Raw genomic sequence first — 288,358 nt, 5'->3', positions numbered from 1 at the left:
AATATTAAAACACACAAATGTTTAACTTGCAGAGTAAAGTAATTGTCTTTTTTCACTTGCTATTCAGCCAGATAATAAGACAAATCGATAACCTTAAATACCCAGTCGTTCATAAAAGTTGAAGGCAGTATAGTACTATAGTAATAGAGCAAGTGCAGAACCACTTAACCGCAATTGATAGCTTGAAACTATTTATCGTGGGGCCCTTGAAAGTGCAGGGCCCGTAGCTACTACACATGTAGCTACTTTTGTTACTAGGATAACACTATGTAACACGATTTCCGTAGTCTGATGAAGACCGCTTGTGTTGCGATTGAAACGTCGTGGGTTTTTTGCTTTTATTTTCTTTGTTTTTAATAAAAAAAAATTATCTACGTGACTCTACCGAAGGAACCAATAATATAACTACGTAACACGATTTTTTTTCCTGGGTAGTAAGTGTTATTGTCTAATTGCTTATGCCTCAAAACCATAGAAAATGGCTATTGTTCCCCACAAACTTTGCTTTTGTGACCGGGACTTTACGTGAACGAAAGACACAAACGCACACCACGTTTTCTCATTGAAAATAGGTACGCTTCAAAACACCACTTACCACCCAGGAACACAAATGTCTACATTGTTTGTCACGGTGTATAATCCGGCACTGGACGGCGGACAACGCCGTTAGCGACGCGAAATCATTGGCGGCGGCGGCGGCGTCAACCCGACGAAATTTTTCGAAACGCGACGTTAAAACAAAGCAAGGGGAGAGAGGTGGTGGGGGAGGGGGGGGAGGTAAGACCGTAACGCGACGAAGTTACAACGCGTTGTTAAACGAGCAGCGAGGTAGCCCCAGAAGGATGGGTCCCTGCGTTTGGCCGTCACAGCGTAGGGCGGACGTGCTGGCCGGCCGGCGTGTGGGCGTCTGTGCGTTGTTTACTGTCAACAGCAGCTGTAATCACCCAACACCATTACTCACTCACTCCACAATCCCACAAAACAGCACGGATTTATGGGGAGGGGAGGACGCACCCTCGAGGCGTCCCGGCTCTATAATCACCGCTCTTACTGTGCCTGACAAGTTACAGCGATTTTGTAAGGAGGGAGTGGAGGAGGAAGAGGAGGAGGGAGGGGAGGGTGAACACGCGAAATGTCAACAACGATCAGAGAGACCCTTCCCTCGTCTTACCGAAGAACACGGCACCCAAACGAGGCACTGAGTGTCCCACATTCTCCAAAACCGCCAGTGTACATATCGAGATACGTGCTCTGTACGTGAGAGACGTGGGACTTGTGAACGTAATCGGCGGGGTCGGCGTACTACTCAGTGCCTCGGAATTGCCAGGAAACAACTTTCACCTGCAGCGGCTTGTTCGCTCTTGCCGGTGCCTCCCGCCGAGATATGGCGACGCCACTCTCACCTGAGTGAGATCCGAAATCATCGTTATCTTGCATATTTCAAAATAGATTAATGTGTTGCACCTCCCCCCCTCCCCCCCCCCCCCCCCCCGCTTTAACGTCGTTCTACAGACACGTCCTCGCTTTCTGATTAATACCACCACCGGATCTGCGTCGCCTCAACCCGCACACTCTCACGTCGCTGACAGCATCATTGGCAGTCCTTTCTCGATATCCGACACCTCTCGACCTTCGCCTCCGCCACCCGTCACCAACTCCTCCACTACCACCACACTGTAAAAGCGCTTTTGCTTCACGTCGTTTCGATATTCGTCGTCGTCGCACCGAGCAGGAACGCATCCCCCGACGTGAAAAGGGGTATTACCCTTTCATTGTAGCCGGTAAGCACGCCCAACGTTGGCCCAACGTTGGCACGTGGTTGGAACCGTTGGGCCTAACGTTGGCCCAACGTTGGCTCATCGAGTTGTTCTGATGATTGTTTCTGGGGGAGGGAAAAAAATTCCGATGTATTTCCTTTCCAGGTGAAGTATTTCCATGCAATGTTTACATTTATAGCAATAATGTAAGTTAAATTACAAAAAATTAAAGTTTTCAGAAAATATCGTTCACACATTCAATTGGTGCTTTTGCAAAACGTTTTCTGAACTGACTGCCTGACGGCCAGGTGACATCATGAATTCCTTAGTTCACTTGATTCATTCCTGATTGTCTCGTGCAACTGACGGCATATTCATTTGAACGTGGTCCAGATTATAAAATAATAGAGGACTTGTGAAGCTCAAACTGGTATTGGGGAGTATTGCCACTGCGTAGGTTTGTGCAGCTGCGCTCTCTGTTTTCGGGTTGTACCGCTGACGGCAGCTCCCAGCACACGGAGCGAAACGTCGGACATCAATCCGGAACATCACGCAGCGCAACCCCTAAACGCACGCCGGGGTGCGAACGAATGGGAATCAACAAGAACTATCGTTCGAAGGCACTGTGCGCTTTTTTTTCCCTGCACGCAATTTAGGTCTCGACCGGCCGTCGCCGTCCATCATAGCCATCGACAACTGCGTGGGGGGCCTCAGTTCTGGCGGTGCTCCTGTTGCAGGAGGCCGAGCGAGCAGCCCCAATCCTCAACCGCATCCACAGTGACACGAGAGCCAGGGAAATGGTGCGACACGTGACCCCGTCGGCAGGGCCTCTTGACGGCCAGCGTAAACTATAAACTAAACTATTAATACAATGCTGTGTTTTTTTATTTTTACCGGGTAAGCCCCCCTGAACTACTATATAGCTCTTTTCAGAATCGACCTGGCCACAAAATATAGCTCAGCGAATTGGAAATGTGTATTAGCCAAATACTCCAAACGCATTATTCTAAATGTGGAGGGAAAAACCGGGGACACATCCACGCGGCTACGCGGAGAGAGACACGCAAACTCTAAATTTACAGACGTCAGCGTCGGGATCGAATCCACGACCTCCTGCATACCAGGCGAGGTAGTTAACATCTCGCGAACGCGGAGACATCTCAGTGGTGGCGTCTAACAGACGCGTGCCCCGCGCGCGCCCGGTCAGTCGCCTCCGGCAGGGTGGCTGCTGCTGCTGCTGGCCGTGATGGTTTGTGGGGGGGGGGGGGAGTGAGGGGGGAGGGGGGGTCCTCGGGAACGCCAGAGCCTCTGGCACGTGCCAGAAATACCTTTGTGTTAATCCCTCTGACCACGTGTGTGTGTGTGTGTGTTCGCGTGTGTGGCGGCGTGCACGTCACCATAATTGTGGATATGCGGTAATGGTTATTTTTGGTTATGTATAACGCGACTATTGTATCACTTCGCTGTAGCTGAGTTTGAAGAAACGTTGGTGAATGGGTTTGATGTGAACGTTTGGATTGTGTTTCCCACATGCCTAAGCAATTCCTGTAAATGTTGTGGGTTTACTCTCCAACACACCGGTGTGCTGAAGTAGTAACTAATTGGCACGTTTGTTTACGTGACAAACCTTACTAATTGGCTGTCTCGGGTGGTGGTGGGTTAACGATACATTTATGTTCACGCAATCTAAGCCCAAAAAAACCAATTTATTACGTGCCATTCTTGTGTTGATTATTTGATCACGTTTCGTGCAATGTTGTTCATTACCCCAGTCACCTTCCTTTCCAAAAGTTGCCTATGTTTAAAAAATGTACACAGTACCGTAATTTTGAACTGAACTTACTTTTTTTATTCCTTGGCCTGATTCACATTGCTCTGTATCAATTCTAACATCTAGTCTCCATGTGTTGCATTTATATATTTTTACACAAATTAAATTATTTCTAATGTAACCAGGTCGCCCTCGCAAAAGAGGCATTTTCTGGTTAAATTAAGGGACACGCGCAGGACAAACTTTATCCGCATTCACGAAACAAATTGTGCCCACAGCTGAGGTGCGATACATTTCCTGGCCGTCATAACCCCGGTTTGCTCCGACTGTACCTTTCCACAGTGTAGCAACGGTTCATTATTTTTGTTTCAATCCGGTTAAAAACCCCAATCGCATATCAAGGAGAAGGGAGCCCCCTGGTCACATGCTCCGTCGTCTCATTGTTGCGGCCGAGATTATCCGCGGACTAAAGTGAACAATATCCGCATTGAATCCCGAATGACCGAACTTAGCCCGTTTCAGAACATCTGCCTCTGTCGCTGGGCTGCCGCATTGTCCTCGTCTTTGTCCGCGGCTTATTGCAGCCCGCCTTGGGCCGTGGTGTTCACCTGGCCTCGCTGAAATCCCACAAAAACGGTCCATCCTGCCGAGGCCTATCTATAAATGTATCTTCGTCTTCTCCTCTAAATAAACCCGAGGCCGCTGCTTTAACGAAATTAATGCAATATTTTTTTTTTAATGACAGGCTGACTAATTCGGGCCTTGTGTTCTGGACCGCCACGGCACTGAAACCCTTGACATCCACAAGGGGCAATGGTCGTGGGTCGCCAACCTGCACTCGTCTAGTTGAGCAGCTGGTACGGAAGACGTTGAAGAGAGCGCTTATTTGACACTACTTTGCAAAGGGTTAGTCTGAATTCATTCATTCATTCATACATACCTGCCTGATATAAAAATGTTGGTTGAAGGGGTCTCCTTAACTCCACGTTGTTTACAATGAATATTGCAATCATTGTGATTGCTTGTTCACAACGTCGCCGTATGGCACCGGTGCCACGCTGGTGATGGTGACCCTCCCATTGCTGCGGAGATGGCATTATGAGATCAGCTCATGCGCAGGAGTGAGACGGATTCAATAATAACGCCGCAAATTACTCAATTGGGATCATACATAGCAATAATCACCCCAGACTGGCAGATTAATGCCGCGGGTTCACAATTGAGACTGACCTGCTCTCTCGATGTTCTAATCTGGTTAAACTAAACTGGAAACTGTTCTGCTTGGGTGTCGACTGGTTCCCTCTCATCACTAAACAGAAGCACGAAATGTAACCGGTGTTGGCCAAACATCGCAGTGCTGAGAAATCACTCGATTTGGATGACACGCAGCAGCTACTGGGAACACGTGGCAGGATCCTCCTGGAAAAAAAAGTATTTAGACACAGGGAGCCTTTTTTTACATCATCAAACAATAACGACAATAAGAAATGAGTGTATGCACACAAGCATTACACGGGTTTGCCGTGATATGGGAAGATGCATTATGGATACTTGATGTGTTCATGGAATTTTGCCTGTTTAATTCCCACGCTTTGTAATTAGCTTTCATAATTGGTTTATTCACGCTCTGCGTTTTGTGTGGTAGAGAATTAAATGCAAACAATTCACATTATCACGGTCTGCTTCTTTGTCGTATGGCTGATGGTCACGTAGATCTATCACAAAGTTGTCACTATTATTGATTTGTTTTACCAGGTAAGGTTCACTGAGCTATAGAGCTCTTTTTAAGAAGCCACCTGGCCACAAATGATAGCTCAACAAAGTGGCTTATCACGTGGAAATTTATAGCAGATAAGGACTCTAAACGCGTGACGTTGATTCAAAATGTGGAGGGAAAAACCTGAGGACCCGGAGAAAAATCCACGCGACAACAAAGAGAACACGCAACCTCCAAATATATAGTCGGCGTCAGGCTCGGGATCGAACCCACGACCTCCTGCATACCAGGCGAGGGAGTTAACATCTCCTAGTCACCGTGGCGAGATGCTAAACCTGTTGTTCTAAACTGAGGTTGTTGAGCCAGATAATTGTGTCAGGTATAGTGGAGTGGATCACTGTCGTGATGACTCCTTTGTATTTTGTGAATTGGGCGTTGGGCCGTTCATGTTCTGACTGACCACAGTCACCACACATTGCCTGTAGGGTTCTTAACCCTTTTCGGCTCTGAGACGTCTGCAAATTGCAGGGTGGGGTCCCATTCACAGCTGAATCTCGGAACATGCAAGTGGTTAGCGTAAATTTTACTTAGAGAGGCGTAGCGCCGTTGTTTTTGAAGACATTGGACTCCCTGCAGAGAACCGCTGGTGCCAAACTGTGACACACGCCCTCCCGCATGGCCTTGTGGGAGCCTCTGTACGTCTTCCAACCTGAAGACTTACTGATAAAGTTATTTTATTGACGTACCTGTACGTCATCGGAGCGGAAACGGAAGAACAACTGATGATGTACACGTACGTACATGTACGTCATTGGAAGAGGATAGGGTTCATTGTTCATTTTTGCATCAAGTATCCCACATCTGCCTCGCAAAAGTATCCCATCCACCTCCTTGGACAGTGAAATCCACACCAAGGATCAGGTATCCAACCTCTCCACTGTTTCCTGTCCCACACGTAGAAGCATTTGCCCCCCCCCCCTCCAACCCGACATTTCTTCATTTTGCTTTAAATTGTGGGCACTCTCAATTTTTGTGGTTAAACAATGGCACATTTTTGGGGCTTTTTGAGGATGAATTCACACGTGTTTTTCGGGTTGTAGGCATGATGTCCGACGTTTTGCTCCACGTGCCGAGAGCCTCTTGAACACATCAGAGAGCAAACATCTTCGCGGCAGTAATTCACACGCGGGCAGATATTGGAAAAAAACAATCTTCCAAATTGCCATTCTCCGAAACACGATTCGGGCCCTTTAAGTGGTGAATGTCTCGGCTACAACTCAAACCAACAATCTGGATCATTTAGGTTTTTTTTGCTGTACCAAGTTCTACCTGCAATAATCACCCAGGAATGTCTGTCCTTAACGCTCGTGACGTCATTCCACATCGACCAGCCCCCCTCATTAATATTCATGAGCAGGTGACATCCTCCAAATGGACACCCCCCCCCCACCGCTCCTCAATAATCATGAGCGGGTGATGTCATTCAATATGGAGTCCACCCCCCCTCCCTCACTAATAATCATGCACAAGTGACATCACTCCACTTCCAACAGCCCCCCTCATTACTAATCATGAACAGATTACATCCTCCACATGGACCCCCCCCCCCCTCATTAATAATCATTATAAGGTGACATCCTCCAAATGGACACTCCCCCCTCCCATTCATAATAATTAGCGGCTGACGTCACTCCACATGGGGGGGCGAGGCGCCTCCTCCCCCCTCCTCGACGTCAACTCACAACCCTCGCTACAAAGTCAGAACACTCACGTCACGTGATCTCCGTAACGCTGTTGTTGAGACATCGAAGTAAAAAGGACGTCTTGATGAACGAGGGATTATAACCTTCAAATTAAATAGGTCTGTGTCACCGCGCCCTTACAAACTGCGCACGCATTGATGCAATGAATATATCACGTCGCGGTCTGTGCTTTTCGCTTGCAAGTTTCAGATTTACTGCAAGACACCCGCCCTTGGACACGGGCAAAAAGGCTCGTTTAAACTAAAGCTTTGGAGAATCAAAGCTAAGAATGCCGCGTCAGAATCTGCGCCAAGATGCAAGGGAGCGAGCGGCCAATCGTCTGTAATGGATATACGTATCGCGACGCTTCTCGGGCCGTGGAAACACAGAGCGGTGAGCGGCAGCACATCAACACAATGCCCTTTAAACGCCACGAACGCGGCTGTCCGACATGTGGCCGCTTGCTCTCTCGCTCAGCTGACACCAGGCTCGGCTCTTTAACATCACCGAGAGCTCCCATTACTTACGACTTAGACCCATCATTACGCGCCTTTGAAAGCGCGTGTTTGTGTACATTAAGTGGGGAAGATATTGTATGGTTGAAATGTTGTCGGGGGGTTTATTTCTTTATTTCTTCTGGCTTGTGTTTATGTTTTCACAGGTATGCGCAAGTATGATATTTCTCCATGTCAACAGACTTTCCTTTCTTGCCAAGGAGCAGTGGCAATTGAACAAAAAACGAATTTACACAACACGGCCGAAACATCCAATTTGCTCCCTCCCTCCACTCTCTGCCCCCCCCGCCACACTCCCCCGGTCTGCCATCAGGAGCCCCCTCCCTCCTCCCTCCCAACGCACACATTTCTGTGGCCAGGTTTCGCCCACTCGAGGAATGTTGGGGCCTTGCGTGATGCATTATTTACGGACTAAAGATAAAAGGAAGTTATCAATCTCCCGTGGAGGAAAAAAAACTTTCACTCTTTTTCTATTTTAACCAGGTAATGCCCCATTGAGCTCTGTAACTATTATGCAGAAGCGAACTGGCTATCACAAATGATAGCCCAACGCAGTGGTTTATCGTTTGGACATTTAAACGCGTGATTTTGATTCCAAACGCGGAGGAGAAAACCGGAGGACCCGGAGAAAAATCCACGCGACCACGGGGAGAAAGAGACACATGCAAACTCCAAATATACAGCGGCAGGCGTCAGAGTCGGAATCGAACCCACGACCTTGTGCACACCTGGCGAGGTTGTCAACATCTCACCGCCGTAGACAGCCGCCTCCTAGAGCGAGGTCTGGAGAGCTCTCGCGAGCTCCCTCCAGAGTCTAGCGGGTATTTGGCCTACTCCTCCACACTCGACGGATGTCTCAGTCGAGGCGAGAGTACCCACACTTTTACTCCACCACCGCACGTGGCCTGCTGATCACCTCGCCGTACTGTGCCCATTTGTACCCAGCCCTTTGTCAATCCACTGCTGAATGAGCTCCTACCCACGCTGTACGATTCGTCAGTGCATATTGGTGAAGGCACACACGCACACACATGTACGTAAAAAAACGTTTAAGCAGCAGGGTTACAACTGTTGACGTTTCGCGACAATGCCTTCCACCAACAATGCAGCAGCAAGAGCGGCAGCCAACAGCGCCTGTGCTTATGCAAGGCGGTCGCCCACCCGTGCACTATCCAGGCTTCAATCTCCTTCGCTTCCGAGATCTGACAAGTTTGAGTGCATGCAACATACATCAATCTTTCGGAATAATCCTTGGAATTATGGGGCTATATACGTGACTATTCATATTCTCTGGGGTCCTTCGGTAAAGTCACGTAGATAGGTTGAACCTATCGACGTGACTTTAAGGTTGAACCTATCTTCGTAACTTTACCGAAAGACCCAAGAAAGATTTAAGTCAAGATTTGTATGACTATTATGATACGGTTACAGTCATGTTGGTACGAGAATGTAAATACTCCACTACCCCAACCGTGGCGAGTCCTTGCGCTCCAGACCGGAACTTTCACATTTCACGGCTACCCGAGGTGAAGGAACGTGGTTATGTCATTAAACGACTCTCAAGCTCCACGGATGATATTCGGATGCCATTATTTTATCAGTTTAAAGACATACATGCCACGAACGTATTTGCCACTTCTGCTTCACTGGTCTCAGGATAATGCACAAGCCCCTTGTCAACCCACTGCCGGATGAAGGCCATCCCATGCCGTGGCGGTTGTGGCGGTTGTTTGATCATATTTCACCGCGCTGGTCTGTGCGGGTTGCTACGGGTTAAATTATTCAAAGGACAATGAGCTAAATGCTGCTCCCCCCCCCCCCAAAGTTGTGCTGCCGGTCTCTCCCTGTGATACCTTTACTTGTCGGTGACTTATGAGATGGTTATTAGAGGATCACGTGGCAGCAGTGACATCACTGCTGTCACGTGCTCCTCCACGTGCCATCAGTGACACCACCGCTGCGACGTGCTCCTCCACGTGACAGCAGTGACACCACCGCTGTCACGTGCTCCTCCACGTGCCATCAGTGACACCACTGCTGTCACGTGCTCCTCCACGTGCCATCAGTGACACCACCGCTGCCACGTGCTCCTCCACGTGCCTTCAGTGACACCACCGCTGTCACGTGCTCCTCCACGTGCCATCAGTGACACCACTGCTGTCACGTGCTGCTCCACGTGCCATCAGTGACACCACCGCTGCTGTCACGTGCTCCTCCACGTGCCTTCAGTGACACCACCGCTGCTGTCACGTGCTCCTCTACGTGCCATCAGTGACACCACCGCTGTCACGTGCTCCTCCACATACCAGCAGTGACACCACCGCTGTCACGTGCTCCTCTACGTGCCATCAGTGACACCACCGCTGCTGCACGTCGCCTTTCCGGGGAACGAAGGCACTGAGCGAATAGGAATTAAGAATGTCAAACTATTTTAATATCCCCCTCGACTGGCCTTGGCCCTTTGGGTTCCTTGCCTTTTATCAACTCACATGTCGCCGGGCGCCGCGTTTTTGGGGGCCCCCCGCGCCTTCACATCACGGTGTCGGATGTAATACTCCCGTCCGGGGGGCCCACACAGTGGGACTCTCCCGGGTCCCGCACCCTCCACCTATGGACGGCCCTGGCTATGACAATGCATTGCCTAACTCGACGCGTGTTTTCAAAGGCGTATTGTTGCTAAAGTTACCATGGTGTAATTTCCAATTGGCCTCGGTGCACGAGGTAAATGCACACGCGCTAACTGACAACGGCGGATCGCTTTAACCCATGCAGATCTCTCGCGTGGGAACGCGCGCGTGCGGTGAACATTACGCACTCGGGGCGCGCCGCGACCTTCCGCAGCGCACTCCCGTGATTCCTGCCGGTGGCGCAATGCCACCCGGTCGCGTTGTGGATGTGATGTCAGCCCCGCGACGAGACGACGAGAGAGGGACCGCACTGCAGCGGGGGTGGGAGGGGAACGGGGAGGAACGGCGTGAGGTCAAGTGGTGGGGATGAGCGGTTGTGACGTCGACAAGTCTGGCACGTGGCTGCTTTGGTAGATAAGCAGTGTGTGGACTGTGTGTGTGTGTTGTTGTTCTGGCCTTAAAGTGCACTTAGCCTGGCACAAGCACCGTGGTGACGTCACCATCACTTAGTGGCGAATGGCGGTTGTTGTTGTTGATCTGGAGACCGTGAGATCGATGATCGATGAGACGTGGGGTGGACTTCAGGCAGAGGTGGAATTTGTATTTTATCTGTATTTGTTCGTATTAGCATTTGTAATAACACAAACAAGATATGAAATCAATGTCAGAATAAAGGTTGTAAAATATTTGGTTCAATAACAATAAGTGTATAAGGCTGTGGGAATACTTTTAATCGCAATCAGATTAGTGAAGTTAAATACGTTTCTCAGACCGGGTGCTAATGACTGGAAGAAATTTTTTTTTCACAAAAACCCCACGCAAAATCTGCACTTAATGTGGTCAAATTTCAGCTCTGAGAATTAAAATATTGAATTGGCCGTCATACAACGAATATATATTAATCTCATATGACTGTATGTGAAATGTGCTGCCCTCTGCGATGTGGACTAGATGTCGCTGCGGAAAAAAACTATTATGGATAACAATAATAATAGAATGTATCAATCTTGATTTGAAGTTTTCGTGACTGCAGGAATCCATACTCTTTGGTTCTTTCGGTAAAGTCACGTGGGTAATTTTTTTAAAAAATAAATCACGACGTTTCGATCGCAACACAAGCAATCGTCATCGGGTAGAAAGATACAGCGGTAGAACTTCCGAACAGGAAAGAGCTGCTGCTGCTGCAACACGAGGTTATATAGAGGCTTGAGGTGGGCGTCACCCAACGGGTGAGTAGGCAGGGTCAGAGATTGAAAGGAGTCCCGTCGCCGCACGCACGCACAGCAGCTGCGTCGCAGGGAGAGACTGGCATGTTCATGTGAGCGAGTTTATTGGACGCATTTCCGAGGTGCGTAACTGAGCTCAGTGTGAGATCGCGTCGCGCGGCTTCAGGGAGACTCGGTGTTTGAATGTCGAGCTGCGCCTTTAGATTCGGTCTTGAACGAAGACAATGGCCGATCATTACGGATGTGAATGAGGGATGGCGTTCCAGGTGACGGGGGCCTCATAAGGTAACTGTTGAATTCCGTGGCCACGCTCGAACACGAAGGGTCGCAACCGCTCTGCAGGAGAGATCCGAGTGAATTCTTCATCTCGTGGGATGACACCAATGGCACGATTGGGATAATTTTGTGAGTGGGGGGAGAGGGGGGGGGCGACAATGCATGAAAAACTAAAATAACTCGTTTTAGAAAAAAATTAGTTCACTTAAAATGCCTTGACCTAGCATTAACGTGGCTGAGTAATACTTTTGATTCTTGAAGGGGTTGTCTGTTATACAATAGTTACTCCATAATACAGGTATTTTGGTTAGAATTGGTCGTGAAAGCCTACGTGTTAAACTCAATAGTTACTGTTAAGCAACTCCATAACACGGGCCCAATGGAGTAGAGAGCGGTCTCCAATTCTTACTATCCACTCTCTCTGGCCTCTCTCCATGTATGCGCTATGAAAAAAGGACCATTTCCTGAAATGTCACCTATTATATATGTTTACATTTTAAGGCCGCATTGGCGTGGACGAATGTGTTAATTATTTTGCTTCTTCATTCAAGCACTTGATGGGTTCCATCTCCCTGCTTGGCTTTTTTTCGGCAAGAGACAGCGGCACACCATTTATCAGCTTCACAGAATCAGAGCAAAAACTTCTGAATCAGAGAGATCCATTGTGTTGATGGGGCGCCACTGTGACGGGATGTTACTTGCCTCGCCTGTCATGTAGGAGGTCGTGGGTTCGATCCCAACCCTGACGCCTGTTGTATATTTGGAGTTCACATGTCACTCTCCCCGTGGTGGCATGGATTTTTCTCGGGGTCCTCCGATTTTTCCCTTCACGTATATAATCAATATGCGCTTAGAGTATTTGACTGATTTAACAGCAAAGCCCTTCTGCTATATGAAAGTCCACACGATAAGCCACTGAAAAGAGAGCGATATAGCTCAGTGTACCATACCTAGTAAAAAGTTAAAATGTCAAAGCCACCATGCTAACCTTCAGTTCGATCACTAACTGTGCACGACCGCGTTGAGCCACGTGGTGCAGCGGCAGCAGCCACTGATCCCCAACAGAGCCACGCTGGGGTGAACGGCTTAGCCCTAAGTCTGGAGCACACGTGGACAGTGGGCATGAGCCGTGGCATCAGATCTGGTGACCGCCGCCACAAGAGCGTCACATGCCGCCCTTTCATTCCAATCCCGCTCCCCCTGCTCCCACTTGTCGCTAGATTATTACATTCCCCCCCCACCCACCTCCGCCTCTACCCCGTGCTCCGCGTCTCGTCATTAGCAGACGATCAGAAGGCCGAACTCAGGCCCGGTTATCTGCTCTGCTAATGCTTTCATGTGCGCGCGGCGAGCGCCCTCGCGACAACCTGACTCGTCGTGTAATCGCACTGCCACGCTTCTCGTATGAGGCAATGAAACAAATCATCTGGCGGTGCCGCTAACTGCGTCCGCACTGGCGCACGAGGACACGTGACAAAAACGCTCAGTGCGTTCCTCAATGACACTTCTTCTTCTTCTGTCGTACGGCTGCTGATGGAGATGCACAGCCACGGCCACAATTTCACATTCAGGTGGCCAAGCCAAACAACTGCGTGAGGAGCAGTGGCGGAGTTGTACAATCGCTGTGGTGTCTCCTTCGTATTCGTGGATCGGGGCATTGCGTCCTTATGTGTTGTACTACCGTTGTGGAATAAATAGGCGCATGGGGGTAATTGGTGAGTTTGCCAGAGAGCAGGACAGTAGGGGGTCACATTGGGACGATGGGGTAACGATTGGGCCAATTAAGCTGGGGGGAGCCAAGGACGGCTGTGATGGGCTGGTGTTGTTGTCAGGGTTGAAGTGTGATTGGCTGGTGTTGTTGTCAGGGCTGAGGTGGCGTCTTGAAGTCTGGCGAGGTAACAGGCGCACGGGCACGCGGAGCGCCGTGGGGACTGCGGGTTAATTAATTGGGGTGTAATGAGAGCGGCGATAAATTGGGGAGACGCGAGGAGAAACGGGGAGTTTGAGTCGGGGGCTGGACGAGGCAGGACGTGGAGCAGCTGAAGAGAGAAGCAGCTAGCAGTGGAGAGAGCACAGTGATAGGGGAGAGCGGAAGACAGAGACGAAGCAGTTAGCAGTGGAGAGAGCATGGTGATAGCGGAGAGTGGGGAGCAGAGACGAAGCAGTTAGCAGTGGAGAGAGTACAGTGATAGCGGAGAGCGGAGGCGAAGCAGTTAGCAGTAGAGAGAGCACAGTGATAGCGGAGAGCAGAGACGAAGCAGTTAGCAGTGGAGAGAGCACAGTGATAGCGAAGAGCGGAGAGCAGAGACGAGGCAGCCAGCAGTAGAGAGAGCACGGTGATAGCGGAGAGCGGAGAGCAGAGACGAAGCAGTTAGCAGTGGAGAGAGCACAGTGATAGCGAAGAGCGGAGAGCAGAGACGAGGCAGCCAGCAGTAGAGAGAGCACCGTGATAGCGGGGAGCGGGGAGCAGAGACGAAGCAGTTAGCAGTGGAGAGAGCACGGTGAGAGCGGAGAGCAGGGACGAAGCAGCCAGCAGTAGAGAGAGCACGGTGATAGTGGGGAGCGGGGAGCAGAGACGAAGCAGTTAGCAGTGGAGAGAGCATAGTCATAGCGGAGAGCAGGGACGAAGCAGCCAGCAGTAGAGAGAGCACGGTGATAGTGGGGAGCGGGGAGCAGAGACGAAGCAGCCAGCAGTGGGGGAAGCACAGAGACATCGGAGCTGACGGAGAAGTGGAGATTGGAGAGACAAAGGCGGCGAGCGAGTCGAGTGAGGCACGGCGAGCGAGGCGTGGCAACAAGGGAAGTGTGGAGCATTGAGGACATGTGGAGAACTGTAAATAAAGTGGTGTTGGAAGAAAAGCAAAAGTTGTCCGAGTGAATTCAACCACTACACTACGCTCTGTTCTGGACGACCACAGTCGCAAACTGCTGGAGAGTTTATTAAATGTACATGTGTGCATCAGGTATCCGCATCTGCCAACGTGTGATGTCAATAACATTGTGGTCTTATAGTGAAACTGTATATATATAATATGTAACGTATTGGACAATAATTCTTTATTCATGTGCTATGAAAAGGGCCATTGCCTAAAACGTCACCTAAAATATTTCGCGGGTGATTTAAACGTTTAATAAAAAAAATTGGGATATGGCTGTGACAGACTGACACAATCGGCTAGCTAGTGTTGGTAACCGTGACAACGGGCGTTTAATATCTCTTCTTCCAGAGCAGATGCGTGAGTCCGGGACGCCCTGTGTACATCTCCGCACAGGCCCTGGGATTTAGCGACCAACTGTGCAAACATGGGGTGGCCCGCAAGGCCACAGCTTGCCAAACAACCTCGTTCGAGACGGGGCCAGGCGCTACCGATTGGAACCACTTTTAAGTCCACAAACTTCTTATCTGCAATCGCACATCCGTGAAAACACCCCCCCCCGCCCCCCCCGACATCATCATCATCGGCGCGTTGTGTGAATGCAACACTTTCTACCAATGGAAAACAAAAAGGAATATAACGGCAAGGCCCCTTCTGTTACAGCACTAATGATGCGCTGCCGCTGCTGCGTTGGGCAGTCGTGCACAAGCACAGTGAGCGCTAGCCGTCGTTGCATTCCTGAAGAACACCGCGCTATGGAGAAATCGCGTTATAATAAATTTCGATTTAAAGCTTTCGTGACTGCAATGATTCATCTTCTTTGGTTCTTTCGGTAAAGTCACGTAGAATGAGAATAAAATAATAAATTGATAAAATAAAATAACACAATAATATTCCCACGACGTTTCGGCCGCAACACAAGCGGCCTTCATCAGGTCTTCATCAGGTGATGAAGGCCGCTTGTGTTGTGGCCGAAACGTCGTGAGAATATTATTGTGCTATTTTATTTTATCAATTTATTATTTTATTCTCATTCTACGTGACTTTACCGAAAGAACCAAAGAAGACGCGTTATAATAATCAACAATGTATAACATAGGGGTAAAACACGGTCTGCGATAACGCGTGAGATGCGTACGCAGGCTGAAACAAAGACTGAGGCGCGTGGGTAGCGTCAAGAGCAGTGGTCCTTCTTAACTCGGGGCGCACGCACCACTTAAGGGCGCGAGAAGCCCTTTCTGGGGGGGGGGTGCGAAACACGGCCAGATTTTTTTGTTCAACGGTAAATCATCGAAACCCAAATCAAAACACGGGGACGTCGGTGCAGCTACTTTGTTTAATCAAACCTACACATTTTTTTTACATCATACACGTTTTTACGATTGAGGACCAAAGGGATGCAAGGCAGCAGTGAAGGTTAAGAAACCGCTGATCTAGAAGCATCCGGCAGCATCCCAACGCCTCGTGTGATGCTACGCCGAGGCAGCCGTACAACGGCTTATTCCTGCTCGCGCGACGTAGTTCCGTCCACTCGATCGCGATGTATCCACATTCGCGTCCGCGTTATAGAGAATGCGTTCCCTAATATATTCATGGCATTGTATCCAATTCGCGTTATGAAGGCAGCGCTCGGCGTTCGAGGAGGACAAACTGTACTATCAAAGCATTCGTCAATAAACTGAACTAAACCATTTCGATTTAAAGCTTTCGTGACTGCAATGATTCATCTTCTTTGGTTCTTTCGGTAAAGTCACGTAGAATGAGAATAAAATAATAAATTGATAAAATAAAATAACACAATAATATTCTCACGACGTTTCGGCCACAACACCTGATGAAGGCCGCTTGTGTTGTGGCCGAAACGTCGTGAGAATATTATTGTGTTATTTTATTTTATCAATTTATTATTTTATTCTCGTTCTACGTGACTTTACCGAAAGAACCAAAGAAGATGAACTAAACCATTCTAGATTTGAAGTTTCCGTGACTGCAGGAATCCATACTCTTTGGTTCTTTCGGTATTAAGTCACGTGGGTACAAAATAAATTAAATCACGACGTTTCGGGCGCAACACAAGCGTCCGTCATCAGGTGGGACAACCACGGCAAGAAACAATTCCTGAAGTGCTGTAATTTTGCCCACTTCAGCATTCGGGAGGCTCTCATCCCGTAGTCATCTGCCAAAAAGGACTGACGATTAGTTCTTACGTTTTTATTAAACTTGGAATTCTGCTTCAGTGTCTTCCGATGGCGACTCCTGACATTTCTGACATTTATAGATTTGACCTTTGTCTTTCGTGTGTGGGTTTAACTCCCGCCCTCCCACCAACGCAATTTACAGTGACAGAGAAAATTGAAAATAATTTGGCGTGAACTTTCCCCGAGCCACCTGTCCCAAGAGAGGTGGCGTAGCAGTGGAATGAGAGAGTCCGGAGCCCTCCCGGAGCTCCATGAGAGAGCCTGGGAGCCCTCTCAGAGCTCCGTGAGAGAGTTGGGAGCCCTCTCAGAGCTCCATGAGAAAGCCCGGAGCCCTCTCGGAGCTCCATGAGAAAGCCCGGAGCCTTCTCGGAGCTCTGTGAGAGAGCCCGGAGCCCTCTTGGAGCTCTGTGAGAGAGCCCGGAGCCCTCTCAGAGCTCCGTGAGAGAGCCCAGAGTCATCTCGGAGCTTCGTGTAAGAGCCCGGAGCCCTCTCGGAGCTTCATGCACGCCAATTCCCACGTGTTCCCAAACCCCTCCACCTACACCTCCACCGTCAGTTCACATGAGAAATCAACAACACTGCCAGTATTCTATAGGTCCTTTGAAATTCTGCAGTACCGTAAGTTATAAATTGACTTAGACCGTGTTTCAAGAGGTGATGTTTTAACTAACATGCACACAACACAGTTCTCTTACCAGGCAGCTATGTAAAAAAAATAGTTAGAGTTAATCGAATTCCTCCAATAAAAAGCAACATTCTGATTACTGGGAAGGCGCTTAGCCAATGCCAACAATTGTCCAAGCTCTGCGGCCCTCCATGTATTAAGATGTTTTCAACCAATTCCTGAGTGTTAAATACATGTGCGAGTAAACCAGAGCACTCTGATAAAAATAAAACAGACGTGAAAGGAGGCAAAACACTCTATCCCGCACAGAAGGGACAGATGATATCAGTCGGCACTTTGCTGTGTAACCTACTGGCAAGCCAGGGTATAGCTTTACATGTCGGCTTTCGCAACCAATATCTATCATTGAAGTTTTTGGGTTAGATCGTGTCAATATAAATGTGTCGGTAAACCCGTCACCACCCGACAGCCAATTAGTAAGGTTTGTCACGTAAACAAAACATGCCAATTCGTTATTAGTTCAGCACCTTCGTGTGTTGGAGAGTAAACCCACATTTAATTACAACCAGCATCATCAGGTGACAGCCAGAGGTATGGGAGAAATCCTCCTGTTTCGGTCTAAAATAGAGGGATAAATGTGATGTCACTTGTTCTGATAGCTACAGGCTTAGTGCTGTTTGGAAGCGTATTATCAAGTAATAGACTCTTTAACTGCATGCCTATTCAGGTCACCATAAGTCGATGGTGATTAACTTTTGAGCAGCCAATGACAGGTATTGCAATTTCCCCCACCCAAACACGGCAGGATGTGCATGCGTGGTGTACGTGCGTAATGTGCATGCATAATGTATGTTGATTGCCCCATGAATAACCCAATCGGCAATACATATGTACTATAATGACAGTAGAGTCTACTTGCGATGTGAGTGGACTTGTGGCAATGGGAGGTAATGACAGGGGGAGTCACCCTGCAGTGTGAGTGGACTAGTGACGACGGGAGGTAATGACAGGGGGAGTCACCCTGCAGTGTGAGTAGACTTGTGGCCATGGGAGGTAATGACAGTGGAGTCAGCCTGCAGTGTGAGTGGACTTGTGGCCATGGGAGGTAATGACAGTGGAGTTAGCCTGCAGTGTGAGTGGACTTGTGGCCATGGGAGGTAATGACAGGGGAGTCACCCTGCAGTGTGAGTGGACTAGTGACGACGGGAGGTAATGACAGGGGAGTCAGCCTGCAGTGTGAGTGGACTGGTGGCCATGGGAGGTAATGACAGGGGGAGTCACCCTGCAGTGTGAGTGGACTGGTGGCCATGGGAGGTAATGACAGGGGGAGTCACCCTGCAGTGTGAGTGGACTAGTGACGACGGGAGGTAATGACAGGGGAGTCAGCCTGCAGTGTGAGTGGACTAGTGGCCATGGGAGGTAATGACAGGGGGAGTCAGCCTGCAGTGTGAGTGGACTGGTGGCCATGGGATGTAATGACAGGGGGAGTCACCCTGCAGTGTGAGTGGACTTGTGGCCACGGGAGGTAATGACAGGGAGACTCAGCCTGCAGTGTGAGTGGACTGGTGGCCACGGGAGGTAGTGACAGGGGAGTCACCCTGCGGTGTGAGTGGACTGGTGGCCACGGGAGGTAATGACAGGGGGAGTCAGCCTGCAGTGTGAGTGGACTAGTGACGACGGGAGGTAATGACAGGGGTATCAGTTGTGATTTTGAAGGGACTGGAGGCTACGGGAATGATCAATAAGGGAGCGTGGTCAGGTGATGGAAGAGGACGGTAGAGTCTTCTGGTGGAGCGAGTGTTCAGAGTCAGCGAGACGGTTTGGGAAGGGGAGCGTGGGCTCGGCCGGTATATAAAAGGGAGATGCGTTTGAGACTCGGGGCTGTTGCGGTGGGGGTCTCCGCCTGTGTCAAGTGAACGTGTCTTCAATGAAGTTCCATCTCAAGAGAAGTGTGTCAAGTCGTCATTACACATATCCATTGTAATGTATATGCATACATTAACCCCCCTTCCTCTGGTCTTCGCATCTGATTGGCTCACAAGTGACGACATCACATCTATCCCTCTATTTAAGACATAAACAAGATTTCTCCATAACTCTGGCAGTCGGCTGATGATGCTGGTTACTCGAATTGTAAATGTTGTGGGTTTACTCTCCAACACACCGGTGTGCTGTTCCGTTTACGTGACAAACCTTACTAATGGGGTGTGTCGGGTGGTGGTGGGTTTAACGACACATTTATATTTACAGAATCTAACCCAAAAACCTCTTTTGTGGACAGGTTATGGCACCTGCGTGCCCAAAGGAAGGAGTTTTGCAGCATTCTCTGTGATCCATCAATCCTCGTCTGCCTCGACAATGCTGGATTACAGACGCGTGTGTAGCCACCACTATCCGGCAAATCATTTTCACTAAATAGAGCACAGTTAAACATAAACCATGAGGCGAATTAAATTTCCCGCAACTGACTGTATGTTGGTAAATAAATCTGAAATACAGGAGATTATTTGATATATAAAAACCGCAACGCTTGTAGGCTTTCAGATACGGGCAAACATTCCTTCTGAAATATTGACTTCTTTCCAGCCAAAGTTAAAGGTCAACGCTCCCCATCAGCTGGTAAAAAAAAAAACATGTGCAGAGGCCAGGACAAGAGTCAAAGACTCTACTACACCTAGAGGTGAACGGTGTTTTAACCAACATTGATGAATGGCGGCGGAAAAAAATACTTGCGTTTGTCTGCAAGTCCACCAAGAGGCGTTTTTTTTTAAATGTCTAATGGCTATGTAGCCATACTGCCCAAATCGCCCCGGTTTCCTTCCCACGCGATGCCGTGGAGCTCAAAACATCACTGGCACGGGCATGCACGAACGTACCCATATGTATGTTTGAACTTCTTTCGCACCGTACGAAGCCAGCCCCGCCAATCGAAGGTGCGGGGAAGGGACAAACGGTACATTCGTGAAAGTGAAACTTGACATTGCTTGAGCATCTCTCCGACTATCGCCCTCCCCCCCTCCGGCGTGAACGCTGCGCTACCGGCTGCCTTGCGGCGGCGGCGACGCTGCTGCTGCCCCTCTGCATCGCCGGCCACGTCCGTGCCCTCCGGGCGCCAAACCCCTTCCAATGCACGGAGATCAACAACACCGAGAGAGGCAGCGGAGGGAAGTTTAGGTCCCACCGCAAAGAAAGCTTTGGTGGGGATGAGGGGGGGGGGGCTCAGCAGCACTTCCAAGTGCACCTGGCCTAAGATAGAATTTAAAAAGGTGGGAGGGGGGGGGGGCAAGGAAGGGGCAGTTCACGCCAAGGAGGGAACGGGAGGGCTGGCACAAGAAGTGTTGCAGGAAAGGTGACGAGGAGAGACGGCGAGAGGGGTTGGGGTGGCTAGTGCAAAGGACGGTGGCTGGGGGGGGGGGGTGGTGGTGGTACATGAGTGATGCATTGGGTTTGGGTGAGGAGGTCGCAGACGGGAGGCGACTGAATCACAAAAGAGATTGGGGGGGGGGGGGGGGGATCCCCCGTAGGCCCATGGGTGTCTCCTGGGTCCCCAGTCAATGCCAAAGTGTCCCCTGGTCGCAAGGTTCCGTGCGGGGGGGCGGCGGGGGGGGGGGCACGTGACTGCCGCCCACACAAAGGGGCGGGATCTAAATAAAGTTAAACTGAGCGGCAGCGTGTGCCGGCGGGGTACAAAGCACGGATTTTAAAAAACTCGCCACGTTTGTCGATCGCACTGCCTGGCAACTAAAGCAAGCAGGCGGCCATCAGTAATGAAGGGTTATATTTCCCAGCAGGTCAGTGTCCTGTTAAGTTGCATATGACAACCTTAATGCCTACTGTGGCGAGTTTTTTTTGTGTTTTGTAATCTGCAATAGTTTTAAATACTACGTAGCCTAACAAAATTCCTAAATTAACCAACGAGATTTTGCAGATGTATATATATATTTTTTTATAGTTTTCCCATAAAATGGTTTCCTGTTTGAGCTCTCAGTGTCCTATCGTTAGACTATGAATCCATTCTGAACCCTCGCACAGCAGTTCACCCCCCCCCCCTCGTCCTCCCCACCATGTGAGAGAATGGTCCTCAGAAGAAGATATTACGAAACTGCTTCTGAGATTCCCTTCAAGTGACCTCTTAACCACACTATGGGTCGCACTTTCCCACCCGCCCTTCCACAAAGAGAGGCGTGCATTGCATGACGGTCAAATTAGAATTTTCAATTTCTCAGCGCTGAAGTTATGCCAAATTAAGTACAAAACCAAAGATAACGTTGTTGTTGCTACAGTCATCGTTAACTGGGCTGACACCATCAACTCGCTACACATGAGCACTCAGATTAATCGTGGGCGGGTTGCCTGACTTTAACTCAATATCTCCTTGCAGATGCTGCTTCCTCGCGGTACCATTTTTAAACATTTTCAGAACTTATCCGCCGTTTCGGTCGCGGACGTGGAAAGTGAACCCGAGTCAGTCTGTAAGAGAAACCTAAAATTATTACCACCGGCAGAATTTCCATGGAGCATGATAGGCAGTAATGTTCTAATTATAATAATGATGGCGGTAATGGCAATATCATATTTCAGGCGGTTTCACCCGAGCTTTAGGAATACTCGTTCTAGTATGAAAGCTCGTGGAAACAAATGTCGGAACGGTGGTATTTTCCCTCGTACGGATCTACATCAATTCCGTTTTTTTTAAGTTAAAGTATTCGCTGTCATCACGTTACCCGTTATAATTAATGCGATAGCAATCAGCTGTGACAACAACGCACGCATTACTTTAACACCGCTGAGCCCTTCGCACAGGAAAAGGTGACCGTCAATGTCTCTTCTCCGATGCACAGTGCTCCATTGATGTTTGTACACTCTACTCTTGCAAGTTGTACGCGTATTCAATCAGGTCACTGATTTTATTTGAAATCGCGATCTGTAACGGGAAAAGGAAAGGGTGAGAGTGTTCGAGTCGGGCCCAATGCGTCACTTGGCCCCGGACCCCGGCACAATTAAACCTCCAAAGGATTACGGTAAACTCTCATAAACGCAATTTAAGAGACAATTTTCTCCGGATGAAGACCCCACGTGTCACATTTGTCATCGCGATGCATTCCAGCGCGCGGCGATAGATTGTGTTTATACCATCACACACACGTCCCGGCTCTAGCGGCCGAGCCTCCATTGAGACGCACAGGAGCCCCCGATCCTGACAAGCCAAGCCCAGTCGAACAATGTGGATTCCTTCTGCTCGGCAGGACCGAGCTTGTCCTCACGTCGTTATCATTCTTTCCTTACCGGCAGCGCTATGTGAGTAGTCACCGACGGTGGTATGCGCGACAATTTTGATTTGACATTTTGAATTTTGGGGAGAGCCTCGTCGTCTTCATAAACGCTTAAGTGGTGAGTTTGTCATTCACCAAACCTGGAAAACACTACTTTAAAGAGCAATAAACTACAGTTGATACACACATATCTTTGCTTGACTGGTTTAGAGTATTTGTAATGAAGTTGGGAAAACTGAAACTCTGGAACTACATACATTCCTTTATATTTTTACGTAGTACCATGTGTATTTAATATTTAAAATGTACATTAAGGGACTGTGTCAAATTAAGATAATGTTACACCTATGAGGGAACACGTTTCTGGGACCGATATTTGAAAATGCTATTAAATAAAAAAAATTACCCTTGAGTTAAAAAAATAATATAATTTCCGGATGTGACGTACCCGGCTGCTTTAAAATTAAGTCTCTGTCAGAGTTATCGTTCAGAATGAAAAAAAGATCCTAGATTTCAATATATTTTTTTCCCAAGAGATGTGGCAAAGACATCAACCGAGCATGCGATCCCGCTGTGAGGGAACAAGCTCCAAGTAAATCCGTGCAGACAAGGAACGAAAGACCAAATTAAAGCAGCGCTGCCGGGAGCATCGCTCTGTACAAAGCAATCTCAGTGTCATCCTTTGGAGGATTATACACCCGCAGCGTCAGTGTGAGACAGTTGTGTGAAGACTTCACACACCTCCGGTGCAAAATAAGTGCAACATACATACAGCATACATACAACATGCATACATAGAAAGGTTAAACATCAGAAGAAAAAAAAAACATTAATTGTACTTTGAAAAATATTCATACGTGGAGAATCCTATTGTGAAACGCACTCAATGTTATCTCTCCCCGGTATTATTTGCGTCCGTTTTTGAATCTCTGTGCAAAGAAAACAACAGCCATGCACATATCCACCATCATCATGAACATATATTATGAAAAACATACAAATATACATTTTTTTGGCGAGTGTTTTGCACAATGCTCTTCGTTGGAACAAACAGGGCAGTGGGCTCATTTGACTCTTTAACTGGCTTCCCTATTCAACGAATCCATACACACACACACACACGCGCGCGCACACGTGGAATGAACCAGGAGCAGAGATAGACAGAGAGTCAAACGGAGAGACGGTGGAGTAAAAAGACCCACAAGAACAAACAGTGAGATGAAACAAAGCAGAACATAGGTGTTAGGCATGAAACGACGCAGTATTGCTCGAAAAAAAGACACGTGGCAGAAATTAATTCGACCCTATCGTCGCTGACGAGCTGACAAGAAGGACATGATGACCATGATGATGATGATTCAAATGTAAAGACTTTATGGTGCAATCATATCAAACAGTGATATATAGTAAAATACAAATGTGCTTTGCTGGGTAAGAAATGTAACTAAACACAGTCACGTGATATGTAAATAATTGCTCAGTTTTACATAATGTTTCACCCATTTTATTAAGAGTGTAGGCAAAGGAGGGTACGCAGGACTGTTCCCCCTCCACATTCACTTGAATGATAAATCCCTCTGTCAGTGGCATATTCCAACAAATTCTAAAGACTCATCCCCACAGTACACTTATGACACCCTCCGCCACTCCGTGATCCTGCAACTGCCATAGTGATGGGCAAACTGGTTAGAGCCCCCTCCCTTTCATTCGTAACAGACATCTCATTCATGATTTAACAAATGGCTGCAATGATGACGCCGATTTGGAGTTTGCGTGTTCTCCCCTTGGTCGCGTGGATTTATCTCTGGGTCCTCCGGTGTTTCCCTCCATATTTAGAATCAACATCACGCGTTTATAGTATTTGTTTGCTATACATTTCCACACGATAAGCTGCGTCGTTGAGCTATCATTTGTGGCCAGGTCGCCGTATAGTTTCGTGGGACTTACCTGGAGAAATAATATAAATGAAATAATAAAAAACCCACGTCATTTTTTCATTTAGACCGAGTCTATTTCGTGGCAACGCCCACCGCAGCAACGCACGCTCGGACAATGATACCAAACAGTCCGGAGTCGGAACAGATTCCACCGGTTTAATTCGCAAGTTCGGCCTTTGAAAAGTTCACCGGTGGGGCGGGCTTTTGACGCCTTCAGTGAACGAGCGGGGCGAGGGGCCCCGACGGCGGAATGTCTGCCTGCCAAGTGCCCGCCCAAGGGGCCCACAAGACTTTCCGCGAGCCGAGCCCATCCCTGGCGCGTGCAGCTATGTCACCTGGCGTGTGTCCGGGCCCCGTGCTACCCGCGGAGGCTGCGATACACGTGTGTAAGCGCGCGAGGTGAGCTGTCACCGCCACGCACCCGGCGCGTCAGCGTTTTCCCCGTTGACTCCGTTGCGATCAGAAAGGGGCGCCGGGCCGGTGGTCGAAACGAATGAACAAAGTGGTAGCCGTGGGAGGGAGGGAGGGAACGCGCCCAGAGGAGAGAGTTCCGGCGGAGGAGATGGAGCGATGAAATCAACTGGTGTCCGCGGTGCTCAGGTGAATTGTTGCCGTCGCGGGACCGTGAGCGACGGTGACAGCGTGAGGGAGGGCTTCAGGCAGCAGTGGATTGAGCGTGACTACTGACGATAATGTTAATGGTCTCGGCCGTCCTTGTCAAATTGCCTCCGTGCTCAATTCGCCATTATGGGCGATGCTCATGTCAGTCCGTGACCACCAGGAACAAGTGATGGTAATTCTACATTACCATGGTGGGCGCCAGTCCATCCTGAAGTATGCAACATTGCATCCTGCATGGCGATATTAATTCCTGTGAACCTAAATAATTATGAGTGTGTGTGTGTGCGATTAGAGGAGCGTCCTTCTATTTACCAGCATGACTCAGACCTACAAAGTGCAATAATTGATAATGAACCCAAATAAATATTTTACCACAGCAATGTACAACGTTTATGACTCTTGGGCTACACACATTTTTAAACCTTTGAAACAGTCTGCCTCAGCAGCTTTCCCCCTATTTTTTTCCTCCTGATGACGATCGCTTGTGTTGTGATCGAAACGTCGTAGTTTTTTTTGTTATTTTTACGTAATTTTCTTTGAATCTATCTACGTGACTTTACCGAAAGACCCAAAGAATATGAATTCCTGCAGTCACGAAAGCTTTAAGTCAATAATGAATGTACAACGCTTTGGAAGTATTTATGGCTTTCCGAGATGTTGCTGTGAGCTGTTTTAACAATCGACCTGAGTGAATCGAGTTTAAAAAAAACCACTCTGATGTCAAACTGGACCGTAAGCATTTTTTTGTATTATTATTATTAAATCACCTTCATATACCAGATGACCCACTGAGACAAACGTGTTGTGTGTGAGGAGACCCGAGGTAAAAAAAATCATAATGCCGAACGTGCTCACATCATCAAACATTCCTCACTCGCGCTGCTGAATCTATTCCTGTTGCACGTGACACCGTTCTCAACTGCTCGGGGGGGGGGGAGGGGGAAACGTCTGCGAAATCTCGTTTTATTTCAAGATGCAACACGCCTCTACATTCCAGCGCGTGGAGACATTTGCGGAGGAGGGTGGGTGGGGCTAAAGGCACCAACAACGAACGTGAGGCGCACGTGGAACACGCGGCCTTGAGGTGGCCGACTCACTCACGAGCTCATGCCGATGTCATTAAACTGAACTCGCTTTTTTGCGAAGGTCCCGAGTTCAAATCCATTTTCCGCACTTGAGAGAGGGAAAAAAAGGAGGTTTATAAGTGCGGGAGATTATGGTTTCAGCACAATCGTCCGTTCGGCAGCAGTATTATCATGATCGGCCATTGTCTATCCATTGCAGGATGAAGGATTCTGCATGGGGTCAACGTGCCTCACGAACCAGCGATGATTGCGAAACCAATCTCTTAAGAGATGCTTCTTTTCGTTTGTCATTTTTTTCAAGCCTGAAGCTTATTTACTCGTTTAAAGGAATCTGAAAAAATATTATATTTTACCAGGTAAGGACTACCACTGAACAATATAGTTTTTTTTCAGAAGCGACCTGGCCACAAATGATAGCTCAACGAAGTGGCTTATCACGTGAACATTTATAGCAGCCAAATACTCTAAAGGCGTGATGTTCATTCTAAATGCGGAGGGAAAAATCCACGCGACCACGGGGAGAGAGAAACGTACACTTAAAATATACAGGCGCCAGGGTCGGGATCGAACCCACGGGTTCCTGTATACTAGGCGAAGTAGGTATCATCTCGCCACCGTGGCGCCAAAAATAGCTAATGATATAAACACGGATCTGCACTGCGAGAGGACACTGTCTAGAAATGGAATTTGCTTAGGCTGCCGAAGGATTTAATATTCCGGACGGATGCCACTTCTGAGTAATCCCCTAACGAGAATTTATACATGTTGATGTCTGTGGCGAAATCCGGAGAGTGAAATGTGAACAGATATTTTTATTTATTTTTATTATCACAACGGCACGAATACAGAAAATAGTAAAAATACGCACCAACCAAAGGACTTATTTCATTATAAGCTTGCACCGCACGACAACGTCAATCTGCGTGCACTGGGGGTAAAGTGTGAGTACTGCCAGGATGTCTGGCCAACGTGGCATGAGCAAGAAATTGCAGGGCTGCACCATTAACCATTTAACGTTGACATTGTGTAATAACATAATTATCACGGACATGCAACGTGATGTTATGTTTAAGCAGTCGGGAGTGCATTTAATGTACAATCAAGCGGAGGGGACGACGTCACGATTAAGAGAATCCTGCTCTGCTCCTGCTATTCACCGTTCGGGCTGCGAACTGAGCTGGCATCAAATGCCACAGGTGCCTTTCTCCAGCCTCCTGACCTCTGGGTGTAGCTGAACCCTGAGCAGGCCTCGCAAGTGTTGAGAAAATTAAACCAAAGCACAGGCATACCCATATGGCGCAGCCGTGAACATTTTCACGAAGATTAAAACTAAATAAGTCAAAAAATAATTTCACGAAGCCGTTGTGTTCCTCTGCAACATGATGGTCAGCTTTGTCTATCGTGCATTCTGCTCTGGCTCTCACCCCTCCCCCCCCCCCCCTCTATGTGTTACTTGTACAATAAGAGTTGAAAGGGAGGCCTGAGCCCTCAGCAGGTGGGCTTGGGGCGAGGGGGGGGGGGCTCAGCCCACTCAGCCCCCCGCGATGCTAGGAGCCTGGGTCGGTCTGTGCTGTCTTGCGCCTCAAAATATAAGTGAGAGAGTGAGAAAAGAAGTGCTGGAAAAGAAGCATTATGGTATTGCAACGTGGGGAGGCCACGGAGGACCAGAGCTCCCCAACCACAACACCCACTCATCCCGTCATTAGCAGTCAGAGCATGCCAGCTGTGAGCATGCTCCCTGCCACCGGTCCCTCGTAGCACAATAACCTCACACCACCGGGACGTGAGACCCGCGGCACATGCTGCCATAACCTTTCCACACCAACAACCATTCATCAGAGCGCCGCGTGTGACGCTCGGCTAATCGACGATGCGCTCACACACATTCTACATTGAGTCACATTTCTCTCTTTAAAAAAAAAGAAGACGTTTACAATTAGGGAGCCACATCGATTGTTGACTTCCTGTAAAAACTCTAAAAAAAAAGGACCCCGTCTTTGTTTCACTTGCAGTATTTAATCTCGAGGATCGTGGGCCAATGAACCCGGAAAGTGTGCAATAAACTTCGGGACAACATTTGTCCAATCCAATGGTTCGCAACCACACGCCAGTGGGCTCGAGCCCGTGGACTGTTCCTGATTTGGCAGCTAAGTGTTATCAGGAGAGGCATTGTGGGCTGCTGCGGGGCTAAGTTGTCAGCAGTGAAAAATCCAGTGCTGTACTGTTTTACACTTCAACATCTACGTGCCCCCCCCCCCCCCCCCCCGTGTACTGATCAGTGTGGTGGTGTACTGTCAAATAACTCTCATTCAACAGTGGCCTGTTGACAAATGAGCTGTGCGTGGTGTACGTTGAAGGCTCATTACGCTTCGAAGCGTTTGAAAGAGTGTTTATAAAGTGTGGCGCAACTTGGGTAACAGTTGGATGGGCTCTTATGTTAACAGAACACTCAGAATCTTTATTTATCCTGGAGGAATCCGATGAACTGTAAAGCTCTTTTTTTTACAGATGACCAGAAGGGGCGGATCAGAAAGTTATAACAACAAACAATACAAAAAAACAATAGGAGTGCAAAGTATAGGAAATGTAAGAAATGACAAACAAAAATAATAAACTACAACTATACTATTTTTTATTTATTTTACCAGCTAAGGCCCCCACTGAGCTATGTATTAGTTATTTTTCAGAAGCGACCTGGTCACAAATGATAGCTCAACGAAGTGGCTTATCCCGTGAACAATTTACAGCAGCCAAATGATCTGTTACCAACACACGTTAAGCCAGAGCCCACGATGTGCATCTATTCACGTGGCGTTAATGGCAATTAATCGACGGTGTTGGAGGTGTTACAAGCGGCGATGGAAATGCCTTCACTGAAACGGCACCACTGCTCACACATTTGCCCTGTTATTGTATACCGTACATACACACTATATCCATCATATATATTTTGGTAGGAACGTTGGGTTGCTCGGTCAATGGCCAGGGTCAACGGCGGCACCACCACGTGGTGTATTCCGCAAATATGCCCGACTGTGAGGGCGGGCACAAGCCGGCGTGAGTAGGTGAAACGTTGAGTTTTATAAGGGCACCACGGGGTGACCAGCCCCTCCCCACCCAGCCCCACCCCTCCCATCCCCCACCCAGCCCCACCCTCCCCACCCCCCACCCAGCCCCACCCTCCCGACCCAGCCCCTCCCCACCCTCCCCACCCAGCCCCTCCCCACCCTCCCCACCCAGCCCCTCCCCACCCTCCCCTCCCCACCCTCCCCAGCCCCTCCCCACCCTCCCCTCCCCACCCAGCCCCTCCCCACCCTCCCCTCCCCACCCAGCCCCTCCCCACCCTCTCCACCCAGCCCCACCCCTCCCATTTTATCCGGGTGTCCAGATACACGTGGACAGACATCCACAGACATACACAATTAATCCCCTGCCGCCTGTGAATTAATCCCGGTTGGCCTTCCAGTCCACGACGTTTCCTACCAGTAAAAGTGTCGTTAAAGCCGCCACCAACCGACACAGTCACTAAGTAAGGGTTGTCACGTAAATAGAACACGCCAAATTCGTTACTAGCACAGCACGCCGGTGTGTTGGAGAGTGAACCCACAACATTTACAATCCGAGTGCGACGTTTCGCCAGTATTTACAACTGGCATCATCAGATGTATGTGTATGTTTCCGTTGTGATGCAGAGGTTGGTAGCGAGCGTGTTCACGTGACTTGTTTTCACATTCAAATTACTCGATAGTGAAACCGTCAAACTGTGTTCCGGCATCGCTGCTGGTTGTTGTTGGCCGTGCCGCGAGTGGAGTTGACAGCGAAGGAAGCAACTTAGTGGGTCTGTCCCGGCATAGTCTGCCAACATCACTCAGGGAGTACACGGTGCCAAGTAACGCTCATCTCCTGCCTATAGTCCTGAGCCAGTGGTGGGAATTCCACGTCGTCATGGCCGGGGCACGTTTATCCGCGTAACAATATGCTGTTAATGTCCCACAAACTCGTGCGTATTTTATCATCCCTGGAGGGATGAGAGTCTGGATCTACGCCACCGACTGCGATTTGAACTTGTGCGTTGTGAGCTGGGCAACTCTCAGCACCACGCCACCGGCACTCACGTCCCACTCATTGCCTCTACTCACAGCAGCACGAGGGGAAGCTCTTAAGAACTCACTGCTGACACATTACACACACACACATATATACTGTATAACGTCTAGTTATCATCACCTGCCATGCTCAATCCACTGCTGGATGAAGATATCCCCCATACCCGTCGCCATCGCTCACGGTCCTGCAACGTGACGTTCCACCGCATCACTGCCACACACACACACAGATGGATCGTTCCATGGGCGGTCATTTGGACGCGTTCGCTTCTTGGCTTCGAGTGAGTCCTTCGAGCGAGTCCTGTTCCGAACGATGACGTTTTAAACGTCCACGTGTTCTAATCCGCGCGCTCCTCGTTCAACGTAATTGCGAGCATGCGGCTATCTCTCCACGGTCCGTTCTCGTCTTCGGTTGCCTGTGTTTCTGATGCGTCCGAACGACTTTGTCTCTCCCACTCCCCCCCCCCCCCCCCCCATACTCATATTTACACACCGCACCAGGTACACATTTGAGGCAGGACCGGTTCAGACAATCGTCACTGTCGTTGGCCGTAAGCGGGAATCGAACTCGGGTCGTCGGGATCAGAGCACAGCGCGGTCACCGCCTGCATTACCGCTCCCCACAGGTAGACTCAGCCTCAAATGAGTAGCTGGGTGTGCTGTGTAAGCATCGCCACTGGGGAGACAAAGACGGTCGCGTGTGGTGTTGGCCACCCACCCCCTCGTGCGCCGTGCCGGCCTTCATTTTCTTGTCCTTTCCCGCGCCTCCGATTATAGCGCGGTAGACTACGTATGTTTCGAAAGAAGTTCAACACACATGCATAGGTGCTCGCTCACAGCACTTGGCCCACAGTCTGTTCAGGCTATTCGGGGGATCTTTGTCTTTATATAAAATATGCACTTTTACTTAAATACAGATGTTTGTTCGCCCCCCCCCCCCCCCACTCCACCCCGCAAAGAAGACCGCAAAAAGCGATGGCTGCGCTGAGCCGAGGAGGAGCTCCGCTGGTGAGGATGGAGACAATGGGGAAGGGGACCTTTCTCCGGCGCTAGATTGAGAGGGCGCACGAGCGTTTGACAGCCATTGTGCGGCTCTGTGCGGTTGTATGCACCCCCCCCCCCCACACACACACACCAGGCCGACCCCTCACACCAGGCCCCCCCCACACCAGCCCCCACCCCCCCCCCCTCAGCCCCCCTCCACCAGATCCACGAGCACCGCGCGCACAAACAAAATCCCCAGCGCGCGCCCGATCGCAAGCAAAACCCTGCAGCTGGGTGATGAGATTCGGGATCTGTGGGATGGAATTATGCGCACGGTGCCAACGAGATCGGCTTGCAGCGAAAATAATTCAGGGTTTTAATTTGAGCTCGTGATTTACTCAGATGGATATGATGTGGTGGGAGGGGGGGGGGGTTAAGTGACTGAAAAGGCGTCTCTGTTAAAACATCGTCGCTGTCCAGCGCTGTCGAGATGCTGGCTCCCGCAATAGGAAGTAAACATTTTTATTTATTTTATTATTTGCACGACATTTTCACTACGTCAACTTTGTGCAACTTCGCGTTAACTTCCGTACATCGCATCTACATAACAAAAAAAGAAAATATATATATATAAAATCCTCCCATCTCGGAATGTAATCCTTACCTCAACGCAGAGTGACGCTGTGCTAAAGAACAAAGCAAAAGCTATCTTAACATCAAATGTCCCGGGCAGAGCCCGTCTGCCCATATGGGTTTCGGTGATATCCACTGCTGCTGGCGCTAAGCCTACGGGGGCCCCTCTCTTTCTCTCTCTTATTAAAGTCTTTGTTCGGGGGCTGATCCACTCCATATTGGGGACACCGTGGGTGCCGTGGCACAAAAGGCGTCCTGGGGCACGGCCACATCGCCCCGCATCAGCGCAAGACTGCAGGCAGCCGCGCAGCGATGAGTAACGCGATATAGAGAAAGCGTAATCCTTCAGTCGCAACCACGATTTGGGCCGCACCAAATTAATGAAAATTATTCCTTGGCCCATTAGAACTATTTGTTGTTGTTGTTGTTTTCTCAATGCCGTGTTTATTTTTGCCAACATTGTGCCGAGAAAGTCAAAAGGCAAACAGCATTTTCGCTCGGATCGAGCAGTTATATATCCACAAAGTGCTGTAACAGCAGCAGCAGTTGCTATAACTTCTCGATTCGAGCTATAAGTGTGCTCTGACACTTGCATTGTCTTCGTACTGTTTGCTTTTTGCCATTCCCTGGTCGAACACTGGTCGTGAGACGAGGTGATAAAGAAAGTTGGTGTCTGTGGTGTAGGCCAATCAGTTTCAAAGACAATGCATATATTATCAGAGCATGTTTGCATGTTTTTTCACACGTATGTGTGTTTAATGCAGACTTGATGGCTTGCAAAAAGGTATTTATTTGGTGTTTGAACATTTTAACACCTCCTGTTTTTTATTGCCAGAAAGGGTCAATCTTATTCTTATTTTTCATAACACACCGCACCAAGTACCCGTAAAGTTACTCACTGGCACAGCTGCTTTGGGGGAAGTGGAGGCGAGATTTACCCAAAAAACACTACAGCCATGTGTCACGGTCACGATCGTGAAATCCTCGCCCTGGTATTTTTTTTAAATTATAATCCTCAATATTTTAAGCGCTGTCACCTTATGCAATGTTCTATACAACTAATTGTATATTAAGTGCAACGACAGGTAAAGAGTTGACTGCTAGCAAGTAATGCCTGTCCAACACCACTGAATGTGACTCACAAAACGCCGATAACAAATCGTATGTCCTCGCGTCTACCATGCCAAAGACCTGCCACTGGGCAGAGGACTAAAGGAGTGGCCTCTACCATAAATCACTCTGGCACCCATGCAGTTGCACAGTGTGAGACAGGGAACGGCAGGTAGTGTGAGTGGGGGCAGTCACTTCCCCAGCAGTGAGAGGCTCTGTGAGTGAGTGGAGGGTGGAGGGAGCGCGCGGGTGTGGTGGTGGGGGGGTGACACAAGTCTGGGATGGGGGTGGCTGTGTGAGAGTTTGGATGGAGACTGACCTCACAGTGGCACTCACCCAGCCTGCGCTGCCAGCGGTCAGGGGCAGGTGACCTCTTTGTGGGGACCCGTGGGGTTTGGGGGGAGGGGGGGGGTATAACGATGTAGGATTTACTGAGCCCACGGGTCTCAGCGGGTCTCAGCGCGGGCGACAGAAGTCGGGGGAATATTGACGGAGAATCCAAGCGCCGAGCGGCTCTCTGCCTAACGCCCTCCGCTGGGCGAAGCAGGAAGCTTCGCACGCCGAGCAGCGTTGGTGCCAAAGTAGCGATGGGCATCAACGGATTGATGATAGTTACATACCTGTCAACCCCTTATCAGTGCCTTCCTTATTACAGACCAATTCGGACCTTATTGGTCACCCCGTGCCCTTATAAATCTCAACGTTCATCCTACAAAGTCCCATCACAAGGAGAAACACAAGCAAAAAGGCAATACTTTGTTTTGCCCGTATTAAAAAAAGCTGTACGCCGTATGAACCTGGAAACTCAATTTCCCTGTACAAGAATACGGGTAAACCGTATGGGTTGGCAGGTGCGTAGTTATATATATATATATTTTAATGTTATTGAGGAATGTGCTGAGTTGTGTTATTGTTAAATTCGGTGGAACTCATCTTGCACTCAGCGATGTTGGAGAGGAATGTGACGACTCATATTATTATTCGTGGAGCCATCTTTCAACTCACTCGGATTATCCGCGAAACGTTTCAAAGTGGATGAGTTCGCCGATTAACTTTTATTCCAGCGTGTGATCGGAACAATAGGTTCACGCATAATAAGTCTCCACGGATCCTACAGCTCCCACGGATAATAGGAGCTGCTGGTAATAGGTTCATTGGATGGAGGAGTTTTCCGATAACAAATACTGTTTTTTCGTTAAACGCAGCAGCTGCTGGAGGTACATCTCACCTGTGGACAAGCGAGAGTTACCCACAAAATGACCACGCGTGGCCTGAGGCCAGCTCACCCGAGCAAGCCTGCGGACAGAGAGTTGAACGTTCAAGTCTCGATCACCGGCCATCGTCTCTCGGAGCAATGTTGCCCTGCTCAAGCCCGCTTACTTTTTCTTAACGTGATGCTACTAACTTGCGGAATGTTCTCTAATCCACGCACGCGCCTCCGTCTCTGTCACTAAGTCCATGCCCTCCACGCGTAATTCCGCACTTTCTCAGCTGGTCTTCCATTTTCGTCATAAATGTCCACGTTTACGAACCGTCCTGTCGCTTGCGGGCAATACACCCGCTACGGTATCCGTCTGTCGCTTTCGTTAATTTGGGTTCACCTTTTAAAAAAATAAAAGCAACAACTCCAAGCGTCTGTCGTCTTCCCTTTTATGTCGCCGTTGTTGAGTCTGCTCCACCTGCAGCAATTTTCCGATTCCGTTGTGGGGTTTCCAGCCGCGTCTCTCCAACAGACACCTACACACTTCGTTGCGCGAGGTTGTGGTAACGTAACTTGCATTTTGTTTCATCCACACGTATTTATCTTGAGCCCCGACTATTCAGCCTCCTCTACCAAGCTCCGCTTTGATTTCTTGTCGACCATTCCCAATCATTGTTACAACTATTAGGCAATCGGAAAAATCTGACACGGCTAATGTTGTCTCCATGTTCATGCCTTTTGTTACCCCAATAACACTTTTGACAAAAAACGTTTTCGCCCATTTTTGTCAATCACTTTGACTTCACTTTTTTATATAAAAACTCAAAGCGTGCGTAAATAACGCTGCGGTCTTAAAAGTAAAAAATATATATAATCGTCGACATTATTTTGCAGGCAAAGTCTCCTTCGAGTATTTCTCTTAATAATGTTCACCACGTCATCTCTTGTGTAGCCGTTCAAATATTGTGTTTAATTTTTTGTTCAAATTTCGCATTTATAAGTGCGCATGCACGCTGTCAATCAGACAGCGGATAGGCTAACGAATATCGAACATCACGATGCTTTTGCTGCCGATGAAGGTGATTTTGTTTCAGTGGAATCTGATGCAGTCATCGAAAGGCTCACAAACCAGGGCCTAAACAAAACATACTTTGACAAAAAAAATATGATCCCAAAAATTCTATGAATTTACATTCTATTTTATCCTAAAAGCACTGAGCTTTTAACGCAATTTTTTTTCTGTATCCGGGCATCCTTCTTCGATGTCGAACACTTTGGGCTACAGGTGCTTTTGACAGATATCGCGCGTAAGTTGTTTTAGTGCTCTGCCTGCAGTGTTTTGCTGCCGCTGCTGTGGTGTTTGTGACTTGCAGACAGCTGCGGCCACCACCACAATGCCACCCCCACTCCCCCCCCCCCCCCCAGGAGAGGTCATGTTATTTCTTCGCCACAATTTTTTTCTCCCCATCACGTGCTGCGGACACGAAGCCAACGAGTACGTTTCGTTGTTACCTGCCCATTGTGAACCTGATGGTGGTGGTGGTGGTTACCCCGTGCCCCTTATAAATCTCACCGTTCATCCCACAAACATCACATCACAAGGGAGAAACACAAACAAATAGACACGTGTTTTTGTTTGCCCGTATTGAAACGGCTGTGCGCCGTATGGACTTGAGAACTTAATTTCCCTGTACAAGAATTCGGGGGGGGGGGGGGTGGGGGTGGTGGGTAAACCGTGTGGATTGACGGCTATGCATTTGCCCGGAACTTACAGGTTACCGGCGACCAATGAACGATGTGGGCTCGAGGCATTTGCTTTAACTTCACGGTGTGGCAGAGGTGGGAAACACACGGCGATTTGGCCGTGTTCCGGCGGGGGTGGGGGTGGGGGGGAACTGCGGTGTTGAAATGAGATCCATAATAGAGGGTGGGGGGTGGGGTTACATCGCGCAAATATATAAATGTGTCGTTGAAACCCGCCACCACCCGACACAGCCAACTAGTAAGGGTTGTCACGATAATACAGAACGTGCCAATTCGTCACTAGTACAGCACTAGTGTATAGTAGTGTATAGTGTAGTGTATAGTGTAGTGTATAGTAGTGTATAGTGTAGTGTATAGTGTAGTGTATAGTGTAGTGTATAGTCGTGTATAGTGTAGTGTAAAGTAGTGTATAGTGTAGTGTATATTGTAGTAGTGTATAGTAGTGTATAGTGTAGTGTATAGTAGTGTATAGTGTAGTGTATAGTGTAGTGTATAGTAGTGTATAGTGTAGTGTATAGTGTAGTGTATAGTGTATAGTAGTGTATAGTAGCGTATAGTGTAGTGCATAGTGTAGTGTATAGTGTAGTGTATAGTGTAGTGTATAGTAGTGTAGTGTATAGTGTAGTGTATAGTAGTGTAGTGTATAGTGTAGTGTATAGTGTAGGATACTAGTACAGCACACCGGTTGTGTGTTGCAGAGCCAAGCCACAACATTTACAATCTGAGTAACGACGTTTCGCCAGTAATTACAACCAGCTTCACCAGGCGACAGCCAGATATGTGGAGAAGTCTTACTGTTTCGTTCCCTATGTAAAGGCATAGATGTGGTGACCGCGCTTCTGCTCTCTTGCGCAAAGTGTGTGGGATGGGGGTGGGTGGGGGGGGGGTTAACGATAATGTTGGTCGCGAAAGCCGACGTGTTCAGCTGACATGAGATCGCCGTCAGTCGCCGCGTGCAGCTTGGCAACTCGGAGTGTTGCTCGATTTGGAGAGCACAAAAAAAGTTTGCAGCATTTGCGCTCAGTGTAATCGAGCCAACGGCCACGTGAACTTTCGTCGGCGTTCCGCTTGACGGAGCCGAAATGTTCACTTCAGGTTTTGTCCTCGTGATAGAGGACGTGGAAAATAACCGGAATCCCAGAGGCCCGGTGAAGGCCCCCTCCCACGTGACGTTTGATCATTGGGGAGTTTAGATTTGAAGATTTCGTGACTGCGGGAATCCACGCTCTCTGGTTCTTTCGGTAAAGTCACGTAGGTCGAGAATAAAATAGAAACAAATCACGACGTTTCGATTGCAACACAAGCAATCATCATCAGGTGGGAAAAACCACAGCAAAAAAAAATATTGCTGTGGTTTTCTCACCTGATGATGATTGCCTGTGTTGAAATCGAAACGTCGTGATTTTTTATTTATTTTATACCTACGCGAATTTACCGAAAGAACCAGAGAGCATTGGGGAGTTGTCTGATCACACTTCGCCGCCCTGCACATAGCAGATTCGTGAAGGAGAGGGCCCAGGATCGGTTCAGATATCACTTTTGTCATTGATGCTCGCTGTGGTCAGGAGTCTAACTCGGGTGGGTATGTTTCATTGCGTGCTGCGGTAACCTCTGTTGCCATTGGTCTGCCACCCTGAAAAATGAACTAGAGTTTATCAAACACATGTTCCGTTGCTGCGACCTCTACACCTGAGCGGCATAAGTGTATTGCAAATCAAATATCAAATACATATGTTATATGATTAATGCCATGTTTGTTTTGCGAAACCAATTCTTCTTTGCATTCAGATCAGCAAGTGTTTTACATTACACTTATGTCACTGCACGGCATGTACACTTTTAATGGCATATCGCAAAGATTTTTTGTCATTTACCAGAGTGTACAACGCATGCCTGATGCGAATGGTGATGATAATAACAACTCTGTATATATGAAGAGCTTGACCCATTCAAATCATCACAACTCTACATAACCATGAAACTACGGCACAATCTGTCCTCCTATAACGCGGTAGTGGTTGCGTTCTTGAAGAACACCCCCCTTTTGGACAAATCGCGTTACGTGAAATAAAGTTGAATACAGGGGTGAAGCACAGTCCGCGATAACGCGTGAGATGCGTACACAGGCCGAACAAAGTCCGAGTCGCGTGGGCAGCGTCTAGAAGCATCCAGCAGCATCCCACCGCCTTGCGCGAAGCTAACGCCGCGTATGAAAAAAAATATATGCGGTTTTCCCTAAACACATTCATCGTCGCGTGTTCTATCCACTTCGAAAACAACAACAACAGCAACAACACCAGGAGAACGGGGCCAGTTAGCTGCTCGCAGAACAAGTGGCCTGCTGAAACCGCTCGTCTAGCCGACGACATGAAAAAAAATGTGCCGGGCCCGGTGCAGATCTCCCTGCCGGCGTGAGCGATACACTCGCTGGCTAAACAAAACGAACCCCCCCCCCCACCACCCCTACTACCACCCCAACTTATGACAGACGGAGGAAAAATGAAAACGCGATGAGCCCCCCCCTCCCCTCTCCGCCGCCGCCAGCCCCTTTGACACGGCGAGCGTTAAAGAAGCCGTGCGGAAGCGGCGATCACGGGCAACAGGGGCGCATCAGATGGGACAAAGGCTGTCATCGGGACGCGGCTCGACGGCTGGTTAGGCAGTAGGGGCATGCCGCTCGCCACGCTCCCGGGGGTTCAAGTGTCTCCTTCTCTACTCAGGCCCGGCTTTGACAGCAGGCACAGGGACATTCCTGCAGCAAACAGAGAAATCTTGCGGCCATCTGTCATCCTCGGCGGGTCTCAAAAGGAGGCAGGCAGTGTTTTTATTAGACTGGAGGGGCTGTTGTGGGGGGAGGAGGAGGGGGGTGGGGGTGGTGGTGCAGAGTTGTTTGGTGGTAGGGGAAGACGCTCGATTTGTATATCTGAGCGCTATGGGACCCCCCCTCCTCCCTTGCCCGGCCCTGCGGAGGGAGAGGCTGGAAGTGATGGGAGGCGTGGGGGGGGGGGGGTCTCTGTATTGTCTGGCGTGCCAGCACTGTATGACTTACCATATGGTGATGGATTTCCCTGCGAGCCTCGGGAGGGGCTGTCAGATTGCAGCCGGCATTGTGAAAGAAGCTGGACAGGCGAGGGAGGGAGGGCGGGCGGGGTGGAGGGCGGTGGCTGAGGTTCAATGCCCTTTAAGCTTCCTATTACAAGGTGGTGGGGGGAGGGGTGGGGTGGGGTGGGTTTTTCACCCATTAGCCATCGGGCCTGCTACCTTCTGTGAAACGCACGCTCGCGAGTGTCATGAATATGAACGTCATTAATATTGACGTAACTGTCAGACCCTTACGTGAAACAAGCGGCTTGTGAGCATGCATTGTGAGCGCCATGAATATTGTGTGATTGCGAATCGTGGCTCTCACGTGAAGACGCAGTCGTGAACGTGGAACGCATTGTTATGCTAAAACCACTATTGCATTTTTTTTAATACGAATATTAACTTGAAACCAATTGTGTCAAAGAGAAAGGGTTCTCATCACTATGTCAATGGCAATCACATTTATTGTGTGCTTATTGAGACATTAAATAGGAAGACTGCTAAAGACAAAGTTAGCGGTGGAAGGGAGTAGAATTGTTACAACTCCTTGAAGAAAACCAATATATTTTTTTATACACATCATAATAATAATAACATTCATAACGCGCCAGATCTTGCCGACAAGTCAACAACTCAGAGGCGAGGAGCGGAGCACAGGGCTGCTCGACAGCCTGAACCAGACACAGACAAGTGAGGCCTTTCGATGTTTCTTGAATGTAGCCAAAGTGCATTTACTGTTGCGGATGTGTCAAAGGGATTAGAGAGTTCCACACCGAGGGGGCGACGGCAGAGAACCAACGTGACGCTGTAACAGTTCGAGACCTTGGAATGATGCGTGTACCGAGTCGATATATTTTTTCAGTCATGCAGAATACAATCACATACCACGCAGGGCTTTAGATGTCTCCGCTTTGTAAACGTTTGCACCGAACCATTGTGCAATGCGCCGTCCGTCGCTACGCCGAGCCAAATGAAATATCTACGCGGCGGTTTGACATCCATTCCGTCGTTTGTGGCATTCCGATGCGTTCGACCTTGTCGGAAATGACACCGCTGCGTCTGCGACCGCTCTCCCGGCGATCGAGAGCCTATCAGTTCGAGAGAGGAGGCGGCTGTGGGTGTCGCTCTGCGGGCAGTGCCGGATTAAGCTAGTGCGGGGGCCTGTTATAAAGGGACCCTAAATTTAAAAAAACACGTAAATATTAAAACACGTACATTTTTTTAAACTTGCATTGTAAAGTAATTATATTTTTCATTTTCTATACAGCCAGATAATGCGAAGAAAAATCGCTCACCTTAAACACCCAGTCGTTCATAAAAGTTGAAGGCGGTATAGTACTATAGTAATCGAGCAAGTGCAGATATCACTGAACCGGAATTGACAGCTTGAAATCATTTAGCGCGGGGCCGTTGAAAGTACGGGTCCCGTAGCTACTACATATGTATACTGTGTACCACATATGTAGCTACGGCACTACATATGTAGCTACATTTGCTCCTAGGATAATCCGGCACTGTCTGCGGACGAATGTTGTCGTCCGCCAGTCGCCTCGATGCGCAAACTTCGGTTTGGCGGTCGACGTTCGAAGCGATGGACCGCGACCCTCAACGGAATGCCCCCCCCCCCACCCCCCGCTGCACCCCCATATGACCATCCGTGGATCAAACAAAAGCAGCAGAAACGCCGGTTGTAGTGCAGCCAAGAGCAGTTCACGCGAATGCTGTTGTGGAGCAACGCTTGGCGCAGCAACAACGGTCCTTCGCTGCGACTGCGCGCGATGAACAAACGCACGAATGTTTTTTTTGCTTCCGCAAAGGCATTGTGAACGACTTGCTCAGAGTTCGTCAAAAAAAGCGCTGCCCACGGACCCACATTGTTCACGGTAACTGTCGTTATTCGGCCTGCACTAAACGTGACTGCCTCTTTGGCCGCGCCGTGCAATTTTGCATCGCGCCCGAGCCCGTGATCGCTTCCGGTGTTGAATGTCACGAAGACGTCCAAGCGGGGAGTGAATTAGAGGAATTGCGATGAGACGTTTACACGCGAAGACGCCAGTGAATAATGTGGAGCAAAAAATAAACTGCAAGTTCGCTCAACAATCGGAAACATCTGTTGGGAGGACGCAACTGGACAAACACAGCAGCGTGTAACGGCACCTTTTTGGCAGTATCAAAGCATGGGAAATAAGAATAATAGGTGCAACCCTTTCTGGCAATTAAACAGGTGGTGTTAAGATGTTTAAACACCAAATAGATATATTTTGCAAGGGATCAAGTCTGCATTAACCATACACACAGTGTTTGTGGTGACTATGCAAACAAACATGGTCTGATAAAAAGATGCATTGTCTTTGAAACTGATTGGCCTACACGAGAGAGAGAGCCTTCTTTAGGGCCTCGTCTCACCTGGTGTCAGACCAGAGAACGCATGTTCTACTGTTAGCCTTTTGGCGTTCTCTCGTACGCGTGGTTAATGCAGACATGATTCCTTGCCAGAGGTCTATTTGGTGTTTGAACATCTAAAAACCTCCTGTTTTATTGCCAGGAAGGGTAAAACATATTCTTATTTTAGGACAGCAGAGTGTGTTTGTACCCAGGGCAGTTATTGCAGGCGGATGGAGATCAACGCGATGATTTTAAAAGAGAGGATGAGAGTGGCTTGGAGCACTTTTTGGAAAACTGAACGCGATAATGTAAAGTACGTATGTATGTTGAACTTATGATAATAATAGGGTCTTTCCCCTTTTTCTGGCAACAAAACTGAAACCTTTTTACAAGGATTCATGTCTGCATTAACCACAATACCTGCAGTCAAAATGCAAACAAAAAACATACTATGATAATATGATGCATTGTCCTTGAAACTGATTTGGTCCACACCAAGGGGACGGCTTTCTTTTGAGCCTCGACCCAATTGGTGCTCGACCAGATGACGCGGAAGCATAAAACATTCGTGCGTTTTTCCATCGCGCGCAGTCTCAGGACCGCTGTTGCTGCGCCAAACGTTCCACCACAACCACATTCGCGTGAACTGCTCTTGACTGCACTACAACCAGCGTCTCGGGTGATTTTGTTTGATCCACGGATGCTCATCCGGTCGAGCAACAATTGGTTCGAGGCTCAAAAGAAAGCCGTCCCTTGGTGTGGACCAATCAGTTTCAAGGACAATGCATATATTATCATAGTATGCTTTTTGTTTGCATTTTGACTGCAGGTATTGTGGTTAATGCAGACATGAATCCTTGTAAAAAGGTTTCAGTTTTGTTGCCAGAAAAAAGGGGAAAAACCATATTATTATATTTTTTTAGAACTGGCAAAGGAGGTCTAATGATATGTTGATCTTCTTTCGCACCGTACGTAGCCAACCGTGCTAATCGGAGGTGCCGAGGGAAGGACAACAAACTGAACACAACAAGCAGTTCTAAAGAAATAAGTTTTCAATCTAGATTTAAAAGTGCATAACTCTAATAGCGGAAGGAGGAGCGTTCCACACGGCCGCCGAAGCGCATCTGAAAGCGCCGCGCAAATGCGGCGACGTCTTTGTTCGATGGCCAGCAGCCAAAAGCCGCTGCTGCTGCTGCTGCCGCTGCTGCCGCTGCTGCTGCGAGGACGAGCGGGCGTTTGCGTGATGGGTTATGGCACCTTGCTGTCGAGATCAGCAGCAAGATAACGCGACGACGTGGCCCAGAGAAGACGGTGTTGAACCAGCGCGCGCTGCCACCTGTTATGACATATGGGACGGGAGAAACCACGGACATTGACGAAGATGAAAAAATAATCTCAAAAGTGTTGCAGAGAGAAGCGTGGAGAGATGCACGATTGCACCGAGCGACGGGAAGAGGAACGCGTCGATCAGAAGACATCGGCAGGTCAACCACACATCGTGATGACTGTTTGAAAAAAAGTAAGCGGGGCTTAGGCAGGACCCGTCCCTAGACGGGACGGTGACCGGTGGTCGAATGACGGAGTGGCAGCCGAGGAATTGAAGGCGTCCGCGAGGACGTCCACCGGAGAGGTGGAGCGATGGCATCAGCTGTGGTTGCAGGTGCTCGGTGCCATTGCTGCACCGTGAAGGGTGGAGCCGACTCGGCGGGGCCTTCAACCCAGCGGTGGATTGATCACGACGGACGATGACCGTGGCTGCGATGCACCGACTTCGCAGAGTTCCACCGGATGCTGTTTGCGTGCCGCCTGCCTGGCGACTTCGTGGCGTCGTGGAGGTCGTGCCTCCTGCGTCTCGCTTGTAGCTCGAGCGTGAGATGCGCGTCAACTGCGGATTCTTCGCGAGTTGTTGTTGTTGTTATATTTGGATAGCACGCACGCGTGTTACAACGCCGAACGCCCCACGGCGAGGGGACATCCTCGCCGTGCCTTGCGGTTGTTATAACACCTCTCCAGTCGCTTGTTTTACTGCTACCTCGACAGGCCGTCTGAGCATATAAGAGGATTAGCAGTGCGAGTGGCTTCGGGACTTGTGCGCGCGCGCGCGTGCGCGCTCTGCGGGTTTAAACGCTGGGCAGTTATCCTGAAACTCCAAGTGCGATGCGCCGCTGAGTGAGTGAGTGAGAGTGTCCAAATGAACTCGGGCCCCCCAGAGCGCGTGCGGCTTGTTGTGGGCCGTCGGTGATGTCACGTTGACGTCTGGGTGTACATTGCGGACAGACGCCGTGCCACCGAGACAGCTGAGTTTGTTTGGCAGTGTGCGAAGGCGGTGGGGGGTGGGCGGGAGGGTGGTGGTGGTGGTGGTGGAGGAGCTGGCTGAGTGTTATGCGAGAGAAATGTGGCCGTTACGGTGCTGGATGCTGCGGCGGGGAGGAGGAGGGGGCAGTGGGGGAGGAGGCGCGCTGGGTGGCTCTTGTTTGGCAGGCGGGCTTCGAGGCGGCAGCCAATGTCCCCGCGAAGCTCCTTTGAACGCCGCTCACGCGTGAACGATGCGCGCGGACAATGGGGGAGGGAGAAGCGGAGGAGAGAACGGCCGCGCGCGCGTGCGCGCGTGCGCGCGCGAGCGATGCCAAACCCCTTTCGCCGCACGAATGCACCTACGTCTCTTTGTGTGTGGTGCCAGGCCAAATTCATGCCACCCACCACACCCACCGCCTTTCTCTCTCCCTCTCTTGGACCCCCTCCCCCACCACGCCCGCCACAGCCCAGCAGCTTATCATCCAGATGCAAAGACTCCCCGATGGGTCTCGTGCCAATTCGGCACGCGAAGCGGCGTTCGTTCTCGCCGTTGTCTTCGCGACGATAATCTACCGACACGGCGGGTAGCCACGGAAAGGGACGGAACGGAACGCGCCCGAGAGGAAATTCCGCCGAGGAGATGGAGCTACTGCAGAGTAGTAAGCCAGGAGTGAGCTGGCTCACTACTCTACAGGGTAGTGAGAGACGGCACCAGCCTTAGGTAGGCCTTCATCCAGCAGTGAGTGGATTGGCCAAGACTGCTGTCCAACGATGACGAATCTACTGATGGAGCTCAACTAATTTTATTACGATTCATCATCGGTGACATTCGGGTTAGATCGTGTCGGTGGAGTGCCAATTAAGAGGTATGCACCCTCCAACACCCAACGCAGCCAAAACATGTTTTGACTTGTCACGTGGGGATAAATGTGCCAATCGATTTAGTTTTTCAGAAAACCGGTTACGTTGAGAAGCAAGGAAGAGCTCACTCGAGATCTGAGGTAGCTCCTGATGATTCTGAGTGTAATAATCCAGCGATTCGTCGTATTAATGTTAAAATTTTGCTTCCATTTTTTTTACGTAGCCGGTTTGCTTAGAAAAAAAAACCAGAATCAATCAGAACATTTTGCCCCGCGTGACAATGTGATTTGTTTGCCCTTTCCGGGGTGGTCAAATGCGCAGAGCTCGAATCGACATTATACCCCTGCACCATCTTGCCCAGGAAGAAACAAATTACGAATCAGAATATTGGTCGCGAAAACCTACACAAGACATCATTCACTATATGACAATAGTGTGATATTAGTGTTGACCTGTGACCTATATATTTTTTTGGATTTACAGGAGTGACTACGACTTTTTGGCTGACCATTGTATGTTGAATTTCTTCCGCACTGTACGTAGCCAAATATGGTAATCGGAGGTGCGGCGGAAGGACAACAAACTTAACACAAAAAGCAGTTGTAAAGAAATGCGTTTGTCAATCTAGATTATTTAAAAGTGCATCAGGCGACAGCCGCAGGCAGGGCACCTGTCTTGTAGATAGAGTGGAGTCCATTTGCCAATAACATCTGGCAACCCAGCAGATTTTGTGAAACAAGTCCAACTCGGCTGAAGAAATGCCGCAGGACAATATTGGTCTCGACAAAAGGCCCAACGCTTGATCGACTAAACATAGGCACTGCGGTGGCGAGATGTTAACGATCTCGCCTGGTATGCAGGAGGTTCGTGCGTTCCATCTCGACCCTGGCGCTTGTATGTTTGGAGTTTGCGTGTTTTTTTCCCGTGATCGTGTTGATGTTTTTTCCAGTTCCTCCGGGGTTTACCCTCCAAATTTAGAAACACGCGTTTAGAGTATTTGGCTGCTATCACTTTCCACACGATGAAAAACTACTTCGTAGAGCTATCATTTTGTGGCCAGGTCTCTTCTGAAAAAGAGCTATATAGCTCAGTGGGCTTTTCATAATGTGCTAAAATAAAAAATAGTAAAAATAGTAACATGCTAATTCTGTATGGATACACAAGTTCAATTCCCTGTTATGCCCAGTAGATTTTTGTACAAACTTAAAACGTCTTACCCAATGTAGTAAAGTAAATCTTAGAGTCACTGCAAGAGCAGACACCTCTCATTCCCAATATTGCATTCATCCACAGCAAAAAAAATCAAATGCCTTTTTTTGACAGCGCCTGACAACCACTCACGTCACAGTCATCCTCCGATTAGCACGATTGACTACGTCCGGTGCGAGAGAAGTTCAACAACCATACACACAATGTCAGTAAACGGATGCGGTGAGGTTTTCTCTACTAGAGTTAACGATCTTGAGACTTGAACACAGCAGGTGGAAATGACGCAGGCTCTGGAAGGAAAACTTGTGATGCCACGAAGCATCCCGGACTGTGCCTCGTGAGTCCACATCGCTCGCCCACGGTCATTCCTTCCAGGCAAACCATATGCTGGTTGTGGGGCTGTTCATAACTTATTATTATAACCACTGATCCAATAGAAGTGGCCAATGAAGTCTGCCCCAAAAGTGCAGTCCCCCCCCGCACCCCCCACCCCCCTCCTCGTGGGGTGACGTCACGCCAGCGCAGCTGCCCGTGTTGTTTTAGAATCAAGTAGATGAACTACAGCAGACTATTGCAATTAAATCAACGGGCTGGTTAATCGGATACGACAGGTTTCTATGGATTTTTCGATGCAGGCACCTCTGCATCTGTTACACTTCACAGCAGTCCTAATCGTATGTCTGTGCTGCACCCTGCATATAGGGTTAATGTATTACGTTCGGAACAATCATATGATCATAATTCATAGACCTTTCTCAAACTCAGTGCTGAAGATCAACCCAACGTCTTGTGGGTTGTGAGTGTTGCTTGTACATACTCCATCACAGTTTATCACCTTGGCTTTTGTGACCAATATCCAGAAGAGAGGATTTGGGGTTATTAACGTGATCTAACTGAAACATCTTTATGATGCAAACTTCATCACACTCAAACGGGCTTCACCACACTTAACCATACTTCACCACACTTAACCACACTTCACCACACTTCACCATACTTCACCACACTTAACCACACTTCACCATACTTCACCGCACATAACCGTACTTTACCACGCTTCACCATACTTCACCATGCTTCACCATACTTAACCACACTTCACCACACTTAACCACACTTCACCATACTTCACCACGCTTCACCATACTTCACCACACTTCACCACACTTAACCATACTTCACCACACTTAACCATACTTCACCACACTTAACCACACTTCACCATACTTAACCACACTTCACCATACTTCACCACGCTTCACCATACTTCACCATACTTCACCATACTTCACCATAATTCACCATACTTCACCATACTTCACCACACTTCACCATACTTCACCGCACATAACCGGACTTCACCACACTTCACCGCACATAACCGTACTTTACCACACTTCGCCACACCGATCAGTGAAGACCCAGAACCGATTCTGACATCACTCGCCACCGATTTCATAGCCATGACCAGGAATTGAACTTGGGTCACCAGGTTTCAGAGCTCAGTGCACTCAGTAAGCACTGCCACCACTGCTCCACCGACCGGTACTGTGTATTGTAGAATGGGAGTCTGACGCACACGAAACAAAGACAAAGATCCCCCGTATAGCCTCAACAGACTGTTTGGGCAAGTGCTGTTAGCGAGCACCTATGAAGGCACGGCACACGACGGGGTGGGTGGCCAGCACCACGCACCGGCCGCCTTTGTCTCCCCGGTGGCGATGTTTACACACCCCACCAGGTACTCATTTGAGGCTGAGTCGACCTCGGGGAGGCCCCGGTTAAGATAATAGTCACTGTTATTGGTCGTGAGCGGGACACAAACTCGGGTCGCCGGGTTTGTAGCGCAGCGTACTAACTGCTACACTTGCGCACACAGACACACACACACATACACCAATATTCCCAATCCCCATCACAGCCCAGCCCCCTGCATATGAATGAATGCGTTGGCATACACACGTCCCATCACATAGGTCCTTGTCACTGTGACCATGATAAATCGGTAACCCTCTTGCAACCCCGTAGCAAGACCCCTGTTTAAAGGGGGGGGGGGGGGCATATGTAAACTCAGGGGGAGGAGGCACAGCACAGAACAATGCCAAACAAACCTTAACCAAATGTTAAACGCTCAACAGAATGAGTAATGGTGCGATCTGCATTTCTCCGCCACGCATTCTGCTCGCTCTCGCTCGCTTATGATGAAAGGCTGTACCAACATTTATTTATTTGACTTCCAGAATTGAGAATGCAGCGGAGGTAGTGGTGGTGGGGGGGGCTCAGACCTACAGTGCTGCCCTCCTGCTACCTCCGATTAGCACGGGTGGCTACGCACGGTGCGAAAGAAGTTCAACATTCTTCATCTAAGGACATGCACAGACATACATGACATTGAAGCTCATGCCAGTGTTGTTCACTGAAACTCAACGTGCAGGGAAAGTGTGTGTACAAACAGTGGTGGTGCCGGCCCATCAGAGACCCGAAGCAGAAATGATCGGTGAGCGAGTTATATGACTATGAATATTATATTCTGGATAAGCTACGCAACTACACGTGTTGACAGTTGTGTGACATTAGGTAATATATGAATTCCATCTGGTACTGATACAATGGGAGGCTGATCGATGCCCAGGTGCGGTCAAGAGTTGTCTCTCTATTTGTCAACCATGTTATGTATGCCGATGATCTGGTAATTGCTGCTCACTCAGAGGAGGAGTTGGAGGTGCTGCTGCTGAACCTGGATCATGCCACTAAGAGGTGGGGCCTTACCATCAGCCCCACCAAAACTAAGCACCTGCCTGGGTATTTTGTACCAACAGACACTCCACCCCTACAACTCCCAATTGGTGATGGGGCAGTTGTGGAGGGAGTTAAGAGTTTCCCATACCTGGGCAGTGTGCTCATGACTGGCTCTGGTTTTACAGCAGAGGTCTCACTCCGAATCAGTCGAGCGGAATTATGTTTTCATCAGTTGCGTAACGCTGTGTGGAAGCTACCTGGTCTGTCGCTCCACACGAAGCTTCAGGAATGCCCTCCCTTTTATATGCTTGGGAAACGTGTACCCCCCTAATGGAACATATTTGCCGGTTAGAAACATTTATGCTGGCCTGCCTACGATCCATCCTGGGTTTGAGCAGGATGGATTGTGTGAGGAGCTCACAAATCCTTGAAAGATCTGGACAAAGTCCTATCGGTGAGCTCCTCGGGCAGGCAAGGCTGCGTTGGCTGGGTCATGTAGCCCGCATGCCCAGCCACCGCATGCCGAAACAGCTTTTGTTCGGCCGGATAGATGGAGTTCAACGAGCTCATCACGGGCTAGAGAAGAGATGGAGTGATGTGGTACGGTAGGACGTGGAGCTGAGTGGAATTGCCGATGACTGGTATCAGCGGTGTCAAGATCCGCCTCTGTGGAGGAGGCTCGTAAAGCACGCTGCTACTGGGCAGTTGGAGGCAGTCGCCCTCCAACAACAATGGAGGGCAGGGGAGCGACGCTCACAACAACGAGCGGAGCGCCAGGTGGCTAAAGCACAGCAAGTTGGCACAGTAGGGGGCACAGGTGGTGCATCAGCCGGTCACCTGGGTCTGCCCCGTGACCTGCCAGCGGGCGTTCGACACTTCACGTGGCCTCAACGTGCACATAGCCTGGCACAAGCGCCTGGTGACGTCACCGCCCTTTAGTGGCGAATGGTCGTTATTATAGTAATGTAGTGTATCGTGTAGTGTATAGTCGTGTCGTGTATAGTCGTGTATAGTAGTGTATAGTGTCGTGTATAGTAGTGTAGTGTATAGTGTAGTGTATAGTGTCGTAGTGCTAGATTCAGTCGCTATGGAAAGGGAGGTTTGGACCGCCATGACTCAACACGCTGTCGCCGCAAACCCTCACCAGGAAAAGCGGATTGAGAATCGAACGAACGAACGAAGCGAATGAAATTGTGCTGTTGGTCTACAAGACCCCATTGCAGTGCGATGATATTGGCCTGTCGATGTTCCAATGCTTTAATCCCTGCTCAGAAATTTAAAAAAACAACTCTTTGCGATGAACTTTTACAGTTGTCACTGCTGTTTATTGCCACGTTTTTGAAGCCCCATCGTGGCTACCAGACCTCAACTTTGGCGTTTATCGCCCGATCACAGCGACATACGCAAGAATGGAATCGCCTTATAAATTGTTGAAAACAACTGTTGGCAAAACAATCATGTTCAGCTCAGTAACAGCAGTCTCGATAGCGTTCAAGATGTCTTGCCGGACCTTAACCAGCATCGCCTTTGTAGCTGACTTGTATGAGACAGAGACAGAGAGAGAAAGCGAACGAGCGAGCGAGAAACCCCTCCCATTCCTCCACCTAATAATATTCATATATATTTTTAAAAAAACCCCGCCATCCCTCCGTGCAAGTAAGCCGAAACATAAACACGTCCGAGCATAGAGTCCAGGCGGCCTGGCATTTCCTCGCCAGCGTCAGCGGTGAGTGGTTGCTTCCAGAGGTTACGGAGCCCGCGGGCGCTATTGACCCCAAGCAGATCGCGCAGTCCCCTCGACCATCAACAAAGGGGACGCCGCCGATTCACCGCGGCCTAAGCCACCTCGCGAGGCCCGATGCGGCGGCGGCGGCGACAGGTCGGATTCGGTTTGTTTGGTGTGTTTATTTGCTCCCGGCACCGATGAGAGAGATCGAATGCGGCCGTGGGAATTGGGAAGGGAGGCGAGGGAGACGTCAGTGAATAGTCGGCGATCGTGTTGGCGTTTTGTTTTTGTCACGATAGCCGTGATGAATGTGTATGTATGTTGAACTTCTCCCCCACTCTACGTAGCCAACCATGCTAATCGGAGGTGCGGGATATGAATAATAATGTTATATAAATAATAATAATGGGGAGTCTTCTTTTAATCCAGGTATGACTAAAAGCCTTGCTGAATTGTGTGGATAATCGGGGCGGTTTGCCCATACTTGGGTGCGTTGGTCAGTGCAGGCGAGTGAAGGTTGGGTGCCCAGGACTGAGTCAGAGATAGTTGTCCACTGATGTTAGCTGTGGTGGGGAATCGAACTCAGGTCGTCGGAGGTTCATAGTGCAGAACGCTATCCACTGTGCCAGCAAGGCCATCTGCTCACAATATGCTTGCAATTCACGGATTAATATGCAAGTTAAAATTTGAACAATTTTTTCCTAATATCCTTGAATTACTCTATGATTATCACGATTAAAGAAGGCCTTGAGAAACTTACAATTTTAATATATCAACTCTCATGACTGTAAGTCATATTGCAACAAATAACTGTGTGTGCTAAGGAATGTGTTGACTGGGGTCACAGATTTCACGAGTACAGATTTCACAAATACTTGACATTCAAGCTGTTAAGCAAAGTAAGTGGGCTAGGGGCAGGACACGTCGCCAGACGGGATGGGAGCTGACGGGTCAAGAATAACGATGGAGTGGCAGCCAAGGTGCGGAACGCAATCACGTCCATGGAGGTGACGCAGCGATGAAATCAACTCGTGTGTAGGTGCCAGATCATGGGGTCGGCAACCTGCGGCTCCGGAGCCGCGTGCCCCTCTTCAAGGGCTGCCTCGTGGCGTCATTTATTAAGGAGCGCCGCCGTCTCGTATTCACGTGCTTTGCAGCTATTTAAATATTTAGGGGTTTTTTTTTTTACAGAATTCGAAACAAAACGGTCCTTCTTGTTATTTTGGTCGGCGATCCCCTATGCTGGATGGATCATTACATCGCAGAATAATGATAGACGGCAACAGCTTGTGGAGGCCTTCGTCCAGCAATGGGTTAATCGCAGCTGATGATGATAAAATGCTTGTTGAGTTGAGCCGCTCGTGTCGCGTGTCTCAGCTGTCGCCGCCGTGCCGATGCGCGCGGGCGAAATCATCCTTCTCGACGGCCTCGCGTTCACGCCCCGGTGCCAGGGAGAGCCCCGTGGTAATGTCCGCGCCCTCTCAACCCCCCACCCTCCTGCCGCCGCCCTCCACGTTGGAGACTGCAAGCAACATATGTTGGCCGCTTCACTCGGGGTCACCGCGCCGGGGCCTGACGTGGGGTCAGAGGTGCCGCGCCCGCTCCTCTTTGTGGCTGGTCAAAGCCAAGACTTTGGCCGGAGGGAGGTCTCCGGTTTACCGCCGCGACTGGCCCACTCGCCCTCCCTGCCCCCGTCGGTGATTCACAGCCATGGAAACGGCAAATGAGACCATCTGCAAGGACTGCCCCTGGGTCCCTTTCTCTCCTAATTAAATTGAGATACAGCTTTTGAATTGGGCTCCGCATGCGCTCATCAATCACGATTACCGCAAGGGCTTCTGAACACGCGGCGACACAGCGGCGTTCATTTTTTTAAACTTTATTTTACATCGCTGCTCTGTCGAGAGCGCGACAAATGATAAACTCGACGCTCCGCGAGGGTTGTGGAGCTTGACCGACGCGTGTGGCTTTTTCCGCGGGCCGTGTCGCATTGCGCATTACAGATAGGGAATGCATAGATTTGTATTCATATATATTTTTAAAAAAATGTACGGCTAGAATGGTCAGCGACTTATGCTCACAAAAAATGTATTGTAAATTGGATATCGAGAATGAGTAGATACTGAAGTACGCGAACTTTGGTGATTTAAATACTCATTTTTTTTCTCTTGCAAAGCCACTTGCGTTACACACAAAATATGTGGCCAAAAAGGCATTCATCGTTAAAATGGCTCAATATTTTTTTGTGAACTCGACAGGATTGAATAAACATATTTGTTGTGCTTTTTGTGTTTTTGTTCAGCAGCTCGTACCTCCTCTTGAACGCAGAAGCAACAAAAAAATTATGTTTTTGTTAAGGGCGCACAATAAAACGTGACCCCGGGCAACCCTTTCCCAGCGTGGCCCAGTGTCCGTCTTGCACCGAGCTCACGGGTCCCGCCCCCTCCGGCCCCGGCGGCCGATGACGGTGGCCGGCAAACTCTGCGGCAGAGGGCGGCCCTGGTCACGGAGACTCCGCCGCCGACAAACAGCGTTTGGCTGCGATAAATGAACGTTGAGGTCTGTTGTCTTGAGGTTTTTTTTTTATTATGCTGTCTGTTATGTTTGGTCCGTGAAGAAATTTGACGATTGTGTTGGCTTTGCTTTTGTCACAACAGTCATGATTAAATGTGCACGTATGTTGAACTTCTTTCCCACTGTACGTAGCCAGCCGTGCTAATCGGAGTTGCGGGATATTAACGATACTATGATATGAATCGTAATTTAATCCAGGTATGAATAAAAGCCTTGCTGCACTGTGTGGATAATTGGGGCGGTCTGCCCATACTTGGGAGCGTTGGTCAGTGCAGGCGAGTGAAGGTTGGGTGCCCAGGACTGAGTCAGAGATAGTTGTCCACTGATGTTAGCTGTGGTGGGGAATCGAACTCAGGTGGTCGGGGGTTCAGAGTGCAGAACGCTATCCACTGTGCCAGCAAGGCCACCTGCTCACAATATGCTTGCACTTCACGGATTAAATTGCAAATGAACATTTGTACTTCGGACATTTTTTGTTGGGCAGATTGTCATTTGTTTTCGGTACATGAGGTCATTCTTTAAGAGTGGCAACAAGATGTGTACACATTGCGCGAAGGAATGCCACGGACAAACGTACGGTGAATGTGCAGCCCTGCAATTACTTGTTGACGCCACTGTTGGCAGAAGGGGTCTCCATCACTATAGGCAGCTCGACAAAGCCCCTCTGGAGGGTATTTGGCCTACTCTTCCACGCCGCAAAAAATCTTGTTTTTATCCTATCACAGACGACCTATTGATCGGCTGACCGTGGTGGCCCCGTTTCAGTTTTCAGTTTCATTTATTTGGTTTAACCCTGTGAGCCATTCGGCTCTTGATTCGGGTGCAACCGCAACAAACAATAAAATGACAAGATACATTTAACATTTACTGCACGCAAATTGAAACATCCCCTATAAAAAACAATTAAATCTTCCAGAAAAAGCATATATATGTTTTTGCTGCGTACAAAAAATGTGCAAAAATCCCAGTTTGATGTTAGATCACAATCACAATACAATTTAGATTAAAATTCTAAGTATAACTCTGAACTGCAACATACAAATATGGCTGAACTTAACCTTTTCAGAAATCACTAAAATAATGCTATAAAAACTACGTAACAGTGATCATTGGAAAGGTTTATACCAGTGGGTCAACAGAGTCAGGGGGGTTTAGGAAGTGTGCCCACTCGTTTGGCTACCAAACAGGGAGATTGAATTCAATCGCTGACGATTAGTCAAGCAACGGAACCAGCAAAAGTCTATCCATTATTGGTTGGTAGAGCTTGACCAATCGGACAACATAATAACAGTTGAAACAAAACAATAGTTTAATTTCTGTTCCCACGTGTGCCACCGGATGGGAGATGACGACGTCATTGACATCATGAGCCACATGTCGCACTGGGCGTGGCTTGTTTGGGGGTTTCCTGCCTTCAAGAGGAAAGGTGTGGGAACAGCCAGAGTATTCAACGATCAAGAAAAAATACTTTTTACTTTCACGTTTTTTTGCCGAATTCCACGGTCAGGTGGAAATTTAGCAAATCAATTGCCCCATAATTCACTTAACTTTTGCCTCGATTGTTAACCAAAATCAATTGCCTGTGGGGGGGGGGGGGGGGGGGGGGAATCTGGGCTGTGTTGCCGACATCAGCACGATCGCCCCGATGATAGCCCGAGCCGACAGATCGGGCTCCGTCTGTCTCACACACATACAAAGATCCCCCATGTATCCATTAGCAGGGTGTTGGGGCAAGTGCTTTGAGCGCCTATGAAGACCGGCACGGTCCACGAAGGAGTGGGTGCTGATCTTTTTGCACACCGCGCGAGGTATACTGATTTAAGGCTGAGTTGACCTGTCCCGGACCGGTTCATATTTTCGTCACTGTTTTTGGTCATAAGTGGATATTATACTCGGGTCCCCGGGTTCATGGAGTAGTGCGTTACAAACAAAGACAAATATCCCCCGTATAGCCTAAACAGACTTGGGGCAAGTGCTGTTAGCGAGTACCTATGAAGGCTGGCACGGCACACGAGGGGGTGGGTGGTCAGCACCACGCCCGCCCACCTTTGTCTCTCCAGTGGCGAAGTTTTTTTTATACACATCGCACAAGCTACTTATTTGGGGCTGAGTTGACCTAGGGGAGGCCCAGGACTGGTTCAAATAATCGTCACTGGTGATGGCTGTGAGCGGGAATCAAACTCGGGTTGCTCACCGCTACACAACCGCTCCCCACGGAGCGATGCGTTGCACACACAAACAAGCTTATATGTGAGTATTGGATGTTGCCTCTGTAATAAGAGGATGACAAATATAATCAACTATTCAATATGTAGGGGTTTTCAACGGTTTCACTGAACTCGACTCCTATGTTTGTCGTGGTCAAATCTTGTAATCAAAATTTTTGTCTACTTCCTGTGAATTCCAAATGTTGCACACGTACTTCAGATCAGGAGACAATGCATGCCTGTATCAAAATCGGCATCAATTAATCAATGAATTGGCTCTTTTAAAGCAATTGACATTTTGTATGGACGGCTTCTTAACCAAATATTTATTTGGGTGAGGTCAAAAACGCAGCGGTTTCTAAACTCTGGGATCGCCTCGCCCAAGAAGCAGGCGTGGCACGTGTCTCGGGCGTGGCACGTGTCTCGGGCGTGGCACGTGTCTCGGGCGTGGCACGTGTCTCGGGCGTGGCACGTGTCTCAGGCGTGGCACGTGTCTCAGGCTGCCACGTGTCTCAGGCGTGGCACGTGTCTCAGGCGTGGCACGTGTCTCAGGCGTGGCACGTGTCTCAGGCGTGGCACGTGTCTCAAGCGTGGCACGTGTCTCAGGCGTGGCACGTGTCTCAGGCGTGGCACGTGTCTCAGGCGTGGCACGTGTCTCAGGCGCCACGTGTCTCCGAATTATGCAAGTAATCAATTAATTCAAGTAAGCGTTGATGTGGGAGCACGCGCCGCATCATTGACGGACTTCTCGACCGCGAGTTAAACGAAGTTGTTAATAAAACCGTCGTTTAAAAAAAAACTTTTTTAAAAGCAGTTTATTCACAGACAAAATCACGATGCATAATAGATTTGTGGGTCAGGTCACGTAAATGATCTGCCCGTGAGCTGAAACAATCACCATTGGTGCATCAAACGCTCGCACACCACGTGACAATTCTATCTGTTTGGCTATGTCAGGTGTAGGAGGGTTACGCGACAAAATAATTGGCCAGATAATCACGTGGCCTAAACCAACAATCTATTATGAATCATAGTTAGCCATGCAGTACATGCAAATCCCATTACAAGTACGGACACCGTGTTATTTCATGCACGAATGCGTTACGAATGCTTACGCACATCGTACGAATCCATACGCAGGTGGGCAATGGCTTGAGAATAACATCGCTGCATCTTTGCGACACAGCTTCCTCCACAGGTCTGTACCGGATGGCAGGTGCACACTAATCAACGTTCATGAGCGTGTGGGCGGTCTGACGCCGAAGCACGCAAATCATTCACGGCTCATGATTAGCTCTGGCTCAAGTGAATTGGCTCACAGCCGTGCTTAACTCGATCCGCCTCTGAGCACGGTCCCAGCTCAGCTCAGGATGAACTGAGCCCACGGCTGAACTTCTCGTGCATCTTTGAAAGCAATTGAGCAGTTTAAGCCTGAGCTGAGCTGCGTTAGATGACTGTGGAACTGTCTGGGCCTTCCCACCGTGGTACCCGGACTGTGGAACTGTCTGGGACTTCTCACCGTGGGACCCGGACTGTGGAACTATCTGGGACTTCCCACCGTGGTTCCCGGACTGTGGAACTATCTGGGCCTTCTCTCCGTGGTTACCGAACTGTGGAACTATCTGGGCCTTCCCACCGTGGGACCCGGACTGTGGAACTATCTGGGTCTTCTGCCCTTGGTACCCGGACTGTGGAACTATCTGGGCCTTCCCTCCGTGGTTCCCGGACTGTGGAACTAGCTGGGCCTTCCCACCGTGGGACCCGGACTGTGGAACTATCTGGGCCTTCCCACCGTGGTACCCGGACTGTGGAACTGTCTGGGCCTTCCCACCGTGGGACCCGGATTGTGGAACTCTCTGGGACTTCTGCCTGTGGTTCCCGGACTGTGGAACTATCTGGGCCTTCTCTCTGTGGGACCCGGACTGTGGAACTCTCTGGGCCTTCTCTCCGTGGTTCCCGGATTGTGGAACTGTCTGGGCCTTCCCACCGTGGGACCCGGACTGTGGAACTGTCTGGGCCTTCTCTCCGTGGTTACCGGACTGTGGAACTCTCTTCCGAAGGCTGTGTCAGAGGAGCCCAGTTCAGAACGGGATCGTCCAGTTTCGACTAAAACATTTCTCTTCCAGGTGTTTTCTGTTTTAATGTCGCCACTTATTACCCATCCCCTCCCCCCCCATTGTCTTTGATGCAAATCGCCTCGAGATTGTATGAAAGGCGCTGTATCGGCTGTAATTATTATTGTTGTTATTATTATTAAGAATACGGCCCCGAGGAGTTTGGCACGAGGCCCCCCCCCCCCCCCCCCCCACGGCTTCCACACCGCGAGAGAACGGCAACACTCACTGGGTGGGGCCGCAACGATGATTCATCAGTTACGTGCCCGCTGCTTGTACATTCCCTTTTGAAGACATGCTAAATGTTAACAGGCCTCCTAAAATACGTATTGTTTTCACAGCCATACACTTGCCATTGATTTATTAGTTGTTTTTTTTGTTTACAAGTGTTTTGATATTTCGTTTGGCCTTCCCGCTTTCCAGCTGAGGGGGCAATTCCCCTTGACCGCAAAGTGCAATCGCCTGCTTGTAGCTACGGCGATAGAAATATTTTAGGTAACACAAAACAGGGCCGCACATGTTTGGTTATTTGTGGCCATTCAACGAATTTGGTTTGGCAAGATCGTCAGCGACCATACCTCACCACGCTGGTCATTGAGGGTTCGTGTTTTGTGGACATATACTGTAATTCGATGTTTTCGCTTTCGTTAGTTTGCACATTCCCTTCCTGCGGGGTCGGGCTGTGATTGTCCTTGTAAGAGAGCAGCTTGGCTCAATGATTCTTTAGAACATTTTCCCTGCAGTAATTTTCCACCCGATAAGCCACTTTGAGCTATCATTCGTTGCCAGGTCGCTTCTGTAAAAAAATGCTAATAGCTCAATGGGCTTTTCCTAGTAAGATAAAAAAAAGATTGTTTTATTTGTTAAGATTTTAAAGTGATTTTTGTTTACCTTTCCTGTACTTTGTACTCCTATCGGTTTTTGTATTTTTGCTGTAGCGTTCTGACGCCCCCCCCCCCCCCCCTTTAATGGACATCTGTGAAAAAAGAGCTTTATAGCTTCTCGGATTCCTCCAGTAGAAATATTCTGATTCAATGGGATGATACCGGCTGAAATTAAATATGAAGGGGGGGGATAGGGGTTGGGGGTAGGGTGGAGTCGCAGTAGGTCAGGCATCGATCAGAGTGCCCAACTTTAAATGCAATATTATATTCATACAAGGGATGCATGTTCAGTCGATTTGTGGAAATGGATCTGCTGATCGTATATATAATTTTTATTTCAAATGGGATAGATTAATGTCACCTTTTATGACAAGTATGTTTGGCGAATTGCTCTCTAAGGAATTATATACATTTAGGAGGAAAGTGGATTAGTTAAAAAAAACTATCCATGCGTAAAAAGGGATAACACTCATGTCCTTATTGATGGGTTTACAAGCCCACGTGCTGTACCACCGACTCATGACTACCTCGCAGCCCAGTGGGATTGGGGGGTTTCACAAAAGTGTACTTAATCCACCAACTTCAGTGTCCATAGCCCTGGTTCACACCTTTGTGCCACCATGCCTGCCTGTGATCATAATATATTCGAAAACAAGTTTTTTCTGCCTGGATGTTTTCTTCCTGGCTGGATTCCTGGCTGGCTGGCATGCAAGTCCATCTGCATGATGATGGTGATGATGATGTCACCCACATCCAGCAGCATTGAGCCGGGTTGGTGCGTGCTGACCTCACAAGTCTCCTCCACCCACCCTCCACCACGATGTATACCCCACGCACGTGCGACAGAGGAGAGGGGGGGAAGGGTAATAGGCTGATGACTCGGGTGCCTTGTATGGCATACTGTCCCAGGTGTTGGCTACAGTTTTTACCTCGAGATAGAGTTAGCTTGGTAGGTGACTTTAATGCCCGAGTGGGCCGGAGTGATAGGAAAGCATTTGCCAGATCAACTAAATAACAATGGTAGGAGGTAGCTAGGCTTCTGTCCAGTCCATGGGCTTGTCATCACCAACACGCTCTTCCGGCATCGGTACATCCACAAAACATCATGGATTCACACCGGGTCCAAGTAAGACCGTATGCTGGACTACACAGTGACGGAACAACGAATATGGGCCCAGGACCTACCGTGGAGCTGATCTGTCCACTCCCCATATGCTTGTTATCTGTAAGTTGCACCTGCAATACTTTCAATGTGGTAGCAAGCGTCCATCTAGGATCCCATTCATACCTACAATAACCTGGTTATCGCTTGCAACTGGGGTTGGCATCATCCCCTCCATCTCCTCCTCCTGATGCCGAGGGGAAATGGGTGAGTTTTAGGACTTTGACTCATGCAGTTGCGATGGCTGCATTTTGTTCGTGGCCCAAATCTTACCAGATACCCTAGCTGATGGGGAGGTGTTCCGATTCGCGGAAAGAAAGCGGCAAGCCCACTCTCACCATCTACACATCCCACGGCTTCATTCTGAGGTTCGGAAAGCTGTGCGGGTCTGCGAGGGTCAGTGGTGGTCATGGGTTGTTGAAAAGATGTAAACTATTGCAGTGGCACATAATCATAAATCACCCTTTGACTCCATCAAAAAAGTAACCATTACACCTATAGCCATCCTGAAGGGAAAGAATGGTGATCTGATCTCCATCCCCCCCAAAAACAGGTTTGCAGGTTTGCTGAGAATTTCTGTGAGGTCTTGGGGTAAGGGAAACCCCTCAGCTCAACATCACAGGACTGATGCAGTACAGGATGATGTGGAGCTGAATGGACTTTCCCATTACGAGTACAATTATGTTGCGTAATAATTATTGGGATTTTCCCACCTAATCTGATGTACAATATGCGTATCAATTTCTGAGCTCCTAAGGATACCCAGCCACTTGAAGGGTCAAAACCGCCCACCTGACCATTGTAACCTATGTAGCTTTTACTAAACTACGACTAAACTATTTTTATTTAACCATTTAAGACCCACTGAGCTATGAAATAGCTTTTTTTTCAGAAGCGACCTGGCTTTCACCAATGATGGCTCAACGAAGTGTCTTATAACGTGGAAATGTATAGCGGCAAATACACTATCCGCACGTTGATTCTAAATGTGGAGATAAAAACCGCGACCACAGGAAGAACATGCATACTGCAAATATACGGCAGGCGTCGGAATCAGGATGGAACTCACGACCTTCTGTATACCATGTGTTGTAGTAAACATTTTGCCACCGTGGCACGCCATTTCTGTGTAGTAGCTTGAGATGCAATTGCATTTAGGTGCTTTATTCATGGTTTCAACTCGAGTTGCTTTTGTAATCCGATTGGCCTGGAATCAGATTGACATCAGATCGTATCTGGTGTGAGTGGGTACCATCACAATCAGAAGGTGTGCTAATGGCATGCGCACGTGCCTCCGATTGGCTCTCGGGCAGCTCTCAGAGACACCATCTTGTTCAGGTATATGTATATTTATTACAAACTAGCGGAAAAATATATTTCAAAACTTTAAAACATAACATATACATCCACAAATACTAAAATATTGTACCGTTTAGTCATGTTACTTAGGGGGAAAACGTTTTACGTGCTACATGTAAAATTTGCACACAATAACCCAATTCTTTATATATATTAAATGTAAATTTGTGAATGTGTCTGTTCGAAATGTTTAGCATACTTCCCGACATGCAACAAACTTGAAATTTGGCATGTGGGTAGTTTCCAGACTGTACACAATGCAAAAAGTATAAAAATAGACTTTTATATATTTTTTGGGTGGGGGGTCACAATAACGGATATATTTTGCATGCCAAGTGAGCGATGACGTCACATCTGTGATGTCACCCGCATGCGGCAGCATCACAGTGTATCTGCTGACGTCACGCGACCCCCCCCCCAACCCTCCGTGGAGGCCGTCTATTAATCCAAGACAAGAATCCAAGTCTCGGGCGAAGCCATGTAGTGAAGCTAGTAATTCATATAATTATATATTTTTAAACAATTGAATGATAAATGAAAATAAAACTTTGATCATTACCGGATTAATTAAAATAAAAGCCAATGTGCGGTGGGAAAAAATCAAAACTTACGCTCGCGCGCCAAGAATCGATTAAATCGAGCAAAGGAATCGAAGGTTGTGGATTTCTTTAGAATCGGCCTATTCCCGTTTAATCGATACCACAAACGCTCACCAGATATTAATTCTCACCAGTCCTGTATGCGGGTTGACACCACACACTTAATCGTCATTTCCCCCCCCCCCCCCCCCCAAATACAGAAGTCTATTTTTATACTTTTTACATTGTGTACAGTATGGGAGCTACCCACATGCCAAATTTCAAACTTGTTGCATGTTGGTAAGTATGCTAAACATTTCGAACAGACACATATCCACAATTTCCCTTTTGTATATCGATAAAGTCCGCCGACTCACTGATAACTTAATGAGTAACTTAGACAGCTCTATCCTGAGAGCTAACGTAAAATTAGCCTTCCAAGACTACAAGGAGCCCACTGCAGGACGATGCAGACGACCCACTCCAAGGTGACGATGGTGACGGCAGTGCCCCCACAACAGCAGCCCAGAGCCCTGATTCACACCGGCTCTTATCCCCCTCACGACCCGGCCACGCCCCTATTCCAGAACCCTCTCTCACCGCACCTGGGCCCTGCCTGTCTCCGCCCTTATTGCAGTTTACGACCGTTAGGTCACGTGCTTCCCCTCACGTGACCCTGTCAAAGCTTGTCGCATCAATCATTATTCGCGACCACTTAGGGCCCACATTACCCTAACGTGACCCCGTCTGTTCCCGTTACGTTAATTGGTAACCATGGCCACGGGGAGCTGTACTGTCCCCTACGTCACCCCGTACTGTCCTTACACGTACGTTAAGTCAGCACATCCATTGCATACAGTGAGGTCAAGGCCAGTGTAAACAGGCTGCTTATATGTTTTATGCGACCCAAATTGTACCACCTTTAGAGGACAACAAAATAAATGTTTGGTATAGAATTATAAAATCGAGTTCATATAGAGTGCTGTGCAGCAAATTATCTCAAGAAGTTTCGATTTAAAGCTTTTGTGAGTGCAAGGATTCATCTTCTTTGGTTCTTTCGGTAAAGTCACGTAGAATGAGAATAAAATAATAAATTAATAAAATAAAATAACACAATAAAATTCTCACGACGTTTCGGCCACAACACAAGTGGCCTTCTTCAGGTGAAAGGAACAAACCTGTCGGGACGACAGAGCTTCAATGAACGTTGTTAAGATTTGTAGCGTCTTTTAAGCTGGTTTAGAGAAGTGAGGCACCTTTACAATACAATATGACAAAGTACGTCTGTAAAACTTCAGCTGCTCGGACAAATGATAGATTCCAAACGAGAGGAAAAAAAAATACCGTAATTATTACCAACCAAAACCTATAATGATTTCAGGCTTGGTGAGTGAGCTCGACATTTTATGTCTACAAACACAGAAACGGTGTCCCCGATGTTTTAGTTTTAACGAGGGGGACCCGGGGCAGTAATAATCTGGCATCTATAAAATTAAGATTACAGACAGGGACATAGGGAACGGCCAATTCGGAAAGATATGAAGGCGTCAAGCCCTGTCACGGCCTGAGACAAGAATAAACCTTAAACTTGGGTTCCGTGTCGCAGAGGCAACCGGGGCCGTGACTTCAGAAGTACAGCGGGGTGATGGCAGACTCCATATTAATTGGCAGTGGCTTTCACAGATTACGACTGGACAAAGCCCGGCAGAGTAACGACGCATTACAGGGCACCGCAGACATAAGCGAAGGAATGTTTTATTGCGAGCGTGGGCCAAAGACAAAGCGCGTGATGACCCAACGACTGAGATGCCGCCATTAATTACGCAGCACGCGCACAAATTGTGCCCTAATGGACAGCCGTGTAGCACACCAGACTTCATGAATCTTTCAGGGCCGCTTTAGAAATGCACGCGCGAACACAAAAAGGGGGGAAAAATACATACATAGAAAGGGGGCCCTCAGTCCCCTTGAATAGGTCTGCCTTTGAGTCCTAAATGGCCGCAGTTAAAATCCTGGTCCTCTGTATAGGCTGCGGGCCTTTTGTCCTGCCTCAACCCACGGGGGCTTACAATCGCGGGCGGAATATGCACTTGGGGCTGAATAGGGTCTTGGCCGGCCAGTGGCATGTAACTTATGGTTTTTGTCGTGCACTGTGCGGCTTTCAACGTCCATTTTACGGGTGCTCCTCACACGCTCTCCACGAACAGCATTGAGCAATTAATACCGTTCCTGTTTTGTTGTTGGTGCAAATGAGTTTAATGTTACATCTGAGACGGCAGCTTTGCACGCCAAAGTGCATTAACGTTATAAACTTTGCGTAATTTTTTTTGCATCAACTATTCAGTTCAAACTATTACTTCTGGCTTAATTTGATAAATGGCTACGTAGGGTATATATATTAATGCTCAGAAATGGATATGCAGAATAAATGGAGATATTGTATGTTGCCAGTTTTTGTGGCTCAAACATAATTGTCAAAATTAAAGATAATGTTTTGTAATTATGCCATGAGCTTGAAATTCGCAAATGTCAACTTAAAACTCAGATCAATGCCAGAATAATACACATCAGTCTCCTAAATAGTGATCAAATGTCACTAACGCTCACCAATGTAATATCTAACTTGCACAATTGTTTTTTATAACTCGGCTTGTACCTATTTCCCAATTAGACATAACACAACAATATCATGTCTTTTGTTATAGCTCAGTGGGCCTTACCTGGTAGAATTTTTTTTAAAATAGTAAGACAAATAAAATAGCATTAGCAGCACCAGCATCGACAAGTGTTTCATTATGGTAAAGTAGCATTGGCCCTGCATGTATCCACAGCGGCGAAATGCAGATGTTTGCGTGCGAGCGGTGTTAACTGGCTTGGAGATCAAAAACTGCGTTCAATGATGCCGAATATCGGGGAGTAAAATATTACATCAACTAAGCAACAAACAACCCCCCCCCCCACCCCCCAATGCGGCCACCAACTTAAGAATTCAATGGAAATAGTCCACGGCTCTAATAAATTCCACACCGTTTTGTAATAAAGAATATCATACATTGCAGCCATTCTCAATCCACTGCTCGATGGAGGCTGCCCCACGCTTTTATTGACCATATCTCACCACGTTGACCTCCGTTGCAGGTTTGCGGGTTGGTGAATGAGGATGGGGAGAAGTCGGTTTTGAGGGATTCTGATATCAATCGCCACCGGGAATCGAATTCGAGTCGTTGGGTTCATGGCGCAGTGCGCTAACCACTGAACCACCAGTCCACCCAGCTGGTGGTATATAATTCTAGATTTGAAGCTTTCGTGACTGCAAGGATTCATACTCTTTGTTTTTTTTTCGGTAAAGTCACGTAGATAAAACAAAATCAAAATAATTTAGATGTTTTCTTTTATTTCGATTTTGTTTTATCTACGTGACTTTACCGGAAAAAAACAAAAACTAAGAGTATGGTGGTATATAGTTGACAGACAACTGAACATTCGCAGCAGCATTAGCAGCAGAAACGGACTCCTGCTGCAGGATTGTGAGCAGCGGTCATGGGTTGCGGTCAGAGATTGAGCTGATTATATGATGTTAGCACTGGAATTGTGATGACACAGCAGTGAAGGCGTCCGCAAAGGGACACAGCAACCTGTGGCGTATGAAGAGCATTCATACAAATAGCCGCAGGTGGGTCAATCCAGCATCACTCTCAGGCACGTGTCATTTCTGTCTGTTACCCAACAAGCACCAAGTGTGATGAATGTAGGAGATACATCATGAGTAAAGTAAAGATGCAGCCCTGCAATGGCGCTATAGTGGCGAAATGTTAACTACCTTGCCAAGAATACAGGAGGTCATGGGTTATATATCCCGACACTCATGCCTGTTGTATATTTGGAGTTTGCGTGTTCTCCACGTGGTCGCGTGGATTTTTCTCCGGGTCCTCTGGGTTTTCCCTCCACATTTCGAATCGACGTCGCACGTTTCGAGTCTTTGTTGTCGCTCTGCATCTACATCAGCTATACGAAAGAAAAAAGGCTGCAATCAATTTCCACACGGTAAGCCACTTTGTTGAGCTATTATGTTTTTTGCAAGGTCGCTTCTGAAAAAGAACTATATTGCTCAGTGAGCCTGGCCTGGTAACATACAAACAGTTGATTTAATAGTTTAGCTTTTCAAGCTACTGCTGGCAGAAGGGGCCTCCACTCGAGGGAGCGAGTTGGCCTACTCTTCCACGCTCGTCAAACATCTGGGAAGAGGTCGGAGTACTCACGCTTTACCTCACCAAATGCAAACCTGAGTGAGGATTGGCTAACTTACAAACTGTACCTCAGAGAAAATACCAACGGAATAGTTAAAAAAAACGGATAATCACAAATTGTAATCACGATCGGATAAAAAAAAAATGACAATTCCCTTAATTGTTGTGGGGTTGAAAGATGACAATTCTAAAGCATGTATGTTGAACTTCTTTCGCACCGTGCGTAGCCAACGTAGCCAGCCGTGCGAAAGATAATGTGATCTCTACGAGCTGCAGCGGTTCCAGTGTTGTCAGTAAAATGTCAGTGACAAGAGAGAATGGCAGACACGTGGCACAGGCCTCTCGTTTTGCCCAATTATGACTTACGCACCGCGCTGCAAACGCCTTAACAATGGGCGGCGGGTAGTTTAAGTCACGCGCCAGCATTCTGAGCCCGAGGGAGCCATGCTATGCGCACTGCGCTACTGCATGACAAACAATGCTGTTGTAATGGACCAGCTTGGCAGCAATCCTACTGCTGTATTTAAAAAAAAAGAATATGCGAAAAGCTTTATTGTCGCCTGCTAATTTTGACTCGTTCTTAAATAAGTTCTCCGGCAAACTTTTCACGGACGCTGCTGCGCAAGTTCGACGCTGCGTATTTGCACATACATGCGATCATATAAAGATCCGGGGGTGCGATTTTCTTGTTTCTCCAAGTATGCGCGTGGGTGCGTTAAGATCAATATTTACACATTTTAGTTTTTTTTTTTAAACAACTAAAACAGTGGCGGCTGACAGCGTCTCGCGCCGGGGGGCCCCTTCACTTTGCGACGGCGCTGACCACAGCGACAAACGCCGCGGCATCGAGACTACAGTGCCTCCTTGTGTCTCACCACAAAGTCCACAACAATAGCACACCCCCTCCACCGCCCCACCAGCGCATCATTCGGGGGGCGGGGGGGGGCTTTGTTCCGCTGCCAGGTGAAAAATGGGAGGAGCATTAAACGAGCCTCTGGGTATTGGAGGCTATGGCCGGCGACTGTTTCTAGACCATTTCCGTTTTTGGAATTCGGGACAACCCCTTTTGTCCTCGACGGGATGCAAAGTCAATTAAGCGACAATGGATTCCGTTTCAGCTCTTTCCGCGCAGAATTTACATTTGTTTGAGATAAAAGGGCAGTGGAAAAATCCCCTTTTGCCGACGACAAAACGCGCTGTTTTAAGAATTCCAGGAATTATTCTCCTATAGAGTGTTTTGTATGTTTATAGATGCCTACCGCCAGAGTCGTGGCATTTGAACAGAAGGAATGTGGCAGGACAGTGACATGTGACATCTGAAAACATATGGAGTTAACGCAGAGTAAAAAAAAAAACTAGCTTAAATTAAAGTGCCTTGATTACGAAATTCTCAAAACTATTGTTGAATACAATCGTGTATTGCTAAACCAAACCATTATCAAAAGTAAACAAATTATTTGGTGACGTTGCTGCATTGGCAGTGGTGCATAAGCACTAACAACAACACTCAAAATATTTGTCAATAACACTGCCTTAAATAAAGTTAATATGCGACGGTTCAGATGATCGCCCTTCTTCATCGTGCATGAAGGGTCATTGCCTAAAACGTCGCCGATTATATATATTTTTACTTTTGAAGGCCGGACTGTTATTTATTAATTTGCCAGGTATTTTTTCTTCTTCACGATCGATCAGAAAGTGCGGCTTTTAAACAGTGCAGCGCCATTCAGGATTGACTGTGAGTTTACAAGGAGACTTGCTTTGTCCCCACCACCAGTAAACCATGGATCAATGAATGTCTTGGCCCAGTTCCACTCAGTGGCATTTATGGCTCTAAGCCATTTTTATTAGATCAGGTATTAAAAGAGAAAACCCATCTCACCGTCGACCTACTGCACACGGTGCATTGCTGTGCCCTTGTTCACCACCGTTGTTACACTCAAGGTTATATATATTTAAAAAAAATATTCGGATATGCTCGTGGGTGGCACGTGCGCGCGGTAACATAACGTTAACATCGGAGCGGCCCACTTCGTCTCGAAATCAACAACAAATGCCAACCAACTGGCGGCCACCGAACATCGATCGTCGATCTCCCCCACGTCTCCAGAGCAATAACACACACAAAGATCCCCCGTGTATAGCCTTGACAAGACTGTTAGGGCAAGTGCTGTTAACGAGCGCCAATGAAGGCCGGCAAGGCACACGAGGGGGTGGGTGGCGAGCACCACGCCCAGCCGCGTTGGTCTCCCAAGTAGCGATGTTTGGACACCGCACCAGGTACTCGGTTGAGGCTGAGTCGATCTAGGGGAGGTCCAAGACCGATTCAGATATTCGTCACTGGTGTTGGCCGTGAGCGGGAAGCAAACGCGGGTTGCCGGGTTCGTAGCGCAACGCGCAAACCGTTACACTACCGCTCCCCACAACAACAACAACCGCCATTCGCCACTAAGTGGCGGTGACGTCACAACGACGCTTGTGCCAGGCTATGTGCACGTTGAGGCCACGTGAAGTGTCGAACGCCCGCTGGCAGGTCATGGGGCAGACCCAGGTGCCACGGGTCGACTGATTGAGACGACTGGCTGATGCACCACCTGTGCCCCCTACTGTGCCAACTTGCTGTGCTTTAGCCACCCGGCGCTCCGCTCGTTGTTGTGAGCGTCGCTCCTCTGCCCTCCGTTGTTGGTGGGGGGCGATTGCCTTCGACTGCGCAGCAGCGTCCCCCACGAGCCGCCTCCACAGAGGCCGATCCCGACATCACCACTACCAGTTTAACACCTAGGCTTTCGCGACCAATATCATTCATAATACGGGGGATTTTTGGGGTTAGATCGCGTAAATATAAAAATGTGTCGTTAAAACCCGCCACCACCCGACACAGCCAACTAGTAAGGGTTATCACGTAAACAGAACGTGGCCAATTCGTCACTAGTACTGCACACCGGTGTGTTGGAGAGCCAAGCCACAACATTTACAATCTGAGTACGACGTTTCGCCAGTAATTTCAAGTTTCATTTATTAGGTAAAGCCCTTTGAGCCATGTGGCTCTTAAGTCGGGTGCAACCGCAACAAACAAAATTTGAACACGGAACATCTTAAAGCAACAACGCGTAACAGAAACATCCTGGAATAAACCAGCAAACATTCCACGCAAAAAAAAATATTAAAACGCTGTGTGCAAAAATCAACGTGGTGCAAGCCAACAACAACAACCATAAGACAATTTAGATTAACCATATGTTTTCGAATCACCAAAATAAAGCTATAAAAACAATATAACAACAGTAATCATGGGAACTGTGATTTTAAATTCAACAATAAACGATATATATAACACGTACGACAAAAAACTGCAGCCATAGCTGGCAGCACGACACTCCCAGTGTATGATGTGTGAGCGAGTGTATGATGTGCGAGTCAGCGTATGATGTGTGAGCGAGTGTATGATGTGTGAGCGAGTGTATGATGTGTGAGCGAGTGTATGATGTGTGAGTGAGTCAGTGTATGATGTGTGAGTGAGTTAGTGTATGATGTGTGAGTGAGTCAGTGTATGATGTGTGAGTCAGTCAGTGTATGATGTGTGAGTGAGTCAGTGTATGATGTGTGAGTGAGTCAGTGTATGATGTGTGAGTGAGTCAGTGTATGATGTGTGAGTGAGTCAGTGTATGATGTGTGAGTGAGTCAGTGTACGATGTGTGAGTGAGTCAGTGTACGATGTGTGAGTGAGTCAGTGTATGATGTGTGAGTGAGTCAGTGTATGATGTGTGAGTGAGTCAGTGTATGATGTGTGAGTGAGTCAGTGTATGATGTGTGAGTGAGTCAGTGTATGATGTGTGAGTGAGTCAGTGTATGATGTGTGAGTGAGTCAGTGTATGATGTGTGAGTGAGTCAGTGTATGATGTGTGAGTGAGTCAGTGCATGATGTGTGAGTGAGTCAGTGTATGATGTGTGAGTGAGTCAGTGTATGATGTGTGAGTGAGTCAGTGTATGATGTGTGAGTGAGTCAGTGTATGATGTGTGAGTGAGTCAGTGTATGATGTGTGAGTGAGTCAGTGTATGATGTGTGAGTGAGTCAGTGTATGATGTGTGAGTGAGTCAGTGTATGATGTGTGAGTGAGTCAGTGTATGATGTGTGAGTGAGTCAGTGCATGATGTGTGAGTGAGTCAGTGTATGATGTGTGAGTGAGTCAGTGTATGATGTGTGAGTGAGTCAGTGTATGATGTGTGAGTGAGTCAGTGTATGATGTGTGAGTGAGTCAGTGTATGATGTGTGAGTGAGTCAGTGTATGATGTGTGAGTGAGTCAGTGTATGATGTGTGAGTGAGTCAGTGTATGATGTGTGAGTGAGTCAGTGTATGATGTGTGAGTGAGTCAGTGTATGATGTGTGAGTGAGTCAGTGTCGGCTCCCTCTGCTCGCGCCGTCGGCACCCCCCCCCCCACCCCCGCGGCTCCGTCGCCCCCCCCCCCTGGCTCCGTCGCCCCCCCCCGGCTCCGTCGCCCCCCCCCTCCAGCTCCGTCGCCCCCCCCCCCTCCCGGCTCCTAGCTTCATCAGTCGACAGCCAGATCAAAACTACCACCATCACCACCACCATTATCACCACTTCCAACATCGACCAATGAACTCCCGGTCTGTGCCCATCGACTATAGCCGTTTGCAGTGATAATAAAAACATAACGATATCGCACAGTGGGCCTTACCTGGTAAAATAAGAAAAATGTTTAAGAATAGTTTAGGTTGGGTGAAGGTGGAGGGGGTTCTGAGGTTCGCTGGCTTTAAACAGGGCGTCTTCTGGATGTGACCATGACACCTCAGAGATGGAACGATAATATCCGTTGTGTGCAGGTGCTGGATAGATTGATGAATGACAGGATCGAAAGATGTGGACGGCAGCTTGTGGAGTCATTCATCCAGCAGCAGTGATCATGGCTGGTGATGATGATCCAATCATAAAACACCTGTTTGTTAAATAATCAACACTTGGTAAAAAAAAATTAGACAGGCATGAAATGTGATAATTTCACAACAGGCGCAATGTATATCCTGCTGGTGAATGTGTCAGCTTGCTTCAACCAGTGTGCTGACAGATTGAAGAATACACAGTGCATTACTGTGGTATTTACAGATACTTCTATATTTATGTTTCACAACGGCTGACGTATTTCACCAAATGCTGTTTCGGTTACTCTGTTACCATGACATTACATGAATCGAGAAAAAACATCCTTGCATGTAATTGGACCTAAAAGAAGCTAAAGCAATAACCGATAACACTGCTGGTGTTACACACGAGTGTCACTAAAACATGCGCTTACCTTGAATGCACCCAATGGCATCGGATCATGGAAACTACGCAGGTTCGAGCCTGGCTCATATTTGGATTGAAGACAGCCTGGAAATTCCAGGTATGGTAAGCTTGGGCTTACTCTAGGGTAAGCTTGGGCTTACTCTACCTGGAAGAAGTTCGTATACCAAGCGAACTTCCTCGCTTGGTACACTGGAGGTCGTGCGTTCGATCCGGACGTCCGCTGTATATTTGGACTTTGCATGTCTCTCTCCGGGTCCTTCGGGTTTCCCCCTCCATGTTTAGAATCAAATGCGTTCAAAGTGTTTGGCTGCTGATAATAATTTCCACATGATAATACGTTACCTCGTTGAGCTTATCATTTGTGAACTAGGTCGCTTCTGAAAGACAGTTGTTATATAACTCAGTGGGCCTTACCTGGTACAGCGATGGGTTATTTAAACTGCCCGTGGGGGCCCTCTGAGTTTTCCCTCTCGTAAACTCTGGATCCTCTCGCATACCAAATGCAAGATCCTCGTGATATATATAAAAACATATTCTCGAGACTCAGTGAGGCTCTCCTTGGCTAAAAAAAAAAAACGGGGAGCAGCGAGGACGCATGTATTTACGCGTTCGAGCGGGTAATGCATGCAAACAAATCTGTCAATGGCTGGGACAGCAATTCACAGCGTGGGGCACTAGCTTTCTGTCACTCGCTCCGCAGGGTCGTCGGTCAATCTGCATTCTTCTTCGTAACAAACCCCGTCTGTAAGGTGGCGAGTCGGTGTGCAAAGAGGTGATTTCTGACAGCCGGCTTCAAGGTGCCAGAGTGACAGGAGCGGCGTGCTGTACTTCTTCTCGAACTTGCTCACACGGACAATGATTTGTTTTGGTTCACTCGCATTTATGTTGTTGTGGGGAAAGTTTTGGAACTATATGGAATTAAACGGCACAAATATTTAGGTGAAGACACAATGCCACTTTAAGACATTACAGTCGCGTAGAAAATAGTTTTGACACGTGAATGTAGGTTTACTAAGTATACAAATGCCGAGCCATGAAGAATAACCTTTAACGTTTTTTTTTATTCTCAGTGGAAAATCCACAAGCAGATTCTCTGCTTCAAGGACGAATGCCTCATTGTCGTCACCAGGATTAGAGAAGGTCATGCACTTCATTTATGCGGCATAAGAAAGCAGTCTAAGCGGTATGAATTTGCGACACAAAGCCAAAATATCATCGTAATCTTTCATGAATCCTTGAGCGGTTGGGCAAAAGGATGGACGATACTCTCCGTATAGAAGTGGAATTCAGACGTAAGTAGATTAAAGCCAACAAAGGGAAGGGACCTTTAGAAACACCTTTTGTTATTAAAGTAAGACCACCACAGGGAGAGGTCTCCTGCTAGAAATATATTCTTTGAACCAATTTGTGGCTTTTGTGGCTTTGTTGCTAAATTCACAAATATACGAGATTGTAAAATGTCACAATTAACCATGTCAAAGGCTTTGTTAAGTTCAATGAAAACCTCCATGCGTATTTGTTGTCTAAGGCACTATTGTCGTTTAGAATGCTGGCAGTAGCAGTGACAAGAGCTGTGAATAATACGCATCCTAATTTATGCTTTAAATATCCCACGATTATAAATAACGGACAATTGGCTTTCTCCTTTTCTTACTTTTCCAAACCTTGACATGATCCCGCTCGTACAAAGGGCATCGCAAAATGCGTGATTTAATTGCTGGGGTTCTGTTTCAAAAAGAAAAAAATTGCGCGGACACGTCATTAAAAGCGCAGAAAAGTGCACTTATTGGTGGCGTTTGATCCGAACTCGGATCACTGCGGGCCGCGATGCTCCGGCGATCTTTCGCCACTCTCCCTCGCGCCGTGGAGCCGGCAGATGTCTGCCGGCAGAAGAAAAAAATCGCGTGGCATGCGCGCTGCGAAGCCGGTGAACAGAGTTCGATTCAGGGCCATGGCTGGTATCGGTGGTAGGTGACGTAGAAACTGCCCTCTTCACCAAGGCGCACTGAACAGTGTGGTGAAGTATGGTAAAAACAACAAAACACTCATAAATGACATGATTTTGGGGAGGCCTTCGTCCATTAGTCGATTGGGAATGACTGCAATTTATTAATTGAATTTCCTCAATACTGTAAATGACCACTGCTTAGAAAGGGCAGCCACTATAGATTCTACATCAGGGTTGTATAAACTATTTGCACATAGAGTAAGATTGACTATAATATGCTAAAAGTCGTTGGCCACATATAACAAGGGATTCTAATATGTCTGTGTACACACAATAACCTAAATAAAGCAGCGCACATTCAACAAAAATTTAAACCGGTGCTTATCCAATATTTTCTAAAAACACGGACAACGGTTCATCAATTGTAAAGGCAACACTGGTGATAGAATGGTAACCAAAAGAGGCAGTTGGAGGCAGACGCCCTCCAGCAACAAGGAGGGCATGGCTGCGACGCTCACAACAACGAGCGGAGGCACCGGGCGGATAAAACGCAGCGAGTTGGCACAGTAGGGGGCACAACTGTTGCGTCTGCCAGTCATCCCCCAGTCAGTAAACTCATTGCACCTGCTAGGACTGTCCAGTGACCTCCTGCCAGCGGGGCTGTCGACACTTCACGTGGCCTCAACGTGCACCTAGCCTGGCGCAGGCACCGTGGTGACGTTACCGCCACGTAGCGGTGAACGGCGGTTGTTGTTGACTTTCACGAGTGTGGCCGCCGTGGACACGCGCGATGCTTCGGAGTTGGCAGTTGTGCACAAGCGCCATATAACTATAACAACAAGAAAACTTGGACACGTTCGTCAAAAACAATGTGGCTTTAAAAATAACAAAATATATATGATAGGTGACGTTTTCTGGCAATGGGCCTTCCTCACAGCACATTGAGAGGCCTGTCGACCAAGGTGACTAGGAGATGTTAACTACCTCGCCTGATGTACACGAGGTCGTGGGTTCAATCCCGACCCTGACGCCTGCTGTATATTTGAAGTTTGCGTGTCTCTCTCCCCATGGTCGCGTGGATTTTTCTCCGGGTTCTTCCGATTTTCCCCTCGACGTTAGGAATCAACATCGCCTGTGGCAACCAGGTCGCGTCTGAAAAAGATACATGTAGCTCAGTGGCCCTTGCCTGCTTAAAATAAAAAATTAAATTCTTTAGTTCATCGTCGGTTAGTGCCGCTCTGGACTCCTCTGCCACCGTGGCCGAGGGGCGCGTTGAAACCTCCTCGTGCGCGGCTTTGCTGCGGTGTTGCTGTTGCTCTCTTTGAAGTTCCGTTGCACCGCGTGTCGCGATGCAACTGTGCGGTGTGCGCGCAGCGCATGGCGGATGAACACAATCGGACCCGCATAGTGGCAGCATCGGCCTTAGTTAAATGTGACACCGCGGTGCGCGATGATTTTTTTTTCTTCTCTTGAAACTACTTCCCCCTCCCCCCCCGCACCCACCCCTGCCCACCCGTTTGTTACCAACTTACTATTTACGCCGGGAATGGCACCTGCAACCCTTCCACAGACGCTCACATCGGCCGAACGTGTAAGTGCTCATCAGCGCTCACTCTTGCCATTGGCTGCCGCCTGTTGAAAGTTCTTCCATTCATTCACTCACTCACCCAATCTCCCCTTCCCCCCCCCCCCCCCCCGTGCAAAGCAGTGAAGAGTCCCACCCCTCCCCTGCCTAAAAAAAGTCTCCTTTCAAGGGAGACCTGGGTTTAACAACAAGTACAGCATGACAACGACAAAAGAGGATTATACGACATACAACAACAACAAAAAAACGGATAACAAAAACAGACAGAGAGCAGCGGCTGCATGGAGTGGAGTGGGAACGGCGCCCATCGCCAGCGTGGACCCCCAGTTGGGCACCTGTGTGGACCTGGGGGGGGGGGGGGGCACGCGGTCGCCAGCTTCTCAAGTGGGCCCCCTCGACCGACGCCGGTGCCGAGTTGCAGTTGCCACGCTGTTCCCCCCCCCCCCCCCCCCCACCGTCTGGCGGGCGAGAGCTCTTCCCCGGAAACTTTCAACAAATCATCGCGAAAACGCGACGCACTCCAGACGGCGCAGTGCGCGTCGCTCTCTCGCCTTAGGGAATCGTGAGATCTTCTTCTCGCTGGGGTGTTTTTTTATTTTTTTGTGGACCGCGACTTATCGTGGGGTGGGCAACCCGAGTGTGGCCGAGGGTGGTTTTGGCTGCCCGCGCTCTGTGGATCCGCTGGGTTCAGCCGTGACGGGTGCGTGCGTGCCTGTGTGTGTCCCTGTGTGTGTGTCACTGTGTGTGGCTCTGTGTGCCTGTGGGTGTCCCTGTGTGTGTGTCACTGTGTGTGTCTCTGTGTGCCTGTGGGTGTCCCTGTGTGTGTGTGTCTCTGTGTTTGTGTGTGTGGGGAGCGATAGTGTAGCGGTTAGCGCGCTGCGCTATGAACCTGGCGACCCGGGTTCGATTCCCGCTCACGGACAACACCAGTGACGGTTATCTGAACCGGTCCCGGGCCTCCCCTAGGTCGACTCAGCCTCAAATGAGTACCTGGTGCGGTGTGTAAACATTGCCACTAGGGAGACAAAGGCGGTCGGGCGTGGTGCTGGCCACCCACCCCCTCGTGTACCGTTCCGGCCTTCATAGGTGCTCGCTAACAGCACTTGCCCCAACAGTCTGTTAAGGCTATATGGGGGATCTTTGTTTTTTTTGTGGGTGTCCCTGTGTGTGTGTCTCTGTGTGCCTGTGGGTGTCTCTGTGTGTGTGTCACTGTGTGTATCTCTGTGTGCCTGTGGGTGTCCCTGTGTGTGTGTGTCTCTGTGTGCCTGTGGGTGTGTCTGTGTGTGTGTGTGTGTCACTGTGTGTATCTCTGTGTGCCTGTGGGTGTCTCTGTGTGTGTCTCTGTGTGCCTGTGGGTGTCTCTGTGTGTGTGTCTCTGTGTGATGGGGGAGTGGTAGTGGAGCGGTTAGCGCGCTGCACTATGAACCCGCTCACGGCGAACACCCAGTGACGATTATCTGAACCGGTCCTGGGCCTCTCCTAGGTCGACTCAGCCTCAAATGAGTACCTGGTGCAGTGGTGTGTAAACATCGCCGCTAGGGAGACAAAGGCGGCCGGGCGTGGTGTTGCCCACCTACACCCTAGTGTGCCGTGCCGGCCTTCATAGGTGCTCGCTAACATGATTTCCCCAAAAGTATGTTCAGGCTATACGGGGGATCTTTGTCTTTGTTTTGTGTGCTTGTGTGTGTGTGCACGCGTGTGTGTGTGTGTGTATGCATGCACCTCTTTGTTCAGGGCACGCGTGCGCTGCATGCAAATTGCGGAGTGTGCGGCACACACTCACCCACACACTCACCCACACACTCACCCACACACTCACCCACACACTCACCCACACACTCACCCACACACTCACCCACACACTCACCCACACACTCACCCACACACTCACCCACACACTCACCCACACACTCACCCACACACTCACCCACACACTCACCCACACACTCACCCACACACTCACCCACACACTCACCCACACACTCACCCACACACTCACCCACACACTCACCCACACACTCACCCACACACTCACCCACACACTCACCCACACACTCACCCACACACTCACCCACACACTCACCCACACACTCACCCACACACTCACCCACACACTCACCCACACACTCACCCACACACTCACCCACACACTCACCCACACACTCACCCACACACTCACCCACACACTCACCCACACACTCACCCACACACTCACCCACACACTCACCCACACACTCACCCACACACTCACCCACACACTCACCCACACACTCACCCACACACTCACCCACACACTCACCCACACACTCACCCACACACTCACACACACACTCACCCACACACTCACCCACACACTCACCCACACACTCACCCACACACTCACCCACACACTCACCCACACACTCACCCACACACTCACACACACACTCACCCACACACTCACCCACACACTCACCCACACACTCACGCACACACTCACCCACACACTCACCCACACACTCACCCACACACTCACCCACACACTCACCCACACACACACTCACCCACACACTCACCCACACACTCACCCACACACTCACCCACACACTCACCCACACACTCACCCACACACTCACCCACACACTCACCCACACACTCACCCACACACTCACCCACACACTCACCCACACACTCACCCACACACTCACCCACACACTCACCCACACACTCACCCACACACTCACCCACACACTCACCCACACACTCACACACACACTCACCCACACACTCACCCACACACTCACCCACACACTCACCCACACACTCACCCACACACTCACCCACACACTCACCCACACACTCACACACACACTCACCCACACACTCACCCACACACTCACCCACACACTCACCCACACACTCACCCACACACTCACCCACACACTCACCCACACACACACTCACCCACACACTCACCCACACACTCACCCACACACTCACCCACACACACACTCACCCACACACTCACCCACACACTCACCCACACACTCACCCACACACTCACCCACACACACACTCACCCACACACTCACCCACACACTCACCCACACACTCACCCACACACACACTCACCCACACACTCACCCACACACTCACCCACACACTCACCCACACACTCACCCACACACGCGCGCACACAAACACACACGCATACACCCCACACGCGCGCGCACACCCACACAAACACACGCACACCCACACAAACACACACACGCACGCACGCACACACCCACACAGACACACACACCCACACAAACACACACCCACATAAACACCCACACATGCACACACACAAACACACACCCACACAAACACATGCACGCACACACACAAACACACACACCCACATAAACACACGCACGCACCCACACACACCCACACACACCCACACAAACACACACGAACCCACACACAAACACACACCCACATAAACACACGCACGCACCCACACACCCACACAAACACACACAAACACACACCCACACACAAACACACACACCCACACACAAACACACACACCTACACAAACACACACGCACCCACACACACCCACACAAACACACACACACATGCACGCACCTCCTCGCGCCCACACTCTCCGCTGCGTTTTGCGGGCGCGTGCTTGGACAGCGGCGGTGTGACCCCCAACGTTGAGTTCACGCGGGCGCCTGCCGAACCGTGCGGCTGTGAAGACGCGAGGCTGAGTGTTTTGTTCAAAACGCCTCGGCCAACGCACAACGTGCGGCTCAGACGTCCTCTCTCGCATGCTCTATGATCAAGGTTGTGGCAGCTCGGAGTCTGCCTGTACGGTAGAGGGGGGGGGGGGGTCACTGCGCCCCTCGTGAAGAGGAGTCAATGTGAGTGAAACTTTAGTGCATGTTCTTTGGTTCTATTCGGTAAAGTCACGTAGGTAAAAAATAAAAAAATCTAGAACTTTAGTGCATGGTTGTTTGCTATTTCTTTCTATCGTCTGTGGTGTTATCAATGATAAAAAAAAATTAAACCGATGGTAATTGAACTCGCGGATAACCCTGCGTATAATAGGATCTGCGATATTGGTCCCTCCGTTAACACCACGGCGGATAAGAGGGGTTCTGTAATCGATTGCAGTGCTGCCCAAAACTCGAAGACTTACATCAGTGGTACAAGGTGCGGCCTGGGCATCCTGTCACTGCTGGACGAGGCACTTCCTATCCGGCAGGGCGGCTATCTTAAACGGTCTGACCTGTATGGCAGAGTTGACCTGATACCCCCCAAAAGGGCTCTCTAGATCTCCCTCTAGTTGGAGGCCCTTTCGCCACCCCCCCATTGACTCTTTCTTGCACAATCTATTCTGCAGGGTGGGAATCCTCGCCGATGACCGGTGAACAGCTGGCGGCGAATCAAAAACTTCCAAGGGCAACAAAAAATAATCACGCTGGACAGCATCGCATCATAATCCACGCATGAGCAGGATTTTATTTTCCTGACTCGTTTTCCGAAATCCCTGACGAGTGTCACTTACATTCACACACGCTGCCGCTAACTTGGTCTCACGGAATCTGTCATTTGAGCCACCTCTCTCTTTCTCAACGTGATCACAAGTGCCGGATTATCCTTGTAGCAAAAGTAGCTACATATGCTACGGGTCCCGCGCTAAATTATTTCAAGTTATCAATTCCGGTTAAGTGATTCTGCACTTGCTCTATTACTATAGTACTATACCGCCTGCAACTTTTATGAACGACTGGGTGTGGTTAGCGATTTGTCCTATTATCTGGCTGTATAGCAAATGAAAAAAAATACAATTACTTTACTATGCAAGTAAAACATTTATGTGTTTTAATATTTACGGTTTTTTTTTTCATTTAGGGCCCCTTTATAACATATGCTACAGGCCCCGCACTAGCTTAGTCCGGCACTGGCGATCACGCCCAGCAACAGATTTTGACTGTGGTCTCCGAAGCTCAGTAACTAAATATTAATCTCTTTTAGCAAGCGGAACGGGTTGGAAGAAGATGCTGCCAACCAGATGTGACAAACCCTTGAGCTGTTGACAAGGCGATGGGCTCCCATCCACCACAATGAACACACAAAGATGTATGTATGTATGTTGAATTTCTTTCGCACCATACGCAGCAAACCGTGTTAATAGGGGGTGCGGGGAAAAAAAAAACGTAACAAAAATAATCAGATGACCACAAGTTGAGTTCTAAACTACATCCTGAATAACACTGGGAACATTTAGGGACCGACAAGAGGAACAAAGATGCCCATGAGTGGACAAATAGAAACCATTATCAGCAACTAGCGATGCAACAATGCTTCAATGGGTTTAACACACAAACACGACCGAGCTTCCTCCGTACAACATGAATGGACTCGGCGAACAATACAAAAAAAAAACACCGAATAAAATATGAATCACCATCTACACCACCTCTCTCTTAACAACAAGTGTATCTACAAACACAAACAGTGGCTCAAAAAGGTCCAGCTGTTTCACAGCGACTGTGTGCACCTCCTCGGCCATGTCTCCGCGAGGCCTCGTGCACGCTCCGAGCTGCAAGTTGCGCGCAACATTCTCCGGGAAACGCGTCGCGACGGGTGACTTGCAAGATCCGATCGTGTCCGTCCAGTGCTCGCCGGGCCCCATTGGCTGTCGGTGGCCGAAAGAATACACGTTTACAAGGTCTCACTCTGTACGTGCAAAGTGCTTGGCCACAAATGAACCACGGTACATTGCTGGGCTCGTCAAGGAGCGGACACTATCCGGCCATCCTCGCAGGAGCGGCGGCTTTTGGCTGCTAGCCGTCTATCAAAGACGGTCACCGCATCGCGGCGCGTTCGGATGCGGCCGTCTGGAACGCTCTCCCTTCCGACATTAGGATGCCGCTGGAGCTGTGCACTTTTACATCATCTCTATTGGAAACTCATTTATTTAGAACTGCTTTTTGCCTTTAGTGTTGTTGTCTTTCCCCCGCACCTCGATTTAGCACGGTTGGCTACGTACGTTGCGACTGAAGTTCAACATACATACGTACACACACATACGTATGTGGATCCACTGTCGAGTGGCCGAACGTAGTCAGAGCCACGCGCATCGTTGGCAAAGGACGCTGCAACAAGTGTGGACACGAGCGTCAGTAGGGTCCTCAATATATATCCAAATGTATTAACACCGGAGGAATCCGATGAGCAATAAAGCTCTTCACCACAGATGTCCAGTAGGGGCAGGTCAGAACGTTACAACAACAAACAATACAAAAACATTATAGGAGTGCAACGTATCGGAAAGGTAAACACATCGCTTAAACACGCATACATATAAAACTATACATTGTGTAATCTTACCAGGTAAAGCCCATTGAGCTATTAGTTTCTAATATGGGGAAACAAGGCCCCTTTAAATGCCGCTCCGGTGAGACCCTAGAGTGTCTTGTTTACGATTCTTCCTCTCACGCAACATACGAGGACAACAGTGAAGAGGAGCGAGTCAACAGTTCACAGGGATAACTGAGAATCCTCTTGCTGTACGTGCATTCACCGATTTAATCCGCTTCTAATGTAATATTAAAGAAGGTAGCAGCTGGAGATTTGGGGTGGGGGGGGGGTTGAGACCCTTTGAGATGTTTGGCAAGTACGGTCCCAAACACGGGAACCTTATGGGATTCAGACGCAGCATGTCTGACATCGCTGATTGGTAATGCGGGATTTTATTCAAGTGCAGTATCTCCCCCAACAAATGTCAGGCAATTAGTGTTATTGTAACACGTATAACAAAACTCGTTAATTGGCAAAAAAAACCATCATTACATATAGAGGACCACAGAGCTTAGACAAATGCCGGCTCAGGGTCTGGCTTGTTGCCTTTTCACTTCTGTGGATCCTCGTGGTTCCCTCTGGGTTGTCCTCTCTCTCTCTCTCAGCGTGAACGAATACTGGGATTGAAATCACCAAAAGGGCTTTGAACAGAAAAGTGTTGTCCATCTGGTAAACTTGTGCTAACCTTTTATTTAACTTACATTTCCTTGTTTTACTTTGAAAATGCGTTTCTCCCGTATTCAATAATTCAATCACATTTTCCTGTATTTATCCTTGCTTTGTTGGTGATAACGTCGGCGTTCTGAGTGAGAGCACACAATTAAATTCCATAAAAGTTACATCTATGTGTGGTCTTATATCGGGCATTAAAATGTGAACGTCAGCTAACTGGAGAAAAGCCACCATACATCAGGACTCTCGTTATTATAGATTATACCAATTTCATTCCAGTGACAAAGTTAATCTGGCTTCATCCACATAAATTCAAACTAACATGAATTCGCATTAACACGCCAACGCGATAGGTTGGTGAAGTGAGGTTTGTGCCCATCGACAGCGATGGCAAACAAGCAATGACAATAACAAAATAATTAAAAATTAAAAATATATATTCCAAGTGACGGAATCAAGAGACACGTCTGCTTAAGAACACGCATGCATTAACACTACATTTAATACAAACTGTATATCTCTTTTTATATACTTACAACAAGATACATAACGGCAACATGTAACAAAATACTGACAGCCCTCGACAAAAAAGACCGCACAATTGGGGCTCTGGCTGGGTGCCTTACCGGAACGGAGTCGTTCCCCCCCCCCTAACACCCCCCACCCAACACCCCCCCCCCAACACCCCCCCCCCAACACCCCCCACCCCACTCTGGAATGGCACGGTCACTCATATAAAGCGCAGTGTGCAAATCCTTCCTATGAATTCGTTTTTTCTCTCCTCCTATTTTGGCTGCTGCCGCTTTCTTTTAGAGACACCGTGAAAAGAGCCTATGAAAATGTATGAGGCTTAAGGCATGGAGCGTGCGTGCGCGCACGTGGTGGTAGGGGGGGGGGAGCGATTTAGAAAGGAGGAGTTATGATCAATATGGTTTCTTTGTCCCGATTTGTTGAGCTCAGAGGGGGAGCTTGGTGGGGGTGGTTTGTGTGTGTGGAGGCGATCGTGCTGCGCCATACTCAGCCACAACACCTGCCTTGCCCAGCGCGTTTCTATGGCAGCAGACAAGGGGCACAATTGGCCAAAGTGGTTTGTTTGGGGGGGGGGGTGTAGTTTGAGAGAGAGAGAGAAAAAAAAGGGGGCATCTTTCTTGGCTTGGTGGAGCGGGCTCTGGAATGAGCCCTCGGCACTGTGAAGGAGACATGTCGCCATCTAGCGCCCTCCGTGTCAACAAAACACAACCATGTCTGGTGCAGCAACCGGTCGCGAGTGACTGATAGCATATTCATGCATTATTCTACAAGGGATAGGCAGTTGATGTTTGGTACAAATATAGCCGAGTCTGCTTTTTTATATATATCGAAACTTACAAAAAAAAATGTTGATTGTGGGAATCCTGGAAATTGGGGGACAAAGATTTACATGTGTTTTTAACCTAGGGATATAGAAGTCCTGTATCTACAGGTTTAGATATATGTTTTAAGAAAAACGTAAACATTGGCATGATTAAATATTAAAAGTCGCCTTTCGGCAAACGGGCATTTACAATAAATATTATCATCAACCTTTTCGATGGAAATTTGTTGGCAAATATGGGACAAGAACGACGAGTGTGTGGATCCCACGCGACTAATGAGTTTTGCAGTTGGAGTCTCATAAACTCGGTAATCCGTATGAGGTCAAACTCAGGTCAGGAGCTGGCGTAGGGTTGAGGACAAATTATGGGTGGGGAGGGCTGAGACCAAATTAAAATACACGGTAGAGTAATAATACAACAGTTGTAGTTACTTTAGCATTACATGTCTTCCAGTGCCAGGCACTGTCAGGCACCGCAAGGGATGAGGCCGCTGCTGATTCTGCTGCTGCTGCAAGGTGGCTCAAGCATGGCACGGCCCACGTGCGACACCATGAGTCACATGACCACCACCTAACGAGGTAACGGCGAGGCATGTCATGAATTCGCCTCTCTCGGGACTTGGATGAATTTGTGCAATTAATTGATTTTCTATCGACGATACGTTATCCAACGTTGTAGTGAGTGTAGCACATCTAGTGGCTATAAGCGGGGATATGTTAACCCAGTGCTTCTCAAACTTTCATTTTTTTTCGTCAGGGCAGCGAGCAACGGAAAAAAACAGCGTCTGGCACACAGCTCCGTAGCAGCAGATGGCATCGGAAAATGTACGGCGTTACCCGCAAGTTCTGCGTTACAGTACTCTCCATCATGGGATATTTTTGGCAGGATCAAAGTTTGACTTTTCCGATAACCCCAATAATATTTAAAAAAGAAATAGGTTTTACCCTTTCTGGCAATAAAACAGGTGGAAAGATGTAAAACAAAAATAGATACCTTCTGCAAGGCATCATGTCTGCATTAACCACATAGTACTCGTGGTGAACATGCAAACAAACATGCTCTGATAATGTACGCATTGTCTTTGAAACTGATTGGCCGACACCAGAGACAGAATCGGAGTCCTCTCCGTTTATCTGAATCCGAAACTCCAATCGGGAATGTCCATTTTTTTTTTCAATTCTGACCTCAAAGTTCTCGTCGCAAGAAAGCGCCAACAGAAGCAGTCACTGTGCCTTGGTGAAGAAACCAGCGGGGCGACCTCCATGCCGCCGAGTGGATTTACGGATCCAGTCGCTGGGTTCGGCTTCAGCCGGAAAGTCATCTTCGCACCGCTATCTCGAGAGAAACGAGATGTTCTCCGATGCCATGTTGTTTTATTTCGTTGACAAGAACCAGTCGATTTTTTTTCAGACAGAAAAACCCTCCGATGTTATAAATGCGCTAGGGTTGTCTTTCTTCGACGCGACTTGCAACCGTGCCAGGGTTCTTGAGCATTGCTCATGATTTTATCTCACAACGTCCGATGTGGTCGCTGAAACTCCCAGCAGCCCCACGTTCAGTTAAATCAGGCGTGTGTATATATATATTGAGAGGTAAACCAAGCGCAAGTTCGAGGATGAATCTCTATTTGAAAAAAAAACTGCTTGTGAATTGTAACGGATGGTCTGTTAGAAATATTTAGCGATTATATTCATCTCTGCCTCTTGACGGCCACCGTGCTTCTGTTAGAAGCCGAAGTTGGACAAGGGCCACTACCGATATCATTGCACAGGACACGAACATTTCGAGAGTCCATAGGTTGCACTTTTATTAAATTGGCAGCATCCATACGGCCTTAACTTCCACTGGCGCCGTGAATACGCACCTCCGATTAGCACGGTTGGCTACGTACGGTGCGAGATAAGTTCAACGTACGAACAACACCACGGTGCGCCCATTGCGCATTAGGCGCCGCTGCGTGGATACGAACCCATCACAATAATAATTCAAATGCATAATGCGGCATTCCATCCTGGGATCCCAATGTGCAATGCATGAAAAGCAGGAAACAAAACCAGGGCAACCGACCAAACTAAAGAGCGAAGGTCACTTTTACAGAGATGGGGTTTCAAAGCAGACTTGAATATATACCTACCGACTCCGATTGACCTGATTTCGAGTGGCAAGGCGTTCCATTTGTTTTTTTCCGTGCCACGCTAACAAAAGCCCGCGACGTCTTCCCGTCAATCGCTCGCGCACCGCCCAATTGCGCACGTTCCGACACAACGTTGCAAATCAGCGCACTGCGTTTCTTTCACGAACTCGTCGAATAGCTGAACAATATGTTCTGTATTCTTGGTTCTTTCGGTAAAGTCACTTTGAAGGGAAACAATAAAATAATACAATATATATAAAACAATATTGTTTTTTCAGGGATAAACTATTAACTAACTCACCACAAACAGTTTTTTTTTTAACCAGGTAAGGCCCACTGAGCTATACATAGGTGTTTTTCAGAAGCGGCCTGGCCACAAATGATAGCTCAACAAAGTGGCTTATCACGTGGGCATTTATAGCAGCAACGTAATACTCTAAACGCACGTTTATTTTTTATTTTTACCGCATACGAACAGAAACTAATTTGTTCTTGCACAAGCAATGCGACGGGGCGTACCGTGAGAGCAAAAATATACATACATTTTTTAACAAAGTTAATCTACGCACCGGTACGCTTCTATTGGCAGCACGGCACCTGGGGGCAGTGGAGGCAATCATGTTAATGGCAAGCTGGAGATGAGAAAAGAAGCAATGGGAATACAGTTCGTTCTCCTGTAGCGTTGTTGTCGTTGCGTTCATGAAGAACATCCGCGTTTATGGAAAAATCGCGTTATAAGAAATAATGTTCAATATAGGGGCAAAGCACAGTCCACGGTATAACGCGAGAGATGCGTGTGCAGGCTGAACAAAGACCGAGGCGCTTTGGGTAGCGTCTAGAAGCATCCAGCAGCATCCCGCCTCGTGTGATGCTACGCCGAGGCAGCCGTACAACCGCTTACTCCTACTTGCGTTATACAAAAACATTTTCCCTAAATACATTCATTTGCGTTCTATCCAATTCGCCTTATGCAAACCACACCCGGCGTTCTGTATTTGTATGGACCCAGAAACTCAACGACACGCCAACCGCGGTGGCCTGGGGTGGCCAATCCCAGCCCCCCCGCTTGTTATCACGTGGTCGATGGCCCACACGCCCCGCCCCGTGGGTTGATGGTGCATCTGGGACCAAAGGTAATCACGCGCGCGGTGTCAGGCTGACCGGGATGCATCCCAGCACACACGCCGCTTCGTGGTGGTTGCTGGAGGCACGGATGACCCACGGCGCGGAGGGAGCAGCAGCAGCAGCAGCAGCGACCACCACCCTGTCAGTCGGTGTCTGACGCCTCCCTCTGAATAAAGCCAGGGCTCCTTTGTAGCCGCGGGCTCCTTCGGGCGACTTGAGCGCCTGAGCACATATCACGTGGTGCACACGGCCTCGAATTCATGCAACTGCGGAGGCAGCAGCGAGGGTTGGTGGTTCACACCAGCGTTCTGAAACTGCCTTCAAGTGGCCATTGAGGAGGTGCCACCCACGAGGCTCGTCGGGAGAAGGTGGCAACAGCACAAATTTGTATTCCACCTGGTTCATCAGTGTTCATGTTTGTGTGCATGTTGGGCTTCTTTCGCCCTCTACGTAGCCAACCGTGCTAATCATATTATTGGGATTGAGAGTTTCCCCCTCGCACGCGCGTGGGTTTCTCCGGGTGCTCTGGTTTCCTCCCGCGTGCATCAACACTCATTGATTTGCCGATAACAGCTTCGTATATGGAGGGCCGCAGAGCTTGGGCACATTTCGACACCAGCTCACCGCCTGGCGACTCTTGTCCTCCCGCTCGTCCGCAGTTCCTCCTCGTGCCTCTGAATCGTTCTCTCTCTCTACGAGAGCGAGAGACTGCGGTAAAGTCACGTAGAAGGGAAACAATAAAATAAAAATATAAAACAATTACATTCTCACGACGTTTCGACTGCAACACCAAGCAATCACCTGATGATGATCACCTGAAGATGATTGCTTGTGTTGCAGTCGAAACGTTGTGAGAATTGTATTGTTTTATATATTTTTTTACTTTATTGTTTCCCTTCTACGTGACTTTACCGAAAGAACCAAGAATATGAATCCCTGCAGTCACGAAAGCTTTCAATCAAAATGTATTATTTAACTTGTTTAACACGTCGGCTTTCGCGACCATTATTGTCCAAAATAGAGGGGTTTTTTTCGAGTTAGATCGCGTCAATATAAATGTGTCGTGAAACCCGCCACCATGCGACGCAGCCAATTAGGCTTGTCACGTAAACGAAACGTGCCAATTCGTTGCAAGTTAAGCACACCGGTGAGGTGGAGAGCAAACCCAGAACGCTTCACAAATCTAATACCTATATTCTTAGTTTTTTCGGTAAAGTCACGTTGAAGGGAAACAGCATAATAATAAAATATATATAAAACAATAAAAAAATTCTCACGACGTTTTTATAAAAAATATTTATATAAAAATAAATTTATGCAAACCAACACACCTGAAGACGACCGTTTGAGTTATGGTCGAAACGTCGTGAGAATTTTTTATTGTTTTATATATATTTTATTATTTTGTTGTTTCCCTTCAACGTGACTTTACCGAAAAACCTAAGAATATGAATTACTGCAGTCACGAAAGCTTTAAATCAAAATCTAATACCGTGACGTCTCGCCGGCAATTACAAACAGCCCCATCAGGCGACAGCCAGAGTTGCGGAGAAATCCTCCTCCTGTTTCGGTCCGAAGTAACTATTTATTTAACTATTTCGTATGAACATTGTTAATCTCTAGTCAAAGGTAAGGACGCAGATCTGCAATGTCTTTCTTAAGCCACTTCTGGCAGAAGGACCTCCACTCGAGGGAGCTCCACAGAGCCCCCCCCCCCCCTTAAAAGGTATTTTTGGCCTACTCTTCCATGCTGACCAGACGTCTTGAATTAGAGGTGGGAGTCACCCACACTTCGCCCGGCCGTGCGCGACTCACTACCGTTGTGTGCTCGTGCAGCTGTTCGGTGGACAGGCGTGGGGGGAGGCGGGGGGGGCGGGGGGGGTCAGAATCTCGCCCCATTCTTTCAACTGCCACGCCAGGAGATCGAACCGACGAACTCCATTGCAAGTGCCGGCACGCGTTAGACCGCTAACACCGCTTGTTGGCAGCATATCCTTGATCCGTGGCGAGTGTGCGTACAAAATTAATAGACGTGGACAGCTTGACCCCACCCCCCCCCTTTTTTTTCTTACAAAAAACAACACGATACAGTACAATTGGTCGCATGAGCTTGACAATAAGTCGTGGGTCTGGTATTGTGTGCGAAGCTATAGCGCCATATCCACAAAATACCTTCCATTCTCACCGGCACTTTACATAATGGTTCGGCTAGGGCAAGCAGGCAGGTGTGTCTGTCAGAGAACACGACGATGAGCGGAGCTCCTGACAGCTCAAAACACCATTGTGTTGCCGTGTACACACACCATTGTGCGCAGAAGTCATTTCCTGCTCGGATCATTGACAGCTGACAAAACTGAGATAAATCAGGAGCGCTAACTCTGCCAGAGGGCGTTCATTTTTTCTCTCTCCCCCTCTGTCTCTCTGGGCGAGACTACTTCACGCCATAACCCACGAAGTCATCAATAATGTCACCTTCAAACCTCAACCCTCTTGATGCCCGAGTACATTGCCATGAACAGAGACGAGCTTCCCCTTAAAGAATGTTAAAATAAAAACATCTCACGCTAAAGGCCCATTACTTGAACACTCTTTAAACCATATTTTCACCAGTTAATTTTAAATGCAAACTGTATGTGGACATGAAAAGTACGTGTGGTTCACAAATACAAATGAAAATAATGACAGTACGTAATAAATATGTTTTTGTTGGGTTAGATCACGTAAATATAAATGTGTCGTCCACCCACCACCACCCGACACAGCCAATTAGCAAGGTTTGTCACGTAAACAAAACGTGCCAATTAGTTACCATTTCAGGAAAGCAGCGTGTTGGAGAGTAAACCCACGACATTTACAATTTTGAGTACTGTGACGTTTTGCTGGTAATTACATCCAGCATCATCGGGTGATTTTTCCAGAATTGGCAAGTTTTGTTTACGTGACAAACTTTACTTGTTGGTTCGTGTCCGGAGGTGGCAGGTTAATGACGCATTTATACTGACGCGATCTCACCCAAAAAGACTTTTATTACGAACAATATTGGTCGCGAAAGCCGACGTGTCAAAATGTCAGTTCAACTGTATGTCTCCCCCGTTTGCGTCGTTTCGCAAATACGTCGTCACTTTTATTATTAACGCCGCTACCCGATCTGTGTCACCTCAACCCACGCTTACGTCGCTGACAGCATCATCGTCCGTCCTTTCTCGTTATCCCTCGCCTCTCGGCCTTCGCCTCCACCACCAGCCACGACCACTGCCCCGTTAATCGCTCTGATTGACGTCGTTTCGATATTCGTCGTCGCACCTTTCAGGAACGCATCCCCTGACGTAAGCCACCGGGCGATTTCTTTCTCTCCATCCTCACTTGGGTGCAGGCATCCGGCTGAAGCCAAGGCCATCATGGAACTCTTCTGCGGTGTCACCATGCACACTGAACCGGCAATGTCGAGCGCACAGTCGCACGGTCCGTCGCAATGAGACGCTGGGACCGCATTCATTCGAAGGGGAGCGGGAGCGCACGTACAAAACCTCTTCCACCGAGCCGCCGCCCCGGTGACACAGCCAAGGCGCACGCTCGCTGCGAGTGGCCGGATGACGCGCCAACATAAAGCGTGCGACAGCGGAGCGAAAAGGGCACACGGGACGACCTACCCAGAATCGCTGCTGAGGGATGGTGACGGGGGCCGCGTGTGCGAGCACTTTTGTCTGCTCCGCTCGGACGTTTTGAGCTCGATGTGAGATGTCTCCCACGCGTGGTACCTTCTCGCCGTCGGGTAGAGCACCGCTCGCAAACGTGCACGAAGACGTTCCTCTCCGCAGATGTTACTTCATCTCATTCAGCCACCGAATGGTCACGATGGAATGCTTACCGGCACCCCGAAACTGCCGAGATGTGAAAGTCGAGGCATGGCTGCCACCTACTTGAGTGACACTTCATTTGCTAAAGACCTGGTGAATGTGATGCATTTGGAAGCGTACGTGTGGGACTTCAAGCTGTGAAGCCATTTACGGGGCGCCACGGTAGTGAGAAGTTAACTATCTCACCTGACCTAGACGCCTGTATATCTGGAGTTTGCGTGTCTTTCTCTCTCTCTCTCCCCTGTGATCGCGTGGACTTTTTTCCGGGTCCTCCGGTTTTTCCCTTCACATTTATAATCAACGTCACTCGTTTAGAGTATTTGGCTGCTATAAATGTCCGCATCGTAAGCCACTTGGTCAAGCTATCATTTGTGGCCAGGTCGCTCCTGAAAAAAGAGCTGTATAGCTCAGTGGGCCATAGCTGGTAAACTAAAAATAGCAAATAGTCCGTCACGATAACATCCCACTCCATTGACCATATCGACGTTAGGAGCAGTGGCTCGGAGCTGATCTGGAGGGGTGGCAGCAAGGCACACACTTACCTGGTAAAATAAACAATATTTTAGCTTCGTTCAAGAAGCGAAACCTTTACGAAGCACACAACCACCAACAAAGTGCCTGCCTCCGCGTGCAGCGTCAGCGCATCCTCTGCCCTCTCCGCTCTCTTACGTATCGATACAGTCGCACGTGCTTGGCCAGGAGAGCCTCGCCGAGTCTCACGCCTGCTTTCCAGAGGCTTCTGCCATGATTTCGCAGTCGGGGGGAACGGGGGGGGGGAGGGGGGCTATGATTACTGCGTAAATTACAATTTGGCATACTCTTTGGTTCTATTCGGTAAAGTCACGTAGGTAATAAATAAAACAACAAAAATCACGACGTTTCGGCTACAACTGAAGTAGCCTTCTTCAGGTGTCGTCCCGACAGTTCTGTTCCTTCACCTGAAGAAGGCTACTTGTGTTGTAGCCGAAACGTCGTGATTTTTGTTGTTTTATTTTTTACCTACGTGACTTTACCGAATAGAACCAACGAGTATGGATCCTTGCAGTCACGAAAGCTTCAAATCTAGAATAAAATTTGCCAGTCTGCGGGTCACTTTGCAACGCTGGCAAAATTTTCACCGCGATGCACGCAAATATCTCACTCCTGCGAACGGCATCGCGGGGATCTTTAACACCCACGGTGAAGTAGACAGCGCGTGGAGTCTTTATGATTAGTACTCCTGCTGTATTCAAACAACAAAAAAACTAAACTCATATGTTTGTATTTCCAGGTAAGGCCCACTGAGACGCGTAGCTCTTTGTCAGAAGCGACCTGACCACAAGTGATAGCCCAACGAAGTGGCTCGTCACGTGGTGAATGTAAAGCAGCCAAATACTTTCAACGCGTGATGCTGTTTCTAAATGTGGAGAGAAAACCCGGAGGACCCGGAGAAAAATCTGCGCGACCACGGGGTGAGAGACACGCAAACTGCAAATATACAGGTGTCAGGGTCGGGATCGAACCCACAACCTCCTGAATACCAGCCGCTGGATTAGAACTCTAAATCTCTGCAACGCTAGGCACGTGTTACGGGGGAGTTGTTGACAACAATCTGATTGCACAGCTTGAAATCATCGTCGTATGTATGTTAAACTTCTTTCGCACCACACGTAGCTAACCGTGCTAAAGGGAGGTGTTGGGGTTCGGACAACCAACTAAACACAAAAAATCAGTTCTAAAGAAAATCGAATTTTCAATCTAGACTTAAAAGTGCATAGCTCCGGCGGCTTCGGAAGGAAGATGGTTCCAGACGGCCGCAGAAGCGCGTCTGAAAGGGCGCTTCTGCTGTCGTCACTTTACACGAAGCTCCGCGTCTTCAGAGCAACATGCCGTGACTTGTATGCAGCGTGTGGAACATGTATCGCACGGCAGAAACATAAACACCAGCGTGCACGTCCCTGTATTTGTGTTTATAGTGCCACAACTGTGGGCCCGGTCTAACTTGACCTGTGTGTGTGAACTGAAAGACATGGACTCTAATAAGACTGCCCACGGACCACACGCATAGACATATGTACGAGACTCGCGTGCGGCAGGCGCGCTCTTTCTGTAAACATCGCTGCACGCGGCTCAAGTGGATGGCCGGAGATAGTAAGAGTTGCAGGGAGGAATGCCCCGTCGGTAGAGAACGCAACAATGGGTCACGTAACGCAGCGAGAGAGAAGATTGTACGATGCCTCCTGGTCCAGACCCAAGTGAGGGGTCGCTAGGGGCTAGGCTGAGACTTCCCCTCTGTAGAATAAAGGCAGTTGGCATCGTGCAATGTGATCTTTCAGTGGAAATTAGAAGCTGTTTTTTTTAAAAATCTAAGACGTGAAGGCCTTGGAACCACAGCTGGTCCTCTGTGGTATTCAGGAGACTGAGTGGACCAAGTCCAGTTTCTATTTGCGGTAGGAATTGGGCAGCATTGCAGCCACTTACAGCATCAGACCACGAGTAAGTAATTTATGAAAATATATAACAACGGGAGGAGACTGGTCAGTAATTATACTGCACGTGCGCGTGTAATTGCCCATACAAGAGTTCAGTCACTGAATCCACTCAGCTCTGTAGCTGCATGCGAGATCTCATTCCGAGCACTTCCTTTTGCAGAATGCGTTTGCTACGTGCTCAGGGACAGAGAAACCGCAATCAAAGTTACATTTGATAAGAGACACGCATGTGTCTGCGTCTATACATCACGGAAGCGCGTATGTACACCAACGCACCGGCTCTCAATCTTTCCCAAACAATAGACGGGGGGTCCGGCACCGTGCAAGGCAGTTCTGCACTTGTGCGGAATGGCTTTACAGTTGCAGTACCAACAACTCTACAGCAACCAACTCACTCTCTTTACTTTCAACCAGGTAAGGCCCACGCGCCTCCAATACGCACAGTTGGATTCGTGCGGTGCGAAAGGTACATACACTGAGCGTTATCTAGCGATCTGGCCACAACGTGCAACGAAACTAAGTGTCTTATTATAATGTGTAAATCGATTGCAGCTAAATACTCGGAACGCATTTTTTCTGGAATGTGGAGGGAAAAACCGGAGGACCCGGAGAAAAACAATTACACGCGACCGCGAGGAGAGAGACACGCAAACTCCAAATATGCAGCAGCAGGCGTCAGGGTCGGCATCGAACGCACGACCTCCTGCATACCAGGTGAGGTAGTTAACATCTCCTAGCCACCGTGTCGCCCCAGGGAGTAGAGGCACCATGCGTGTCACGTGGCCGCTTGGTCGGTCCCATCGACGGGCAGAGATGCAGCTGCAAGGTGATGACGCTGCGCACGATTCCCTGCAGCCTGGCTCCTCAATTCGGATTGGCTGCCGCGTGCGGGGAGTGGATGCCCCGCAGTGCCCTTGCTCATTTCTCCCGATAACGTTTGAAAAAGGCACTCGTGAGTGGGGCAGCCGGGGTACCACCGAGGGTCTGGCGGAGCACCAATGAGCGCTGGTCCTCGTTTATGATTTTGGCAGCCTAGAGCCAGTGGTGGAAATTCCACATTTCTTTGGAGCTCGTGGGTTTTGTTTTAAATAATACCATCCCTGCTCTTTGGTTCTTTCGGTAAGTTACTTAGTTAGGAATAAAACAAAGTAAATCACGAAGCTTCGATAGCAACACAAGCCATCGTCTGCAGGTGAAAATCTCGACAGCCGCGATGTCTGCCTGCCTTGTGAAGAGAAGATGTTACCAGCGAGAGTTAACGTAAGCTTTTTTAGAACAAAGGTAGCCGAAGTCGTGTTAACGGGGTATTATAGTGTAAAGGTAATAAATAGCTCATTAACTTTGCAACTGTAATCCAACATGCTAATCTAAGTTCATTTCCTTTAACATGCCACGCTATTTATTACCTTTACACTATATTACCCCATTAACACGACTTCGGCTACCTTTGTTCTAAAGAGCTTGTATAAACTCTCGCTGGTAACAGCTTCTCTTCACAAGGCAGGCAGACATCACGGCTGTCGAGATTATCACCTGAAGACGATGGCTTGTGTTGCTATCGAAACGTCGTGCTTTATTTTGCTTTTTTTTCTACCTACGTAACTTACCGAAAGAACCAAAGAGTATGGATTTCTGCAGTCACGAAAGCTTCACATCAAGAATACCATCCCTGGTGAGCTTCACGCACAGCAGTGCTGTTCGTTTCCATTATCCCAGAGGGATGATGGTGGCTCAGTCTGTTCCAGAATGCGATTTGAACTCACGACCTTTCATTTTCTGTTTGGTATTCAGTGCCCTAATAAACAGCAGCAATTAAAAAATCAGACTGCATACGTAGGCACTTTGTGTACGAAGGTGCGTATTTAAATAATGACGACACAAAAGTTCTCAAAACCCTCAAACACTCCGTTCTCGTGTCTACGCCGAAGTTAATTGTAGGGGATTAGCTACTAATTGAGGGGTGAATGTAGTGACAGTGCTGCGCGTGTGTTTCGTTTATGAGCGATAAATACTGCGATTTGTTCGTTGTGCAATATTCCTGAAGACCTCCGCGCTCGTTCACTGCAATGTTGACGCTTTTTGTCTTCGTTTCATTGCCGCCGTGCTCATGCACCACGGATCTCCCGTGTGATATAGCCAGGCAACTGGCTAATCGGGATCATCCGCGTAACAAATCAAGTAAACTCAAACGCCGGCATATAGAACGAAACGTCGGGTTGGCGCGGGCTCAGCTTCCTCACGATATTCCACCGTATCGTGCACTCCATAGAAGGCCACGTTGTCAGTGCTCCACCTAACCGCAGACGGCACTCGAAGGGGGCCGGGTTTTCTGAGCGTCACTCGTCGTACATAAAAGTTCAACAATATTTTCAAGTAAATTAAAATTGTAAAAAAAAAGATCATCAAGCAGAAAAAAACCGGCAAGCGAAATGTCGACAGAACTCTTCACCGTCCATGTGAAGGCACAGCAGGAGATGGTATCGGTTTATGTTTATGGCTATATGAGCTAACATCTATACAATTGTGAATAAATATATAAATAGGCGAAGGGCATACCAGAACCTACTCCTTCCCAACAACTCGGCCCAAACGATAACATATTAACAATAAAAATAAATAAACTGTACCAAATTTATATTAACAAAAAAACAACCCAACTCATCATATGACAGTTATATGCCCAGACAAATAATTCATGCCACTCGCGCTCAAAGCTTTTCCACAAATTGGCAGAAGATCCACGCGGTATGATGATGATGATGATGTTATTGATGTCAATTCTGGGTTTTCACAGATGCCCGGATGATTCGGCCCACAACGACCAGCAGAAAGGGGCTTTACACCACTAGTTAAAGGATTCGGCCAGAGATGGCTTTGGATTCAAGTAAATTCCACTGTTCATTATCTGCAGATCCGACACCATTACAGATGCATTCATGACAAGCGAGCCCACAACCCTGTGCATTGATGTTCACAAGACGTTCGCTGTTGCCATAAGAATACTGTGCAGACCTAATCCACGGGGGAAATGATTTGGCTTTGTCCACACTAATCTTGACTCAGCTGCTGTATTGAGGAGTCATTTATCTTTGCCCTGAGGAATGGCGCTCTGAAAGCACATGTGCAGCACATAATTTGCAGGTGTTGAGTGAGGAGGGGGGTTCGGGTGCAGTCAATGTTTTTGCAACTTTATTAACCCCGAGCCGGCTTTAGTATCCCTTCTTTTTTGCAATAACAAAATAAATAGCCGGCAATATTTTTTTCTTTTCTTTTTTGAAGTGTCTCTACCAGTTACTTATCATTGGCAAGCGTCTGTCGTGACCATATTGTCAGCGAAGGCCGAAGTATGTGGCATTACACACAGGTGTCAAAATGTAGTGTAGGTGTCTATTTGTTGAGGCAACAGCACAATGGCCCAGTGTGTACATGTAAACAGTGCCCTGGGTCCATCTGATATTAAAACATATACACAGATTTGTTTTTTTCTCTTCCCCCCTTTCTGTTCAAATTGGTAAAAATTACAGGGGTGAATGGAGAGCCCTTAAGGTTAAACGTCTTCACTTGGAGCACTGCACCCAGCAATTCCGTATCCCAAGTTTAATCCTGGATGTGTGATAATGCGTCTAATGCATTCCTGTATGCTACGGTAATTCACTCGGCAGCACTTTGCCCAATGTATCCAGATTAATATCGGAATACATCAATCAATTGGAAAACTGACAAACTGGGCATTGTAAACCATTAGTTTTGTTTTATTCTTGCAGCTATAAAGAATGCATCGGATATTCTACATTCTATATGATTAGCAGTTCCGTGGTTTCACAACAGCTGCAATGTCCGAGTGGACATGTACACAAGCTGAATGACATATTTGTGTATAGGAGTGACTCTAACACAAATGTATAGAAACGATGTAGATTTGAACTTCCTTCGCACCGTACGTAGCCAACCGTGCTAATCGGAGGTGCGGGGGAAGGGCAGCAAACTAAACACAAATTTTTTATTTAAAAGTGGCTCCCTAATATTGGAATACAGAGCGTTCCAGGCGGCTGCAGAAGTGCATCTGAAAGCGTGCGATGTAGTGACCATCTTTGTTTAATTACTACCAGAGTGGAGCGGTGCTAATGTGGTTTGCTCGCTGCTCTATGAATCCACTGACCCGAGTTCAATTCCCGGACCACGGCTCATGTCAGTGGCAAGCACGGCCGTCCATGGAGAGAGGGGGGGGGGCAGTGGCGAACAGAGCTGTCCATGGGGGGGGGGGGCGGGGGGAGGTGCGATAATAGTCTCACTATATGGGCCCCCCGAAGCCTTCTAACTAAACCGTAAGTATAGGCAGTCATCGAGATACGAACATCCGACTTTGCAACGTCCGCACTTACGAACGAACCACCGTAAGATGTAATTTTTTTATTATCCGACCATCCGACTAGCGAACGTTCGTGTGGTACGACCGAATATAATAACGAGCGAACGATTACCACGGTTGGATACGTACGGTGCGAAAGAAGTTCAACATACATACGAACAGAACCGCGGAAATATACTTTTCAGCGGAGCGATCCTCTGCGAGATGTAACACGTGTGTGCGTGTGTGGTGACTCATTACTCCCCTTGCGACAAGCAAGTCAGCATCAATACTCAAGTTAAGTGGTATTGTATATTATGTTTGATTTGTTAAAGTATTACATGCAAATGTACTTGTTATCTATGAGTTTAACAATGCTTCCCTTTTTTGTTCAACAATGACCACATGTACAATACAATGTTGAGTACGGAGATAAAAAAAAAACAAATCGATATACGAACGGCTCTCAGGAACGTGATCCGTTTAGTAAGTCGAGGACTGTCCGTGTTACATCTCATGACACTGTGACTTCAAAGCCCCCCCACCCCCGATTCGTCGTGTACCCCTAGGGACGGCTCTGGTGGTGAGTGGTCTTACATAGCCACCCCCACCAGCCACCTTCCCGCACCATCAACCAGCACTGACCAGCGTGGTGAAGTATGGTATGTAATAATAATAAAAAAAAACTCTCATGACCAACATTGTGTGGGGATGCTTTCATCTATTGGTGGATTGAGAAGGGCCAGAGTTTAAAGTCTTCATTATTGTCAGTTTTTATTATTATTATTATTTTTTTCTATGGATGGGTGTGGAGGAGGACATCTGTCACGATGCATGACAGATTTTATTACGCGCTGAAACCCTCAATCTGCTTAGCTGTGGAATGTCTAGAAGATGGCAGTCGAGCAAATGGGTTCACAACCATCCTGTGCAAATTGGTTTAATGTTATTCTTCTCGTGTTTGCGTGGCGTTTCTCCAGGCGCTTACATGCCTCCCTAACTTACAATGTACTTAAACACGTGTAATTGTACAAAATGAGTCTTCATCCTGAGGCTTTCCTCATTAAAGACCTATGATTATTTTTGAAGCATAGTAACTGTGTGATGCGGCATTGGCGTGAGTGCACAATCACAAATAACGCTTAAAACTCACGAACGTCAAAAACACCGTGGCCTTAAAATGAAACAAATGTACAATAGGCGGCGTTTTGGGCCAATGACTATGAAGAAGGGCAATTTCCCAAAACGTTGCCAATTAGTTATAATTTATATATGTTTAAATATGTACGATTATATATTTTTCCCTTCTAATGCCACAGTGTTATTGACGAATTGCGTTTGTTTCCTTTTTATGGAAAGGGAGCATACCCCACCATGGGCATGTGGATTTTTCGTATCACAGATCTAACAACATAATGTATTTTTTTATTGGCACAGTTCCTATAAGCACGGGCCTGAAAGACCCCGAAATGAGATATAATATAATTATATCTCAATGCTCATTTGAGCAGGTAATCACATTAACTTGACCCCGTAGCGGAGTTACAGGGGGTTTGCCCTGAAATGGTATGCAAGGGCCTTGTGACGTGAAAATAAACTGTTAAAATATTTGTATTTATTTTACCAGGTAAGGCCCACTGAGCTATACAGATCTTTTTCAGGAGCGACCTGGCCACAAATGAAAGTGGCTTATCGCGTGGTAATTTGCGCGGCAAAAAAATACTCTAAACGCGCGTCTCTAAATGTGGAGGGAAAACCCGGAGACAAATCCACGCGACCACGGAGGGAAAGACATGAACATTACAAAATATACAGCAGCAGCAGGCGTCAAGGTCGGAATCGAACCCACGACCCCCTGAATACCAGGCGAGGTTGTTAACATCTCCTAGCCACCGTGGCACCACGGCACCCCTTTAATGTTTCCCAGTGGCACAGCGGAGAATGTGTGTCGGCTCCTTGACTGTGGCTCAGGAGGCTCAGCGTCTTAATTTACGGTGCTGTTATTTCATTTTTTCATGGCGAGCGATGGACATTGTCATTCCCCATAATCATCCGCGGCAATGCTTTGTGAGTTTCTGTTGTTTTCTGTGGTTTGTGCTGGTCGACCCGCATAATGGATTGTGACTGCGTCATCTGGCAACCTCGCTGCATTTTAACGTATTGGCCGTACACCGGTGGAGCGAAATATAAAAAAGAGCAACATTTTCGCAATAACTATTTTCCAGTGATTCGCAACCCCGGTCAGAAAATCTTGTGTTAGTGGTGGTGGTGCGTCAAAATCAGTTCTCGTGATGTCGAAGCAGTCGGAAAACGAATGTTATGAGCAGCTAAACATGAAGCTTCACAGTCTGTGGCCGTATAGCAGCACCGAGCCTGATGACGATTGGCTGCTCCGTGTTCCAAAGGAAGATTTGACTCCTCGTGCCCTGAGACTTGGTCAGACGGTTTCTCGATGCATCTCCGGAATCATTTCTCGGCGGACAGGTCGCATCAAAAGATTATGACTCGTGAATAAAGAATTAAAGCTTTCGTGACTGCATAAAATTACTCATTGTTTTTTTTCGGTAAAGTCACGTATGTAGAAATACAATAAAATAATATTGAAACAAAACAATCACGACGTTTCGATCACAACACAAGCGATCTTCATCAGGTGTCAAGAACAAATCATGGAGGTAAATACAACAAGAAGATGAGAGAATTCAACAAACCTAAGAAACATTTTGTGAAGCACATCCAGTCAGGCCAACAACACAGTTAGACACTTCCTGGCGGACCACGAATTTCAGAAGAGTGTTAAATTTCGTGTTCAACCTTTGGATTGCACATACCAGCATAGATAGAATGAACTTGTATATGTATTTCTACTGACAGTGTACCTCGTATTTTTCATTCTATCTATGCTGGTATGTGCAATCCAGAGGTTGAACACGAAATTTAACACTCTGAAATTCGTGGTCCGCCAGGAAGTGTCTAACTGTGTTGTTGGCCTGACTGGATGTGCTTCACAAAATGTTTCTTAGGTTTGTTGAATTCTCTCATCTTCTTGTTGTATTTACCTCCGTGATTTGTTCTTGACACCTGATGAAGATCGCTTGTGTTGTGATCGAAACGTCGTGATTGTTTTATTTCAATATAATTTTATTGTATTTCAACATACGTGACTTTACCGAAAAAACCAATGAGTAATTATGACTCGTGGTGTCACCGCGCGTTCGAATGGGAAAGCAGCTGCTGAATCGAAGGCAACTTCTGATGGAGAGTCTTGCGGCTCACTCACGGGCAGCAGCGACATCGTGCGACTGTTTTTATGAGGACCGGTGTGTTTATGGTGCGCCGTTGTACCGCCAATACGTCCATTTGTTTTACAGCTACGCCTTCTGATGGGACTCGGAAAGTCAAAGCCTGGACAGATTTTTTTTTTATGATGTCAATCCTGCTGGAAAGCATTGGTCCAGAAGGCCCACAGGGTGATGGGTTAAATTATTGTTGTGTTTTTTGTGTGCAGACAATTTTAGTTTTGTCTATGTGATTCAGCACGATAGTCTAGAATGAGTTTGTTTGGGATGTTAGAAACTCGGCATCAACACGTTTGGTAGGGCTATTTCAATGCACACAATGGACAGGAAGGACAAGATCAACGGGCTCGCATAATGCACATGCATAATGTGCGTTGCCTCATTAATCCTCCCCCCCCCCTCCACTTTGCACATCTACGCCTCTACATAAGGAACGAAACAGGTGGACTTCTCCACAAATCTGGCTGTGGCCTGATGAAGCTGGTTGTAATTACTGGCGAAACGTCGTTACTCAGTTTGTAAATGTTGTGGCTTTGCTCTCCAACACACAACCGGTGTGCTGTACTAGTATACTACACTATACACTACACTATACACTACACTATACACTACACTATACGCTAATATACACTACACTACTATACACTACACTATACACTACACTACTATACACTACACTATACACTACACTATACACTACACTATACACTACACTATACACTACACTATACACTACTACACACTACACTACACTATACACTACTATACACTACACTATACACTACTACACACTACACTATACACTACTACACTATACACTACACTATACACTACACTACTATATACTACACTATACACTACACTACTATACACTACACTATACACTATACTACTATATACTACACTATACACTACTATACACTACACTATACACTACACTACTATACACTACACTATACACTACACTCCAGCAGCGTGCTGTACTAGTGACGAATTGGCACGTTCTGTTTACGTGACAACCCTTACTAGTTGACTGTGTCGGGTGGTGGCGGGTTTTAACGACACATTTATATATTTACGCGATCTAACCCAAAAAAAACTATTTTATGGATCAACACGTTTGCAGGGTGTTGGAGAATTATGGTGTGGGTGTATAATACAGTATTTAAATGACCCAATGCTACTGAAACATTATCTTCACAAGCCTTGAGGTGTTCATGTCTTCACCGTCAGTTTAAATTTTGTTCTGATGTGTCAGAAATAAGACTGGTAGGATTTCTGCAATATACATTTGTTATACCATACGATAGAATGTTCATAATATGACGAGAATCGTGACACCAATTTGCTACAACTGTATAATTTTATTTAGCATTGTTATTCTGTTTATTTGCTTCCCGTATGAATAGAGATTACTTAAATATTGTTTTTTTTTCAATCACTGCAACTTTATAGTCAAGAGAATAATGCTCGTAGAGTAATACCCCGATGTATGTCTTCCCCCTTTTTACGTCGTTTGGCAAATACGTGGTAACGTGATGATTAACACCGCCGCTTGATTTGCGTCGCATCAAGACACATCTACGTCGCTGACAGCATCACTGTGCGTCCTTTCTCGTTGTCGTCAGTGTGAATTCATGAATTAACTCAGAAAATTACGACAGAGACAAGCAGACACAATGTCTACATTTATCACCACAATTTATTTAGATTCACACTATCAGACTGGAGAGGTGACCGAGTGGTTCAGAGGTCCACAGTGGTGAGATGTTAACTTCCTCGCCTGGTAATGCAGGAGGTCGTGGGTTTGACCCCGACCCTGATGCATGTATTTTTGGAATTTGAGTGTCTCTCTCCCCGTGGTTACATGGACTTTTCTCCAATTCCTCCGGTTTTTTTTCTCTCTCCACATTTACAAACGCGCGTTTAGAGTATTTAGCCGCTCAAAATTTCCACGTGATAAGCCACTTTGTCGAGTTATTGTTTGGGACCAGGTCACTTCTGAAAAAGAGCTACATAGCTCAGTGGGCCTTACCTGGTAAAATCAAACATCGTTTATAGGTTGAAAATAGTTGATGGGTCCCGAGAACTCAGCCAGTACTGCTGCGATCCTGAGTGTGAATCAGGGCAGTGAGCAGGATGATCTCATCCCGCTCGAAAAAAGGATACAAACTAAGCCTCATTGTGTTACGTTCATGTTTTACACTTAGTACGGTTAAATCCCATCTCTGAGCATTATAAATATAATTTTGACTGTTACATGACAAAAAAAAAATTCTCCAGCAGGGTGCGTGTGAAGATACTGCCCCCTCGTGTGCTGATTGAGACGTTGCCAAAACCGGTCCAGAGTTTGCTTGTATTGAACCAAAGTTGCTGCAATTATTAAATTCCTAGATGGTCGTGATACTTAAGCGATGTGTAAAACTAAACGTTTACATTGCTATGTAGAGGGACAGATATATGAAACGAAGCTTCTTAATTTTTTTACTTGTAATCTCCACAATAAAAACATAATTATTGTGTTATATGTATTACTGTATACAATTATGCGTTCAATTAGTACCCATATCGAACAGAGAAGGTCCTCGCCTCTACACATTTGGCAGTTTACCACCATCGCTTCAAGCGATGTTGGCTTTGCTGATGAGACACTGCATGTCGAAAACGCTCCAGGGGCTGCTTGTGTTGAACTTACAATGCTGTGGGTTGTGCAGTCGCAGAAGGTCACGTGTCTGATGGGATGCGTAAACAAAAATAACATTTAGACAAATGAAGCAACTGTTGTGTCAACCTATTTATGGTGTGGATAAAATGGCTACTTGGTATATCAGATACATATTCTTAGCTCTTTCGGTAAAGTCACGTTGAAGGGAAACAATAAAATAATAAATATATATAAAACAATAAAAATTCTCACGACGTTTCGACCATAACACAAACGGTCGTCATCAGGTGTGTCGGTTTGCATAAATTTTTATTTTATTTTTAAACGGTGTATTTATTTATAAAAAAAAGTCAGCGCCACGTGCAGCGATTTGTCAGTTTGTTTAAAATGACTAGTCCATCTATGTTCTGAAAAGAGGAGGGGGGAGACGAAAAATTAATGTATGCTGTCTGAAAGCCACTGTAAGCGTGAACAATCAATTAAGACCTGAAATGGTTTATCAAATATTTCCAATGACATCAGATGCAGTCGTGGTATCTCCTTCCGAGGGATATGTTGTAACACGAGGCGATGGTGATGACGTTATTCTGCTCTGTGAGCGTTCTAAATGGATTATTAATCTCATGATAGTTAAATATGTTTGGGGGAAGAAATAACAGAAAGATTAATCAGATTGGTCTGAGTAATGTCATATTAAAGTGTGTATTACAGATGCAATGTGTTCCATCCTCAAAGTAAGTGTAGTGTTATTTATATTCATAATAACAATTATTCTTATTAATAGAGTGCCCTTTTCGCCCAGGCTTATCGGAGTGCTTCAGACAAGATAAGTGACGTACATCAACAACAACCGCCGTTCGCCACTGAGTGGCGGTGGCGGAACTCCAATGGCTGGTCGTGGAATAGGGGTTATGATGAGAGATGTATCTTAGGCGAATAGATTGGATGACCTATAACTAAATCACCCGGTATGTGCTCGATTTCGCTAGGCCTTAGAAGCTCGGCAGAGTTGAGCGTGGATATACTGTAGCCTGGATGTATGACTGATTAATTGTCAGCACGCACAAAGACGGTGCCGTAGCCAGCGTGAGCAGGAAAGGACAGTGCAGAAAAATCCATTGTTGTTCTGCAGTCCCCCCCCCCCCTCCATCTGCACCAACGCACTACTGACCAGCGTGGTGAAGTATGGTCATATATACCTCATGACCCGCAAGACTTTGGGAGGCCCTCATCCAGCAGTGGATTGATAAATTCTGGGCTGTTTATGTACATGCACATCTGGATTAGGGGTTGCAGTGTGGGGTAAGTATCTGCATTTGGGCTTAATGGTGGGGGTTATGACTGGGGATTATACAGGTAGGAACAACAGGTTCCACACACGAAAAAGATGGCAAGCTACCCTTTTTAGATGTCCTAATTAAAAGGAGACCTGATGGTTCAATGAGCCACTCTGTCTACAGGAAAGCTACCCATACGGATGCTTACTTAAAACCGGATTCCCACCACCATCCATCCCAGAAGAATTCCCTCATCAAGACTCTATACCATAGAGCCCAATGCATTTCCAACCAGGAACACATTGCCAGTGAACTCAAGCACGTACACCAAGCTCTCAAGGCTAATGGTTACTCCGACTACACAATCCGCAAAGCCATCACTCCAACCATGAAGTAGGATCCTCTTGAGGAGCCATTCAAAACCATCACCTTACCCTACATTGCGGGGGTCACAAAAAATATCTCCAAAATCCTGAATAAACACAAGATCCAGGTCCGATTCAACACAGTACATAAAATCCGTGATCTGGTTCCGTCTGTAAAAGATGTGTTCCAGACATACAGTACCCGGGTGTTTACAAACTAAGTTGCCTCTGTGGTAGCAGCTACATTGGAGAAACCAAACGACATATCTCAGACCGCATCCGTGAACATAAAGCAGACTTGAAACACGGTAGGACGAACACCTCAGCCGTGGCAGATCACTGTTATTATTCAGTGGGCTCACATGACATTGACAACTCCAAGACGGAGGTTCTCTGCAAGCCACCTGGCTACCATGAGAGATCCGTTCATGAGGCTATCCACATATACAAACACAGAGACAATTGCAACCGAGAAGATGGATTCCGGCTTAGTAACCATTGGAAAGACGTTATAAACCATTTCGGTTTTTGGATTGTATTTTACGGTGACTTTCAGACTGCAGTCCATTTGCTGGCACTGCCTCTTAGTACCTTTCACACGACGGTCAATAGTTTAGTTTATAGCATTTTGTATAATAATAATAATAGTATAACAGTGTAATGTTAAATATAATTGATAAGGCAATATATAGTACCGTAATTGTATAGTGAATATACAGCAGTGTGGTATACAGTAGGGTTAGTAGAATAATACATAGTGTAATACTACAAGTCTAATATTTTATAGTCTAAAGTATAGGGTAGTATATAGTAACGCATTGTATTATTCAAGGGTGGGGTTTGTCTATGTATACGATAGCATACAATGTAGTTTAGATTGGAAGGTATAATATTGTAATGTATAGTAGTCTAGTTTGTAGCATAGTTATAACGCAACACAGGACAGAGCAGTGCACCGTGGCTGTTTCCTCCTCTCCCCCCCCCCTCCTCCGTTCCAAACATAGATAGACTCGTCCGTCTGAACAAAGCACGTCGCTCTCCGTGGTGCTAATCCTCTCACACCAACATCATGCTAATCCCCCAGTTACATGCTAATTCATATGTAAACTCCTTTGTCAAGACGCTCTGTTCCTCCCACACAGCTTAAAAGACGCTTCCAAGCTTGGCAGGGTTCACTCAAGCGCTGTCTTCCGGACAGTCCTGTTTCTTCACCTGAGGAAGGCTACTTGTGTTGTGGCCAAAACGTCGTGAGAATTTTATCCTGATATTATTTGTATTATTTTATCTCCATTCTACGTGACTTTACCGAAAGAACCCAGAAGAGATTCCACACTGCCCACCAGGGATTATTTGTCTGTCTGTCTGTCTTGCATAGCCGGAATTACATCCGCATAATTTGACTGCCATCTAGCGGGAAATGACAGTTTTGTGCTCTATAACAGTCAAGTACGGCTAATGATTCTGAGCACATACGTACATCATCAAACACTTGCATCAGTGACTTCAAACTTTCGTTGACTGCAGGAATTCATATTATTTGGTTCTTTCGGTAAAGTCACGTAGATGGAAAATTTAAAAAATGTTTCATAAGAGCCAAAAACTTGGAGTGCATAATGTCAGCAGTATTAGTTCAATACAAAGCAAGCTATGGGCTCGCTTCGACATTCAGTGTCTCATCAGCAGTCAGGCTTGCCCCAACCAACGTTGGTGAATCGCAAGATACTAAAGATGCTAATAAGCAAAGACGCCCCACCCCCGATAACTTCAAGATAATGGGTCCGAGTTTTCACGCAAAATGGTATAGTGTACTGTAATGTATTCTGATATAAAGTACACATTACTCAATTGGGATTATATATAGCCACCCCCCTACTGTGAAAACTGGCAGGACCCTCCTGAAAAAGAGCCACGAGGCTCACTCAGTGAGGTAGCGGTGGCCCTGGACCCGCTGCTGCCAGCAATCGGCGCACCCAAACCCCAGGGGCAGGTCGAGGCTGAGTTTTTTGGTAAACTGGGAAACATTTTGCCCCTATTTTCCGTTCAATGTTATTTATTTATTTAAAGAGGCATAATTATTCCGTTTGTCCGTCCGTCTGTCCAATTAATCAATTGTCAGAAATGTTGAGAAATAAATTTTACAGTTTTTTTTCCCTCGAATTTGGCACCCCACTTAACTTGGCGCCCTAGACGACCGCCTAGATAGCCTACATGGACGTGTCGCGCCTGCAGTGAGGCTTTCCTGGGTAAACGAGTCTCATAATTATAGATTTAAAGCTTTCGTGACTGCTAGGATCCATACTCTTTGGTTCTATTGGGTAAAGTCACGTAGGTGAAAATGAAACAACAAAAATTCACGACGTTTTGGCCACAACACAAGCGGCCTTCATCAGGTGAAGGGACGAGACTGTCTGGAGGACAGCGCTGGAGTGGAAGAAGCCACGCTTAGATCACGACCTTTAAGCTGTGTGAGAAGAAAAAGACCAAGTGCCTTGACGAAGGAATTAGCATATAATTTAGCATTGAAATGGCTCATTGAAATAGCTAAGTTAAAGTATACACATCCGCAGAGGTACCCCTTGACAAAGGAATTAGCATCGAATTTAGCATTGAAATAGCTGAGTGATTAGCTTATAACTGGTCACAGAAATAGCTATGTTAAAGTTAGAGCATATACATTCACCGAGGCACCTAGTACTCATCAAACAGGAGAATTTAGCGAAACACAACCACGCTCAGACATCGGACCTGTGTGCGAGCAAACAAGGTGTTCTGACAAAAAATTAGCATAAAAATTAGCATTTGATTGGCGGATTTTAGGAAAGAGGTGGTGTACGTGCCGGTGGACTTGCAGTTTGGCGCGGGGGGGGGGGAAGGGGGGAGGGGGAGTTTACCTATTGATGGTGTGAAAAGGGGGAATTTATAAGAGCTGCGAAAGTTTGAGGTACCACTACTTGAAAAAATATACTGTACCATTGAAATTAGTTTAATGTTTGGTTCGATTTAGAACATCTTTCCAATGGTTGCTTAATTTGAAGCCATCCTCTCGGTTGAAATTGTGTCTGTGTTTGTAGATCTGAATTGCTTCATGAACAAATCTCTGATAAAAGGCCGTGGGTTTGCAAAGAACCTTGGTATCGGAGAAAATTATATCGTGATCCCCCACAGCGTTGTAACAGTGATCAGCCACGGCAGAATAATTAGTTTTGCCGTGTTTCAAATCTGATTTGTGCTCGCGAATTCGGTCAGAGACATGTCGCTTTATCTCACCGATGTAGCAATCACCGCAGGTACAACTCAATTTGTAAACCCCGGGGTACTGTAAATCAGGAATGGCATCCTTCACGGATAGGATCAGATCACGAATTTTGTGTACTGTATTGAACCAGACCTGGATCTTGTGTTTGTTTAGAATTTTGGAAATCTTTTTAGTAACGCCTGCTATATATGGAAGTGTGATGGTTTTGACCGGAGTATCAAGTGGTTGTTTCTGTATGGAGGGAGAGACAGCTTGGCGGATGGTACGGTCAGAGTAACCATTCCTTTTGAGGGCCAGGTGTACATGTTTTAATTCACTGGTCAGGTGGTGTTGGTCCGAAATGCAATGAGCCCTATGGTATAAAGTTTTGATGAGAGAATTATTTTGGGCTGGGTGGTGGTGGGAATCAGGTTTCAAGTAGGAATCTGTGTGGGTGGGTTTCCTGTAGACAGAATGCCCCAATGAGCCATCAGGTCTCCTCTCAAACAGAACATCTAAGAATGGTAGCTTGCGATCTTTCTCCACTTCCATGATGAATTTGATGGCGGGATGTCTGGAATTGATGTGGTGTAGGAAAAGGTTCAGAGCTGGAAGGCCATGTGGCCAAATGACGAAAGTGTCATCCACATATCTCTTCCACAGGGAAGGTCTGAGGGTGGAAGTCTGGATGGCGTCTGATTCAAATTTCTCCATGAAAATATTGGCTATCACTGGTGATAAGGAGGATCCCATGGAGGTACCCTCATTTTGTTTGTAGAAGGAGCCATTCCAAGTAAAGTAGGCATTGTTGAGGCAGTGCCTAACCAGTGCAGGTGTGTCGGGGTCTAGTCCATGTTGGACCAAATTTTCAATTATTTCAATGGTATCAGGTACTGGGACCTTGGTGAACAAAGAGACCACATCGAAGCTGACAAGGATATCGTCAGGGGACAGTACAACGTCTTTGACAATAGAGACCAATTGGGCTGAGTTGAGTACTGCTGAGGCGGTCTTGCCAGTGAAAGGCAGCAAGGTATCTGACAGAAAACGGGCTAGTCTATAGGTAGGGGAGTTGATCGTGGATACGATGCATCGAAGTGGGGTGCCTTCTTTATGAATCTTGGGAAGACCATAGAATCTATGGGGTCTTGCAGCAGAAGGTTTTAGGGAGGGACGTTTAGTTGGGTCGATTAGGGAGGTCGAACTTGTGATGATCTTGTTGGTTTTTATCGCTAGGCTATTAGTAGGGTGATTTTTTTATTTTTGAGTAACTTCCATCGTTGAGCAGATTCTGGATTTTGTTGTTGTATGAATCTTTATCCATAATAACAGTAGCGTTGCCTTTATCGGCTGAGAGGATGACTATATCACTTCTGTTTTTTAAATTCGCGAGTTCAGAGCGTTCATTTTTGCCGATGTTACTAATGGGTTTCTTAGCATTCTTAAGAATAGTGGCTATTTCAGCTCTCGCAACGTCTGCTTGGATGTGTCCTACGCCTTTGAGGGCTACATCGACCTGAGAGATGATATCATCTATTGTTATGTGTTTTGGCGTGACAGCAAAATTTAGTCCCCTAGCCAGTACTGTTTTCAGATTGTCCGAAATCGGGGTGCTACTCTGATTAATGACGATTTTGTTAACATCTAGTTTTGTTATATGTGGAACTGGGTTCTTCTTTGATAGGTGGTTGAATTTAGAAATCAAGTTAGCTTTACATTTAACTGACAGTGACTCAGCAGAAGAAGCAGTCATGTTGTCTAGGTGATTCCAATCAGAAGGTGACATTTTTTGTCTTAACATTAAATGAGCTTGTAGGAGAGTCCTGTCTAAAGTATCTAGTTCAAATCGGAGTAGCTTTATCCTCTCTGAGATCAGTTACAAGCTAAATTCGATGCTAATTCCTTTGTCAAGGGGTACCTCTGCGGATGTGTATAATTTAACTTAGCTATTTCAATGAGCCATTTCAATGCTAAATGATATGCTAATTCCTTTGTCAAGGCGCTTGGTCTTTTTCTTCTCACACAGCTTAAAGGTCGTGATCTAAGCGTGGCTTCTTCCACTCCAGCGCTGTCCTCCAGACAGTCTCGTCCCTTAACCTGATGAAGGCCGCTTGTGTTGTGGCCGAAACGTCGTGATTTTTGTTATTTTATTTTCACCTAAGTGACTTTACCCAATAGAACCAAAGAGTATGGATCCTCGCAGTCACGAAAGCTTTCAATCTAGAATTGATAACCTCTATGGAGAGGGTTTTCACCTATCTGTTAGAGCTTTTAACAGACAACAGGACAAGAAGTCACAGCTCATCGAGACGCTGACTTTCCTCAAAAGATGCCGCGATCACAAGGTAATACCCATCGCTTTCACACTCACTTCTGCTGCTGTATCTTCTCCGAATTTTAAACAGATTTTGCTTAAGGCCAGTCTATTTTTAATCTCTGAGAGGATAAGGCTACTCCGATTTGAACTCGATACTTTAGACAGGATTCTCCTACAAGCTCATTTAATGTTAACACTAAAAATGTCACCTTCTGATTGGAATCACGTAGACAGCATGACTGCTTTTTTTGCTGAGTCACTGTCAGTCAAATGTAAAGCTAACCTGATTTCTAAATTCAACCACCTATCAAAGAAGAACCCAGTTCCACATATAACAAAACTAGATGTTAACAAAATCGTCATTAATCAGAGTAGCACCCCGATTTCGGACAATCTGAAAACAGTACTGGCTAGGGGACTAAATTTTGCTGTCACCCCAAAACACATACCAGTAGATGATATCATCTCTCAGGTCGATGTAGCCCTCAAAGGCGTAGGACACATCCAAGCAGACGTTGCGAGAGCTGAAATAGCCACTATTCTTAAGAATGCTAAGAAACCCATTAGTAACATCAGCAAAAATGAACGCTCTGAACTCGCGAATTTAAAAAAAACAGAAGTGATATAGTCATCCTCTCAGCCGATAAAGGCAACGCTACTGTTATTATGGATAAAGATTCATACAACAACAAAATCCAGAATCTGCTCAACGATGGAAGTTAATCAAAATAAAAAAATGACCCTACTAATAGCCTAGCGATAAAAACCAACAAGATCATCACAAGTTCGACCTCCCTAATCGACCCAACTAAGCGTCCCTCCCTAAAACCTTCTGCTGCAAGACCCCCTAGATTCCATGGTCTTCCCAAGATTCATAAAGAAGGCACCCCACTTCGACCCATCGCATCCACGATCAACTCCCCTACCTATAGACTAGCCCGTTTTCTGTCAGATACCTTGCTGCCTTTCACTGGCAAGACCGCCTCAGCAGTACTTAACTCAGCCCAATTGGTCTCTATGGTCAAAGACGTTGTCCTGTCCCCTGACGATATCCTTGTCAGCTTCGATGTGGTCTCTTTGTTCACCACGGTCCCAGTACCTGATACCATTGAAATAATTGAAAATTTGGTCCAACATGGACTAGACCCTGACACACCTGCACTGGTTAGGCACTGCCTCAACAATACCTACTTTACTTGAAATGGCTCCTTCTACAAACAAAATGAGGGTACCCCCATGGGATCCCCCTTATCACCAGTGATAGCCAATATTTTCATGGAGAATTTTGAATCAGACGCCATCCAGACTTCCACCCTCAGACCTTCCCTGTGGAAGAGATATGTGGATGACACTTTCGTCATTTGGCCACATGGCCTCCCAGCTCTGAACCTTTTCCTACACCACATCAATTCCAGACATCCCGCCATCAAATTCACCATGGAAGTGGAGAAAGATGGCAAGCTACCATTCTTAGATGTTCTGTTTGAGATGAGACCTGATGGCTCATTGGGGCATTCTGTCTACAGGAAACCCACCCACACAGATTCCTACTTGAAACCTGATTCCCACCACAACCCAGCCCAAAATAATTCTCTCATCAAAACTTTATACCATAGGGCTCATTGCATTTCGGACCAACACCACCTGACCAGTGAATTAAAACACGTACACCTGGCCCTCAAAAGGAATGGTTACTCTGACCGTACCATCCGCCAAGCTGTCTCTCCCTCCATACAGAAACAACCACTTGATACTCCGGTCAAAACCATCACACTTCCATATATAGCAGGCGTTACTAAAAAGATTTCCAAAATTCTAAACAAACACAAGATCCAGGTCCGGTTCAATACAGCACACAAAATTCGTGATCTGATCCCATCCGTGAAGGATGTCATTCCTGATTTACGGTACCCCGGGGTTTACAAATTGAGTTGTACCTGCGGTGATTGCTACATCGGTGAGACAAAGCGACATGTCTCTGACCGAATTCGCGAGCACAAATCAGATTTGAAACACGGCAAAACGAATTCTTTTGCCGTGGCTGATCACTGTTACAATGCTGTGGGGGATCACGATATAATTTTCTCCGATACCAAGGTTCTTTGCAAACCCACGGGCTTTTATCAGAGATTTGTTCATTAAGCTATTCAGATCTACAAACACAGACACAATTTCAACCGAGAGGATGGTTTCAAATTAAGCAACCATTGGAAAAATGTTCTAAATCGAACTAAACATTAAACTAATTTCAATGGTACAGTATATTTTTTCAAGTAGTGGTACCCCAAACTTTCGCAGCTCTTATAAATTCCCCCTTTTCACACCATCAATAGGTAAACTCCCCCTCCCCCCTTCCCCCCCCCCCCCCGCGCCAAACTGCAAGTCCACCGGCACGTACATCACCTCTTTCCTAAAATCCGCCAATCAAATGCTAATTTTTATGCTAATTTCTTTGTCAGAACACCTTGTTTTCTCGCACACAGGTCGGATATCTGAGCGTGGTTGTGTTTCGCTAAATTCTCCTGTTTGATGAGTACTAGGTGCCTCGGTGAATGCATATGCTCTAACTTTAACACAGCTATTTCTGTGACCAGTTACAAGCTAATCACTCAGCTATTTCAATGCTAAATTCGATGCTAATTCCTTTGTCAAGGGGTACCTCTGCGGATGTGTATACTTTAACTTAGCTATTTCAATGAGCCATTTCAATGCTAAATTATATGCTAATTCCTTTGTCAAGGCGCTTGGTCTTTTTCTTCTCACACAGCTTAAAGGTCGTGATCTAAGCGTGGCTTCTTCCACTCCAGCGCTGTCCTCCAGACAGTCTCGTCCCTTCACCTGATGAAGGCCGCTTGTGTTGTGGCCGAAACGTCGTGATTTTTTGTTATTTTATTTTCACCTACGTGACTTTACCCAATAGGACCAAAGAGTATGTATCCTAGCAGTCACGAAAGCTTTAAATCTAGAAAAGATTGACAGTTCTTTTGTGTTTCTTCCATTTGCGAATAATCGCACCAACTGTTGTCACCTTCTCACCAAGCTGCTTGGCAATGGTCTTGTAGCCCATTCCAGCCTTGTGTAGGTCTACAATCTTGTCCCTGACATCCTTGGATCGCTCTTTTGTCTTGGCCACGGTGGAGAGTTTGGAATCTGATTGATTGATTGCTTCTGTGGACAGGTACCTTTTATACAGGTAACAAGCTGAGATTAGGAGCACTCCCTTTAAGAGTGTGCTCCTAATCTCAGCTCGTTACCAGTATGAAAGACACCTGGGGGCCAGAAATCTTTCTCATTGAGAGAGGGTCAAATACTTATTTCCCTCATTAAAATGCAAATCAATTTATAACATTTTTGACATGCATTTTTCTGGATTTTTTTTGTGTGATTATGTCTCTCACTGTTCAAATACACCTACCATCAAAATTATAGACTGATCGTTTCTTTGTCAGTGGGCAAACGTACAAAATCAGCAGGGGATCAAATACTTTGTTCCCTCACTGTATATCATGTGTGTGCCAGGTGAATGATATCTGGTGAGTGGTGAGTGCCCGCATGGTGAGCGGTGTCTGACGATGGGTCAGTTGTCATGCATGTGAGGTCACGCCACCTTATCCGTCCTCTACTGTGTGTGTCAATAATAACAATGTCAACTTTCAACACGCCGCTACCGCACATCACTCGCTCGCTCTCGCAGAGAGGACAACGACTCGGAGGCGCGAGGAGGAACCACAGATGAGCGGGAAGGCAGCAGTCAGGTGACGAGTCGGCGCCAACGATTGCCCAAGCTCTGCGGTCCTCTACAGTTTGAGGTGGTGTGGGCCAATTAATGTGGGAGGAAACCGGAGCACCTGAAGAATAACTAAATAAAAAAATGTTTACCAGGTGAAGCTCACTCAGCTATACAGCTCTTTTTTTGCAGAAACGACCTGGCCCCAAATGATAGCTCAACGAAGTGGCTTATCTTGTGGAAATTTACAGCAGTCAAATACTCAAAACGCTCGTTTATTCTGTATCTGAGGAGGTAAAAACCGGAGGACCCGGAAAAAATCCACGCGACCACGGGGAGACAGAGACATGCAAACTCCAAATATACAGCAGGCGTCTGGGTCGGGATCGAATCCACGACCTCCTGTATACCAGGCGAGGTAGTTAACATCTCACCACCGTGGCGCCCATGCGTGCGAAGGGGGCAAACACTCAATCCCATGCAGTCCACATTCTTCCTTTACCGCCTTCTCCTGGCATAGCCAGGGCATGGCACCTCCTCGACGCCCACGGCAAGGGAGTTTCACAACATCGAAGTGCGGTGATCCACCGACCCTCGCTGCTGCCTCCACAGTGCAGCAGCCACGTGCAGCAGCGTAGCCGCCACCGCCCAGCTTTTGTTGTGTGCGTGTGTACACAGGAGACGGTAAAAACAACGAGGCATGAGCAAATAATAAAGGAAATTGTAAATTCTGAATCGTGACGAATTAAAGTACTGGTGGGCTACATAACTGCGTCCCTACGAACCATCCGCCAGCAGCAGGTCTAGCGATGTTTTCAATCTCAAATCATTCTGTTTTACATTTCTATGCATTCCGTTTCCTTCTTCAGCACGCAGATGTTGATACATTAATCCAAAGATCATTGTCATTGTCTTCCTCGCCCAAGTATTAGCTGCACTCATTTGATATGTCGGTGTGTCTGAGCCATACGTCACAGCAGGTGATAGATGCACCGTTTGTAAACGTGATTCCCTGAGCACATAGCTATGTTGATATTCAGAAGCACTCCGATCTGACGTCGTCCCCCTCTCTTATGTCCTGTCTATGATCCCGGTCTGCCTTCAATAACTCCCCTAGGTATAAATATGAGCATGCATATTCTAGTTCCTCCAACATTGATTCCATAGGGAGCTACAATGATTTTACAATATTTTTCCACAGAAACTTTCACCATTCTCCATGGCCAATAGGCCTGATTAGTTACGTCTTCATGCTAAGTATATGGTACAGTATTTACATGAGGTGGATGTGACTGTGATTCTCGTATTGTAAAATGTTTTAGCACTAAAGTCAGGACTGGACTTAGGAATGGACGATCGGGGCGGCTATTCATGGGCGAAAATCTGTAATGGAAAATACTGAGGGCATCGCCATGGGCAAATAGGGGTAGAGAGAAAGACACGGAGAGAAACACACACAGCGAAAGATAGACACAGAAATAGGCAGTGAGAGACATAGGAGTAAAGTGAGAAACAAACACAACAACAACAACCGCCATTCGCCACTAAGTGGTGGTGACGTCACCACGATGCTTGTGCCAGGCTATGTGCACCTTGAGGTCACGTGAAGTGTCGAAAGCCCGTTGGCTGGAGGTCACGGGGCAGACCCAGGTGCCACGGGTCTACTGACTGAGATGACTGGCTCATGCACCACCTGTGCCCCCTTCTGTGCCAACTTGCTGTCTTTTATCCACCCGGCACTCCGCTCGTTGTTGTGAGCGTCGCTCCTCCACCCTCCGTTGTTGTTGGAGGGCGACTGCCTCCAACTGCCCCGTAGCAGCGTCCTTCACGAGCCTCCTCCACACAGGCCGATCTTGACACCGCTGGTACCAGTCATCGGCAAGTCCACTCAGCTCCACATCCTCATGTACCACATCCATCCATCTCTTCTCTATCCCGTCCGCGCCAGTTTCACCCCCTCGATCCGGCTGAACAAAAGCTGTTTAGGTGTGCGTTGGCTGGGCATGCGGGCTACATGATCCAGCCAACGCAGCCTTGCCTGCCGGAGGAGTTCACCAATGGGACTTTGTCCACATCTTTCAACGATTTGTGAGCTCCTCGCACAATCTAGCCTGGTTAAACCCAGGATGGGTCGTAGGCAGGCCAGCATAAAGCGTAGAGAAGGGAGGGAATGACGGTGGCCGAGAAGACCTGAAGCTTTGTGCGGAGTGATAGACCAGGTAGCTTCCACACAGCGTTACGCGACTGATGAAAATATAATTCCGCTCGACTGATTCGAAGTGAGACCTCTGCTGTTAAAGCGGAGACGGTCATGAGCACACTGCCAAGATATGGGGAACTCTCCACTCTCTCCACAACTGCCCTATCACCAATTGGGAGTTGTGGGGGTGGAGTGTCCGATGGTACAAATACCCAGGCAGGTGCTTAGTTTTGGTGGGGCTGATGGTAACGCCCCACCTCTTCGTGGCAAGCTCCAGGTTCAGCAGCAGAGCCTGCAACTCTTCCTCTGAGTGAGCAGCAATTACCCGGGCATCGATCAGCCTCCCATTGTATCCGTACCAAATGGAAATTCCTCCGGTACAGCTATTGAAGGCTTCACGAACTACGTGGTCAAAATAGATGTTAAATAATGTGGGAGCCAGAGGACATCCCTGTCGCACCCCAAGGTGTATAGGGAAAAGCTCTGACTCCCGGCCACGTAGTTTTACCCAGGCCCGCTCACCATCATGAAGGTCCTAAATGATCGTGAGCAGAGGGACAGGGTCTCCTTAATGATCGTGAGCAGAGGGACAAGGACTCCGAAAGCATGAAGAACAACCCAGAGCCCAGGCCTACAAACACACACACACAAAGGGATACAGACACAGAGAAAAACCATCATGCAGACTCCGGTCATCCTCACAGTGGCTTTTGGCTGGCCATAGAACAAAGATGGCCACCGCATCACGTGTTTTCTGATGCAGTTTTACGGCCGTCTGGAACGCTGTCCCGATATTAGGAAGCCACTGGAGCTATGCAATTTTAAATATGGATTGAAAACTAATTTCTTTATAACTTCTTTTTGTGTTTAGTAGGCTGTCTTTCCCCCGCACCTCCGATTAGCACGGTTGGCAATGTACGGTACGAAAGAAGTTCCACAGATATATAGAGACAGACACAGAGATAGAGAGGGACATTCAAAAAAAGCAGTACAGAGAGAGACACGAAACATAAATACAGAGACATAGGGAGAGAGAGACAGACACAGAGAGATACACAGACTGAGATAGAAACAGATAGAGAGACAGAGACATAAAGAGAGATGCAGAGAGAGGGACAGTGACATACAAGTGTTGTGGCCCTAACTAACCACACGGAGACGTCTGCTGGAGGCAACGCGTTTTATTGTAACAACTCTTAACACTCTGTTAAGACTACTCTGTTAAACACTACTCTGTTAAACACTACTGTAACACCCGATAGCCTAAGGGAGAGACAGCCTCCCTTCTAGCGTGTCCTACACACGCCGGGCTACGCTACACGCCGGTCCCTTGCGACGGCGGCTAGGGGAAGACTGGACCGACCGACCCACCCCGGGGTACGGGACTCGCCCTGGTCCACTGCAACCCCGGCTCTAGCGAGAGCCTCGGGGAGGGTCCCCGGGTGCTGGTCCAGTCTTCAGATCTTCAGATGTCTTCAAGCTTGAGTTGGCGAACACTCCCTGGCCCGTCCCGAGGGCCGGCCTTTTATCCCCAGGTCGAGGTCACCCCTCCCCTCATGAACCTTCTAGAAGGTCTTAGTAGGTCTTAATTCTTAAGGGGGTTTAGGAAGTGGTGGGGGTCCCCATCCCCCTCAGCCCCCAGCCCCTGGGGGGTCTGGGGTGTCAACCTCCGGTCACGGAGGGGCGGGGGTTTGACCTTCGGTCAACCCCTACACACCTCGCTCTCTCTCGGCTGCCCCCTGTCGGCCCATGAGCGTGGTGGCAGGTCAGCTGCCTACAGCGCCTTATTATGGCGCATTAAAGTAATGATCAGCCACAGCAGAAGTATTGGTCCTGCCGTGTTTCAGATCTGCCTTATGTTCACGAACACGGCCCGAGACATGTCGTTTGGTTTCCCCAATGTAACTGCTGCCGCAGATACAGCTTAGTTTGTAGACGCCGGGGTATTGCATGTCAGGAATCTTGTCCTTCACAGATGGGATCAGGTCACAAATTTTATGTACTGTGTTAAATCGGACCTGGATCTTGTGTTTGTTCATGATTTTATAAATATTTGTGGTTACCCCTGCTATGTATGGCAGGGTGATGGTTTTGATTGGATCCTCAGATGGCTTCTTCCTCACGCTTGGGGTGAAGGCTTTGCGGATTGTTTAGTCAGAATATCCATTCGCCTTGAGAGCTTGGTGTACGTGTTTTAGTTCACTGGTTAGGTGTTCATGGTCGGAGATACACTGAGCTCTATGTGTAGCGTTTTGATGAGGGAATTCTTCTGGGATGGATGGTGGTGGGAATCAGGTTTTAGGTAGGCGTCAGTATGGGTTACTTTCCTGTAGACAGAGTGGCTCATTGAGCCATCTGGTCTCTTTTTGATTAAGACATCCAAGAAAGTTAGCATGCCATCCTTTTCTACCTCCATGGTGAATTTGATGGCTGGGTGTATGGAATTGATGTGGTTGAGCCGGTCGGCCATGTGGCCAGATGACAAACGTGTCATCCACGTACCTCTTCCACAAGGACGGGCGTAGAGTGGATGCCTGGATGGCGTCCGTCTCAGATATTTCCATGAAAATATTGGCCACAACCAGAGATAAGGGAGAACCCATTGGGTGCCTTCAGTTTTTCTTGTAAAATGATGGTGAATATGTATGTATTAAAATATGAAATAATTATTCTTTATTAGATTAAATAATTATTTTTATTAGATTCTAGCTGTACCCGGCCACGCGTTGCTGTGGCTCAGTCTGGTTAAATGGCAAAGAAAGAAAAGAGAAAGCGCACGTTTCTAAAATATTTAATTTCACAATGCTTGTGGGTATACAATAGTTTTTGTTGTTCCATTGTCTGTGTAGATATAGAGATTGTTTGGTTTGCCGACTCTAGAACACGCAACATATAATTGTCCATGTGAGAAGCAATCCGTGTCTAGATCTAAACCGCACAATTCTAAAGATTGGCCCTGAGCTTTGTTGATGGTGATTGCAAACGCCAATCGAATTGGGAATTGCAATCTCTTAAATTAAAATGGCATATCCGTTGGAATCATAGGAATGCGAGGAATGAGGACATCTTCACCTTTGAAAGGTCCTGTCAAGATTGTTGCTTCAACGACGTCGCTCATTAATTTTTTTACTGCAAGCCGCGTGCCGTTGCAAAGCTTTGGCTGGTTGATATTTCGCAACATGATAATTGGCACGCCGATTTTCAATTGCAGTACGTGCGGTGGCATCCCTGGCAGATCGAGTGAATTCAAAAATTATTTAGGATAATTAACAGCTTCATCTGCTTCCACAACAGTGTCGACGGACTTGTATGTGACTGCCTCGCTTTGAATGTTAGACTGAATAATATTCAATTCTAGATTTGAAGCTTTCGTGACTGCAAGGATCCATACTCTTTGGTTCTATTCGGTAAAGTTACGTAGGTAAAACATTTAAACAACAAAAATCACGACGTTTCGGCCACAACACAAGCGGCCTTCATCAGGTGAAGGGACCAGCCTGTCTCGAAGACTGCGCTGGAATGAAACAGAGCCAAGCTCAGACTACGACCTTTAAGCTGTGTGAGAGGGATTAAGGTGCCTCGACAAAGGAATTAGCATAAAAAATAGCATTTGATTGGCGGACTTAGCATGATGAAAGGTGTAGCACGCGGCAGTGCACCTTTAAGCTGTGTGGCCGCTTGTGTTGTGGCCGAAACGTCGTGATTTTTGTTGTTTTATTTTTTTACCTACGTGACTTTACCGAATAGAACCAAAGAGTATGGATCCTTGCAGTCACGAAAGCTTCAAATCTAGAATTGATAGCCTCTACGGGGAGGGTTTTCACCTATCTGTTAGAGCTTTTAACAGACAACGGGACAAGAAGTCACAGCTCATCGAGACGCTGACCTTCCTCAAAAGATGCCGCGCCCACAAGGTAATACCCATCGCCTTCACACTCACTTCTACTGCTGTGTCCTCACCGAACTCTAAACAGATTCTGTTTAAGGCCAGCCTCTCTTCAATCTCAGAGAGGATAAGACTACTCCGTTTTGTACTCGATACTTTAGACAGGACTCTCCTACAAGCTCATTTAACGTTAACACAAAACATGTCACCTTCTGATTGGAACCACGTAGACAACATGACTGATTCTTCTGCCGATTCACTTTCAATCAATTGCAAAGCTAACCTAATTGCTAAATTCAATCACCTATCAAAGAAAAACCCGGTTCCACAGATCACAAAACTAGACGCTAACAAAATTGTTATCAATCAGAGTAGCACCCCGATTTCGGACAATCTGAAAACAGTATTGGCTAAAGGACCAAATTTCGCTGTCACCCCAAAACATATACCGATAGATGATATAATTTCTCAGGTCGATGTAGCCCTCAAAGGTATAGGACACATCCAAGCAGACGTCGCGAGAGCTGAAATAGCCACTATTAAGAATGCTAAGAAACCCGTTAGCAACATCAGCAAAGATGAACGCTCTGAACTCGCGAAATTAAAAGAGAGACATGATATAGTCATCCTCTCAGCCGACAAGGGCAATGCCACTGCAATTATGGATAAAAACTCATACAACAATAAAATTCAGGACCTACTCAATGATGGTAGTTACTCAAAAATTTAAAATGACCCTACCAATAGTCTAACTATGAAAACCAACAAGATCATCACAAGTTCGACCTCCCTAATTGAACCAACTAAACGTCCCTCCCTAAAACCTTCTGCTGCAAGACCCCCTAGATTCTATGGTCTTCCAAAGATTCATAAAGAAGGCACCCCACTACGACCCATCGTATCCATGATCAACTCCCCTACCTATAAGCTAGCACGTTTTCTGTCGGATACCTTGCTACCTTTCACTGGCAAGACCTCCTCAGCAGTACTTAACTCAGCCCAATTGTTTTTTATGGTCAAAGACCTTGTACTGTCCCCTGACGATATCCTTGTCAGCTTCGATGTGGTCTCCTTGTTCAGCAAGGTCCCGGTACCTGATACCATTGATATAATTGAAAATGTGGTACAACATGGACTAAACCCCGAGGTACCTATGCTGGTCAGGCACTGCCTCACCAACACCTACTTCACTTGGAATGGTTCCTTCTACAAGCAAAATGAGGGTACTCCCATGGGTTCCCCCTTGTCACCAGTGATAGCCAATGTTTTCATGGAGAAATTTTAATCGGACGCCATCCAGACTTCCACCCTCAGACCTTCCCTGTGGAAGAGATATGTGGATGACACTTTCGTCATTTGGCCACATGGCCTCCCAGCTCTGAACCTTTTCCTACACCACATCAATTCCAGACATCCCGCCATCAAATTCACCATGGAAGTGGATAAAAATAGCAAGCTACCATTCTTGGATGTTCTGTTTGAGAGGAGACCTGATGGCTCATTGGGGCATTCTGTCTACAGGAAACCCACCCACACAGATTCCTACTTGAAGCCTGATTCCCACCAACACCCAGCCCAAAATAATTCTCCCATCAAAACTTTATACCATAGGGCTCATTGCATTTCGGACCAACACCACCTGACCAGTGAATTAAAACATGTACACCTGGCCCTCAAAAGGAATGGTTACTCTGACCGTACCATCCGCCAAGCTGTTTCTCCCTCCATACAGAAACAACTACTTGATACTCCGGTCAAAACCATCACATATATAGCAGGAGTTACTAAAAAGATTTCCAAAATTCTAAACAAACACAAGATCCAGGTCCGGTTCAATACAGTACATAAAATTCGTGATCTAATCCCATCCGTGAAGGATGTCATTCCTGACTCACAGCACCCCGGGGTTTACAAATTGAGTTGTACCTGCGGTGATTGCTATATCGGGGAGACGAAGCGACATGTCTCTGACCGAATTCGCGAGCACAAATCAGATTTGAAACACGGCAGAACGAATTATTCTGCCGTGGCTGATCACTGTTACAACGCTGTGGGTGATCACAATATAATTTTCTCCGACACCAAGGTTCTTTGCAAACCCACAGGTTTTTATCAGAGATTTGTTCACGAGGCAATTCAGATCTACAAACACAGACACAATTTCAACCCAGAAGATGGTTTCAAATTAAGCAACCATTGGAAAGATGTTCTAAATCGAACCAAACATTAAACTAATTTTCATTGGTGCAGTATATTTTTTCAAGTAGTGGTACCCCAAACTTTCGCAGCACAGGCGGGTGCACTGCCGGTGCCGATCACTGTGCTACACCTTACATCATGCTAAGTCCGCCAATCAAATGCTATTTTTTATGCTAATTCCTTTGTCGAGGCACCTTAATCCCTCTCACACAGATTAAAGGTCGTAGTCTGAGCTTGGCTCTGTTTCACTCCAGCGCAGTCTTCGAGACAGGCTGGTCCCTTCACCTGATGAAGGCCGCTTGTGTTGTGGCCGAAACGTCTTGATTTTTGTTGTTTTATTTTTTTTACCTACGTGACTTTACCGAATAGAACCAAAGAATATGAAATGGAATCGTAAAATATTTAGTATAGCTTGTGTTGCTTTTACTTCCAACAGATGGCGCTGTTATTAAAAAAAGCATATTTTTACCGAAAAAGCCAATGAGTATATTTTTACCTGTCACAGGTGTGACATCTATATAATAGTAGGTATATAAAAACATAGTAGGCATATAAAAACATGCGTGTATTCGAATGCAACGTTGTGTCAAAATTTCAAAGCAATCGGTGAAGAACATTCGGAGATTTAAGATTTTGAACAAACGAGCATTTTAATTTTTATTCATATAGAAGATTAACTCAATAATGTGGGAGCTGGAGAACATCCCTGTCCCACATATAGAGGGAGAGGAGGGATTCCACACAACCTTAAGATCATTCAATAGATTCCGGGATAAGAAGGCTCAACTAATCGAGTCTCTCACGTTTCTGAAGAGATTCCGCGACTCTAAGGTAATACCAACCGCATTTACACTAACCTCTGCTGCTACAACTTCTCTCAATGCAAAACGAATTCTAGCTAGAACTAGCTTCGCTGTTATCTCGGAATTCGCCTAGTTATTTCAATGCTAAATTCTCCTGTTTGATTTGTACTTGGTGCCTCTGTGAATGTATATGCTCTGACTTTAACATAGCTATTTCTGAGACCAGTTACAAGCTAATCACTCAGCTATTTCAATGCTAAATTCTATGCTAATTCCTTTGTCAAGAGGTTCCTCTGCGGATGTGTATGCTTTAACTTAGCTATTTCAATGCTAAATTCTATGCTAATTCCTTTGTCAAGGGGTGCCTTTGCGGATGTGTATGCTTTAACTTTAACATAGCCATTTCTGTGACCAGTCACAAGCTAATCACTCAGCCATTTCAATGCTAAATTCTATGCTAATTCCTTTGTCGAGGCGCTTTGTTTCTTCTCACAGCTTAAAGGTCGCGATCTGAGTGTGGCTTTTTCACTCCAGCGCTGTCCTCCAGACAGTCTCGTCCCTTCACCTGATGAAGGCCGCTTGTGTTGTGGCCGAAACGTCGTGAGAATATTATTGTGTTATTTTATTTTATCAATTCATTATTTTATTCTCATTCTATGTGACTTTACCGAAAGAACCAAAAAAGATGAATCCTTGCAGTCACGAAAGCTTTAAATAGAGGTCTAGCGATGTTTTCAATCTCAGATTATTGTAATGTTTTACATTTCCATGCATTCGTTTTCCTTCTTCAGCACGCAACTTTATACCATAGGGCTCATTGCATTTCGGACCAACACCACCTGACCAGTGAATTAAAACATGTACACCTGGCCCTCAAAAGGAATGGATACTCTGACCGTACCATCCGCCAAGCTGTTTCTCCCTCCATACAGAAACAACCACTTGATACTCCGGTCAAAACCATCACACTACCATATATAGCAGGCGTTACTAAAAAGATTTCCAAAATTCTAAATAAACACAAGATCTAGGTCCGTTTCAATACAGTACATAAAATTTGTGATCTGATCCCATCCGTGAAGGATGTCATTCCTGACTCACAGTACCCCGGGGTTTACAAATTGAGTTGTACCTGCAGTGATTGCTATATCGGGGAGACGAAGCGACATGTCTCTGACCGAATTCGCGAGCACAAATCAGATTTGAAACACGGCAGAACGAATTCTTCTGCTGTGGCTGATCACTGTTACAACGCTGTGGGTGATCACGATATAATTTTCTCCGACACCAAGGTTCTTTGCAAACCCACAGGTTTTTTTTTATCAGAGATTTGTTCACGAGGCAATTCAGATCTACAAACACAGACACAATTTCAACCCGAGTAGATGGTTTCAAATTAAGCAACCATTGGAAAGATGTTCTAAATCGAACCAAACATTAAACTAATTTTCATTGGTGCAGTATATTTTTTCAAGTAGTGATACCCCAAACTTTCGCAGCACAGGCGGGTGCACTGCCGGTGCCGATCACTGTGCTACACCTTTCATCATGATAAGTCCGCCAATCAAATGCTATTTTTTACGCTAATTCCTTTGTCGAGGCACCTTAATCCCTCTCACACAGCGTAAAGGTGCACTGCCGCGTGCTACACCTTTCATCATGCTAAGTCCGCCAATCAAATGCTATTTTTTATGCTAATTCCTTTGTCGAGGCACCTTAATCCCTCTCACACAGCTTAAAGGTCGTAGTCTGAGCTTGGCTCTGTTTCACTCCAGCGCAGTCTTCGAGACAGGCTGGTCCCTTCACCTGATGAAGGCCGCTTGTGTTGTGGCCGAAACGTCGTGATTTTTGTTGTTTTATTTTTTTACCTACATGACTTTACCGAATAGAACCAAAGAATATGAAATGGAATTGTAAAATATTTAGTATAGCGTGTGTTGCTTTTACGTCCAACAGATGGCGCTGTTATTCAAAAAAGCATATTTTTACCGAAAAAGCCAATGAGTATATTTTTACCTGTCACAGGTGTGACATCTATATAATAGTAGGTATATAAAAACATAGTAGGTATATAAAAACATGCGTGTATTCGAATGCAACGTTGTGTCAAAATTTCAAAGCAATCGGTGAAGAACATTCGGAGATTTAAGATTTTGAACAAACCAGCATTTACATTTTTATTCATATAGAAGATTAACTCAATAATGTGGGAGCTGGAGAACATCCCTGTCCCACATACAGAGGGAAAAAAGTATTTGATCCCCTGCTTATTTTGTACGTTTGCCCACTGACAAATAAATGATCAGTCTATAATTTTAATGCTAGGTTTTTTTGAACAGTGAGAGACAGAATAACAACAAAAAAATCCAGAAAAACGCATGTCAAAAATCTTATAAATTGATTTGCATTTTAATGAGGGAAATAAGTATTTGAGCCCTCTGCAAAACATGACTTAGTACTTGGTGGCAAAACCCTTGTTGGCAATCACAGAGGTCAGACGTTTCTTGTAGTTGGCCACCAGGTTTGCACACATCTCAAGAGGGATTTTGTCCCACTCCTCTTTGCAGATCTTCTCCAAGTCATTAAGGTTTCGAGGCTGACGTTTGGCAACTCGAACCTTCAGCTCCCTCCACAGATTTTCTATGGGATTAAGGTCTGGAGACTGGCTAGGACACTCCAGGACCTTAATGTGCTTCTTCTTGAGCCACTCCTTTGTTGCCTTGGCCGTGTGCTTTGGGTCATTGTCATGCTGGAATACCCATCCACGACCCATTTTCAATGCCCTGGCTGAGGGAAGGAGGTTCTCACCCAAAATTTGACGGTACATGGCCCCGTCCATCGTCCCTTTGATGCGGTGTAGTTGTCCTGTCCCCTTAGCAGAAAAACACCCCCAAAGCATAATGTTTTTACCTCCATGTTTGACGGTGGGGATGGTGTTCTTGGGGTCATAGGCAGCATTCCTCCTCCTCCAAACACGGCGAGTTGAGTTGATGCCAAAGAGCTCCATTTTGGTTTCATCTGACCACAACACTTTCACCCAGTTGTCCTCTGAATCATTCAGATGTTCATTGGCAAACTTCAGACGGGCATGTATATGTGCTTTCTTGAGCAGGGGGACCTTGCGGGCGCTGCAGGATTTCAGTCCTTCACGGCAATTGTTTTCTTGCTGACTATGGTCCCAGCTGCCTTGAGATCATTGACAAGATTCTCCCGTGTAGTTCTGGGCTGATTACTCACCGTTCTCATGTTCATTGCAACTCCACGAGGTGAGATCTTGCATGGAGCCCCAGGCCGAAGGAGATTGACAGTTCTTTTGTGTTTCTTCCATTTGCGAATAATCGCACCAACTGTTGTCACCTTCTCACCAAGCTGCTTGGCAATGGTCTTGTAGCCCATTCCAGCCGTGTGTAGGTCTACAATCTTGTCCCTGACATCATTGGAGAGCTCTTTGGTCTTTGGCCATGGTGGAGAGTTTGGAATCTGATTGATTGCTTGTGGACAGGTGTCTTTTATACAGGTAACAAGCTGAGATTAGGAGCACTCCCTTTAAGAGTGTGCTCCTAATATCAGCTCGTTACCTGTATAAAAGACACCTGGGAGCCAGAAATCTTTCGGATTGAGAGGGGGTCAAATACTTATTTCCCTCAATAAAATGTAAATCAATTTATAAAATTTTTGACATGCGTTTTTCTGGATTTTTTTCTTGTTATTCTGACTCTCACTGTTCAACTAAATCTACCATTAAAATTATAGACTGATCATTTCTTTGTCAGTGGGCAAGCGTACAAAATCAGCAGGGGATCAAATACTTTTTTCCCTCACTTTATACATACACTCACACGTACACTCAACACACACTCTCAGCGGTGATGTTAGGACTCATTACAGCTGGCTCCGCCAAACCAAAGAGTTGGGTGGTTCGTTTCGCCAGTGCGAGTCGGCGTTTTCAAGCTGTTACTGAAAGTAATTTTTTTCTCACGGAATGTGTTATCTCCGTGTTGTCATAAGTGGGGCTTTCGTCCACTGAGTGTCAACTTACAAATGAGTTGGATCAATGAACGGGCCTCAGGCACGCAGCCTGTTCGTGAAGCGGGGACTGGCCGTAAAGTGTTATGACGGCGAGTTGAAAAATAACGTCGCTTTTTTGCAGCACAGGATTATTAATTATTTCATAGATAGGGTCTCACCTTTATTTATCGGAAGTTTGTATCTTCACGTTTACAGGGCATGCATACGTGACGTAACACTCAGCAAGCAGCCACTCAGCCTGTGCGATGGCGCCAAGTATAAAATTGTTAATGAGCCCCGTTGCAAGAGGTCAATTTGCCTCTTGCCTGTGAGCTGCTGGTGTCAAACATTTTACCGTGTTTAACCCGTTCGTGATGTATAACATTTTTCCCACTCAAATTCACGTGGGCCTTTTTGATCAAATAGCTTTTCAATTTCACTTTCAAGGAAAATCCAAGGCGACTCATTTTTCAGTCACTTCCGTTTATTCGTGTTGTTCAATAAAAGTGATTTCTATTTCATGTTACCGGTAACTACCTTGTGATCCCTCCCCCCACACTCCCTCAAACTCTCGAAATTCCTAAGCTTACCCTCCTCTTAAAAATGTCCAACAAAGTCACCGTCATTTATAAACTTGATGATAAAAATGCCCAGAATGAGTCAAATGTGCAAGAGTGACTGGGTTGGTGCCATGATGATGCAGCAGAGAAGCCCCTAGGGCCTGAGTAGCAATGCAAAAAGAATAGCAATGCAACTTCTTTAGTTCTTTCGGTAAAGTCACGTAGAATGAGAATAAAATAATAAATTGATAAAATACAATAACACAATAATATTCTCACGACGTTTCGGCCACAACACAAGCGGCCTTCATCAGGTGAAGGGACGAGGCTGTCTGGTAGGACAGCGCTGGAGTGAAAGAGCCACGTTCAGATCACGACCTTTAAGCTGTGTGAGAGGAAACAAAGCGCCTTGACAAAGGAATTAGCATATAATTTAGCATTGAAATGGCTGAGTGATTAGCTTGTGACTGGTCACAGAAATAGCTATGTTAAAAGTTAAAGCATACACATCCGCAGAGGCACCCCTTGACAAAGGAATTAGCATAGAATTTAGCATTGAAATAGCTACACATCCGCAGAGGCACCCCTTGACAAAGGGGTGCCTCTAAAGTTGAGGGTAAGAATCCACCCATTTTTTCACCATATAGCATTGTGATATATAACGACTTATTGTTGGTAGCTTAGCTGATTGGAGAATATAGAGTTTATTGATAACATTAAGGTAATTTATATTTTAGTTTTTTATTGGTTCACTATATAGTACTGTGAATAGCTCAGATGTGTAGGCCTTGACTTCAACATAGTCATTTCTGTGACCAGTCACTAGCTAATCACTCAGTTATTTCAATGCTAAATCCGCCTAGTTATTTCAATGCTAAATTCTCCTGTTTGATTTGTACTAAGTGCCTCGGTGAATGTGTATGCTCTGACTTCAACGTAGCTATTTCTGTGACCAGTTACAAGCTAATCACTCAGCTATTTCAATGCTAAATTCTATGCTAATTCCATTGTCAAGGGGTGCCTCTGCGGATGTGTAGCTATTTCAATGCTAAATTCTATGCTAATTCCTTTGTCAAGGGGTGCCTCTGCGGATGTGTATGCTTTAACTTTTAACATAGCTATTTCTGTGACCAGTCACAAGCTAATCACTCAGCCATTTCAATGCTAAATTATATGCTAATTCCTTTGTCAAGGCGCTTTGTTTCCTCTCACACAGCTTAAAGGTCGTGATCTGAACGTGGCTCTTTCACTCCAGCGCTGTCCTACCAAACAGTCTCGTCCCTTCACCTGATGAAGGCCGCTTGTGTTGTGGCCGAAACGTCGTGAGAATATTATTGTGTTATTTTATTTTATAAATTTCTTATTTTATTCTCATTCTACGTGACTTTACCGAAAGAACCAAAGAAGATGAATCATTGCAGTCACGAAAGCTTTAAATCGAAATAGCAATGCAAATTGCTATTCTGATTAGCACGGTTGGCGATGCGAAAGAAATTCAACATACATACAAACAAACGAAGTCGAGTCAATGTGAATTATCAAGACAATTTATTCACAGTTGGTAATACATAATATAGGTTTTATAGTGGTAGGAACGAAGTTGTAAACTGAGTGTACCAGCCTGCAATAGATTAATGTGTCCGTCCGTCCCCTTTCAATACTTTAACGAAGTGAAATCTCGTGCTGTTCTTAAACATTTACTTATCTTAAACATCGACTTATCTTAAACATTTACTTAAACATCGACTTATGTTAAACATCGACTTATCTTCAACATTTACTTATCTAAACATCGACTTATCTTAAACATTTACACATCGACTTATCTTAAACATTTACTTAAACATCAACTTATCTTAAACATCCACTTATCTTAAACATCCACTTATCTTAAACATCCACTTAAACATCGACTTATCTTAAACATTTACTTATCTTAAACATCGATTTATCTTAATCATTGACTTATCTTAAACATCTACTTATCTTAAACATCGATTTATTTTAAACATTTACTTATCTTAAACATTGATTTATCTTAATCATTGACTTATCTTAAACATCTACTTATCTTAAACATCGATTTATCTTCAACATCGACTTATCTTCAACATTGACTTATCTTAAACATCGACTTGTCTTAAACATCGACTTATCTAAAAACATTTACTTATCTTGAACATCGAATTATCTTGAACATTTACTTGTTTAAAAAACATTGACTTATCTTAAACAACGACTTATCTTAAACATCGACTTATACTGGTAGGAACGAAGTTGTAAACTGAGTGTACCAGCCTGCACTAGATTAATGTGTCCGTCCGTCCGTCCCCTTTCAATACTTTAAGTGAAATCTCGTGCTGTTGGGTGTAATAAAATTGCGCAAAATTCCAATGTTCCTACCAGCCCACCCTGCAGGGACCGGTTAAGTTAGATTGCGTAAATATAAATGTGTCATGCAACATACCACCACCCGACACAGTAAGGTTTGTCACGTAAACAGAAAATGCCAATTCATTACAAGTACAGCACACCGGTGTGTTGGAGAGCAAATCCACAACATTTACAATCTGAATGACGTTTGGCCAGTAATTACAAATAGCTTCATCAGGCGACAGCCAGATTTGTGTACAAATTCTCCTGTTTCATTTCTTAAAGAGGGATATATGTGATGACGTCACTTGTGGGACCTTCTTGTGCGAAGGGGGAGGGGGTGGATGAATGTATGCATATGAATAACAATGGTTATCCATTGCCGGTTGGGTTGATATGTTAATCAACGTACATTATGTATGCACATTATTCTTGTACCTCCTGTTGTTTGAGTGCAATAAAATAACAGTACCTGTTATTGTCTGCATACAGGTGATCCCCATTTATGTATGGTGACCTGTAAGGCATGCATTTAAACAATTATATGAAGATTCACTTCTGAGCAGCACTAATTCTGTAGCTATCCGAATGGTTAAGATTATTTGTATTGATCTCCATTTCGATAGATTCTCTAATTAATCATGGCCAGTAGTAACTAGTTTTGCAGAGAATGTAAAAATTATCAGAATCAATTGAGTGTCCTTGTTGGCATGCGTGTTCTGCCACTGCTGACTGTATTTGGGAGTATTTAATATTTCTTCGGTGTTCTTTTAGTCTCGTGCTGATCATTCGTCCTGTCTGCTCAACATAGCATTTGGCACAAGTGCAATTCATCGGTTACACACCTTCTGTTGATTGCTTCGTTAATAAATCTTCAGTATCAGATATTAGTTTATGTATTTTATGTACCATGCCAAATCTGACTCGGATGTTTTGTTTTTCCAAAAATGTCACTAGTTTATCCATTACTCCCACAATGTACGGTATTTTTTAATAGTTTTAATTCATAACACGAGTTGAAACTGACCAAGCAATTCAAACTACTAAAATACCATACATATACTAGCCAGATTTTTTGAAAAACAAAACATCCGAATCAGATTTAGCGCAGTACACAAAATACAAAAACGAATGTCTGGTACTAAAGATGTATTACTGAATCTTGATTTGAAGCTTTCGTGACTGCAGGAATACATACTCGTTGGTTCTTTCGGTAAAGTCACGTAGTTAGAAATAAAATAAAAACAAATTACGACGTTTTGGGCGCAACACAAGCATCCGTAATCAGGTGGGACAACCACAGCAAGAAAACATTTGCTAGACCACCCAGATTCTATGGTCTTCCAAAAATCCATAAATAAGGTACTCCACTTCGGCCCATCGTTTCCACTATCAACTCACCTACCTACAAACTGGCCCGTTTTCTGTCTGATACCTTGCTTCCTTTCACGGGCAAGACTACCTCAGCAGTTCATAACTCAACTCACTTGGTCTCTCTAATCAAGAGCATTTCACTGTCCGCAGATGATTTGCTGGTCAGCTTTGATGTAGTTTCTCTGTTCACCAAGGTTCCTGTACCTGACACCTTAGCAATAATTGAAGACTAAGTCCAACATGAACTGAATACTGATGTACCTACTCTGGTTAAGCCCTGCCTTACCAACACTTACTTCACCTGGAATGGTACTTTCTACAAAAAATGAAGGTACACCCATGGGTTCCCCCTTATCATCAGTGATAGCGAATGTTTTCATGGATAAATTTGAAACAGATACCATCCAGACATCCACCCTACGTCTTTCCTTGTGGAAGAGATATGCAGGTGACACTCTCGTCATTGGGCCACATGGCCTGCCAGCATTGAACCAATGTCTCAACCACATCAATTCCATACACCCATCCATCAAATTCACCACGGAAGTGGAGAAGGATGGTAAGCTACCATTCCTGGATGTTTTGTTTGAGAAGAGACCTGACGGCTTGTTGGGACACTATCTACAGGAAAGCCACCCACACAGATTCCTATTTGAAACCTGATTCCGACTATCATCCAGCACAGAATAATTCCCTTGTCAAAACACTACACCATGGGGCCCACTGCATTTCCGACCAACACCACCTAGCCAGTGAACTGAAACACGTACACCAGGCCCCCAAGATGAATGGGTGCTCGGACCGCATTATTCGCAAAGCTGTTTCTCCAACCATGGAGAAACAACCCCCTGAGAAGCCGATCAAAACCATCACGTTACCATACATAGCAGGTGTTACCAAAAAGATTTTCAAAATCTTAAACAAACACAAGATCCAAGTCTGATTCAATACAGTACACAAAATCCGTGATCTTATCCCATCTGTGAAGGATGTCATTCCTGACATGCAATATCCTGGAGTTTACAAACTAAGTTGTACCTGCGGTAGCGGTTACATTGGGGAAACGAAACGACATGTGTCGGACCGTGTTCGCGAACACAAGGCAGATCTGAAACATGGCACAACCAATCCCTCTGCCGTGGCTTACCATTGTTATACCATTGTGGGCTCGCATGATATTGTTTTTTCCGAGACCAAGGTACTGTGCAAACCTTCCGGGTACTATTAAAAGTTTGTTCATGAATCCATCCAGATATATAAACAGACATAACTTCAACCGAAAAGATGGATACAAATTGAGCAATCATTGGAAGGATGTTATTAACCAGGTAAAACCTTAACTGTTTATGGTTATTTCCATCGTATCTGCCGGGTACTAGCCTATTTTTCTGAATTAATTTCTCCCCGCATCCTCAGCTTTCCCGGCTTTCCCAGCCTCCCACTTCCAGCCCCGCCCACTTCCCCCCCCGCCTCACGTTCTCTCTACCCAGAGCGCTCACGCAGCACCCCCCTCCCCCTACTTCACACCACCCCCCACCCTCTCTCTCCCCCCTTGCTCCTCCCCCTTTATTACCTATATAACCGCTTGCCACGGCAGCTCTCTCGCCCACTTCAGCAAATTTTTTCTTGCTGTGGTTGTCCCACCTGATGACGGACGCTTGTTGTGCGCCTGAAACGTCGTGATTTGTTTCATTTTATTTCTAACTCCGTGACTTTACCGAAAGAACCAAAGAGTATGTATTACCGAAGCTATCACCAGCAGGTGTGCAACGGATAAATTGCACTTGTGGCAAATGCTATATTGGGCAGACATGACGAATGATCAGCATGACCAAAAGAACACCAAATAAATATCAAAAACTCCCAAATGCAACTGTCAGCAGTGGCAGAATACGCATGCCAACAATGACACTCAAGTGATTCTGATCATTTCGAAGGTCTGTGCAAAACTAGTTACTACCGGTCAAGACTAATTAAAGAATCTATCAAAATTTATAAAAATAATTGTAACCATTCCGATAGCTACAGGCTTAGTGCTGCTAAGAAGCGAATCATCAGATAATACATTGTTTAAATGCATGCCCATACAGGTCACCATACATAAAAGGGGATTACGTGTACACAGACAATAACAGGTACTCATTGATTGCTCGCAAACTACAGGCGGTTCAAGAACAATGTGCATACATAATGTGCATGCATAATGTACCTTGATAATTACCACATATATATATGACGCAACGCGCAATGGATACCCATTAAAATGTATATGCATTCATTAATCCCCTCCCCCTTCGCACAAGAAGCGCTCACAAGTGACGTCATCAACAAAACAGGTGGAAGCTTCATAATGATGAAGCTAGTTGTAATAACTGCTGAAACGTCGTACTCAGATGGTAAATGTTGTGGATTTGCTCTCCAACACACTGGTATGCTGTACTAGTAACAAATTGCCATGTTCTGTTTACGTGATAAACCTTTGTCGGGTGGTGGCGGGTTTAACGACAGATTTAAATTTACGAAGCCATCTCCCAGAGGTCCCCAGCGGAAGAACAGGAGGTGCCGAGCCAGCAGCACACTCTCACATCTCGCAGGCGGCGGGGTCGGGGTGGGGCGGACGCTCGTTGCAAGGCGCAACGTTGATAAACCTGCGGAAGAAAACGAGCGTTAAGCCGCGCAGTCCGTTGGTACCCGCCCCTCCCATCTTTCCCACCTGGCACACGCAAGCTGAGTCAGAGCAGGGGGGGCACGGCACGGGGGTGAGACAGAAAGAGGTCCGTGTCCGTGCCTGGACGGGATGTGGCGCCGGGTGTGAACGGCGATGCTCTCGTGACCGTGCGTTCGTTTGTGTGTATGCGCGCGTGCGTCTCACCTGTGACCGTCCTTCTGCTGCACGAACCCCGGTGGCTGTTGCTTCTCATACATTGGGGAAGCATCTCCCCCCCGGGGCTGGGAGACCTGTGAAGGAGACCGCCATGAACATCAGCTCGTCGAGAACGCCCGAGGCAAACGAGCGATTCGCTCGCACATCCTAAACCCATGCTCTGGGCTTTACAGCGAACACCTTAACATGGCTGTCATTGCATGTGTGTGTACGCATATGTTGGTACTTGTACGCGTGTGCATGTATGTGCGGAGCAGTAGTGTAGCGGATAGCGCGCTGCTCTTGAGAAGAAAAATTAACTCACATTCATCAACGATACTGTGGCCTTGAAATAAAAAAAACATAAAATACATATACAGTGAGGGAAAAAAGTATTTGATCCCCTGCTGGTTTTGTACATTTGCCCACTGACAAAGAAATGATCAGTCTATAATTTTAATGGTAGGTTTAGTTGAACAGTGAGAGACAGAATAGCAACAAAAAAAAGCAGAAAAACGCATGTCAAAAATGTTATAAATTGATTGGTATTTTAATGAGGGAAATAAGTATTTTATCCCCTCTCAATGAGAAAAATTTCTGGCTCCCAGGTGTCTTTTATACAGGTAACAAGCTGAGATTAGGAGCACAATTAACATCTGAATGATTCAGAGGACAACTGGGTGAAAGTGTTGTGGTCAGATGAGACCAAAATGGAGCTCTTTGGCATCAACTCAACTCGCCATGTTTGGAGGAGGAGGAATGCTGCCTATGACCCCAATAACACCATCCCCACCGTCAAGCACGGAGGTGGAAACATTATGCTTTGGGGGTGTTTTTCTGCTAAGGGGACAGGACAACTTCACCGCATGAAAGGGACGATGGACGGGGCCATGTACCGTCAAATCTTGAGTGAGAACCTCCTTCCCTCAGCCAGGGCATTGAAAATGGGTCATGGATGGGTATTCCAGCATGACAATGACCCAAAACACACGGCCAAGGCAACAAAGGAGTGGCTCAAGAAGAAGCACATTAAGGTCCTGGAGTGGCCTAGCCAGTCTCCAGACCTTAATCCCATAGAAAATCTGTGGAGGGAGATGAAGGTTCGAGTTGCCAAACGTCAGCCTCGAAACCTTAATGACTTGGAGAAGATCTGCAAAGAAGAGTGGGACAAAATCGCTCCTAAGATGTGTGCAAACCTGGTGGCCAACTACAAGAAACGTCTGACCTCTGTGATTGCCAACAAGGGTTTTGCCACCAAGTACTCAAGTTTCAAGTTTCATTTATTAGGTATAGCCCTGTGAGCCATGCTACTCTTAAGTCGGGTGCAACCGCAACAAACAAAATTTGAACACAGAACATCTTAAAGCGACAACGCGTAACAGAAAAATTCTGGAATAAACCAGCAAATATTCCACACAAAAAAAACGTATCAAACGCTGTGTGCAAAAATCAATGTGGTGCAAGCCAACAACAACAGCCATAAGACAATTTGGATTAACCATATGTTTTCGAATCACCAAAATAAAGCTAAGAAAACAATGTAACAATAGTAATCATAGGAACTGTGATTTTAAATTTAACAATAAACGACATATATAACACGGACGACAAAAAACTGCAGCCATAGCTGGCAGCACGACACTCCCAGTGTATGATGTGTGAGTGAGTCAGCAGCAGAAGGGTCAAATACTTATTTCCCTCATTAAAATGCAAATCAATTTATAACATTTTTGACATGCGTTTTTCTGGATTTTTTGTTATTCTGTCTCTCACTGTTCAAATAAACCTACCATTAAAATTATAGACTGATAATTTCTTTGTCAGTGGGCAAACGTACAAAATCAGCAGGTGATCAAATACTTTTTTCCCTCACTGTATGTGTAATCGGCGACGTTTCGGGCAATGGCCCTTCTTTGTCAGAAGGGGAAGCTGTGCAGTCCGCGAAAATCTTTATATCGGCCTAGTGGTTGGAGGGACAAAAAAGTTTGAGAAACACTACTGCAAGAGATACAGAGAGATATATTCACCATCTTGAGAGGCGGAGGGGCACAAGGGTCATCGTAGAGGAGGCCATCATCATCCGTATCGATGGGCGTGGAGTCCGTCAACATGTCAGACTCGGACTGTGGCAGGTAGCCACTGCTTCCTTCGCTGCTGGCGGCGCTGCTGCTGTTGCTTTTGTAGATGCTGCGACCGCTGCTGAGGCACATGCTGATGCTGGCGAGGCTCGTTCTCACACTGTTGCTATTTCTCTCGAAGAGCAGCGCGTCCGCAGTGTGGACGGGGAGGAAGCTCATCGCCTCATCCACGAGCTCGAACAGCTTATCCCGGTCTATCCCTCGCGGGGCGGTTGTATCTGCGACAGAAGGACCCCCCCCTCGTGACTCACGCGCACTCGCAGCGCCCGAGAAGGTGGCATCGCAGAACTACTTTCAAAGCCGTTTGGACGAGAGCCTCTGTCCGCATTAAAGGCACTGCTTCAACACGTTTTACCTTTAAGGGTGCCACGGTACTGAGATGTTAACTATCTCACCTGGTATACAGGTGGTGAAGAGTTCGATCCCAACCCTGACACCTGTTGTATATTGGGAATTTGCACGTCTCTCTCCCTGTGGTCACGTATATTTTTCTCACGGTCCTCTGGTTTTTCCCTCCACATTTAGAATTAACATCACGTGTTTAGCAACACCTTAGACCGGGCGAGTCTCTCACCGCATGCCCCCCCCCCCATCCCTCGCAGCCATGCCGAGCTCAATCCCCTCACCTGGTCTCCTACCCTTGACAGGCAAGTCCATCGTGCACCTCCATCTGCTGAGCGCCTTCTTGACATCTTCCATGCTCCCCTTCTTCTTCTCCTTCTCCTCCTCCTCCTTCCGCTTCTTGGCGGCATCGACCGCGGCGGCGTCCCGCCACAGCTGCTGCAGGACTTGGCGCGCCCTCACCTGGGTTTTGGCGAGCTTTCCTTGAGCCTTGAAGAGGGCTTTGTCCGCCGCCGACCGACGCGACCCCTTCCCACTAAAAACGCCGCAGCAGAACAGGCTGCTCTCCTCCTTCTCCAGCAGGCCGTCGTCGGGCGACAGGTTGTAACGCGTCGCGGTCGGAATGTGATCAATATCCACTTGTCTGCAAAGGCAGACGGAGCGTAATTTGGGGTCACAGATGCTCGCAGCCGTCGCGCCAACAGTCACGAGCTTCTGTCACTTTCCATTCACACTCGAGTCAAGTGAAATCAGAATCTTTATTAATATTGGAGGAATCCGATTAGGTATGAAGCTATTTTGGGGCCGTCCATAAATGATGTCACGCACAGAGGGGGGGGAGAGGGGTCAGACATTTGTGACGATGTGTGACGAGGGGGGGTAAGAGAAATGTGACGTCACATCAAAATGCGCAACTTTAAATAAACTTAATTAAATATAATTGTTATAACAACTCTAATTTTGATTAATTTTCATTATTAACTATTTGATTATTTAAATTGACTAAGGTCACCTTTTATTTATTCCATGAAGGAGCATTTTGCTTCTCCATGGGAGAATGGACAAACATACATTTAGAAAAAAATTTGAATGACTGTTATTAAACATTTTTATTCCAATGATTCGACCAGGGCTTTTCATTCTGTGGAATCCATGTGAATGTTTTAATTATACTCTCCATTTTGCTTCGTTCTACTACTAAGTTTCAAGTCTATTTTATAGTTATAATTACTTTCAATTTTTTTATAATTATAAGAGAATTTCAAGAAATATTCTGAACATCTGCAGTTTCATTTAGACGTTGAATATTTTCAAGTGAATTTTATGCTAAATTTCAGCTTTCCAACGCCTCCTTTTTAATACATGTTTTCTCCTACAACATCAGAGTGCAGCGCCACATTAAATACGTGCAACAATGACAATAGTTTAAAGTGATTTGAAGCATGTTTTATTTTCAAAATGTAAATATGGTTGGGGGGGGGGGGGCAGAGCCTTGTGACGTCATATTTGAGGGGGTATGATTTTTTGTGACGTCGTGTGACGAGGGGTTGTGTGTTTCCCCTCTCTCGTGAATTTAGCTCTTCTGTGCCTGGTGGTGGCTGCTTGTGTTGCAACTGAAACGTCGTACGCTATTGTGTTATTTTATTATTTCTTATTTATACGTGACTTCACCGAAAAAAAACAAAGATTGAGGGGGGGGGGGGTCAAAAATCGCGTGACGTCATTTATGGACGGCCCCTTTTCACAGATGTCTAGTTGGGGATTGGTAAAAAAGTTACAACAATACAAAAACACGATAGGAGTGCAGAGTACAGGAAAGGTAAGCAATTCACTTCAAAAATATATACAGTAGAACCTCGGAGATCGAACGCACCAGAACTCGAACAAATCGGTGTTCGAACGATATTTAGTATTTCCCAACATTTTTTGCCCCGGAAACCGAACGAAATTCGGAGGTCGAACGGCCAATCGCGACTTGAAAGAACCTGTACGGCTGAGAAGCGTATGGCCAGCAGCGTGCATGACGCTTGCCCAGACAAACAGGACTCCCCTTCCAAACAATGACACCACCACCTCCTCCTCCTCACCACCTTCCACTCAAGCCATCAACTCTCCTTACTACAGGTAAAGTGAAGTTCAATGTTCATTTATTTAATTTATTCCATATACTCATTCATTTATTCCATTTATTTATTGTGTTTCTTGTTTTTTTGTATGATTTTATGCATGTAATTACTGTAAACTGCGTGTAAAAACTGCTTTATAATGAGAGATTTCTTGTGTCTGGAACCAATTAATGTCATTTACATTAATTCTGATGGGGAAAATTAATTCGGTGTTCGAACAAATCGGTGTTGGAATGGCCTTCTGGAACGAATTAAGTTCGATCTCCGGGGTACCACTGTACAAATGAAACTCAACTAGGTTCATGCTACCAGCTAAAGCCTACTGAGCTATTAGATTGTTTTCAGAAGCAAGATAGCCACAAATGATAGAGGGGGCCGTCGGGATGAGAGGGGGTGTCGGCAGGAGGTGTGAATGAAAGGGAGCAGGGGATGAGGAGGAGAGAGCAGCGGATGAGGAGGAGAGAGCAGCGGATGAGGAGGAGAGAGCAACGGATGAGGAGGAGAGAGCAACGGATGAGGAGAGAGCAACGGATGAGGAGGAGTGAGCAGCTGATGAGGAGGAGAGAGCAGCTGATGAGGAGAGAGCAACGGATGAGGAGGAGAGAGCAACGGATGAGGAGAGAGAGTTGTGTGTGAAGGAGGGATTGCCTGTCTCCATGTGTTGGTGTGGAGTGTTCGCTCACAATAGAAAATCAACTTGTGTCTACCTTCTGTGTCTATGTTGTGTCCCCGTGTGCCTACATTGTGTCTATGTGTCCGTGTCTCCCTTCTGTCCAAGTGTCTCCCTCACGGTTTGTATAAATGTTTGTCCCTATGAAAGCAACGACCGATCTGACGAAGACTCGGCCACAAGTACAGTCGGCGTGTGTAGTGTACAGGGCCGTCTCACTCACCCACTGCACACATGTCACAGCCGTCTTTGTCTCTCCCCAGTGCCGTCTCACACTCACCTCGGAGATGTTTCCATGCTTCGACCGTCGCGGCAGCAACTCGGCGAGAAGGTTCTTCACTGAAGCTGGGAGAGCGAGTCGAGTGAGAGGGTCTCAGAGAGAGGTGAGTCTCGGGGTGAGTCTCGGAGCGCACCTACTGTACCGGACGCCTCCACTGTAACATTACGATCTGGCGGCAGTTGGTCGTGACGTCACGCGACGGTGGGCGTGGCCTGTGTCTGTAGGGGGGAGGGGCGCGGGGGATTGGGGGGAGGGGCGTGAGGGGGATGTTGTTGTTCCATAACAATAACACGTGTTTGTGTTGTTGTTCCATAACAATAACACGTGTTTGTGTTGTTGTTCCATAACAATAACACGTGTTTGTGTTGTTGTTCCATAACATTAACACGTGTTTGTGTTATTGTTCTAGAATAATAACACGTGTTTGTGTTGTTGTTCCATAACAATAACAGCGTGTATGTGTTGTTCCAGAGCAATAACACGTGTTTGTGTTGTTGTTCCATAACAAGAACAGCGTGTTTGTGTTGTTCCATAACAATAACACGTTTTTGTGTTGTTCCATAACAATAACACGTGTTTGTGTTGTTGTTGTTCCATAACAATAACACGTGTTTGTGTTGTTGTTGTTGTTCCATAACAATAACAGCGTGTTTGTGTTGTTGTTCCATAACAATAACACGTGTTTGTGTTGTTGTTCCATAACAATACCACGTGTTCGTGTTGTTGTTCCATAACAATAACACGTGTTTGTGTTGTTGTTCCATAACAATAAGACGTGTTTGTGTTGTTGTTCCATACCAATAACACGTGTTTGTGTTGTTCCATAACAATAACACGTGTTTGTGTTGTTGTTCCATAACAATAACACGTGTTTGTGTTGTTGTTCCATAACAATAAGACGCGTTGTGTTGTTGTTCCATACCAATAACACGTGTTTGTGTTGTTCCATAACAATAACATGTGTTTGTGTTGTTGTTCCATAACAATAACACGTGTTTGTGTTGTTGTTCAGGCCACACGGGGTCATTGTTGACGAGTGGAGAGCCTCTTTGTTCATTGTTCTTATGCACGAAAAATGCATCAATAATATACTATAAATTCCATAACATCAGAATCAGAATCTTTATTGAAGCTGGAGGAATCCGATGAGCTATGAAGCTCTTCTTTACAGATGTCCAGTACGGGCGGGTCACATTTAATTGCGGTACTGCTATCAATACCAGCAGGAACCCGCGAAACTTCGGCGAGGATTTGGGCAGTCCTCGATTTACGAAGGGAACCTGTTCTAAAGACATACACAGAGAAAGACAAAGATCCCCCGTGTAGCCTTGATAGACTGTCGGGGCAAGTGCTGTTAGTGAGCACCTATGAAGGCCGGCACTGCACACGAGTGGGTGGGTGGCCAGTACCACGCCCGGCCACCTTTGTCTCCCCAGTAGCGATGTTTACACACCACACCAGGTACTCATTTCAGACTGAGTCGACCAAAGGGGAGGCCCAGGACGCATTCACATAATCCTCACTGGTGTTGGCCGTGAGCGAGAATCGAACTCGGGTCGCCGGCTTCGTAGTGCAGCGCGCTAACGACTACACTACCGCTCCCGACCCAACTTTCCTTTGACGTACACAAAAAAAGACAAAGATCCCCCTATAGCCTTAACAGACTGTTGGGGCAAGTGCTGTTAGCGAGCAGCACATCTGAAGGACCGAATGGCACACGAGGAGGTGGGTGGCCAGCACCACGCCCGGCCACCTTTGTCTCCCCAGTGGAGTTGTTTACACACCGCACCAGGTAGGCATTTCAGACTAAGTAGACCTAGGTGCTCGGGGATAATCGACACAGCGGTTAAGGGACATTCACATGCACACAGACAAAGATCCCTCACATAGCTTTAACAGACTATTGGGGCGAGTGCAGCTTGCGAGCAACAATGAAGGCCGACACGGCACACAAGAGGGTGGGTGGCCAGCACCACGGCGGACCGCCTTTGTCTCCCAAATGGCGATGTTTACTGGTACTCATTTTAGGCCGAGTCTTAAATGCTGGTGTTCGTAAGTCAGGTGTTCCTAAGTCGGGTGTTCGTAAGTCGAGGGCTTCCTGTAATTTTCATTTCACAGGTCCAGCTGATTTTAACCAGAAACCGATAACCTATGGCACTGGTAATGACCTATAACAACTGCATATAGCCTCTAAACTCGATTAAAGAAACATCTGTGGTTCATGTGGTGGATGGAGCTGAACAGGGCCAACTGGTGGAGGGGCGAGGCCAAGGGAAGGAGTGGGGACAGCCTCTGGAGAGAGAGGCAACAAGGGAGACACGTTGTGTGAGTTATGGCGCAGATTATGAATCGGCTCACATAAGCCGGTGTGGTTTCGCGGCATTAATTTGAGTAGTTCTCAATGTACAGAGTCGAAAGATAACTCATTTTGACCGTATTAATCCAGCTGGCTATGGTATTGCACATTGCCTATGTTATGACTCTTGACCTAGATAAAAGAAAAAAACAAGTCACGTGCTCCAGTGCAATGACTACTCAGCGACAATTCGTAAATAACACACTGTGGGCTTAAAAGTCTTTATTTTTTAATATGCGACATTTGGTCAATTGCTCTTCTTCATAGCACGTGAAGCCAAGACGTGCGTCAACAACATTGCCGCAGCACCCCCTGCTGGACTAAATACGCTACTGTGCCGCGGAGACAATACGTATCAGACGGCCACAAGCGAGTGGTGTCAAGTGTGATCATGATGATTATTTTGAGGCTTGTTTACCCAGGAAAGCCTCACTGCAGGCGCGACACGTCCATGTAGGCTATCTAGGCGGTCGTCTAGGGCGTAAAGTTAAGTGGGGTGCCAAATTCGAGGAAAAAATAATTTCTCAACATTTCTGACGATTGATTGGACAGACGGACGGACAACCCGAATAATTATGCCTCTTTAAAAAAACATTAAACGTAAAATAAGGAAACATGTTTCCCAGTTTACCAAAAAACTCAGCCTCGATCTGCCCCTGGGGTTTGGGGGCGCCGATTGCTGGCAGCAGCGGGTCCAGGGCCGCCGCTGCCTCACTGAGTGAGCCTCGTGGCTCTTTTTCAGGAGGGTCCTGCCAGTTTTCACAGTAGGGGGTGGCTATGTATAATCCCAATTGAGTAATGTGTACTTTATATCAGAATACATTACAGTACACTATACCATTTTGCGTGAAAACTCGGACCCATTATCTTGAAGTTATCGGGGGTGGGGCGTCTTTGCTTATTAGCATCTTTAGTATCTTGCGATTCACCAACGTTGGTTGGGGCAAGCCTGACTGCTGATGAAACACTGAATGTCGAAGCGAGCCCATAGCTTGCTTTGTCTTGAACGAATGCTGCTGACATTATGCACTCCAAGAAGACCGTGGGGCTGATGGGATAAAAAAAAACATTGATTTTGTTGTTTTATGCGATGAGACAGATACAGGATTGTGAATGAGATGTGTTTTTTGTCAATGTTATGGACGAATAGGTGAGAATGGTGTGAGTGTGTGTGCGAGTGAATGGCAAATGCCTGGAGTGTGTGGTTCGGATCAGGTGAGTGGTCCGTGGTGGTTGATGAGTATATGATGTGTGTGCCAGGTGAATGATATCTGGTAAGTGGTGAGTGCCCGCATGGTGAGCGGTGTCTGGCGATGGGTCAGTTGTCATGCATGTGAGGTCACGCCACCTTATCCGTCCTCTAGTGTGTGTGTCAATAATAACAATGTCAACTTTCAACACGCCGCTACCGCACATCACTCGCTCACTCTCGCAGAGAGGACAACGACTCGGAGGCGCGAGGAGGAACCACAGATGAGCGGGAAGGCAGCAGCCAGGCGACGAGTCGGCGCCAACGATTGCCCAAGCTCTGCGGTCCTCTACAATTTGAGGTGGTATGGGCCAATTAATGTGGGAGGAAACCGGAGCACCTGAAGAATAACTAAATAAAAAAATGTTTACCAGGTGAAACTCACTCAGCTATACAGCTCTTTTTTTGCAGAAACGACCTGGCCCCAAATGATAGCTCAACGAAGTGGCTTATCTTGTGGAAATTTACAGCAGTCAAATACTCAAAATGCTCGTTTATTCTGTATCTGAGGAGGTAAAAACCGGAGGACCCGGAAAAATCCACGTGACCACGGGGAGACAGAGACATGCAAACTCCAAATATACAGCAGGCGTCTGGGTCGGGATCGAATCCACGACCTCGTGTATACCAGGCGAGGTAGTTAACATCTCACCACCGTGGCGCCCATGCGTGCGAAGGGGGCAAACACTCAATCCCATGCAGTCCACATTCTTCCTTTACCGCCTTCTCCTGGCATAGCCAGGGCATGGCACCTCCTCGACGCCCACGGCAAGGGAGTTTCACAACATCGAAGTGCGGTGATCCACCGACCCTCGCTGCTGCCTCCACAGTGCAGCAGCCACGTGCAGCAGCGTAGCCGCCACCGCCCAGCTTTTGTTGTGTGCGTGTGTACACAGGAGACGGTAAAAACAACGAGGCATGAGCAAATAATAAATGAAATTGTAAATTCTGAATCGTGACGAATTAAATTACTGGTGGGCTGCATAACTGCATCCCTACGAACCATCCGCCAGCAGCAGGTCTAGCGATGTTTTCAATCTCACATAATTGTAATGTTTTACATTTACATGCATTCGTTTTCCTTCTTCAGCACGCAACTTTATACCATAGGGCTCATTGCATTTCGGACCAACACCACCTGACCAGTGAATTAAAACATGTACACCTGGCCCTCAAAAGCAATGGATACTCTGACCATACCATCCGCCAAGCTGTTTCTTCCTCCATACAGAAACAACCACTTGATACTCCGGTCAAAACCATCACACTAACATATATAGCAGGCATTACTAAAAAGATTTCCAAAATTCTAAATAAACACAAGATCCAGGTCCGGTTCAATACAATACATAAAATTCGTGATCTGATCCCATCTGTGAAGGATGTCATTCCTGACTCACAGTACCCCGGGGTTTACATATTGAGTTGTACCTACGGTGATTGCTATATCGGGGAGACGAAGCGACATGTCTCTGACCGAATTCGCGAGCACAAATCAGATTTGAAAAACGGCAGAACGAATTCTTCTGCCGTGGCTGATCACTGTTACAACGCTGTGGGTGATCACGATATAATTTTCTCCGACACCAAGGTTCTTTGCAAACCCACAGGTTTTTATCAGAGATTTGTTCACGAGGAAATTCAGATCTACAAACACAGACACAATTTCAACCGAGAAGATGGTTTCAAATTAAGCAACCATTGGAAAGATGTTCTAAATCGAACCAAACATTAAATTAATTTTCATTGCTGCAGTATATTTTTTCAAGTAGTGGTACCCCAAACTTTCGCAGCACAGGCGGGTGCACTGCCGGTGCCGATCACTGTGCTACACCTTTCATCATAAGTCCGGCAATAAAATGCTAATTTTTACGCTAATTCCTTTGTCAAGGCACCTTAATCCCTCTCACACAGCTTAAAGGTGCACTGCCGCGTGCTACACCTTTCATCATGCTAAGTCCGCCAATCAAATGCTATTTTTTATGCTAATTCCTTTGTCGAGGCACCTTAATCCCTCTCACACAGCTTAAAGGTCGTAGTCTGAGCTTGGCTCTGTTTCACTCCAGCGCAGTCTTCGAGACAGGCTGGTCCCTTCACCTGATGAAGGCTGCTTGTGTTGTGGCCGAAACGTCGTGATTTTTTTAATTTTTTACCTACGTGACTTTACCGAATAGAACCAAAGAATATGAAATGGAATCGTAAAATATTTAGTATAGCGTGTTGCTTTTACGTCCAACAGATGGCGCTGTTATTCAAAAAAAGCATATTTTTTACCGAAAAAGCCAATGAGTATATTTTTACCTGTCACAGATGTGACGTCTATATAATAGTAGGTATATAAAAACATAGTAGGTATATAAAAACATGCGTGTATTCGAATGCAACGTTGTGTCAAAATTTCAAAGCAATCGGTGAAGAACATTCAGAGATTTAAGATTTTGAACAAACGAGCATTTACATTTTTATTCATATAGAAGATTAACTCAATAATGTGGGAGCTGGAGAACATCCCTGTCCCCCATACAGAGGGAAAAAAGTATTTGATCCCCTGCTTATTTTGTACGTTTGCCCACTGACAAATAAATGATCAGTCTATAATTTTAATGGTAGGTTTATTTGAACAGTGAGAGACAGGATAACAACAAAAAAATCCAGAAAAACGCGTGTCAAAGCTCTTATAAATTGATTTGCATTTTAATCAGGGAAATAAGTATTTGAGCCCTCTGCAAAACATGACTTAGTACTTGGTGGCAAAACCCTTGTTGGCAATCACAGAGGTCATACGTTTATTGTAGTTGGCCACCAGGTTTGCACACATCTCAAGAGGGATTTTGTCCCACTCCTCTTTGCAGATCTTCTCCAAGTCATTAAGGTTTCGAGGCTGACGTTTGGCAACTCGAACCTTCAGCTCCCTCCACAGATTTTCTATGGGATTAAGGTCTGGAGACTGGCTAGGACACTCCAGGACCTTAATGTGCTTCTTCTTGAGCCACTCTTTTGTTGCCTTGGCCGTGTGTTTTGGGTCATTGTCATGCTGGAATACCCATCCACGACCCATTTTCAATGCCCTGGCTGAGGGAACGAGGTTCTCACCCAAAATTTGACGGTACATGGCCCCGCCCATCGTCCATTTGATGCGGTTAAGTTGTCCTGTCCCCTTAGCAGAAAAACACCCCCAAAGCATAATGTTTTTACCTCCATGTTTGACGGTGAGGATGGTGTTCTTGGGGTCATAGGCAGCATTCCTCGCCCTACAAACACGGCGAGTTGAGTTGATGCCAAAGAGCTCCATTTTGGTCTCATCTGACCACAACACTTTCACCCAGTTGTCCTCTGAATCATTCAGATGTTCATTGGCAAACTTCAGACGGGCATGTATATGTGCTTTCTTGAGCAGGGGAACCTTGCGGGCGCTGCAGGATTTCAGTCCTTCACGGCAATTGTTTTCTTGATGACTATGGTCCCAGCTGCCTTGAGATCATTGACAAGATCCTCCCGTGTAGTTCTGGCCTGATTCCTCATCGTTCTCATGATCATTGCAACTCCACGAGGTGAGATCTTGCATGGAGCCCCAGGCCGAAGGAGATTGACAGTTCATTTGTGTTTCTTCCATTTGCGAATAATCGCACCAACTGTTGTCACCTTCTCACCAAGCTGCTTGGCAATGGTCTTGTAGCCCATTCCAGCCTTGTATAGGTCTACAATCTTGTCCCTGACATCCTTGGAGAGCTCTTTGGTCTTGACCATGGTGGAGAGTTTGGAATCAGATTGATTGCTTGTGGACAGGTGTCTTTTATACAAGTAACAAGCTGAGATTAGGAGCACCCCCTTTAAGAGTGTGCTCCTAATATCAGCTCGTTACGTGTATAAAAGACACCTGGGAGCCAGAAATCTTTCTGATTGAGAGGGGGTCAAATACTTATTTCCCTCAATAAAATGCAAATCAATTTATAACATTTTTGACATGCGTTTTTCTGGATTTTTTTGTTGTTATTCTGTCTCTCACTGTTCAACTAAACCTACCATTAAAAATTATAGACTGATCATTTCTTTGTCAGTGGGCAAACGTACAAAATCAGCAGGGGATCAAATACTTTTTTCCCTCACTTTATACATACGCTCACACGTACACTCAACACACACTCTCAGCGGTGATGTTAGGACTCATTACAGCTGGCTCCGCCAAACCAAAGAGTTGGGTGGTTCGTTTCGCCAGTGCGAGTCGGCGTTTTCAAGCTGTTGCTGAAAGTTTTTTTGTCACGGAATGTGTTATCTCCGTGTTGTCATAAGTGGGGCTTTCGTCCACTGAGTGTCAACTTACAAATGAGTTGGATCAATGAACGGGCCTCAGGCACGCAACCTGTTCGTGAAGCAGGGACTGGCCGTAAAGTGTTATGACGGCGAGTTGAAAAATAACGTCGCTTTTTTGCAGCACAGGATTATTAATTATTTCATAGATAGGGTCTCACCTTTATTTATCGGAAGTTTGTATCTTCACGTTTACAGGGCATGCATACGTGACGTAACACTCAGCAAGCAGCCACTCAGCCTGTGCGATGGCGCCAAGTATAAAATTGTTAATGAGCCCCGTTGCAAGAGGTCAATTTGTCTCTTGCCTGTGAGCTGCTGGTGTCAAACATTTTACCGTGTTTAACCCGTTCGTGATGTATAACATTTTTCCCACTCAAATTCACGTGGGCCTTTTTGATCAAATAGCTTTTCAATTTCACTTTCAATGAAAACCCAAGGCGACTCATTTTTCAGTCACTACCGTTTATTCGTGTTGTTCAATAAAGTGATTTCTATTTCATGTTACCGGTAACTACCTTGTGATCCCTCCCCCCACACTTCCTCAAACTCTCGAAATTCCTAAGCTTACCCTCCTCTTAAAAATGTCCAACAAAGTCACCGTCATTTATAAACTTGATGATAAAAATGCCCAGAATGAGTCAAATGTGCAAGAGTGACTGGGTTGGTGCCGTGATGATGCAGCAGAGAAGCCCCTAGGGCCTGAGTAGCAATGCAAAAAGAATAGCAATGCAAATTGCAACTCTGATTAGCACGGTTGGCTATGCGAAATAAATTCAACATACATACAAACGAATGAACTCGAGTCAATGTGAATTATCAAGGCAATTTATTCACAGTTGGTAATACCTAATATAGGTTTAATGAGTTAGATTGCGTGAATATAAATGTGTCGTGAAACACGCCACCACCCGACACAGTAAGGTTTGTCACGTAAACAGAACATGCCAATTCATTACAAGTACAGCACACCGTTGTGTTGGAGAGCAAATCCACAACATTTACAATCTGAATACGACGTTTGGCCAGTAATTACAAATAGCTTCAGCAGGTGACAGCCAGATTTGTGTACAAATCCTCCTGTTTCATTTCTTAAAGAGGGATATATGTGATGACGTCACTTGTGAGCCCTTCTTGTGCGAAGGGGGAGGGGTGGATTAATGCATGCATATGAATAACAATGGGTATCTATTGCCGGTTGGGTTATTGATATGTTAATCAACATACATTATGCATGCACATTATTCTTGTACCTCCTGTTGTTTGAGTGCAATAAAATAACAGTTCCTGTTATTGTCTGCATGCAGGTGATCCCCATTTATGAATGGTGATCTGTATAGGCATGCATTTAAAAAATTATTTGAAGATTCACTTCTGAGCAGCACTAAGGCTGTAGCTATCCGAATGGTTAAGATTATTTGTATTGATCTCCATTTCGATAGATTCTCTAATTAATCATGGCCAGTAGTAACTAGTTTTGCAGAGAATGTAAAAATTATCAGAATCAATTGAGTGTCCTTGTTGGCATGCGTGTTCTGCCACTGCTGACAGTTGTATTTGGGAGTATTTCATATTTCTTCGGTGTTCTTTTAGTCTCGTGCTGATCATTCGTCCTGTCTGTTCAACATAGCATTTGGCACAAGTGCAATTCATCGGTTACACACCTTCTGTTGATTGCTTCGTTAATAAATCTTCAGTATCAGATATTAGTTTATGTATTTTATGTACCATGCCAAATCTGACTCGGATGTTTTGTTTTTCCAAAAATGTCACTAGTTTATCCATTACTCCCACAATGTACGGTATTTTTTAATAGTTTTAATTCATAAGACGAGTTGAAACTGACCAAGCAATTCAAACTACTAAAATACCATACATATACTAGCCAGATTTTTTTAAAAACAAAACATCCGAATCAGATTTAGCGCAGTACACAAAATACAAAAACGAATGTCTGGTACTAAAGATGTATTACTGAATCTTGATTTGAAACTTTCGTGACTGCAATAATACATACTCGTTGGTTCTTTCGGTAAAGTCACGTAGTTAGAAATAAAATAAAACAAATTACGACGTTTTGGGCGCAACACAAGCATCCGTAATCAGGTGGGACAACCACAGCAAGAAAACATTTGCTAGACCACCCAGATTCTATGGTCTTCCAAAAATCCATAAAGAAGGTACTCCACTTCGGCCCATCGTTTCCACTATCAACTCACCTACCTACAAACTGGCCCGTTTTCTGTCTGATACCTTGCTTCCTTTCACGGGCAAGACTACCTCAGCAGTTCATAACTCAACTCACTTGGTCTCTCTAATCAAGGGCATTTCACTGTCCGCAGATGATTTGCTGGTCAGCTTTGATGTAGTTTCTCTGTTCACCAAGGTTCCTGTACCTGACACCTTAGCAATAATTGAAGACTAAGTCCAACATGAACTGAATACTGATGTACCTACTCTGGTTAAGCCCTGCCTTACCAACACTTACTTCACCTGGAATGGTACTTTCTACAAAAAATGAAGGTACACCCATGGGTTCCCCCTTATCATCAGTGATAGCGAATGTTTTCATGGATAAATTTGAAACAGATACCATCCAGACATCCACCCTAAGTCCTTCCTTGTGGAAGAGATATGCAGGTGACACTCTCGTCATTGGGCCACATGGCCTGCCAGCATTGAACCAATTTCTCAACCACATCAATTCCATACACCCATCCATCAAATTCACCACGGAAGTGGAGAAGGATGGTAAGCTACCATTCCTGGATGTTTTGTTTGAGAAGAGACCTGACAGCTCGTTGGGACACTATCTACAGGAAAGCCACCCACACAGATTCCTATTTGAAACCTGATTCCGACTATTATCCGGCACAGAATAATTCCCTCGTCAAAACACTACACCATGGGGCCCACTGCATTTCCGACCAACACCACCTAGCCAGTGAACTGAAACACGTACACCAGCCCCCCAAGATGAATGGGTGCTCGGACCGCATTATTCGCAAAGCTGTTTCTCCAACCATGGAGAAACAACCCCCTGAGAAGCCGATCAAAACCATCACGTTACCATACATAGCAGGTGTTACCAAAAAGATTTCCAAAATCTTAAACAAACACAAGATCCAAGTCCGATTCAATACAGTACACAAAATCCGTGATCTTATCCCATCTGTGAAGGATGTCATTCCTGACATGCAATATCCTGGAGTTTACAAACTAAGTTGTACCTGCGGTAGCGGTTACATTGGGGAAACGAAACGACATGTGTCGGACCGTGTTCGCGAACACAAGGCAGATCTGAAACACGGCACAACCAATCCCTCTGCCGTGGCTTACCATTGTTATACCATTGTGGGCTCGCATGATATTGTTTTTTCCGAGACCAAGGTACTGTGCAAACCTTCCGGGTACTATTAAAAGTTTGTTCATGAATCCATCCAGATATATAAACAGACATAACTTCAACCGAAAAGATGGATAAAAATTGAGCAATCATTGGAAAGATGTTATTAACCAGGTAAAACCTTAACTGTTTATGGTTATTTCCATCGTATCTGCCAGGTACTAGCCTATTTTTCTGAATTAATTTCTCCCCGCATCCTCAGCTTTACCTACTTTCCCAGCCTCCCACTTCCAGCCCCGCCCACTTCCCCCCCCTGCCTCACGATCTCTCTACCCAGAGCGCTCACGCAGCGCCCCCCTCCCCCTACTTCACACCATCCCCCACCCTCTCTCTCCCCCCTTGCTCCTCCCCCTTTATTACCTATATAACCGCTTGCCACGGCAGCTCTCTCGCCCACTTCAGCAATTTTTTTCTTGCTGTGATTGTCCCACCTGATGACGGATGCTTGTGTTGCACCCGAAACGTCGTGATTTGTTTCATTTTATTTCTAACTCCGTGACTTTACCGAAAGAACCAAAGAGTATGTATTACCGAAGCTATCACCAGCAGGTGTGCAACGGATTAATTGCACTTGTGGCAAATGCTATATTGGGCAGACATGACGAATGATCAGCATGACCAAAAGAACACCAAATCAATATCAAAAACTCCCAAATGCAACTGTCAGCAGTGGCAGAATACGCATGCCAACAATGACACTCAAGTGATTCTGATAATTTCGAAGGTCTGTGCAAAACTAGTTACTACCGGCAAAGACTAATTAAAGAATCTATCGAAATTTATAAAAATAATTGTAACCATTCCGATAGCTACAGGCTTAGTGCTGCTAAGAAGCGAATTACAGGCGGTTCAAGAACAATGTGCATACATAATGTGCATGCATAATGTACCTTGATAATTACCACATATATATGACGCAACGCGCAATGGATACCCATTAAAATGTATATGCATTCATTAATCCCCTCCCCCTTCGCACAAGAAGCGCTCACAAGTGACGTCATCAACAAAACAGGTGGAAGCTTCATGTTGATGAAGCTAGTTGTAATAACTGCTGAAACGTCGTACTCAGATTGTAAATGTTGTGGATTTGCTCTCCAACACACTGGTATGCTGTACTAGTAACAAATCGCCATGTTCTGTTTACGTGATAAACCTTTGTCGGGTGGTGGCGGGTTTAACGACAGATTTAAATTTACGAAGCCATCTCCCAGAGGTCCCCAGCGGAAGAACAGGAGGTGCCGAGCCAGCAGCACTCTATCTCACATCTCGCAGGCGGCGGGGTCGGGGTGGGGCGGACGCTCGTTGCAAGGCGCAACGTTGATAAACCTGCGGAAGAAAACGAGCGTTAAGCCGCGCAGTCCGTTGGTACCTGCCCCTCCCATCTTTCCCACCTGGCACACGCAAGCTGAGTCAGCGCAGGGGGGGCACGGCGCGGGGGTGAGACAGAAAGAGGTCCGTGTCCGTGCCTGGACGGGATGTGGCGCCGGGTGTGAACGGCGATGCTCTCGTGACCGTGCGTTCGTTTGTGTGTATGCGCGCGTGCGTCTCACCTGTGACCGTCCTTCTGCTGCACGAACCCCGGTCGCTGTTGTTTATCATACATTGGGGAAGCATCTCCCCCCCGGGGCTGGGAGACCTGTGAAGGAGACCGCCATGAACATCAGCTCGTCGAGAACGCCCGAGGCAAACGAGCGATTCGCTCGCACATCCTAAACCCATGCTCTGGGCTTTACAGCGAACACCTTAACATGGCTGTCATTGCATGTGTGTGTACGCATATGTTGGTACTTGTACGCGTGTGCATGTACATGCGGAGCAGTAGTGTAGCGGATAGCGCGCTGCTCTTGAGAAGAAAAATTAACTCACATTCATCAACGATACTGTGGCCTTGAAATAAAAAAAACATAAAATACATATACAGTGAGGGAAAAAAGTATTTGATCCCCTGCTGGTTTTGTACATTTGCCCACTGACAAAGAAATGATCAGTCTATAATTTTAATGGTAGGTTTAGTTGAACAGTGAGAGACAGAATAGCAACAACAAAAAAAGCAGAAAAACGCATGTCAAAAATGTTATAAATTTCTGGCACCCAGGTGTCTTTTATACAGGTAACGAGCTGAGATTAGGAGCACAATTAACATCTGAATGATTTAGAGGACAACTGGGTGAAAGTATTGTGGTCAGATGAGACCAAAATGGAGCTCTTTGGCATCAACTCAACTCGCCATGTTTGGAGGAGGAGGAATGCTGCCTATGACCCCAATAACACCATCCCCACCGTCAAGCATGGAGGTGGAAACATTATGCTTTGGGGGTGTTTTTCTGCTAAGGGGACAGGACAACTTCACCGCATCAAAGGGACGATGGACGGGGCCATGTACCGTCAAATCTTGAGTGAGAACCTCCTTCCCTCAGCCAGGGCATTGAAAATGGGTCATGGATGGGTATTCCAGCATGACAATGACCCAAAACACACGGCCAAGGCAACAAAGGAGTGGCTCAAGAAGAAGCACATTAAGGTCCTGGAGTGGCCTAGCCAGTCTCCAGACCTTAATCCCATAGAAAATCTGTGGAGGGAGCTGAAGGTTCGAGTTGCCAAACGTCAGCCTCGAAACCTTAATGACTTGGAGAAGATCTGCAAAGAAGAGTGGGACAAAATCGCTCCTGAGATGTGTGCAAACCTGGTGGCCAACTACAAGAAACGTCTGACCTCTGTGATTGCCAACAAGGGTTTTGCCACCAAGTACTCAAGTTTCAAGTTCAAGTTTAATTTATTAGGTATAGCCCTGTGAGCCATGCGACTCTTAAGTCGGGTGCAACCGCAACAAACAAAATTTGAACACAGAACATCTTAAAGCGACAACGCGTAACAGAAACATTCTGGAATAAACCAGCAAATATTCCACACAAAAAAACACGTATTAAAACGCTGTGTGCAAAAATCAATGTGGTGCAAGCCAACAACAACTATAAGACAATTTGGATTAACCATATGTTTTCGAATCACCAAAATAAAGCTAAGAAAACAATGTAACGTCAGTAATCATAGCAACTGTGATTTTAAATTTAACAATAAACGACATATATAACACGGACGACAAAAAACTGCAGCCATAGCTGGCAGCACGACACTCCCAGTGTATGATGTGTGAGTGAGTCAGCAGCAGAAGGGTCAAATACTTATTTCCCTCATTAAAATGCAAATCAATTTATAACATTTTTGACATGCGTTTTTCTGGATTTTTTGTTATTCTGACTCTCACTGTTCAAATAAACCTACCATTAAAATTATAGACTGATAATTTCTTTGTCAGTGGGCAAACGTACAAAATCAGCAGGGGATCAAATAATTTTTCCCTCACTGTATGTGTAATCGGCGACGTTTCGGGCAATGGCCCTTCTTTGTCAGAAGGGGAAGCTGTGCAGTCCGCGAAAATCTTCATATCGGCCTAGTGGTTGGAGGGACAAAAAAGTTTGAGAAACACTACTGCAAGAGATACAGAGATATATTCACCATCTTGAGAGGCGGAGGGGCACAAGGGTCGTCGTAGAGGAGGCCATCATCATCTGTATCGATGGGCGTGGAGTCCGTCAACATGTCAGACTCGGACTGTGGCAGGTAGCCACTGCTTCCTTCGCTGCTGGCGGCGCTGCTGCTGTTGCTTTTGTAGATGCTGCGACAGCTGCTGAGGCACATGCTGATGCTGGCGAGGCTCGTTCTCACACTGTTGCTGTTTCTCTCGAAGAGCAGCGCGTCCGCAGTGGGGACGGGGAGGAAGCTCATCGCCTCATCCACGAGCTCGAACAGCTTATCCCGGTCTATCCCTCGCGGGGCGGTTGTTTCTGCGACAGAAGGACCCCCCCCTCGTGACTCACGCGCACTCGCAGCACCCGAGAAGGTGGCATCGCAGAACTACTTTCAAAGCCGTTTGGACGAGAGCCTCTGTCCGCATTAAAGGCACTGCTTCAACACGTCTTACCTTTAAGGGTGCCACGGTACCGAGATGTTAACTATCTCACCTGGTATACAGGTGGTGAAGAGTTCGATCCCAACCCTGACACCTGTTGTATATTGGGAATTTGCACGTCTCTCTCCCTGTGGTCACGTATATTTTTCTCACGGTCCTCTGGTTTTTCCCTCCACATTTAGAATTAACATCACGTGTTTAGCAACACCTTAGACCGGGCGAGTCTCTCACCGCGTGCCCCCCCCCATCCCTCGCAGCCATGCCGAGCTCAATCCCCTCACCTGGTCTCCTACCCTTGACAGGCAAGTCCATCGTGCACCTCCATCTGCTGAGCGCCTTCTTGACATCTTCCATGCTCCCCTTCTTCTTCTCCTTCTCCTCCTCCTCCTTCCGCTTCTTGGCGGCATCGACCGCGGCGGCGTCCCGCCACAGCTGCTGCAGGACTTGGCGCGCCCTCACCTGGGTTTTGGCGAGCTTTCCTTGAGCCTTGAAGAGGGCTTTGTCCGCCGCCGACCGACGCGACCCCTTCCCACTAAAAACGCCGCAGCAGAACAGGCTGCTCTCCTCCTTCTCCAGCAGGCCGTCGTCGGGCGACAGGTTGTAACGCGTCGCGGTCGGAATGTGATCAATATCCACTTGTCTGCAAAGGCAGACGGAGCGTAATTTGGGGTCACAGATGCTCGCAGCCGTCGCGCCAACAGTCACGAGCTTCTGTCACTTTGCATTCACACTCGAGTCAAGTGAAATCAGAATCTTTATTAATATTGGAGGAATCCGATTAGGTATGAAGCTATTTTGGGGCCGTCCATAAATAATGTCACGCACAGAGGGGGGGGAGGGGGGTCAGACATTTGTGACGATGTGTGACGAGGGGGGGTAAGAGAAATGTGACGTCACATCAAAATGCGCAACTTTAAATAAACTTAATTAAATATAATTGTTATAACAACACTAATTTTGATTAATTTTCATTATTAACTATTTGATTATTTAAATTGACTAAGGTCACCTTTTATTTATTCCATGAAGGAGCATTTTGCTTCTCCATGGGAGAATGGACAAACATACATTTAGAAAAAAATTTGAATGACTGTTATTAAACATTTTATTCCAATGATTCGACCAGGGCTTTTCATTCTGTGGAATCCATGTGAATGTTTTAATTATACTCTCCATTTTGCTTCGTTCTACTACTAAGTTTCAAGTCTATTTTAAAGTTATAATTACTTTAAATTTTTTATAATTATAAGAGAATTTCAAGAAATATTCTGAACATCTGCAGTTTCATTTAGACGTTGAATATTTTCAAGTGAATGTTGTGCTAAATTTCAGCTTTCAAACGCCTCCTTTTTAATACATGTTTTCGCCTACAACATCAGAGTGCAGCGCCACATTAAATACGTGCAACAATGACAATAGTTTAAAGTGATTTGAAGCATGTTTTATTTTCAAAGTGTAAATATGGTTGGGGGGGGGGGCAGAGCCTTGTGACGTCATATTTGAGGGGGGTATGACTTTTTGTGACGCCGTGTGACGAGGGGTTGTGTGTTTCCCCTCTCTCGTGAATTTAGCTCTTCTGTGCCTGGTGGTGGCTGCTTGTGTTGCAACCGAAACGTCGTACGCTATTGTGTTATTTTATTATTTCTTATTCATACGTGACTTTACCGAAAAAAAACAAAGATTGAGGGGGGGGTCAAAAATCGGCCAAAATCGCGTGACGTCATTTATGGACGGCCCCTTTTCACAGATGTCTAGTTGGGGATTGGTCAAAAAGTTACAACAATACAAAAACACGATAGGAGTGCAGAGTACAGGAAAGGAAAGCAATTCACTTCAAAAATATATACAGTAGAACCTCGGAGACCGAACGCACCAGAACTCGAACAAATCGGTGTTCGAACGATATTTAGTATTTCCCAACATTTTTTGCCCCGGAAACCGAACGAAATTCGGAGGTCGAACGGCCAATCGCGACTTGAAAGAACCTGTACGGCTGAGAAGCGTATGGCCAGCAGCGTGCATGACGCTTGCCCAGACAAACAGGACTCCCCTTCCAAACAATGACACCACCACCTCCTCCTCCTCTTCCTCACCACCTTCCACTCAAGCCATAAACTCACCTTACTACAGGTAAAGTGAAGTTCAATGTTCATTTATTTAATTTATTCCATATACTCATTCATTTATTCCATTTATTTATTGTTTCTTGTTTTTTTGGTATGATTTTATGCATGTAATTACTGTAAACTGCGTGTAAAAACTGCTTTATAATGAGAGATTTCTTGTGTCTGGAACCAATTAATGTCATTTACATTAATTCTGATGGGGAAAATTAATACGGTGTTCGAACAAATCGGTGTTGGAATGGCCTTCTGGAACGAATTAAGTTCGATCTCCGGGGTACCACTGTACAAATGAAACTCAACTAGGTTCATGCTACCAGCTAAAGCCTACTGAGCTATTAGATTGTTTTCAGAAGCAAGAGAGCCACAAATGATAGAGGGGGCCGTCGGGATGAGAGGGGGTGTCGGCAGGAGGTGTGAATGAAAGGGAGCAGGGGATGAGGAGGAGAGAGCAGCGGATGAGGAGGAGAGAGCAGCGGATGAGGAGGAGAGAGCAACGGATGAGGAGGAGAGAGCAACGGATGAGGAGAGAGCAGCGGATGAGGAGAGAGCAACGGATGAGGAGAGAGAGTTGTGTGTGAAGGAGGGATTGCCTGTCTCCGTGTGTTGGTGTGGAGTGTTCGCTCCCAATAGAAAATCAACTTGTGTCTACCTTCTGTGTCTATGTTGTGTCCCCGTGTGCCTACATTGTGTCTATGTGTCCGTGTCTCCCTTCTGTCCAAGTGTCTCCCTCACGGTTTGTATAAATGTTTGTCCCTATGAAAGCAACGACCAATCTGACGAAGACTCGGCCACAAGTACAGTCGGCGTGTGTAGTGTACAGGGCCGTCTCACTCACCCACTGCACACATGTCACAGCCGTCTTTGTCTCTCCCCAGTGCCGTCTCACACTCACCTCGGAGATGTTTCCATGCTTCGACCGTCGCGGCAGCAACTCGGCGAGAAGGTTCTTCACTGAAGCTGGGAGAGCGAGTCGAGTGAGAGGGTCTCAGAGAGAGGTGAGTCTCGGGGTGAGTCTCGGAGCGCACCTACTGTACCGGACGCCTCCACTGTAACATTACGATCTGGCGGCAGTTGGTCGTGACGTCACGCGACGGTGGGCGTGGCCTGTGTCTGTAGGGGGGAGGGGCGCGGGGGATTGGGGGGAGGGGCGTGAGGGGGATGTTGTTGTTCCATAACAATAACACGTGTTTGTGTTGTTGTTCCATAACAATAACAGCGTGTTTGTGTTGTTCCATAACAATAACACGTGTTTGTGATGTTGTTGTTCCATAACAATAACACGTGTTTGTGTTGTTGTTGTTCCATAAAAATAGCACGTGTTTGTGTTGTTGTTCCATAACAATAACACGTGTTTGTGTTGTTCTTCCATAACAATAACAGCGTGTTTGTGTTGTTCCATAACAATAACACGTGTTTGTGATGTTGTTCCATAACAATAACACGTGTTTGTGTTGTGCCATAACAATAACACGTGTTTGTGTTGTTGTTCCATAACAATAACACGTGTTTGTGTTGTTGTTCCATAACAATAACACGTGTTTGTGTTGTTGTTCCATAACATTGACACGTGTTTGTGTTATTGTTCTAGAATAATAACACGTGTTTGTGTTGTTGTTCCATAACAATAACAGCGTGTTTGTGTTGTTCCAGAGCAATAACACGTGTTTGTGTTGTTGTTCCATAACAAGAACAGCGTGTTTGTGTTGTTCCATAACAATAACACGTTTTTGTGCTGTTCCATAACAATAACACGTGTTTGTGTTGTTGTTCCATAACAATAACACGTGTTTGTGTTGTTGTTGTTCCATAACAATAACACGTGTTTGTGTTGTTGTTGTTGTTCCATAACAATAACAGCGTGTTTGTGTTGTTGTTCCATAACAATAACACGTGTTTGTGTTGTTGTTCCATAACAATACCACGTGTTCGTGTTGTTGTTCCATAACAATAACACGTGTTTGTGTTGTTGTTCCATACCAATAACACGTGTTTGTGTTGTTCCATAACAATAACACGTGTTTGTGTTGTTGTTGTTCCATAAAAATAGCACGTGTTTGTGTTGTTGTTCCATAACAATAACACGTGTTTGTGTTGTTCTTCCATAACAATAACAGCGTGTTTGTGTTGTTCCATAACAATAACACGTGTTTGTGATGTTGTTCCATAACAATAACACGTGTTTGTGTTGTGCCATAACAATAACACGTGTTTGTGTTGTTGTTCCATAACAATAACACGTGTTTGTGTTGTTGTTCCATAACAATAACACGTGTTTGTGTTGTTGTTCCATAACATTGACACGTGTTTGTGTTATTGTTCTAGAATAATAACACGTGTTTGTGTTGTTGTTCCATAACAATAACAGCGTGTTTGTGTTGTTCCAGAGCAATAACACGTGTTTGTGTTGTTGTTCCATAACAAGAACAGCGTGTTTGTGTTGTTCCATAACAATAACACGTTTTTGTGCTGTTCCATAACAATAACACGTGTTTGTGTTGTTGTTCCATAACAATAACACGTGTTTGTGTTGTTGTTGTTCCATAACAATAACACGTGTTTGTGTTGTTGTTGTTGTTCCATAACAATAACAGCGTGTTTGTGTTGTTGTTCCATAACAATAACACGTGTTTGTGTTGTTGTTCCATAACAATACCACGTGTTCGTGTTGTTGTTCCATAACAATAACACGTGTTTGTGTTGTTGTTCCATACCAATAACACGTGTTTGTGTTGTTCCATAACAATAACACGTGTTTGTGTTGTTGTTCCATAACAATAACACGTGTTTGTGTTGTTGTTCCATAACAATAACACGTGTTTGTGTTGTTGTTCCATAACAATAAGACGTGTTGTGTTGTTGTTCCATACCAATAACACGTGTTTGTGTTGTTCCATAACAATAACATGTGTTTGTGTTGTTGTTCCATAACAATAACACGTGTTTGTGTTGTTGTTCAGGCCACACGGGGTCATTGTTGACGAGTGGAGAGCCTCTTTGTTCATTGTTCTTATGCACGAAAAATGCATCAATAATATACTATAAATTCCATAACATCAGAATCAGAATCTTTATTGAGGCTGGAGGAATCCGATGAGCTATGAAGCTCTTCTTTACAGATGTCCAGTACGGGCGGGTCACATTTAATTGCGGTACTGCTATCAATACCAGCAGGAACCCGCGAAACTTCGGCGAGGATTTGGGCAGTCCTCGATTTACGAAGGGAACCTGTTCTAAAGACATACACAGAGAAAGACAAAGATCCCCCGTGTAGCCTTGATAGACTGTCGGGGCAAGTGCTGTTAGTGAGGACCTATGAAGGCCGGCACTGCACACGAGTGGGTGGGTGGCCAGTACCACGCCCGGCCACCTTTGTCTCCCCAGTAGCGATGTTTACACACCACACCAGGTACTCATTTCAGGCTGAGTCGACCAAAGGGGAGGCCCAGGACGCATTCACATAATCCTCACTGGTGTTGGCCGTGAGCGAGAATCGAACTCGGGTCGCCGGCTTCGTAGTGCAGCGCGCTAACGACTACACTACCGCTCCCGACCCAACTTTCCTTTGACGTACACAAAAAAAGACAAAGATCCCCCTATAGCCTTAACAGACTGTTGGGGCAAGTGCTGTTAGCGAGCAGCACATCTGAAGGACCGAATGGCACACGAGGAGGTGGGTGGCCAGCACCACGCCCGGCCACCTTTGTCTCCCCAGTGGAGTTGTTTACACACCGCACCAGGTAGGCATTTCAGACTAAGTAGACCTAGGTGCTCGGGGATAATCGACACAGCGGTTAAGGGACATTCACATGCACACAGACAAAGATCCCTCACATAGCTTTAACAGACTATTGGGGCGAGTGCAGCTTGCGAGCAACAGTGAAGGCCGACACGGCACACAAGAAGGTGGGTGGCCAGCACCACGGCGGACCGCCTTTGTCTCCCAAATGGCGATGTTTACTGGTACTCATTTTAGGCCGAGTCTTAAGTGCTGGTGTTCGTAAGTCAGGTGTTCCTAAGTCGGGTGTTCGTAAGTCGAGGGCTTCCTGTAATTTTCATTTCACAGGTCCAGCTGATTTTAACCAGAAACCGATAACCTATGGCACTGGTAATGACCTATAACAACTGCATATAGCCTCTAAACTAGATTAAAGAAACATCTGTGGTTCATGTGGTGGATGGAGCTGAACAGGGCCAACTGGTGGAGGGGCGAGGCCAAGGGAAGGAGTGGGGACAGCCTCTGGAGAGAGAGGCAACAAGGGAGACACGTTGTGTGAGTTATGGCGCAGATTATGAATCGGCTCACATAAGCCGGTGTGGTTTCGCGGCATTAATTTGAGTAGTTCTCAATGTACAGAGTCGAAAGATAACTCATTTTGACCGTATTAATCCAGCTGGCTATGGTATTGCACATTGCCTATGTTATGACTCTTGACCTAGATAAAAGAAAAAAACAAGTCACGTGCTCCAGTGCAATGACTACTCAGCGACAATTCGTAAATAACACACTGTGGGCTTAAAAGTCTTTATTTTTTAATATGCGACATTTGGTCAATTGCTCTTCTTCATAGCACGTGAAGCCAAGACGTGCGTCAACAACATTGCCGCAGCACCCCCTGCTGGACTAAATACGCTACTGTGCCGCGGAGACAATACGTATCAGACGGCCACAAGCGAGTGGTGTCAAGTGTGATCATGATGATTATTTTGAGGCTTGTTTACCCAGGAAAGCCTCACTGCAGGCGCGACACGTCCATGTAGGCTATCTAGGCGGTCGTCTAGGGCGTAAAGTTAAGTGGGGTGCCAAATTCGAGGAAAAAATAATTTCTCAACATTTCTGACGATTGATTGGACAGACGGACGGACAACCCGAATAATTATGCCTCTTTAAAAAAACATTAAACGTAAAATAAGGAAACATGTTTCCCAGTTTACCAAAAAACTCAGCCTCGATCTGCCCCTGGGGTTTGGGGGCGCCGATTGCTGGCAGCAGCGGGTCCAGGGCCGCCGCTGCCTCACTGAGTGAGCCTCGTGGCTCTTTTTCAGGAGGGTCCTGCCAGTTTTCACAGTAGGGGGTGGCTATGTATAATCCCAATTGAGTAATGTGTACTTTATATCAGAATACATTACAGTACACTATACCATTTTGCGTGAAAACTCGGACCCATTATCTTGAAGTTATCGGGGGTGGGGCGTCTTTGCTTATTAGCATCTTTAGTATCTTGCGATTCACCAACGTTGGTTGGGGCAAGCCTGACTGCTGATGAAACACTGAATGTCGAAGCGAGCCCATAGCTTGCTTTGTCTTGAACGAATGCTGCTGACATTATGCACTCCAAGAAGACCGTGGGGCTGATGGGATAAAAAAAAAACATTGATTTTGTTGTTTTATGCGATGAGACAGATACAGGATTGTGAATGAGATGTGTTTTTTGTCAATGTTATGGACGAATAGGTGAGAATGGTGTGAGTGTGTGTGCGAGTGAATGGCAAATGCCTGGAGTGTGGTTCGGATCAGGTGAGTGGTCCGTGGTGGTTGATGAGTATATCATGTGTGTGCCAGGTGAATGATATCTGGTAAGTGGTGAGTGCCCGCATGGTGAGCGGTGTCTGGCGATGGGTCAGTTGTCATGCATGTGAGGTCACGCCACCTTATCCGTCCTCTAGTGTGTGTGTCAATAATAACAATGTCAACTTTCAACACGCCGCTACCGCACATCACTCGCTCACTCTCGCAGAGAGGACAACGACTCGGAGGCGCGAGGAGGAACCACAGATGAGCGGGAAGGCAGCAGCCAGGCGACGAGTCGGCGCCAACGATTGCCCAAGCTCTGCGGTCCTCTACAATTTGAGGTGGTGTGGGCCAATTAATGTGGGAGGAAACCGGAGCACCTGAAGAATAACTAAATAAAAAAATGTTTACCAGGTGAAACTCACTCAGCTATACAGCTCTTTTTTTGCAGAAACGACCTGGCCCCAAATGATAGCTCAACGAAGTGGCTTATCTTGTGGAAATTTACAGCAGTCAAATACTCAAAATGCTCGTTTATTCTGTATCTGAGGAGGTAAAAACCGGAGGACCCGGAAAAATCCACGCGACCACGGGGAGACAGAGACATGCAAACTCCAAATATACAGCAGGCGTCTGGGTCGGGATCGAATCCACGACCTCGTGTATACCAGGCGAGGTAGTTAACATCTCACCACCGTGGCGCCCATGCGTGCGAAGGGGGCAAACACTCAATCCCATGCAGTCCACATTCTTCCTTTACCGCCTTCTCCTGGCATAGCCAGGGCATGGCACCTCCTCGACGCCCACGGCAAGGGAGTTTCACAACATCGAAGTGCGGTGATCCACCGACCCTCGCTGCTGCCTCCACAGTGCAGCAGCCACGTGCAGCAGCGTAGCCGCCACCGCCCAGCTTTTGTTGTGTGCGTGTGTACACAGGAGACGGTAAAAACAACGAGGCATGAGCAAATAATAAATGAAATTGTAAATTCTGAATCGTGACGAATTAAATTACTGGTGGGCTGCATAACTGCGTCCCTACGAACCATCCGCCAGCAGCAGGTCTAGCGATGTTTTCAATCTCACATAATTGTAATGTTTTACATTTACATGCATTCGTTTTCCTTCTTCAGCACGCAACTTTATACCATAGGGCTCATTGCATTTCGGACCAACACCACCTGACCAGTGAATTAAAACATGTACACCTGGCCCTCAAAAGCAATGGATACTCTGACCATACCATCCGCCAAGCTGTTTCTTCCTCCATACAGAAACAACCACTTGATACTCCGGTCAAAACCATCACACTAACATATATAGCAGGCATTACTAAAAAGATTTCCAAAATTCTAAATAAACACAAGATCCAGGTCCGGTTCAATACAATACATAAAATTCGTGATCTGATCCCATCTGTGAAGGATGTCATTCCTGACTCACAGTACCCCGGGGTTTACATATTGAGTTGTACCTACGGTGATTGCTATATCGGGGAGACGAAGCGACATGTCCCTGACCGAATTCGCGAGCACAAATCAGATTTGAAAAACGGCAGAACGAATTCTTCTGCCGTGGCTGATCACTGTTACAACGCTGTGGGTGATCACGATATAATTTTCTCCGACACCAAGGTTCTTTGCAAACCCACAGGTTTTTATCAGAGATTTGTTCACGAGGAAATTCAGATCTACAAACACAGACACAATTTCAACCGAGAAGATGGTTTCAAATTAAGCAACCATTGGAAAGATGTTCTAAATCGAACCAAACATTAAATTAATTTTCATTGCTGCAGTATATTTTTTCAAGTAGTGGTACCCCAAACTTTCGCAGCACAGGCGGGTGCACTGCCGGTGCCGATCACTGTGCTACACCTTTCATCATAAGTCCGGCAATCAAATGCTAATTTTTACGCTAATTCCTTTGTCAAGGCACCTTAATCCCTCTCACACAGCTTAAAGGTGCACTGCCGCGTGCTACACCTTTCATCATGCTAAGTCCGCCAATCAAATGCTATTTTTTATGCTAATTCCTTTGTCGAGGCACCTTAATCCCTCTCACACAGCTTAAAGGTCGTAGTCTGAGCTTGGCTCTGTTTCACTCCAGCGCAGTCTTCGAGACCGGCTGGTCCCTTCACCTGATGAAGCCTGCTTGTGTTGTGGCCGAAACGTCGTGATTTTTTAAATTTTTTACCTACGTGACTTTACCGAATAGAACCAAAGAATATGAAATGGAATCGTAAAATATTTAGTATAGCGTGTTGCTTTTACGTCCAACAGATGGCGCTGTTATTCAAAAAAAGCATATTTTTTACCGAAAAAGCCAATGAATATATTTTTACCTGTCACAGATGTGACGTCTATATAATAGTAGGTATATAAAAACATAGTAGGTATATAAAAACATGCGTGTATTCGAATGCAACGTTGTGTCAAAATTTCAAAGCAATCGGTGAAGAACATTCAGAGATTTAAGATTTTGAACAAACGAGCATTTACATTTTTATTCATATAGAAGATTAACTCAATAATGTGGGAGCTGGAGAACATCCCTGTCCCCCATACAGAGGGAAAAAAGTATTTGATCCCCTGCTTATTTTGTACGTTTGCCCACTGACAAATAAATGATCAGTCTATAATTTTAATGGTAGGTTTATTTGAACAGTGAGAGACAGGATAACAACAAAAAAATCCAGAAAAACGCGTGTCAAAGCTCTTATAAATTGATTTGCATTTTAATCAGGGAAATAAGTATTTGAGCCCTCTGCAAAACATGACTTAGTACTTGGTGGCAAAACCCTTGTTGGCAATCACAGAGGTCATACGTTTATTGTAGTTGGCCACCAGGTTTGCACACATCTCAAGAGGGATTTTGTCCCACTCCTCTTTGCAGATCTTCTCCAAGTCATTAAGGTTTCGAGGCTGACGTTTGGCAACTCGAACCTTCAGCTCCCTCCACAGATTTTCTATGGGATTAAGGTCTGGAGACTGGCTAGGACACTCCAGGACCTTAATGTGCTTCTTCTTGAGCCACTCTTTTGTTGCCTTGGCCGTGTGTTTTGGGTCATTGTCATGCTGGAATACCCATCCACGACCCATTTTCAATGCCCTGGCTGAGGGAACGAGGTTCTCACCCAAAATTTGACGGTACATGGCCCCGCCCATCGTCCATTTGATGCGGTTAAGTTGTCCTGTCCCCTTAGCAGAAAAACACCCCCAAAGCATAATGTTTTTACCTCCATGTTTGACGGTGAGGATGGTGTTCTTGGGGTCATAGGCAGCATTCCTCGCCCTACAAACACGGCGAGTTGAGTTGATGCCAAAGAGCTCCATTTTGGTCTCATCTGACCACAACACTTTCACCCAGTTGTCCTCTGAATTATTCAGATGTTCATTGGCAAACTTCAGACGGACATGTATATGTGCTTTCTTGAGCAGGGGAACCTTGCGGGCGCTGCAGGATTTCAGTCCTTCACGGCAATTGTTTTCTTGATGACTATGGTCCCAGCTGCCTTGAGATCATTGACAAGATCCTCCCGTGTAGTTCTGGCCTGATTCCTCATCGTTCTCATGATCATTGCAACTCCACGAGGTGAGATCTTGCATGGAGCCCCAGGCCGAAGGAGATTGACAGTTCATTTGTGTTTCTTCCATTTGCGAATAATCGCACCAACTGTTGTCACCTTCTCACCAAGCTGCTTGGCAATGGTCTTGTAGCCCATTCCAGCCTTGTATAGGTCTACAATCTTGTCCCTGACATCCTTGGAGAGCTCTTTGGTCTTGACCATGGTGGAGAGTTTGGAATCAGATTGATTGCTTGTGGACAGGTGTCTTTTATACAAGTAACAAGCTGAGATTAGGAGCACCCCCTTTAAGAGTGTGCTCCTAATATCAGCTCGTTACGTGTATAAAAGACACCTGGGAGCCAGAAATCTTTCTGATTGAGAGGGGGTCAAATACTTATTTCCCTCAATAAAATGCAAATCAATTTATAACATTTTTGACATGCGTTTTTCTGGATTTTTTTGTTGTTATTCTGTCTCTCACTGTTTAACTAAACCTACCATTAAAATTATAGACTGATCATTTCTTTGTCAGTGGGCAAACGTACAAAATCAGCAGGGGATCAAATACTTTTTTCCCTCACTTTATACATACGCTCACACGTACACTCAACACACACTCTCAGCGGTGATGTTAGGACTCATTACAGCTGGCTCCGCCAAACCAAAGAGTTGGGTGGTTCGTTTCGCCAGTGCGAGTCGGCGTTTTCAAGCTGTTGCTGAAAGTTTTTTTGTCACGGAATGTGTTATCTCCGTGTTGTCATAAGTGGGGCTTTCGTCCACTGAGTGTCAACTTACAAATGAGTTGGATCAATGAACGGGCCTCAGGCACGCAACCTGTTCGTGAAGCGGGGACTGGCCGTAAAGTGTTATGACGGCGAGTTGAAAAATAACGTCGCTTTTTTGCAGCACAGGATTATTAATTATTTCATAGATAGGGTCTCACCTTTATTTATCGGAAGTTTGTATCTTCACGTTTACAGGGCATGCATACGTGACGTAACACTCAGCAAGCAGCCACTCAGCCTGTGCGATGGCGCCAAGTATAAAATTGTTAATGAGCCCCGTTGCAAGAGGTCAATTTGTCTCTTGCCTGTGAGCTGCTGGTGTCAAACATTTTACCGTGTTTAACCCGTTCGTGATGTATAACATTTTTCCCACTCAAATTCACGTGGGCCTTTTTGATCAAATAGCTTTTCAATTTCACTTTCAATGAAAACCCAAGGCGACTCATTTTTCAGTCACTACCGTTTATTCGTGTTGTTCAATAAAGTGATTTCTATTTCATGTTACCGGTAACTACCTTGTGATCCCTCCCCCCACACTTCCTCAAACTCTCGAAATTCCTAAGCTTACCCTCCTCTTAAAAATGTCCAACAAAGTCACCGTCATTTATAAACTTGATGATAAAAATGCCCAGAATGAGTCAAATGTGCAAGAGTGACTGGGTTGGTGCCGTGATGATGCAGCAGAGAAGCCCCTAGGGCCTGAGTAGCAATGCAAAAAGAATAGCAATGCAAATTGCAACTCTGATTAGCACGGTTGGCTATGCGAAATAAATTCAACATACATACAAACGAATGAACTCGAGTCAATGTGAATTATCAAGGCAATTTATTCACAGTTGGTAATACCTAATATAGGTTTAATGAGTTAGATTGCGTGAATATAAATGTGTCGTGAAACACGCCACCACCCGACACAGTAAGGTTTGTCACGTAAACAGAACATGCCAATTCATTACAAGTACAGCACACCGTTGTGTTGGAGAGCAAATCCACAACATTTACAATCTGAATACGACGTTTGGCCAGTAATTACAAATAGCTTCAGCAGGTGACAGCCAGATTTGTGTACAAATCCTCCTGTTTCATTTCTTAAAGAGGGATATATGTGATGACGTCACTTGTGAGCCCTTCTTGTGCGAAGGGGGAGGGGTGGATTAATGCATGCATATGAATAACAATGGGTATCTATTGCCGGTTGGGTTATTGATATGTTAATCAACATACATTATGCATGCACATTATTCTTGTACCTCCTGTTGTTTGAGTGCAATAAAATAACAGTTCCTGTTATTGTCTGCATGCAGGTGATCCCCATTTATGAATGGTGATCTGTATAGGCATGCATTTAAACAATTATTTGAAGATTCACTTCTGAGCAGCACTAAGGCTGTAGCTATCCGAATGGTTAAGATTCTTTGTATTGATCTCCATTTCGATAGATTCTCTAATTAATCATGGCCAGTAGTAACTAGTTTTGCAGAGAATGTAAAAATTATCAGAATCAATTGAGTGTCCTTGTTGGCATGCGTGTTCTGCCACTGCTGACAGTTGTATTTGGGAGTATTTCATATTTCTTCGGTGTTCTTTTAGTCTCGTGCTGATCATTCGTCCTGTCTGTTCAACATAGCATTTGGCACAAGTGCAATTCATCGGTTACACACCTTCTGTTGATTGCTTCGTTAATAAATCTTCAGTATCAGATATTAGTTTATGTATTTTATGTACCATGCCAAATCTGACTCGGATGTTTTGTTTTTCCAAAAATGTCACTAGTTTATCCATTACTCCCACAATGTACGGTATTTTTTAATAGTTTTAATTCATAAGACGAGTTGAAACTGACCAAGCAATTCAAACTACTAAAATACCATACATATACTAGCCAGATTTTTTTAAAAACAAAACATCCGAATCAGATTTAGCGCAGTACACAAAATACAAAAACGAATGTCTGGTACTAAAGATGTATTACTGAATCTTGATTTGAAACTTTCGTGACTGCAAGAATACATACTCGTTGGTTCTTTCGGTAAAGTCACGTAGTTAGAAATAAAATAAAACAAATTACGACGTTTTGGGCGCAACACAAGCATCCGTAATCAGGTGGGACAACCACAGCAAGAAAACATTTGCTAGACCACCCAGATTCTATGGTCTTCCAAAAATCCATAAAGAAGGTACTCCACTTCGGCCCATCGTTTCCACTATCAACTCACCTACCTACAAACTGGCCCGTTTTCTGTCTGATACCTTGCTTCCTTTCACGGGCAAGACTACCTCAGCAGTTCATAACTCAACTCACTTGGTCTCTCTAATCAAGGGCATTTCACTGTCCGCAGATGATTTGCTGGTCAGCTTTGATGTAGTTTCTCTGTTCACCAAGGTTCCTGTACCTGACACCTTAGCAATAATTGAAGACTAAGTCCAACATGAACTGAATACTGATGTACCTACTCTGGTTAAGCCCTGCCTTACCAACACTTACTTCACCTGGAATGGTACTTTCTACAAAAAATGAAGGTACACCCATGGGTTCCCCCTTATCATCAGTGATAGCGAATGTTTTCATGGATAAATTTGAAACAGATACCATCCAGACATCCACCCTACGTCCTTCCTTGTGGAAGAGATATGCAGGTGACACTCTCGTCATTGGGCCACATGGCCTGCCAGCATTGAACCAATTTCTCAACCACATCAATTCCATACACCCATCCATCAAATTCACCACGGAAGTGGAGAAGGATGGTAAGCTACCATTCCTGGATGTTTTGTTTGAGAAGAGACCTGACAGCTCGTTGGGACACTATCTACAGGAAAGCCACCCACACAGATTCCTATTTGAAACCTGATTCCGACTATTATCCGGCACAGAATAATTCCCTCGTCAAAACACTACACCATGGGGCCCACTGCATTTCCGACCAACACCACCTAGCCAGTGAACTGAAACACGTACACCAGCCCCCCAAGATGAATGGGTGCTCGGACCGCATTATTCGCAAAGCTGTTTCTCCAACCATGGAGAAACAACCCCCTGAGAAGCCGATCAAAACCATCACGTTACCATACATAGCAGGTGTTACCAAAAAGATTTCCAAAATCTTAAACAAACACAAGATCCAAGTCCGATTCAATACAGTACACAAAATCCGTGATCTTATCCCATCTGTGAAGGATGTCATTCCTGACATGCAATATCCTGGAGTTTACAAACTAAGTTGTACCTGCGGTAGCGGTTACATTGGGGAAACGAAACGACATGTGTCGGACCGTGTTCGCGAACACAAGGCAGATCTGAAACACGGCACAACCAATCCCTCTGCCGTGGCTTACCATTGTTATACCATTGTGGGCTCGCATGATATTGTTTTTTCCGAGACCAAGGTACTGTGCAAACCTTCCGGGTACTATTAAAAGTTTGTTCATGAATCCATCCAGATATATAAACAGACATAACTTCAACCGAAAAGATGGATAAAAATTGAGCAATCATTGGAAAGATGTTATTAACCAGGTAAAACCTTAACTGTTTATGGTTATTTCCATCGTATCTGCCAGGTACTAGCCTATTTTTCTGAATTAATTTCTCCCCGCATCCTCAGCTTTACCTACTTTCCCAGCCTCCCACTTCCAGCCCCGCCCACTTCCCCCCCCTGCCTCACGATCTCTCTACCCAGAGCGCTCACGCAGCGCCCCCCTCCCCCTACTTCACACCATCCCCCACCCTCTCTCTCCCCCCTTGCTCCTCCCCCTTTATTACCTATATAACCGCTTGCCACGGCAGCTCTCTCGCCCACTTCAGCAATTTTTTTCTTGCTGTGATTGCCCCACCTGATGACGGATGCTTGTGTTGCGCCCGAAACGTCGTGATTTGTTTCATTTTATTTCTAACTCCGTGACTTTACCGAAAGAACCAAAGAGTATGTATTACCGAAGCTATCACCAGCAGGTGTGCAACGGATTAATTGCACTTGTGGCAAATGCTATATTGGGCAGACATGACGAATGATCAGCATGACCAAAAGAACACCAAATCAATATCAAAAACTCCCAAATGCAACTGTCAGCAGTGGCAGAATACGCATGCCAACAATGACACTCAAGTGATTCTGATAATTTCGAAGGTCTGTGCAAAACTAGTTACTACCGGCAAAGACTAATTAAAGAATCTATCGAAATTTATAAAAATAATTGTAACCATTCCGATAGCTACAGGCTTAGTGCTGCTAAGAAGCGAATTACAGGCGGTTCAAGAACAATGTGCATACATAATGTGCATGCATAATGTACCTTGATAATTACCACATATATATGACGCAACGCGCAATGGATACCCATTAAAATGTATATGCATTCATTAATCCCCTCCCCCTTCGCACAAGAAGCGCTCACAAGTGACGTCATCAACAAAACAGGTGGAAGCTTCATGATGATGAAGCTAGTTGTAATAACTGCTGAAACGTCGTACTCAGATTGTAAATGTTGTGGATTTGCTCTCCAACACACTGGTATGCTGTACTAGTAACAAATCGCCATGTTCTGTTTACGTGATAAACCTTTGTCGGGTGGTGGCGGGTTTAACGACAGATTTAAATTTACGAAGCCATCTCCCAGAGGTCCCCAGCGGAAGAACAGGAGGTGCCGAGCCAGCAGCACACTATCTCATATCTCGCAGGCGGCGGGGTCGGGGTGGGGCGGACGCTCGTTGCAAGGCGCAACGTTGATAAACCTGCGGAAGAAAACGAGCGTTAAGCCGCGCAGTCCGTTGGTACCTGCCCCTCCCATCTTTCCCACCTGGCACACGCAAGCTGAGTCAGCGCAGGGGGGGCACGGCGCGGGGGTGAGACAGAAAGAGGTCCGTGTCCGTGCCTGGACGGGATGTGGCGCCGGGTGTGAACGGCGATGCTCTCGTGACCGTGCGTTCGTTTGTGTGTATGCGCGCGTGCGTCTCACCTGTGACCGTCCTTCTGCTGCACGAACCCCGGTCGCTGTTGTTTATCATACATTGGGGAAGCATCTCCCCCCCGGGGCTGGGAGACCTGTGAAGGAGACCGCCATGAACATCAGCTCGTCGAGAACGCCCGAGGCAAACGAGCGATTCGCTCGCACATCCTAAACCCATGCTCTGGGCTTTACAGCGAACACCTTAACATGGCTGTCATTGCATGTGTGTGTACGCATATGTTGGTACTTGTACGCGTGTGCATGTACGTGCGGAGCAGTAGTGTAGCGGATAGCGCGCTGCTCTTGAGAAGAAAAATTAACTCACATTCATCAACGATACTGTGGCCTTGAAATAAAAAAAAACATAAAATACATATACAGTGAGGGAAAAAAAGTATTTGATCCCCTGCTGGTTTTGTACATTTGCCCACTGACAAAGAAATGATCAGTCTATAATTTTAATGACGCATGTCAAAAATGTTATAAATTTCTGGCACCCAGGTGTCTTTTATACAGGTAACGAGCTGAGATTAGGAGCACAATTAACATCTGAATGATTTAGAGGACAACTGGGTGAAAGTATTGTGGTCAGATGAGACCAAAATGGAGCTCTTTGGCATCAACTCAACTCGCCATGTTTGGAGGAGGAGGAATGCTGCCTATGACCCCAATAACACCATCCCCACCGTCAAGCATGGAGGTGGAAACATTATGCTTTGGGGGTGTTTTTCTGCTAAGGGGACAGGACAACTTCACCGCATCAAAGGGACGATGGACGGGGCCATGTACCGTCAAATCTTGAGTGAGAACCTCCTTCCCTCAGCCAGAGCATTGAAAATGGGTCATGGATGGGTATTCCAGCATGACAATGACCCAAAACACATGGCCAAGGCAACAAAGGAGTGGCTCAAGAAGAAGCACATTAAGGTCCTGGAGTGGCCTAGCCAGTCTCCAGACCTTAATCCCATAGAAAATCTGTGGAGGGAGCTGAAGGTTCGAGTTGCCAAACGTCAGCCTCGAAACCTTAATGACTTGGAGAAGATCTGCAAAGAAGAGTGGGACAAAATCGCTCCTGAGATGTGTGCAAACCTGGTGGCCAACTACAAGAAACGTCTGACCTCTGTGATTGCCAACAAGGGTTTTGCCACCAAGTACTCAAGTTTCAAGTTCAAGTTTAATTTATTAGGTATAGCCCTGTGAGCCATGCGACTCTTAAGTCGGGTGCAACCGCAACAAACAAAATTTGAACACAGAACATCTTAAAGCGACAACGCGTAACAGAAACATTCTGGAATAAACCAGCAAATATTCCACACAAAAAAACACGTATTAAAACGCTGTGTGCAAAAATCAATGTGGTGCAAGCCAACAACAACTATAAGACAATTTGGATTAACCATATGTTTTCGAATCACCAAAATAAAGCTAAGAAAACAATGTAACGTCAGTAATCATAGGAACTGTGATTTTAAATTTAACAATAAACGACATATATAACACGGACGACAAAAAACTGCAGCCATAGCTGGCAGCACGACACTCCCAGTGTATGATGTGTGAGTGAGTCAGCAGCAGAAGGGTCAAATACTTATTTCCCTCATTAAAATGCAAATCAATTTATAACATTTTTGACATGCGTTTTTCTGGATTTTTTGTTATTCTGTCTCTCACTGTTCAAATAAACCTACCATTAAAATTATAGACTGATAATTTCTTTGTCAGTGGTGCAAACGTACAAAATCAGCAGGGGATCAAATAATTTTTCCCTCACTGTATGTGTAATCGGCGACGTTTCGGGCAATGGCCCTTCTTTGTCAGAAGGGGAAGCTGTGCAGTCCGCGAAAATCTTCATATCGGCCTAGTGGTTGGAGGGACAAAAAAGTTTGAGAAACACTACTGCAAGAGATACAGAGATATATTCACCATCTTGAGAGGCGGAGGGGCACAAGGGTCGTCGTAGAGGAGGCCATCATCATCTGTATCGATGGGCGTGGAGTCCGTCAACATGTCAGACTCGGACTGTGGCAGGTAGCCACTGCTTCCTTCGCTGCTGGCGGCGCTGCTGCTGTTGCTTTTGTAGATGCTGCGACCGCTGCTGAGGCACATGCTGATGCTGGCGAGGCTCGTTCTCACACTGTTGCTGTTTCTCTCGAAGAGCAGCGCGTCCGCAGTGGGGACGGGGAGGAAGCTCATCGCCTCATCCACGAGCTCGAACAGCTTATCCCGGTCTATCCCTCGCGGGGCGGTTGTTTCTGCGACAGAAGGACCCCCCCCTCGTGACTCACGCGCACTCGCAGTGCCCGAGAAGGTGGCATCGCACAACTACTTTCAAAGCCGTTTGGACGAGAGCCTCTGTCCGCATTAAAGGCACTGCTTCAACACGTCTTACCTTTAAGGGTGCCACGGTACCGAGATGTTAACTATCTCACCTGGTATACAGGTGGTGAAGAGTTCGATCCCAACCCTGACACCTGTTGTATATTGGGAATTTGCACGTCTCTCTCCCTGTGGTCACGTATATTTTTCTCACGGTCCTCTGGTTTTTCCCTCCACATTTAGAATTAACATCACGTGTTTAGCAACACCTTAGACCGGGCGAGTCTCTCAACGCGTGCCCCCCCCCCCATCCCTCGCAGCCGTGCCGAGCTCAATCCCCTCACCTGGTCTCCTACCCTTGACAGGCAAGTCCATCGTGCACCTCCATCTGCTGAGCGCCTTCTTGACATCTTCCATGCTCCCCTTCTCCTTCTCCTCCTCCTCCTTCCGCTTCTTGGCGGCATCGACCGCGGCGGCGTCCCGCCACAGCTGCTGCAGGACTTGGCGCGCCCTCACCTGGGTTTTGGCGAGCTTTCCTTGAGCCTTGAAGAGGGCTTTGTCCGCCGCCGACCGACGCGACCCCTTCCCACTAAAAACGCCGCAGCAGAACAGGCTGCTCTCCTCCTTCTCCAGCAGGCCGTCGTCGGGCGACAGGTTGTAACGCGTCGCGGTCGGAATGTGATCAATATCCACTTGTCTGCAAAGGCAGACGGAGCGTAATTTGGGGTCACAGATGCTCGCAGCCGTCGCGCCAACAGTCACGAGCTTCTGTCACTTTGCATTCACACTCGAGTCAAGTGAAATCAGAATCTTTATTAATATTGGAGGAATCCGATTAGGTATGAAGCTATTTTGGGGCCGTCCATAAATAATGTCACGCACAGAGGGGGGGGAGGGGGGTCAGACATTTGTGACGATGTGTGACGAGGGGGGGTAAGAGAAATGTGACGTCACGTCAAAATGCGCAACTTTAAATAAACTTAATTAAATATAATTGTTATAACAACACTAATTTTGATTAATTTTCATTATTAACTATTTGGTTATTTAAATTGACTAAGGTCACCTTTTATTTATTCCATGAAGGAGCATTTTGCTTCTCCATGGGAGAATGGAGAAACATACATTTAGAAAAAAATTTGAATGACTGTTATTAAACATTTTTATTCCAATGATTCGACCAGGGCTTTTCATTCTGTGGAATCCATGTGAATGTTTTAATTATACTCTCCATTTTGCTTCGTTCTACTACTAAGTTTCAAGTCTATTTTAAAGTTATAATTACTTTCAATTTTTTTATAATTATAAGAGGATTTCAAGAAATATTCTGAACATGTGCAGTTTCATTTAGACGTTGAATATTTTCAAGTGAATTTTGTGCTAAATTTCAGCTTTCAAACGCCTCCTTTTTAATACATGTTTTCGCCTACAACATCAGAGTGCAGCGCCACATTAAATACGTGCAACAATGACAATAGTTTAAAGTGATTTGAAGCATGTTTTATTTTCAAAATGTAAATATGGTTGGGGGGGGGGGGCAGAGCCTTGTGACGTCATATTTGAGGGGGGTATGACTTTTTGTGACGCCGTGTGACGAGGGGTTGTGTGTTTCCCCTCTCTCGTGAATTTAGCTCTTCTGTGCCTGGTGTTGGCTGCTTGTGTTGCAACCGAAACGTCGTACGCTATTGTGTTATTTTATTATTTCTTATTTATACGTGACTTTACCGAAAAAAAACAAAGATTGAGGGGGGGGGGGTCAAAAATCGGCCACAATCGTGTGACGTCATTTATGGACGGCCCCTTTTCACAGATGTCTAGTTGGGGATTGGTCAAAAAGTTACAACAATACAAAAACACGATAGGAGTGCAGAGTACAGGAAAGGTAAGCAATTCACTTCAAAAATATATACAGTAGAACCTCGGAGATCGAACGCACCAGAACTCGAACAAATCGGTGTTCGAACGATATTTGTATTTCCCAACATTTTTTGCCCCGGAAACCGAACGAAATTCGGAGGTCGAACGGCCAATCGCGACTTGAAAGAACCTGTACGGCTGAGAAGCGTATGGCCAGCAGCGTGCATGACGCTTGCCCAGACAAACAGGACTCCCCTTCCAAACAATGACACCACCACCTCCTCCTCCTCCTCACCACCTTCCACTCAAGCCATCAACTCTCCTTACTACAGGCAAAGTGAAGTTCAATGTTCATTTATTTATTCCATATACTCATTCATTTATTCCATTTATTTATTGTGTTTCTTGTTTTTTTTGTATGATTTTATGCATGTAATTACTGTAAACTGCGTGTAAAAACTGCTTTATAATGAGAGATTTCTTTTGATTTAAAGCTTTCGTGACTGCAGTAATTCATATTCTTAGTTTTTTCGGTAAAGTCACGTTGAAGAGAAACAACAAAATAATAAAATATATACAACAAAATAATAAAATATATATTATTATTTTGTTGTTTCTCTTCAACGTGACTTTACCGAAAAACTATATATTTTATTATTTTGTTGTTTCTCTTCAACGTGACTTTACCGAAAAAACTAACAATATGAGAGATTTCTTGTGTCTGGAACCAATTAATGTCATTTACATTAATTCTGATGGGGAAAATTAATTCGGTGTTCGAACAAATCGGTGTTGGAATGGCCTTCTGGAACGAATTAAGTTCGATCTCCGGGGTACCACTGTACAAATGAAACTCAACTAGGTTCATGCTACAAGCTAAAGCCTACTGAGCTATTAGATTGTTTTCAGAAGCAAGATAGCCACAAATGATAGAGGGGGCCGTCGGGATGAGAGGGGATGTCGGCAGGAGGTGTGAATGAAAGGGAGCAGGGGATGAGGAGGAGAGAGCAGCGGATGAGGAGAGAGCAACGGATGAGGAGGAGTGAGCAGCGGATGAGGAGGAGAGAGCAACGGATGAGGAGAGAGCAACGGATGAGGAGAGAGCAACGGATGAGGAGGAGAGAGCAACGGATGAGGAGGAGTGAGCAGCGGATGAGGAGAAGACAGCAGCAGATGAGGAGGAGAGGGCAACAGATGAGGAGAGAGCAACGGATGAGGAGGAGAGAGCAACGGATGAGGAGGAGAGAGCAGCGGATGAGGAGAGATCAACGGATGAGGAGGAGAGAGCAACGGATGAGGAGGAGAGAGCAGCGGATGAGAGTACAGCGGATGAGGAGAGAGCAACGGATGAGGAGGAGAGAGCAACGGATGAGGAGGAGAGAGCAACAGATGAGGAGGAGAGAGCAACGGATGAGAGAATAGCGGATGAGGAGTGAGCAGCGGATGAGGAGAGAGCAGTGGATGAGGTGGAGAGAGCAGCGGATGATGAGGAGAGAGCAAGGGATGAGGAGAGAGCAACGGATGAGGAGGAGTGAGCAGCGGATGAGGAGGAGAGAGCAACGGATGAGGAGGAGAGAGTTGTGTGTGAAGGAGGGATTGCCTGTCTCCGTGTGTTGGTGTGGAGTGTTCGCTCCCAATAGAAAATCAACTTGTGTCTACCTTCTGTGTCTATGTTGTGTCCCCGTGTGCCTACATTGTGTCTATGTGTCCGTGTCTCCCTTCTGTCCAAGTGTCTCCCTCACGGTTTGTATAAATGTTTGTCCCTATGAAAGCAACGACCGATCTGACGAAGACTCGGCCACAAGTACAGTCGGCGTGTGTAGTGTACAGGGCCGTCTCACTCACCCACTGCACACATGTCACAGCCGTCTTTGTCTCTCCCCAGTGCCGTCTCACACTCACCTCGGAGATGTTTCCATGCTTCGACCGTCGCGGCAGCAACTCGGCGAGAAGGTTCTTCACTGAAGCTGGGAGAGCGAGTCGAGTGAGAGGGTCTCAGAGAGAGGTGAGTCTCGGGGTGAGTCTCAGAGCGCACCTACTGTACCGGGCACCTCCACTGTAACATTACGATCGGGCGGCAGTTGGTCGTGACGTCACGCGACGGTGGGCGTGGCCTGTGTCTGTAGGGGGGAGGGGCGCGGGGGATTGGGGGGAGGGGCTCGGGGGATTGAGGGGAGGGGCGTGAGGGGGATGGGGGGGCGTGCGGGGCGGGGCTCTCCAACGGGCGATGCACCAAGCGCCCCCAACAGCGAGTTTGTGTTGTTGTTGTTCCATAACAATAACACGTGTTTGTGTTGTTGTTTCATAACAATGACACGTGTTTGTGTTGTTGTTCCATAACAATAACACGTGTTTGTGTTCCATAATAATAACACGTGTTTGTGTTATTGTTCCATAACAATAACAGCGTGTTTGTGTTGTTCAATAACAATAACACGTGTTTGTGTTGTTGTTGTTCCATAACAATAACACGTGTTTGTGTTATTGTTGTTCCATAACAATGACACGTGTTTGTGTTGTTGTTCCATAACAATAACACGTGTTTGTGTTGTTGTTGTTCCATAACAATGACACGTGTTTGTGTTGTTGTTGTTCCATAACAATGACACGTGTTTGTGTTGTTGTTCCATAACAATAACACGTGTTTGTGTTGTTGTTGTTCCATAACAATAACACGTGTTTGTGTTGTTGTTGTTCCATAACAATAACACGTGTTTGTGTTGTTGTTGTTCCATAACAATAACACGTGTTTGTGTTATTGTTGTTGTTCCATAACAATAACACGTGTTTGTGTTGTTGTTGTTCCATAACAATAACACGTGTTTGTGTTGTTGTTGTTGTTCCATAACAATAACACGTGTTTGTGTTATTGTTGTTCCATAACAATGACACGTGTTTGTGTTGTTGTTCCATAACAATAACACGTGTTTGTGTTGTTGTTGTTCCATAACTATAACACGTGTTTGTGTTGTTGTTCCATAACAATAACACGAGTTTGTGTTGTTGTTGTTCCATAACAATAACACGTGTTTGTGTTGTTGTTCCATAACAATAACACGTGTTTGTGTTGTTGTTCCATAACAATAACACGTGTTTGTGTTGTTGTTCCATAACAATGACACGTGTTTGTGTTGTTGTTGTTCCATAACAATAACACGAGTTTGTGTTGTTGTTGTTCCATAACAATGACACGTGTTTGTGTTGTTGTTCCATAACAATAACACGTGTTTGTGTTGTTGTTGTTCCATAACAATAACACGTGTTTGTGTTGTTGTTCCATAACAATAACACGTGTTTGTGTGGTTGTTTCATAACAATAATACGTGTTTGTGTTATTGTTCCATAACAATAAGACGTGTTCGTGTTGTTGTTCCATAACAATAACACGTGTTTGTGTTGTTGTTCCATAACAATAACACGTGTTTGTGTTGTTGTTCCATAACAATAACACGTGTTTGTGTTGTTGTTCCATAACAATGACACGTGTTTGTGTTGTTCCATAACAATAACACGTGTTTGTGTTGTTGTTCCATAACAATAACACGTGTTTGTGTTGTTGTTCCATAACAATGACACGTGTTTGTGTTGTTCCATAACAATAACACGAGTTTGTGTTGTTGTTGTTCCATAACAATAACACGTGTTTGTGTTGTTGTTCAGGCCACACGGGGTCATTGTTGACGAGTGGCGAGCCTCTTTGTTCATTGTTCTTATGCACGAAAAATGCATCAATAATATAAACTTTAATTGCACCATTAATATAAAATCCATAACAATCAGAATCTTTATTGAGGCTGGAGGAATCCGATGAGCTATGAAGCTCTTCTTTACAGATGTCCAGTACGGGCGGGTCACATTTAATTGTGGTGTTGCTGTCAATACCAGCAGGAACCCGCGAAACTTCGGCGAGGATTTGGGCAGTCCTCGATTTACGAAGGGGAACCTATTCTAAAGACATACAAAGAGAAAAACAAAGATCCCCCGTGTCGCCTTGGTAGACTGTCGGGGCAAGTATTGTTAGTGAGTACCTATGAAGGCCGACACGGCACACAAGAGGGTGGGTGGCCAGCACCACGGCGGACCGCCTTTGTCTCCCAAATGGCGATGTTTACTGGTACTCAGTTTAGGCCGAGTCGACCTAGGGGAGGCCCAGGACCGGTTCAGATAATCGTCACTGGGTGTTGGCCGTGAGCGGGAATCGAACTCGGGTCGCCGGGTGCGTATAGCAGCGTAGCGCTAACCACTCCCGCTCCTGACACACACAGATAGACACACGCGCGCGTACACACTCTCAACACACACACACACTCCCAACAGTGATGTGAGGACTCTCAGCTGGTTCGCTCGGTCAAAGCACGTAGCTGGACGGTTAGTTTCGCCAGTGCGAGTAGGCGCATGCAAGTTGTATTGAACGTTTTTTCTTCACGGAATGTGTTATCTGTGTTGTCGTAAGTGGGGCTTTCGTCCACTGAGTGTGTCGATGTACGATGAGTTGGACCAATGGACGGGCCTCAGGAACAGAAGCCATTCATAAGGCGGGGACTGGCCGTAAAGTGTTAATTCAGTTTCAGTTTCAATTATTAGGTATAGCCCTGTGAGCCATGAGGCTCTTGACTCGGGTGCAACCGCAACAAACAAAAACATGAACAAAGAACATCTTAAAGTGATGACGCGCAACAGAAACGTCCAGGAAAAAAAACAGTAAAATCTTCCAGAAAAAAGCACCGTAAATCAACGTTGTGTACACATATCCCAATGGGATGCAAGTCGATCATGAGACAATTTAGATAAAATTATCAGGCTAAATCCGTACTTCAACAAACAAACATGGCTTAACCATACGTTTTCGAATATCACCAAAATAAAGCTATAAAAACAATGTAACAGTGATCATAGGAACTGTGATTCAAATTTAACAATAAACGATATACATTTACATGTACGACCAAACTTTGCAGCCATAGCTGGCAGCATGAGTTTCAAGTTTCATTTATTAGGGACAGCCCTGTGAGCCATGCGACTCTTAAGTCGGGTGCAACCGCAACAAACACAATTTGAACACAAAACATCTTACAGCGACAACGCGTAACAGAAACATCCTGGAATAAACCAGCAAACATTCCACGCAAAAAAACATGTTAAAACGCTGTGTGTTAAAATCAATGTGGTGCAAGCCAACAACAACAACCATAAGACAATTTGGATTAACCATATGTTTTCGAATCACCAAAATAAAGCTGTAAAAACAATGTAACAACAGTAATCATAGGAACTGTGAATTTAAATTTAACAATAAACGATATACATAACACGTACGACAAAAAAACTGCAGCCATAGCTGGCAGCACGACACTCCAAGTGTATGATGTGTGAGTGAGTCAGCAGCAGAGTGAATGAGTGTATGATGTGCGAGTCAGCGTATGATGAGTGAGTCAGCAGCAGCGTGAGTGAGTGTATGATGTGCGAGTCAGCGTATGAAGAGTGAGTTAGTGAATGATGTGTGAGCGAGTTACTCCATAACAGCAGGAGTATCAGCAGGAATATCAAAAATGTTCAATGCACCTTTAAAGATCAGCACACTATAATTGAAACTCAAGATCATACTTTGCAGCGAACGTCCGGAGTGGTGCATTTGATTTCAGGCCACTCTGCATCGCAGTGGCAGCGGGGGGTGTACAGCTCCTCAAGAGCAGTTTTGAGTGCAGGTGTCACAGGTAGTGATCTAAGTTGCAGTTCATTGGCGATAGCATTTCAGACCCTGGGAGCATCAACAGCAAAGGACTTTCCTCCGGTAATTTGTACGGCAATAAGAAATGTGAAGCTGGTAAATGAGCGAAGACCTTAGGTCACATTTGTTATTTCAAACAGTGAGGAGATCCAGTAGGCAGTCTGCTGATTTTTTTAAGTACATCGTAAATAAATATGATCTGATGCACAAGCCGTCGATCATTAAGAGATGTTATGTTTGACCCAATGTAGAGATCGCAGGGGTGGTCCTATATGGGCAGTTTAATGCGAACCTTAAGGCCGAGTGATAAGTTGGGTCAAGCTCCTTCAGTACAGTACTGGGGGCTGGTTTATATACGATGTCACAGTAATCAAGTAGAGGAAGTACGGTAGCTTTTATCAATTCCAAACGGAACATAGGGGGGAAGCAGTGCTTGTGTCGATACAGAAAACCAATTTTTATTTTGTCTTTTTACCAATATAATCGATGTGATCTTGAAAATTCAGTTTTGAATCAAGGATGACCCCAAGATACTTATAGATCTTGACTTGCTGTATTTGATAATTATTTAAGGAATGTAATTGTGTAAAAAATACTTCCTGCTTTAGTCCTGGTGAGAAGCATAGCACCTTGATTTTGGAGGTATTCAGGACTAGTTTAAGAGCAACTAGCTGATGTTGTAGTTGGGTGAAATCACCCTGGAGCTTAGCAATCACGTCATCCGAAGAGCGGCCAGCAGTAATTAGTATCGTGTCATCTGCAAACAGATTTAACCTGGAATGATCCAGGTCACTGCCCAAGTCATTGACATAAAGAGAGAACAAGAGGGGGCTGAGGATGGAACCCTGTGGAACCCCTTTTGTTATCTTAACACTGTTTGACCTCCAACCATCTATGAATACAGTTTGGGTGCGAGAAGAGAGGTAATTTTTTTACCATTTCTCTGCGTGTTTGGAGAAACGGAGGCAACTTAGTTTACTAAGCAGGGTGTTGTGGTCTACTGTATCGAAGGCTTTGGACAAGTCAAGAAAAAGACTGGCGCAGTACTGCTTATTATCAATGCTACTGTAAATGTGATTTAGAGAGTCTAATGCAGCAGATGTGGTGCTGTATTTATTTGGAACCCGGATTGGTATTGATGGAAGAGATTGTCGTCGGACAGGAAACTGCAACCGTATTTTCCCGCATATAACCCGTGGGGTATACCACTTTTTACAAAAAAAACAAAACCCTACGGGGTATATGGAGGTGCGGGCTATCCCAAAAATATTTTACACGTCTGACAAATTAAACTCGTTTAATTTTTTCATGGTAGGACTATCCACTATGCAACACTTACCTTTGACTAAAGCACTGCTGAATACACCACTAACACTAAAATTGCACGTTATCACGTTTTAAATTATTCAAATTGTTTGTACAATGTTTACATTTGTCCGTAAACTACGGTAATGCTTTCAGTGGCTGTAGGCGGGTGCGAAAGTTTCAGCTGAGGCTATGGATCGCACAATGGGAAGAGCCTTAACAAGCGTCTACCAGACGCGGAATCATAATTGCTGAGTCCCTTAGCTGAGCACTATACAGTCGCGACCATGAGCTTTGTTTCAAACTTCCAATGGCTTTGTTGCCAGGAGGCAATGACGTTACCGTATTGCCGCTATTGTCTGCGCAGTGTGCAATCTACCAGTGCTAAAACTGTACAGGGGTAACTACCGGTCCAGTAGCTGTAATATGATGAGGTTGAATGCTGGTAAGCCTAACAGTATGCTTACTTACTTATCTACCAGTTATGTGTTACTTATTTATTGGATATTTACTTTTGTTACTTATTTACTGTTTAAGTTCACTCGTTTCCAGTTAGTTTGTTTTCTTTGTGCACGTTATGTTTTAATGTTAACAATTGATAGAGGAATATATTACAAATGTGAACTTTGTATTGATATGATGGAATTAAGCTGCGGTAATGACGTTAAAGATATGAATGCATGTGGGGTATTTGACGATGTGGACTATCTGAAATTTGTTTTCCACAAAACGCTATTTTTGTGGGGTATATTCGTCTGCGGGTTATATGCGTATGCGGACTATATGCGGGAAAATACGGTAATTTGGTAGTTCAATAATTTTTTTTTAAATTTGAATCAACGGGGACTAAATTGAGATAGGTCGGTAGTTATTTGGATCATCTTTAGGGCCCCCTTTGTGAAGTGGACGAACATAGGAATGTTTCCATTCTAGAGGTAGCAATGCTTCTTTGATGGACAGGTTGAAAATATGGGCTATAGGTTTGTATATAGGTGACCAACAGTTAGCAGAGCAAAGACGGGAATACTATCCGCTCCAGTAGAGTAGGACCCTTTGAGGTAGGACAGTTGTTTCAGAACATTACTTTCGTGGTAGGCTGGAAACTAAATTCGTTTAATGTTTGGACAGGGGTGTAGGGAATTGCATGAGCAGGGGTGACTCCCAATACATTATCAAAAAGGTCACAAGCTTCAGAAAAATTAAGGTTCAAATTGTTGACTATTTTTTGGGGCTCTGAAAAATAGTCCCCATTTCGGTTAGGCGCAATGGGAAAATTATCTGTGTAAGATGCCTTTTCGATATATTTTACTGTTTTCCAAAAGACATTGGCGTTGCCATGTGCTTCCAGGAAAGTGGAGGAAAAGTAAGCATTTTTTGTATGCCGTATTTTTTGAAATCTATTCCTTAAAATCTAGTACTCTAGCCAGTCACTTACCAAATTACTTTCATGAGCACATGCCCAAGCCTTGTCCCTAGTTTTCATGAGCTTAGTAATAAAAGGATCAAACCTTAATTGTCAAGAATTTGGAGAAACGTGTGCCTGAAGGTCTCACAAGCCATAGTCAGGTTGGGGATGTTGCAGACCTTGTCAATATAAGAGTGAAGCACATCATAAGTAAATGCCTGTGTGCTGAAGTGTCTCATGGAGTGCTTATCAACCAATTTATGGGGGGCTTTGGGTCTGCCTGACGATCTCACCCCAAATATGAAGGAGTGATCACTAAGGTTATGACCCAGAACACCAGTGGGAAATTGTGGGGGGCATTAGGCAACAGGACGTCAAGCAGAGATGACTGTACTGGATTTTTTTGGTTGGGTTTCGTTGAGTCATTTATTAATCGAAATAGGTTAGATTCATTTTCAAAATGTGTGGCCACAGCCGGCGGGTTTAGCCAATTCCAATTCAGATCACTCACTAAAACTCTTTCACCTTTAGGGAGGCCCCCAAAGCTCCCTCAGTGCAGATGCAGCTTCAACATCCTTACCACTAGGCGGTTATGATGGTGAGTTGCATATAATGTAGCTTTTTGCAGCACAGGATTATTAATTATTGCATGGATAGGGTGTCTCACCTTTATTTTATTATCGGAAGTTCGTATCATCACGTTTACAGGTCAATTATAGGTAAGGTAGTGCTCAGTAAGCAGCCACCCAGCCTGAGTGATGGCGCGAAGTAAAACATGTTAACGAGTCACGTCGCGCACGCCGATTGGTTGAAGTGCGTGACATCACCCAGACCAAGCGGCCAACCAGAGGGGCAGAATGTTACAGGAAAAAATGTCAGCGTATTATTACATAAGATAAGCTAATTATAATTGCGTAACAAAATGTTTTTTTTTTGTTCCTGGGTAGTGTTATTTTTAATTTTGCTTATGCCTCAAAAGTAAAGACAATAGCTATTATTCCCCACAAACTTTGCTTTTGTGACCAGGACACAAAAGCAAAGTTAATAATACACACCATTAATAACACTGTGTAACAGATTCTTTGGGTCTTTCGGTAAAGCCACGTAGATAGAAAAATTAAAAAAATACTCACAATATCACGACGTTTCGATCGCAACACAAGCAATCGTCATCAGGTGAGAGCTGCTGAAGCAGGAAAAAATATATGGCGGGAGTGCTGCTAAGGCAGGGAGTTATGAAGGCTTGAGATGGGTGTAGCCCAAGGGTCAGTGGGCGGGGCTATGTAAATGTAAGATAGGAGAAATCTTGATAAACGAAGCTGTGGGGGTAGCCATTGTATTGTGCGATAATTAGCATGTCAATGTAAGAAATTTGCTTGTAAATGTAAGCTAGAGAGAGCTCGGAAAGGAACATTGCCACATGGAGGTAGAAAGGGATGGCAAGCCGCCATTTACTAACACAGCTAACGGTGGCTGTGTTAGCGAATGTAACTCAGAGAGTCGAAAATAACTGCTAACAGAAGTAGGTAGGAAGGGAACAACACAGCCAGTTATGACATAAACTGGTTAATAACGTCCTTCCAATGATTGCTCAGTTTGTAGAAAATAACACTTCCTGTGTAACAAATGTATTTATTTTTTGTTCCTGGGTAGTAAGTGTTAATTTCTTATTGCTTATGCTTCAAAAGTACAGAAAATGGCTTTTATTCCCCACAGACTTTGCTTTCGTGACCAGGATATTTTGAAAATTACCTATTTTCAATGCGAAAATGTATGCATTTGTGTCATTCCTTCACGTACAGTCCTGGTCACCAAAGCACAGTTTGTGAGGGAATAATAGCCATTTTCTCTACTGTTTGAGGCATAAGCAATTAGAAAATAACACTTACTACCCAGGAACAAAAATCGTGTTACCTAGTATATAATCTTCTATTATTGATTATTGTCCTGAATAATAGGTGTACTTTTTAATTTGATCTCATCTATAAGCGAGTGGCTTAGGGTGTTGTGCGGTTTCAGCTCGCACGAAAATCGCTTAAATGTGTCTGCAAACAAAAAGTGAATCGTACACCTTGAATGCTACACCAAATTTAATTGTTGTGAATGTAATCACGACACGAAAAAGACCATTAACATTGTAAACACTATCACCACAGACAACCATCTTCGCCAAGGTGAACCAACCGTACGTGTGTTTAGCCTCGAAAGTGTAATTGCCGAGTGGTTAATTGATAAGAAATTGAATGTTGACTCCGTGGTTGTAATATATGGGTTTTATTTAGCGTGACCGCCAACCGCATTGGAACGCTCGGGATGGAGGAGAGCAGCAAGCGTAGATTTGTATCACCCCCACGCGCGGTTTAAAACCTTTCATGGGTTCCATTGCGGTTCCATGACACAATCAGCTTGCTTCAAATGAACCCAAGCTTCCTTAAGGTTGCCGTTAACATTTTATCTTTAAAAAATTGGATGACGTGCAGGAAAAGTGCACTGCTTTCATCTTCTTGGGCTATCGTAAAGAAAGGCGAGCTGTGGAATTGTTTTTGGTACTCAAAATGTTTATCTTGTGGCACTTTGTAGACAGCCCATCATCAGAACATTTTAAGTAAAACATTAAGTAGAAATAATGACACGAGTCGGCCAAAATTTCGATATCTTTTCGTTCTTGGTAACAGCATGAAAACCATTGTGGTGGGATGTTAATTACCTTCCCTGGTATGCAGGAGGCCGTGGGTTCAATCGTGACCATGACGCCTGCTGTATATTTGCAGTTTGGATGTTCTCCCCGTAGACGCGTGGATTTTTCTGCGGATCCCCCGGTTTTCTCCCTCCACATTTAGAATCAACATCACGCGCTCAGAGTATTTGGCTGCTATAAATGTCCACAACATAAGCCACTTCGTTGAGCTATCATTATTGACCAGGTCACTTCTCGTAAAATGGAAATTGTTAGTTAAAACCATTGTTATTTGTAATTCAACTTTTTATTTTGCATGGACGCTCACCGCGTCGATATCCTAAAAACTTTGACAAACAACATTTACCAATCGCAGTTGGAACCCTGTTATATGGACAACATGACTTACAAACACACGCATGTGTGTATATCGTTTCGTTTAAACGTGACGATTCAGGTCGAGTAACGAATGAAGGTGTGAAGAAACGTTCCGATTCTGTGCTATGCGCGGGAAGCGCGGATACATTTTAAGGTGAGAATGCAGCGTGATTGGGTTAATATTGAAGGTTAATCAGAAGACAAATATTAAATCAGATGGATTATAAGAATACATAGAGGGTTGCGTTGTAGGTCGTCCGTCTTGCTCCGATGTGCTCTGTTCTTTAAACGAGTCCAGGTATCGGGCCGGAGCCCGAGCCGCTGCCGCTGAATATATCGGGGCTCACGGTGAAAGCCTTCAACACAAACGGTGAGAGGTGAACATTAACAGACATTCCATTTGTGATAAATTGCATAGGGACTTTAACATTAAAAACGTAATCTTCAAACGAAACAGGTTAACACCTGATTTAAAGCTTTCGTGACTGCAGTAATTCATATTCTTAATTCTTTCGGTAAAGTCACGTTGAAGGGAAACAATAAAATAATAAAATATATATAAAAATAAAAATTCTCACGACGTTTCGACCATAACACACCTGAAGACGACCGTTTGTGTTATGGTCGAAACGTCGTGCGAATTTTTATTGTTTTATATATTTTATTATTTTATTGTTTCCCTTCAACGTGACTTTACCGAAAGAACTAAGAATAAGGTTAACACCTGTGCAGGGACATGCACCACGTTGGTAAAACCCAGCGGTACCCATCCGGTAAACATGGAACGTTGGGCTAACAGTTCCAACCATATGTTAACAACGTTGGTTCAACGTTACATGTTTACTGTACAACATGCTTCTGCAAACGGGCACTGCAGTGGCGAGCTGTTAACTACCTCGCCTGGTATGTATGAGGTTGTGGGTTTGATCCCGACCCAGACGCCCTCATATTTGGAGGTTTGCGTTGTCTCTCACTCTCCCTGTGGTCTCTTGGATTTTTCTCTGGGGCCTCCGGTTATTCCCTCAACATTTAGAAACCCTCAACATTTAGGATCAACATGCATTTCGAATATTTGGCTGCTATAAATTTCCACATGATAAGCCACTTTATTGAGCTATCATTTGTGGCCAGGTAGCTTTTGAAAACGAGCTATATAGGTAGCTCAGTGGTCCTTACATGGTAAAATAAAAAAACATGGTTTAGGTTAGTTTATTTGCCACCAACCAATCACAGCCCCCCTGCTATGGACTCATCATGCCTGCCCTGGCAACGCGATGACATCAGGACCACTCCGGTGAGTGATCGGTCAGAGGGGCCGCGAGATAGCAAAGCCACTCTGCGCAGGCGGTTTGTATTTGCACCCATAACTCGCCAGTGAACGTGGAACCGCTCGGCCAACGCTGGTCCAATGGTTCCCACCCATGTGCCAACTTTGGTCCAACATTGCATGTTTCTTTGGTCGTTGCTCCTGCTCCATAATTTTTTTGTTTTAGTCAGATCACGTAATCACACTGCCGACATTGTGTGTTGCATAACCCTCCACCACCTGAAACAGCCGAATAAAATAGAGTTGTCACGTGAAAAATCACGCCAACTTTTTTATTAGCACACCAGTACGTTGAAAGAGCCATCCACAACATTTATCAATTCGGTGCTGTGGACTGCTGTTCAGTGTATATATGTTTTGTCCATTGTCAGTGGAGCAGTCCCGAGCAGCTGAGACTGTCATATTCCAGACAAATGGAAACACATTCTTGCACATGATGCGATGCCGATGCATGAAACGTGAGCTCAAATCTTCTTCTGTCGGACAGAAAATGGCAAAATGTTTCTGTTACGGTTGGGTTTCTCTCACGGGGTTTTGTCACCGGTTACAGATTTGATTAATCGTAATAACAAACTTTTACAAGGGTATATGGAGTTTAGATATCCTGCAGGAAAGTGAATGTCAGGGGCAATTGGTCACGACATGTTACATTGTTAATAAATAATTATATTAATCAGAATATTCATAATATGATTAACATGACGTCACCCTGCTGCTATATTTTTTAGATCGGGAGCAGGTGGAGGGCTTCACTATTCTGGCAAATTGCCCGATGATGCTGGATGTAATTACCAGCGAAACGTCCTACTCAAAAATTGTAAATGGTGTGGATTCACTCTTCAACACACCGGTTGGCTAAAGTAGTGAACTATTTGTCTTTTGTCACCGTGACACATTTTTTACTGATTGGCCGTGTCGGGTGGTGGAGGGTTGACACATTTATAAATAACGCGATCTTACCCAAAAACCTTTATTATGAATAATATTGGTCGCGAAAGCCTACGTGTTAAACTGATTAATAATAGTATTGAATAATATTAATAATATTCATTAATATTATTAATAATATTTCATTAATTTAGTGAAGCATGGTTTAGAGTCCTACATACGAACCAGTTCGCTCTGGTGTCTTGGCAGGTACTGACTCGTAATTCTTAGGCTCATGTTCCATGCATAAAGTCCCCCGTTTAAAACAAATTCCGTTCTAATTGACCTATAGACTATGGGAATGATGCACAAGTCTGCAAATGAGATGGACAATACTAATAGTAAGATGGTAACACAAGTTAGACACTGTTATTCTTTAATAGAAACGTGACGCCGAATTATGCCTATTCATTGAATATCTGTGCGAGTGAATGATTATATGACATGCCTATTAACTCATGTGGAGTTGTGCACTGATGCAGTGGTTAATGGCAATGCACTATGCACCTGATGGCAAGAGTTGATTCCCAGCCATGGCTAAGACCATAGGCAAGTGATTTTTGAATCAGTCATGTCGGTTAGCCTGGTTCATACATCTCAGCGATGCATTTATCCACAAGAGCTACTTGTTTGTTGGGTTGTATCCTTAACACTCCTGCACATGGCCATGTGATGAATATGTATTGACGTGTGACTGCAGGTCGCAGGAAAAATGCTTGTGTTCTTTTCTGCTGCGCAAAAAGTGTCCTCCCTGTATGGCCACAGGCCACAAACCGCCTCCACGCCTGCTAAACGTGTCACGCATCGTGACTTGTCTTACGTCCGGCAGGGCCGAGGGGTTCGTGTATGCAAGTCCGAGTCCTCTGGTCGGTGCTGCTGTCTGCAGACAATACAAAAGCAATCCCGCCATCACTGAAAGCCCGTTTCTCTTGAAAACGCGTGACACGAATTTATGTTTCCGCCGTTTTTAGCTTTTGTAAATCATTATTATTATTATTGCTTCGCCGAGTCTCGCGACTCTCTTTCAGGGGAGGGTCTTGCCAGGTTTTCCGCAGGAGGGAACAGATTGTTCCAATGGAAATTCCAATTCAGTGCCTTTCGGCGACGTTTTTCAAGTTTAGCTAATTTCGACCGTGACGCCGGCACACAATGGCCTATACTCTTGCAAACTGTGAACCAGACGGCGAGAAGTATTTAACGATTAATATATCTGCATTACCAATCATCCCGCAGTATACGGCCGCATTATTAATCATCCGCAGTATGTGGTGATACAGAAAAGTCACAGTTAAGTAACGATACCAAATTGTTATAATTATTTATACAATATTTTAGGATGTGCTAGATATGTACCTTGATATCAATACAACCAATACAATAAATGATGCTAGGGATGCCAGGTGCACGAGACACCAAAACATCAAACAGAATCCACCGTAAGATATCAACACATCCAACATTATCAGATCTGTTCAGAAGTTATCGAGTGGCAGAGTGTCACTGTGTGTGGTCTCACCAGGCAATATGTAGGCATATTCAAATATATTCGTATGCTCACTGTATATTACTTGAAAATGCCTTCATGTACATCCTGTGTGTGATTAAATAATGGGACCAGTGCTAATGGTGCCTCCGATTAGCACGGTTGGCTGCGTTTGGTGCGAAAGAAGTTCATATATCATCCATAATCTATCAACTGCTGGATGAAAGCCAGCCTATAGCCTCCACCGTTTCTCAATATCCTGAGACGTAACGATCCATCGAGCACCTGCACGAAAGCTAATTTCATGACTCCATCTCCGCGGTAGAACCCCCTTAACGTGGAATGTTCCTTTGGCAGCCATTCTTCAAATTTGTCTCGACCGCTCTCCGTCATCCCATCTCGCCACGGCGTTTCCTGCCCAAAGCCTCCTTTACTTTTATTAACAGTCAATATGACCTCTCTAACTTGCGTGCGCTCTCAAAGCCATTGTACTCCTCTCTCTCTCTCGCTGTCTCAATGTCATTCCAAGCACTGCCGCTTTTGGTGCTTTCGTTGCACGCGCGCACCTTTTGTTCCGTTGTTTTGCCGCGTGTCAAATCAGGTCATCCTGAATGGAACGTCGATTAAACACGTTCCTCTTTCGCACCATTGCTACGATGAATTTTTTTATGACTAAGTTGAAAAAAGCACCCAAACTGCTCTCGTCCACCTCTTTATTCCATCCTTTGGCTTCTAGTTTCGCAAACTTGTCTAAGACGAATAAGACGTTCACCGTTTACCTGTGTTCCTTTGATTCTACAGTCCAGAGATTTAAGAAAAAATACTTTCTAATTTTTTGCATGAACAGCGTTGGTGAGAGCGTATCTCCTTAGCTGATTATTTTATTCCTGTTACAATGCGTTGTGCAATCTCGGTGTGGCTGTTCTCTCATGAGTATTATGGTTGACGTGATATCGTATTTCACGGTGGTTCATGAGACATGATATCCAATTTCATTGTGCAATGAGCCTGGCAGCATGAGTTCAAAGTCACAGCCATCGCCCGGAATTGTCAAGCGGTATCTGAAGCGGTATCTGAAGCGGTCCCTTGGCGACCCCTGCCTTATCAACCCGCAATGACCAGCGCGGGGAAGTATGGTCAAACAACCCCCACAACGGCATGAGGAGTGTTTTCATCCAGCGGTTTTAGCAGAGGGCCGTCATTTAACGTTACTGTGGACTTCCTATCCTACTCTAAATGTTTCAATAGATCAAGTTATTTGGTAAGTGTACATTTTAAATGCGTAATATTTTAAAAAATAAAAAATAGTACTCTGCTGCAAAGCTCCCTTCCATATTGTTCCCCAGATGTTTATATAGTTTATATTGTTTATATGTTTATATATTATATTGTTTATATGTTTATATAGTTTATATGTTTATATATTATATTGTTTATATGTTTATATTGTTTCCTGGTATAGGCACACAAAAGCGATCTGCGCGGATCCAATGCTGTATTTCAGCATCGAACGCTCCCATGTCCACATTCACAAACACACGCACGAGATTTTTCCACTTCTCACGGTCCATCTCGCACACGCGTGTGTAAAAACGTGTAAACGTGTCCGTGTTCAATGTCATGTGTGCACGATCGGCCAGGGAATGCGTTGGTCGATGGCAGTCATACACCTGGGCACGCCCGATCATCCTGAGCGCCAGCGCGAATCCCATCAACGGTAATCCCATCGCAATGCGCTGCTAAAATTACACCTTCACGGGTACAAAACCTGGGTTTCAATCCAGGCAGGTGCCCATGATTAACCAAGGTTCTGAAGTTCAGTGAGTTGAGGGTCTCAGCCCAGTTACCTGTGCGTTAAAAAACCCCATCAGATTACATGTTGTTCCTCTACACTTCATTCGGATAATATTCAGGCCTGATAATTAAAAAATAATCAGTTTGACTGTCATCCGAGAAACATTATTATGTGGTAGAGCAGGTTGGAATTCGCTGCCCTTTCAGTTTGGGCAAGAGGTCGTCTGAAGTAGTTTTGTGATGTATTCTTCCCAGGACCATTCTGGAAAACGGCGGATTGCCTTGCTCTTTAAGGGTTCTGAAAGTATTATTTATATAAAACTGTATCCTGCAGCAGCAGCAGGAAAAAAATAACTCATTTTGTATATTGAACTTTTTTTGCACCGTACTTGGCCAAACGTGCTAATCGGAGGTGCTGGGAAGGACAACCAGCTAAACGCAATGCTGCTTGAGCCCAAGGCAGACGGTCATCTCTTGGGCGATCGAACCATTTCGACGGCACATCAGTAAAACCTACTACCACTTGTTCTGAGTGATTAAACAAAACCCCCCTCTGGGTGAATCTGCCCGCTACACAACAAATCACAAGCACGAGGACCGCCTCACCTGCATGGTGGTCGGTGCGCAGTGGCTGCCGTGGGATAACATCGCAAGGACGCAGAGGAAAACGGCAGCGCTCCCCGACGACATCTTGACTGGTTGCCTGTGTTGGAAACAGGGATGAGCAAAGTGAGAATGGAGAACGAGGGCCGCTGTGCTTTTTGCTTTAAATGTCCAGAAAGTATTCAAATGGCGTGGGTGACGTGTGTAATTTTTACACAATGCCGTACGGCCGTGCGAGGCGTCTCTCACTGGTATCGGTGTGCAACGGACATTCAAGCGCTCACGCTCGCTAGGCGAATGTTTTGAATTGCCTCTTGCCATTTGAAGAGTAACAAAGGTTTATTTCACGGCAAGGTGTGGTCACGAACTGTCAGTCATTCATCACGTCAATGGTGGTGATTGCATTTCAGGACGTTGCAATAATGGGCCACGGTTCTCTCGACATTATTGCTTGCAATGAATTGTCTTGATGTTTTGTGCAAAACGCCGTGCGGTTCACCTACCTGACTTTAACGAAAACAGAGCAAACGCTTCCGCAACAGAGGGGCACACCACGCCAACACGATGCACTTAAAGCCTGCCAAGAGAAACGAGACATTTGCGTACGTAACACATTTGAGAAGTTTTTTTTAATTAAGTCTTACGATTAATACCGGTCGGAGTTTCTCAAATAAAGTTTGAGTTTTGTTAAATCGGCGTTGCTAAAAACGCCCGGCCTGAGATACATAGTGCACCTCATTTCCTTTTGTCGTCGTAGATATTTGTAACTCCTCAAAACTGTGGAATTTGCTGACTTCGCGTTGGGTTTTTCGTAAAAAAATTAATTGGCAGCCACTTAAAATATTTGCCAGCTGGAGGCTATTGTTGTTGCTGTTGTTGTTCCCTGTTGCCATCAGGACAATGAAGACGGTAATCATGGGCGTAACAATCTACAGTAGACTCTCGAATATCCGTGATTATCCATGATGGGGAGGATGGCCGCAGATAATTCAAAACGTTTTTTTTTTTCCCCCCGGGCATCTCTATGTCAAAAAGCCACGAATATAGGTATGCATTATTTTAAAGTTAAGAAAATTGAGTTTGTTAATGAACAAAACAAATAGTTGAAGTAAAGAATGGACCGAGCAATGATGCACGTGCTCAGTAATGACACTTTCCTGTTCCCGCACAGAGAAGAGTCTGCCTATGAAGTGGATGGCAGAGCCACGCCAATCAAAATCAATCAAACTCCGCCCATTGTTTTAAAGATATGCAACTACTGTACTGTAGAGGAGATCACGTGGATTTCGGATTAACCAGAGCAACAGATTTGTTCGGTTTAAGCACGAGACTAGTAATACACATTTGCAAGAATAACAATGCATAACTTTTTTAGAATATTAAGTTGGGCTTAAGACCCTGGGGCCGATCCAGGACACGCTGGCAGGACTATGTCGCTCTGCTGGCCTGGGAACACCTGGGAATTCCCCAGGAAGAGCTAGAGTCTGTGTATAGTCGTGTATAGTGTTGTGCATCGTCGTGTATCGTGTAGTGTATAGTAGTGTATAGTGTAGTCGTGCTGGAGTCCGTCGCCAGGGAAAGGGAAGTCTGGACGGCCCTACTCAACATGCTGCTAACGCGACCCTCACCAGGGCAGGCGGACTGAGAAGGAAACAAACGAACAAATTTGGATTGAAGGGAAAATCCATGAGTTATTAATTTATGTCATGTACACGGCGACTCTGCAAATCGGATAAACCGCACCCGGATAATCGAGAGTCGACTGTAATTCAACGGGGGCCTATGCAAGATATCGACTGTGGGGCCCTCTCCTGTCTCCCGATCCACTTTGACTAAAATAGCTATGGATGTTTTTAAATATGTAAGCTATATATGTAAGCTATGTAAGCTATAACTAGATATTATTTTAGCTTCACCGTGTACTGGGTTTAGAGGAAGACAGTCTCACAGTGACAGTATTAATAAGAAAAATATGTAAAGGTCTAGGATTTCCCCAAAGGGGGTGGATTGCGCAACTCCATGCTGCTCTATTCATACGACAGCCAGATGCGTTAATCGGGTTTGGTCCATGGCAGACTGCAGGTACATTTTTTTTTTATGAATTAAAAAAAACATTTCAATTATTTTCTTAACATTTCCTTCTTGCGTGTCTGTTAATTCTGGGCCCCCTTTGTGGCCAACTGGGCACCTATATGTCGCATGACGCTGCCACCCCACCCATAGTGGCGCCCCCCTGACTGCGATCGTTTTTTCACATCACGCGCATCCCTCGCTTCCTACCCCGATCCTGGTCCCCTACATTACTGTGGGATGGGGGCACCTCACCACGCCGTGCGGGTCACGGAGGATTTGTGACCATGTTTCACCGCGCTGCGTCAGCGCGGGTTGGTGAAGGCAGGGAGCCTAAGCGTGGGAACATTGAAGTACAGTCCAACAATGTATTTTATAAGGCTCAACTTCCCGGCCTATCACATAAGTAATTTGGTTACCTTGTACTTTTCACTACTATCGTATTTTTGTATTATTTGTTGGAACGTTCTTACCCGCCATGTGAAAAGAGCCTCATAGCTCATCGGATTCGTCCGGTATAAATGCATATTCTGATTCTGAGCTCTGACAGCTGTTGTGCATGGTCGTTGGCCATACAAGCACTATACAGGTTCAGTACCTGCTTAAGCTTCTTAGACCTCATGCGATGGAGTGCAGGCTTTTTTAATGCCTTCATCTGTCTGCTGCAATGCCTCAAAGCTACTGTGATTCTTCCCGAACAAACAACACCAATTGGCTCCAACATTGCTACGAATTTCTACCCCCATCTCCCAACTTTACGCTTATCTAAAAAATAACTGGTTACTTTTGTTTAACTTCGAACAAACATATCTCCCTTCACAATCACGATTCTGTTCCAAGAGCGTTATCTTTTTCTCGGAATCCTCTTTCTATGGGGTTTCAAAAGGTTGTGTTGTCCTTGGCCCTCTGCTCTTATTTATCGCCGTAAGCGTTCCGGTAAAGATGGGGAAAGCAGCTGCGAATTCTGGTAACAAATGTGGGACTTATTTGGAAAGTAAGCAGGGCTAATGCTGCATACCAATTTGATCAACACGCACGTGCGTTAGAACGCAAGTGATGGAGTGCAGTCATTGATTGTGTGCACAATTTGCACGTTTCCATTACACATATCTTTCTACGGTTGAATCTCTAACATAAGGGAGGCACTATTCGTGGACTGGCTTCGAGTTAATTTGTTTTTTTTAAATATTTTTTCAAACATTTAATCCTCAGCGGACTATGGGCGTCATAGTACGAGACGGAAACATCTATTCATAACTTTTAACAAAAAGTGCATCCTCCATGCTGAAAAAGATATCGTAGAAACGCTTATCTTATATCTTCAAGAGACCTCTCATCCCCACTAGGAGGCAGAACATCCCTACTCGCCCTGCTACAGAGGGTCATGCTTGTTACACGACAGTCAAACCAATATTATTGATTCTGATAGCTGGAATTCAGCCAAACAGTTACAATCCAAATGTAACTATGGTACTCTATGGTTCTTTTCAAATCAAGATGGTAAATATGGCTTTAAACTGTCATTCGAGACTTGGTTGAAATAATTGCTTCGCTAAATTTAAGATACAATTTAGAAATATAACCGCATCTAAATACAACTGCATCTCAAGACATTTCATAGCGCAGGATCTCAGTGGCACCAGCTCAGCACTATGTTCTCCGAGCTACCGGGCCACGTCATTGCCAACATCGGGGTCATGCCTGATTCGGCTGAATTGAAGGTGTGTCGGCACCTCCAGAATTCGCTCTCACAGCGCACCTCCCAGCGATGCAATGTTTCCTTAAGCTGTATGCCCCCTGTCAGCATTCTTTTCAGAAAGCTCGAGAGAGTATCGCTCCGGGGGGTTTTTTGGCCTCCTCCTCCACGCCGGCCAAGCACCTTGGAAGACGTTTAGAGTGCCCACACTTTCCCCCGCCACGCATGGCTTGCCGATCGGCTTGACTGCGGTGGATCGATTTACACTGCCGCATCGACAGAGGCGGGGAGTATAAGAAATTTGCTAAAAACATTTCAACTGAAGATGGAAATTTGAAGTTTCGTGACTGCAGGGATCCATACTCACGTAGGTATAAAATAAAATAAATTGTGATTTAAAATAAATGTAATTTTGATTTAATTTCTTTTATACCTACGTGACTTTACTGAAAGAACCAAAGAGATGGAAACTAACTGGTGACCTCAGGGTTGCAAGGCCAGTTTGGTACCCATCACACCACGACAGCGTCCTTTATATATGCTGTGTGTGTCTATGCAGGGCTTATCAGACAGCGGACACTGATGGTGGTGATGAAACAACATAACTCTCATCTCATTTCTCATTAATAGTCGCACTGGTTTTGGCCGTGTGGCGTCGAGTATATTGTCACATGTCAGACTCGTTGAGGTCTAAAGCACCGGCGATTAGCATGGTTGGCTACGTATGGTGCGAAAGAAGTTCAACATGCGTACATAAAGCATGAGCGGATGTGTCACAAAGTCGGACGTGTGGCCGTCTATAGAACACCCCTAAATACAAACACTGCCCTGGGTGTGGGCGGTTGTTATTATTACTACTGCCACAAATGTTTACCCAGGAACGCCTCAATGAGTCTCACGACTCTTTTTTCAGGAGGGTCCTGCCAAGCTTTGGCAGTAGGGGGTGATGTTGCTACTGTGTGCCATCCCAATGGAGTAATTTGCAGGTAATTTTTCAGCTTTGAGATGTTTAACCAACACCACTTACATGGTATAGTTAAACAAATCTAGGTTCATTGTGGATGTGTGACGATCCGACATGCAACGTACTGTATTCATGCTTATCGTCAGAGCTGTTGAAACTGCAGGGCACTCTGACGCATGCCAGTCACTCTGGCGGCGCCTTACGATACACGTTTCAGTATTTGAACAACATTCTGCAAAGCTGAGATGGGATAAAGCTTTCGCCATAATTGTAAAGTTCAGCAACCGAGTTAACTGGACTCAATTCAGACTCTGTACTTCTGCTGCTGGCTGCCCCGTAATGACCCTTGAGAGTGTCTATTCCTGCATATATTAAAAATGTTTAGAACTTCTCTTATCCACCGTGGTGATACAGGGGACCGATATCGTGGATTCTATTATCGGAACTAAATTAAAAATATATTTGATATACTTACCACTGAGCTATACAGCTGCTTTTTTTCATCAGCGACCTTGACACAAAAGATATTTCAACGAAGTAGCTTATCACGTGAAAAGTGATTGCAGCCAAAATGCTCTAAACGCGTGTTTCTAAACATGGAGGGAAAAAGCTGAGCAATCAGAGAAAAATCCACGCGACCACGGGGAGAACACACAAACTCAAATATACAGCAGCATGCGTCAGGGTTGGGATCGAACACACAACCTCCTGCATACCAGGCGAGGTATTTAACATTTCGCCATCGTGCCACCCCTATTATCCACGGGGTTATCCGCAATTTTTTTCCTCTTATCTGGTGGGGTAAAAGACGACTCTCTTATCTGCGGGAAAACGGCGAGTATTAGGGAGCAGCTTCAATATTCGTGACGGGTAAAATCGTGGATAACCACGGACAATAGGAAGAAATAGGGTCATGGATAATATAGAGCTTTCGCAGGCCCTATAGGTACCATGGAAAATAAAAGTATGAGTTAATAGAACCGCGGATAAGAGGAGTTCTGTGTTATCAAGTTATCTTGCTAACTTACATGGTTATGCTGCTGCTGCGCGCATCACATTACAATTCTACTTGAGTGAGCGTTCAGGCATCTGCCCGTGACATCTTAAGTGGGAGTTAGTTACCCACTGACTCTTGTCCGACACACGTGCGCACCCCGTGTCGAGTTACATTCCCGGGTGGGGAGGGCTTTCTGAGATGTTTCGCTCGCGCGTACGACAGAGAGTACAGAGCACTAGCACAAGTCGTGGCCTCGGGAAACCTGCCGCCCTCAACCAGTCCCCGTTCAGACGATTGTTGACAAAGAAGCCCCCCCCCCCGCCGCCGCCGCCTCCCCCCACGTTGTTGGAGTCCAACAACAACGACAACGAGCCTTGGGGACACAACGAGCGGCCACGAATGGGGGCGCGCGTGCGGCCGTTGATTGGCGTCGCCCCCTTTGTCCGTCGCGTTGTTGCGCAAACTCGAAGGCGTGGCGGGGGGGTCGCTCGAGTCACACGACGAGCCGCCGTGCAGCGAGTGAACTCGACGGTAGTCCTCTGGCCGACATCTCTGACGGCAGCACAGGTGTGCTTGTGCGTGCGTGTGTGTGCTTGTGTGTGTGTGCTTGTGTGTGTGCTTGTGTGTGTGCTTGTGTGTGCTTGTGTGTGTGCTTGTGCGTGTGTGTGTGTGTGTGCTTGTGTGTGTGCTTGTGTGTGCTTGTGTGTGCTTGTGCGTGCGTGTGTGTGCTTGTGCGTAGTGTAGCGGTAAGCGCCATGCGCTACGAACTCCGCAGAGGCCCGAGTTCGATTCCCGCTCACGGCCAACACCAGTGGCGATTATCTGAACCGGTCCTAGAGCTCCCCTAGGTCGACTCAGCCTCAGCTGAGTACCCCCCGTGCGATGTGTGGAAATCGCCGCTATGGAGACAAAGGCGGCTGGGCGTGGTGCTGGCCACCCACCCCCTCGTGTGTCACAGTGCCGGCCTTCATAGGTGCTCGCTAACAGCACTTTCCCCAACATTTTGCTAAGGCTATACACGGGGGATCTTTGTCTTTGTGCCTTCAATACGGCAACAGCAACATTCTGGGCTGTCACAACAGCCGCCATTCGCCACTAAGTGGCGGTGACGTTGCCCACGGCGCTTGTGCCAGGCCAGGTGCACTTTGACAGATGACTGGCCCGATGCACCATCTGCGCCCCCTACTATGCCAATTTGTTGTGTTTTAGCTGAGCGGTGCTCAGCTCGTTGTTGTGAGCGTCGCTCCTCTGCCCTCCGTTATTGCTGGTGGAACCTTATTAAATAAAACGATCCCCTAGCTTTTAGAAGCCTTCATCATCCAAGGTCACCTGGGCAGAAGGTTCGTGGGTAGAGAAAGTTGTTTTAGAAGAGATATTCCTGGAAGACGATAGAGTCTTCCACCCAAAGAAATTAGAATTGCATCTTTGAGAGATGCATGCTTCAAGAAGATCTCTTCTGAAATAAGTGTCTCTATCCACGAACCTTCTGCCCAGGTGCCCTCGAATGATGGCTTCTAACACCTAGGGGATCGTTTTATTTAATAGGGTTCTACCAGAAGAGTTATAGTTGTGTTTCGTTTAACTGATAAGAACTCAAGAGACCAGGATAGACATCTTATAGACCTAGATATTAGTTTTATTGAAGCTGGAAGAACCAGATGAGCTGAGGTTTTTTTTAACACGTACCCGGCTGAAACTGGTCAGCAGTGGTGGCAAGTTATAGAGAACGTTACATAGATTAGCACGGTTAGCTGCGTACGGCGCGAAAGAAGTCCAACATACTGCTGGATTATATATTTTCCGCCTGAGGACGACCGCTTGTGTTGCGATCGAAACGTCGTGATTTATTTTATTTTATACCTACGTGACTTTACCGAAAGAAACAAAGAATATAAGAACAAAACAACAGGATAATGAAAATACAAATTTACAGCAATAGTACAATTCTTAAAAAAGGATAAATTACACTTGTAAATTCACAGTTGTCAAATCACAGTTGCAAATATGGTTCGAGTTGACATCGAGCGTGTCTTTGAGCTGTGTGACGCCTTTTGGCGTCATCTGGTGGAGCACCAATTGGGTCGAGGCTCAAAAGAAATCCGTCCCTTGGTGTGGACCAATCAGTTTCAAGGACAATGCATATATTATCATAGTATGTTTTTTGTTTGCATTTTGACTGCAGGTATTGTGGTGAATGCAGACATGAATCCTTGTAAAAAGGTTTCAGTTTTGTTGCCAGAAAAAAGGGGAAAACCCTATTATTATATTTTGGTACTGGCAAAGGAGGTCTAATGATGATGAAGATCGAGCGTGAGTTTTAAGAGTTTGATTTATTGACGGTAAAATCTACGAAATTGAGAGAGAGAGGATTCGGGGTGGGGGGGGGGGATTCCCACACAGTGGGTGCCGGTGCCGCCACAACAAAAGTGTTGGGGTTGAGTTTGATCCTTGTTCTAGGGACGGTCACCAAAGATGGCAAAAAAAATACAAAATAAAGTACAGAAATTAGTGAAGAGTCTTCCTTCCACCCGGGAACGTTTAGTCTCACGGAGGGCCACTTGGACTTGGGAGGAAAGATAGCTCGCACCACGCAACACTTGCGTTTCATTACGATTGCTTCCGCACAACGGACAATTTGAGTTGTTATAGTCCAGGGATTAGTGATGCTTAACCTTTACTGCAGACTTTCACCCATTTGGTTCTCAATCGTAAATACATTATAGTGTTAATAAACGCATCGGGTTTGATGAAACAAGGTAGTTGTACTTACGCGTCTGTGCTTAATTTGTCTTTCAATGATTTACATTCTAAAACAATCTGGCCATGTATCGCACCCCCAGCGAGGTAATCTCGCACCCGCAGGGAGATGCGAGCACCCCAGGTGAAGAATCACTGCTATAGTTGCATGTACTGTACCGTATGTTACAGTGGAGATGTGTTATTACAAAGTGAAAGGTCAGCCTGCTTGCGAGAGGGTATGTTTACATTACACAATATCCCATTGACGATGTTGGGAGGTGTAGTTTAAACAAACACGAATCTTTGCTCGTGTGGGATGATGTGAAACACGTGGTTGCTATGTCACGAATTAGTGACGCCCCATGGCCACAATGCTGCCTAATTCACTACGTGTGAATTTCCGTAACCGCCCGAATATATCTATACAATTGTTCGAGATGTTTAAATGATCTTTTTCTGGAACTGAGAAAAAAAAATCCACGTTAAACTGGTTACATTCCGGAAGAACTCAACCTTTCACGCACAGTCAGATGTTGCAATGTGCTACGTGTGATGCGGTGACGAAAAAACTTGTTTGGTTCAATGGAAATGAAGTTGGAAATGTGCAGGTTTTTAATTGTGAGTATCTAGATACGACCGACTGAGATTCTGATCTCGTGGGTCAATTATATGAGGGTGGTTTCTTAAGATAAATTTGACTGTCTAGTACTTTTAGTATTCATAATAAAGGTTTTTGGGTTAGATCGCGTTTATTTATAAATGTGTCGTAACCCTCCACCACCCGACACGGCCAATCAGCAAAAAAAGTGTCACGTTGACAAAAGACAAATAATTCACTACTTCAGCCCACCGGTGTGTTGAAGAGTGAATCCACAACATTTAAAGTTTGAGTGCGACGTTTCGCTGGTAAATACTTCCAGCATCATCGGGCAATTCGCCAGAATGGTAAAGCCCTCGCTTGCTCCCGGTTTTATATAGAGCAGCAGGGTGACGTCATCACTTAACTCATCAGGTGCAGTGATTAGAGGCGGAGGTAATGTAATTATATAATCGATTAGTAATCAGTCATTGGTTATGATTAGTAATGAGTTGTAGATTAGTAATTTTTTAACTTCTGACTGCAGTGTTGTAGATCTCGGAAGTTAACACAATTTCTGCGAAACGTCGCTAGTGCAGTGGTCGTTGCAATGGAGTGTAACCTTGGCAACCGGAGTTCAATTCATGACCACGGCTAACATCAGTGTCGAGTGATATCTGAACCGGTCCTGGTGCCCAAATTCTCATTTAGCAACCCGCGCTGACAGCGTGCTGAAGCATGGTCACACAATCCAACACGGTCAACATGGCTTGGAGATGCCCCCATCCTGTGAATTTTCTCCACATATATATAAAAGGCAAAGTTGTGAATATGTGTGTCTGTTCAAAATGTTTAGCGTACTTCCCGACATGCAACACACTGGAAATTTGCCATGTGGTACTTTCCAGACTGTACACCATGCAAACGTTATAAAAATACACTTGTTTTTTTGTTGGGGGGGGGGGAAGCTCAATAATGCATTTATTTTTGCACGGCAAGTGAGCTGTGACGTCAATCTGTCATGTGACTCGCGCACGTGGAAGCGTAACGCATTGTAGTGTAGTGGTTAGCGCTACGCTGCACTACGAACCCAGCGACCCGAGTTCGATTCCCGCTCACGGCCACCACCGGTGACGATTCTTTTAACCGGTCCTGGGCCTCCCCTAGATCGACTCAGCCTCAAACGAGTACCTGGTGTGGTGTGTGAACGTCGCCACTGGGGAGACAAAGGCGGCGGGCGTGGTGAATCCAAGTCCCAGGCCAAGCCGGGTAGTACAGCTAGTTGTTAATATATGAATCTTCCCGAGCATGGTGGCACATGCTTGTTAATGCGGTGCTGTCGACCCGAAGTTAATGGACCAAGCAACCCGTACGTTGAGACTCAAACCCACCATGCTGCAAAGTGGCCACAAGATGGTAGTAGAGTACAGCAATATGGTTTGTGATGAGTCTCCGTGGACTTTTGAGTGTTATCATGACACATCTGTGGCATTTCTCTGAATACTTCCAGTTTCCTTTCACACGCAAAGAAGTCCCACATTCTTATGACGGAGGCGAGCCTATCGATAGACTTCCTCAAAAGTGGCAACTATCTTATCGGACCCCGGAGCGATGATGGGCGAAGTCAACACCCAACCAAAAATTGAACTCGCAACCTTCCGATGGCGAGCCGCTCACACTACCCGCTGAGCCACCAGGAAGGCACTTAGCGAGTGCATGACGTTAATATTTATCATGAGCAGGTAAATATGGTTACGGGATTTCTCCTCCCCATTTTATTAATATTAAGAGGGGCATGTCTCACCGGTCGCGAATGACAGGCTGCCAAGTGATCAATTTTACCTGGCACCAATATAAATTCAACCAATTGTAATATTTCGAATTTTTGTTGGACAAAAAAAATATTTCAACCTCAGGTGAAATGAGTGTCTTTCAGCTACAAATACTATCATAATTTCTGCCCAGCCAGTATAGTTGCAATACGGCATCCAAGTCAAATTTCATCGGTGCAATGCAAAGTGGTCAATGCAACCCACGTTCAATTTGCATTCGTGAACAACGAACGGAGAGAGTGGAAGGGATATATGGAGAAGGTGCATTTGGCACGTCCGCTGAATTACTGCAAGCCAGGCATTTCCCTACCTGTCCGACACATAAAGGGACAGCTTCACGTGATGAAATGCTGGAAATAATTTTGAGGTGTAAAAACGTGTATGGGCTTTCTTTACATTAATTAGACCTTTGAACTATGAATAGCATTCGTATCTAAATAGTATGTATTTTTTCGTGTTGCAATACTCACGCACCACGAACCTACCTTGTAAAATAGCCGGATAGACGGGATCATCCGTGTAATAAATCAAACTCAAAACTCAAATGGGTGCATTAAATTTTTTCTGGTCATAACACCAGAAATAATCATTAAAAATAACACTGAAATCGATTATTACTCTCCATTACTCACAACGAATTTAATCATACGATTTGAATCATGATTAAGCATTTGTAACAATAGCCATCCAATAATCGTATACATCAATAGTGCAGTAATATTGCTCACAGCAATGTGTCTGGACGCTGATTTGGGCAGCGTTCGGGCAAAATTACGTTGTGGAAAAGTGCAGGATGGCGAATCTGGTGATTGTCAAATTCAGGTTTGTTGGTCAAAAAATTCATTGGGGTTTGTTTTCATCTGTTGTCGATTAATATTAAGAATGCTGCTTTACTCATGATTCTCCCGTCTCCTCGCCATAGCTAAAACACACACACAATGCAACTGGTATTGAACCAAAACATTCCAAATAATGAAACAATTCCTGCAAACTACTAAATTGGGATCACACCAAGCAGCAACATCGGCCCCTACTGCAAAATGAGTCTTGACACTCGGTGAGGCTTGCCTGAGTAATAATGATAATGAAATACAATGGTAATGTTTAACATCCATGAATATATTTTTTCTTATATTATATCACTTCTCTACAGCAGAGGGCGGTATTGTCACCCACACGAGCTGATAGAATCCATGCAAACTTTCAACACCGCGGAGCAACTCAACCAACACACACACACGTGCTGACTCACACGTATTTACACAATTGATCATTATGCGCGGTACCCGGGGGTACCAAGTAATATAAAATGCCCGAGGCAATAAAAAAATTTTTCTGGGACGCAATTTTTTCCAGGGGTGTACTTCACTCCGCGACTGGGGTAAGCAATCAATCCGAAATCAGTGCCACACTCCGCAATGTCGAAAGGCAGCGAGAACGATCAGCGCTGAATCCCTGAACGCTCGCGTACGCACCGTAGTGGTGCATCGGAGTGTACAGCTCGTCGAGATGAGTCGATTCCCGCATCGCCGACCATCAAACAGGGACTAAGAATGACTGCATCACGGACATGCGGGAGCCGGGCTACTATGGTACCCTGGGGTACCGCCATGAGGATCAAGTGTGCCTCTGCGTGTATGACACGTGGATGCATACTCACTAAGATAACACGGCACGGTAGTCACACACACACACACGCAAGGCAACACACATACTCACATGGCAACACACAAAAACACGGCAACAGATCCAGACAAACGCAGCCTCTCAGATACAACAAGCAAGACCACACACACACACAAGGTGCACTTGTGACAGGGAGTCCACGCAAGTCGCCCTGGTGAGGGAGCTTTTATTGTTCCGTTTAACACCAAGGCCAATACTAACACCGCTCTAGAGTAGTCCACCATGTAGAGTAGTCCACCATGTAGAGTAGTCCACCATGTAGAGTAGTCCACCATGTAGAGGAGCCCACGCTCTAGAGTAGTCCACCATGTAGAGTAGTCCACCATGTAGAGTAGTCCACCATGTAAAGTAGTCCACCATGTAGAGTAGTTCACCATGTAGAGTAGCCCACCATGTAGAGTAGTCCACCATGTGGAGTAGTCCACCATGTAGAGTAGTCCACCATGTAGAGTAGTCCAGGTTGTAGAGTAGTCCACCATGTAGAGTAGTCCACCATGTAGAGTAGTCCACGCTCTAGAGTAGTCCACCATGTAGAGTAGTCCACCATGTAGAGTAGTCCACGCTCTAGAGTAGTCCACTCTGTAGAGTAGTCCACTCTGTAGAGTAGTCCACCATGTGGAGTAGTCCACCATGTAGAGTAGTCCACCATGTAGAGTAGTCCAGGTTGTAGAGTAGTCCACCATGTAGAGTAGTCCACCATGTAGAGGAGCCCACGCTCTAGAGTAGTCCACCATGTAGAGTAGTCCACCATGTAGAGTAGACCACCATGTAGAGTAGTCCACCATGTAAAGTAGTCCACCATGTAGAGTAGTTCACCATGTAGAGTAGCCCACCATGTAGAGTAGTCCACCATGTGGAGTAGTCCACCATGCAGAGTAGTCCACCATGTAGAGTAGTCCAGGTTGTAGAGTAGTCCACCATGTAGAGTAGTCCACCATGTAGAGTAGTCCACGCTCTAGAGTAGTCCACCATGTAGAGTAGTCCACCATGTAGAGTAGTCCACGCTCTAGAGTAGTCCACCATGTAGAGTAGTCCACTCTGTAGAGTAGTCCACTCTGTAGAGTAGTCCACCATGTGGAGTAGTCCACCATGTAGAGTAGTCCACCATGTAGAGTAGTCCAGGTTGTAGAGTAGTCCACCATGTAGAGTAGTCCACCATTTAGAGTAGTCCACGTTGTAGAGTAGTCCACCATGTACAGTAGCCCACCATGTGGAGTAGTCCACCATGTAGAGTAGTCCACGTTCTAGAGTAGTCCACCATGTAGAGTAGTCCACCATGTAGAGTAGTCCACGCTCTAGAGTAGTCCACCATGTAGAGTAGTCCACCATGTAGAGTAGTCCACCATGTAGAGTAGTCCAGGTTGTAGAGTAGTCCACTAGGTAGAGTAGTCCACGTTGTAGAGTAGTCCACCATGTAGAGTAGTCCACCATGTAGAGTAGTCCACCATGTAGAGTAGTCCACTCTGTAGAGTAGTCCACCATGTAGAGTAGTCCACCATGTAGAGTAGTCCACCATGTAGAGTAGTCCAGGTTGTAGAGTAGTCCACCATGTCGAGTAGTCCACCATGTAGAGTAGTCCACGTTGTAGAGTAGCCCACCATGTAGAGTAGTCCACCATGTAGAGTAGTCCACGCTCTAGAGTAGTCCACCATGTAGAGTAGTCCACCATGTAGAGTAGTCCACGCTCTAGAGTAGTCCACCATGTAGAGTAGTCCACCATGTAGAGTAGTCCACCATGTAGAGTAGTCCAGGTTGTAGAGTAGCCCACCATGTAGAGTAGTCCACCAGGTAGAGTAGTCCACGTTGTAGAGTAGTCCACCATGTAGAGTAGTAGTCCACCATGTAGAGTAGTCCACCATGTAGAGTAGTCCACTCTGTAGAGTAGTCCACCATGTAGAGTAGTCCACCATGTAGAGTAGTCCACCAACTAGACGCTCCACCATTTTCACCCATCCGTGCCCCCCAACATATTTGTCTCACGCAAGTCTCTCGACACAGCCGCGGTCTTCATTGCAAGGCCACGAGGGGCCACCGGCGGCCCCACGAGGGGCCTTTAGTACGGCCCCCCGACAACACACAACGAGTGGAAACAACCCCCATCATCATCATCGTCATCATCATCGTCATCATCATCATCGTCATCATCATCATCATCGTGCGGCTGTCAAACCCCCATCATCGTCATCGTGCTGCTGTCAAACCCCCATCATCATCATCGTCATCATCGTCATCATCATCATCGTGCTGCTGTCAAACCCCCATCATCATCATCGTCATCATCATCATCGTGTTTCTGTCAAACCCCCATCATCATCGTCATCATCATCGTCATCATCATCATCGTGTTGCTGTCAAACCCCCATCATCATCGTCATCATCATCGTCATCATCATCATCGTGCTGCTGTCAAACCCCCATCATCATCATCGTCATCATCATCATCATCGTGCTGCTGTCAAACCCCCATCATCATCATCATCGTCATCATCATCGTCATCATCATCATCGTGTTGCTGTCAAACCCCCATCATCATCGTCATCATCATCGTGCTGCTGTCAAACCCCCATCATCATCGTCATCATCATCGTCATCATCATCGTGTTGCTGTCAAACCCCCATCATCATCGTCATCATCAACGTGCTGCTGTCAAACCCCCATCATCATCGTCATCATCAACGTGCTGCTGTCAAACCCCAATGGTTTCAAATGTGTGGCGGCCCCTCACACTGATGATATCTTATCGGCGAAGGTGCCCCCCCCCCCCCTCTGAACTTAGTGAAGAACACTGCTATACATAAACTCGCTCTCCTCTTCTTTACCACCAATCTGTATCTCTTGGGGGAGTTGTCTTTACCCCCCAATCCCCTATTTCGCGCCTTGCTTGCCAGCGCCTTTCTTTAATAATTTATCAGCACGTGGTCCCCTCGCCCCTTGCGTTTCCCCTACACCCAAGCCTGGCCGTGTCCTCGCACGAACTCTAAAATAAAACTAAACTACAGTATTTATTTTTCACCAGGTAAGGCCCACTGAGTTAATCGCTATTTTTTTTTCAGAAGCGACCTGGCCATCACACAGTTATAACAGCCAAATACTCTTAAGCGCATGTTGATTCTGAATGCGGTGGGGAGATAATCCGCAGGACCCGGAGAAAAAGTCAAAATACACAGCAGGCATCAGGGTTGGGATCGAACTCAGGAACTTCCTGCACGGGAGGCGAGGTAGTTAACATCTCGCCGCCCTCTACAAATGAAACGTCCATTTGTCCATCCACTGCTGGACGAGGGCCTCCAAACACCGTGTGGGTCGTGGCATTATTTGACCAACCTTCATCACGCTCGTCAGTCCTGGTTGGGAACGTATAAACCCAGTACAACAATGGGCATTGCTGCACTCCCCTCTGTTGCCCAGCACATTGTCCCGCTGTAGCCTATGTACAACGTGTTCATCCTTGGTGGTCGCCCATCTATGCCACGTCTGTAACCCTGCACTGTGGAGGCAACGGCGAGGCTTGGTGGATCACACCACTGCTGTGGAACTCCCTTCCCGTGGGAGTCGGGGTGCCGTCGTCTGACAAGCGAGGAGAAGGCGGTAACAGCCAAAAGTGTGGACTCCACCTGTTCCGTCTGTATGGGATAGAGTGTTTCCCCCTCGCACGTGTGTGGATTTACTCCAGACGCTCCAGTTTCCCCCCCACGTGTGAAAGCTCATTATTTGACCGACAATACCTTATCACACAGAGAGGACCGCAGAGCTTGGGTAATTGTTTTCGCCGGCTCACTGCCTGGCCGCTGCCTTCCCGCTCGTCTGTGGTTCCTCCTCGCACCTCCGAGACGTTCTCTGTCCACGAGAGTGAGCGAGCGACGATTGCGCAGCGATGCCGGCAGCGCGATACAACAAACAACGAACGTCATTATCGAAGCACTACCAAGGCACCGGCCTGCTTAGTTTCCGAGATGGGAAGAGGTCTGGTGCACACCTGGCGATTTGCTGCTCATCTTGCCTCGTAGACAGGAAGGTGACGCACGTATAACCAAAGGTGGACATGCTGACGGTGCTGCGAACTTGCAGACATACCGATAGAAGCACACAGCGACAAGCCTGCTCGGACACACGTAGATATGCAGTCACCCATGTAAGACAAACACAGAAGCCTGCGGGCCATTTGTGAGCACACACAACCTCCGACACGCACACGCAGACACTAAGAGATAAAGACAGATCCCCGTACTGCCTCTAACAGACTGTTGGGGCAAGTGGCATTAGCGAGCACCTATGAAGGCCGTAACGGTACACGAGGGGGTGGGTGGCCAGCACCACGACCGAACGCCTTTGTCTCCCTCGTGGCGATGTTTGCACACCGCACCAAGTACTCATTTGAGGCTGAGTCGACCAGGGGAGGCCCAGGACCGGTTCAGATATTCGTCAGTAGTGTTGGCTGATCACGGTAATCGAACTTGGGTGTCCGGATTTATAACACTACCGCTCCCCACGAGATCGATACACATGTCCACGCCCACTCTTTGTCCACAATCAATACGTACATGTGCACATGACTGGTATTCATCAAAGTAGTATTTTTAAGAAGTTATATTTTTTAAAAGCTCCTATTATTCTTTAACCAGATGAAAGCCACCGAGACCAGAAGCCAGATTCACATCTTGACGAATTGGCCAAAACACAGTACCTTGGTGATTTGGTCCATTGTTGGTGATTAAGACATCACATCTTCGGAAAAAGAAAATCGAATTAAAAAGCACGTTCACACGTGCAATGAGATTAAACCACGAGGAATATTAATCTAAACAGGAGCTATGAAAACTATGTACTTCTACTTCAGATTCTCAGCACAAGCCTAAAGTTCTGCAAATGCCCATTGGCCCGCAATAAACAGCACTGCTGAAGGTATAATAGATGACACTTAATGCATTTCTTGATTTGAGTAAAGTAGTAAGAACTTGGGAAAATAGACAATGGGAGGGAATTCCAAAAGTGGATACAGTAGTGCCAGAATCAAAGTAGAAGTGGTGTGACATACAGTGCGGTGGGTAAGTGGATGGTTGAGTGAGTGACTGTGTTGTGACCTGCAGTGTGGTGGGTGAGTGAGTGGGTGGGTGAGTTGTTGTAACCTGCAGTGTGGATGAGAGTCAACAGTTTGTTAGACTCGACCCTCAACGTGCGTGGAGGAATCAATGAGAGAAGTTCATGAGAAGAGCAACCATAATAGTAGCGATAAAAGAGTGATCGGGAGGTGACTGGCCATTGTGAATCAGTGAGTGCTGGGTCATCAATCCATCTGACTAAAATGATAGTGAGACGAGTGGAAGAGCACAAGTAGATACAGCGTATGAACATCAACACAAACTAGCAAGTCATGTTTAAACACATTTATAGAACATTTACATGAATATTAATTTAAAAAATTCTTACAATCTTGTGGTATTTAAAAATATATATTTTGCTTAATATTCAATAGTAGGTTATATATTAATACAATTCAATTAAAGGTTGACTGTGAACTTGTAGATTTAGTTTCTGCAATGTACGCAAACACACCCTGAGCAGTCAAATTTACAGCATGACACATGGCTAAACGTGATTACATTTTCTACAACCTTGCCATTTGTGCCTGCTTGTGGCCTATACAATAAAAATAACAATGCTAAGAACAATTCGCCTTTTCCACTGGTAATTTAATTTACATATATGATGAGTTTTTTTTTTCAACACAATATGAGCACGAATTTGGGACATGTTTGCAAGGGCATATTTGCCAATATCTTTGGACAAGGACATAATGACTCATCATTTGCTCAAACAGTTGAGGTATTGTACTTGAGCACACACACCAGCATAAATGCAGCTGAGCAATCGGATGTAAAAAAAAAATTCATGTTGAATTGTGGATATTTTTACCGTGCCTCTGTTTGTCACTGGAACTATGGAGGTGGACCATGGCAGCCATCATGCGGCCAACTCTGTTAAATCAGACATCACGACGAATGCCATCAATGCGGCGACAAAACATCGATCCTTGAGTTCCCAGTCTCCAGAGCAACAAAATAAGGCACGCCAACAAGTCTCTTTAGGGCCAAACAACGTGCCAGGTAGGCCCTGGGACAAGGGTCCTCCAACTGAACATTGAGGGACTCTCCCGAGAAAAGTGCAAGTATCTCGCAATCATAATTAAAACCCATAACACTGATGTCCTGACACCCGAAGAAACCCACGTCTTGTATGCCCTACATGCCAGTTGCTACCACATACATGGTTGCAACCTCAAGACGAACCACTACCACCCAAAATATGGCTTGGCCATATACGCGAAAAACACCATCACAGAGTTCTATGTTTTCCCACAAACAAAGAAAGCCACCTATACGACCAGGATCAAGATAGGGGAGGTGCACATCACCAACGTGTATAAAGTGCCTCATTCAAAATGGCCAAAGCCAGCGTTCCCAAGTGCACCAATCCCAGCCCTATACGTTGGTGACTTTAAGAGCCATCGTGCTATGTGGGGCTACGCAGTACATCAGACCGACGGCGAAGACCTCACTGACTGAATGTTTGCCGAAGATCTGCACCTGGTTTTCGATCCCAAGCAGTAAGCAACTTTCCACTCTGCTCGCTGGCAAGGTGACGACAACCCGGACCTCACCATCGTTGCAAAAGATCAAAGTGAGAGCACACCTCACGCATCCTGCAAAATATTCCCAAACTTTCCCAAAAGTCAACATGGGCCCATCATCACTCACATGGGCATCAAAATCCCCATAATTCTGTCAAAATGGTTACCAAGGTGGAACTTGGACAAAGCTGACTGGGACCATTATAAGGAGGCTGTAAAAAGAGTAGTGAGCCTAATTCCCACGACACCGGAATCTTATCACCATTGTGTTGGCCTCCTTACTGCAGCCACCAAGAAGGGCATCCCCTGCGGCTTCTGGGAAGTATACACTCCCTGCTGGACAAAAGAGACTCAGGACCTACTCCGACAGTACAACCAGTCGGGCAGCGCACAGCTTCCAAAGGCCCTGCCAGAGTCTTTAGACTCAGATGTCAGCGGTGGGTTGAGTGCTTTGAAGGCCTGGACTTCACAAACTCCAGCCACCATGCCTGGGCCTGCTAACCCAACAGAATACTGGACCGCAAGAGTCTCGCCCAACTCTATAGCCTCCAAACTAGTGGAGAACACAAAAGGTTCGACAACAAAAATATCAAGCGAGAGATCCATCGCTAATTACACCAGCCATTGACCTCAATGTATTCACAAGACCCTACCACCATCAGCACAGAGGAAGTGAGGGAGGATCTGGCTGCAATGAAGAAAGGCAAGGTTGCCGGCATAGATGGTATACCTCTAGAATTCTTCCATCACTTTGGCCCTATGGGACTCCAATGGCTGGCAAAACTGTACACCAAAACCATGAAAACTGCATGCATCCGAAAAGAATGGCGGGAGGCTAAGGTTATTGTAATGGCCAAACCGGGCAAGCCAACTGATGACCCGGGAAGCTATAAGCGACCTATAAACTCCTGGAATGCATCCTCCTCCAGAAAATCAGCCAACTTGTCAAGTCAGTGATCCGTGAAGAACAAGTGGGATTCCAGCATGGACGCAGCTGCTGTGGCCCTTGTGATGCACATTGAGGCTTGAATCAAGACCAGTGCAGCCTGTGTGTCCATCCACCTACGACTCAGTCTGGATTAAGGGCTTGATGTTGAAGCTTGCAAGGACCATTCCTTGCCTCGAAACAATACGCCTGAGATTGAATACATCGAGGTCACCCCTTTTCCTCAACAATGGATTTCCACAAGGTTCAGTACTCACGCCAACGCTCTTCACTGTCTACACAGGTCACGCAAATTTGTATATTCAGATGACCTCGCCCTGGCAACACAAGCAGCCACTTTCAACAACATCGAATCTATTCTAAACCAAGACCTACACACCATGGGAGAATATTTCAAGAAATGGAGGCTCAAGCCAAATCCCCATGAAACAAAAGCCACTGCATTTCATCTTGATAATAGGAGCACCATGCACACTCTGATAGTGACCTGTGATGACACTGTGTGACACGGCCCCACTCCAACCTATCTCGGATTGAAGCTGGAGCATATTCTAACCTTCCACGACCAAAACTACCTGAAAAGGTAGCCAGCAAGACGAAAACAAGTATCAACCTGGTCCAGAAACTGGCAAGGACAAGCTGGGGAGCATCAGCTCCCTCAATACTACGGACATCAACGATGGCCCTTGTGTACTCTGTAGCCGAGTACTGTGCACCAGTAGAGATCAGAAGTAGTTACACCCGACTTGTTGATGTCCAGCTGAACACTGCAATGCGGTGTATTACTGAAACCCTCAAGTCGACTCCAACAACCTGACTGCCGGTGCTGTCACAAATATCTCCCCCACCTATACGCCGCAATACCACAACCCTCTACGAAGTCTTGTGAATCGAGGAAGATAGTAGCCTTCCCATTCACCTGGACCTCAATAACGTCCCTCAGCATCGCTTGAAGTCACGCATGAGCTTAGCCTTAAACAAAGTAAATTCAATCTCGATGAAGCTTGGAAAGCTGAATGGAGGTCAAAAGAACTCACAAACACCTTGTGAATGACCTAACGCAGAAGATCCCTGGTTTTGATCTTTCCACGAAGCTCATGGTCCACCCTAAAGCACATCCGCACAAACCATGGCAGATGCGGATATCTCATGCACAAATGGAAAATTAAAAACTCTCAAGTGTGCGACTGTGGCCGTCCAGAACAGACCATACAACGTATAACTATGCAATGCGCGATCTACAAATATGGAGACATCACAGCGATACACTCCACCACTCCTGATGCGATTATCTGGCTTGACCACCTGAATGTGAAATTGTAGTTATTGCTCTGCATCTAGATCAGCCATACGAAACAAGAAGACGAAGATTGGAACTATAGTGCTTGCAGGGGATGTGAAGTCACACTTTTGGAGAAATGTTAACAGAAGCCATGATTTGTAGCATGTGATTCAGTGGGTGCACAGGGAACTGAAATTAAGAAATCGATTGGAGATAATTGTTTCCCTGTATTTTGGAATATATTCCTGGGATCAGTTCTCATACAAATAGTGACAAACTTAAAAGCAGTTTTTTTTACGATTTAGCCAAATACCTCATGAGCTATTTGTGCAAATTCAAAGCCAAATCGTATTTCTTTTCATGGATAAAATAAAATGGAAGTCTCCCCACTATGTCTCTATCTCCTTCTTTATCTGTGTCTCTGTCACTGTATTTCTCTGTGTCTGGTCTCCCACTGCATGTCTCTTTGTTTCCCTCTCTGTTTATGCAACCATCTCTCTCCCTTTATCTCTGTCTGTCTCCAGCTGCAACTGCACCACTGACTTTTCAGCTGAGTCTCTACCACTAGTGCTGCTGTCAGTGGTGAAATCTGTGTAATCTGCCTGAAGGACACCTTTCCACCAGGAAGCTTTGTTAAAAAAAAATGGTCTCAACTTCCAAAGTATTGGACTGTACACTTCTAAACTGGCACGTATTACAGGGACTCCTCTACTTACGAACGAGTTCGGTTCCAGAGGTCTATGCATAAGTCGATTTGTTCGTAAGTCCATTTTTACTCCCGTCGATTCCAAACGTTGTATGGCATTTACACTAAACACGAGGAATGGCTTTAAAAGTTGTATAATTTCCTGTAGATACCACTGGTTCACAACACTTTATCGTGTGCACTTTAGTTTCAATCATAATAGTGCACCTCTTCTTTATTTCCACCCTCAACACTTTCAACACTCTTACGCTTCTGAGACTTGATGGGAGTTGATGTTTCTGAAAAGCCCAGAGAACGTCGTAGTGAACCGCACAGCGATTATACAACAACAATGGTGGTGGCCCAGGCAGAAATACTGGAAATGCTGGGTAATGGCACCGAACAACCACCGTCATCTATTGCGCGGCGGTTGAACTTACGACTCTCAGTCCGAACAGGAAACTTGGACATACCGACAGGTTTGTTCGTATCTCAAAATATTCGTAAGTCGAATGTTCGTAAGTAGACGAGTGCCTGTATTATCAAGTGCGTGTACTGCAATACGTAGATATTTTGAAGAAAACCCAAGGATAAATTGGTGCAAGGTCACGGTAAAAAAATGAAAACTTATTTGTTTGCCAGTTCTCAGCTTTTCCGTGGAAAAAAAGACTACTCCAAGAGCTTTGAAATGTCACGAGCCTCGCCTGTCTATGTCAATGATAATGTAAGTTACAATTCCTGGAAGGTTGGCAAGTGGTCATGGTCAAGCCAATGAACAACATCTGGAGTACAGGAGGTCAAATTTAACTGAAATTGAGTCGTGACCTTGCCTACTGCACATATTAAATCAGAATCGATGACGGTCGTGTCCAATTGATGAAGCAATTAAATGACCGAAATTGCATCGCTCCTACTCTTATTTGTATGGTGTTTATGAAGAATTCCTCTACATAGTGCCACCATTTAGAACTGTAAATGTTTTACTCTAATGGATTGTCACTTGTGTACGGAATAGATCCTTATGTTACAATAAAATCTGAGTGACTTCCAAAGAGGTACGATGGAAACACATATTTTTGGAAATGAATTAAAAATATGCGAAAAAATTGCATTTATCACTTTTAGTGATTTGTAATGTTAACAAGTAATAAAGCAATCCATCACCCACCGCGGACTTGCCAACCGTGGAATTCATGTACACATGGTTTATTATCTGTATACCAATTACCAACTGCGGCCCGAAAATTCTGAGTGCACCATGTAACACAATTTTTGTTACTGGGTACTAAGTGTTATTTCGTAATTGCTTATGCCTAAAATGTCTAGAAAATGGCTATTATTCTCCACAAACTTTGTTTTTGTGACCAGGACAGTGATATTTTGAAATTGACCTATTTTCGAGAAAACGGGCATTTGTGTCTTTTCGTTCACATAAAGTCAGAAAAAACAATGTATGAATCAAAATTTACATGTATTTATACTAAAGTAATACAAAAATTACGACAAAAGTTTTAGAAGTGAGTAGTTTTTCGAGATTTACGATTATACTGTAAATCACTTTCACGAATCAGCCCCCAAATGTAGTCTCCCATTATGTACTCGTTATACTGTCCTTGGTAGCGGCGTTCAAAACCCAGTATATCCTGCTGGAAGCGCTTACCTTGCTGCTCTGAGTACGCTCCCATGTTCTCATTGAATTTATCAAGATAAGTATCAAGGATATTAACTTTGAGGGACATCCTACAGCCCATTGTGCCGTTGTTCTTCACCAGAGTCTCAACCAGCTCCACATAGTTTTCGACCTTGTGATTGCCCAGGAAGCCACGAACCACTACAACAAAGCTGTTCCAAGCCGCTTTCTCTTTACTAGTGAGCTTCTTGGGGAATTAATTTCACTCCAGGATCTTCTTTATCTGTGGTCCGATGAAGACACCAGCGTTGTCCTTTGCCTCAGACAGCTTAGGCAAGAAGTCTTGAAGTTACTTGAAGGCTGCCGACTCCTTATCTACAGCTCTGACAAATTGTTTCATTAGGCCCAATTTGATGTGCAGTGGTGTCATCAGCACCTTCTGGGGGTCCACCAGTGGCTCCCACTTGACGTTGTTCCTCCCCACAGAGAACTCGGTCTGCTGTGGCCAGTCCCACCTGTAATATTGTGCCTTTGTGTCCCTGCTGTCTCAAAGGTAAAGATAACAGGGAAACTTGGTAAAATCGCCTTGGAGACCCATCAGGAATGCTACCATTTTGAAGTTTCCGATGACCTCCCAGCCGTACTCATCATACTTCAAGGCGTCCAGCAACGTCTTGATGCTGTTGTAATCCTCTTTGAGGTGCACAGAGTGAGCCAGGGGAAGAGATGGGTACTTGTTATCATTATGGAGCAGCACGGCTTTGAGGCTCCTGGATGAGATATCAATGAAGAGGCGCCACTCATTCTGGTCACAGGCGATTCCGATTCCCTCGAATAGACTGGTTACATGTGGCAGAAGCAGAGCCCATCTTGACGGGTGAAGAAGCTGCAAAAAGGTTGGTGACGCTTCCTCTGATCTGCGACTTGCACACTTTCATTCAACAAGTTCCACTGCTTGAGCCTAGACGTCAAAAGCTCGGCATTGGACTTGGTGAGACCAAGATCTCTGATCAAGTCGTTGAGGTCTTTTTGGTTATGGTAGTATGGGTTTCTCTCCTCAGCTCCACCTCTGAAATTGCCATCTGGATCTACAACGTCTTCCTCGCTCTGTGACTTGCTGCTCTCTCCTAAAGACGGCAGCTCTCTCTCCGGAGGAGTGGGTGCGGGGAACTCATGGCAATGTGGCACCGGGGCGATGGATGAAGGAAGGTCTGGATACGTGATAGCAGGTGCATTCTTGCCAGTGCGATGTTCGGAAGGGTCCACCATGCAGAAGTAGCAGTTGCTTGAGTGTTCAGTGGGTTCCCGCCAAATTCTTGGGATAGCGAACGTCATGGCTCTCTTTTCCCCTTTGTACCATCCTACAAAAATACATTTATTTCACCCATGCCTAATGTGTGAGAGATTCTCGCAACATTTTTCATATATTATATATTTTTTCAATAACATTGAAAACAATTGAAAATTGTAAAACAATTTTTAATTAAAAACTTTTACAATTTTAAAAATTGTAACAAATTTTATAACATTAAATTCCGAGCAACAATTTGTCCATCTTACCTTCCAGAGTCTTTTTTTGCATTGCTCGCAGGTGAAATGAGGTGCCCAGGGTTTGTCTTATATATGCCTTGTAGGCCTCACACATCTTAGCAGATGCTTCCACAGAGTACTTTTTCGCTCTAGTTTTGATAAATTGGCCGCAGACAAAGCAAAATGCGTCTGACGGATGCTTGCAGCCTCTTGATGCCGTCACAGAAAAATGCAGAAATGTATTAACTTAGGCAGCTGGAACTAAACTGAACTGGTGAGCTCAAGGCCCCTGTATTTATACTACTATTTATATTACTGGAAAGTGTTACAATGTTCTAGAAGTTACTCCAAGTTTACACAGCACTGAATCTATCTGGAATGTTCTGGAAAATAGGTGAGTTTCAAAATATCACTGTCCTGGTCACAAAAGCAAAGTTTGTGGGGAATAATAGCCATTTTCTGTACTTTTGAGGCATAAGCAATTAGGAAATAACACTTACTACCCAGGGACAAAACAAAATTGTGACAGTGGTATCCGCAGGTAATCACGCTGTTAAGTAAGTCACATGCGTGTGTTTTACGTCATTGCAATGCAGAATGACATCATTGTATTGCCCTCACGTCATCGTCTGCTGTCGTCATCCTGTCAATCTGGAACACACGTGTCCGCAGGCAACGCATTTACAAATTTGGCGGGGCCGCGGTTCTCCTCGGCGCCACCTGTGGCGCCGCGTAGCTTATCAGCTGTTCGGCTGTTTTGTTGTACGATGGTAATTGGTGCCACGAAACCAAAGCATCGAAAGTTACAATTTGTCACCCCAAAAAACGCACGTTATAATATTTAAACAATGGATATGAATACATAAAGTTAGTAACAAAATTATAAACACACGAGCCTTGTGCCCGTCCAAGGACGGGTGTATTGCAGTAAATCTGAAACTTGCAAGCTAAAAGCAGACCACGACGTGATATTAATTGCATCAATGCGTGTGCAATTTGTAAGGGCGCGGTGACACAGCCATTTCATAGTTCATAGTTCCATTTATTTGGTATAGCCCTGTGAGCCATTCGGCTCTTGAATCGGGTGCAACCGCAACAAACAAAAAACATGAACAAGAAAACATCTTAAAGTGATTATGTGACTGTGCAAACAGAAAATCCAGGAAAAAAACATCAAAATATTCCTGAAATAGCACCGTACACCAACGCTGTGTGCAAAAATCCCAGTGGGATGCAAGTCAAACAACAACAACCACAAGACAACTAAGATTAAGGTCATCAGTCTAACTCCATACTACAATAAACAAAAACATGGCCAAACCAAAAAACTTTTCGAAATCACCAAAATAAAGCCATAAATGCAATGTAACAGTGATCATAGGGACTGTGACCAAATTTTTAACAATAAACTACATAAATAACATGTAACACCAAACCCTAGAGCCATAGCTGGCTGCATGAGTCACTCCACAACAACAGGAGCATCAGTCGGAGTATCACATTTTTCAATGCACCTTTAAGATCAGCACACTAAATCAAAATGCAGTTAATACTTTGCAGTGGTCATCCGGAGCGAAACATTTTATTTTATTTTAGGCCACTGAATAGCGTTAGCAGCTCGGGGTGTACAACTCCTCTAGAGCAGTTTTGAGAGAAGATCTCATTGGTAGCGATTCAAGTTGCAGTTTATTGGCAATAGCATTCCAGACCCCGGGGGCATCAATAGCAAAGAATGTGAAGCTGGTAATTGAGCGATGACCTGAGGTCAAATTTGTTCTTTGAAACGGAGAGGAGATCCAGCAGGTAGTCTGCGGATTTTTTTGTAAGTACATCGTGAATAAATAAGATCTGGTGCACAAGCCGTCGAACATTAAGAGATGTTAAGTTTGACCCAATGTAGAGATCACAGTGGTGAGTTCCATATGGGCAGTTCAATACAAATCTTAAGGCCGAGTGATAGATAGAATCAAGCTTCTTCAGTACAGTACTTAGGGCTGATTTATACACATCACAGTAATCAAGTAGAGGCAGTATGGTAGCTTTTATCAATTCCAAACGGAACATAGGGGGGAAGCAGTGCGTGTGTCGATACAGAAAACCTATTTTTATTTTTGTCTTTTTACCAATATAATCAATGTGATCTTCAAAATTTAGTTTTGAATCCAGGATGACCCTAAGCTACTTATAGATCTTGACTTGTTCTATTTGATAATGATTTAAGGAATGTAATTGGGGAAAAATAACTTCCTGCTTTAGTCCCGATGAGAAGCATAGCACCTTGGTTTTGAAGGTATTCAGGACTAGTTTAAGAGCAACTAGCTGATGTTGTAGTTTGTTGAAATCACCCTGGAGCTTAGCAATCACGTCATCCGGAAAGCGGCCAGCAGTAATCAGTATCGTGTCATCTGCAAAAAGATTTACCCTGGAATGATCCAGGTCAGTGCCCAAGTCATTGACATAAAGAGAGAACAAGAGGGGGCCGAGGATGGAACCCTGTGGAACCCCTTTTGTTATCTTAACACTGTTTGACCTCCAACCATCTGTGAATGCAGTTTGGGTGCGAGAAAAGAGGTAATCTTTTAACCATTTTACTGTGTTTTCGGAAAAACCGAGGCAACTTAGTTTACCAAGCAGGGTGTTGTGGTCTACTGTATCAAAAGCTTTGGACAGGTCAAGAAAAAGACAGGCACAGTACTGCTTATTATCAAGGCTACTGTAAATTTGATTCAGAGAGCCTAATGCAGCAGATGGGGTGCTGTATTTTTTTCGGAACCCAGATTGTTTTAGATGTAGTAGATTGTTGGTGGACAGGAAACTGCTAATTTGGTAGTTCAATAATTTTTCAAAAAATTTCATCAATGGGGACACAATTGAGATAGGTCGGATGTTATTGGGATCATCTTTAGGGCCCCCTTTGTGAAGTGGACGGACATAGGAATGTTTCCATTCTAGAGGAACTGATGCTTCTTTGATGGACAGGTTGAAAATATGGGCTATAGGTTTGTATATTAGGTGACCAACAGTTAGTAGAGCAAAGACGGGAAAACTATCTGCTCCGGTAGAGGAAGACCCTTTGAGGAAGGACAGTTGTTTCAGAACATTACTTTCGTGGATTGGCTGGAAACTAAATTCGTTTAATGTTTGGACAGGGGTGTAGGAATTTGCATGAGCAGGGGTGACTCCCAATACATTATCAAAAAGATTACCAGCTTCAAAAAAATGAAGGTTAAAATTGTCAACTATTTTTTTGGGATCTGAAAAATATTCCCCATTTCGGTTAAGCTCAACAGGCAGATTTTCTGTTTTGGATGCCTTTTCAATACATTTGATTGTTTTCCAAAAAATCCTGGCATTTCCATGTGATTCCAGGAGAGTGGAGGAAAAGTAGGCATTTTTTGCATGCCGTATTTTTTTGACGCATCTATTCCTTAAATTCCTGTATTCTAGCCAGTCATTTACCAAATTACTTTTTTGAGCACATGCCCAAGCCTTGTCCCTAGTTTTCATGAGCTTTGTAATCAAAGGATAATACCATGGTGGGCGGTTGCCTTTAGTTTTAAATCTAACCAACGGAGCATGTTTGTTAAGAATTTGGAGAAACGTGTACCTGAAAGTCTCCCAAGCCGTAGTCAGGTTGGGGATATCACAGACCTTGTCAATATCCGAGTGAAGCCCATCATTAGTAAATGCCTGAGTACTGAAGTGCCTCAAAGAGTGCTTCTCAACAATTTTAGGGGGGGCTTTGGGTCTGGCTGATGATCTCACCCCAAAAATGAAGGAGTGATCACTAAGGTCATTACCCTATTTCATTTAAAGATTATTATCCCTTGTTCATCACGACGTCCTTTCTACTTCGATATCTCAACAGCGTGATGGAGATCACGTGACGTGAGGGTTCTGCCTTTGTAGTGAGGGTTGTCAGTTGACGCTGAGGAGGGGGGAGGGGGCGCCTCGCCCCCCATGTGGAGTGACGTCACCCGCTAATTATTATTATGAATGGGGGGGGGGGGGGGTGTCCATTTGGAGGACGTCACCTTATAATGATTATTAATGAGGGGGCTGTTCGATGTGGAGTGACGTCACCTGCTCATGATTATTAATGAGGGGGGGGTCCATGTGGAGGCAGTAACCTGTTCATGATCATTAATGGGGGCTGGTCGACGTGCAGTGACGTCACGAGCGTTGCACACAGACATTCTTGGCTCATTATAGTAGCTAATAATGGGGGGGGGGGGGGGTCCATGTGGAGTGACGTCACCTGCTCATGATTATTAATGGAGGGGCTGTTCGATGTGGAGTGACGTCACTTGCGCATGATTATCAGTGAGGGGGGGTGGGGGGGGTGTCTATTTGGAGGACGTTACCTGCTCATGAATATTAATGAGGGGGCCTGATCGATGTGGATTGACGTCACGAGCGTTAAGGAATGACATTCCTGGGTGATTATCAGTAGGTATAGTATTAAAATAAACATCGTTAATAAATGCATTAATTCACATTTACTGTATCTACAACAGCCCGTCGTTAATAGGGGGATGGTCGGGAAGCGAACACGTTGCGCCTTACCTGGTAAAATAAAAGTCATAAGAATAGGTTTTACCCTTTTAACTGGCACAAAAACTGACACCTTTATTCAAGGCATCATGTTTGCAATAACCACAACACAAGCAGTCAAAATGCAAACAAAAAAGACAACTCTGATAATAATATGCACCGTCCTTGAATTTGATTGGTCCACACCCGAGACGGCTTTCTTTAGAGCAAGTTTGTCTCCCACGGACGACAACCTACATTGTAATAAGTAATATTAAAAAAAAGGTTAAAAAACACGCTTTAATGAAATGTGCCGTACTCGTAATGTCAGAACTCCACGACTCCAGGAGGTGGCCCCTAAGCTTGCCACAACTTAAGGTGACCGTGGTGATTCACAGCCAACGTGAGTTGAGCGTGGACAATTAGACTCAAGCCGACACATAACATAAAAAAATGAATGTTTAAAAATACTTTTTTTTATTTTTATGATGGCATATAGTATTGTCATTAGTATGGCATAAGTATACCAAGTATGCAGTCGATAGGACATTGGTAAGTGGGTTAAAATTGAGTTACAAGATTTGAGGATACAACAACAACAGAGTGAGTTTATAGAAAGCGTGTAGTAATAATAATAAAAAGGCCAGCCACTAACAGAGCGTGTGGACAGATAGTGGGGCATGGCCAGGTCTCCAATGGTGAACATTGGCTGTGATTGTGGATTCCGCAGCTGTGGCCATAGCGTCACCTTTCAACGGAGCATGTCAGCCTAAAGGGTGTCTGGCTGCCCTCCCGTGTGAAACGTGAAACAATTCGCTGTGAATTGGTGATAGGCGTTCACTCGTAGTTCAATACATATTACATAAAGAAACATGTGTGTTTTAATTACGAATTGAGCTACAATGTGACCTGGTTATAGCTCTTAGATGGATGATGCTTTATTATTATTGAAAACTATAAATGTTTGTAAGATAGAAGTGTTAAGCGGTTGTAGAGGACAGCTTTCATTTTTAATTAATACCAAACTTGTCGCGGTAGGGCCTGCGGTTGCGGGGGAGATACAGAGTGTATGTGTGTGTACGTGTGTGTTGGCACAGTAGTCGACACAGTAGTCGACCCGTGGCACCTGGGTCTGCCCCGTGACTTCCTCCTGCCAGCGGGCGTTCGACACTTCGCGTGGCCTCAAGGTGCACATAGCCTGGCACAAGCGTCGTGGTGACGTCACCGCCACTTAGTGGCGAATGGCGGTTGTTGTTGTACGTGTGTGGGGACCGGTCGTGTAGCAGTTAGCGCACTGCACTACAAACCCAGCGACCCAAGTTCGATTCTCACTCATGGGCAACACCAGTGACGATTATCTGAACAGGTTGCTGGGCCTCCCCTAGGTTAACTCAGCTTCAAATGAGTACCAGGTGCGGTGTGTAAACATCGCCACTTGGGGAGACAAAGGCGGCCGGGCGTGGTGCTGGCGACCCACCCCCTTTGTGCGCCGTGCCGACCTTCATAGGTGCTCGCTAACAGCACTTGCCCCAACAGTCTGTTAAGGCTATACGGGGGATCTTTGTCTTTTTTGTGTGTATTCATCGTCGGCCCATACATGAATGGTTTCTCTCCATACGCGAGAAACTGCAACGGTAAGATTGATGACTTAGAGGAAGTGTTTTCAGTTAAGTAATTTCATGGATAGTTTTGCCACTGGAATTATTCACCCAGAATGCCCATAGAAAAAATGGAATTACTGTACTGCATTTCCTTTAGTTTGTGATTAATAAGCCCCACTTTTACTTTCCCTACACATTGGTAACGTAACGGGGTTTGGCAGTAACGCCCTTGAAACTCCTTTAGAGTCAACCAGAGCTTCTGTTCTTCAGCTGCCAAAGCCATGATTTCCCAGACTGACAGCGCCATTACTCCAGTGGCTGCCGCCTGCTGCCTCTGCTGCTGCTGAGTGAGGTTCTGTGCTCGTGAGGTCAACTTCGACGCCCCTTTGTGACGTGTGGTGGGTGACTGTGCCTGAGCTGTCCATTTCAGAGCACTACATACGGCAGCTCGCAGTCGAAAAAATTGCGAGTTAAAATCCTGGGACGGGGGTTGACTCAGCCCGTCATGCCTCCAGGGTCGATAAAATAGAGAACGCAAAAGTGGTTGTCCTATGGAGAGTCTCACCCCCGCCATAGGAATGTGGAATTTGCTACCAATGTCTCGCACAATTGTAAGCAAGAGATGAGCCCCCCCCCCCTCCACAAATCTGAATTTGGACAGGAAATAACTTTGACTCTATTAGACATGTGTCAGCTTAAATACCAGGCATCATCAGCATCACCCGTGCATCATAGCCAGAGGTTGGCAAATCCCAATCCCCAAGACGAGTGGGAGCTCGTTCAACTCCGCTCTGCCTTCCCGGTTGACTATCCGTCATGCCATTTCCTTTTTTCTTCACAATTGAACGCAAAAAAATACATGCGCGCATTTTAACACGGCGAAGCTCTGCCTCGAACAATTTTACAGATCTACGCAACATTAAGCAATACATGTAGGAGGAAAACAATATATGTTGTCGCTACTGAAACCAGTTTAAATCATTCATGTATTGTTTTTGGCCCAAGGAATGAAGAGTGTAGCTAAAATGATAAAGGTCTAAGTTGTGCTACGTTAAAACAATACACTGAATTGGAGTGGTGGCAAATCGGTTGGTGCACTGTGCTGTGAACCTGGCGACCTGAGTTCAGTTTCGAGCCACAGTGAATCAGAATATTTATTTTATACCGCAGGAATCCACTTAGCTCTATAGCTTTTTGTCATAGATGTCGAGTAGTTTTTCATAGATGTCCATCTTATATCGGCACCGATTCTGGGCCATTCTGCACCAATGCGCACTCACAATTGCGGTCAAGTATAGTAACAGAAAAAGTCAACCCCTCCTGACTGACATGGCAGGGGGTGGCCTTTATCCAGCAGTAGATTGACGAAGGGGTGAACATTAAAATGAGCTTCACTTGAAGTTTGCGTGACTGCAGGAATTCCTACTCTCTTTGGGTCTTTCGGTAAACTCACGAAGATAAAAGAATCACGACGTTTCAATCGCAACACAAGCAATCGTCCTCAGGTAAAAAAATACAGCAGGCAAACTGCTGAGGCAGGAGAAATATAGCGAGAGAGCTGCTGCAGCAAGAGGTTATAAAGGTTTGAGATGGGTACAACCCAAGGGTAAGTGGGTGGGGCTAGAGATGGAATTTACAATAATTTACCTCGGCCATTGTATTGCTTGGCCATTGTATGTCAGTGTATTAATGTAACCCCACGGCTACGGTGCTGAAGAAGCCATTGCATCGCTAGTGATTAGCATGTCAATGTGTTAATGTAACCCCACGGCTACGGTGCTGAAGAAGCCATTATATTGCTAGAGATTAGCATGTCAATGTGTTAATGTAACCCCACGACTACGGTGCTGAAGAAGCCATTGTATCGCTAGAGATTAGCATGTCAATGTGTTAATGTAACCCCACGACTACGGTGCTGAAGAAGCCATTGTATTGCTGGAGATTAGCATGTCAATGTGTTTAATGTAACCCCACGGCTACGGTGCTGAAGAAGCCATTGCATCGCTAGTGATTAGCATGTCAATGTGTTTATGTAACCCCACGACTACGGTGCTGAAGAAGCCATTGTATTCCTCTAAATTAGCATGTCAATGTGTTTAATGTAACCCCACGGCTACGGTGCTGAAGAAGCCATTGCATCGCTAGTGATTAGCATGTCAATGTGTTTATGTAACCCATGACTACGGTGCTGAAGAAGCCATTGTATTCCTCTAAATTAGCATGTCAATGTGTTTAATGTAACCCATGACTACGGTGCTGAAGAAGCCATTGTATTGCTGGAGATTAGCATGTCAATGTGTTAATGTAACCCCACGACTACGGTGCTGAAGAAGCCATTGTATCGCTAGAGATTAGCATGTCAATGTGTTAATGTAACTCCACGACTACGGTGCTGAAGAAGCCATTGTATTGCTAGAGATTAGCATGTCAATGTGTTAATGTAACCCCACAACTACGGTGCTTAAGAAGCCATTGTATCGCTAGAGATTAGCATGTCAATGTGTTAATATAACCCCACGACTATGGTGCTGAATAAGCTATTGTATTGCTAGAGATTATAGATTAGAATGTCAATGTGAGATGGCTCCCGCAGCAGCGGCTGTGTTAATGAGACCCATTCAGCCTATTAAACAACGAGCATCACCGCCACATCGAGGAAAAGGGAAGCAGCGGCTATGTTAGTGAGACATTTAGCCTGTTAATGTAAAGCCATTTAACAAGGTAATGTAACTCAGAAAGTCGCAAATAACTGTTAACATCGGCAGGTAGGATGGAAGCATCACAGCCAGTTATGACTTTACCTGGTTAATAACATCCTTCCAATGATTTCTCAGTTTGTACCTATCTTCTCGGTTAAAATTGTGTCTGTGTTTATATATTTGACGATTGCTTGTGGTGCGATCGCAACGTCGTGATTTTTATTTATTATTTTTCTGTCTACGTGACTTACCGAAAGACCCAAAGAGTATTATAATGAGCATTGTGTCCTTGCCCGAGAGCATTGTGCAGTTGGGGTTTCCATGTCAGACCGTGAATGTCAGAGGCAGTTCCATTCCAAAATATGCGCAATGTGGTTCTGGATAATTCATTTTACTTGGGTATAATGAAATAAATCAGTAATTTTAGTAGCTGAAATGAAAAAAAAAAGTCAAATTCTTCATTCAAGTTTTTTCACCAGAGGTGGCGGAAGGATGACCTTAGCATTGTAATAAGGATGATGCCAGATGAGCTCCTGATCCCTGGCTTCATCCCAACGTCATAATTGCAGGTGAGGCCCTCTTCATCTTCTCAGTAACTCACGAGCAGCGCTTACACTCGACCAGGTGTGGCCGTGTGCATGCCAGGGGTTCTTTTAGATTTGGCCGGGACCTGTCTGATGGCAGAGAGCGGTGGAGGGGTGTGGTGGCCTCGATAGCATTGGCCTCTCGTCCATTGACCTTTGATTCAAAGGGTGGACCTAGATCAGGGGTTCGACACCTTTCAAAGAAGAGGAAGAGACATTTTTTTTGTTTTTGACCAAAATTGTTCGAGAGCCGCATCACACGCACAGCTACTCGTAGACAAACACAGCAGGTATGCAGCAGGTGACAAGAAGACATTCTGACTTAAGTAAATAAAATAGGTCATGGAATAGACTGCGTCTATTTAGTTTATGTCACCCCTTAGTTATTATTTAACAATACAGTTTGACTGTTGTACATGTTGTTGTCACCAAGACATCCCATTAGTGACCCCCATTCACTGCCATACTGAATCAGTTCTCTTTACGTAACATATTTTAAATTCACAGGGGGCAGCTCTGGAGGCTCCAGAGCTGCAGGTTGCCGACCCCTGATCTAGACCAATGGTATCTGCATGAGAATCTACCCTTTGCATGCGTGCGAGTGCACAAGTAATGTGACAGGGTTGGGTTAATCCTGTGAAATTAGATCTTTTTCAACGGTTTTACTTAACTTGATTCCTGTTTGTCGTGGTCAACTATTGTAATCAAAATTTCGTCCACTTCCAGTTGTCCAATCAATTCCACATTTTGCACACGTACTCAGATCCGGTGACAATGCATGCCTGTATCAAAATCGGCATCAATTAATAAATTTATTCGCCTCGTTAAAGCAATTAACATTTTGTATGGACGCCTTATTATTTATATATATATTTGTGTATGTCAAAAACGCCGCGGTCCCTAAACTGTGGAATCGGCTCGCACAAAACGCAGGCGCCGCGTGTCTCAGACGACATTGACGGACTTATCGACCATGAGTTAAACGAAGTTAAATTTTGATTTAAAGCTTTCGTGACTGCAGTAATTCATATTCTTAGTTTTTTCGGTAAAGTCACGTTGAAGAGAAACAACAAAATAACAAAATATATATAAAACGCTGTCTGAAAGGCACTGTAAGCGTTTTATATATATTTTGTTATTTTGTTGTTTCTCTTCAACGTGACTTTACCGAAAAAACTAAGAATTTAAACGAAGTTGTTAATAAAACCGTTTTAAAAAAAAGTTTTTGAAGGAGTTTATTTTAAAAGCTTTCCAACTAAGGTTAAAGGCGTTGATACGTTAGCTCTCTGCATTTGTCTGATTGTCCGTATGTCATGATCAATATGATCCAATATGAACGAACCTTTTATCTAAATCCGTTTTGCTACTAGGGATTCATCCTATTGAAAACTGGCCACATTGATGGAAGGGTAGCTCAAAACACGGTCATTAAAAAAAACGTATTCTAGATTTGAAGCATTCGTGACTGCAAGGATCCATACTCTTTGGTTCTATTCGGTAAAGTCACGTAGGTAAAATTTTTTTTTTACCTACGTGACTTTACCGAAAAAAACACGTGCTAGATTGAAAATGATTTCGCCCAAGGCGATGACATCACACACTGCGATGTCATTAAGTGGCGCTTATAACAATTTCACCTCGTAAAACGAATCGACTATGCTTAACCTGTTTCGTAAGTGTGTATACTTTTGTATTTACATGTCTAAAGTAATTTAGAATAATCTAACAATAATTTATGGCAATGTCAAACTCTTTAAGTGTCTCTGCCTGCCGCTCCGTGCTATCTTTGGCCTCACACCAACCAATTTAAGGCCCAAGAGTGGAGATTTTCACAATTCTGGCAAGTGCCTGATGATGCTGGCTGTATCTTACCAGCGAAACGTTCGCACCCAATTGTTAAATACGGTGGTGCTGTTGAAGCGGTGATTAATTGGCCACGTTTGTTGTTCCCATTGCAACTGTAGTCATTGGCTGTGTCAGGTGGAGAAGGGTGCACGAAGAATCTGATCCAAAAATCAATTACGAATAAACAATTTTCAGAACTGCATTCTTCGTGACTTGGAGCCAACAGATGAAGTATTGTCAATATACCCCTGAGCTGTTCATGCATCTTACATTATGAATTATTATATACATAGAAAAAAGGCGAGTATTATTTTTCTTCGCAAAACAAAATAAGCATGTGTCTCTTGCCAGCATCAGGGTTGAACTATATGTTTTTTTTTAATGCTGTTATACCGTATTACATTATTGTACCCAATTTATGTCAGACATGTTTTAGACAATTAAACATATTCACGCCACGTAATGCCAGTTGCGTAGAGTATTTTATTTTTTGGGGGGTGTGGAGGGTTACGAGTGTGGTGACAACTCAACGAGCAATGCGCCCGCGGGGTGATGGTAGGGCAGTGCGCGCTTTAAGGGCCGTCAAACCCCTTTTGACGCCTTGGCTGATATCAACACGAGTCTTAGTACACACGCAGAGGCAAACAGGCCCGGGTAATCAGCGGTTGGCATTTATTTTGCATGGCGTATGACGGCAAACTACAAGCTAACGATCAATTGAGATATACCGTATACGGAAATGTAATAGTTTTAATAACAATTATTAAAAGTAACCATACAGAGTTTATCATTAACAATGATTAATAAGATAATTGACAGCTCTTTGTCAATCTAAGAATGGATGATCGCCTCCCCGTGCTATGTCGGGTCAAGGGGGCTTTGGTTGACCATACTTCACCACGCCAGTGAATGTGGGTTGGTGGAGGGCAAAGCCCAGGACTGATTCAGATTTCACTTGACACTGATGTTATCTGTGAGTGGGAGTCAAACCTAGGTCAATGGATTCATAGCGCAATGCACCGCTTATCCTGGCACTCCGAGCCATGGATATTACCAAAATACTGAAGGGGGAACTGAAAGACACATTTCAACCGATCAATTTTATTAGCTAACCAACAACATGCTCGCATTTCCTTCATTATAAAGTTAAGGTGTAAATGCAATGAAACATCCAACGTAATTAAACCGCTTCAGTACTTGCGAAGAAAGCACATCGGCCGAGCAGTGACCAATTACATCTATGTGTCGGTCAAATTATTTTAGCAGTCAGCTGTTCCTTGAATCCCCCTGCGAAACGTACCCATAATATAGCAACACTGTCTGAAAAAAACAAAAACACTCCTACTGATGATTACATTTGCGTTGGGCTCAAAGAGCAATATCCCTTCTTGTTGGTGGTGGTGTATCTTCCCAGTGTTTGGTGTCCTTGAATAAACAAAAGCGTCGTTGATGGTACAACTTGTGCGTCATTGAGGCCACACTCCCTCTTTGAAATCCAAGAGTTGAACGGTGTTTTTCGCCCTCAGCCCAATCCAGATTGAAGTAACGCCAAGACCCGTGTACCGGGCGGACTCCTCGCAAACAACTTGAACGCATTTAATCTGACCTCCGTGTGTCGCGATGCTTCGTGCGAGGGGCGTGCAGAGTTAATGTGCACATCTGTCTCGTAAAACTACGCCCAATGCCTCGCGTCTTTCTCTACGACGGAAAGCCAAACGGCGGTGGCAAGTCGGGGGAGGCGTGATTTATCGCTTCGGATCCGAAGGGGGATTTTATGGCGAACCCGGTGTCTCGTTGCATTTGAGCAGACTTCCAAGTAACCTTTCTCCCTCACTGACTTAATGATCCCAAGAAGTCTGCAAAATGTCCGCTCGTATTACTGCTGCTGCGCCGTTGATCAACAATTGCGCACGGGCTGGAATGAACGCGTTGAACACAATTATTTCCATTTTTTTAACATGTAGGCTTTCGTGACCGATACTATTTGAATATTGTGGATTGCTCTCCGACACATCAGCGTGCTGAAATGGTAATACATTGGCACGCGCTTGTCCGTGTGGCAACTTCGTTGTCTGCGTCGGGTGGCCGAGGGTGTATGACACACATTTTACTTAAGGCAATGTGACCCAAAAAAAAGCATTCACGAATAAAAAATTTGACATTGATTTCATTTCTGCTGCAAAACAGTGCTGACCGATGTAATTGATTGGCCCAAAATTATCTGCTGCATATGCATGTGTGAGATTACGGTATCAGCAGCTGGTCACACACGTGCGTTTGGAGAGGAGGCTGTTTACCACACAAAAACAGGGCCACAGCCGTCGTCATTCATATTGGCGTCTGGGGAAAAATGTCACCATGCCCCACGCCGTCTGCCCCCTTACTCCCAGTTGGCATAATTGGAACCTGTCCACCATAGCCTGGGCCACGCCTAATATTAACCCAAGCACACCGCATCGCAGGAAGTGCTTTGAGACAACTCGTCTAACTCCGGTACGTGAGCTGATCGCTTCCGTCCGTGATGTGTACGTGTATCCTCTATGCCAGTGGTTCTCAACCTTTGTTTGGCTACTTTGCCACCGCCTTGTTGAATTTGGTTTCAACCGAGTAACCCCCCCCCCCCACTGCCTGACCCAACATGAGTAAGTAAGTATGAACATTTGTTTATTGCTCGCTTTAATGCGTCCAGTCCATCACCAAATGTGCATCGATCACACATTGCAGTCGGATCTCTGAAACAACAATAAGAACAACACCGTGGGATGGATCCCGAACACATGGACTTGGTTGTGTGTGTTTCCAGGTCTTTTGGGCTGGAGGCCCCAACACTGCGCTGGCCGTGGCGTGGTGCTGGAGGTTCACACGTGGCGTGGTGCAGGAGGTTAACACGTGGCGTGGTGCTGGAGGTTAACACGTGGCGTGGTGCAGGAGGTTAACACGTGGCGTGGTGCAGGAGGTTAACACATGGCGTTGTGCAGGAGGTTTACACGTGGCGTGGTGCAGGAGGTTCACACGTGTCGTGGTGCAGGAGGTGAACACGTGGCGTGGTGCAGGAGGTTCACACGTGGCGTGGTGCAGGAGGTTAACACGTGGCGTTGTGCAGGAGGTTTACACGTGGCGTGGTGCAGGAGGTTAACACGTGGCGTGGTGCAGGAGGTTCACACGTGGCGTGGTGCAGGAGGTTAACACGTGGCGTTGTGCAGGAGGTGAACACGTGGCGTGGTGCAGGAGGTTAACACGTGGCGTGGTGCAGGAGATTAACACGTGTCGTTGTGCAGGAAGTTTACACGTGGCGTGGTGCAGGAGGTTAACACATGGCGTGGTGCAGGAGGTTAACACATGGCGTGGTGCTGGAGGTTAACACGTGTCGTTGTGCAGGAGGTTAACACGTGTCGTTGTGCAGGAGGTTAACACGTGGCGTCGTGCAGGAGGTTCACACGTGGCGTGGTGCAGGAGGTTAACACGTGTCATGGTGCAGGAGGTTAACACGTGTCGTGGTGCAGGAGGTTTACAGTTTACACGTGGCGTGGTGCAGGAGGTTCACACGTGGCGTGGTGCAGGAGGTTAACACGTGTCGTGGTGCAAGAGGTTAACACGTGTCATGGTGCAGGAGGTTAACACGTGTCGTGGTGCAGGAGGTTTACAGTTTACACGTGGCGTGGTGCAGGAGGTTCACACGTGGCGTGGTGCAGGAGGTTCACACGTGTCGTGGTGCAGGAGGTTAACACGTGGCGTGGTGCAGGAGGTTAACACGTGGCGTGGTGCAGGAGGTTCACACGTGGCGTGGTGCAGGAGGTGAACACGTGGCGTGGTGCAGGAGGTTCACACGTGTCGTGGTGCAGGAGGTTAACACGTGGCGTGGTGCAGGAGGTTAACACGTGGCGTGGTGCAGGAGGTTCACACGTGGCGTGGTGCAGGAGGTTAACACGTGGCGTGGTGCAGGAGGTTAACACGTGGCGTGGTGCAGGAGGTTAACACGTGGCGTGGAGCAGGAGGTTCACACGTGTCGTGGTGCAGGAGGTTCACACGTGGCAGGTGTGCAGCAGCAGAAGGTCGCCGCGAGCCGGGGATCGGCGTCGTCGGAGTCGATTTGGGTCCGTTGAAGCTGGCAGAGCATATTGAAGGAGGCTCTTGAAGACGAGTTAGGACATAACGTGGTTTTGAGACGTAAATGTACGAATAATGAACATCAATATTTTAACGAATTGTCCATTTTGTGAGGTACCCTCCTAACTCGCGGGTGACGCTCTGCACGCATGACCTCATTTTTTAAAATTTTCTTGCTGTGGTTTTCACACCTGATGATGATTGCTTGGTGTTGCAGTCGAAACGTCGTGAGAATTTTATTGTTTCATATTTTTAATATTTTATTGTTTCCCTTCTACGTGACTTTACCGAAAGAACCAGGAATATGAATCCATGCAGTCACGAAAGCTTTAAATCAAAATTTGTTCCACCTTGTTTACGATCTTGTAAAGGCATTTTCTATCTTTCTTGATTCACCATACGGTTTAAAATGTTATCCTCGTTTTGTATTGCCACATTCGTAAGCGACTATAATCACCAATTACTCTCCCGTGTGACACAATTTCACACATTGATGAATCGCCTCACGTACATCTCCATAGCTCCCCCGGGTTGAGAACTGCCGGTACTCTGGGCCATGTTGCCTTGCTTTTAGCTGTCTCTCCTTCGTTAGTCACCGGCCCTCGTACATTCTCCCAACATGAGCTGCCCAAACCCATATTGCTTTCCTAAAGTCAAAGTGTCTCTCGTCCATGCGCTCCACTTCGTTGCCTCTCGCCGCTGTCGAGGGCTACAACGTTCGACCCGAGAAGCACATTTTAAACAGTTAACTCGATGTTTTGCGTCAGCGCAATAGCAAAACAAAAACAAAAGCCTGCAATGCTATTCCACGGCAATGGGGCACGGCATTTATCATCAAAATTCAACGGGAACGCTCTGTGCCGGAATCACTTAAAATAATCCTTGCCAAAATGCCTCGAGCATAGCGACCAAAAATGCTTTACTCTCCCTTTACGCATTTCAGTGTCTGAAGCAAAACATGTTGGGTGGTGTTGGGGGGGGTAGGGATGGACCTTGTGACTTGTCCTGCTCGTGAAGCGTAATCTGTGGATGTACCCAGAACGCAACAAGAGGCTCCTTGGCGATTCCCGTGAAAGTATGCACGGCTCGACCTTCTGGCTTTGCTTGGCCTGTTTTGTTGCTGCCGCTATCTGGCAGGGTCGGGTGCCGGGTTTTTGTACTGGGACATTTGTACAAAAAAGAGCTTTATAGTTCGTCGGATTTCTCCAGCAAAGACACATGTTCTGATTTGTGTATAGTTGTTATTATTGTTGTGCAGCAGAAATCCGTAATGCTTGGACTTCATTTGGAGCACAAATGAACTCCTCTTGCTACCCCAGGAAAGTCATCATCAACTGTGGCGGTGGCGGAGGATCGTGCGGTGAAGCATCGTGCGGTGAAGGATCGTGCAGGGGTGGATCGTGCGGTGAAGGATCGTGCGGTGAAGGATCGTGCGGTGAAGGATCGTGTGGGGGAGGATCGTGCGGTGGAGGATCGTGTGGGGGTGGAATCGTGCGGGGGTGGATCGTGCACAATGAGTTCTACACTTTTTTGCTGTTGTTCTGAACCAACAGCTCAGTTTTCACGGAGTGCTGTCTGTCACATCACACATCGCAATCCAGCAGCAGTTGTTTAACAGGACTGACTCTGCTGGTGGGACCATGGAGGTCATAATCCCGTTAAGAGGTTGCCTCTGTTAATTAAATGCTCCACGAAAACATTCGTCCAACATTCGTTAAGGCCCACAGATGCAAAAGGCATATTATTGTAGGTGCAGAGTCGAATTTACGGTCATCGGTTCAACATTTGTTGAGAACCTAACTCGTAACTTGGAAGGCTTTTAGGTTCAACCCTTATTTGGGAGGTTGTCCATATTTGATGAGCAGAGCACCTATTTTTGGGAGGTCAACAGCTGTTATGCTCCTGCCCAGGTTTTCGTGGTCGCGCCCGATGTGTTTTCGGGTCATGCCCTGCGTATTGCTCGCCACGATGTCCGACGTTTCGCTCCGCACCGCTGGAGCTTCTTCTGGAGCTCGAATGCAAGCGGAGAGAAACGTCCGACGCCGTGCCGAACAAACGGCACGTGGTGCAACCCGAACGTGCGTTGAAGAGCCAGGAGTAGAATTCTCACGGAGATACCGGGCCGAGTCTGGCTGGTACAGGACCGCCTACAGCTTGGGTGCAGAGGCAATCAGCGTGCTGTCGAAGTGTTCGTGAATGCGATCATTCTGCTGACTCTAAGCAGAAAGACAGCTACATTTGCAGAAGAGTGTGGTCGACACAATCCCTGAGATTTATCAACCCATTCCACCACTTGTGGGAAAAAAAAAAAACGTCTGGCCCAGCTTGCTCTTTGCGCAGTGGAATGGTCCACCAAACTATTGGCTGCCTGATCTGGGATTTGGCTGATCAATTCCATCTTCCCTATGTTGTTTGTTCCACAACACGTGGAAACGGTTCCATGGTTCGAATGTGTACGTGTGTACGTGTGTGCGTGTGTAGAGCAGGCCTTTGTAGGTGCTTGCCCTACAGTTTGTTAAGGCTATCGGGAGATATTTGTCTCTGTAGAGCGGTGCTTTCTCACACGCACACACCTGTGTGAGTTCATGCACTGTTCGCATGCACACAGCGCACGTACTGTATGTTAAACTTATTTCACGCCCTGCGTGGCCAACCGTGCCAACATAATATGCACTGAATAAATAACAGGAATAATTTACAACCCTCTGTAAATCTACTGCTGGATGAATACCTTCCAAAATCCATGTTATTCAGTGGTGTGGCTGACCCTTTGATCCTGAGATTAAATTATTTCCCCCCCCTCCACCCCTTTTTATGAATATTCCCCGAGTGAGGTGACAGGAGGGATGGAGGTGAGATCGAGATGATGTAGAGAGATAAGTGCGGATAAAAAAAGACGAAAGACATGGATGAGACAGACATTTAATAAATCGAATGAGATGCGGACAAGAGACAGATACAGTGAGCTGGGACAAGATGGAGAGATGAGAGATATTAATTAGAGTTTTACGTCAATCCAACGTGATAATGTGGTGCCTCTCTCTATGCACACTATATATGGATGAATAAAGGCATCTAAACTTGTGATTAGTTTGCCGATGCCCAGCACCAAGCACGAAACGGCGTCAGGAGGCCTCACGCTGGTCAGTGCGGGGTGGTGCAGGACGGCAGGCCCCAGGGTGGCTTCAGATATCGCACGCACCTGGTCATGGCTTCTCGTGACACCAGGGGTGAGGGGTGATGGGCACAGCGCAGTTGCCGCCTTACCCACTGCTGCCATGCAGCACGGGTTGGCGACGTGGCCCCGGGTGGTAGAACGCGCTCGCTGTTTGCCGCACAGCTTCACGGTTCGATGCAGCCGCCCCCAAATAATCACATCGGGAGGGGTCGCCATAGCAATGCGCGCCATCTCCGTCGTGGACGTTAAAGATCTTGTGACGTCGTTCGCAAAGAGTTTGCCGTTTGTGTGCCGGCGTCAGGAGTCCAGCATTTTGCCGAATTCGAAATTGGCACCCTTAAGTGAAGCAGCTGGGATTACACAGTCGACTAACGTTTGCAGGCCGGGTTCTGGGTCACCCCGTGCTGCACAGGGGCAGCTGCCACTTGGAGGGTGGGTGCCCTTTCGATCATTTGTAGACGAGAGGTGATGTGGGGCTCTCAACAGGAGCAGCCCCCATACACAGGGCAGTGCCACAGTCCGTCAAAACGTAAATCGTCTTTTCACAACACAACCGACCTCGGGACCGGTTCTGACATCGGGTCTCGTCAGCAATCAGGCTTGTTTGAAAATAAATGTGGCATTTCACCAACCCTGACTCTGCTTATGAGACACCAGTGAATTTATTGTATTCCACGTGTACTATACATTTAGCGAAGAACCGCACACAAATCTCCATTTTAAATTATTTTTTATTTAAACTATCAAGCGATAAAACAAACATTTTATGGAGACAAAAATTATTATGATGGCAACAGAATAGGCATACAGGGCACTGATTTGCAGGACATGACTGCCCGAAACACAACAAAATGAAATAAACTTTCTCATGATTCATATTAAAATGTGCAGCCCAGCAGTGTCTGGCTTACATCAATGCTGACACAATGCCCCCCCCCCCACTCCCTACTAAAGGGAACTTCAGTGAGGCTCTCTAGAGAGTATTTGGCCTGCTTTACCCCCACCACATGTGACCTGCCATTTGACTGCGGTCCACATATTTATACTGCTGGGTGGACATAGGTGGGGATGGGGAAATTACAAGCAAAAACTTGATTTGCTAGAATATTGAACTGGCGACCTCTGGGTCGTAAATCCAGTGTGCTAGCCTTTGCGCGACGGCAGCATCCCACCTGAATAATGGGCAGGAGCTATTGCGACTGTTTTTGCATAACCGGGCAATGTGTAGGGGACACAGTGGATCGCTTAAGTCTCAACATGGTGTTTTATTGGCTTGTTTCCACAATCATTGGGAGCCGCGTTGGCCCGTGGGCAGTGCTGGGGGCCTCGCAATGAGGGGAGGCGTGGGTGGGGGAGGGGGTAACGGTTCCCCAGGACAGCCCCGGGAATCTCCTCCTCGTGTCTCTTCCAAGCCAGACGAGCCCTGGGGATCTGCTCTCGTGACTTCTCAGGGTCAGGGCCAGACGCGCGACGGCTGTGACTCAGGGAACCGAGAACACGCATGCGTCAGTGTCAAAGAAAGTACACAAGCAGCCTTGTCCATAACCCCATTATATTACACGTGTTATGAAGTAAGTTTTTTTAAAGATCACTTTCCAGTTAACTATGCACTTTATTATTTTTTATTTTAACCAGGTCATTATTTCACCACTGAGCTATATAGCTGTTTTTCAGACGCGACCTGGCCACAAATGATGATCAAAAAAGTGACTTATCAAGTGGACATTTATAGCAGTCAAATACTCTAAACGCATGTTTCTAAATGTGAATGAAAAAAACCGGAGGATCCAGAGAAAAATCCACGCGACCAGAGGGAAAGAGTCATGCAAACTCCAAATATGTCTGGGTCGGGATCGAACCCAAGTCCTACTGTATACCAGGCGAAATTGCCGAGCAAGAGCTGGGGGGGGGGGGGGGGAACCCCGCGGGATAAGGCGAGGCCAGGGAGGTTCACGGGGACACGGATTTGGTTCACTTTGGCCAAGTCTGGGTTCCAGCAGAACTCTGGTCCAAACACAACAGGTGAGAGTGACGCCGGGTACACGGGGCTGGGGCAGGCTGTTAGAGGGCCCTGTCGCTCGTGAAGAGGGGGCACCCGTTTGGAATGTGAGCGCGTGGCGAGAAAGGGCAATCCAGAATAAGCCACGTAAAATACACCCGAGACTCAAAGTGTCTCCCTCTCCGCACACACACACACGTGCGGCAGGTAGCCATACTCATCTACTTTGGCGTCGTCGAGCCGGCGGTGTGAATTCCACATTCCTATGGCAGGTGCCATGGCGTGGAATAGGACAAGCATTGTTGGTTTGCAACAAAAGTGGAGCTGGCTGTGTTGACCCGCGAGGCAGGGTGAGTGTGTATTGTTTATAGTTCGCCGTTGCCGCCACAGTGGCGGGGAGCCCTGTTTTTTATTAACCACGGCACCATACATCAAGAGTCTTGCCCTGTACACACACACACACGCACCACAAGTAAATCACGAATGAGGTAAATAAACAGGTAAAGGCGTAGCCCTGCAATGTCCAGCTCACACCGCTGCTGGTGGAAGGGCGTCCACTAAAAGGGGGGCTCTCGAGAGCCCCCCTCTAGAGCCACATCTAGAGGGGGGTATTTGGCCAACTTTTCCAAACCTCTTGGAAGAGTTATCAGTAGTCACACTTCACCTCACCATGCGTGACGTCGACCCGTTAACTGCGGTTAAGCCATTCACTCAACTTAACGATGCTAAACGATTTTTATTATTGTACCAGGTAAGGTCCACTGAGCTGCGTGGCTATTTTTCAGAAGCGACCTGGCCACAAATGACGGCTCAACGAAGCGGCTCATCACGTGCAAATGTATCGCAGCCAAATGCTCTAAATGCCTGTTGATTCTGAATGTTAAGAGGAAAAAACGGAGGAGTTGGAGAGAAAAACCACGCGACCAGGGGGAGAATGAACATGCAAGCTCCAAATGTACAGACATCGTCCAGGTCGGGATTGAATGCACGACCTCCTGTATACTAGGCGAGGGAGTTAATATCTCGCGGCACCCTTACATTGCTGGGTGGACAGAGGTTTAGGGGGTGGTGGAATTTAAAGAAACGTACACAACGTTTCTACTGCCACGCCGGGAGATAGAACCGGCGACCTCTTTATTGCAAATGCACAGTCAGTAAAAGGTTTGACTAAAATCAACTGTGCGCAATAGAGAAGGTGATTGATCTTGAGGCTAATTTGTAAACAATTGAAGTGGCCAATCCTCATAACGAAATGCTAATAACCTTTGAGATGGTGGAAGGGGAGGGGGTCTAAAATCCCACCTGTGCATTATGGCCCACTTGCTGATTTGTTCGCTGGTTTGTTGTTTTATTTGTTATTGCGATTTTCCTGAGGTATAATGTTTCAACTACAACAACAAAAAATCCCAGCAAAGATTTTGAACAAACAACATGACCCCCTCACCTCCCCTCCCCCACCTCCCCCACCTCCCCCACCTCCCGATCGTAATGAAACTTGGCATTTGTCTTTGTACCTTTGGGCCTCTTGCGATGACCACGCAAGCTGGGATCGAACCGAGATGTGGGAACAGCGATGGACAGCTCCCGGGCTGGCAATGGCTGTGGGTGGCGGCAAGGAACCTTCACTAAATCCCCACCCCGCAAAAGCCATTTTGTAAACAGACAAAGGTCCCCCATATAGCCTTTATAACATTGGTAGGGCATGGGCTGCTAGCGAGTATCTATTAAGGACAGTGACGGGGCTGGGGGGAGGCTAGCACCACCCCTGGCCGCTGTTGTCTCCCCAAGCGGCGAGGTTTATATCCCGCATCAAGTCCTAATCTGGGGCTTCCCAGAACAAATTTGAAATCCTCGCCACTGTCATTTGATCGCGAGCGGGAATTGAACTCGAGTCGTGGGGTTCCGAACGGAGTGTGCTAACCACTGCACCACGGCTCCCCACCACCCACTCACAAACACACGCGTACAGTATAGCGCGCGTATGAATTCAATTCAAGCACCTTTCTGGCACACGCAACAATGCCATTATTTGATATCAGGATTGTAACCATAGCACGCGGTGACTCAATACGGCGTCTCGGATTTCCACGGCGTTGCATATGTCGACTTCCTACGTCACAGCCATCAACCGCGGCGAGTCACGTGGGTCGGCATCCCGCACACAAAGGGCTCGACTGTGCGCGCACGCGGCTCCCCATATGGGAAAGGAACCACCTTGCGTCTCCCCCTCCCCCACGCACGCTGCCCGTGACGTCTTTGGTGCACACACACACACTGCACACACACACTGCACTCACACTGCACTGCACACACACTGCACTCACACACACTGCACACACACACTGCACACACACACACTGCACTCACACTGCACTGCACACACACTGCACTCACACACACTGCACACACACACTGCACTCACACACACTTCACACACACACTGCACACACACACTGCACACACACACACTGCGCTGACACACACACTGCACTCACACGCTGCACACACACACTGCACTCACACGCTGCACACACACTGCACACACACACTGCACTCACACACACTGCACACACACACACTGCAGACACACACACTGCACACACACTGCACACACACACTGCACTCACACACACTGCACACACACACACTGCGCTGACACACACACTGCACACACACGCTGCACATCACACTACACACACACGCTGCACACACTGCACACACACACACACTGCACACACACACTGCACGCACTGCACCCTGCACACACACTGCACACACACACGCGCTGCACACACATACTGCACACACACACACACTGCACACACACTGCACACACAAACACTGCACACACACACTGCACTCACACTGCACACTGCACACACACTGCACACACACACTGCACACACACACACTGCACACACACACAATGTACACACACACACTGCACACACAAACACGGCACACACCCTGCACACACACACTGCACACACACTGCACACACACTGCACACACACACACAATGTACACACACACACACTGCAAACACACACTGCACACACACTGCACACACACACACTGCACACACACACACACAATGTACACACACACACTGCACACACAAACACGGCACACACATTGCACACACACACTGCACACACTGCACACTGCACACACACTGCACACACACTGCACACACACACTGCACACACACTGCACGCACACACTGCACACACACACTGCACACACACTGCACACAAAAACACTGCACACACACTGCATTCACATCTGAGCCATTTGTTTATCGGGCGCGCGGCTTCAAAGCGCTCGATTGTTTCGCGTTCTAATGGGGCTTGCTTAGAGAGGTGAAACAATCGAGGCCAGGCCAATGTGTGACCGCCGTGGCCCTGTTAAAGGAGGGGGAAGTCGGGTTGTTGGGGGTTTTTTCGGCGTGAGTTTGGAGCCAGACGTTTCTTCTCACTCGTGTTGATTTATATTGACGATATAATAATTATCACGCACTTGTTTTTCCAGGAAATCTACACTTGAGTCGAGAGCATCTTTTTTTTTGCAGGAGGAGCCGTGCTACGTTGAGTTTTAATTTGAAGATGTTTTGAGGCCCATGAATGATGAGCTGTGATTATTATACAAGTGGGGAGGAAAACCGGAGCACCCGGAGAGAAGCCATGCACGCAAGGGAGCAACGCTGAGGTATATAAATATTTTTCAGAAGCGACCTGGCTATCACAAATGATAGCCCAACGAAGTGGCTTGTCACGTGGAAATGTATAGCAGCCAAATCCGCGTGTTTCTAAATGCGTTGGGAAAAACCGGAGAACCCGGAGAAAAATCCACGGAACTACGAAGAGAGAGAGACGCAAACTCCAAATGTACAGCAGGCGTCAGGGTTGGGACCGAACCCACCACGAACTACTGTATACCAGGCGAGGGAGTTAACATCTCATAGCCACCGCGGCACCCCAATACTATCCCATACAGATGGCAACAGGTGGCGATTCCACCTGCTGGACTGCCTTCTCCTGGCGAACTAGGGTATGGCACCTACTCGTCGCCCACTGGAAAGGAATTCCACAGCCTATCTGTGTGCGATCCACCAACCCTCGCTGCCGCCTTCGCAGTGCTGCGTTGCAGACAACCAGCGTGCAGCAGCAGCAGCGTAGCCACCACCACCACCACCACCGCCACCACCACCACCACCGCCACCGCCACCACCGCCACCACCGGCGTTGCCACCGCTGCCTTAACACAAACACGCACACTCGCCTTTTCACGTCTTAAAGAGAGCTTGTTTCTCATAACATTAAATATTTATGTTTTTTTTCTTCTTAAAATATTATTCCTTTCATCGGCTGCGAAAAGTTTACCGCCGTACGAACCGGGAAATGTGCACAGTAAGCTAGTGTCTGGACAGTGGCCCCTTCCTCAGAGAGGGAATGCAAAAGGAGCCCTTGGCTTGGAGGGTCACCACCTAGCACGCGGTGACTAAGCCTGCGAAGAAAACGAGAAAAAAAATGCAAATAAATAGAATTAACGGGGTTTGTTTAATCCTTTCAACTAAAATACAACCTCAATTCATCCGCCGACGGGGGAGGGGGGGGGCCTTCCAAATGAATGTATCCTAGTAACGTTTATTTAGACTAGGAAAACCCTGCTCCACTAGTGTTGACCTTGAAACTGCTTCATTTTGTCCGACTCCCCCCCATTCCTCCCCCAGTTGACCGAGGCAGCGCTTAACCAAATCGCTGATGAACAAGTGTAGAATCGGACCTCTCCCCTTCTGTCTCCTGTGCGCGACTTGCAGTCACCAACTCCAAACCGTGGAGCCGCGATATTCTCGCTCTGCCCCAAATATTAATTAGAAGACGGTTCAGCAGCAATTCGCAAACTCTCAGACGAAGCGGTTGAATGGCTAAATCACTCAAAACGGAATCTCCAATTGTTTGATCTTCGTAGAGCTCTTTCTGGAGCAACTATCTTAGAACTCTTCTGCCACGCGACTCACAACCCTCTCCTCCTCCTCCTCCTCTCGAGACCAAGGAGCAGGGCCGTGGTCACTGTCGGGTTCTGTTTCTCCATGTCAGCCTCCGCTGTCTGGGACGCGCGGCTATCATCATCATCGTCATCATCACCGTCATCGCCGTCATCATCATCGCTCCGCCACCGCTGCACATTCACAGCGGCGTTCAATCTGCGCCGATTTTTCTTTTTCATCATCATCACCATCATCACCATGGGCATTTAGCCCCGTAAGGTGTCCACTGCACATTTCGTCATTTGTTTCGACGTTCCCCTCTGTCTTGGGCCAGTGTGCTCAAACAGTAACCACGTCTTTCTGCCACCAATCTCTTGCGACTTTGAAGAGACGCTTCAAGGCCCTCACGTCTCTCCCTCTCTCTCTCTCTCGCCAGGCTTCATAGCGACACTCAGCCTGGCTCCGCGCCGCAGGGAACGCGGTCGTTTTTGTCCGTGAAGCATCGTGCGCGTTACAAATTTCATTATTCGTTTTATTATTGGCAATATAATCGAGAAGACTGAATGGTGAATTGAATAGCATTAGCTATAAATAGCCTATTTGTCAAAATGTATCATCACCATACTTTGAAAACATAATGGGAATATAAAAATATATATCGAGATACGCACATTAAACATCTGCAGTATATTCTTGGTTATTTCGGTAAAATCACGTAGAAGGGATACAATAAAATAATAAAAACATAAAACAATAAAGTTCTCACGACGTTTCGACTGCAACACAAGCAATCATCATCAGGTGTGAAAACCACAGCAAGACCACCAGCTCAAATATGTCGTTAAACACGGCCAATTATAAAGGTTTGTCACGTAAACAGAACATGCCAATTCGTTACTAGTACAGCACACCGGTGTGTTGGAGAGGTTTTTTACCTTTACAATATGGGGACGCCCCATTAGCATTTGCCCAATGACTACAATATCGCACACCTGTACCTGACTAGAACTCCCCAATATATCATCACAACAGAAACATTCACACAGGCTGGAAACAAACACTGCAGATTTAACTCGACACAAAGGTGTGTGTCTTCCGGTCGTCCTCGCAGAGGCTTTGGGCTGGCCATCGAACAAAGACGGTCACTGCATCGCGCGCTTTTGGATGCGCCTCTGCGGCCGTCTGGAACGTTCTTCCTGTAGATATTAGGAAGCCACTGGGAGCCATGCACTTTTAAATAATCATCTAGATTGAGAACTCATTTTTGTTTTTGTTCTTCCCCTGCACCGCCGATTAACACGGTTGGCTATGTACGGTGCGAAATAATTTCAATATACATACATCGTTATTGTATCGTCTGGATATGGATGAGAGCTTTTGTACATGCGGTCACATTTCTATTGATGGGTGTTCTCATATTTTACAGATTTAAATTAGCTCTTCTCTCTAGGTACTGCACCGACTTCCGTCTGCTGTGGAATAGTGGACCTGCATTAACCATTCCCGTTCTGCTGTACGTGTTGGGACTGTGTTAACGGTGTTTTCCTCCATATTTGGAAACATGACAAGCCACTTCGTTGAACTGTCATTTGTGGCCAGGTCGCTTCTGAAAAATAGCTACATAGCTCAGTGGGCTTACTTGGTAAGGTCAAACATTATTTTATTTGTATATATATTTTAGTTATTTGTTTGTTTTCCTATACCTTTCACTCCTATCGTGTTTTCGTCTTGTTGTCATAACTTTCTGACCCGCCCCTACTGGACATCTATGAAAAAGAGCTTTATAGCTCATCGGATTCCTCCAGGATAAATAAATATGCTGATTATGATTCTGACGCAGGGATGTATTTAGAGAAAATTCCATCTTTTTTTTTCCAGGCTACTTTGTTTCTCTGTATTGTCTCACCTTCACCATCATTGTCAGCATCGGTCACAATCTATCCACTACTGGATGAAGGTTTCCCCAAGCCATTGGCCATCTCTCACGGTGTCACGGAGCAACAATACTATCTAGCTCAGGGGTCAGCAACCCAAATAACAACAATATCAATGTTTTTTTTAATTCGGTAAAGAAAACTCAATATTTCAGGAGATGCGATGCATGCCAGTACAAGACGAGCCTTAATACATAACTTCACAAAGCAGTCTTTGAAGAGACGCAGGTTGCCGACCCCTGGTCTAGCTCCTGCGCGAGAGCCAATTTCATCGCTCCATCTCTGCATTGGAGGATGTCTCCGCAGAGTTAACATCCTCCGTGGCACATTTCATTTTTGGCAACTGCTCGAGCAAGCGATGCACTCTGAAACAAGAGGGGAAGAAATTCCTTGCGGCTGAACGCGTAATCGCCAACTGGCATTCACCGTCACAATGCGCTTTTCTTGGGGTGAATCACACGTTAGTGCGAGCGCCGGACGACGCTGACTAAACCAAATAAATAGTGGAAAACATCACGCGAACAAAGGGTCTCTAACTGGGCAACAAGCGGCAGCTGAGGGACGCTGGGAACGTTGGTGAACTGATCCACAGCGCTAAATGCAGCATCGCACCGTGTGCGAATTACTAATGTGGCTGGAGTTTTAGAGCATCTCAATGTGAACGAACGTCACATTGAGCGGTGGTCTTGGCTATGCACGTGATCTGTAATCCAGCACCGTGGAGGCGCCAGGGTGGCGAGATTATTAATTACCTCACCTGGTATACAGGAGATCGTGAGTTAGAGATCACGCGCCAGACCCCTGTACATTTGGAGTTTGCATGTGGGTCTCCCCGTGGTCGTGTGGATTTTTCTCCAGGTCCCCCGGTTTTCCCCCTCCACATTTAAAACGCCCATTTAGAGTGTTTGGCTGATATAATCCATAATATAGGTTTTTAGGGTTAGATTACGTAAATATAAATGTGTTGTTAAACCCACCACCACCCGACACAGCCATTTAGTAAGGTTTGTCACGTAAGCAAAACGTGCCAATTCGTTACTACTACAACACACCGGTGCGTTGGAGAGTAAACCCGCAACATTTGCAATTCGAGTACGACGTTTCGCCAGTAATTACAACTAGCATCATCAGGAGGCAGCCAGATTTGTGGAAAATCCTCCTGTTTCGTTCTTAGAGGGATTCATGTGATGTCATCACTTGTGAGCCAACCAGCTGGGAAGAGAGGGGTGTTAATGTATTTATATATATTACAATGGGTATCCACTACTGGCTGGGTTATTCATATGGCAATCAGCATTCATTATGCGTACACATTGTGCTTGTATATCCTGCCGTTTTTTTGTGTACACCAACATCGCAGTGCTTGTGTAGTGTCGTACGTCTCTCCTTCTCCCTCGAGGCGTGTGTGTGCGGGTGGTGTGTGTGTGTGTGCGGGTAGCGTGTGTGTGTGTGTGCGGGTGGCGTGTGTGTGTGTGCGGGTAGCGTGTGTGTGCGGGTAGCGTGTGTGTGTGTGCGGGTGACGTGTGTGTGTGTGCAGGTGGCGTGTGTGTGTGTGCGGGTGGCGTGTGTGTGCGGGTGGCGTGTGTGTGCGGGTGGTGTGTGTGTGTGCGGGTGGCATGAAGCGCACACAATCATTCAGAGACGAGGTAGTCGCAGGAGGCACCGTCTTTCTTTTATTAAATTCACGCCACCAACTCCGACCTCCTCTCTCACGACCACGCTGCCGTATGACCCGGCCCAGACACGACCCTGTCCACGTTGCACCGACGGCGTCGACCGAGACAGCCAACCACTGTCCGGCCACGCAATGATCGGGCGAAGGTGGCGGCGACGAAGGCAGCGACGACGAGACGCGTCCACTCCCCAAACCGGCAGCCCGGAGCTCCCCGCTCTCCGCTGCTTTTGTTCCCCTCGGCACGACTTGGCTCCGCCCTAGCCGCGCCTCCCTTCTTGGACCCACCGGAGGGTTCCAGGGGCCTCCCTATGAGGTCTACCGTGACCCTTGCCCCAGTTCCTCCGCCCTGCCGGCACACACACACCGTGTATATGCTCAACGGCGAGTGCGCTGTGTCCACCTGCAGCTGCTGCTGCTGTACAGCAGTCGGCACTGTGTCACTACACGTGTCTGCTCACAGTTCATCGCAATCGACGTATGGTGACTTGTATAGGAATATAGTTAAACAGTGTAGTATTACTTGATGATTATCTTCCAAGCAGCACTAAGCCTGTAGCTATATGCACGGTTAAATTTTATTGTATTTCTCTCAATTTCGATATATTTTCTAATTAGTCTTGGCCAGTAGTAACTAGTTTTGCTCAGAACTTCAACATTATCAAAATAAATTGAGTGCCCTTGTTGGCACGCATGTTCTGTTACTGCCGAAAGTTGTATTTGTGAGTATTTAAAATTCCTTTTGTGTTATTTTAGTCTCATGCTGATCATTCGTCCTGTCTGACCAATATAGCATTTGCCACAAGTGCTCTTAATCCAGTACAGACCTTCTTGGGTACTACATGTTTAGTACCAAATAGCTACAGGCTTAGTGCTGCTTGGAAGCGAATCATCAAGTAATACACAGTTTTAATTGCATGTCCGTACAGGTCACCATATGTCAATGGCGATTAACTGTGATCAGACAACAAAGTACTGCAATTTTCGTGCAAATAAAAACGGCAAGATATACAAGCACAATGTGCATGCATAATGTATGTTGAGTATCTTATCAATAATGCAACCGGTAATGGATATCTATTGTAATGTATATGCATTCATTACCACCACCCCACCCTCTGGCCTTCGCACCTGATTGGCTCATAAGTGACCACGTGACATTTAACTATCTAATTAAGAACGGAACAGGAGGATTTCTCCACAAATCTGGCTATCGCCTGATGATGCTGGTTGTAATTACCGGCGAAACGTCGTACTCAAATGGTAGATGTTGTGGGTTTACTCTCCAACACACCGGTGTGCTGTACTCGTCACGAATTTTTGCATGTTTTGTTTAAGTGACAAACCTTACTAATTAGCTGTGTAGGATGGTGGCGGGTTTAACAACACATTTATATTTACGCGATCTAACCCCAAAAACCTCTATTATCGATAATATTGGTCGCGAAAGCCTACGTGTTAAACTGGTTGCTATACATTTCTACGTGATAAGCTGCTTCGTTGAGCTATCATTTGTGGTCAGGTTTCTTCTGAAAGAGAGCTGTGTTACTCCAGTGGTACTTACCTGGTAAAATAAAAGAGTTCAGTTTTCTTAAAATAGCTTGAAGAGTTTGTGGATCCCACAAATGTTGTGAGATCCCCTTCTCCTGGGCGCCGAGGAGGTGTCATAAATTAATTGGCCAAAAATATGTATAGAGGACCACATAACGTGGGCAATCGTTGGCACTGGCTCACTGCCTGGCTGCTGAGCGAGTGCATTCTGTGCAGTGTGATACGAGTTTAATTCATTGCTCGCTAAATAAATGTAGTAGAGCAGTGGTGTAATGGTTAGCGCAGTGCACAATGAACATTGCACTACCCGGGTTCAATGCACGGCCAAGGCTAATATCAGTCACGAGTGATGAGTGAATTGGTCTTGTCCACCCCCCCCCCACCCCCCCGCGTCAACAACACAAACAGGTATCCCTCGATTTACGAAAGGGGATGCGTTCTTCAAACAAACACGCGTAAAACGAAATTGCATAAACCGTAATGGCTTTTCCCATGAATTTAATACGAAACATTAGGGATGCGTTTCGGACCGTCATTCCCACCCCACTCCTAGCCTAAATCTATAACACACCTAAATCAACTTTTCATAATCCAAAACTAATAAAGAACATAAAGATAAAAAAACGATTTAATAGTAATTAATCTTAAACTAAAATAATTGACCTTTTCTGTAAAGTCACCAAGAGAGATGTGCTGCACGTTGTAATGACTGGCAGGGCCATGTGGAGGCGTTACTGCAGGGAATCCGTGACGCTGTCGTGGATGGATGACGCAGACTCCACGGGGTGGTGTCGCTTCTCGTTTCATGTCCTCCTGGCCGCAGTCAAATTTCCTTTCGCGCGGAAATTCGATTTACTTAATCGAAAAGTGTCCACAGTTTGTCAATTGCGTTCACGCGAAATTCCGCCAACCGAACGTTCGTAAATCGAGGGATGCCTGGACTGACCATTGGTTTATTGGCGAGCCGGATCACTCTTTGCAAATGAGACTCATCCTGGTCTCCTCGGGTCTCGTCTAGATAAACAAATAACCTTGAGCTTGACCAGCTTGGAAAAGGGTGATTACACAATCTCCACGATCGATATGGCACGAGAAGGCCACAGTTCAGCATTGTATTGAAGAACGTTTGTAAATAATAATCAAAGGTAAAGGCAGGCCTGCATTTGCTTGGTAACGCCACTGCTGGTAGAAGGGCCCCTTGAGAGGGGGCCCTTCAGAGGCTATTGTGGCCTAGTCTGTTATGCTGGCCACACATCTCGAAAGAGGTGGGAGTCCCCACCACTACTTGCCCATGGAGATGATTCTGGTATGCCCATTCATACCGTTGGGTGGACAGAGGAGGGGGAGATTTTTAGGACCAATAATTTTTCAGCCGTCGCACCAGGAGATAGAACCACCCGACCTCTGGCGGCGCTTAACCAAACAGAAGAGGCACGTGCCGGCGAGACAACCGATGCAGAAGTTCCCCATTCGCCGCCTTTTGCAAAGTTCACACAAGCCGGGAAACCGCCACAAGCCACGGCAAAGTGAGAGGCGTAACAAGTTCGCTCCCTCACAGCTGACAGTACATCCCAGAAACCATGGCACCGGCAGACTTCCACCTCTTCCTGATGTTCTAAGTAAACGATATCGACGACGATTCCAAAGATGGTTCACGGCGCTGATAAATCTCGTTACCGTGACGAGTGCTGCACGCATCAGCATCGTTGCCGTGGAACAAAGAGTTCAAAGAATGTGTTTTTTTCTCTTTCCTGAACGCAAATGATGCCACCCAAGCGCAGTGGCTGTTGCTACACGCCGTCCATAAAACAGCAACACACCAGTGGTTTCAAAATCTTAAGACGAAGAAGAATCTTTGTCTTAACACAAATGCACGGTGATCATTCAACCCCCGCAGGGGTGAAAGTGTCCTCAGCTTAAACAGATAATAATAACCCGAATGCCTTGCAAGCCTCACGTGTGCCAAATAGCACACAGTGAAGGGGAGGAGGGTAATGGTGCAGTGTGGTTCGCAAGGGTCAAATTCCCAGCCGTGGCTAACATCGGTGGCGATGGATGTCACGCCAATTACCATCAGCGTGGTGCGACTTCATCCAACGAAGCCCATCGTGGTGTGTGGGCAGGCCTTCATCCAGCAGTGGATTGACAACGGGGTGTACGCCGTCATTATCCCTTCGTCGTAGTGATAGAACGCCGTGAGCGTTGTGGCTGCTGAGAAGGCACACGCTGAGATGGAACCACGGCAGCTAGTTTGGTGATGCTCTATTGGCAGTGGTGCAAAAATGATAAATAACAAACAAACAAGTCAACACGTTCACCAAAAACACTGTGCACTGAAAGGGAAACTGTAATGATGAGCGACGTTTTGGGCAATGGCCCTTCTTCATAGCACATTGCATGCCTAACACCAAGATGCGTGCCAGTCTCTGCGGTGTAGCAGGGTTTCAACTGTAACTGCATGCGATGCAGTGACACATTGGCTGCTCTGTAGCAGCCAAATCATCTAAGGCATGTTCCAAATGTGGGAGGGGGGCGGGAATCACGGGGAGAGAGACACTGCAAACGCCAATATACAGCAGGCGTCAGGGTCGGGATCGAACCCACGACCTCCCGTATCCCAGGGCGAGGTAGTTCACAACACTACACGACATTGGTTGTACGGTACCACGGCTGCAGTGTGGGGGTTGTCATGTAGACCCAAACGCTGGAGATCGGCTGCACAGGGACCTTGCCCTGCCTGCCTGGAGCCTGTTCAGCAAGGCTCGGTGACTGCGAGAAGCCGGGTGGGCAGATTGTCCGCAGGATCCGCGACAAGGAACTGATTTGGTGCTCATTTTTGCCCTCCACTCCTCCCGGCAGCCACTCCGCAGGTCCTGCGTTGGCGTTGATCTTCTCCAGCAGCCTGCTCGTTGTTGGAACTTCCCATCGGATGTGAGGGGGAGCAATGTTACTCAGGACTGGGAGCACAGGTTGAGAGATCGGTCGAAGAGTGTCCGAGATGATGATGATGATGATGCGCATCATCGAGCGTCAGCTGCACATCGGTGAGTTGCTCTCAGAAATGCATCCTAGGACTTCCCAGGATCCACTACCTCTTCTGCATCATCATCTTCTTCTTCATTGCCATCATCGTCATCATCATCAACAGCAGAAACAACAACAGCATTAGCAACCGCAGTATCATCATCAACAATCATCATCAACAATCATCATCTGCTTCATGAACACCATTGTCGCAGCCGTGCCTCACGTGGGCTTGGAACCAATGAGAGGATTGCGGAGAGGGTGGATGTTTGTGTCACTAATGTGTGTGTCACTAATGTTTGTGTCACTAATGTTTGTGTCACTAATGTTTGTGTCACTAATGTGTGTGTCACTAATGTTTGTGTCACTAATGTGTGTGTCACTAATGTGTGTGTCACTAATGTGTGTGTCACTAATGTGTGTGGGACTCGACTGTGTGTGTCATTAATGTGTGTGGGACTCGACTGTGTGTGGGACTTGGCTGTGTGTGGGACTCGACTGTGTGTGGGACTTGGCTGTGTGTGGGACTGGGCTGTGTGTGGGACTCGGCTGAGTGTGGGACTCGGCTGTGTGTGGGACTCGGCTGTGTGTGGGACTCGACTGTGTGTGGGACTCGACTGTGTGTGGGACTGGGCTGTGTGTGGGACTGGGCTGTGTGTGGGACTGGGCTGTGTGTGGGACTGGGCTGTGTGTGGGACTGGGCTGTGTGTGGGACTGGGCTGTGTGTGGGACTCGACTGTGTGCCACTCGGCTGTGTGTGGGACTGGGCTGTGTGGGACTCGGCTGTGTGTGCCACTCGGCTGTGCGAGGGACTCGGCTGAGTGTCTCTTGGTGTGCGACGCGCCGTGCGGGAAGAGGACTGAGACGTCACCTCCCTGATTATCACCAAGTATGCCACTGCTCACCTTCAGGACGCACAGAGAAACATCCATATCCTGTCTACGCACTCTTCACAGCCTCTATGTATGTGTAGTGCCATTGTTAGACTGTATGTGTATTCACCATTAACCTTACCTGCAGTAGCAGACATGTGTTAACAGGGGGTGGTAGTCAGGCTAGGTGGGATGAGTCGGGCCCTTGGGCCACCAGGGACCCCAGACCCCAAGGGGGGGGGGTGGGGCTGGGGGCATGCCGTCATGTTCCAGGACCCCCTAGAAAGTCCCAGAAGGAAGGTGTGGCTAGGGGCGGAGAGACTTTGGAGCGTGTATAAAAGGCGGACCTCTGAACGGGTCCGGGAGTCGTCAAGCTGAAGCCCCGAAGAGCCAGCCTAGAATAGGACCCTGGGAACCCCCGGACCCGCCGTCCTTCTAAGGGCCGGGACCCGAGGACCTTGGCTGGGTCGGGTCAGCTAGCCTCCCCTAGGTCTCCCAAGCCGGAGGGCTGAGATGTAGAGTGGTCCCAGTGATAGAGGGCACGATAACCCGGAGGCTGTACCTCCCCAGGTATCGGGTGGAAGGTGCCGTCACCCCTGTATGTTAGGGACCCTGTATTATTGTAAATGAACGTGTTGCCTCTAAAGAACCGTCTCTCCTCGAGTTGGACCCACTACACGTGTGTGTTGAACTTCTTTCACACCGTACGTAGCCAACCGCACTAATCGGAGGTGCGGGGGAAGGACAACGAACTAAACGCAAAAAAAGCAGTCATAAAGAAATTTGTTTTCAATCTGGGAAAGAAGAGCGTTCCAGACGGCCATAGAAGCGCATCTGAAAGTGTGCGATGCGGTGACCGTCTCTGTTCGATGGCTCGCAGCCAAAAAAAGCCGCTGCTGCGAGGATGGCCGGAGTTCGCGCCACGGTTAATGCTCCTTACAAAGCGAGACAAGGTTTTGGGCCGACAAGTCACTTAACGTTTCTGAAGCAGTTGTGTTGATGCCTGGCTGCGGTGTGGAGACGCTTTCAAGAGGGGTTGTGTGTAAACTGCATTGTCGGTGCCTTGTTTGGCAGAGACTAAGTTGTGTTCACTGCTGTTATTGTGTTCCGGGTTTCATTTGAGTTCTTTCACGGTACTTAAATATATGGGAGGAGAGGCTCTTGGTCTTCGTATCACGTCTCCTCGTACAGGTGCACCTCGCACATCACACCTCACCCATCCCACACCTCCAATTAGCACGGTTGGCTACATACAGTGCGAAATAAGTTCCACATACATACATACACACGCTGCTGCAACACGTTACACTGCATGACCATCATGAACATCAACAATCATCAATGTAATAGTGTTCATTCTCGCAATCTTCATCACAATCATCAGTGTGGGTATCATTACAGGGACTCCTCTACTTATGAACATTCAACTTACGAACTATCATGAGATACGAATAAACCTGTCCGTATGTCAAGTTGCCTGTTCGGACCGAGAGTCGTAAGTTCAACCGCCGCATAATAAATGGCGGTGGTGGCATCTACATTTGCAGAACATGAAGAACCAGTGTCATCTACAGCAGATTATGCAACCTTTCAAGCCATTCTCCATGTTTAGTGTACATGCCATACAACATGTTTGGAATCGACAGGAGTAAAGTTGAACTTACGAACAAATCGAATTACGAACAGACCTCTGGAACCTAACGTGTTCGTAAGTAGAGGAGTCCCTGTATTGACAACATCCTCAGCATGTTCTCCACCTTCTGCCAAGTATTTTTCATCGCTGTAATATTCTCCAAGTCCCTGTGTGCCTCTCCAAAAAAAGTTTAAAGCGAACAAAAAGGGCCGCCCTAAAAATTGGGAGCAGAAATTCTAAGAAAAAAAAGTTTGAAAAATTGCAGAACGGAGGCAACAATCATGCACAATGCTTTATAGTGGAATGTTCCTCAATCCCCCTCCCAGAGCTCCCCACGATGCCCCGGTGTGCGATGGATGCGATTCCACGCACGTTGGCAGAACGTTTCCATAGATTTTTGCCATTGTACACCCTAAACCCCACCGTTATCCTCGCCCCTCGACGCGGCTCTGCAATTGCATCATGAATATTAGTGGAATGGGTGTGCGTGGGAATTAGCAAAACATTGGAATGGCTCAGATTGTATGTTAAAACTAACCACCGTTCTGCAAACCAGTGGGAGAATGACAGCACGCATAACCACGTAAGTTAGGCACCACTGAGTTTTACTTTAACATATATTTTAAATGTGCTTACAGATGAGTAATAATCACATCTGTAAATGATGAGAAAGAACGATTGTAACAATAACAGTGCAGGCTCGAAAAACACGAATTTCAAGGTCCACAATGCACTTCAGGAAATGCTGTATTTTTTTATTTTGCAATTTCACAATGGCTTTTACACATTTATGTGTCTTGTTTGAAACAGATTGAGCAGTATTCGCAATAATATAGAAAAACATGCAGATGTCACATTTCATATTTTTTACTGTTAACACTCTTCATTGTTAAAACTGAGTTGTCATGTTTTTTGCCTGTGTAATGACGATTTGACACACTTCTCTTGAGATGGAACTTTATTGAAGACACGTTCACTTGAAATCAGGCGGAGAACCCACCGCAACAGCCCCGAGCCTCCCGTGCATCTCCGTTATATACCATCCGAGGCCACGCCTCCCTTCCCGAACCTTCTCGCTGACTCTGGATGCTCGCTCCACCAAGACTCCACCGTCCTCTTCCGTCACCTGACCACGCTCCCTTCTCGAACATTCCCGTAGCCACCAGTCCCTTCACACTCACAACTGATACCCCTGTCATTACCTCCCGTGGCCACTAGTGCATTTGCACCGCATGTAGGCTCTATTTTCATTACACCTGTATCAGGATTCATGCGAATTAGTGCAATAGCAATAATTATGTTTCAATAGTTATAGAAAGTGTTGTCTCTAAGAGAAGTGTTCAGTAGAAGACTTTTACTGCGATTACCACTTCAGATCAGCTGGTGGTGGTGTATGTCCTCACCTGTGTATTGGCATTCACACCTACGAAGGCATGTAAGGAGGTGGCTGGCCATCACCACGCCTGGTCGACTTTGTTTTACTAGTGGCAATCTTTATACATCGTACCAGGTAATCATTTGAGGCTGAGTCGACTGAGCGGAGGTCCAGGACTAGTTACAGATATTCGTCACCGATGTTGACTGTGAGTGGTAATTATCAAACTCGGGTCGCCGGGTTCGGAGTGTAGAGCGCTAACCGCTGCACCACCGCCTCCCAGCGCGCGATGAAACAGCCACAGGGATAGGACCGGTCAGGAGGCATTCTGCAACCTAACGCAGCCTCGAGTTATTATTGCACCGTGTACACAGTTACTGCTGCGCGCAGGAATAGAGAGAACCGGGATCCTCTTCAATAAGTCCGCTCTGGCTCATTGAGGACTTGCATAGCCGTTGTTTCAGCAGGTGAGAGGCCACTGTGGTTCAATGTCTCTTAATTCAAGTGAGACCTGGGCCCGTAGCTGTGCTCAATTCTCGATGAGCCACAACTTATTTCTTCACTGGTAAACTACTGCAGCGCGATTGAGTCCATCGTAGCATCCACAGGAACTGAAAATTGAGCTTTAATGCATGTTTTTTTATAGTTTCAGGAAACAACTCGGCCATGGCAGCTGTAATTAAGTAAATCAAATTTTATACGCGCAACCCTTATTCCCAATATGTATTAAAGATGAATTGTTTTTGCTGTTGTCATACTCGAAGGGCTTCCACTCCACGTTTCTATTAACCCCCCCCCGAAGCGTGCTAAAGAGATCGAGTGTGGGGGTGTGGTTGGTTCACGTGACAGGAGGTGGATGAGATAGCAGCTAATGTTGACAAGCGGGAGGCTGGGACATTGTGGCCTCTCCGAATCCCTCTTACCAGAATGCCACCGCAGTGGATATTGGCCGTGCTTCAACTGCCCCTGTCCCCACTTCACTTATCAGCAAAGATAGGAGTCACATCTCCTTTCTAAACCCGGGCACCGTAGCGGGTGCCATAGTTGCGAGATGTTAACTCCCTCACCTGGTATACAGGAGGTTGTGAGTTCGATCCCGACCCTAACGCCTGGAATGTCTGGAATTTGCATGTTTCTCTCCCCGTGGTCACATGGGTTTTTCTCCCGGTCCTCCGGGTTTCCCTATAAATGTCCGCGTGATAAGCCACTTCGTTGAACTATTATTTGTGGCCAGATCGCTTCTGAAAAAGAGCTGTATAGCTCAGTGGGCCTCACCTGGTAAAATAAAAAAATAGTTCAATAGTTTTACATCAGCTGCAATGAAAAGTCATCTGCATATTTACCAATAATAAACGAAACTTTTTTTACTAGGTAAGGCCCACTTAGCTGTACGAATCTTTTTCAGAAGCGACCTGGCCACATTTGATCGTTCAACAAAGTGGATTATCACGTGGAATTGTATAGCAGCCAAATACTCTGAACGGATGTTTATAAATGTGGAGGGAAAAACCGGAGGACCTGGAGAAAAATCCACGTGACCACGGGGAGAACATGCAAACCCCAAATATACAACAGGCGTCAGGGTCGGGATCGAACACAGGACCTCCTGTATACCAGGCGAGATAGTTAACATCTCGCCACCACGGTGCCCCATAAATAATTAACTGTATGTCATAAAGACAACCTCTTGTACATGTGGCACAACACGGGAAGGGGAAAGAGTCAAGGATATAATGTATGGAGAAAGAAAATTTACTGGGAAAGGGAAGGGATGCAGTTGTAGTGGGTTCACGGGACACGGAGACGGTGGAGTAGAGGCAGCACTGTTTATTCAACTTAACAGGGGTTACATTGGAAGGGGTAACGGCCCCTTCACCCGTATACACTCTGGGACACCCTCTAGGCTATCTAGCCTAATTCCTATGCTCCCAGTTCCTCCAGCTACAGGCGCTAGAGGAGGCTATCTGATCTGGCCCTGGTCAAGCACAGATCACGGCACCCCACCAACCAGACCGGCCCTTGAAAGGGCTCCGGCTCTGAGGCTCTGGGGCCGTACCACTGGCTTACCCTGCCGGCACTTAAAAGGGCAGTGGTCAGGGAAGTCCCAGGGTCTATCTAGCCGGTCTTCCTTCTTCACTGGTTCTTCATTCTTGGCCCCAACACACTGCCCCGAGCTCTCTGGCTCCCCGCCCTTTATGCCCATACACCACTGAGGGGCGGGGCTATAGCGGACGTGGTTGTAGCCACCAAGGTGTGGCTGTGTGTTACCTTCCCATACTGTGTTTCCTTCCCACACCACCCTACACAGGCACAGAAGTCCCCAAGATGGACTGGGGAGAGAAGTGAGGGAGAAGAGAGAAGGAAGGAGAAAGCAGAATTGAGCTGCACGGAGAAGTATAGATTTTCACAGGAGGCGGGGGAGACAGGACCTCCGATTCGTATAGTTGGCTACGTACGGTGCAGAAGAAGTTCAACATACATGCAGAGTGGAGGTTGCCACACAGAAGTCACAAGATTTATGAGAGCCTTGAGCTTAAATTTTGATTTAAAGCTTTCGTGACTGCAGTAATTCATATTCTTAGTTTTTTCGGTAAAGTCACGTTGAAGAGAAACAACAAAATAATAAAATATATATAAAACAATAAAAAATTCTCACGACGTTTCGACCATAACTCAAACGGTCGTCTTCAGGTGTGTTGGTTCGCATAAATTTATTTTTAAACGGCGCATTTATTTATTTATAAAAAACGTTAGCGTCACGCGCAGCGATTTCGCAGTTTGCCCAGGACTAGTCCATCTATATTCTGAAAAGAGGAGGGGGGAGACGAAATTTTTTATAATGTATGCTGTCTGAAAGCCACTGTAAGCGTGAACAATCAATTAAGACCTGAAATGGTTTATCAAATCTTTCCAATGATTGCTAAGATAGAATCCATCTTCTCGGTTGAAATTGTCTCTGTGCTTGTATATGTGGATAGCCTCATGAACGAATCTCTCATGGAAGCCAGATGGCTTACAAAGAACCTCCGTCTTGGAAAAGTCAATGGCATGTGAGCCTACTGAATTAGAACAATGATCTGCCACGGCCGTGGTGTTGGTCCTACCGTGTTTAAGGTCTGCTTTGTGTTCACGAATGCGGTCCCAGACATGGCGTTTGGTTTCTCCAATGTAACTACTACCACAGAGGCAACTTAGTTTGTAGACACCAGGGTATTGTATGTCCGGAATCACATCTTTTACAGACGGAACCAGATCACGGATTTTATGTAATGTGTTGAAACGGACCTGGATCTTGTGTTTATTCAAGATTTTGGAGATCTTTTTTGTGATCCCAGCAATGTAGGGTAAAGTGATGGTTTTGAAAGGCTCCTCAAGAGGGTTCTTCTTCATGGTTTGAGTGATAGCTTTGCGGATTGTATAGTCGGAGTAACCATTAGCCCTAAGAGCTTGGTGTACGTGCTTGAGTTCACTGCTTATGTGTTCCTGGTCGGATATGCATTGGGCTCTATGATACAGAGTCTTGATGAGAGAATTCTTCTGTGATGGATGGTGGTGGGAATCCGGTTTCAGATAAGCATCCGTATGGGTAGCTTTCCTGTAGACAGAGTGGCTCATTGAACCATCAGGTCTCTTTTTAATTAGGACATCCAAAAAAGGTATCTTGCCATCTATTTCGACTTCCATGGTAAATCTGATGGCTGGGTGTATGGAATTGATGTGGTCGAAGAATTGGTCTAGAGCAGGCCGGCCATGTGGCCAGATGACAAAAGTGTCATCCACGTACCTCTTCCATAAGGTTGGGCGCAGAGTGGCACTCTGGATGGCGTCAGTCTCAAATTTCTCCATGAAAATGTTAGCTATAACTGGAGAAAGGGGGGAGCCCATTGGGGTGCCCTCAGTTTGTTTGTAGAAAGTTCCATTCCAAGTGAAGTATGTATTGGTTAAACAGTGTCTCACCAGGGGGGGTACCTCAGTGTTTAGTCCTTGATGAACCAAGTCTTCAATGATTGCAATGGTGTCAGGTACAGGAACCTTGGTGAATAAGGAAACTACATCAAAACTGACAAGCAGGTCGTCTGGGGACAGGGAAATACCCTTGATTGTCGATACCAGGTGAGTAGAATTTTGTACCGCAGAGGTGGTCTTTCCAGTGAAAGGACGCAGGATTTCAGACAAAAAACGAGCTAGTTTGTAGGTGGGGGAGCCGATAGTAGAGACTATGGGACGAAGGGGTGTATCTACTTTATGTATTTTTGGTAAGCCGTATAATCTTGGTGGCCTGGCAGCAGAAGGTTTCAACGAAAACTGTTTAGATTGATCAATTAATGCGGTTGAATCAGAAATTATTTTGTTGGTTTGTGTGACGAGGCTGTTGGTGGGATCTCTTTTTATTTTTGTATAACTACCATCGGCGAGTAATTATTTAATTTTGTTGTTGTATTCTATTTTATCCATGATGACAGTAGCATTGCCTTTGTCAGCTGAGAGGACTACAATATCATTCCTCTTTTTTAATTTATATAATTCAAAACGCTCATCTTTGCTGAGGTTGCCAGCTGGCATCTTAGCGTTTTTGAGGGTTGCAGCGATTTCAGATCTTGCTACGTCTGCAGCGATGTGACCCAGGCCCCTGAGAGCAACGTCTACTTGGGCAATTATATCATTAACTGGTATGTGTTTAGGTGTGACTGCAAAGTTTAGACCTTTAGCTAAAACGGATTTCAGACCATCGGAAATAGAACTGTTACTGCGATTGTTCGGTTAGAGAGATGAGAGATCTATAGGTGAGACGAAGAAGGAATCAGAGTGGGGTGGCCACACAGAATACATGTGATATACAGAAAACTTGAGCTGATTTAGACCGATATGTCTCAAAGCGTTTCCAGACAGAGGCGATGGGTGTGTGTTTGTGTGGCCCATATTCCCAGTTTCTGCGGACAGCCAACTGGAGCCCAAGCGGGGTGCACGTGGGTTGGCTCGAATTCGAGCTGAAGGAAACCTCGACTTGGCTACAAAAGTGACACTTCCACCTCCGATTAGCACAGTTGGCTACATAGGGTGTGAAAGAAGTTCAACATACATAATCCACGTTGCTCGAACTTTCACGTGAGCTGGGCAGCTCTTCCCCAGAAATACTCCCGAGTAAGATGTTCCGAGACATTCTTCCGCTGACCAAATTAAATGTGAGTTGTAAGGTGAGATGTACCTTCCTGCTCGGAGCATTCACGATTGACGGGGCTGGTAGATGCCCGTATGCTCAGCCCAGTGTCTTTGAAGTAGGGAATTCAGGCCAAGCCCCTGAACCAAAACCGGCCCTGGAGAATTTGCGCTACGGCTGGAAACCGCTGCCACCTTGAGCTGAGAAAAAATATGGGGCAGCGACGAACTCGAGTGCTTTTGTGGCTTGTAGAAATGCGGTAAAAGGCCAGCGGTGGAAACTCCGCATTGATACATCGCACCAAGGTTGACCTCTCGCAAAACCGGTTCCCATTTTATCCACCCCACGAGGTACGAAGGGCTGATTCTGCGTCCTGACGAGGATTTGTCACTCGCTGCCTTCTGTGAGTCCCACATTTTCACCACAGTACCGTCTGCCGACAGTTATTATTATGCCACCTTCTTCTTTAGCTGGTAGAGGAGCTCTCTCGAGCGCCCTCTAGTGGAGGCCTTTCTGCCAGCAAGAGATATAAGTTGGACATTGCAGGGCTGCGCCTCTACAGTTTACATTATTCACTACAATGAAAAAAAAACATCACATTTTTACTTGAGACTTAAGTGTAGCCTCAACGCACGAACCAATATCTCCTGTTAAACATGAACATGGGGGTCGAAGTGACCTTTGTAATGTTCAAGTGTGACGAGATACATTCAATAGTATCCAGTTCCTGGTATTTTATAAACTAAGAAATCATTCTGTCTTACGAAGCAAGGCCATTGCCCGCAACAGCGCCATCGATGTCGTTATTCTTTATAATGACATAGTGTTATTGACGAACGCGTTGACTTTTAACGAATCATTAGATTAGTTTGAACATTATTATTATTATTGCCATATGTTCACATTCCTTGTAAAGTTGAATATCTCCTCTCAGTGATCATTAAAGGGGGGGATGTAGATTAAAGGCAAAACACTGATATGACTAAAGAACTGGAAAGTTGTGCTATTAGGGTGGACATGCCTTTCCGTAACACAAACAAAATAAGCGCCACACGATGCTGCGTTAATGTGACACTGCGTTACACACATTGCACATTCAAGATAAGAGCTCTGCTGACTCTTGTAAAAAAAATAGTTGTTTAGCTCAGTGGGCCTGTCGAGCTGAAATAAAGTTTTAGTCTGATACGGGGAAAGCAAAGTATATATATGACCATAAAATGTGATGTTCGTCTCTCCCAATTGCTCCCAAAAACATTGTCACAGCCACTGTCGTGGTTTTTGGTTTTCCCAATGTGCTGGTTTAAACAATGCGGTGCCGCAATTCTGGTGCCTTCTCTAGAGGGAGACTCCTGTAAGTCAGTTACTTCTGATTTAGTATACCACCTGCCAGGAAGTGGACATCCGCAAGTAAATTGTATATTAATACCTGTCAAACCCCTTATCAGTGCCTACCTTATTACAGACCAATTTAGACCTTATTATAAATTTCAACGTTCATCCTACAAATTTCTGTCACAAGGGAGAAACACAAACAAATAGACAACATTTTTATTTGCCCGTATTGAAACGGCTGTACGCCGTTTAGACCTAAAAACTCAATTTCCCTGTACAAGAATACGGGGTAAACCGTATGGGTTGACAGGTATGCATATCTGAAACCCACAATTCCACAATTAACATGTTAAAATAAGCATCTAGACACCCAACTGGCCCAACTGTGAAACAATCAATAATCTGTTTTTCGTTGCGAAAGAAATACGAAATTAAAACTGGGCTTTGACTGGCTCAATAATTTGAACAATTGGACTCATGCCCCCGAAAGCAATAGTTTTTCCCCTTGTGCTTCGACCTACGTGCACCAAAAGTTTCCTCCACATAGGCTTATCGAGTTCCGAAACGGTTCATTCGGACTATCACGATGTGGGCCGGAGTTGAATTTGTGGTGCTTCCATCTGCGACGTGTACATCAGTCAGACTCGACGCCCGTACGATGGCGAGGTATCCACTGCAGGAAGCGTGGAGATATATTGCAAGGTGTGATTTGGGTCTCAACGATATTGTTGCATTGGTTGTGACAACAGGAAGCCACAGCCCCCCTTTTTTTCTCCAATCCACTGCTGGATGAAGGCTTCCCTACACCGTGTCAGTCGTGGGAGCTGTTTGACCATACTTCACCATGCTGGGCATTACATGTTGCTGAATGGGGAGGCTATGACCGGTTCAGATATTACTCGCCATTGGTGCTAGCTGTGGCCAGACATTGAAATCAGGTCACTGGGTTCACAGTGCAACGGGCTATCAAGTGCGCCACCACCTCTTCCACTGGTTAAGTCAAGTTGATACACAGGGCAGAAGGGCGGTCGCATGGATTTTTCTCCGTGTCCTCCAGTTTTTCCCTCTACATTTAGAATCAACATCATGTATTCAGAGTATTTAGCTGATATACTGTAGATTTTACCAATGATAAGCCACTTTGTTTCGCTATCATTTGCGATGGCCAGGTCGCTTCTGAAACAGAGCTATATAGCTCCGTGGGCCTTACCTGGTAAAATAAAAAATAGTAGTAGGATAGTGACACTTGTGCCTCACAGCAAGAAGGGCCAGGGTGCGATTTCCGAATCGGGTGCCTTTGTTGAGTTTGTATTTTTTTCTTCCACAGTTCCCCATGGGGTTCCTCCAGGTTAGCTGGGCATTCTCCCATAGCTAAAACAAAGCCCATGCAATGTGACCTGGCTTTGGCAAAAACATCCCAAGTGCTGAACAATGACCTACAAACAGGCCCAGATTGGCCATCGAGCAGCAGTCCATAGAGCAAATTCTCCGTGGGCCAGTCTATTCCGAGGGCCAGTGGGCCGGTCTGTGTGGGGAAATTGCCAATGTGATCAGAGTTATAGATTTTGTTACCTCTAATGTGTACACTTCATTGCTAATTCACACTCTCGGTTGGCATTAAGTCCCCATTATTTGGCAGCCCCAAAGATTCTTCCTCACCGGCCCCATTTCGTTTTTTGGACCCAGGCCCAAATGGGCCAATGAGATCGCGTGGCAAAAAAACGCTCACACGTCGTCACATCGCAACATTTATCCAGTGTACAGTTTGTCACACAAGCCATGATTTTTTTTGTATAATTGCCCATAGCCCGAATTTTGGCTGGCGTGTTCACTAATGCCTGGGCCGATTTTTTTGTCCCAGTCCATTATTGCCTACAAATTATTGCACTCAATTGGGATTACACACAGCAGCATCGTCGCCCCCGACTGCGAACACTTGGCAGGACCCTCCTGAAATATTGTCTTGGGACTCGCCACATAGTAGTAATAATGAGAATAATAACAGGAGTTCATATTGTTGGTTCTTTCGGTAAAGTCACGTAGAAGGGAACAATAAAATAATAAAAATAACCGCCACTTTTTCAAATTTTCTTGTTGTGGTTTTCACACCTGATGATGATTGCTTGTGTTGCAGTCGAAACGTCGTGAGAATTTTATTGTTTTAGATTTTTATTATTTTATTGTTTCCCTTCTACGTGACTTTACTGAAAGAACCAAGAATACGAATCCCTGCAGTCACGAAAGCTTTAAATCAAAACATAACAGGAGTGCCGGGTAGCTTCCAGATCAGAGCACTGAGCTGGCATGGTGGAGATCCTGGGTTCTCATGCAGTTCGTTAATGGTCTCTGCCTGATCACCAGAGACTGCACAAAGACATAATTAAAATTCAATTTCCACTTAAATTGGCTAAAATCCAGATTAAAAAAAATATGTTTGGCCCGTAACAAATGCGCGTCCAGGGGAACGTGTGCCCCATGGTGCGTGGACACAGACGGCCACTTGAAGGGATCTCGGAAGGAGCTTTGCGGGGGAGGCTTCTACTGGAGGGACAACTGGTCCTCCGGTTTTCCCCTCCATATTTAGAAACATGCATTGAGAGTATATGGCTGCTATACATTTCCACATGATAAGCCCCTTCGTTGAGTTATATACAGTAGCTCAGTGGGCCTTACCTGATCATTTTTTTTAAGTTTAGAGTTTTGAATTGTGCAATGCCCAAGATGATAATTATGAGACACGTTCAAGCCTATGATGGAAAAAAGGCCTTCTCAAGTCATTGCCTATCACACAATCTCGTGATGCAACAATCCAAACACGAATCCACCTGCTCCTCCACATGAGCTGACTTCATCGCTCCATCTCCACAGTGATCGTACTCTCCCTTGGCGGGCACTCTTGTCGTCAGTCTCAATAATCGGTCATCATTCCTTCACGCTTCTGATCCGTATGTCGTAGCAGATCTTCCTCTTTCGTATGTTAGGAGAGAAAAGCAAGAGTGTCGATACGTGTCATAGTTGACTGCTACGCTTCTCTTCAACCAATCCAAGGAGGCAGGAGATGATGTACGGATCACAGCGATACCGCCAGGATGTTGCATGGATGGCGCATTTGGCGGTGACACGTTCCATGGTTTGGACTTTACCACAACGGCAGTTCGGCAGCGATTATTTTATCATCTGTTTGTGGAATGTGTACGCGCATCTCCCACGTCGTGTTCGAGCACGGGTTAGCTTGGTCCATGGTGGTCGTAGTGTGTTGTCCTTCCCCCTGTGCCTCTAATTAGCACACTTGGCTACGTACGGTACTCAAGAGGTTCAACAAACATACGTACATACGGTACTTTCACAGTCGGGTCCTCAATTAGGTTGTTGATGGCCACGTCCATACAGGGCCGGATCATGGTCCCTTGAGGCCCCTGGTCACGTGTCTTTTGGAGGCCCCCCCCCCCCCGCTTTCCTATATTGGTGTCCTTCTTGCCTTCCTCCTCGCAAAATCATCCACTAGATCGTCACAATCTAGCTGTCTGGCAAGGTTTGACTCTATTGACATAAGTGACAATCAGCTGAGACGTGTTTGGCACATGCTACTCCGCAGATATATTTTTTATGCCTACAAGAGAAAATGTCCGCTCACCCTGGCAGTTTGTCACTGGCAAAGTTAGAAAAATCCGAAGTGCCACGAAAACATTGGGGAACACTGACTGCAGATTTAGTTCCTGCAACGTATCAAGCAATTTAGTTGGGCACTTCTCACCCTCAGAGTCAGACATGAAAGACTTGAATTGGATGAGTTTGTTGGCAAAGTTCATGTCCAGGTCTGGTGGATATGCAGCGGAGAGTGCATTTACCTTTTCCACTATGACATCACTGTTAGACACCTGATCTACACATAAACAGAACTCCAAAGAGACTGGCCAAACGCTTGTAAGCGTCCAAGCGATGTTCAAGGCATGTCACTAGATTATCAATGACCACAAAATATTTATATTTTGAACTTCTCCCTCCCCTCAAGTGTCACATCTGGCTCTGAGCTCTCATCTGCAAATGTTTCCTCTTTCGCTGAAGATCGTGCTTATTTGACTCAGAGACACCTGCCACATTCAACAGCCCCAAACTGGTCTCGTTGTCCTATCACATAATCCCTCAACGAAGAACAATTATATGCTGCTACAGAGATGTCAATGTCACTTTACTGTAGGTGCATTCTTGTAGCGTGGAACCAGTCAAGTATAACGTCCCAGAAATGTGCCATGAACACCATCTCTAAAGTGTCCAATTCGAGTATCTCTTTTCTCATTATCATCATTGCACACACCACCGAAGGTCTCTCTAATGTGGGTGTCATTTCTCGACAGTGCCTTGGTTGACTCTGCCCGAGCACTCCTCCGAGCACTCATCCGAGTACTGGACAGCGATTGTAATGTAAGTCTGACATCTGTCTTCCGAAAGACTTTCCCGCATCTGTGTGTGGATGAAGAGCAAAATGTGTACAATGACTGCAACATGTTAAAAAACTCGTCAGCCTCTGGGCTACTGCCATCTAAAGTGTTAACACCAACTAAGTTAAGTGAATGCACTGCACAGAGCACATACTCTATCAGAGGGTTTTTGTTTTGTTTCAGGTGGGCCTGTAGCCCATTGTATTTTCCTGACATGTTGCTTGCCTTGTCATATGACTGACCTCTACAGTTTGAGAGGTCCAACCCAAGGCCCTCTACCATCAAAGTCACACAGTCTGCTAAACTTTTACCAGTGTAACTCTCAATTGGCTCAAAGCCCAGAAATCGCTCCACCACATTCCCGCTGCTGTTAACAAACCGGAATATGAACGTCCATTGGTCCACATGTGACACACTGAAAGCGCTGAGGGGCCCGGGGGCCGTAGTGGTCAGATCACGCTTTAAGCCCCAGGGACCTAGGGGCCGTAGTGGTCAGCTCACGCTTTAAACACCAAGGAGCGTAATGGTCAGCTCGCGCTGTGCGCACTGAGGGCCCTGGCATTCAACTTCCTTCGGAAGTCTTTGGTCACGCACCGCGCGCGGCCTGAGGCTTGGAGGCCCCCTGGCAGTCCGAGGCCCCCGGGGCACTGGCCCCACTGGCCCGGTCCATAATCCAGCCTCGCTAAGTCCATAGTCGCCCACAATTCCGTACGGCGAGTGCCCGATGTCTTTATTTTCTGTTGCTAGAGTGGAGGTGCGCATCCAGAAAGTTTTCCTGGATTGGAGCCTATGGTGTGGGGGTGCCTTTAAGTGTTATTGGCACGGCAGAGCGAAAGTTCTCCATAATCTTGCAGTACTCCTTGGGTCATGGCGACATCGCGTCCGGGATGTTGGCTGGGCCGATGTTCGCCATCACAGGAAGCCACGGGAGTGGAGTGGACTTCAGGGTGCCGTTGATGACACGAAGTGCGGCGTTGATTTCGATATCTTAAGGTTTGTGTACGAGGACTGGCACTCACCAGTGGCGTGCAGTATGACTCCGCGGTGGAGTGGACCATGGCTTGCGTCGATATCTTCAACGTGCGAGTGTCACTTCGCCACGTTGTTCCTGCAAGTTTTTAAAATAAAGTTCAGTTGTGTTTTTGTTTTCCCGTTGTCTCGTTTGAGGTGGTGGTGGGAGGTGAGTGTCCGGTCGAGAGTTGGTGTTGTCAAGAATAAAGAAGCTCCGAGCAAACGTGTGTCGGTGTCATTTCAACTGTATTGTCAATACATCTGAGATGGTTCATTCTTTCTCCATTCATGTTCATGCATTTATTTTTATTTTTCCCCATCCATGTTATGGGACAATAGGCTCTACAGTTGTTGTAAATATCCCTTGGTTGAGTGTATTTTATTTCTCGATCCCTCTTCTGATTTGTTTTATGTTACTTTATTCCAATGATGTACCATCCTTACAAATGGTTTTGATCGCTTCCATTGAGTTGTTTAATAAGCCTTTGATTTGTGAGCGTTTCAATCAAATTGCCTTTTCGTAACCGATAAAAGGGAGTGATAAATGGTATTTTAAATTCATAATATGATCCGATCGATAATGTGCGTGTGGTCAATGGTAGCGAAACCCCTCTCGTCGAGGCGGCTTGCTCCTGCGGTTGCTTCGCCTCTTACTGTCCGCAACTCAAGTTTTGACTATTCAGCTGCATGGACGATCAACAACATCGCGGCGGCACCGCAGACCGCGAGCGACGATCAGCTGTGCAACCAGCGCGCTCTTGATAATCGCACGATCTTGTTGCCTGATTCCAATGAAAATTCAAATTTATATTTAAAAAAATGCAAACCACACAGCGAACATCTACAGGGCAGTCTTTGAAACCTCACGACATGGCCGACTCAAACCAAGACCATCCATCCTGGGCATTTAATCTCGTTATCTAAATACAGCCGGATCTGGATGCAGAGCGGTGCGTCTTATTTTAAACTGGTCACTCGCATCTTCCACTCCAGTTTATGAATCACCACCACCTGCCACCGATCCAGTGAGTGTGCATTCACACGGTGCGCGCACATTTCTGCGAGTTAACATATATATCTATGAATGTATGATAATAATTCAAATTTATCATTGCGGCATTCCATCCTAGGATCCCAATCCGCAGTGCATGAAAAGCAGGAAACAATAACTGCATCAGGGCCACCGACCATTGCCACGGCGCAGCACACTCACGGTTCCATCTGTCGTCCCTGAAGGCCGAAGCGGGAACATTGAGCCACCCCTGTGGGTGATTAAAAACACGACCCGCGAGCATGGCATTGTTGTTAGGAGGGCCTTCTCAAGCGGTGTCTGCACTGCAGTATAGATGCGATTGAGTTGGTTAAAACAAAAAGTCACATGACCCGTTCCCAGGTGACAGCACTCATGCACAGCAAGAGCCTTCCCTGCCACAATAAAAAAAATACACGGATTCCTGATACATCACGATATGGGATTTCTATTCCATGACACTGTGGTATGGATTGTCTTTAGGCATACATTGTATTTTCCCTGCAGACATATAAACGAGAGAAAGTAAACAACACACATTGTTGATGGCTTTAAACAACAGTACATTGCCGATCAAAGGCGACATTACCGTATTAGCAAACCTCACCAGGCTGACCTTTGCAGGTTGGTGAAACGGTGACGCAGGAATGGTTACACGACGCCACTCGAGGCTGACGATAGCTGTGGCTGGGAGTCAAACTCAGGTTGCCAGGTTCACAGCACAGTTGTGAATCACTCTGCCATCGCTCACCCTTCCCCCGCTAATGCCCATCACAGGGCTGATTTGTGTTGTTGCATACAGGTATTTAAAATGAATGATTATGTAACGTTGAACTGCAACCACTGCCTCCCCCCCCCCCGCTCATATTCTATACAGCTCCGGCGGTGCAGTTAACCCCCCCCCCCCCCCCCCCACTTATTCCCATTAAAATAATTCACGCTGTGCAACTGCTGCGCCGGACACAAACACTGGAACAGTTGGGGGAGGAGGGGGGGGGAGTTGTGAAAATTGTGGGCGCAACGGCCCCTCCCCCCCTTGCCGCTTCTCTACCCACCCCCGCACGTGTGCGTGCGTGCGTGCGCGCGGAGCGGTGGCGCAATGGTTAGCGCGCTGCGCTGCTCGACGAACCCGGCGCCCCGAGTTCGATTCCCCGCTCACGGCCAACACCAGTGACGAATGTCTGAACCGGTCATGGGGTCTCCCCTAGGTCGACTCACCCGCAAATGAGTACCTGGTGCGGTGTGTAGTAAACATCGCCACTCGGGAGACAAAGGCGGCCGGGCGTGGTGCCGGCCACCCGCCTCCCTCGTGTGCCGCAGTGCCGGCCTTCATAGGTGCTACTCGCTCACAGAACTTGCCCCGAAGTCTGCTAAGGCTACACGGGGGATCTTTGTCTTTGTTTTGCGCGTGTGCGTGGGTCACCGCATTCTCCTCCGCTCGCTCCGTTGACCGCAGCCAAACTCCCAACACCGCGAATTTGGGGGGGGGGGTGGGGGGGTGGGAAGGCTGCGTTGGGGCTCTCCCCCACCACCGTCACACCACCACCACCGCGGTCGTTTAGCAGCAGACCGCAGTAAAAAAGCCCTCGTGACGCATTGGTTCGAGGCGCAACACAACGAACAGGTTTATTTGTTGGCGGGTGAGCAATATTGCTCTTTCCATACATGTCATAGTCTAGCTGGCGGTACGATTTATGTAGATTCTATGAAGAAACTAACTTTTATTTGGCGTAAAAAAACAAATTTGAATAAATGGTACTCTTACTTTCAGACCAAAATGACCTGGGAAACATCGTTCCGGGGCCAACTTAAACATAATGTCGCCTGCCATGATTTTTTTTTTCAAATTGCTGTAAAACGTTCTGCCAAAATGGAATGAACAAAGTGTAATGCAGTTCTAAGAACACATCAAGCGAATTGGAAAGTTAACTCATAATAAAAAATGGCCAGTTTTTTTGAGGGGTGGGTTGCAGGCAGAGTGTTTGCATAAATAATTTCAGTCTAGTGTTCCAAGTGACGTGAAATTGTTTGTTTGTTTATTAGCCCGCCTCGATCCCTCGATGACTGGGCCGTGGGATGGGACTCTCCCACGCCATAGAGCAGCTCCGTTTTTGGCAACGCTTGCGCTTGAATCGTCCCATACTGAGCCCTGTCTATGCAGGCTGCTTGGATAGTAGCGGCAGCAGCGGTAGCAGCGATAGCGGCAGCCAATTCTGGCTCTTCTGGGTCGGCTCTTTGGTTTTTTTCGGTAAAGTCACGTAGAAAAAAATATATAATAGCATACGACGTTTCGATCGCAACACAAGCAATCATCATCAGGTAGAGGAAGCACATAACCGCAGACAGACCTTAAGTAGGGAGAATTAACACAGATATACCAAATAAGCCTCGCTCATTTTATTGACTCAAGGATCACCTCTTGGCCGCCCGTTTCATCGAGGTCGATTTATTTGTCCTGTGCGGAGCCTGTCCAGGGAATCCTTTCATCTCAAAGGCCTCGATCCTCCTTGTGCATCCTTCCATGGGTCGCCAACCCTAACCGTGAAAAATAAATTAGATGAACATCTTTCATCAGCAATCCACGTGAGCAGTTTAACAAACTTTTTTTCTCTCTTTGTAAAATTTCACGGGCCTTACAAAAACTTTTACAAACACATGCTCGTCATTTGCCTTACATTAATAAACTTGTGTTAATCAGATTGGGAGGCCGGCAACCAGCAGTGAATTAGCAGTATATTATTTGTTTTACGAAGACAAACGTTGGTAGATGCCAGCATTATTCACTACATATGACCTCTCACTCGCTTATCGGTAAAAATGTAGACTCGGATAAGCCATGGATGGGGTCAATAATGGCTTGCTTCAATTTTCCCACTTGCAGCTGCCATCAATATGTGCTCATGCAATCACCAACGTTACGCAATAGATGGCAGCAGCATTTTGCTCCGAGAATTCTCCAACGTCAACTGATAAACAGAGTTAATATAAAGCGCGCAGTTTGCTGCGGCTTGTGGAATCGAGGCAGCTTCATGTTTAGCCGGTATGCATGTGTACGTGTGTATGTTAAACTTCTTTCGCTACGTAGCCAACCGTGATAATCGGAGGCGCGGCCCGACCAGTCTTGCGCGATAACCACGGTTACGGAATACAAATGGTGAGCTCTCGAGATTCAAGTTTGTTTTACTTAACCAAGTAAAGAACTCACGAAACCAGGATAGTCTCATTTGCAAGCGCGATAACATTCCCCCTGCATTTAGGGGCCTGGGAGCAATGGTTTCCAACATTTCTGGACGGGCGGACGACTGTTACTCCTCCAATTAATGTTCTCGGACCACCGTGCAATTGAAACAATCTGGTGTTTTGTGGATCGCGGGTTGGCAACCACTGCATTAGAGCATCGATAAGCACGAGTGAAACACGTAAAATAACATAAAGAACTCAACACCTTCGTCAATAAAACTGTGGCCTTAAAAAGGAAAACTATGTAACAGATGAGGTGTTGGGCAAAATCTCTTCTTCACAGTACATCGAGAAGCCAGAGAGATTAAGTGGATAATAGTTGGAGACTGGATGACACCTTAGGGCCTGATGAGAATTACATGAAAGATATGTGATGACCATTTTTTTAACTGAATAGTCGCTATCGAGTTACAGACAGACCCTTCAATAATTAACACATATCACTAAACACTAGCAAGACTCATCTTCTGGGTTATTTCGGTAAAGTCACGTAGAATGGGAATAAATAATAAAAATAATAATAACAGAATAAAATTCTCACGACGTTTCGGCCACAACACAAGTAGGCTTCCTCAGGTGAAGAAACAGGACTGTCCGGAAGACAGCGCTCTTTCGGACAGTCCTGTCTTCTGGACAGTCCTGCTTCTTTGCCTGAGGAAGGCTACTTGTATTGTGGCCGAAACGTCGTGAGAATTTTATTCTGTTATTATTTTTATTATTTTATTCCCATTCTACGTGACTTTACCAAAAGAACCCAGAAGATGAATCCCTGCAGTCACGAAAGCTTTAAATCGAAAAACTAGCAAGACTGTTTGTAGTGAGTTTCACCCGCGCAAGCGCCAGAGCCACCTACGAGCTGAAAGTGCACCTGAATGGCCAGCTGATAACGCACGATCCTTGGGAGTGACATGGGACAGGAGTCTGACACCGTACCGTCCGCACCTCGAGAAGACAGCCGGCAAGTCGTGCTCGCGGGACTGTCTGCTGGCGACGTGGGGCGGTGTTGCCCGGTCACGATGTGCGGCGAGACTATCCCTGTGCTGCTACTCTGTAGCAGAATACTGTGCAACCCCGTATGGACTCGGTCAGCTCACACCAAATTGGTTGACGCTCTGCTGAACGTTACCATGATAGGCATCTCCGGTGCAATCAGGACAACCCGACTGCCGTGACTGCCAGTATTCTGCAACATCCCCATTCGCCGCCAAGCTGCAGTAACCAATATTCTGGACAAGGTGCAACACGTGGCACCGGAGTTACACCTTCACGTCGACATCTTCAAGCCTCCACCCGTGCGTCTGAAGTCCCGACACCCAGTGTGGGCATTACCACAGCCCGAAGACTCGAGTGTGCGGGATACCCGCACTGCCTGGGGTGAGGATTGGAGATGCGTGGATGTGCCTAAGGACTTCATCAGTGGCCCGGCTGCCCAGATGCCAGGCTTCAACCTCCCAAGGTGCCAGTGCGTTCAGTGGAACCGATTCCGCTGTGACCTGGGCAGGGGTTGTGTGCCGCTTCAGAACATCGTGACGGCCCGCTGTGTGAATGCGGGGAACAGGAAACCGTGGCGCAAATCGTCTCCGGCTGTGAAGTGCGCCAGAGCGTGCCGGAGGGTCTGGTTGTTGTTGCCCAGGAGGAAGCTGTCACATGGCTCTGTGGCTACTGAGGCTGACGTCCACTCACAGAACATCGACATACACATGCGTTTTATTATTTATTTGCCTTGTGTAGCTGGTGCTCTGTGTGAAAGCCACGTGTAAAAGCATTCACTAAAATACCAAAAAACGAATTTATATTAAAATACAATTCTAAATGTTGGTGGCACATTGCATTGTGAGGATATGTGTTCTTGCTACACAGGTCAGTTCACTGCATATGCATGCATTAGAAGAATTAAAAACTCTAATTCATTATATGAAGGAATTGTTTCTCATCACATCGCAGATTAACGAGAACACAAGGTGGTTAGGGACTAGCTGAATGGTGGGAGGTCAAGAGCCGAAATCTGTTGTGCCCAGTGGGATGTGCGCTGTCGATGGCTATGGGAACTTGCACTCATTAGGACCGATGCGTCTGTTAACAGGTGTGAAGTTTAGTAACCGGCTGCGGTCTCGGCAAGTGCGAGACATATGGAACACCAGTTACACATTGTTATAGAAATGTTTCATGCCGCCACTTATAATGGTGCGTGGTTGCGGGTCAGAAAATGGTTTAACTCCATTTATTTGGGTGCTTACTACGATTAATGAGTATTGTCTTGAAGCACAGATTTTCGTAGCCAACGCGATGATCCATATTTATCTTTGGTCAAGGCCACATGGCAGTTTTTTTAACCCTCCACCACCTGACAAAATTATTCACTTTTCAAAAGATGTAATTTATTCGTACCAAAGTATTCATCGAAATCCGATCAATATAGTTAGCCACCGGTGACGTAAGACCAACATATGACGTTTTGCTCAAATATAATTTCAGTTTATTCGGGCATTCCACCGTCACATTCTGGGTGAACCTCCAGAAGAAGCTCAAAGCAGTTTAACAATTCATGTGTATGTATGTTTGTATGCAAAGGAGAACAAGCTAAACACAAAAAGCAGTTCTCAAGAAATGCATAAAAAAATCTAGATTTAAAAGTGCATAGCTCCAGTGGCTTCCTAATATCGGAAGAGCGTTCCAGACGGCCGCAGAAGCGCATCTGAAAGCGTGCAATGCAGTGATTGTCCTTGGATGTTCTACACCCGCTCAGCAGGGTCAGCTGGGGGGATAGCAGCAGCAGCAGGGAGGATTTGCCCCACCTACGTAAAAGTCTCATCCATGACACGGTGTGGATGGACTGGGATTCATTATTTCGGTGAATTGTTACAGGGAGTAGCAGAAGTCAAGCAACATTCGTCTCTACGGTAAATTATATCAGATTTTCGAGGTGTGCGCGTTTGGCTTGGATATAACATCCCAATCTTTTTTTACACATAGGATGCCCGGACATTATTTGACGTAAGATCTGAGCACACTCAGCTCGTATGCTTCTATAAGAAACAATGCATACAGCGTGCTCCTGAAATCTTTGACCTTTGACCTTTTATGAAGTGTTCGTGTGTACAAGAAGCATTCCCCCCTGACCCTGCACGTGCGACTGCTCTGAGCTAATCATAACCACAGTGTTGTGTTGCCGTTAGCCCCAGTGCGTTGACATAAACACGCATGAGCAGTGGCATTGTACAAGGCACGGTGTTGTGCCAGTGGAACAGGCCTCAGTCTAAAGCGGGTGCACATTTTTGTGCGGTGACATGCCGAGTCTTTTATGGGCTATTAAAATGCATTTGACTCAGTGGTAATTGACGGTAGTCCGTTCAAGCTTTCATAAATAAAGTAAAAATAATAATTCATAGATAATAAATAAATAAAACTTTACAAGAATGGACCAGCGACACTGCGACGGCAAGAAGGAGACTCTGAGAAGGTAACACGCTTTCACCCGAAAGTCATTCACGGTAACATGAAACGTTTTTCTGAAAATTGTATTGGAAAAGAATCGGAGGCATAAATAATATAATAAGTTTAATAGATTTGTCAGAGGACACACCATGGTGGACGGGTGTTTAAAAAAAGAACTGAACTTGATCATGAAAACCAACTCATTGATGTGCCCTTAGACTATTTTTTTTTTATCAGAGCGTACCAAGACAAAGATCCACCGTATAGTGTTAACATAATTTTATGTCAAATACTATTCATGAGTAGCACCTATGTCTATGAAGGCCGGCACGCCACACGAGGGGGAGGGTGGCCAGCACCAAGTCCGGCCGCCTTTGACTCCCAAGTGACGATGTTGACACACTGCACCAGGTACTAATTTGAGGCTGCGTTAACCTAGGGGAGGCCCAGGACTGGTTCAGATAATCGTCACTGGTTTTGGCCATGAACGGGAATCGAACTCGGGTCGCTAAGTTTGTAGCACAGCGCGCTAACTGCTCGACAACAATCAGTGTATCACCTGCTGTGACATACAGATCAGAAACATGGACATTGGCAAAATAAATGGAACAAAGCTGAATAATTACTCTTTGGTTCTTTCGGTAAAGTCACGAAGAAAGAAAATAAATTAAATACTAGAGTACGATGTTTCGATTGCTACACAATCAACCGTCATCAGGTAGAACTAAATTTGAGGGACAGACAAAACACAGACACGGAGACACACAGACAGACACACAAGCAGAGACACACAACATTGACACACAGAGACACAATGCCTCTGTGTCGAGTCCTTAAATAGAGAGGGGGAGGGGGGCGGCAGAGAGAGAGAGAGAGGTGGGTCTGCTGGTGGCTGCTGCTGGAGCAGAGAAATTAGCATGTCAATGAATCCACCCCGAAGCGACCGAGGGAAAGAAGAAGATCGAATGACCCTATGAGAGCCTGGTACATTTTTAGAGAGAGAAATAGTTTGGAAAAACTAAATTTAGCAAATCTTTTGGGAATGTCATGTAATGCAACACAGAGTCGGCTAACACACAGTTAACGCATAGCCTCGTTGATTACGATCTCCAAAGATTGCTAAAATTAGAAGTTACGTGTTAAATTTGACCAACAGAGACACACAGTGAGTTGTGTGGAAATCCACCCTGAAGCGGCTGGGAGAGAGAAAGAGCGAATGGACCTATGAGAGCCTGGTACAGTGAGGGAAAAAAAGTATTTGATCCCCTGCTGATTTTGTACGGTTGCCCACTGACAAAGAAATTATCAGTCTATAATTTTAATGGTAGGTTTATTTGAACAGTGAGAGACAGAATAACAACAAAAAAATCCAGAAAAACGCATGTCAAAAATGGTATAAATTGATTTGCATTTTATTGAGGGAAATAAGTATTTGACCCCCTCTCAATCAAAAATATTTCTGCCTCCCAGGTGTCTTTTATACAGGTAACGAGCTGAGATTAGGAGCACACTCTTAAAGGGAGTGCTCCTAATCTCAGCTTGTTACCTGTATAAAAAACACCTGTCCACAGAAGCAATCAATCAATCAGATTCCAAACTCTCCACCATGGCCAAGACCAAAGAGCTCTCCAAGGATATCAGGGACAAGATTGTAGACCTACACAAGGCTGGAATGGGCTACAAGACCATTGCCAAACAGCTTGGTGAGAAGGTGACAACAGTTGGTGCGATTATTCGCAAATGGAAGAAACACAAAAAAATTGTCAATCTCCCTCGGCCTGGGGCTCCATGCAAGATCTCACCTCGTGGAGTTGCAATGTTAATGAGAACGGTGAGGAATCAGCCCAGAACTACACGGGAGGATCTTGTCAATGATCTCAAGGCAGCTGGGACCATAGTCACCAAGATAACAATTGGTTACACACTACGCTGTGAAGGGCTTGAATTCTGCAGCGTCCGCAAGGTCCCCCTGCTCAAGAAAGCACATATACATGTACATGCCCGTCTGAAGTTTGCCAATGAACATCTGAATGATTCAGAAGACAACTGGGTGAAAGTGTTGTGGTCAGATGAGACCAAAATTGAGCTCTTTGGCATCAACTCAACTCGCCGTATTTGGAGGAGGAGGAATGCTGCCTATGACCCCAAGAACACCATCCCAACCGTCAAACATGGAGGTGGAAACATTATGCTTTTGGGGTGTTTTTCTGCCAAGGGGACAGGACAACTTCACCGCATCAAAGGAACGATGGACGGGGCCATGTACCGTCAAATCTTGGGTGAGAACCTCCTTCCATCAGCCAGGACATTGAAAATGGGTCGTGGATGGGTATTCCAGCATGACAATGACCCAAAACACACGGCCAAGGCAACAAAGGAGTGGCTCAAGAAGGAGCACATTAAGGTCCTGGAGTGGCCTAGCCAGTCTCCAGACCTTAATCCCATAGAAAATCTGTGGAGGGAGCTGAAGGTTCGAGTTGCCAAACGTCACCCTCGAAACCTTAATGACTTGGAGAAGATCTGCAAAGCGGAGTGGGACAAGATCCCTCCTGAGATGTGTGCAAACCTGGTGGCCAACTACAAGAAACGTCTGACCTCTGTGATTGCCAACAAGGGTTTTGCCACCAAGTACTAAGTCATGTTTTGCAGAGGGGTCAAATGCTTATTTCCCTCATTAAAATGCAAATCAATTTATAACATTTTTGACATGCGTTTTTCTGGATTTTGTTGTTGTTATTCTGTCTCTCACTGTTCAAATAAACCTACCATTAAAATTATAGACTGATCATTTCTTTGTCAGTGGGCAAACGTACAAAATCAGCAGGGGATCAAATACTTTTTTCCCTCAATGTACATTTTAGAGAGAGAAATAGGCCGTTTGAGAAAACAAATTTAGAAAATGTTTTGGAAATGTAATGGAATGCAACATAGAGTCGGCTAACACACAGTTAACGCATAGCCTGGTTGATTACGATCTCCAAAGATTGCTACATTTGAAGTTAAGTGTGCAATTTAACAAACAGAGAAACACAGAGAGAGAGAAAAAAACTTACATCCTCCCCGTACGTAAAAGTCTCATCCATGACACGGTGTGGATGGACTGGGATTCATTATTTCGGTGAATTGTTACAGGGAGTGGCAGAAGTCAAGCAACATTCGTCTCTACGGTAAATTATATCAGATTTTCGAGGTGTGCGCGTTTGCCTTAGATGTAACATCCCAATCTTTTTTACACATAGGATGCCCGCACATTCTTTGATCAAATCAACTTGATTTAATCAAATCAAGTATGAAGCTGAAGAATGTGCACAGATGAATGGAGAGGTGGACAGAAAGGGGAACATATAGATCAAGGAAAAAATCCAAGATAATCACATTGTATAAGGGGTTAACTCTACAACGCACCGGTATGCTGAACTAGTAACTAGTTAAATTTTGATTTAATAGTAACTAGTTGGCATGTTTTGTTGACGTGACAAACCTTGGCCATGTCGGGTGGTGGCGGGTTTAACGACACGTTATATTTACGCGATCTAAGCCAATAAATGAAAACCTCTATTATGGATATTTGTCGCGAAAGCCGACGTGTTTAAACTGAAAAAAAAAAAGTTGGCGTAGGCATGAAGGGATGACGGTCAAAGCTCAAGAATAATGATGGAGTGCAAAAAGACAGCGATGAGGTCACATGGTACGCAGATGTTAGACCGATTGTTACATCGCAGAACTGTAACACTAAACACAACTATATTTTATTTTACCAGGTAGTGCCCACTGAGCTATTTAGCTCGTTTTCAGAAGTGACTTAGCCACAAATGATAGCTCCATGAAGTGGCTTATCACGTAGAAATATATAGGCAGCAACCAAATAATCTAAATTCACGTTGATTCTAAATGTGGAGGGAAAAACCGGAGGACCTGGAGAAAAAAACCACGCAACCACAGAGAGAACATGCAAACTCCAAATATATAGGTGTTGTGGCCCATGGATGAGGATATTCACCACATTCGCAATGTCAAATCTCGTGTGCATGCCTACAAGCTTCTGTCTCTCATTTTGTAAATGAATGTGTTTTTGAGTGAGAATCCAATTTGTCAAGGGGCATAACCTACCCTCCCACACCAATGTCACACTGACAGAAAATATCTCTCTCCCGTCAAAGTGCATTGAGGCTGCATCATTGGCCAAAGATCAGCATTTCTAAAATGAGTATGCCAACAATATTATATCCCTGCTCTCTCACTGACAAAAGCATCCAGCACAGAGAATTGCATCTTATACCCAGGCTAGAATAATCGTTGAATAATTATAATCAAGGTAGCGAGCAAGCAAAGAGACCGATGATAATATTTTCTACTGGCCAGAAATGACTGAGTCAAATGATGGCTTGGACAGAGATGAGAAAAACCGAAATGTAATTTTAACCATACATTTGCCAGGTTGTTACACTGTTTTGTTTGTGCTGCAGTTCAACATTATCTGATTGTCTGCATTGCCATTGTTAAGCCTATCCATTAAGGCTCGATTTGGTGTTAACCATTACATTATGCGCACAATCTATTCCACTGCTGCTGTTCGTTGGCAGCCTGTAATTCCCTCTGCCAGGCAAAGGCATCCCCATTCTCTCCCATTCCTTCGTTTTACCAATTGCTCCTGTCCAGCAGTAGTCTCCCAAGTCTGTGATGTCATCAGGGGCGGAGCAAGGATTTTGACTTTGACATTACACTGGATATCTCAATATTCTGAGATATCCAGTGTAATGTTTTCCAATGGGCGCCACAAATGTATAAAAGACATTTTATTGGATTTGAACACGGAGTTTATTAATAGGTCAGAGCCACTGATGTGGCTAACAAGTTCGATAAGTTCCAAAGGCTGCCGCTCAAGCAGCCTGCAGGGCAGCACAAGGTGGCAGCCTGCAGGGCAGCACAAGGTGGCAGCCAGCAGCATTTTGCAGCAGCCGGATATCCGGTTATCCCGATTACCGACTTTCCCAAAATTTCAGGGGGGGGGGGGTGGGGGCTGAGTCCCCCCCAGCCCCCCCTGTGGCTTCGCCCCTGGATGTCATCCCTCTGCTACTGTCGCTTCTGCTGCCTTCCTCCACTTCTTGTGCCTTCTCTCAGTAGCCACTCCATGGCTCATTTTGTCTCGGAATGTACACCTCTTCCCTGGCCCCTGTCTCAGTGTTATTCAAATCGTTGTATTTCAGAGCATGCATCTCACCATGCTTCTTTGCACAATTTTCAGCTTTCTTTTAATTTTTCCGCGTCATTTTACGTTGTATTCATTATATCTGACTGTAAGCAATGGTTGAATTCAACATCAGGCACATTGCTATGCTGTTTTCTATTGTTGAGTTCAACTTTCCAAGGTGCTTGGTTATGCAATTGGTCACGGTCCACATTTCGCGATTGCCACAGTTATCCTTTGTACTGCTGTGTTTGTGAGTTGTGCCTCCAACAGTTATTAGGTTTGACAAATGTGTTGAGAATTGTTTTAGTTATACTCGTGTTTATTTAACATCCAACTTTGAAGCCTTCACTGTTGCCGCAGTTCCTTAATCAATGCGGCCAATTCTCTTCTTAGGCTTGCCACTCCTGTTGTCGTTCTCAAAGATCGGCGATGGTCTCTCATAGAAATGTGTCCTGCCCGTGCTCACTTACCTTTACTGACAGTTTTAATGACGTTTAACTTGTGTTTGCGCTTTAAACTCCGTGTTAAATTAAACTGACGAATGACACATTTTATTCCTGAAATCGGTACATTGCAAGTATACATCTGAAATAATAATACACAGCGCTGAAATGGAGAAAAAAAAAATCGAAGGCAGAACATTCGGGATACGAGAGGCTTCGGGAATCAAACTTCCACGAGAGGTTTGCACCACGGGGACCTTCTGTCAAGACCACCAGTCAACATGTCCTAAGCACGCACGACAGTGAGGGTCGTGTTGGGACGTGCTGGGGTGCCTTGGGGCACATGGGGACACACCCCAAATTAATACAGAAAGTCCCCGTTGAGCGTGGTAAATGCGTTCCTGAAAAGTGCCACGTTAGGCGAAAAACGAATGAAGCGAAAATAATGTCCCCGTTAAATAACGCAACGATAACGTTTGGTGAGATATGATGCACGCACACACACAGTAAGATGGGAACGCCGTCGCGTTACTGTATCATTCTGCATAACGTAGCTTGTCCGCTCAGAATCCGCGTTATAACTGGGGGAGTACCGTGTTATAACGGTGCACATTCTGCGTTGTGCGAAACTCGTTGTGTGGAAACGCATTAAGCGAGGATTTACTGTATGTAGTTAAAGGGAGGCAGTAACGCAGCCTTCAAAGAAGGTGGCAGGGGATTGGCGGAGGTCTGAATGAATACTTGCCGGGGTTTAGAGAAACTTTGAGAAGGTTCCAGAAAGTGCGGGTGCGGTAGGTGTGGGCGCCGCGGTGGCGAGATGTTAAGTACCTTGCCTGGTAAACAGGAGGTCATGAGTTCGATCCCGACCCTGATACCTGTTGTATATTTGGAGTTTGCGTTTCTCTCTCCCTGTGGTTGCAGGGATTTTTATCTGGATCTTCTGGTTTGCCCTCCACATTTATAAATATGCATTGAAAGTATATGGCTGCTATAAATTCCCACATGATAAGCCACTTTGTTGAGCTATCGTTTGTGGCCAGGTTGCTTCTGAAAAAAAGAGCTCAGTGGGCCTTATCTGGTTAAAATAGAAACTTTTTTAGTGTTTAGTATGCTCGTGAATGAGTCTGTGTTGTAGCTTGAAGGACATGAATAAAGTCCTTACCCGAATATTTCCTTCTGTCGTCTCCCTTTCATCCGGCGGTAGCAGTGGGATCTTCATCATGCCACGTCTTGGCATGAAGAAGACCCCGTTAGAGGCAGGCCAAGGAAGCGAGGGAGGGGAAGAGCGAGCGAGATGGTTCGGCCATTTCGGAAAGGCCGGCCACAGAGATCCCTCTCCTCCCTGCTGGGCTCCCAGATTTATATACAGTATATCCGAAATAGAATAGAATAGGGATGACGCCGACTGAAAGCGCCCTGAGCAGGTCACCACCACACCGGTCGCTTTCGACGCTGTGACCGCTGTCAGATGCAGGGGCTATCTGACAGGTTGTCGCCAGAGCCTCTTCCTCATCAGCCACCACCAGGGTCCCAGCCCAGGGAATTGACCGCCAGGAGACATGGTGGTCAATTCCCTGGGTGCCTTCACCCACGCTGCAACTCCGCCATACTCGCATAGGGTAGCAGGGAGTGGCTGCCACCCCACTGAGTGTTGGGTGGGACATTCTGCTATGTGGGGTAGCAACTTGGGAGGATTGTGCACGATGCAAACCAATCCCTCGTACTCCCAAAGTTCCCTTGCAGTCCACCACAGTCTGTAAAGGTAAATGCAATAGTTTCCCTGGATATTTGGGGGCCCTTCCCTGTGATGCATCGAGGGAATCGCTATCTGCTGGTCTGGGCCGCATACTTGACCCGTTGGTCAGTGGCTTGGCCCCTCCCAGACCAGTCAGCACAATCCATCACGGAGGTTTTTTTAAATTATATAAATCAATATGTTGTGGATACGGGTTTTCCCAAGCACCTTCTGACCAACCAGGGATGCTGAAGGATGTCCCAGTTGCTGAAGGACGTACGTTCTATTTTGGGCATCAAAAACTGCGTGCCTCACATTACCACCCGCGGATGGACGGGATGGTTGGAAGGCTGAATTGAAGCATGTTGGCCATGCTATGCCAGTTAGCCATTGAAAACACAAAACGATTGGGATTTACATATTCTACGAATTCTCACAGCTTACCTATTGGCTCCGCATGCTGCTCTGGGATTGTCCCATTTTACTCGATCTACGGCCAGGAGCTCGCACCTCTGATTGAGATTAGCTGGCCAAAACATCGGCCCGTGCATGCTCCTGGCCCACATTCATTCTGCCACACGTTATTTTCCCTGCAGGAACAATGGAGCCCACTAGGGCATTCTCTGTAGTAGCCCAGGCTGCAAACAAACTAATTTGAGCAAAAGCCACTGCACGCACACAGTGGACATTTGGCAACATGGCGTAACTGCATTGTGCCGGTTGGCACAACTCCCAAGTTCCATAAACCTTTGAGGGATACCTGTGAAGGTTATCTAGGCTCTGCAGCCACAATTTGTCCACATTAAATCAGAAAACCGCTGCTGGTACGTTCATCCCTCTTGCTTGAAACCATATGTTCACGATTCAGATGTCTCATTCATCGTCGCCGCCCTCTAGGACATCATTAACCTTGTCACACAACCTGTCTAATGCTGCCGCGTCGAGTTCCCCTGCGCCCGTTCCATTCTCAGGGCCAACTGTGAGAAACCTGTGACGACCACCCCCGCATCGGTCCTAGAAAGAAGGTACCACCCACTCGGCCGAGTGGCGTCACAAACTCTGCCCGGCTGGAGGCATGCGCCGACATGCTTGGGAAACCCCCTGAGGTTAAAACGTTGTGTTGGGATGTGGTGCGGCGTCAAATGTCGAAAGTGGCCTTGTTTTATTTTTCACTCTGTTCCTCTCTCTCTCGTCGTCATCTTGCTCTCTACGCCTTCCCAAATTTTTCTTCCTGCGCATTCATGAATGTCAATTTGGAGGAAGTACTTGTTCCTGTGCGAGGTAATGCCCACTGAGCTATACTGTACAGCTATTTCTCAGGTGCGAGCTGGCCACAAATTAAAGCTCAATGGAGTCGCTTATCATCATGTGGAAATTTAATGCAGCCAAATACTTAAACGCATATTTTTAAATGTGGAGGGGAAAAACCTGGAGGACCCAGAGAAACATCCACACGACCACAGGGAGAGAGACATGCAAACTTCAAATATACAGCAGGCGTCAGGGTTGGAATTGAACCCCCAACAACCTGCATACCAGGCGAGGTAGTTAACATCTCCTAGCCACCACAGCACCTCCATCGCCACCACAGTGCCCCAAAGGACCCGGCCTCTGTGACGCAGTCCCGCCAGCAGAGGTGTGTGCATCCTTCCCAGCAGAGCCGCTAGGCGAGCCCTGTGGCCTCATCGCGGCCTACAAATGATGATGATAATACAGTATATTGTATTGTGTTTGCTATGTATGTGTACCATTTGACACCCTGTATATCCTTGCAAAAATCGACGCTTCATCTCAAACGGGATTTTCCAGGTGAACTGTTTAAATACATATGTACTTAAACAGTTCACCTGGAAAATCCAGTTTCATTCATAAGTACACGTGGCCGAGGCCAGATCAACGCCGACCGCCACCTCCCACGTGGCGGAGCCCGCACGGTCGGCAGCTATTATTCCCCATGCAGTGGAGCCTGTGCAGTCGCCGGCTGCCGTCTTCCACGTGGTGGATTCCGCGCAGTCACCAGCCGCCATCTTCCACGCGGCAGAGTCCGCGAGAGCAGGGGCGTCCATCGCCCACGCCGCGGAGACAGCGTGGTTAACGGCCACCATTTTCCCGGCGGGGGAGGGGGCACAATTAGCGGGAGCCATTTTGCGACCAACTGCGAAATCCGGATCCATCCCCGATGGGACAGGGAGGAGCAATCGGCCGAGTAAGCAGGCTTCCGCCTATCAGGGAGTTTGTGGCAGCAGTGGGCGATTGGGCCGCCTTCACCCAGTGGTTCGAAGCAGCGATCTCCATGGTCGAGTGAGGCCTTGCGGGTCTTACCCATGGCCCTCGATGATGACGCTCTTGCAGCATTCCCGAGCCATTCCTCCGGAGAAGCGGGCAACTCTTCGTCAGGTGTACAGGGAGACGGCAGCGGTTTTTGACCCTCCTTTAAACTCACGGAGGAATTTTTTGCAACGAAGGGGAAGGGAGGCCGAGACGCCCCTCGCTTACCACAATACACTCATGGCGCTGGGGCAGGCGGCGTACCCACATATGGATCCAGCGGTGATTGACTCTTTAACAATAGAGAAGCTGTTGGGGTTGGCCCAAGAGAAGGGGGTTGTGCTGTCTGTTGTCGAAGAGGAGACATAGACCTCCCTTTGGTGGCATGATGCCTGCAGGCCCATGGAAATGTAACCTGATGGACCCCAGTGGCGGCGTGGTCCGGGGATCTGGGTTAGAGGACACGCTGACCCGCCCGGCAGCTGGGAGTAATTCAAGGCTGGTGGAGGATGAACCGGAGCTGCAGAGGGAGATGTCAGCGGCGACGCAGGGATGGCTTCGGCGGCGAGGGGAAATCCCACGACAACCTCGGGGTTAGGTCTCCAGGAGAGAGGCGACCCTTCCGCCGCGGGGTTGGGTTCCTAGGGGAGGGGTGACCTCTCCACCATAAGGTTGGGTCCCCGGGAGAAGGACAATCTCTCCGCCTCACGGACCCTCGATCTCCTGCTTCCGGTGTATCCACTGGCCCGCCGACGGTCCCGTCCCAGCCCCAACAGGCAAGTCGCGGCACACCGGACAATTGGCCCGTACCACCACCACCTCACACATCCAGATTGCCATGTAATTCGTTGGTCAATCTCGCCTCCCCTTCACCCGTTGGGGTACGCGAACAAGGGGATCAGAATACGGATGGGTGGCCAAATTCCTTTACTCAGTCGAGGAAATTGGTGCGTCGAGTGGTAGCGGCTGTGGCAGAGTCATCGGCAATAGTTGGTTCCATTCAGGGGGTAAAGGTGCGGGTCTTGGTTGACACAGGGACTTTGGCTACCATCATTTCAGACGTTATTTATAATTTGTTGCCCCTAAGAGATCATCGCCTAATGGGGTGAGTATGGGCATTTTGGGACGGATAGAGGCATGTGTGAGAATAGGGGAATTGGAAGTGTCAGGGCCCGTGTTGGTTTCGATGACGTTGGTGGTACCTTGCCTTTTAGTAACAGATTTTTTGGGAAGGATGCCCTTGAAAATTTTAACGGATCAACGCTGTATTAAAATGCCGCCGGGACAGCGTTTGTTATTTTTGAATGCCCCACATGGGAAACCAGTTGCGAATGCCATGGTTCAGGCCTTGGCAAAGGAATCTGTACAGATTCCGCGAGGCACGCAGATATTGATTACCCTGCACTACCGAAAACGCCTCCAGTTGGCTGACCCCATGGGGGAGGTCTTTTTGACTCCATCAAACACAGCAACCCGAGGACTCGCATTAGTGGGGGCTGAGACAATCGTTCGGGGAAACCAGGAACCCTTCATACAGGTCCTGAATGTGGGCCTGGGAGCGGCTGTGGTTCAGGCAGGGGCAGTGTTGGCTCATGCAACGGCAGCATGCTGCAGGGTTGTTGACTCAGGGGCAGATGAGGTTGTGGCCGCGGCGCAACAGCGGGTGGAGCCAGAGGGGACATGGATTGAGGAATTATGTAAGGAGAACCCTGATTTTGGCAACTCCCCTTAGACGAATCATCGAAGCCTAAAATGGCAACCCGCACGCCCCAGGGACTGTTCCAGTTTAATTACCTCCCTATGGGATTACATTCAGCCCCGGCCACTTTCCAACGCCTTATGGAATTGGTGTTGGCAGGATTACAATGGGACTCTTGTCTCATTTCTTTGGATGACATCGTCTTTGGCCGAACACTTGACGAGCATTTGCAGCGGTTGCGGATGGTGCTCTCTAGGGTACAGGCATTGAACCTTAAGTTAAAACCTGCTAAGTGCCATTTATTGCAGACTTACGTGTGGTATTTGGGTTGTCAGTGCGAAGGGTATCGCGGTGGATCTGGATAACACTGCGTGTGTGCGTGATTGGCCAACCCCTATATCGGTAGTCGAGGTGCGCAATTTTGTAGGCTTTGTATTGTACTACCGGAGGTTTGTTCCGCAGTTTGCGATGATTGCTAAACCCTTGCATGCCTTGACGGGTAAGAATAAAAAATTTAAATGGGGCCAAGAGGAGGAGACCACGTTCGCTGCGTTGCGCGATCGCCTTTCCAACGTGCCTCCTCTTGACTATCCGGACTTTTCCCTGCCATTCATACTGGATACGGATGCTAGTGACATGGGTATAGGAACTGTGTTGTCCCAGGTTAAGAATGGGGTGGAAAGGGTAATTGCATACGGGAGCCGCGTCCTATCACTCGCGGAAGAGCATGATTGTGTGTCACCCATAGAGAATTGTTGGCTATGGTGTACTTTTGTCCAACTGTACAGGCCATACCTTTATGGCAGAGAATTTGTGGTCCTTACAGATCACGTGGCCCTCCAGTTCTCCTTGAAAGTGGACCAGCCATCTGGCCAGCTCTCTCGGTCGTTAGAAATATTCCAAGAGTATTCCTACCGCGTGGTTTACCGCCGTGGTGTGAGGCACTGTAATGCCGATGCATTGTCGCGCTTGCCGTTAAATGACCCTTGTGCATGCTCGTCCAGTGCGGGCCAGTGTAGATTGCTTGGGGACGGATCAACTTGGGTCGTAGTGGCCTCAGGTGACCTGCCGCTCACCGTGGCAGATGCACATAAGGACGACATGCTGGGCCTCACGTGGGCAGAATGGGGCAAGTGGCAGATGGAGAATGTTTTTCTCTGGAACTTACAATGC

Source organism: Petromyzon marinus, chromosome 24, assembly GCF_048934315.1.
Source record: "Petromyzon marinus isolate PM22_M1 ecotype Great Lakes invasive population chromosome 24, UKy_Petmar_22M1.pri1.0, whole genome shotgun sequence".
NCBI lineage: Eukaryota > Metazoa > Chordata > Hyperoartia > Petromyzontiformes > Petromyzontidae > Petromyzon > Petromyzon marinus.
This window is presented reverse-complemented; position numbering follows the sequence as displayed.